We start from the raw sequence: 262,619 nt of genomic DNA on the forward strand, positions 1-262,619 counted from the left end.
TCCTCTCAGCCTTTGATGTCAACCTTTACCACAAATGCCATGCTTCTACAGCCCTCTTTTGACATGATGCCTAGGCAACCAGCTCATACTCCTTAGTGGTCCAGATTTGGAATACAATCTCCTGTTGCTGATCCCTACTGTGTAGCACAGGACTTACTCCATGGAAAGTTAAATTTCTTCCCAACAAGATACGTTTTCAGGGAGAAGGCTTATTTTAATATTCTGTGCCAGAAATATGTGCCAGTAAAAGCATGCAGACAGTTTTAGTGACATATATTTATAAACCTGAACTCATACAAAAATAAAGCTGGCATTATACATGAATTTCAACGTGCAGATCTAAATATAAAATTCATTCCTGTTGATCTCAGCGTGTTCAGGATTGCAGTCTCAGTTCCCAATCTGAAAGCTACAAACAAGTACACTCCATTACTATGTTCATCCATCAGTTTTATAACCTTGTGATGCTTGAAGCGGCTGCTTCTACTACTTTCACAATGCTACAAGTTTCCCCACTTCTGTGTTTCCCACAATTTTGGTGCAAACATTTTAATTTTAGCATCTACATGATCCCTGAAATGCAAAGGGCATTCAAAAAGCTTTTGGAGAAATGGCAGTCTAGGGATTCCCCCCCCCCCCCCCGCTTTCTTTTAGAAATGTTGATCAGTAGCATTAATAATAGGTTTTGCACTCCATAATGAGTGATACAAAGTTCCAGGGATAGTTGCCTCATGCTTCAGAGGACAGCAGAAGGCTCCTCCTGCCTTTATCTCCAAGGCGACTGTTGGGCGGGATTTGGGCTCAGAGGCAGCACCCCCTTTGGCTTGCTGTCTCTGAGCTCAATTCTTCCCCCACTCTCTGCCTCAGAGGAGAAGGAAAGGCTGAGCTTCCTTTCATTCCAAAGCCACTGTTGTGGGAAGGGCATTTGGTAACCAAGACAGCACACCAGAGGGCATGCAGTCTCTGAGCCTAAGCTTGTTCTCCCTGCCACAGTTGCTTTGGAGGAGAAGAGAAGGCTCAGCTCCCCCCCCCCCCTTTGACCCCAAAGTAATCATTGGGAGAGCTTTGGCTTAGAGACTGCTCTGTCCTTCCCACCCCCACCAGTTCCTTTGGAGGGAAAGGGAGGGCCCAGCCACCTTTTGTTCCCAAGGTAACAGTTGTGTGGAGGGATCTGCACCTTCCTGCATGGGAAGGAAACAAGTCACCCTCTGGCTCTGCTTGGAGTCAGAAGAAGTCCTCTTCTGCTGAAAACATTCATTGGGGCTTACAGCTATTTCCATGGGACTTACTTTGTATTAAGTGCCCATAGGATTGCACCTTTAAGCAAGTCACTGGTCTATCAACTATTCTGTCAACCTTCCATCTGCAACAGGGGGATTATAATACTATTTATTTATTTTGAATATTTCTATACTTCCCATCATATGCATCTCTGGGCGATTTACTTAATACTACCTTGCTTTAAATTTACAAAGATACTGTCTATAACCTGTTTTGAACAGTTGTAGCTGTCATGACCCAAGCCCTAAGATTCCTCTGACGAGGGAATGGGATAGACAATTCTAGGGATAATTCCAGTGGGGAAGCTCCATACTGGCGGACCCTCCCCACGGCATCAGACCCAGTCCCCCATCACCACAGCTGAAGCATACACTCCTGCCCTCATCCTCAAATTTGGAGGAACCACTGGAGGACCAGCTCATTAGTGTGGAGGTCCCCTCCTCTGACACTATTGCACAGGCTCGGACTGGCGCACAGGGCATATTCCTGGTGCACCCCACCTGTGGGGTGCCCCTGTGCCCTGCTGCACTCAGCAGCAGTGAATACTCCCACCCTTGGGTACCCTTAAGTACCCATTCTGCTGAAAACCCGGCACCCTCCCCACATACATTCCAGTGCCCTCTCAGTGTCCCCAGTCCAGCCCTGCTATTACAGCCAGCTTCTGCAGAACTGGGTGCTGACCCTTTAAAACCAACAGATCCTGCAGGCGGGATAGTGGAGAGCCAAGGCCAGGAAGCAGTAGCACTGCCTACTTAAGGCTTCATTCAGCTGCAGACCCCTGATGAAACAACAGCTGTGTTCTTACAATCAAGAAAGTTAGTCTGAGGCATGGCCAGCTAAGATTCAGAGCCGTGCATGCTCCCGAAAACCATGTGTGTGGCGGCAGCATTTTGGTTAGAGGAACGGGAAATGATTGTGTGTGAAGGGGAATTGAATTTGGGCGCTGCATCGAGCCACCAGAAATCATATTTTAAGGTTCCCACGTTTGGCTCAGTACGACGCCCAGCTATAAGAATATAAGAACAGCTCTGCTGGATCAGGCCTAAGGCCTATCTAGTCCAGAAACCTGTTTTCTACAGTGGCCCACCAGGTAATGATTCCCTCCCTTGCAATTCTGGGTCCCCCCCCCCCCGCACAGGATTTCCACCACCACAAGCGCAGTTTTTGGGATCTCACAGAGTTCTGAATCCTAGGTGGGCACTCCTCAGACTAACTTTCTTGATCATAAGAACACGGCCAACATCTATTGTAGTTATGGTAGGTGTCTCACTCCAAGGGGGAAGAGGTGTGTTCCTGGTCCTTTTTGACTCCAAAATCCTGGGGTGAGAACAGCCAAGATCAGCCTCAGAGAAATCCGGTGGAGGAGGTTACTTCACCTTAGCCCTCCTCTGGGCTTGCTATATCCAGTCAATTCCCTCTCCGGGGGAATTCCAGATCCCACACTCAAGAACAGGTCTCATCATCAGTTGCATTAGCTTTAAATGCCCTAGTACAGAGCTGACAGGGCTTATAGTCTACTCCAAGCCCCACCCCCTCCTTGGTCTCACTTCCTGCTTCTTGCCTCTCCCAACATGGCAGCTCCACTGGGGCTGTTCCCTGCAGCTCTCCCTGCCTCTCCTGCTCAATCCAATGGCACCCAACAGGCCTGGAACTAAGGATGTGCACAAATGGTCTTCGGCACCGGCGGGGGTAGTACTTTAAGGGCGGGGGAGGGTCTACTCACACACCCCCACAGCATTTCCCCCGCCAACGCTGTGTAAACTTTAAGCCCGTCGGGGCGACAGCGTTCCTCCCTGCCGGCCCGTTTCCCCCATCGGCTGGAAGTTGTGAGGGCGCGAATGCGCGTGCACCCCGCCGTGCCGAAACGCCGAATACTACCCCAGCGCCGAAACGTTTCGGAGGCCTTTACAATGGCCTCCGAAATGTTTCGGGCACATGCCTACCTGGAACCATCTCACCCCCACTCCCTTCAGGGGAAGACAGAAGCCCCAAAGGAGAGTCCCTGAGTGCCCTGCTGGACTCCACGGGGCTATGTAGGCAACCAGGGGCAGAAGGAGACCAGTGGCAGCCCAGGTTCAGCCTGCAATCATGGCCCCCTAGCCCCACCCCCTGTGTCAGACATAAGCACCTGACATCAGACACAGGATGCGTAGTTAAGCCACACCCCCTGCGTCTCAGACGCAGGGGGATGTAGCTTAGCTCACAAACAGCCGCGTGGCCCCATTTGCCAGCAAAATAATGCCCCTGTGTCTGACGTCAGATGCAGGGGCATGGCTGGCGCACGAACCCGTTCACCCATGCAGGCAACCAGGTAATGCAGCTTTCCAACAGAAGGTGACCTGCAAACAGCCTTGTAGTACACTGTCTTGGCCTTAGAAGCATTCCAGAGATTTGATCTCCTGCTTGCTTCCTTACCTGGCTGGAACACATACCTCCTTTATGAGACTTTGATCCTGTGATGTGGCAGACTCTGGCCTGGAACAGGATAGTAATGTGCTATTTAAATACTGGCTGACATCCTGCCTAAGCATACACCTGCGCACTGTGAAGAAGCACCCCCTTGCAGAGAGCTTTCTAAGTTCCTCAGCAAGGGCAGGGGACTGATTCTTGCAGAAATATATGCAAGGAAATGTCTTGCGCCATCAGAAACTATGTCCCTGAAGGCTGTGTAGCCCTCAGGGACATGTTTGGGTGGTGCAGGGCACTTCTGGGGGAAGGAGAGATCAATGAAAATGCCCCCCCACACACACACACTTGCGTGATAAGCACTGCAGAGCTCAGGAAGCACTCCACAACAGGGATGCTTCTTCCAGGCACATGCTTAGTCAAAATGTTAGCCAGTAAGTATTATGTGCATTGCACTGCTTCTAAATTAACAAAGTTATTTACACAGATTGGGCTGGTTCTCACTGTCATAAATGAAGTGGATAAGTTTCTAGCAGAGATTCTGAAGCCACCTGTGTTCCCAAAAAGGGATTGTGTGGGTGGGAAAAATGTCGGGCGAAGGATCAGGTAGTGATTGTGTGCAAGAAACAATCCCAGGTGGTCAGCATGGACAATGGACCTCCCCCACTCTAGATCAAATCTATGATTACTGCTGTTGGATGCCCATGCCAACTGCCTGGGATGGCTTCTTACACACAATCACTTTTTGGTCCTCCACATGACATTTTTCCCACCTACACAATGCACTGCATTACAACTCTTAGCAGTGTGGATCACTCAGCTTGTTCATCGATGAAGAACACAGCTAGCTGCGAGAATTAATGTGAATTGCAGGACATTTAGAGGAGAGCTGGTCTTGTGGTAGCAAGCATGACTTGTCCCCTTAGCTAAGTAGGGTCTGCCCTCATTACATGTGAACAGGAGACTTGATGTGTGAGCACTGCTAAGGTATGGAATGTCGGATGGTGGATGTAAGGGGATGGAGCCACTCTGGGAAGAGCATCTAGGTTCCAAGTCCCCTTCCTGGCATCTCCAAGACAGGCCTGAGAGAGATTCCTGCCTGCAACCTTGGAGAAGCCACTGCCAGTCTGTGAATACTGAGCTAGATGGACCTATGGTCTGACTCAGTATATGGCAGCTTCCTATGTTCCATTTTCGGGAGTGCACACAGCTCCAGAATCTCAGCTGGAAGCTCCTCTACCTTACTTCTGACTGTGAGAACCAGTCCCTTATCTCAATAATCTTCACAGCAACAGTATAAGCTGGGCGTATGCTGCATGACCTTCAGAGGCTCTCTGCCAGCAGGGGAAAGGTAGCATTCTAGTAGTGATATAAAATGCTGTTGTCCTGGAAGTGATGTGAGTGATATGTAGGGCTTAGGTGTCCATACAGGCCCAGCCTCTGCAGACATGGAGGAATGCAGAACAAAGGATAATGGATGAAGAACAATATAGCAAATAAATACATTAAAAGGGTGTGGTTGTCAGTTGTGTGTGCTGCAATCTAAAACCAGGTTGTTAAAATATATATTTACATTTTCAGTCATAACTGCATTTCGTCATGCCTATCACTCATTTCCATCTTAGAGGAAAGCATCAAGGATCTTCAGAAACATCACAGATGCCCAAAGGCTAATATTCCTGGAGGGTCACTTCTTTTATTTGTGCCCTACCTTAGTAGATAAACAGGCGCCAGCTGATACTGAGGCATCAGGCTATAGAATCAAATGTTTCAACCAATTAGAATGCAGGATTTCCTAAAGCTAAAGCTATTATGCAACCAGGATTATCTAATGTCTTGTTAACAAGCTCAAGCCACTCTAATCCTATTCTTGCCCTGCAGGCCAGTTTCCCAACCTCTTGAAAAACTGAGGAGCTAAATATATATTTGTGCTGTGCATATAAAGAGCTCTTCTGCCTCACAGTTCACTGAATGAACTAGGAAGGATAGCTCCCCAATGCAGGCGAGATAGGGGAGGGGATACCTTTTATTTGACCAGAGAGTGCCTGTATTTGAGTGTCACAAAGCTCCTCAAACCTCAATAGTTCAAAAGAGTTCTGTGTAGCTCAAAAGCTTGCCATTTTCACCCAACAATACTACTACTATGAGTGTGTATGTGTGTGTGTCTTGAGTTGCCAGGTCCAGATGGTGAAAAAAGTTGATATCCATCACGAAAAAGTAGAAATAGAGAATGCTTTTTACCAAAACAGTATCCAAAAGTATCAATTTTGCATACAATTTGCGTATGTTTATTGGTATTATATTTCGATAAAAACTGGATAATTTGAACAAAGATTCAACTCACCACTGTGAAGTTGATGACCAGGTGAGCTGTATGTCTGCTCTGTCTATTGTCTAGGTGGTAAGTTCTCAAGGCCCCTGCTTCTTAACCATAAACTCATCTCCTAGTTTGGCTTAACACACACACACACACACACACACACACACACACACACACACACACACACGGAGTTCTCTGTCTTCCTCCCCAAGGGGTCACCCAGCCTGCTCCCCACAAACATGCCAGCATCTTCACCTCTTGGCTCAAGGCAGGGCAGCCAGCTACCGAGCCAACCTCTTTGCATGCTGGCACAGTGGCAGTGAGTGCTGCACAGCAGAGTTGCCAGAACCTAAGGGGTATACTCGTGGGTCAAATGGGCCGTAAGCCAGAATTTGGCTTTTTTAAAGCTAAATCTGGCCACCTAGCTGCACAGTCTCCCACTTCCTGCTCTGTGACTGCAAACATTTCTGTACTGCTTTTCAACAGAAGGTTTCACAGGGGTTTTCAAAGAAGGATAAATCATCAGGTGCTCCCCTGTCCCCAAAGGGCTCACAATCCAAAAAGTAACACAAGGAAGCATCAGAATCAGCCATGGAAGCTAGGGCTGTGCTGAAACACAATTAGGCAGCGAATCGCGGCACAATCCGCTTAAAACTGAGAGCTTTCCTGGCCACTTTAACATGGAGGTCAGGAGAGCAGGTCCATTGCTGCTGCTCCTCTCCTCACCCCATTTCCATACTGGTTCCAGTGGCACTCTCCCCCAGTGTGCTAGCGCCACCAGCGAACATGGATAACTTGGGGGGAGAGCCACCAGTACAGGAATGGCAGTGAGTGGAGGAGGAGCAGGGATGGACCCGCTCTCCTCTGTGTGAAAGACGCTGGGAAAGCCCTCAGTTTTAAAGGGATTGTGCTGCAATTCAGCTTCCGATTCAGGTTTCAAGCACATCCCTAATGGAAGGGGTGCTTCAGGGTTGGATAGGGCCAGTTGTTCTCCCTGTGCTAAATATAAGAGATTCGTCACTTTAAAAGGAGCAGGGGTAGCTGCTAATTGAGTAAAGTTTGCTAATGGCTCACTTCTCACCACCGCCACTACTGCATGAAGGAAGCAAGCTGCACCTGCCAGGCCCACTTATCCATGCGCTGGCATCATGTGGCTCTGCAACTGGCCACTGAAGCAGGACCTCCCCGCTGGTTTCTCCGTTGGATGGATGGTCAGTAGGAAGGGGGATGGGACACAGGAAGAGAAACTGCTCATGAGAGCAAAGTGTTCTCAGTGAATAAAAACATTCCACCTGCCCCCAGAACTTTGGACACAACAAATGCAAGAGAAAATGGTCTGGTCCCCGAAATAGTCTCTTTTCCTCCTCATGCAAAAAAGGAAAAAATATATAAAAGTCATTTAGTCCCCAAAATATTCATATGTCTCTAGTTGGGCAATGGCAACCCTAGGCTGTGTGCATCTACTACCAACCATCCTATTTCCAGGAACCCCTTTCCACATTGATACCAAGGAATCCTTGCACACTAACCACAAAAGCCCTGACTGTTGCTGATTGTCCTAGGGCAGAGGTCCCCAACCTGGGCCTACAAGCAACATGCGGCCCCCGAGCTCTTTCTGTGCGGCCCTCCAACCCGCTTGTTTGCTGCTATCACACTCAAGGTATTTTCCCTCAGACCCACGCTGTTCTTCCTGCTTCAAGAGGCACCATCTACTACTGTTCTACTACTGTCCCTTTCTTGCAAAAAACACCATAGCAACATTGTTTCTTCTGGTCTCCATGGTTCCTTCTTTCAGCCCCCCTTTGGTCTAATCCTCCATACTAGCATTTTGGCCATTCTCAGGTACCCGTACCACTCAGCTTTTTCACCCCCCTCTCCATGCATTACCATGTTGAAGGCTATATATGTATGTAAGGAAGATAAAGCAGCTGTGTGAATGGGTACAGGAGATGCCTGGCCTGCTTTTGCAAAAAAAGGCGGGAAAAGGACAGTAAAAGGGCTGGTATTTTTGCCAAAAAAGGATACAAAGTGTTTTGCATACTGAACATTTCTAGAGGCTCCATCCATCAAGGCTCCTCCAAGTAGGCATGAGCCCGAAACGTTTCGGAGGCCATTGTAAAGGCTTCCGAAAAGTTTCGACTCCGGGGGCCATTTCAGTATTTTGGTGCCGGCGGGGGTGGTTCTTTAAGGGCGTGGGAGGGTGCACTCACCCCTCCCGCCGCATTTCCCCCACCAGCGCTCCATTAATTTCAATCCCCCCAGGGTGGCAGCGTTCCTCCCTGCCACCCCCGTTGCTGTCATCAGCCGGAAGTACCGATCGCGCGTGCACGCACTCATGTGATGAGCACACGTGCGATCGGTACTTCCGGCCGATGACGGCAACGGGGTGGCAGGGAGGAACGCTGCCACCCTGGGGGGATTGAAATTAATGGAGCGCTGGTGGGGGAAATGCGGCGGGAGGGGTGAGTGCACCCTCCCCCGCCCTTAAAGAACCACCCCTGTTGGTGCCGAAGTTCTTTCGGGTACATCCCTACCTCCAAATGGCTTCCAAGGTTACTAGTGAGGTGGCTGCTGTAGGCAAAAGCATCCTTCCTTGCTCAACAAGAGCTGGTTGCTCTGACTTCTTGCTTTGCTTGCTTCCTGCTCTTCTACCCGACCCACTCCAGCTAGGAGTCTTCTCATGCATCTGTGATTGCAGGAGCTGGTGAGTGGCCCCTTGGGGTGAGAGGGAAGGAGTGCTCTCTTAGCAGCGAAGCTGATGGGATTCCCCTCCCCACATCTTCCTCCAGCCAAGTCCCCACCCCACCCCAACCGGCTGCCATTTTGCTTCTCATGATTGTGACTTGGCTGGCAGGCAGTGATGTGTATGTGCACCCTGCATATAATCTGAAGCCGGATTCATGGCATATCCTCTGCTCCAGGTGGAAGGCTGCCCTTTCATTCGCTCTTTCTCTCTACCTGCCCTTTTTTGGAGTGCCTCCAGATTGCAAGTCTGCCATATGGTAGGTCAGATTCATCATCCATTTTTAAAAAAAAAAAAAAATCTTCCTAGCCTGTGCATATGGCCCCATACTCCTGAGAACTGTATTGGATAGGGAGGCAAGGGTCTCTTCTCTTCTTTGCCATGGTCGAAATGAAAATCCCCAGCTAATAGCAGCTAGAGTGGGGTGTGTATGTGATGGGAAAGGGCAGAGTTAAGCCCCTAAAACTATACTCATGTTTTTATTTATTCAAGGATAATATTGAAACTCTGCAACTGCTGCTCTGCTAAAAATTCTGTAAGATGTCCGCAAAAGAAAGTGCTGTTTCAAAGAAACAAAAAATTGCAGATGGGCACCGTGTCTTTGATGACAAATGGACTACTGAGTACTTCTTTGTTTTAAACAAGGATAAAGCAGTTTGCCTGATATGTCTTGAAACTGTCTCAGTATTAAAGGAGTACAATCTTAAAAGGCACTTTGAATCCTGTCACAAGAGCTACTCAATATATCAAGGAGAGGTGCGAATGAACAAGGTAAAGTCTCTTTAAAAATCAATGTTTTTGCAGCAAAATAGTTTTAGACAGCATGTTGAGGAGAACCTGTCTACTGTGAGGGCCAGCTATCGTGTTGCTAAATGTATTGCTGAGAGTGGTAGACCATTCACTGATGGTGAATTTGTTAAAAAGTGCACGGTTAAAATAATGGCAGAAATGTGCCCTGATAAAGTATCTTGTGTTAGTTATGTCAGTTTATCTGCATCTACAATCACCAGGTATGTTGAAGAACTAGAAGAGCTGCATATGTCACTGATTGTCAAGGCAGAAAGTTTTGATTTGTTTCCCCTTTGGCTTTAGATGAGAGCAATGACTTTATAGACACTGCTCAACTCCTAATATTTATCAGGGGGATGTGCACTGCAGAGTTTGAAAGGCACTACAACTGCAGAAAACATATTCTTGAAGGTGTGTAAATCAGTAAAAAATCTTGGTCTGAGTTGGGATAAATTGAAAAGCATCACAACTGATGGTGCAAGAAATATGGTGGGAAGTAAAACTGGTGTATTTGCAAGAATCAATGAAGATATGTTGAAATTAAATGATACACTTCCCATGCAATTTCACTGCATCATCTATCAGCAAGCCTTGTGTAGTAAGATTCTTCAGTGGCAAAGTGTGATGTGTGTTGTTGTATCCAGCATTAATTACATCAGGCATCATGGCCTTACTCATCGTTAGTTTCAAAGTTTTCTCTCAGAGATAGCTGCAGAATATGGAGATCTATTGTACCATGCAGAAGTCAGGTGGCTTAGCAGAGGAAAAGTCCTCAAACGTTTTTTCAGTCTTCTTCATGAAGTTGACGTCTTTCTCAAGGAGAAAGGAAAAGATCAAGAAGTACTTTCTGATCCTGGATGGATTTTTCATTTGGCTTTCTTAACTGATATCACAGAACATCTGAACACATTGAATCTAAGGGTGCAGGGAAGAGGAAAGCTTGTGTATGACGTGTATTCTGAATTGAAAGCTTTTGAAGCAAAACTAAACATTTTTGTGAAGAAAGTTAGTGAAGGTAACTTTTCAAATCTCATGCTACAATGGACTAAAATTTGAGAAGGACGGGAATTTACAATTCAGTGTTGAAAAACACATCAAAGCACTGAACCTATTGCAGGTGGAATTCCAGAACAGATTCACTGATTGCCATAAGCATGGGAAGGAAATAAGAATGTTTCAGAATCCATTTGAAGTCACACCAGAAGATGCAAGTAACTTTTTTCAGATGGAACTAACTGATTTTCAAGCCAGTGATCATCTCAGAGACATTTACAAAGAAAATAGTCTGTTAGATTTCTATTCTATCTAGTCTACCTGATATATTCATCAGCCTAAAGAAATTTGCTGCAGGCATGTTCACAGTCTTTGGCACAACATACATCTGTGAACAAACTTTTTCCAAGATAAAAATTGTGAAATCCAAGTGTAGGCCAAGACTTACAGATGAACATTTACATGACATTTTAAGATTGTCTGTCACAAACCTTGACTTGGACATGAATGCCTTGGCTAACAGAAAACAGCCACATAAATCACACTGACTAGGTAAGCATGTGTAGCTAGATAAAAGGATTCCACAGTAAAATATTGTTCCAAAATGGATTACGTTCAAGTTAACATTTCTTCATTGACCTCTGAATGTTTACTTTCGATCTAGGTAGATTAATAATTTTGTTACATTTTGATTTAAGCTGTGGCATTGGGTCTTTAATCTTTAGGCATTGGGTACTCTAATGTGGCCCCCATGTGCCAGAAGGTTGGGGACCCCTGTCCTAGGGAATGTCTTAGAGCAGCTGTCAATGAACTTAGGACAGTGGTCAGACTTGTTGCTGGGCCTTACCATCTTCTTGTATAAACCTAGAGTATGTCTCACTTAGAACACGCCCACCATTCACCTGCAGCTGTGCATTATGGTGGAGAACAAGTTGTCTTTTAAGGGAAGCTGTTCTACCACTATATATCTTAGTCTTGAGGATCCCTTGATAAGCTAATGAAGAACCCTAGGGTATGATGTATTGCTTTCAGGTGCCCAAAATAAACTAAGCCATTTCTAACTGTTTGGTTTCTTAAATTTAGATATTGCATTGTGATTATATGATCCTGGCTTCGATTCACCTGTGAAGGTTCCTGGTACTTTCTGAGACTTGAACTATTAACAATCAAGTCAGTTTGTAGTGAACTCCTCGGGGAGAATTCAGGCTGCCCTAGTAAATTTGTCACTAGAGAAGTTAGTTCTACTTGGACTGCTTTAACTCTTGGAAAATGCCTTCCAGACTTTGGGGATGTACCAGCATATTCATGCTGCCTTTAATCGTGTCATCTTCCTAAACCACAGCTCAGGTGATAAATGGAAGCTGCAATTACCTTTCTCACAGGAGTATGGGTTGCTGTCAGCAAATGCTGAATTGTCATAACACTTGATAAGTTGAAGCATAAGTCCCTTCATATATTCTCCCCCTCAGGTTCTAGTATTAAATCAATTGGGACACAGTCCAGCTAATGTTAAGTATTTTGAATTTCCATCACATTCAGCAAGAGAGTGAGTTAAAGGTTCGCCTAACTCTGTCCCATTGATATACGTGGGATTTAAAAGTGCCTAACTTTGCCTGAATGGCATCATAAATAAATAACATTCACAAATAGGAAAGCCTAGGGTTTTCTAAGGATTCATTCATTCATAAATTCACTCACTCACTCATTCATTCATGTATGCCCTGCCTCTTCTAAATTAGTTTGAGCTGGTATTTCAAAAATAAATATTAAAAACACAAACAATAAATAAAATTATTTAAGCTAAACAAAGACATCATTAAAACAGTCCAAGATGTTAAAATATCAGATTAAAATGATTTGATCTTATATTGGCAGTATTAAAATACAAATATTGATTAAAATGCCTGGGTAAAAAGCAAGGTTTTCATGTGGTACCAGAAAGAGAAGACAGCACTGTGGGTGCCAAGCAAGTTAGGTCAGGAGGAACATCTCATAACTGAAGTGTCATCACAGACGGTGTTTTATAATTAGTGTGCTGCTTCAGAGCAAACCTGTTCCCCAGTCACCAACCACCTGACTTCATTAGAGGAGGAAACCCCAAGGGTCTCAGTTGGTGATCATAACCATCACACGTGTGGAGAAACCTAGGCTTCCATTCTAGAAAATAGCTCATTTCTAGGAAATCATTCAGATTAAAAATGGATGTTGTAGAATCCAAGAGAAAGAGTTGTGTATGCAAGGACAAGGCAGTGGAATTGAATCAGGAATACTAACAGTTTAATGAAATAGATATTATGTACAGAGAGGCAAGTACAGCCTGCCTTTGGCGCTTTTGCTGCTGGCTGTTGGTTAGCCTCGCCTCTATTGCAGGACTGGAATAAAAGTAACTCAAAAGCTGGCCTGGATCAAGGAATGGATTAACCCAAACTACCACAGATGTTTCCACTATTATGCAGTTTGTACCATGTTAAACAGCCACCTAATGGCACACTGGGGAAATGCTTGACTAACAAGCAGAAGGTTGCCAGTTCAAATCCCTGCTGGTATGTTCCCAGACTATGGGAAAGACCTCTATCGGGCAGCAGCGATATAGGAAGATTCTGAAAGGCATCATCTCATACTATGCAGGAGGAGGCAATGGTAAACCCCTCCTGTATTCTACCAAAGAAAACCGGGCTCTGTGGGTACCAGGAATCGAAATCGACTTGATGGCACACTTTACCTTTAGCATGTTAAACATATTCACAAAATGCAAACAAGACACAAGTGAGCAGGGCCAAAGGGCATTCTTCACTAGGGATGTGCACGAACCTGTTCGGAGGTCCTTTTAAAGGCCTCCGAACAGGTTCGAACACTGGCCGGATCGAAGGGTCGATGGCGGGGTGTGTGTCTGCCTTTAAGGGCAGGGGAGGATGCACTGCCACATTTACCCTGCTGGTGCTCAATTTCCTAAAAGTCCATCAGGGTGGCAGCATACCTCCCTGCCACCCCATTGCCCCCTTTACCGGATGTAACCGGAAGTACTCGACACGCCTGCGCATGTCGGGCATGGGTACACGTTGCTCACATCACACACGTCGTGCACACGTTGCGCACACGCATCTGATGTGTATGCACACGAGCGTGATGTGCGTGTGTTGAGTGCAACGTGCACATGCGCCCGACATGCACAGGCATGTCGAGTACTTCCAGTCACATCCGGTAAAGGTGGCAATGGGGTGGCAGGGAGGTACGCTGCTGCCCAGTAGACTTTTAGGAAATCGAGAGCTGGCAGGGGCAACGCGGCTGGTGGAGGGAAGTGCATCCTCCCCCACCCTTAAAGTGATCCCCTCCAGCTGGCTCAGTGCACATCCCTGTTCTTCACATCACTTGTGAACAATGCTCAATGATCAAAGCCCTGATCAGTCCTCCAAAGTTGTCACTTCCTGGAGAAATGACAGGCTCTCAGTCTTCATCCCAAACCTGAGCCAGGGCCTGGTGGTAGACTCTGGGACTATTCTCACAATCCTGTTCTGGGTAGGAGGAGCAGCAAGGCTGGGTACAGGAACCCTGCACACTCCCCACTGGCGATCACGAGAATTCTACAATCAAGGTAGGAGGAGGGGGAAATGCTCACCCGTGAGCTGGGTACGTAGATGGGTGGGTACAAGTTCTCATCTCATTGCTGCCTTTGAACCCAGCTCGCAGACCATCATTTCTCCCTCCTCCTCCCTGGATTGTAGAATTCTCACTATCACCAATCAGGAGCACACAGAGCTCACGTACCCAGCTTTACCACTTCTACCTCCCAAGAAAGAAACTTGAGAACCAGCCCTTCCATCTCCAAGAGGAAACAACAATTGATATACGCATATGCTTAGATAAGCAATGGCATATACACTTCCCTTTTGAAATATCCACTAATACTCACAGTGAACTATTCCACAGAATGCAAGGGTTTTCAGCCGGGTTACCTGAAGCCCTGGGTGTACTTTGATGCCTCATATAGAATAAACAGAACCCATCCAGCTGCCTGTATGTACACTGTATGTACACTGCTACACTGTGGGCTCCCTCTCCAGGAGGGAAGGGGGAGGAGTGTCAGGCAGAATCCCTTCCTCCTCCTCCTCCTCCTCCTCTCCATGTAATCAGCTGGCAAGCTGCTCAGGCTTAGCCCACACCCCTTTCTGCCTGACTGACAGAGCTGGCAGCAACAGAATGGTGACTGATGATCAGCATCGCCCTTGCTGCCAAGACTGACAATGAGACTGAGGGAGGGATGGTCTTGGGCTGAGTCAGCCAGTCATGTGGAGAGGGAGAGGAATAGGTGGGGTCAGGTCAAGGATATGCTGTAAAGCCCTGGCTCTGAGGCTCCAAAGCAGGGCTGCTCAACTTCAGCCCTCCTGCAGATGTTGGCCTACAGCTCCCATAATCCCTGGCTGTTGGCCACTGTGGCTGGGGATTATGGGAGTTGTAGTCCCCAAACAGTTGGGGGGCCTAAGTTGAGCAAGCCTGCTCCAGAGAACGGGAGGAGAAAGGAAGGCACAGTGTGTAGTTAGGATGTGGGGCGGTGTTTTGTGTGTGTTGCCTGATTCCAGGGCATATTCACTTAGCTTGTTTGTTATTTCCCACCAGCTTTGGCAAGATCTATCTCAGAGTGTGTGTGTGTGTGTATGTGTGGTGGGGGAGGCAATTCTTGCCTGCTTCTATGGGGTACCTGAGCTGAAGTTTTGAGGTAGAAGGGGCACACTTTTAAACACCTGACACAATCCATTTAGCCTGCTACAATATGTGCATCACAGTGCTTTACAGAACTGGAGTCTTGCTTCCTACTACCCACTCAACTGAAGAGGTACTATAAGTTCTCTGCAAGTCATGAAGGAAACCAGAGGGAGAGAAGCACTCCCCTTGTTTCCACCTTGGAGTAACAGCAGACTCACCACAGCCCACAGGTGACTGGAAACCTATCTCCTCTAACCCCACTTGGGCTTGAGTGCCCTTTTTCCTCCATCACACAGTCATCTTCCGAGTTCAGATTGGTTGACAAAGTTAAGTCAACCAATAAAATATAAAATCATTGTTAACCATTGTAAAATATAACAATAATAACACACACATGGATCAGGGGTGTAGTGGAGGGGGGACGCGCAGGGATGGAGGTGCACTAGTACTTCTGGGCTTCTTTGGCTATTGGGGTGGGCATGGCCATGGGGGCTGTCATGGAGAGTGCCTGCATTTCTGAATTTGCAGCTATATCACTGCACAAGGTATATTTATTATAAACTTGGTGTTAATGTTTTAGAAGCATATTGCAGTCACAAGCGTATACAGTAACATCCTTTCTGGTCTCTGCAATAGATGTCCAGCAGAGGGTGCTGTGAGATTATGGCTATAATCTTGGTTGATGATGACTGGCCCTTTATCAAGGCATTACAGGAAACTCTGTAGAACTACAACAGTGTGTCTTGCAAATCTGGCCATCAGGTTTCAAGTTCTCAGCTGCCTGCCAACTGAAGCAAATTTGGGGAAGCGAAATAGCATTAGGACCATAGTTTTCTCTGACATCAATCCCAATGGTCTGTTGTCTGCTCCGTTACCACTCATTGTTTGCTTTATCCAATTTTCACCAGTATGAGCTAGGATGCTCCATCCTGTTTACAAAACCTAGAAACTGTTCTTATGCACAGCCTAACTCAGACTAGGGAAACCCTGCCTGGGTTAGGCTACGTGAGAACTGCCGGGATCGGGCCCGATCTTGGCAGGGCAGTGCCACCTAGCCCGGTTTTTTAGCCCAGCCATTAGCCGAGGTTTAGGGAGCGAGTGCTGCTTCCAGCCGGGCTGCACACAGAGATGGGTGCCTAGAGCTCCCTGTCTCCTGGGGGAATCCCCCAATGCACTGCATTTGCTGTGCGGTTAGCCTTGCCATGTCCCCCGGAATTTAGAGTAGCCCCCGGATTTTGGCTTCTCCACCCAGCTGCTAAATCCCACCTGGATTTACATGCATTTCAAATGCACTGCCCAGATTGCCTGGATTTTACCCTGGACCCGATCACATGGGAGGGCAGAGGAGGAGTGGAATGTATACAGATCTATCAAATAAATAAATAAACAAAATGCAAATTAGGTGCTGCATAATTTGCACGGTATGCAAATTAGGCCACCCGGCTTTGGGAAGCTTGAATATGGCAACCCTTTGTGTGGTGCACTGTGGGATTCCTGGAGGCCAGGATGTGTCGTCCTGGCCTCTGGAGCTCTGGGTTGCAGCACGCAGTGTCTATCGAATGGCAGCACAGTCCATGCTCTCTGAAATAACCAGCACTTGTTGCGGGGGTGGGGGGAGGTGAGTACAACCAGCCTTTCTCCCCTCCCGCCCACCTGCCGCCTTGCCCACCCAGTCGTATGAATGAACTCTCAGACTTCTCAGCTCAACACAACCCCTGTTCTGCCTTGCCAGGTCTGTATTTGTTAGTAGAACACATGCCTTAATGAGGAAGGGTGTACTTCTCCCAGGGTATACCTCTATTACACTTAAAATGCAGTATTTGGGCTTGTTCAGATGAGTTTCCATAGGCCTGCAAAATTAACAGCAAGAGACGTCATAGCTGGGTGTCCATCCCTAGCAGTTCTTGCTCCACCTGATCCCATTTCTGTCTGCTCTGCAGCAGGGCAGAGCACTGGGGGACATTGTGGGTCAAAGTCTCTCCCACCAAAATTTAATGTATGTAAATGTTGTGGTTGAGTGTTACTGGCTTAGTGCACAACATTTGCCACATTCCTCACCCCCAATTCTGCCAAGTTTCCTGTGGAACTTGGAATGCAAGAAACCATGTTTGCATGTGGTTTTCGATGTGTCTTTGTTCTCTTAACAAACTACTTCCTGAAAATTCTGCTTAATAAATCACCTCTGGAAATAATCCCTTTTCTCTTTCAAATGCTCTGAAATGACTTGGCTGCAATCCTATGCCCACTTTCCTGGAAACCTAGTTCATACTTAATGGGGCTTGTTTCTGAGTGTGTGTGTAGATAGATAGATGCTCTTGTGCTCTTTCTATTACAGGGGAAGGGTGGCAGTGATATAGTGCAAATGGAGCTTTAAGAAAATAGCACCATAGGGGAACAGAGGATTAGAAAGTGGTGGGTCTCTTAGTAGTTGAGGCTAAGTAGGAAGGTATGGAGGCTGCTGCTGCTGCACTCAGTGGTCCTCATCTCTTTCCACAATGCTTTGGATATTGCTAAACCACTAAAATGCTAACACAGGGTAGTTTATTGCCAGAATGGAATGAATGTAGCATGCATGGTAGACCACTGTGAAGCTATTATACCATTGGAATTTCATGTAGACGCACACTTTAAATTTTTGAAGCTTGGCTTTCGCCATTTAAATCCTCATGCAATAGTAGCAAGATGTGGGAACAATTAAACAGTAGGCTTGTTTATACAGTCCTTTGAATCTCAGTGGGCTACCAACATTCAAGTGATTGTGTGAACCTATGCTAAGATGGTTTATGGCTGAGATTCGCACCTTAGAATGGATTCACATAGTCCCACTAATGTTGGATACCCACATTAGACCTAGATTAAAACAATTGTGTGAACAGGCCTAGTTGCTAATGCCTCATTGATGTAATTTAGGGTTCTCCTGATTGCAACACTGGATCAAAATAATCAACATTCATTTGAAGAGGGAGGAGGGAGATTGAGAGAGGCTGAGATGGAGAATGGTGAGAAGGCTCATTCCCCTAAAGGCTAAGTAAAAGTACAATTGTGAACAAAAGTTATTTAAAAAAATAAAAAAGGGTGGGGGGATATTGTAATATAAATCAACTGGCCTAAGTTAAAAAGCAGAAGCACTGTGGAAGAAGATAACTAGAAGAAAGGTATGCTCAGGTGTGGAAGTGGAGGTCTATGCAGGGGTGTACCCTTGGGAACCTTACCAGTGTAGGTCCCATACATCACCACCTACACCAGTAAGTACTTGTGTAGATGTTGTGTTATGGTCCATCTACACATTTTCATCCTCCTGCAAGTGCTTTCCCTTCCATGATCAAGTTAGAACCAAAATAGTAATGAAAAGGCTGGCAGGCAGTTTGTACAAGGAAGTTAAAGGGTATACAAAACTTCATCTGGACCACCGGCAAAATTGTTCACAAGCGTCAGCAGTCATGTTGCTATCAACCACCATCTGGCAAGACCTCTAATTCAACGGTCATTCCTTCTCTGCAGGAGACCCTGGGGACTGTCATTCTGTGAAAAAGAATTCTCAGCACTCACCAAACTACCTGTACAATTCACTGAATCATTTGAGGGGAACCATACAGTTACAGTGGTATAAAATCAATATAGATTTGTAATGTAGATATGCTTAAGGAGGCCTATTTATTATGAGAGACCAAATCTTTATTGGTGTGGAAAAGAATTATCAGTAAGATAATACTTGCTATGTTAGTTGAATTTATTTTTCTTGCCAGGACGTGTAACAGAGAAATCATGGGATGCTGCAATGAAGCACAAAGCATACCAAGAATGAGGTGAGCAGGAAACAGAACGGAGGACAAATTCGCTGCATTTATTTTATTTTATTTATCATATTGTTATACCACATGATATGTACTTCTCTAGGTGGTGTACATATTTGTGGGTGTGGGGGCTGATCTCTGCTACACCCTGCAGGGGGCAAGCTATGACTTCAATACAACATCTCAGGGCAGCAATAGCCTTGGCGGTATTGATTCAGGTATTCAGAGACCAGGCAGTCTTCTGTTAAGCCAACAGACCTCGCCAAGGACAACAAGAGGGGCCAGGTCATGTCCCCACAGAGCTATTGCAAGGAGAATGATGAATTCTCTCCTGATTTTGGATTAGGCCAGTCAGTGAGCAGTATCTTATCTACTCAGAATGCTCCCAACTCCCATAGGTCCCAGATTGTCTGGCACAGGGATCAGGTCAGGCAAACTTGGACAACAGTCAATGGGGAACAAATATTGACAGTTATCATCAACTGCTTCTAAAACAGGAGGGTCTGGGTTAATGACTCTCAATACAGTGTAACAAAATTGTGGAGGCAGCAGGGTGGCATAGTTTTGCTACTGAATCCAAGCCCAATACACTAGCCTCTGCACCACTATGGATCTTTGCCTACTCAAAAAACAACCACCACCTTGTACCATAATTAACTTTTTTGTTTCTAAGGTGCCACAGCACAAGTATCCAGCCTGTGTTCTACTCAGGTTTGGGAGCTGTGTGCGCTCCCAATTTTCGGTTGTGTGGAAGGCAAGGCAGGAGGAAAACCTGGGGAGTGTTTTCTCCTACCTTGCTTCCATACAATCACTTCTTCCCAGGTTTTCCTCCTACCTTGCTTCTGTTCAACTGAAAATTGGGAGCACACATAGCTCCAAAACCTGGGTGGAACACAGTTTTGATTGTGTGAATGGCCTCTGTGTTTTTTGGCTTTAATCAAAATCTAAGAGAACAAAGGAGGATGGTAGTGGGCTGTAGTTTAGTTTGGATAGGACAGTGCACAATATTGAAAAAAAAAGTCACAATGAGGCTATTCTCGTGACTGCAGGAAAGCGGGCTAAGGGAGACCATCCCACTTTCCTGCGGTCGTGGGAACTGCCAGGAGCCGCACGGCTCCTGGCGGTTAGCCCACTTAAGCCCCCCCAAACAAGGTTAGTGGAGCGAGCACTCCGCTAGCCCCATTTTACTGACCGTGTGCCATCATGTCACAGCTCCGCACCGCGTTGACACATGAGTAGACCCCTGACTGGGAGGCTACAAGCAGCCTCCCGACCTCAGGGTCTCCCCAGAATGCCCTGCACACTCATGTGGGGCATCTTGGGACTTCCGGGGGCCAGGCAGCCCCTGACCCCCACCATCCCTACTGGTTCCGTGATGGATCAGCCGCCCAGGGACAGCTCCCTGATCTCCCTGCAGAGCCCGATAAGGCTCTCCACACTGCTCGTGTGGAGAATCTCAATGTTTTCCATATGGCACTGAGGCTGGTTTTTACATTTTCTGCATTTGTATTCTGAATTTCATTCCTGTTTTGGTCAGAACATACATGCCATTTTAAAACTGATCAAGCCCTTTCTCAAGGGAAGACTGTGAAAGCTCGCCTTCCCCACAGATGATCTCTGAGCACTGTCTGGGTGTGTGGCTCATGTGCCCAGAGACTCTCTGCCGCTGCCCCAGGCAGCACAGAGGTGTGGGGGCTGGGACTCATCGTCCCAGCCACCAGAAATCCCACAATCCTCCACGCAAGCGCGCAGTGCATTGTGGGCATCTCTGCAGCGATGGGTCGATGCCCATCAGTGAGCTGAAAGCAGCCATTCCTGACCCATGGACATGTACATGGGGTAAAGGGGGCGCTTGCTCCCTTAACCTTGTTTAAGGACCCGGCTTCTTAGCTGGGTTTGCCACCGAGGTGCTGCAGGGAGCCGGTCAGTTCCTGCCAGTTCCCACAGGCAGTCAAGCCCAGGCTTAGCTGCTCATGAGAACAGCCTCATTATTTTTAGTTTCTGTATCACAATAATAACACTCATATGTGAGAACCAATAGGCTTGACTGTTTAAATAAATGTTTATAAATTGGCTATAAGCCAAGAAGTAAGAATCTCCAGGTAAGTACATTTTTAAAAATTTTGTATTTGCATCCATTTCATTAGCCAACATATACAAAGCTGGCCGGGAAAGGAGACAGCTAGAAGAGGACTGGGGCGGCAGTGGGGGCTCCTGTCTCCATCTTTGGAGAGATGCGGGGGGCGGAGTTGGTGTGCAGCTGTGGGTGGGGTAGAGATTAGGGCTGTGGGAGGGGGACGAAATTGCTCTAATCCACTAGGCTGAGGCGGCAGGTAAGAAAGCTGCAGGCTTGTGCTGCGGTTGGGTGGAGATTGGGACTGTTGCTGGTGGCAGGGGGAGAGAAGAAATTGCTGCCCAGCATGCTCTGCACAGAAGGGGACAGTGAGCAGAAAGTGGGCCCATGTTTAAATAGTGCTGCACCTCCCCCCAGTCACACCTCCCCCCCCTTCCAACTGTCTGGCTGCCCTCCTGGTTGGAGCCCCCTCCCCGCATCAGCGCTGCCACCAGCCGCCTCCGCCTCCTGTTGCCTGGCTCCCAAGCCCGGCCGCTGTCCTTCCATTGGGCGGAGGATAAGCCTGGGAACCAGGCAAGTGGCCAAAGAAGGTGGTTGGCACTGGCGGCGGCAGCAGCATAAGGTGGCCAAAAGGGGGAGACCTGGTCAGGGAGAGTGGGGAGCTCAGCAGCTCCTCCCGGATGCGTGGCTCCTGGACACAGGGTGTGGCAGGTTCTTTGAACCCGCCTGCCTTATTGTAGCTCTGCCCCCTGCCTGCACACCATGAGAAAGCAGGTGGTGGTTTGCCACACACCACTTCAGGTGCTGAGAGTAGGCTTGGGCCAGGACTGATTTTATACCTCTATATAACTGTCAAGACCTCCGTTAAAGGATCTTGGGAGCTGGAATTTGGTGAGCTTCTGGGAGTTCTTTGTTCGAGATTCCCGTACACTCTCACAGAACTGTAAGTCCTAGGATTTCCTGGCAAACCAGTGTAAATCTAGAGGGGGCTGGAGCTGTGTAGCTCAGTGGGAGAGCATGTGCTTTGCCTGCAGAAGGTCCAGCCCTTGACAGCATCTCCAGGACAGGTAGGGCTTGGAAAGACTCCTGCCTCAAACGTTGGAGAGCAGTTATGTAGTTTGCAAATTCAGAAGTGCAGGCACCCTCCATGACAGCCCCCATGGCATGCCCACTCCAATAGCCAGAGAAACTGAGAAGTACCAGCACTCCATCCCTGGGCAAGATGGACGGTGGTCTGACATAGCTTCCTATGTCTCTATGTCGATCTGTGGTGCATATTTGCCCCCAGATCACAGCTCCTCCAGCTCTCTATCTCCCACAGCTCTGCTTTTCTTGTCTCAGCATGTGGCGGAAAGAGGGTTAGGGCTCACTATAAGTATGGATCATCGAGCTCACATGCATAGCACTGCAGTTTGGCCATATATGTAATATGGTAGCCTACCTAGAGCTGTGGGGATATGGCGAGCTGTGAAGCTGCTCACCAGAGCAACCACCCTTGCTCAGCAGCATTCCATGTTCCATAGATCATAGAAACGCAATGAAAACGATGGGTGAAGTGGACTCCATTTGGGTTTCTCTGCCCTGGGCACTTGGGAACAATTAGGCTGATGACAGGCCAAGGACAGGCAGGTTTTACAAGGCAGGCTTGGTTGTATTGATTGATTGATTGATTGATTGATTGATTGATTGATTAAGTGCCATCAAGTTGGTGTTGACTCTTAGCGACCACCTAGATAGATTCTCTCCAGGATGATGTGTCTTCAACTTGGCCTTTAAGGTCTCTTAAGCAGTGAATGCAGTGGTGCATTCACTGCTGTCGTAATTGAGTCCATCTACCTTGCTGCTGGTGGTCCTCTTCTCTTTCCTTCAACTTTTCTCATCATTAATGACTTCTCTGGGTTTTTGCATAATATGTCTGAAGTATGATAGTTTGAGCCTGGTCATTTGTGCCTCGAGTGAAAATTATGGATTGATTTGTTCTATGATCCATTTGTTGGTTTTCCTGGCTGTCCATGATATCCTCAAAAGTCTTTTCCAGCACCAAAGTTCAGTCAATGCTGGTGTAGAATTCTGGCACTTTAAAGCTTGCTGCTCAGCGTGTTGCTAACCAGCTATTTTACAACTTAATTTGTAAGGGCTCATTGCCTCATTTGCACTTGTGGCTTATCCCTGCAGATCTGCCACTCAGTCTTAGCTGGAGTGTGAACAGAGCTGCGCTTGGGGCCATTGACACTTATGCCACTTGTACCCAAGATCGCAGCCTTTCTCTTTGGATTAATTAACCTGATATAACTTGGCATCCATTATGTTTGCATGCATTTATCTGCTGCGCTAGGTAGACAGCTTGTCTTAAATGCCATTTTGGGGCCATTCAATGTTTTTTATTATCATTTATCATTGTATCATTTCTGTCCCTCTTCCAAGAATCATAAAGTGGTATGCATGGCCTTTATCTTATATTAATACCTTTACAGTAAGCCTATCAGGTAAATTAGGTTGCCACTGAGGAATACTGACTGGTGCATTCTTGTTGTATGTGGGTGTGTGAGCACTAAAAGCTGACCCAGGACTGTGTCTGGCCAAAATCAGAATTAAGCAAATACATGCCCATCAGTTTAAGGGTTCTTAGGCATGCTTAACGCCAAGTTGGACTGCAGTAGTCTGTGGGAAGCATGTTAGCCCAGCTAGAGTGGCCTTGCATATTGGACCCAAGTGTAATGTGGTTTGAGTCTTTATAAAAACAAAAAAATTGACACTCTCTGTAGTTGCTCTGAATAAGAGATTGCTCTCTGCAAAATAATACTGCTTTGCATTTATCTAGTGCTTTGGAGTAGTCAAAGCATTTCATATGTACTGAGCATGAGCCAGACATATTAGTCATGGCTAAGCACCACTGAAATAAATTAGATGAGTTAGTCATAACTGCTTTAAATCCCATCAGCTTCAATGGGACTTAGTCATGAGTGACTAACTTAGTTTGGATACTGCCTGGTATCTTTTAATCTTTATAATAACCCTGTGAAGTGGATCAGTATTGTCTTCCTATTGTGAGAGTGAGGCTTGCTATCTAGTGGGTTCATGACAAGGCAAGATGCAAACCAGGAACTTCTTGATTTCTAGCTCAAGTTCTCAGTCATTATGCGACCTCCTCTCCTACATAACCTCTTTGACCTGTTGGTGGTACCTAGAAACTAGTTCTGGGAGAGTTAGCAATCTCTAACAGATCTTTCAGTGTTGCTACAAACTACAGCTTCCATCATATAAGAACTGCCTTGCTGGACGAGACCAATTATTCCAATATTTTTTCTCCAACAGTGTCTGCCTGGAACATCTCACATGCAGGGCAGGATGCAATAACCATGTTTGGGTTTGAGGCCCCAGGATTCAGCTATCATAGAAGAGGTGCTGGCCGACTAATGAAGTGCTGGTGCAATGGGAGAAGTGCCAGTGCTTCTGAAGAGTTCAACTAATTCAGCTCCTTCTCCAGGAAGTGCACTGTGCAACTTAAAAAATGTCCTTGAGGGCTATGTGGCCTTCAGGGACATATTTTCAGGTGACGCAGAGGGGGAGATTGTTGGAATCTCCACACACAGAAGTTTGGAACTCTTCAGCAGCACAGTGCTGCACTAGTGCTTCTCCCATTGCACCAGTGTTTCATGAGTCAGGATGCCAATCACTGCCACCAGGAATGGAGACCCTATTTGGTTTGTTATGGCTGACATCCATTGGCATTGAGGCTATTCTCACGACCACAGGAAAGAGGGCTAAGGGAGCCCAGCCCACTTTCCTGCGGTTAGCTCACTTATGTCCCCCGCTGTTCTACTGATCGTGTGCCGCCTGGCCTGTGCCGGCACGGGGGTCTCCCCAGAATGCTCCATGCACTTGTGCGGGGCATCCTGGGACTTTCGGGGGCCAGGCGGACCCCGATCCCTGCCACCCCTACCAGCTCCGTGATGGAGCTGGTAGTCATGTGGGCAACCGATCTGGTCGCCTAAGCCTGCTCTCCCCACAGAGCCTGGTAACTGACCTCATTAACTGACCTCGATGATTGTATCTTTATTATTCTTTAAACCATTTAAGTTAGCAGTCATCACTATATGTTGTGTAGAAGCAGCTGAGATGGTTCTGAAAATTGGCTGACATTTGTAGCATGGACTGAATTAGAAAAACAAGTAAAGAAAACATCCTGCTTTCCAGCTGGGCTGAAAATTTCAGCATTGGTCAGTTTTTGAGAAAACCCTTCTGAACACAACATCTCAATTTTCCTCCCTGCTTCAGTTTGATGGCAATAATTGCCATTTCTAGCTAAATGCTATTTATTTCATGCCTACTTGCAATGCAGTGATTGGTTAATCAGGCAATTTAGTTAGAATCTCTGTAATTCTCCTAGGTTTTTATCATCACCAGACACTGCGATTACCAGACCAAGGAACTAATGAGAGATTAAGCTGTGCAATTTTGAAAACGCAACAATGCCTCTGCCTTGTCAGATTTGCCCTGAGGCTGCTGCTTCCTGGCAACATTCAGCAGGTTGCACTGGGCCTTCAATAATTAACTCTTTCTATAATTCTTCCATCATAACTCTTCCATCATTAACTCTCACCTAGAAAGAAGCAAAATCTCTGTTTTATACAGGCTATTTTAGTATTTTTTATTACTAATAGGCTCTATAGCAGTTTCAGGAAACCGCATTGCAATTTTCATTTGATCTAATAATAAAGCCACTCACCGCTCTTCCACGGTGCGGCTCGCTTGTCCCAGCCCCCTCTGCAAGGAGCACGTGGGGCTGGGAGCTGATGGTGATTGGTCACGACCACTTCCGTGGGCGGGGCCGGATGTCCCGAGGCCGTTGGCGCGCTTGCGCCAGCTCAGTCCTCCTCTCGCAGGCAGAGGGGAAGGATGTGCCATGCTCGAGCTCCAGCCAGGCTGCGCAGGCGCGTAACAATGATAGGGCAAGGGGAGACAGTTGTCTGGGGGCCCCACTGCCTGGAGGGGCACCCCAGAGGCACCTCATGTGACTCCCCATTGCCCCCTGCCCAGCCCCATAGCCTCTCAGCCACTTGCCCTCTTCGCCGTCTCTCCTGCTTGTTCTGCTGGCCCGCAATCGAAGCAGCAGGCAAGCTGCAAAGAGCTCCTTTTCTCCCGCCTCTCAGCTGATCGGCGGGTGGGCGGGGCTTCCACGGAGGCCTCCGTGTAGGCCGCAGTGAAGCCTGAACTCGAGTAGGGCCCAAGCAAGCCAGGAAGGAGGAGGCAGCCAGTGTGTTCTCTGCAGCAGAAGACCCCTTGCTGCCCTGCTTAACCCAGACCAGCATTTGCCAGGTAGAGTGTGAACTCCTTTTTGTGGTTACCTTTCCCGCCCCGCCCCCCCCATATATAGGGATCTGCTTGCCATAGGGCTTGGATATGCGGGGGGGGGGGGAGGGACTGAGAAGTCTCTGAATATTTATTTTGAAACAGCTTGGAAAATTTGCTGACTTTAAAAAAACTATCTAAAAAGTCCTATAAGTGGCTTGTTTCATGGCAGAAAATTGCAAAAACTTCTGGAACAGTATTTTATTAATTTCATTCATTCATTCATTCATTTATAAATGCACTTCTGTTCAAGTTGTTTTGCAACCCAGAAGGTCTGAGTGAGAACTGTGAAGCATGTGTGGTGCTTTTATTTTATTTTTCTTGTGTGTGAACTGCTCCCCAATAACTTGCAGGGACTTCAGGGTAAATCTGGCCAACATGTGAATGCAGCACCTCCATTCCAGAGGAGATGTGTCTTAAAGGGCTTTAAAAGCCTCCTGTGAAAAACCTCCTGCAATCAAACTTGACTGAATTTGTTCAGAATTCTGAGAAAACAAACAGAGGTTCACCCTGCATGGTTGAAAGTCTCCTTTGCTAATCTGCAGCGAGGGGCCCATTTTAATAATTCATCTTTCTAGTGTGTTCTAGGCATTAAAAGTAATACAAATGTATAGTACTCAATGTATATCACTATATATTGTGATATGTGTGTGTGTATTCAGTGAAATGTATTTGCAGGCAGCATACTTATTTTGGAATATCAGACTTGGGGGCCTGGGGTGTGCAGAGGCCCTGGACTTTGGGGGGGGGGCCATTTTAAAATCTTGTCTCTGGGCCCACTCCAACCTTGCTACGCCCCTGAGGCTGCGAGCACGTGGCCTGGCCTTAGGGAGCAAGCCGGCGAAGGATGCAAGAGCGGAGAGTCAGGCAAGAGGCTCGCCCGCTTGTCGCTAGCCCGGCGGCCATTGTCCGGGGCCTCTTCAGGCCTTCCCTACCCCAGCCTGGGGGCTGTGGCCTTAAGCCCTCCTTCCCCCTGGGCAGTGGGCAGTGGGGGAGTGCGGGTGGGCGCACACTGCGGCCTGAGCGGCGCAACCCAGGTGGCTCCCGCGCGGCCTGGCTTGCGTCTCCGGGGCCCTGCCAGCTCAGAGTCTGGGCGTTGACGCCCGCCCTTCTGGGGTGCCTTACCCCTGCCTGGGGAGCTTCAGCTTCAGCCCCCCCACATAGGCGGCAGGGCCTAGCGGAGAGTCGGGCCTTCGGCACCCGCCCACTTGATGGCCACTTCTGCCTCAGCCCGCCACAGCAACAGCATTTGTCATGGGCAGCGGAGACTCTTCAGAGGACAGCAAGAGCTGCAGGCTGGGCCCTACCCGGCCCAGGTTTGGGGGACGTGGCACGGGTGGTTGGTGGCAGGCCGGGATAAGGTCTGGGAGGACAGGTTGGGGGACTTAGGCCCTAGCATAAGACACCACTTAGCAGGGGTGGTCCACAGGGGGAGGGACCCTCCAACTTGCGGGTTCATACCCCATCCCCACCCCCATAGCGCTTGGGCACGTGCTGACCCCTTATTTGCACTCGGGCCTCAGTTTAACCTCTTTCCGGCAGCGTCCCGCTAGGGAGCACTCACATCATGGCCCCCAAGAAGGCACCGTCGGGGAAGGGAAAAAGGCCCGCCACGGCGTCCAAGGTACGCCCAGCCCAACAGAGGATGAGCGCGATATGGAATTGAGCGGCATTAGGGCCCTCATCACATGGCTGGAGACTATTGCTGGGGGTCGGGAGGCATTGCAGGGTGATGGAGGGGGCCCATCGGGGGCAGCAACTCCCAGGGAAGGGGAAACCCCTACCCCTGCGAACCCGCATAGGATGACTAGGGCTGCGAAGCGGACTAAACTGATGCAAGGTTTCACTGACCGTCTAGCAGCGCTCGAAGCAGTCACGGCATCCATTCCCGCCACAAGCGGCACCAGGGATGTGGAGGGACTCAGCGGAGACAGTGGGACAGCGTCAGGATCTACATCAGGAGCCGCCTCCGAGGACCAGGCCGGACAAGGTGGTGAGTATCCACAAGGGGTCTGGCCTTGGGGTTTGCCATGGAACCCTCCTGGCAGCCCCTTCGGGTGGTTCCCAGGCCCGATGAATTGGGCTTCCTCACACGCAACATGCAATCAGGTCTGGCAAGTGGGGGCAGGTCAGTCAGGGGCTCGAGCCACCCGGGGCAACCAGCCAGCAATGGCAGCGGCCTGGACGGTAGTCCGGTCCCCCTGGGCGACCACCTGCTGCCGTGTGTAAAGGAACACGTCTGGAAGGGGGAATATATAGATGTCTTCCAGCTGCTGTTCAAGGAGCCTGAGCCGGTTGGGAAGGATGGGGAGCAAGAGAGGGAGAAGGAAAGGACCAAGAGGAAACCCATAGAGCGTAATTGGAACAACTGGGTGTCTGGGTTCACCATATACATGGGGGTGGTCACAGAGAGGTACCCAGAAAAGGCCCTGCCCTCATTAAGTACTTTGATACCATTCATAGGGCGTTCATGGATTTTGCAGGCAACTCCTGGGAGGCCTATGACCAAGCGTTTAGGGAGTGCGCATCCAACTACCCAGGGATCTCGTGGGAAAAGCAACATTCTGAGCTGTGGCTTAGAATCATGACCCCTTCCAGGCCCCTTACTGGGGAACGCGCCGAAAGCGGCCACCTAATTTCCAAGACTCGGCGGCGTCAGCGGCTTCCTCCGCTGGCGCCCAGGGAGTTCAAAGTCCCCTGGTGTGCTGGGAATACAACAGGAGTGGGAAATGCACGCGGTCCCCCTGCAAATTTAGGCATGACTGTGGCTTTTGTGGGGGCAGGCACCCCGGCCATAGCTGCCCTCGCACAAAGGGCTTCAGAGGGGGTGGCGGGGGCCACTGGGCTAGCGGGGGCAAAGGCCCCTCAATGGCCCAGGGGGGTGGCTCTGGAAAGGGGCCCCACTTCAATTAAGAACTCGGTGCTGCAGGGGCTACTGCGCGACTACCCAGATAGGGAGCGCGCGCGGTACTTGGAAGCTGGATTCTCGGAAGGTTATAGGATTCCGTGCCAGCTCCCACGCAAATTTAGTTTGGCCAACAAGCTAAGATCGGTAAATGGGATGGAGCAGCTAGTGTTCAGGAAGATTAACAAGGAGGTGGCTTTAGGCCGGGTTTTAGGCCCATTTGACGAGCCCCTCCTTCAAACTCTGAGAATATCCCCTTTAGGCGTAGTGCCTAAGAAAGCTCCCAGCGAGTATAGGCTGATTCACCACCTGTCCTACCCCAAGGGCTGCTTGGTCAATGACGGCATACTGGCCGAGCTGTGCTCGGTCCGCTATACTTCATTTGATGAAGCAACAGCAATGGTCCAAGCCTGCGGGCCTGGGGCATTGCTAGCCAAGTGTGACATCGAATCGGCCTTCCGGCTACTACTGGTCCATCCCGACAACTTTGATCTGTTGGGGTTCACCTTCGGGGGGAAGTATTACATTGACAGGGCACTCCCCATGGGCTGCTCGGTGTTGTGCATGGCCTTTGAGGCCTTCAGCACGATGCTGGATTGGGCGCTGCACCGGAGGGCGCAGCTTAACTCCTCAGCTCATTACCTTGACAATTATCTTTTCGGAGGCCGGGCAGGCTCAGATCAATGCTCCACGCTATTGGGCACGTCCGTTGCTCTGTGCCAGAAGCTTGGGGTACCCCTGGCCAAGGACAAGACGGAGGGGCCGGCCACCAGGATTACGTTTCTGGGCATAGAATTGGACACTCAGGGGCAGCTGTCACGGCTACCCTTCGATAAGCTGGAGGCTCTTAAGGCTCTCTTGAGGGCCTGCTCGCAGGTCAAAAAGATTACACTGCGCCAGCTGCAATCGCTGATTGGGCATCTTAATTTTGCCTGCTGGGTGGTGGCTCCCAGCCGCCCATTCTTGCAGCATCTCTGTGATGCTGCGGCGGGCTGCAGGCTGCCGCACTTCCGAATTAGGGTGACCGCGGCCATGAAGGAGGACATGAGGCTATGGTTGGGCTTCCTGGACTCCTTCAATGGGGTTTCCTTCTGGTGGGTGCCACAACTCCTGGAGGTGGACTTTCAAGTGCAGTCCGACGCAGCCGGTGGCCTCGGCTTCGGACTATACCTAAGGGGCAGGTGGTGCGCTGAGTGTTGGCCAGGTGGCTGGGCCAACCGGGGAATCACAAGAGACCTCACCTTCCTTGAGCTATTCCCCATAGTGGTTGCCGTTCACATCTGGGCTGACCAGTTTCGCAACTCAGTCGTGCGCTTCTGGTGCGACAATATGGCAATGGTGCCGGTCTTCAACCGACAAACCTCCAAGTCCCCGAGGGTCAAGAGGTTAGTCCGGGCTTTGGTGCAGTTGTGCCTGCAGAATAACATACTGTTCACAGCGCAGCACGTGCCGGGAGCACAGAACGATATCGCAGATGCTCTGTCTCGTTTTCAGATGCAGTGCTTTTGGCAGCTGGCTCCCGACGCTTTCCCAAGGCCCGAGAAGATGCCTGTCGGGTTATGGAGCCTTGGAGTGTAGAGGCACTCAGGGCAATCAAGGCCTCAATAGCACCTAGGACACGGGTAGCTTATGGCAGGAGGGTTGAAGCCTTCCAACACTTCAGATCGCAGGCAGGGATCGGTCAGGCCTGGCCGGCCCCACCCGCGCACCTGATGTGGTACTTGGTACACTTCTGTGCAGGCGGGCTTGCAGTGAGCACCATGGCCGGGCACTTGGCAGCGCTGGCCTTCTATGTGAAGGCCAGGGGTCTGCCTGACCACTCGGGCAATTTCAGAGTCTGGTACATGCTGGAGGGCTAGGCCAGGGAGTCACCAGCCCAGCCAGTTCAACGCCAGCCCATTACACCAGACGCGTTGCAGCGTGCCGTGCAGGGCCTGGGGGAAGTGTGCTCATCCCCCCACGAGGTGATGTTGTTCCGGGCCGCGTCGCTGGTGGCCTTCTATGGGGCCTTCAGGGTCGGGGAGCTGTTCCCCAGGGGGGCCCGAGACGCAGCAGGAAGGGTCGTGCAGAAGCGCGACCTAGCTGTGGACTTGGCCTCAGTGACGCTGAGGCTGCGCTTCTCTAAGACTGACCAGCAGGGCAGGGGGCATCTGGTTACACTGCACAAGGTAGATGATCCCCACATGTGCCCAGTGCGGGCCCTGATGGCCTACATGGCAGCCAGAGGCGAGGCGGAGGGGTGCCTATTTGTGCATGCTAATGGCTGCCATTTGTCCCAGTACCAATTTTGGTCAGTTATGAGGAGAGCCTTTAATGTGGCTGGGGTTTCCACACGACACCTGTCAGCGCACTCCTTCAGAATAGGGGCGGGGCTATTCGGGCGCCGCAATCCAGAGCTTGGGCTGTTGGCGGTCTGTGGTTTACCGCAGATATGTGCGCTGAGAGCAACGAAGCTCTCCCAACCCCCCCCCGCCCCTTCCGCACAAGCTCCCCCCACCCCAATGGCCTCCTATCTCACGTGTGTTCTCTCTCCTGCACAGGGGTGAAGCCTCCGGTGAAGCAGGCCAAGGTCCTTGTCCTGGGCCACTCCTTTATTTTCTGGGCCCTCAAGTGGGCGCAAGGCACGGAGCCGGGAACACAACTGGGCCTGGGGCTTTGGGCCACCACCAAGTGGCTCGGGTGGAGGGGAATGCGAAGAGCATAGCTGCTGCCGATGCTGCGGGAGTACCTGGAGGAGAATCCGGCGCCAGATATCCTGCTCTTGCATTTCGGGGGGAATGACCTGACTACCAGTCAGGTATTTCACTTGCACAGCAGATCGAGCAGGATCTCGGCATGGTGCTGTCATGGTGCTCCGGGGTGGTCATTCTTTGGTCCGACATCACTCAGCGCAGGGTCTGGCGGGGGGCACTCAAACAGAACAAGGTGGACAGGGCTAGACGGGGGGTTAACACAGCTATTGCACTCTTCCTGGCCTCCAATGGAGGCGGGTGCGTCCTGCATGACGACATTGTGTTCTCACACCCCGGGCTCTGTCGAGGCGATGGGGTCCACCTGTCAGCCACGGGCATGCGGTTTTTAATAGACGATTTGAGGCTGGGATTGGTGGTAGTGATACTGGGTCTGTGGGGTGCGGGGCGTTAAGCAAGGCTAACACCCGCTATGGCAGGTACAGTGCGGTGGGAAAATGCTAATTAGAATGGGTGTGGCACCTTAGGTAAAGTAAATCTAGGAGGGCGAGCCGATCCCTTGAGGCTTGACAGATCAGGGATGTGGCTTGGCCCATGCCTCGCTACAGGCAGCATCCTCCCCATACGGCTGTGCAGTGTCGGTGGGATGTCGTGCTGTTAGTTAAATGCCTGACCTTAGGTTGGCGAAGAAGGGCACCTCCGCTACTGGTGGAGGACTTGCCTGGAGCCAAGGTGCTATCGCCACGGTCGTTTAGGCAGTGGCGGCCACAGTGTGGCCGGCCCGCTAGGCACCACACTGCATGGGGGGCTAGCCAATCCCAGCCGATACAGTTGTAACCAAAACCTCAACAAACATTTGACCATTCCACCATAGCAATGTCTCCACGTCTCCTTGGGGTCTGGGGACAATAAGCTTCAGTAGTTGCATCACATCAGGTAGAGATCCCCCACATCAATACTAAATATAATAGTAGTAGTAGTAGGCTAGGTTAAGAGGTTATGACTTGGCTAAAGTAATCAAGCCAATAGACAGCTTTTCTATTAATCACTGTCAATAGACAGACAGTGTTGTGACAGCTTTTGACATGCAGAAATGCACCTAGGTAGTTTTGGAGCCTGGACCTAAAGGCCCCCCACCCCTCCTGCCGCCACCACCGCAAGATAAGCATCATACCCCTACAGACACCATTTCACATGCAGTACACACCACAATATGCTCAAGGAAAGGAATATGCTCAATCCACTGACCTGCAACAACCACATTTTGCATTGACAATCCTGCCAATCCCGGCCATGCACAGTGGGAGGGAGATTGGGTGGGCCCTTGTTGGCTGCAGCACGTAGACGCTGCCCTTACCACAGTCAAGCTGGGCTGCCCAGCGTGGTGCGGCCATCACACCACCCAGGACAGACTAAAGAGGATTTGGGGGTGGAGGTCCTGGACTTCCATCCGTAAGTCCAGGGGGAAGAGCGCCTCTGACAACATGTGATTCCTGGGCATAGCAAAGAGTTGGCCTTATACCCACACTCACCCAGCTGGAAATACTGTAGTGCGCCCCCATGTTAATGTGTCGTCAGGGCATATGTGCAGGTACAAGAACAAATTATGTGACACACATTGCTTTTAGAGGGGTTGCCTCTGACTACCTTTGTCAAAATATTTGGATTGATTGTAGGCAAATAGGCATGCCTGTCTCCAAATCTGGGTTTGGCATTGTGGCATTGCTTCTTAAAAATAATCACACCGTGTTGAATAATTTCTTACAAGGTTGCCTGAACCATCAGGAGGCAACATCCCAGTTGGTCTAAGCCAGGGGTTCCCTACCTTGGGTACCCAGATGTTGTTGGACTACAACTCCCATCACTCCCAGCTACAATGGCCAAAGAAAGTTGTAGCTGGGGATGGTGGGAGCTGTAGTCCAACATCTGGGCACCCAAGATTGGGAATCCCTGGCCTAAATTCTGTGGCTTAAATGTAACTTTCCAATCGATATATGAACATTTGAAGCTCTGCAATTCTCCTTGTACTGAGTCAGCCCATTGATAAGCTGAACCAGTATCAGTCGACTCTGACCGGCAGCCCAGTCTCAAGCAGAAACCTTGCCTGTCAACTGCTGCCGGATCCGTTTTCGTGGGAGATGTCAGGGACTGAACCTGAGACCTTCTGCATCCAATACTCATACTAGTCTCTGCCATGGAGCTGGGGCCCTCTGGAAAGGCTCAGGCCCTGGCTGTCCTACTGCAAGAGGGCTAAAAGCGGCCAGCCTACTCCAGTAACATCTGCGGCAGCCAGAATGTTGGTTTGCTGGTTTGTCCCTATGGTTGGACTGGCCCTGAAGCCGTGCTGTAAAAATAGAAATCATTCCAGCCTGAAATATAATTGAAACAGAAGACGAGGCGGCATGAGCATTCTTTAAGAGAGTGTAGCTATGATTCTTGCTGCAGATCTAACCTTTTTCTTTCCATCTGTGCAGTCTAGCATGGCAAATATCCATTTGCCCATTTATTTTTCTCCGGGGCTGCCTTGAGAATGCATACAGTTTCTTTGAGAGTAAAGAATTTAAGGGCAGTTCTTTTTGGACTGGGTATAAAAGTAACATTGGGCTGGTTCGGACAGTACTCTGAACTGGCCCCTTAAACGTGTGGTGGAGGCTTAGCACGGGCAGCTGCCCAGTCAGAGTGACATCCTTGCAGCTCCTCATTGCCTGTAAGCTAAAAGGAAAGGATAGGAAAGGAATCCAAATCTAATTACTGAATGCTGCTGGCAGGAGAGAAGAAAACCAGAAGTACAAAAGAGATTTTAGTGATGATCCTCCACAGGGGGCAAGACCAGGTGTGTAGAATGGGGAGCATGCCCTTTGCATGGGCATGACTGGGATGACACGATGAGTCATGCCTTCAGAGTGTATGGGCCAAATAGGCAGGATTTTAAGGGTTCTTGGGCAAGCTACCATCAGTGGTCCTCCTTAGCCCAGATGAAACAGGGAGTGCAAATTGATTCTGACTCTGACCTTCCTGGATGCTATACGGAAAGTGAGGGTGGTTGTGTGGGTGAAGTAGTGGGCCTTTTTTGCCAGACTTCCCCTCCCTCAGTAAATGCCCAGTTGCCAATGCTTGGAGCCTGCTGTGCAAATCAGCTCCCTTATCCCTAGTCATGAAAGCCTCTGGTTTCCCTGTCAGCCAGCAAGAAAACCAGGGGCACAAGCAACTGTTTACATGTCAACACAATTTAAGAGCCACATTCCCACAGTTCTCAAGCCAGCAGGCAGTGCCCTCCAAAACATTGCCTTTGTAATTAATGGCACCTGATAGGCCATTCTGTTTCCAGGAAGCTGTAATGACAGAGCTAAGTGGTTTCAGCTTGACAAACGGTGAATGAAAAACTTTCAGACCTAATAGAAGTCTCCTCAGGGCACCATTGTACAAATGAGAAAGTGTTGAGGCTGAAACAAAAATAAATGGCACTGCTTGAGCTGTGAAGACCTGACAGGAGCCAAATGTGGAGGAAGAGTCTTCCACCTAGCATCTGACGGAGCGGGTTCTAGCCGATGAAAGCGAGTGCCACAATTACTCTGTTTGTCTTGGTGCCACAGAACTCGGCCATTTTTGCTACTTAGCATGGTATTCCCAAACTGTTGCAGTCTGCATTTGCATTTCCCACTTCTATAGCATAAATGTATATTGTTCATTGGCAGAAGCATTTATAAAAAGCCATATCCTGAGTTCTGTCACATTCTAGTAGGCCCAAGAAAGGATCTCCAACTGGACGTGTCAAGATGAAGGATGGGGTGATACAGATAGGTGTCATTATTCCTAATGGCTGCCATTAAGTTCTGTTGGAGGCAGGGGGAAAAGCTGCTCCTCAAAAACTCTGTCATTGTGGTAAGATGCTATGTCCACCCGAGTGATGGCCTCAACTATTTCTTTCTCAGGGGAGAGGAGGAAACAGAACAGAAAATGGTTATGGCCTACATGATGAGGAAAATTACTAAAAGTAGTTCCATTGAAATGAACAAATTAGGCACTGCCCACGTGTCCTTTTAATTTCAATGGGGCTACTTGTAGCAATTTTCCTCATGTCAGCCTTTATTTTTAATTCAAGCCGATTTTGAAATTTTCTCCATGTTCTCAAAGGAATATAATTAAATCATGGTAGCTGGAGCAGCTCATCTGTAAAATTACTAAAAATAATACCTTTACCAAAAACACTAGCCACCTAATGGTGCAGTGGGGAAAGTAACCTGCCTAGAGAGCAGGAGGCTGTTGGTTCGAATCCCCACTGGTGTGTTTCCCAGAATGGGGAACTCCTATATCAGGCAGCAGTGAAATAGGAGGGTGCTGAAAGGCATCATCTCATACTGCACAGGAGAAGGCAATGGTAAACCCCTCATGTATTCTACCAAGAAAACCACATGGCTCTTGGGTCGCCAGGAGTCGACACCGACTCCACAGCACAACCTTTCCTTTCCTTCCAAAAACATTGGATGGTCCAGCCACGCCTGAGAGAAGCTTCATCCTGAGATGCACTGTGTACCTGCATTGGGATGTGCCAATAGGTAGGCCCCACATCATATCCCCACCACACCTGCCATGATGGAAATTTGGCCAGGTTGCTTGAAAAACGGCTCATTTCCAGCTTCTGTCCTCTATTAACGACAACTGCAAGAGACATTCTTAGCATTGCTTATGAAAATACCTTCTGTTGTACGTGTCCCGCCCCCCCGCCCCCGCTGCCCCCAGAAGGGTAATTGCATCATACTCTAGAATGCTCTCTGCTTCAACATCACCTTAAAGATGACACTTGACAGTTGAAATGAACTCATTTAGGAGTACTTTGTTCCACAGCATGCAGCCCCCTCTGGATGCGGTAGCTTTGGTTGCTTGACTGGTTGATGAAAACTCTCCATAATTCAGTGGATTTTCACAATGGTCTGGACCACAGGCAACTCTCCCAGATAAATTAAACCCACTTAATGAAAAGAAAAGAAAAACAACAATGTTGTTTAAGTGGCTTGCAGTAAACAAAGGGGCAGGAAGCAGCTCCACTCCACTTGCTTAGGTTAATTAGACAATTGGGGAGTCTCAAAAGAAGCAAAAACAATGGAAGAGATGATAGAGATACCCTGCAAAGCAGACTGCACTATGACTTGTGTGTTTAAATCTAGCATTGCTAATTATTTGGCATCTTGCCTGTCTCAAAGGGTCCTTGGGAGGGGAGGCCAGCTTCCAAATGTTAAAAAGGAAGGCACAATATTAAGGTAAGCTGGATCACTGAATTGACTTGAAACAGATGAAAAAACTTGCTAGTTCAAAAGCTCTTACTCCCAAAGCAGGATGCATGTCATAGACTCCCAGATCCATTCTAGACAAGCAGCTCAGCATGTGGTTAAGCTGTCCGTGGCCTGTAACCACTTCAGATGAGTGACTGGATGACTGAATTATCCTCCATCCCCATTTTTAAAACCCCCAAGCCAGAGCCTAGCAAAGCAGATATCAGAGAGAAGGGCTCAAGCCTAGTCTTTTACAAGTACCTGCTGTGGCTTTCCTGGAGGGTTTCCACACAAGGCTGTTACCGTGAACCTCCTTTGGAAGAGAGTGTGTGCATTCACACACAGGCCAGACTTACCCTGAAGTCCATTCAAGACTGTTGGAAGCATCCCTCGTACAAATTGGGCTTTATATTCTGAATTCTAGCTTATCCCAATGTATTTCTGGGTTTTAAAAATCCTGGTTTTAAGTGAGTATTTCTTAAAACACTGCAACAAATGCCCAGGAGCTTTCCATCACATAGTTTCCAGCAATCGGGGCAGGAGCATAAGGAGGCTGGTGACGGCCTGCGTGCAGCTGCCGCCACGACCCCCTGGCCTCGTCCCCCGTGTCTGACGTCAGATGCAGGGGCCTGGCTAACCATGCTCCAGCATCTGATGTCAGATGTGGGGGACATGGTCTCCCTCCCAAATGGGGCTGCACTGCCCTGTTTGAGAGATTGGCCCACTCTGCGTTGGGCAGTGTGGGCCGGAGCGACTCTCCCTGCCTTCTCCCTGCAGCGCAGGCCAATTTCAGCTCCAAACAGGGCTGCTTGGCCCCGTTTGGGACTGAAGTAACACTCCCATGTCTGACGTCAGACGCCGGGTGTGTGTGTGTCTGGGGCTGTGCTTGCGGCCCCTGATTGATGGCGGCCCAGGTTCTTTGAACCCATTCACCCAATGGTGGCTCTGCCCGTCTTGGGGTAAATGTTGAGTGAAGTCACTTTGAATTACACTCATGGCATGAGGGAAGCAGCCCCTCCCCTCTGCTCTCGGGTTTCCTTTTGGTGCAAGTTCACATTGCATGCCTCCATGTTTTCCTTCTAGTCAACAGAGAGAGACAGAGAGTGTGTTTGCGAGCTCCATGGGGAGAAACACAATATTGCCTTCAAAACTTTGTATCCTAGACTGGGAGCATTTGTATACACTAACAGATTTCTTCCTTTCCCCCCCAACACATGCATGTTGTCCTTTACATCAGTTATCTCTCTTTTAACCAGAGAAAACCTGAAGCAAGCAGACTAATATTGTTCAAAAAAGTTACCTTGAGCAAACACAGAGGTTTTGTAACTAGAACTTTCGAAGAGTTTGCTTCCTGAAAACTGGTTTTTTCACTCTTCACATCTAGGCAAGACAGTTCTATTTGCATTCCTAAAGAGTGCTTTCTTCTTATCATGTTAATGATTATGTAAAGACTCTAGTCAGTGCCTCTCCCCAGCATTTGCTGTGGTGTTTTAAGAAAAACCTGCTTAAAACCAGGATTTAAAAAACTTGGAAATACATCGGGATAAGCTAGAATTTGAAATCCAGCTGGTGTGTAAACACACACACTCTCTTCTGAAGGAGATTCACAGTAACAGTCCTGTGTGGAAACCCTCAGGGAGAGGCACCGACTAGAGTCTTCACATATTTTATTTATTTATTTATTACATTTATATCCTGCTCTTCCTCCAAGCTCAGAGGAGTACATGGTTATTTATATCCTCACAACAACCCTGTGAGGTAGGTTAGGCTGAGAGATACATGACTGGCCCAGAATCACCCCTTGAGTTTCATGGTTGAATAGGGATTTGAACTCAAGTCTTCCTGGTCCTAGTCCAACACTCTAACCACTACGCTATGCTGGCTCTCATAATTATTAACATGACAAGAGGAAAGCACTCTTTAGGAATGCAAATAGAACTGCCTTGCCTAGATGTGAAGAGTGGAAAAACCAGTTTTCAGGAAGCAAACTCTTTGAAAACTAGTTACAAAACATGTATGCTCAACGTGACTTTTTTGAATAATATTAGTCTGCTTGCTTCAGGTTTTCACAGGTTTAAAAAGAGGTTTTACCAACAAACTGATGTAAAGTACAGCAGATGTGTTGGTGGGGGGGGGAGGAAGAAATCTGTTAGTGTATACAAATGCTCTGAGTCTAGGACACAAGGTTTTGAAGGCAACATTGTGTTCCTCCCCATGGAGCTCCCACACCCTCTCTCTCCATTGATTAGAGGAAAACACGGAGGCATGCAATGTGAACCTGCACCAAAAGGAAACCCAAGAGCAGAGGGGAGGGGCTGCTTCCCTCATACCACGAGTGTAATTCGAAGTGGCTTTTCTCAACCTTTACCCTGAGAGGTAGAAGCTATGTGTGGGAAAGCTTTCAGGCAAGTTTTCAAATGCCCTACCTAAAATGATAATGTAACTGGAACCAAGGATTGGTTTCTCAGGGCACTGTTCTGGAACTTCTGTAAATGTTGGAGAGCCTTTTCCTCAGCACTGAACAATCTCAACTAGCAGTTAGTCACTAGGCTCCCAAGTTTAAAAAAAATAATGTGATTTTTAATGAGGGGCTTAACCCATAGCCGCTCTCAGTTAAGCACTGGTGGAAGGAGCTTGGGAGGAGAGCAAGATCAGAACACACCTGTGACTATTTTGGAAAGGAGAGAGCTCCCAAATGGTTTATGGCAGGACACTGAAGAAAAGCAACCTTAGGAACATAGGAAGTTGCCATATACTGAGTCAGGCCATTGGTCCATCTACCACAGTATTGTCTACCCAGACTGGCAGTGGCTTCTTCAAGGTTGCAGGCAGGAATCTCTCTCAGCCCTCTCTTGGAGGAGCCAGGGAGGGAACCTGGAACCTTCTGCTCTTCCCAGAGCAGCTCCATCCCCTAAGAGGAATATCTTGCAGTGCAACCTTCTTCTACTTCTTCACACACTGCACAAAGAAAGGGAGCAACAATACTTGTGTAAGAATCACTGGGGTTGCAAGCTTCCTTTGCCTTCAAACCGTAGATTAATCTTCTAAACGTAGGGCATCCATTTAGTTTTTGAAGTTATTTTTATAATGGAACTGCTGTGGGCCAGGGTGCCCTCCAAGTAATCTAGCACTGTGATCTGTGATGCTTCAGGGAGGGACTGGCATTTTCTAGAACAGTTTCCCCCAACCATTTTTGTACCAAAGCACACTACTATTATTATTATTTTTAATTTTTTAAAAAAAGTATCAGGGCACACTGGCCCCCAACAAAGACACACCAGCTGCCATGAGAAAAATGACTCAAAGGCATTGTCTAACTTGTCTTTTTAATTTCAATAAGACTACTTTGAGTAATGTTCCTCATGTCCACCACCCTATTTCCCCCCAGTGGTAAACTACCACTTAATTTCTTATTTAATTATTTTTATAATTTAATTTATATTTTAAAATGGCACCATTTCTGGAATAGCCTCCTCAATGAGGCTTGCCTGCCTGACACCATTAGTTTACATAGGAACATAGGAAGCTGCCTTATACCAAGTCAGACCATTGGTCTATCTAGCTCAGTGTTGTCCACACACTGGCAGCAGCTTCTCCAAGGCTGCAGGCAGGAATCTCTCTCAGCCCACTCTGGAGGTGCCAGAGAAGGAACCTGGAACTTTCTACATGCAGGCATGCAGATGCTCTTCCCAGAGAGCCCCTCCGCTAAAGGGAATATATGTCACAGTGCTCACACATGTAGTCTCCCATTAAAAAGCAAACCAGAGGAGACCCTGCTTAGCAAAGGGGGCAATTCATGCTTGCTATCACAAGTATGAATTGTTCTTTTGGATGCCAGCTGTATACTCAGCCTTTAAAAAAAAATTTTTTTAATTTTTAAACGTTCCTAAAATACAAGCTTTGTATTGTATCTTTTATTTTGTATTGTGATGTTTGTTGTGTTTTATGTATTTTTATTGGATTTTTTGCTAACATTGTGTTGTTAGCTGCCCAGAGAACAATTTGTTATGAGTCAGCTAACCAATAAAGTGTATTTATTATTATTATTATTATTAGTAGTAGTAGTAGTAGTAGTAGTAGTACCTGGCTATGGCTTATGAATGGCAAAAGAAACAGAGGGTTTAATATTGGCTGCACAAGAAGAGGCACTAAGAACAAATGCAATGAGCAAAAGTAGAAAAATCAACAACAAATAGCAAGAAGCAGATGAAAACAGTGGACCACCTAATCACCGGTTGTAAAAAGATTGCACAGACTGACTACAAACAAAGGCATGACAAGGTAGCAGCCATGATACCCTGGAACATCTGCAAAAAATACAAGCTACCTGTAGCCAAAAATTGGTGGGACCACAAAATTGAAAAAGTTGTAGAAAATGAAGATGTAAAAATATTATGGGACTTTCAACTACAGACAGACAAACATCTGCCACACAATACACCAGATATAACTGTAGTCGAGAAGAAAGAAAAACAAGTCAAAATAATCAACATATACCAGGTGACAGTGGAATAGAAGAAAAAGAAAAAGAAAAAATAACAAAATACAAAGATCTACAAATTGAAATTGAAAGGCTGTGGCAGAAGACCAAAATAATCCCAATAGTAATTGGCGCCCTAGATGCAATTCCAAAACATTTTGAAGAACACCTCAACACCATAGGGGCCACAGAACTCACCATCAGCCAACTACAAAAAACAATTTTACTGGGAATAGCCTACATTTTGCGGCAATACCTATAACTATATGGATAACAAAATTCTGGCATCCCAGGTCCTTGGGAAGGACTCGATGTCTGGATAAAACAAACCAGTCAATAACACCTGTCGGACTGTGCAAACAAGAAATAACAACAACAACTTATTTATGGGTGAGGGAAAGAACAGGGGATTGGTTATGGAGTAAGCCGGCTCTAAAAAGGGGAGTTAAAAACCCCTCCTTTGGAGCTAGCGCACTATCTTATGCCAAGGGAGGAACATGTCCTTTCCCAGTGCATAAGGGCACGAGCCAGTGCGGCATGCTGGCCAATATCCTGTGGCACACTAATGTGCTGTGGTACACCAGTTGAGAAACACTGTTCTAGAAGACCAGTGCTGTTGAAATTACCATGCTTTTCTTGATCTAAGACACTAATGTTTATTTGGCCATGTATTTTGACCAGCTAGATGCCAACGCTACATCCAGCAAGGTGCCTGAGAGGTTGCCAGGGCTCTAGAAACAAATGAGGCCGTTCCTAGTACTGTGGTGGTGTAGTTTGCAATGACCAGAGCATCTGCATGTGGATGAAAGCTTGAGTATGGTCTGAGCACACTGAAATTCCCACAAGATTTCACTTCCAAGACCACAGCTGCCTAAAGGAAGTAATAGCCATTAAACAATTTAAACACCATGTTAAGAAACCAAATTTATTTGTAAAACAGGACCTGTATATAAAAATGCTGCACAATCAAGTTATACAAAAATACAAAATTTTTGTTTCTGATTACAATTCTAGTTGCAAGTCCAAACCGAAAAGCATCTCTCTTCCCAGGGCTTCCAGCAAGCAGGGGACGCAAGCTCATGGGACCTGGCAAAGCAAGAGTTTTGATGATGTCAAAGGTGAGCCAAATCCAAGCCTCCCATCTCGAGTGATGACTTTGGGAACTGAGGTTAGCTGCAGTTTCCTTGAAGCCAGCACCTAAGTGACTTGCCATTTCCCTTGCTTTGGAATCCAGTTTCTATCGTTTTCAACTGGCTGAGCCCAGTTGCTGTCAGACTCCAGCATCTTAAGCAAACTGTGTCTGAAGTCCAGTGCCATGGCAGAGCCACTGCCCTTCCTTCCTCCCCCAAATTAAGGCTCCTCTTAACTCTCCTCCTAAATATCCTTACAGTAATATGTATTATATACATTAAAAAGAGACTTGAAGCAGTGCTCTAGTTTAAGCCTAGACTAATGCTTTGTTCCTGCTAACAAACATGCTTTCAGACTTGGATTCATGTGAACGGACCAAATGATATTTTCATGGCATTATTTGTGTTGGTAAAGCTGAGCAGGTTGGGTTAAAATGTTAGCGGGAACAGAGGCTAATCTAGTTTGCTAGTCTTAAAATGTACTTCCATGGTCCGGTGCTTGATAAAGGATTCTTCTTTTCTGACTTGTCCTGAATTTTATTGCAAGTAGTCTGAAAACATTAAGATGTCAAATGATTTATAAAAATGAAACTGAAGCGTTTAGTTACACAGCAAAGACCACTGATTAATTACAGAATGCTATGTTTCCTTCAGCAGCAATTTTAAAGACTGGATTCTTTGAAAGGAAGCACGGAATCAAAACAGCCATTTATAAAAACACTGGTGACCATTAACTCTACTGGGTGTCTCTACACTCGTTTCTGTAACCACTTAGCTAAGCTTATCTAGAACAGTAGCTCTCTTTTTCAAAAAGATTATCTTAAGGAGTGATCCAACTGTTGAGGCATTACTTACTTTTCTCTCGTTCTCTCTCTGTCTCTTTCTTTCTTTCTCTCGCCACATTTGCATTTAGTGCAATAAAGTTTAAAAATTCTGCTCTGAAATATTTAACTTTACATTAACAAAAATATTTCTTTTAAAAAAATTGTAACAAAAAGGAATACATCGCATAAACAGATAATGAAATTATTCTCTGCAATTACACTGTAAGCATTTACCATTACAATAAGCCAAACAATGGAACATTAGCATTCATTATGTAATAAGTTTCAGGAATGAAGAAAGGAATTTAACACACAAAATATTGACACCTTGTTACTGGATAAATGAAAGTGACTACCAGTGATGTCGTTCTTCAAGAGGCCTCTGAGCATTAGCATTTATTGGGACCGAGTCTGTCAAACTTTAGAATCTTCTGGAAAGCAATGTTTATCAATCAGGCTTCTGCCATACTTCTAGTCTACACAGAAGAGGTGGTAAAACTGTTTCCTCAGCTGTACTACTTTAGATGGCAGCTGAGGATTTTGCAGGTTCAATGCTTCTCCATATAAAATGTATATGTATATGTATATTTCTGTTTTTGGAGGACTGTTCAAACATGCAATCCCAAACATGGAACCAATGGCATGGTCCAAGAGCAGTCTTACTATCTTATCTGCTGTTTATCAAAAACTCCTGGCATCCTCCTCCCCATCTCTCAGAACTTTTAGGAACTCTCTAAAGACACATTTATTCACCTAAACTTTTTAACTAGACGTGTGGTTTTAAATTGTTTTAAAGTTTTAATTTGTTCTATGCTGCTGTAAACCGCCCAGAAATCGAAGTTTGGGCAGTGTACAAATATAATAAATAAAACAAACAAATAAAAATTCCTTCCCAGCTTTAAGCAACACTAAGACATACAAACACTATGACATAGCGCAGAAAGACTGAATACATGAAAATTTACTCTCAAAGCACCTCAATTTCCTAGAGCTTGACATAGGACAGGATTGATATTTTTAATTAGTTAGAGGCAACAGACTAAGCTTTTCAAAGGAAATCATGGTATAAATATACCACAGTATGGAAGTGAAAAGCTACAGAGAAAAGAAGTTCCATCTTACTCTACTGTGTGGAATAAACATGATTCCAGAAGCTCAAAAGAAGGTCATCCCATGTGGCATGAATGTCTCTACTCAAAGATGCCTTTCAGAATTAATCCTCCCATGTCAAGGGAATGAAGATGTCTGTTACAGAGAGATGGTTTAGCTGCCGTCTCTTTTGAGACCTTTAGTATCTCTACATATTTTGCCAGTAGGAAGCAGAGATGACTAAAAAGAACTAAGAGAAATTTCCACGTGTTCACACTAACCTAACAAGCGAATGAGACGTGATGCCAAGAAACCCATGTGTTAGGATGAGGGCCATGTCAGAGTGGAGGGATGAGAGAGAGTTAAAGTACAGCATGGGTGGGTAGCAGGCGATGCCAAATCCTTCCCCACACTCTATGTTTTTCTTCCTTTTTCTCCAGGAAGGATTTTGATACGGGGTGGGTCAGAGAGTAGGGTAATCCTCTCATCTTCTAGCTTCATTCTAGAGCTGTGGTGGAAGGTAGGAAGGGACACAGAGATTGCTTTCTGGAAGCTTCTGAAGTATTCATGTGGCTCTCAATACCATGAGCATGAATGCCCATATGCTGCTCGAAGGACTACTTTAGATACTAAGGCAATGACATTTCAAAAAGATGACATTTCAAAAAAGATGTCCACTTGCTCTTTCCCACTGCATTCCATATTACCAAACATATAAATGAAAACATGGTCAAAGAATGGTTCCAACAGGAAAGAAAAACACAAATGACTTACAGTACTTAATTTTGTTTTGTATAGTTGTACAGTTTCTCTCTTTACTTCCAGCATCTCTCCATGTCATCATGGATGAATAATGGTGGAGTATATCTAAGGCTGAGCTTTAGAAGCCTGTTATTCAACTGCTTATTTAAAAGAATTTGCGTAGTTCAAAGGAACAACAGTGTGCAAAGGACAATATTGAACCCAAGGGAGAAAAAAAATAAGGGAACACAGGACAAAAGTTGCATATAACACTCATCTTCTCTCATATGCCTATTGTTTGTCCTTTACAATTTCAGGGGCTCTCTCAATATCTAAATACCTGAGGAGTTGGTTAGGGTTTTTAATGTTTTCAGTATAAATTGTCTAATGCGTCAATGCTGGGGGGACTGGATGCTGAGCTTACTGCATCTCATTGCAAAGCATCCCACTGCAGAGAACAAGCAAAGTCCAACATGATTAATGTATTGTTCATTCCAGTACTTAAAAAAAAAAAATCTATCAAGGATTTTCCCCATCAGAACAATTGTCATCTATTGAGTTTTAAAGAGTTATGCTAATCAAAAAAATTAACTGTAAGGGGAAATTATTTGACCCACTTGTTATTTCAAAACTTTAGACTTGCATGATACTTTTTAAAAATATTATGGAATCCTCCTCCAAATTACAAGTTGTCTCAGTTAAATTACAATCGTAACATTGCCACGAACCACAATGATTAGATTTTAAAATGGAACAATGATAAAAGTTGCTTGTAAAAGCCACCCGTATGAAAAGAGTACATGTTTCACAAAAATAATCATTAAAAAAGTATTAAATCCCTGTTCCTTTTCTCTGATTTTGGCTGCTTTTTAAATAATATATATATATAGATATATATATAGAGATAGATAGATAAGATAGATATTGTTTTGGAATGTCAATGGTTTCCATAATGGCTGACTAGCTTCAAGATGAACTTGCTCCAGAGGCCTAGAAAATAAAGTCATAAGTAAAGTTAGAAAAAGGTCAAATACTTCCTAATGTTTATAGACTGAAGAGACTCAATGTGAACTGCACAATAAAGAATGTGAAAAATCTCTTTTCAAAAGCTTAGGGGGAAAAACACTTTTTAGAAATTAAATAGTACACACGTGTTTCTATAGCTCCATTCAGTCATCCTTCCAACCCTCCACTGTACCCACTTAGAGTAGGCAAAGTGAGTCAAAAGTCCTGCCCCTGGCACACCTCCAGCATGTCAGTCATTCTGCTGCTGGCTCTCTTCGTACTTAGCGTGTTTGGCTGAAGAGGTGAATGCTTTAAGTGAACACTAGTGTTTCCATGATCAGCAGGCTGGGGCACTCCAAATCATGATCAGTAGACTGGGACTTCTGAACCCACATTGCATGCTGCAAAGATGTACAGCGAGGGTTTGGAAAAATGACTGAACAGGGCTTGTGTCAAAGCCATATCAAAAGTCAGGATCCAAAGAGGTAGTTTTGAGCAAACTCAGTGGGCTTTTTGACTTGTTCCCTTTCGAATGGGAGACTCCTCGGCCATATTAAACTGCTTTGGAGTCTCCTCTTAGTTTCATAAGTCGTTTGCCACATGGCATAGAGGGAAGCTGCAGTTCAAGAAAAACAAATTTGAAGTCCACCTGCTGGCCACAAGGAACTCATAGCACAATTATTTGGATCCTGGCTATTATATTAAAGTTTCCAAAACTTAATTTTAATAAATAGTGGTAGACACAAACATGCATATGTGCGCACACGCACACACATCCTGCGCTTTCATACTAAATAGCAAGTTACAAACTTTCTGGCTCAGTTCAGATGGAATGACAGACCATGGAATGTGGTTACGAGAATGAGCAGTGGTGAACCTTAGGCTTGTATTCTCCCTCCTCCCTTGATGCTCAAGAGAGAGAGATAGATTAGAAGCTTCTATTTCTAGGTTTGCAGAAAACTGTAGTTTGCTCTTTCACCCAAATGTGATAAACTATGGTATGCCCTCAAACCAGCTTCAAAACATGCATTATCACTGTCATAATAACCAACAACGGTTTGCTGCTAAGTCTGAACTGAGCCCACGATGTTAGGTTCTACAAAGGGTTTTCAACAACAACATATGCAATTGTTTCATACTGAGTCAGAACATTGGTCCATCCAGCTAAGTATTTTCTTCATTGACTGGCAGTGCTCTTTCTTTCCCAGCCTCACCTGAAGATGGCAGAGATTGGACTAGGGGCCTTCTGCATCCAAAGCAAGTGTTCTACCACTGAGCTATCACAAATTCTCCAGTGAGTTGAATAGGTTGAGCACCTTGGTGTTTGGTAAAAATACTGAATCAGTTTCTTTCATATCTGCCTTCATAAAACATTTGGACCAGGTTTCTCTTCTTGAATGCTAGACCTGGAGGAGCCACTTAATTTTTCAAAAGAAATGGGCACTCTTGAAAGCTTTGGGCTATAATTTGGGTAGCTAGAAGCCCTGTACAGGCACTATAAAAACTGGGGATGGTGCTTTCTCATTCAGTGTCCCTGTGAATGCATTTGGGCACCCCAGCATTCCACATGATAGGGGGGATCTCTCCGAAGAGTACAGCATTTGTCTCTGCAGACAACACTGCCATCATGTAGAGTGTGTGTGGCAGGGTGTGTGTGTGTGTGTGTGTGTGTCTGTGATGTTTCCACTGTATAGGGATGTGCAAACTAGTCTGACATCAAATGGGAACTGGGCCGGTTTGGATATTCAACCTTGAACCCAACCAGACCCTGTTTGGTCCAAGGTCGAACCAAACCTCTCAGGCCAGTTGTGGCCCGGTTCAAGGGTGGCGGGGGGGGGCATTAAAATAGTGTAAAATAAGGAATTGCCGCCGCTGGTAGCTGTGGCGGCTGCAGTCATGCGAATGGCCCATGAGCATGTGTGGTGGGCCAAAAAAAATGGCCGCTGTGCACATCCAGAGGGCCAAAATGGCCCCGAAACACTGCAGACAAATACAGTGTCCCCAGTTTATATAACAACTGAACAGGATACGAGACCCGCATTTATCAAGTGATAAGTTCATCTATTTCACATTTGGATTCTGCTCTTCCTTCAGAGAGCTCAGGGAATATTACATTTTATCCTCCTCATCACATCAAAAGACATATCAGGCCATGTGTGTGAGAGTGACCCCCACAATCAAATATGAAGCTTCATAACTGGATGGGGATTTAAACTGGGGTGTTCTTGGTTCATCCAAACGCTTGTCTACTATACCACACTTGCAAAAAGTATGCAAACGTATGGGAAGCTAGACATCTATAACAGCCGGGCAGATAATACAAAGAAACATTTAAGCATTTAACAAGCACACCATTGCAAGCCATCATGTGGTATTTGGTGGCATGAGTTCACTCCTTGTTTATTGCATTGTGTATTTATAGAGGTGCCTGAACGTTTTAGTTAGCATCCAAGTCAGATTAACGACCAAGGTACCTTGGCATGTGAGGTCAACGACAGATAAACTACATAATTCTGAAAACTGTAAAACCACAATTGTCCAGTTGCCTATTTGGAGCAGAGATAGCGAAAGAAACTCCAGGTTTTCAACAGTTATTGGGTAGATTCTGATTTATATGGAGAATCTACCACAATGTGATCCGCCCCCCACCTCGCTGTTAATGAATATACCATGACTGTTAAATGAATATACCAACAGAGAAAACACATACATTTGTTACCAACCCAGTTCATAGTAAGGTTTACATGATATCTACTGGGAAGTTTTCATTTTAATTCATTATTCTTTTTTTAACCATTTGCTAGAAAACTAAATCAGCCCTAGCTTAAAGTATCTATATTTTCTTCTAATATCTTTTGTCTTAAAAACTGTTTCATTACATGAAAAACCTTCATTACATGAAGACTGCAGTTATTTTCAATTTCAAAATGCAATTAACACGTCTACCAAGAAGATTCCTAGGTCCCTGAATAAACATGAAACACTTGGTGCAAGTGCCCAGTTTAATCTGGCCCATATGATATGCAAGGCAATGCATATGCAATTGATATGATATGCAAGGCAATGCATATGCAATTGATATGATATGCAAGGCCATATGATATGCAAGGCAATGCATATGCAATCTGGCCCATATGATATGCAAGGCAATGCTGGCATTCCCGATTGACTGGCGCTGCTGCACATGTGGAAGCCAGCCCCAGCAGTGTTACACAAGAGCACAATCACACAACTACTTAAAACAGCGCACCTACACTTGTGCAGAGGAATGCACATTGTTTCCAGTACAAGTGAAGGCATGCGATTTTAAGCAGCCGCGCAACTGTGCTCTTGCACAACATCGCTGGGGATGGCTTCTGCATGTGCAGCAGCACCAACCAACTAGGAATTCTGTTCTCAGTTCTTGAGGGGAAATTATGAAGCTGATGCCACTAAAGTTTGTGAGCTACTCATGTGTATGGGTTACTTATACCAGGTCAATTTATAGGACTGCAAAAAATTGGCCCCAATTTAGCATGTGAACCAATCATATGCTGACTACAGGCAAACAGGGGAGTCAGAGCCCATTCTCACAATCAGGAAAAAGAAGATAGGAGGCAGTATAGCCAGGGATTAATGTTTGTGTGAACCTACGGGAGACCCTCTAACCCAGCTCGCTGAAACCTGGATAATCCACATCCTCTACCCTATTCTTAAATCAGGTAGGATAAAAGTGAGTGCTCCTATCACGTTTTGGTTGTATAGGCGGATTTGCTTTTGGTAGGAGGTCTCAGGAAGCAGCAGCCATGTTTATAATAGAGCACTGTGGCTACAGTGGCTGGCATTGTGAACATGCCACTCTGCAAAGCAGATCTTTGATCTTTTATTTGCAATGCCTTTAGTAGGGCTGGTCCTGCCTCCTGCCCCTTTGCAGCCAGTCAGGAGTCAGCTGATGATGTAATGAGGGTTCCTGGTGTTCTGGTAGCACAACGCATGCTGGGATAGCCATTTTGCTCCCCGAAGGACCCAGCTCCTTATTTCAAAAAATGGAGACCACAGCTGTCGTGCTCATCTGGGTGTTGGGGTTGCAGACCCAAATGGAGGTTCTGATCATCTGTGGTAGGAGGTCTTTACTTGCCCCCAAACCACCCCTATATGATCATATGAACAGCCACCCAGTCTGCATGCAAGTTGTTTCAATATCACAACGAAATAGTATCTCCCGTTCTTATTATGGTCCCATGCCTGCTCCCCACCCCCGCCACCAGAATCAGATTTATTGCATGTTACACATTAAAGTAAAAGAAGGAGGTGTCTGAGTGAGGGAATCCCAATTACACATTTGTCCACTAGACACAATGTTAAGCACAGAAGGATCAGTCACAAAATGGGGGGTGGGAGTAGGGGACAGGGGGATACAAGCAGAATTGGGAGAATGTTACTTTAGCAGGTTGAAAGGAATAACTGTATCCACTTCCTTGGAGACAGGGTGGGATGTGGGAAGCTTGAGAACTACCAGTGAAATGTCAAAATCGGGCTGAAGCCAGCTAAGCTTATATGGCTGGAAGTAAACAGGGAAGTGGCATAGATATAGCTAGAACCACTCTAAACTCCCCAACTAATAACCAGTTTCAGCAGAGCAGGTGGAAGTTACTAATGTGTTGACAACACAAGCAGGGGTGTAACTATAATAGGGCAAGGGGAGACAGTTGTCTGGGGGCCCCCTGCCTTGGGGGGGGCCCAGAGGCAAGTCACATGACTGACTCCCCCAGCTGCACACCCGCCCAGGCTTCCTTCAGTTGTATTCATCCTCCGAAACTGATGTGAGTGTTAAGACCTGGAGCTACCAAAACAGCATGTCTCTGGTACCATTAAATGACTTGCATCGTCCACAGTTTACAAAACCTTTAAAAAATAATTTAAGATGTTGTATTGTGGCACATAGTGTGTGTGTGTGTGTGTGTGTGTGTGTGTGTGTGTATTTATTTATTTATATTTACTTCAGTGAGGGGGGCCCATTTTAAAATCTTGTCTCTGGGCCCACTCCAACCTTGCTACACCCCTGAACACAAGTTATTAATGTGTTACTAATGTGAGGCAGGACCCGCCTCCTGCCCCTTTGCAGCCAGTCAGGGGACAGCTGATGATGTAATGAGGGTTCTTGGTCTCCTGGTAGCACAATGCATGCTGGGACAGCTCTTTTGCTCCCTGAACGACCCAGCTCCTGATTTCAGAACATGGAAACCACAACTGCCACGCTCATCTGAGTGTTGGGCTTGCAGACCCAAATGGAGGTTCTGATCATCTGTGATCATCTGATCATCAAGTGTAAATATTTACACTTGTAAATATTTACACTTGTCATCTTTGGGGTCAGAGGTCAAATGACATATGCTGTGCCTTTAAAAAATCTATTAACTTAGTGAAGGCCTATATTTTCCAAGAAAAGTACTGTTTTTTCCTGTCTGTACATAGTCCCTAGGACACTATGAGTACAGTACTAGTAACAATGCTACTGGGTAAATTCAGTTGCTCCCTGAGGTTACAACACAGCAGAAGAATGAAGATACAGTTCCTTTCAGCTTACTTTTATGGGAGATGGTCTCAGCTGTGACAAAAACTCTGCCATCCAGGTGATAGGCAAGCTCACAAACAGAAAAAGCAGAACATCCTGAGTGACACAAATGACAAAGACTTCTCCTGAAGAAGCACAGTCAGTGAAAATAGAAAGGGACAGGAAGTACAAGTGAAACTCTTGGAAGAGAGAAGTCACCTCTTCTCTTGAACCTACCATTGGTTTGAGCTCCCTGCCTTCAGCTCCTCCTCCCCTGCCAGCTTCTTTCATTGCTTTCCTGCTGTTCTCCACAAATTCCTGAAAGACAGATGGGAAAAGATCCTCCATCATGGCTCTGCACCACAGACAACCTTGACTCTACATTACAGAACACTAGTGTAGAGTAAGGGCTAAAAGCCCAAGCTATGAATCTGGAAAGAATCTGACTTGAATTTTGCCTCTGCTGCAAACTCAACACACAGGTGGTTTTAAGGAAGACTCAGGCTTCCGTCTGAAAAACAAGCATAATTCTACTGACCTTTACCTTGCAGAGTTGCTGGGAGAATTAGCCCACTAACACCAACCATGATTTGGTGCTATATGTCCTATACAAGTCCTATCCGTCCACCACTCCCCTTCCATGTTCCACTTCAATGTTATTTTTTGGTAAACTGTGATTTGGGCTTGCCCTGCAAACCGGATTTGTAAACTAGGATCAAACCACAATTTACAAGCTTGGCTTGTAAAATAAGCTGGTCAGGTTGCAATAGCAAACGACGGTTTGTCACAAACTAGGAAGTAACTAATTAAGTGAAACATGTAATGGGACTGAGGGTGGAAAAAGGAAGCATATGAGCAGAGGGTTTGTCCCTGTAGTGCCAAACCATGGTTTGGTGTTACAAATGAATTAATCCAATGCAAATAGCACTGAAAGAAAAGTCTTTATTCTATGACTACTACTATTACAAGTCTCCTTGTACTGAGGTGATCACCAATTGTATTGTGAGGAACTAGTGCTTTTGTGTGAGTAAGCATCTTCTCAGGTTTCCCCACTGTGAAGACATCACACTCTGATCAAATCCTAAAGCATATTAGCAGAAAGTGTGTATATAAGCTAGTGGTGTTTGAACTGTGATCCAAGGATTAGCAATTGTCCCAAGGGCAGTGATAGGTACTCTCCAAAATCCCAATGAAAATGGAAGAGGATACTTAAAAGGTAAAGAGAGGAACATAGGAAGCTGCCAGACCATTAGTCCATCTAGCTCATTGGTCTGTACCATTGGTCCATCTAGCTCAATACTGTCTAATGGACTGGCAGCAGCTCTCTATCGTTTCAGGCTGGGACCTTCTTCATGCAAGCAGATGCTCTACCACTGAGCTACTGCCCCGTTCCTTAAGGGGACAGCGCTCACATGTAGTCTAATCACCCGTCTAAATGCAAACTAGGGCTTAGCAAAGAGGACAATCCATGCTTGCGACCTCAAGACCAGTTCTCCCTCTTGGCAATCAAGAGGTAAAATGCATCTACTATATATGATTGAGTTTCTATACTACATGCTGGAGACTGTTTCCGCTTCTCAGTTTGCATTTTAAATTTTAAATATGAAAAGTGGCCTGCTTCTTCTGTAGCGCAAACAGCTGCAATGGAAATTTCCAAGACACCCGGGCTGAGCACACTGATTCTTCCCCACGTGCTTAGTGGATTGCAACCACAGAAGACAAAAGTATTAATCTGGAAGCTTTCCCACATGCTGACTGTGAGCCAAGTACACACGGCGACCCACACAAACCCAAACCAAGGATATCGGAAGAGTGGCTTCTAACATAACCAAATTTAAAAATCATTCCTCTAAGCCTTTTACATGTCATGATCGCCAGATTCAAAGAGATTGCATCAGTACAGGAAACTAAGAAGAACTCACCATGAGAACCTTATCCATGTAGAACTCCTTCCCAGGGCTGCCATCATTATATTTTGTGTCAATGGCAAAACATAAAAAAAGGACGTCTACTACCATTTCATAGATGGACAGGAAGCAGTGAGCAACCAGGAATGCAAACAGGCAAACAATGATGAGCGGCACCACCCACACTGTGTAGTCCCGTTGGTAGTTGAGAAGCATGATCCCTGCCAAGCCTGTGCTGCACACTATTAGGACCTAGAAAGCAGGGGGAAGAAATGCAGCAGTGATTCCATTGACTAGAAACAACATCATCATCATGAGCTGCAAAATGTTGCCAGGTCTTGATATCCATCTTCAATCTACTTAAAAGGTAGTAGTAATCTTTATTACAGTCACAGACCAGAAAAACCACAATATTTAAAAAGTATTGATTCAGAAATGGATACTTTCAAACCCAGTGGATTTATTCACTACTTCGTGCCTACAGGTGCAGATTTGGATCAGGAATGGGCTACACATGTCATCACACTAAGACTGCAAAGGATTCTGTCCCTAGCCAACCGCAGCACAGCATCCCTCCAGTGGTTGTTGCTGGTGTCTACCTTACATTCCTTTTCAGACAATGGGCCCATTTGGAACAGGGGATCATCTTTTAATTTAATTTAATTTTAATTTACCTACTTACCTGACTTCCTATCTAAATTGCTTTGAGAAAATTTGTTGAGAAGTAATATGAGCCAGCGTGGTATAGTGGTTAGAGTGCTGGACTAGGACTGGGGAGACCCGAGTTCAAATCCCCATTCAGCCATGAGACTTGCTGGGTGACTCTGGGCCAGTCACTTCTCTCTCAGCCTAACCTACTTCACAGGGTTGTTGTGAGGAGAAACTCAAGTATGTAGTACACCACTCTGGGCTCCTTGGAGGAAGAGCGGGATATAAATGTAAAATAATAATAATAATAATAATAATAATAATAATAATAATAAGAAGAAGAAGAAGAAGAAGAAGAATTAGTAGCAGCCTCTGCCTAACCCTGTACAGATGTTGAGGTCGTTCTCATGACTGCACTGCGGAGGGCAGGCGAAGAGGCAGGCTCCTGCCCGCCTCCCCGCTCATGATCTCCCTGCCCTTCTAAGCTCTCTTTGCTTGCCCGATACAAGAGCAGCACCACAGAGCGCAGCAGAGACGGGAGCTGGAGGAGGAAGTCCTCCGGCATTCCACAATGCATCGCATCAGGAGTGCGGTGAATTGAATCGGGGGATTTTCCCGCTGCCGGTCGCTCTTGCCACTTTGTGAACACTAGGGATGAAGGAGGCCAGAGCGTTCACATGATGGGGAGTGGGGTTGAAAGGCACACTTGTGCCTTTCTACCCCACTATTAGCCTGGGTTTAAAAAAAAAAAAAGAGCTACCCTGTTGCAAAGCACCAGGATTGGAACCGATCCCAGCGCTTCTCACAACTGGCTATATCCAGGCAGGACTGCCCAGGTAATCCAGGTAGGGGTGTCCTACCCGGGTATAGCCAGTAGGGATGTGCACGAACCTGTTTGGAGGCCCTTTTACAGGCCTATGAACCGGTTCAAGAACTGGGCAGTTCAAAGTTCAAAGGTGGGGGGTGGTGTGGTTGCACTTTAAGGGTGGGGGAGGGTGCACTTACCCCTCCCTCTACTTTCCCCCTGCTGGTGCCCGGTATTTCTCAAGTCCTATGGGGCAGCAGCTTACTTCCCTGCCGCCCTGTTCATTCTTCAGCCAGAAGTGGTTGGAAGTAGCTGGTGCGCATGTGCCCAGTGGGCACAAGCGCACACATGTCATGAGCGCACACACACGCCAGCTACTTCCAGCCAAAGAGTGAACGGGGAGGCAGGGAAGTATGCTGCCAACACAAAGGACTTGAGAAATACCGGGCGACAGCAGGAGGAAAGTGGAGAGAGGGGTAAGTGCATCCTCCCCCGCCCTAAAGTGCGACCCCCCCCGCTGCCATCGAGCCACCCGGTGTGGTTCTGTGCACATCCCTAATAGCCAGTTGTGAGAATGGCCTTGTTATCTTTTTGCATGGTAATAAAAAGGCTAAATACACCTACTATAATATTATTTTGTAGGCCTTCCCCTATTTTCACACATTACACAGAAACATGTGTAATGGGTTTGCAACTACATGTGCAACAGCTAATCCCAGGTCCAAGTGTACATGCACACAACCATTCACATTCACACTTTTAGGTGTAAACCTTGACGTAACTTGATGCAAATCGAGACATCTGTATTGCCTGGGAAAAATCCATGGTGAGACACCTCTGCCTTCCCCAACACTCAGCGGGTGGGGTAAAGGGATTATTAGCACTTCAGGTGGAGGATGAAATTGCCACTCAGGAAGGACAAGAAACCAGGGTTTAAGTTCTAGAGAACAGATTGAGGATGGATATCAATAAATTCTTCCTGTTGGGCAATACAATAAAGGACTTCAGGACTCCATTTCCTGCAGGTTTTGAAGATCATGAACCTCAGTCAAGGTGTAACTTCAACCTGCAAAATCTTTCTGTGACAAGGGCTTGGATCAGATGAATGCATAGCAGCTCTGATTCCAACAAGAGAACAGACAACTCCTGTCTTACAAGTGCAAACAGCAACCAATCTGTCAGCTAACATCTTTTAGAAGTTTAATTGTGTCAGCCTCTCTATAGGGAAGACAGAAAAGCTTCCAAATAAAAAGTAGCAGGTTTCAAACTTTAAGGCCTTTGAGCAAAAAAAGCAGTGCTCCAGAAGAGAGATGGTCAATTCTGTATTTTCAGGGGCCACTCAAAGAAACATTAGACTGGGACTATCTAACCCGGGCGCAGATGGTCAGGCTCTATGATAATGTTGGCATCACCTATCAAATTGGCAATACTGGCTTCACAGGCATTTGGATGGCATTAAAATCAACTGCAAGGGCACTGAAGGGATACTACAAAATCCTTTCTAGAGGCAATTTGGTAGGGGTGTGCAATTCGGGTTTTCGGTGATTCGGTTCGGGACCCGAACCGAATCACCCCCGTTCTGTTCTGTGCCCGAATATGGGCTACCTGAATCACCCCTGATTTGGTTCGGATTTGAATTAAATCCGAATCCGAATCGATTCGGGTTAAAAAATGGGTCCCAGGGGCAAAATAGTGGGGTGGGGTGGTACTGCCCAATGGGTGGAGGCTACCACCCAAAATTCAGGGGGATTGGTCAAAGGGCTGATTTTTTGTGAATTTTTGAAGTTTTAGTGTCTTAGGGGCAGATGGGGGCATAACGTGGGATCTGGGTCAAAAGAGTGGGGTTGGGTCGTAGTGCCTAATGGGTGGAGGCTACCACCCCAATTGCAGAGGGATTGGGCAAAGGGCTGATTTTTGGTGAATTTCTGAAGTTTACGCGTCTTCAAGGTTTCCCCCCATGAAGGGTGTATTGCTTCATGTCGGGGGGGAAAGGGGTGTCCTAGTGCCGGGTGGGGTTGGTGGTAGTGCCGGGTAGGGGCAAGGAAGCTACCTGAATTTTTTCAAAGGATTTGGGCAGAGGGCTGATTTTTGGCGAATTGTTGAAGTTCACGCGTCTTTAAGCTTTTTCCTCATAAGTTATAATGGAGCTTTCAGCAGCCCCATAAGTGCACTTGGGGGGTGCTGGGGTGGCCCAGAGAGAGTGGTGGTGTAGTGCACATAGGGTGCCAACCACCCCCATGGGTTTCTAACCCATGGCGTACAGGGTTCTGTTGTTTCAGAGGTTTTCTGAGTGTGGATTCTATGATAGCAAATTAGAGTGGATTCATGGTGTCTCATTGAAAATCTCATTTGCTCATGGTGTCTCATTGAAAATCTCATTTGTTAGAAACCCATGGGGGTGGTTGGCACCCTATGTGCACTACACCACTACTCGCTCTGGGCCACCCCAGCACCCCCTAAGTGCACTTATGGGGCTGATGAAAGCTCCATTATAACTTATTATGAGGAAAAACCTTAAAGACGCGAAAACTTCAACAATTAACCAAAAACCAGCCCTCTGCCCAAATCCTTTGAAAAAATTCAGGTAGCTTCCTTGCCCCAACCCGGCACTACCACCAACCCCACCCCACTCTAGGATACCACTTTCCCCCCGACGTGAAGCGATACACCCTTCACGGAGAAAACCTTAAAGACACGTAAACTTCAGAAATTCAAAAATCAGCCCTCTGCCCAATCACTCTGTGATTGGGGTGGTAGCCTCCACCCATTAGGCACTACCACCCCACCCCACTATTTTGCCCCTGGCACCCGAAATTCGAGCAGACGTCACATCCAACCTTTTTGCATTGAAGTCAATGGGATGCAAAAAGGCGGGAAATTCAAATAGACATCATAGCTCAAAACGGAGGGGGGAAAAGAAGGCAAAAAAATGGAGGTCCAAATCACCCGAATTTTCGGGCCCGAAATTCGGGTGATTCGGCTCGTGCCCGAAATTTCTCGGATCTTTTCGTGGGTGAATCGGTTTGGCCCCGAATCACCTGAAATTCGCTGTTTCAGGCACAGATCGTTCTGTGCCCGAAATGTTTTGCACATCCCTACAATTTGGTCCTTTGCCTTTCTAGAATGGGCATGAGATACTGGCATATAACGTTTATCTGAAATCCACACAGAGACTCATGACCTCTTGTCTATGTAAGTGGAACGTGTAAGCAATTTTAAAAATGTAACTACACCTTGATTAAAATCAAGCATCACTCTCAGGTAGCCAAAACTGGCCCTTGGGTTGCCAGGTGGCCAATCCTACACTAAAGAACAGTAGCAGAGGAAAAAGATATCAGGGCAATTTGAGCTTTTTTTTGTGGGGGGGGGGGCACACACACAAATACTGCCAGATAACTACTGTGTTGTTCTCTAAATCATCTTCAGAAGATACTACAGTCAGACAGCTTTCTTCAACCTCTTCTCCTGCTTGTAAAAGGAAAGTTAATTTGATTCTGTCATCTCCTTTTGCACAGTTTCTAGCTATCCTTGGTATGTGTTTCAGAAAAGTAATTCAAGCTATTTCAACATTTATTTCAGATATATTTCTCCAAGAAATATACAGTAGTTTCATGAAAAATGGATTTTGAATGCATTTTCAGGTGTGAATCCTGGTTGCGGTGGTGGTTGTTGTTTAAATTAACGATACAAGTGAAAATAGATCTCTGCATCCTACTGCAATCTGTATAGTTCTTAAATTGAAAAACGAGGCTGGATTTGTAGAGGCAACAGTGTTTAATTGATGTTACAAGAGAGTTTTCTACAGTGCTAGTTTCAGCATTTCTTATCATTGTGTTATTTTCTGTCATCTGAAAAACATGTTTTCCCCCCTCTCAAGGGAGACCTTCATGGTACATGTCAAATCCATTCCAAGCAAACCTCACTCTGCACTCCGATCCCCCTAAGGCCATTATATCTAATTATTCGCTCACTCCTACTGCGACTTATTGATTTGTTTATTTGTGGGATTACAAAGTCTCCACTTGGAAGTTCAGCTGGCTGCAGTGTGAATTAATGCACAAGGAGCAGAAGGCAAGGAATTCGTAACTAGGGCCCCAGTACCATGAGGGGCTTTAGGCATATTTATAGTCGTCAAAGACTGATGTGGTAGAGCATTTTACTTAAAGGGAATGAGTGTCAAAATAGTGGGGGGAAGCATGTTTTGTCCACTGGTTATGCCTTGTAGAGACAGCTAAGATCAAAACTAAACTACCTGGGATTCTGGAAACAGAGGATGTGTTGGTGTCAAGAAATGGGGTCAAATTCATGCCATTTCAAATCCCTTATGGCTTTTTCATTTCTCGACAAGGACAACTCCTACATTCTTACTACTTTCTCATTCTGAATGTCTGGTTTGGTGGTTTGTTTATTTATAAGGCAAACATTTTATATTTGAAAAAGGATACAAGGGTAGGGAGGGGGTTGGTGTTTCTTATTTTTAAAAACGTGTACATTCTTTCAGTAAGAAAACATAATTTTTTCCTGAATGTACACATATGCCTAAAAGGAATCCACCAGCCCCCTTGTATCCCCCTTTTTATATAAAACGTTCACCTTATAAACCAACCATCAAACCAAATATGATACTAAATCATGTCAAGCATTTCCCCACTACACCACTTAAAGTGGTATCCTCCCCATAACTAGCAGCACTAAAATAAATTATGCAATCTAGTTAACCCCGATCCAATCCCAAAACAATTCTGCAAAAGAGGAGAAGCTACATATTTTTATGCAATTTATACAGTTCATCTAATTCAACTTTTCTCGGTACAGAGTTAGAATTCTGTGCATAAGCAATGCAAATGTTTTTAAGCACAGAGTACACATTGGCCTGAGTACAAGCCAAGCAAGAAGAAAGAGAATTTAAGGAAAGCACCCAAAGATTGTGGCTCAGACCTACCTTTCCTAGAAATAGCATGAAGTCTCCCACCGTGTTTATGGCAGCCACTCGCAAAGCATTCTCCACTAATATCACAAAGGCATCCTTTGCTGAGGTGCAGAAGTTGGTGCTGTTGATAGCTGTGGCTGTATATGCATTCTGGGCAAAGAAAAACACAATTTCATTGATCAGATTCTCATCCACCAGAAATCTCCAGCCCCGTACCGATCTAAGAGCTTTCCAGATATTTGTCAGAACTAACATATCCCTCCATTTTGTCACTATAACAAAAAGCCAGTGCAGCCTTTTGCAAGTTTGATAAAACAGACCAAAAAGATATTCTAGCTAAACAATATTAGACCAAAAAGATATTCTAGCAGACAGAACACAACAGGACGTAATGCACCAAGTTCTCCAAGAATAACTGTCCTCATGTACACCCGTTTCTTTTTCATATTTCTCTACTGGCCCTCTAACAATGGAAATGACACTGTCTGCTCAAATTCTCTTTTAATGTTGTGTTTGGCAACATTTCACTCCTGATGCAGAATACAGTCTACAGAGAAGTGTCTGCAGCCTTTGGGAAAGTATGCATTAAAAAATCAAGACATATAATCTGCTTTCTTTATTTCTTAAATTACAGATAGTCTTGTTCTTAACTGTTGCTACAGGGTAATCAGCATGCTTTTTAAAAGATTGGGCTTAACAAGAAAATTGGGTTCTGTTAGAGAGAGTGCCCCTCCCCTCAGACACTGTTGATCAACAATCCATGTTTTTCACCTGCATCTCTTAGCTATGGGATTTAGAAAAGGACAGAAAACTCTCCCTCATCAGCTGTATGCAGAGGGACACAGGAAGTCCTTGCAGCAGAACTTGTGACCCACCAAGCCAAATGCAGTCCAACAGCCATGTAGTACAGCTACCAGGGGTTCAATAAACTGCTTGCTTTTGCTGCCTCACTGTGCAAAACATAAGAGTTAGTTAAGCACCTGGCAGGCCACAATGCAGGGGTTGGCGACCTTTCAGACATTGTGTGTCAAGTCTTCAGTACCACTCAATGCAAGGCTGGTATCCCTGCCTTGATGGCAGCACACCGTGCATCAGTAAGCCTGTGATGCTGCCCCACCCCATGTCATCACTGGCCACACTCCCAGCCACTGGACTCACCACTGGGTTGGCTTGCGAAATAGATACAAGTCAGCCTACAGCACTTCACACAGGAACGGCACACAGGACTTCACACAGAACCCCTGCTAACTTGGCAAAGAGGCACCTTTTAATGTGGTGATTCTCTTTATTTAGCAGGGGAAGAGTAACAGGCCCTATCCACCCCCAGCACAGTACCTCCAGTTACTGTTGCTGGTGTCTATCTTATGTTTCTTTTTAGATTGTGAGCCCTTTGGGGACAGGGAGCCATCTTATTTAATTATATTTCTCTGTGTAAACTGCCATGAGCCAGTTTTGGAAGGGCGGTATAGAAATCGAATGAATGAATGAATGAATGAATGGATCTTATCTATCGGCAAAGTGGGCACCACTCACCTTAAATTTCTTAGTCAGCCAATTTGTCTCTGCCTCCATTTTGTATGCCTACTGCCTCCCTCTGTTGTTCCCTGCTGCTCTTGCCTGCAGCTGCCTTAAGAGTTGTGAGGTGGGCAACGGTAGCACCAACCTCAAAGAACAAATGAAAAGCCCCAGATCTTGTAAAATATTAATATTAATAAGGCAAGAGCCAATAAGCATGCTCACTATTGTTTTGCAAAGTGGGTGGTTCTAGGACCACCCTATAAACCAACCAGAGAGGAATGAGGCTGATTGACTCCTCAGGCAGCCAATCAGAGTTCACAGAGGGTGGGGATGTTTTTTCCTTTTAACTATTCAGAATAATCCAATCACCATTTTGGTTAGAGAGCAGGTAGCCAGGCTGGCTGTTGGTATGTCTTGTCTTTTGCTGGCTTCTTTGTTTGAAGGGGAGGAATACAACCTCTGCTTTCTCTCCCTTGCTCTCTGATCTGATCTGTGTGCAAAGCATTATGGCCCATTCCCAAAATGACATGCCATAAAATATTCAAAGTAACAGTAAACTGGACTAATTAGGTTAGAAACTGGCACCAGAAGCCAGAAAGTTCTTTTAGGGCATATGCATGGATTTCTGAGTGCAAACTGCTTTTCAAATAATCGCAGAAGTGACTTTCCATGCGAGTGTGGTGTAGAGAAGGAATGGATTCTGTTGGAAGTAAAATAATTTTAAAAATCCATTTGAATGCAGGAGTTAACCAGGTTTTTCTCTGGATTAAAGCCAGTATCTGTAACTTTAATATGTCCACTGGAGGTTATGGTTGGCAACCTGAGGGGAAATATTTCAACCTCTAGTTTAAATCTGATTGCAAGAGCAGTTGAAATTAAATTTACTAGACTTTGAAAAAGAAGCCCAAAGCTTACAGAAAATCTTACCTGATTTAAGTAAGTCAGGCACTTTTCTAGACACCAAAGGCAGCAAATGCAGGCTTTCAGAATACATCGAGCACAGGCATTTTCCTGAAATGAAGAGGGTGATCAAAAAAAGGGGGAAACTCAAGAGTCAAAAGAAACAGAGTACTAGAGCATGCAATGCTTTTTAAATTGCAAAGTATTTCAAAGGCAACCGTTGTTATATACTTATGCTTCCTTCTACCAAGAATTCAAAACTCATATTTAATGTGATGTTTCCTGCAGCTAGATGGCTTCGTAAGACCAAGTTGCATATGCAAATCAGCTGCTTTATCTCTCCATGCAATCCCTCCTGTGTACAGACTACTGCAAACCTCAGTGTGAACTAGGCTGTCTCTGGACTGGAGACAGCTAGCAGCAATGGTTGTGGTGATGGCAGAAGTTACTGCTGTGATTGCAGAAACTAGCTGACTGCTAGTTCACATTGAGGTGTCTTCACTCCATCCCATATATCAATATAATTGTGCAATGAAAAATGGGGCTACTGCTCATGGCTGGACCAGCCCTTATATCACACTGGACTAGGTCTTTGGGCCGGCTTGCCCAGTAACCAAATTCTGGTAGTGGCCAAGCATCCTGCCCATTCAGTTTTCTGAATTCAGTTGTTGGGATATAGTCTGTATTTGAGAATAACTGTAGCCAAACTACAGTTTGGCTACTATAGGCAGGCTGTATCCCTTTATCTATAGCTCTAAAATACTGCAATATAGGTTAGAATTTCAAGACTCCAGTTCTTTTTTAAAAATGATCAGTCACTTCAAGTTTGAACCTCACTGAGATAATGTTTTCAATAAGATCTTGAGGTACTTTGGCTGAGTTGGGAATACAATGGGCGTAGCCATGACAACAATAACTCTTTTCAAAACAGGTTGAGCTGTACACAGGAGTCTGAGAAGATAGCACAGAGTTCCTAACAACAATTGGACAATTAAATCCTAGTAAGAGTGAGTAGGACTTGAAAGACTATGCAGTTAAAGAAAAGTTATTCCTTCCTTATCCATCTGCTCCATTATTAACTCATGATTTTCTGTCTTTCCCCCACATTGCTCCAAATAATGGTGTGTGCCACTTTTGCTTGAGAAGGCTTATTTTGCTCACAAAGGAGAAAAGCCAATTTTTCTTTCCCCCCTACTGCCTCAGCATTCAGGACACAGTTTCAGAATCTAATTTGTTGTTTAAATTTTTCATCTTTCATTTTCACTGAACACCTTCTCTTATATAGGAAAGAGTTTCCCCTTACTTTTCCTTTGACTTGGGTATGAATATACATCAGTATCATCCGTGGAATCTTCACTAAGGTAATAATGAAAGACCCTTTAGCCACAGTTCCTAGGTGGTAACAGATCAGGCGATTAACGGATGCCAGAATAGGTGTAAATGGCAGATTCCGTTTTTCTCTGTGGAGAAAAAATTTAAACATGCCAACAGTGATAACAAGTAGCATCACATCAAAACAGGCAGCAGTGGCCATCTGAAATTGTGAAGAAGCAGACTCTGTGGGCCTACCAGTTCTGCATCCATCCTTCCCTTTCAGTGGTAGCTCAGTAGCAAGTCTCAGAGAAAAGCCACCCAAAACAGAGAGAATATAGGCATTCATGACTTAGGAGGCAAAATCCCCATCTCTAGCTATTTTTAAAAAACATTTCAAAACCCTTCTTTTTACCCAAACCTTCTCAGGTTTTTAATTTACAAATATTGTTAATTTGATGGTTTTTAAATTATTGTATTGTTTTAACTTTTATGTGTTTTAATTGTTGTTAGCCACCCGGAGACATAAGTTTGGGTGGGGTATAAATTAAACAAACACACACACACACACACACACACACACACATATAAATAAACTAACTAACTAAATAAAATGACCTAGCAATGTGACTTGTCTATCACAGCATTAACTGCTCTCATGCATTTCATTGCTCAGTTTGAGTCTTTATATAGTACATCATGGTAACCCCCTGCTGGCTTTGCAATTGCTCCAAAGCCCTGCTTCATTAGCAGAAAAAGATTTTCATTTCACACAGAATTAATCCAATCTTTTGGATGTGTCTTGACAGACAAAACCAAGGCACCAATTCAAACCCTGTGTAAAAGTTTCAAAAAACCCAAATTAACCTGTCGATTAAAATTTGAAACTGAATGGATCCCAAACACATCTGCATCGAGCTCTTAAATACAGTAGCATTGAAAAGACAGTGGCTTACGTCCTGAAAATGAAAAGCATGCGCACTGAAGGACTGCAGGGGCGTGACTGGGGCCCAAGCGCCACTTGCCCAGCTCTTGAACAAGCATGCAAAACGTCCTTGCTCTGCACATGCTCTTGAAGAGAGGAAACATGTCGCTGACCCTAGTGAAGGTTGTTAAGGAAGCTTCAGCTTACTATATTAGTATTATATGGATGTATAAAACTATAATAAACCTGCATTATAGTTTTATTTCCAGGGCAAAATGGGTCTGAGGAATATATTTCTGACTTGGGCCGTCTGCTCTGAAAACATCAGGAAATCAGGTTAAGCATATTACAGGGCTAAACATGTTTACAGTTTAGACTAAAAATAAACTTCTCAATTTCAACTCACGCCACAACTATGTGGGTAAGAAATTGGTCACCATAGCTTTCACTGGTACATAAAGCCTGTCATGTGGTCCTTATCCCCTTCTCTTGTTTCTTGCTCATTCTCCTTTCAAAAAAGGTTGAATTTTATTTTGTGTCATTAAGCCAACCTTCTGGTTAAGCCTCCAAAATGTTCATGACAGAAAATAGCATAGAAATCCTTGGAGAAGCCGCTGCCAGTCTGTGTAGACAATACTGAGCTAGATAGACCAATGGTCTGATTCAGCATATGGCAGCTTCCTATGTTCCTAAACAAAATTATTTACAAAACAGCCTTGTGAACAAATATTTACTGCAAGAAAGGGAAGTACAGGGAAGTTGACAGAAACCAAAACATGCCAGTGTAGTTCTAGGAATCCCAGTTACTTCAGGAGCTTGGGATATTAACATAGTAAAGAGAGTAAAAATCCCTCATTTCAGTAAGTGTTCAGAAAGATAGATACATTACTGATATATATAATATATTAAGATATATTACTGCTATTACTATGAACATTTATATACGGCTCTTCAACCAAAGTTCTCAAAGTGGTTTATATAGAAAAAATAAATAATATATAAATAAGATGGTCCCCTGTCCCCAAAGGGCTCACAATCTAAAAAGAAATATAAGGTAGATAACAGCAACAGAGGGATGCTGTAAGGTCAGTTATTCTACCCCTGGCTAAATATATAAGAATCACCGCTTTAAAAAGTGTCTTTCTGCTCATTTAGCAGAGGTATTAGTCTCCTATGGGGGGCAGGGGAAGGCGGGGGGGGGGGAAGAGAGAGGTTGTGCACAAGACTTCATGGGGGAGGGCGGGGGAGGACGCAGGCTCCTCCCCGCCTTTCCACACAGCATTGCCCTTTCCTTACAGCTCTGCCATTCCCCATGGCAAGTGGCAGAGCTGAGAGCTGGAGGAGGAAGTCCTCCAGTGTCCCACAATGCACCCCCCACGAGCATTTATATCCAGGGACCCAAAAGGGGTCCCTGAGCACTTCTATACTGAGGCAAGGGACAATGGACAAAATTTTAAAAATGATACAGATCTGACAAAATTCAGAGACCAGTAGAAGGAACATTTCCCTCTCCTAGAACACTTTGTGCTGAACTAAGAATTGCTGATGTAAATTATCTTCACACGTACTTCAAACATTTAACACATCAGTGTTACATAGAACAGTCATCTACAGTACTTCTCCTCTTCCATATTCACAGGTCTGGATCCACCTGTTTAGTCACTATAGGAAATGATTGTTCACATCTTACTTTTAATACGAATTAATATGCATAGCCTTGAAGAGTGCTATTTCTGCTGTTGCAGATACTCATTGTCTTATCTCCTACTCTCCAGAGTTCTAGAAACATGGCTTCTGACCATACCTTTAGCAGTCCATAGCCCTTTTACCCCATTTTTCTCTTCTCTTTTTCTAGCCATGTGTGTTTGAGTGCATGTGTCTAGTTCACATTAGCTTATGCCGAAATTAATTTCTTTAATTATTATTTATTTATATTTATTATTTATTCCAAAGATGGCTCAGGGCAGTTTACACAGAGAAATAACGAACAAATAAGATGGGAACCCTGTCCTCAAAGGGCTCACAATCTAAAATAAGATAGATACCAGCCACAGTCACTGGAGGTGGGTGGGGGTGGATAGTGCCAGTTACTCTCCCCCTGCTAAATAAAGAGAACCACATTAAAAGGTGCCTCTTTGCCAAGTTAGCAGGGGTTTAAGATGCCACAAGACTCTGTTGTCTGTATGGTTTACTTCATTAGTTTTTGTGTAGCTGTAGTATTTTAAATATAACATAGTATAATTTTAAAAAGAAAATCAATGCACAACAAGTGGCTGGTGTGCAGTCAATAAGGCAAAACAGCCTCACCAGATAGATCAGGTCCAATACGGATCAAGATGCTCTTTAAATTGGAATGGTGTCTTATATGAACAAAGAAGTGGATTGCAGCAAGTGCATGTAGCGCAGCACAGCTCAAAACCAGTCAGAGCACATTAGCGGTGGTTCTGCCATTCAGTTTCACCTTCTCATCTCATTAAACCATCTACCCATGCCCAATTACTTTTGAGATTCTAGCAAGCTAGCTTCTTGCGATTAAACTCCCTGAAAATCTCTCACCTTGTAAAATAATATGTTACAACAGCTCCTGCTACAGTCATCTGCTGACAGGCAAGGATAAATTCACTGATCCAAACTAGTCCCACAAGGTGATACCACCACATGTACCTCAGTGGGCCTGCCACTCGGAACTCTACAAAGCCTTGTTCATTTTTGACAGGGCTACCTAGATGCACAAACAAGAGGAAGAAAAGAAGACATTTAGAAATATTTATTCTGCAAGGATACAGCATTCATAACATTGGCATAAGACTAGGACCAGGGAGACCTGAGTTCAAATCCCCATTCAGCCATGAAACTCATTGGGTGACTCTGGACCAGTCATATATCTCTCAGCCTAACCTATCTCACAGGGTTGTTGTGAGGGTAACTATAACCATGTTCACCGTTCTGGGCTCCCTAGAGGAAGAGCGGGATATAAATGTAATAAATAAATAAATAAATAGCCTATTATGTTTACAATTAAAGCAACTTCTCACTGTGAGGTAATTGGGTTTGCTGCAGGTACACGTATGCTTTCCACAAACACTGACTCACATGATGTGCCAGACAATGTCAGTGTTATTGATTGACTGGCGCTGCTGTGCACATGGAACACAGCCCTGCCAGAGTTGCGCAAGAGTGCACGTGCGCAACTATTTAAAACAATGCATCTGCATTTGCATGGTAGAACGTACACTGTTTCCAATATAAGTACTGCTACACAAGTATGGGCATGCTGTTTTAATGAGCTAACTAACTGTGCTCTTGTGCAACACAGGCAGGGATGACTTTCACATGTGCAGCAGCACCAGCCGACTGGGAAGGTCAGTGACGCCTTGTGCATCACGCGGGCCACTGTTTAAAAGATAGGTGCATGGCCTCAAACATCCAGGTACCACAACTCAGTCAGTACATACAACAAAATTTGCTTTTATTAATACATTGAGACCAAACACAACAAAACAAACAAACTAATTCAATCGTTTCCTTTATTTAAAAAGATATTTTAAAGTACACTCTCAGCTAAATTTCATTTAATTCAAACAGATGATAGCGCACCAAAACATTTCTTACATTACAAACCAATGAACGAAAGAAAGGAATTGTAAAAACGACACAGGACGTACCTGTTGTACCTAGGAAGAGCAAGACCATGATCCAATATACCCAGAAGAGTATGAGGGCAAAGAAAGTCCAAAATGGCTGGAAGATGAGCAGTGGCAGGTGAATGAAGACCTTGCCAGCCACGTGGAACAAGGCAATGGTGAGAGCTACTCGTTTGCGCATAACTAACATTATCAACAGTAAAATAACCTGTGGAGAAGGAGATACATTATATTTTAGGTTAAATTAATCTACTGGGCAGGGTCTAACACAGATTAAACATAAGAAATTTTTTTGCCTCCAAGTCACAATTTCAAATTTAACTTTTATATATCATGTAGTGGTTTTAGAGTTCTGTAAAAAGATGTATGAAGCTGTTCCTGATTCCTATGGCCACCGATTAACAACTGCAACTGAGTTAACAGAGAGCTGCAGCCAATCCAGGCTCTAGGAACATAGGAAGCAGTCTTACATCGAGTCAGACCATTGATCTAGCTAGCTCTGTATGGACTACTGGCAGTGGGTCTCCAAGGTTTCAGGCAGGAGTCTTTCCCAGCCCTACCTGGAGATGCTGCCAGGGATTTAATCAGGGACCATCTATCTGCATGTAAAGCAAATGCTCTACCACTGACTATATCTTTGTGATATGTTTGTCTCATTCACACATTACATCTTTAAGTGAAAACTCTCTTAAAGGAAAAACTTAAGAAAAAACACAATCTTGCAAACACTTCAAGAACATAAAGAGCCGGGTCTCACGATCGGTGAGACCCGGTTTGGGAAGCACAGTGGGGCGAGCGGGCGGCTAAGCCCACTCTCCCCGCAGACAATCCAGGTGGGAGCCCTGGGTGGCTGGATTGGCCACCCACACGATTGCTGACTCCATGACGGAGCCGGCAGGGGCTGGGGAACTCGGGGGCCTTGCAGCCCCCGGAAACTCCTGTATGCCCTGCGCGAGCACGCATGACATACTGGGGAGACCCCCGGAGCTGGGAGGTGGCTTTTTGCCTCCCCTCCAGGGGTCTACTCATGAGTAACTGCGGCGCAGAGCCGCACTGTGGCTACTCACGATCTTCAAAAACAGGTTTGCAGAGCGCTCGTTCTGCAAACCTGGTTTTAGAGCAGGGGGAATTAGGTGGGTTACCCGTCTAGGAACCACCGGGCTCACAGCCAAGCCCAGTGGTTAACACAATGGGGTGAAATCTATTTACACGATTTTGCCCCATCACGTGAATAGCCTCAAAGTATGAACCAGCCATCAACCTGATCAGAATATTAGCCAAAACCTTGCTTTACCTCACAGTCCACAACCTAAGTAGCATATATGAAACTGAACAGGTGGGTTTGGAGGGAAATATTTCTAAAATCGAGGCCAATGAACTTGTCAGTTAATATTCTTAACAAGCTAAAACATGTGATAAGCAGCATTGCTATTCTGCAGGGTGGTTGTGACAGGGTTGCCCTAAGGGAAGTTGTTACCTCCATAATTATTTTTTAAAAGCTCTTCATGTTGATGCAATGATACAAGGAACTCTCTATCAGGAACTACCTAACAATTTCCATGACAGGATAGTTTAATAATGCCAGGAAGAATTGCACTGGAAAGAGACAGAACATTTGGGAATCAGCTAGGAGGAGGAGTACCTTTCCAGTACCAAGTTAAAAATTGTAAAAACTGAATAACTAGTTAAAACAAAACATGGAAACACAAGCAACACAAAAGGTAAACTATCAGCCCAAAAATATCTATATACAAGTGAATGTAGAACTGAGGATTCAATCCTGATTTGGACAACAAGAGAGGGTTTTAACATTAAGAAGCAAAAATATTTATAGTATCCCACAAGATACATAAGAAGATTCTTCTGTGCATCAGAATCAGAGCAAGTGGGAGATAATAGATTAGGATCAGAAAGCCCTGCTCAGCTGTGAAGTTCACTGGTAGACTCTGAGCCAATCACTCTTCCTCAGCTTGGGGTTCAGTTCACAGGGTTGTTGTAAGGCTAAAGAATGAGAGCACCATGTACACTGTTCTGAACTCTTTGGTGGAAATGCAGTGTCAAGTGTCATAATAAATAAAAAAGCCAGACAGCTGCTGGAGTGTTCTGCCTTTTCCCACCACCAAGGCTACAGTAAACAAGTAATGAGAAAGCCGTAACAATGCCATGTGCACTGGGGAGCTGACTATCTGTAATATTTACCCAAAGGATAAGACATTCTTGTTATGCTCCTCCTTGCCAAAATTCCAACTGGCTTCAGAGCAAATGATAAAACTGACCTGAGCGTGTTGTTGGGTATTGCAGACCAATCAGTTCACCCCTCAAAACCCACCCTCCCATGTCTGGCTACACAAAGCAAAGCTCCAGTATCCTTAACATGGCCAGTGAGTCAATCTGCCTGCTTCTCTCACTTACACACACACACACACACACACACACACACACACACACACCCCAAGTGAAATAATAATTAAGTAGCTGTACATCCACTACTGTAAGTTTCCACTTGGTAAACGGTGTTCTGTGGGCTGGTTCACGCAAGGCCCCAGTGCTTAGCTTCAGATATGGGGGCACACATGAGCAAGCCTTGGGCTCATGTACCTCCCCTCTCCTGTACACTGAACTTGTAGTGTGAACTGGGAGAAAGGAATGGATGGTTGGCTCACATGAGAGGGGCATGTACGCATTCTCCTGATTCATCCTACTGCAGTTAGGAATTGTAGGAGATGGCCTGCAGATGTATATCTTTGCACAGCAGAATACATATAGCTCCCACATGCCTGTGCACTAGAAGCTGTGATTTTCAGCAGCTTCCTAATGCATGCACATGCAGTAAAAATGGCCATCCCCTCGACCCCCGCCACCAAATCTACATGAGTATGTTTCGTGTGTAAAGGAGCTCTAATACAAAAGCCATCAAATACTCACTGTGAAGACTGTAGCTGCAATGGCATAGATCAGGAGGGCCTGACAATTGTCTTTGGCTATTTGAAGCTGGTCAACAGTAAGCGTGTCACTGGGAGACTTCCGCTGTTTAGCATACAGCCACCACAATACTCCTGTGCCACCTGTGTTGCCACCAAAAAAAGACATACTGTATTTCTAGTTTCACAGCTGATGCAGAGCCATGTTTCAGGAAAATGATTAGTTGGCCCAATTCTATTCTTTACCAGGCTAGATTCAGAAGTAGCTATCGGCACCAACATAAAATGAGAGGTAAGAATGGTACACTGGCTTCCCAAAAGACAACTGATCAAAGAGGGCTCTCTTTTTCTTTTTCATGGCATCTTAAAGGAGATGTATCTTTCTTTTCTATAATCAGAAAGGGATGAAGAAGGGCAGGAGAAGAATACCTTCAGACCAAGGCCTTTGTAAGAACGAGACTTCACTAAGCTTGCTACCTATAATGTATACATGCAATTAGGACAAAGTCAATCAATATCACATTTGCAATTGCACAACTTTTATATTGTATCATCTATTTTTGTACTCTAGTTTTCCATGAAGGGTTATTCCTTGAATTCGTCATTGTGAAGTCACTGTGCTACATAAATGCTGCCACTGCTTTGAACTTTATCTTATTTTGCTTCCAATAAATTGGTTGTATCTCTATCCAGTCTAATAAATCTTTAAACCTTGATAATGACCAAACTGGCATTATTCCCAATACAAATACGACAGCAAACACGATGACTATTTCTATACCACTTTTCAACAAAAGTTAGGAACATAGGAAGCTGCCATATACTGAGTCAGACCATTGGTCTATCTAGCTCAGCATTGTCTTCTCAGACTGGCAGCAGCTTCTCCAAGGTTGCAGGCAGGAATCTCTCTCAGCCCTATCTTGGAAAAGCCAGGGAGGGAACTTGAAACCTTCTGCTCTTCTCAGTGTGGCTCCATCTCCTGAGGGGAATATCTTACAGTGTTCACACATCAAGTCTCCCATTCATATGCAACCAGGGTGGACCCTGCTTAGCTAAGGAGACAAGTCATGCCTGCTACCACAAGAACAGCTCTCCTCTTTTTTGAGGGGAATACACACACACACACACACACACACACACACACACACACACACACACAATCTCCCATTCAAATGCAACCAGGGTGGACTCTGCTTATCTTAGCAAAGAGGACAAGTCATGCTCACTACCACAAGACCAGCTCTCCTAGAAGCATTAATTACAGATACTAACAATAATCAATAAAGCACCTTTGTAAAATTCCTTTATCAGAACCATCACAGCTAATGGGTGTGGGTGTGTGGGTGTCAGCCTCTCTGTCTCCTCGCCCCTTCCCGCCATGGGCCCTGGGAAGGAGGGCTTGTTACCAAGAGCAGCTCCAGAGGGGGGGAGGCCAAGGAGGCAGGGGCAAGCACCCCCAGAGAAGTAACTTGCTCCCCCATTCTGTTTCAGAAATCTAAGACGGTGGACACAGCTCCCCCTCCCCATAAATACACTTTGCCCTTTCTGTGCCCCCTTCCATTTTTTCTGGTGCTGCCACTGTTTGTTGCCCCCTTCTTTCCAGCACCCCTTTCTTCCCAAAGCATCACTTAATAGTTCTCAGTATAACAATGGTTGCAAAGCAACTGTTCCCGAAGCAGAAGGTAAATGCTAAAGTGAAGGCAAGGATGGCCAAGGAAGGCACCACTTCTCCACTCATCTGTCCACTGACAGAAAACATCACTTCAGCCTATCTACTCCTAATTAATGTAACCCAAGAAGACATATGTGCCCTGTCCCCTCCCCCGCTGTGATCACAAGGGGGAATTTACAATTTCCGCAATTATTTCTTTGCATGCTTTTCATTTTGTTCCTTTAAATTAAGCTATGGGCCTACTAACTCCTGTTCATTCTTTTTTCCTTTGATCTGTTAAACCTCTGGGTTCAGGCCAACAGTCTTCCTCAGTTACACATATCAGAACAATCTGGACTGGTGCTGTCCCAACATAGGGCAACTACACTGCAGAATCACAATAAAGCAATCCGGAGTAGGCTACATGATCACACTCTCTCTCTTCCCCTTCCGGATCACGAAAACCATCCCCACTTTAACAGAACAGAGCACTACATTCATTGGCACCAACAAGAACCATGAATAAGGCTAACCAGGATTCTCACTTAACCAGGACTTGAAACCAGATTCAGACCCTTCCCCCCCCAAATCCTGGTTAAGCAAGAACTCCGGTTGCTCTGAAGGTTGGTAAGAAGTATGGGAGAAGGAAGTGGGGGTGTCCACAGCATGCATGGTCCTGTGTAGCACGTCCTCTGAAGCTGCTGACATGCCTGGTTACAGACCTACAGCCAATATTCTACCAACTTTGTCCTACACCCAAGATTCTACCAACTGCAGACCCTGATGACAGAGGTTGGTAGAGTCTCAGTAGAAGCAGGGTGGGAACCAGACTTGGGAGGCTTCAGATGACACACTGCACAGGACTGTGTGCTGAGTGTGCTGTGGACACTAGGGATGTGCATGAATCTGTTCGGAGGCCCTTTTAAGGGCCTCCAAACCGGTTCAAACAACTGGCTGTTCAGCCAGTTCAAAGGTGGGGGGTGCATGCCCACGAATGCAATGTGCACACATGCGCACCAGGTACTTCTGGACAAAGAGGGGATGGGGTGGCAGGGAGATATGCTGTCACCCCAAAGGAGCCTTGAATAACGGAGCGCCGGCGGGGGGGAAAGCAGAGGGAGGGATAAGTGCACCCTCCCCTGCCCTTAAAGTGCGACCCCCCCCACCTCTGAACCACACCCACCCAGTTCCGTGCACATCCCTAGTGGACACTGCCTGTTCCCTCTACTGAACTTCTTGCCAACTTTCAGTTGATTGTGTGAAGCTGTCCAATGGTGCCAATGTAATGCTTAAATGTGGTTAAAGAGGTGGAAGCTGGGAGAAGGAATCCAGTGTTCTATTCCTCAGTTGCTTATGCATAGCAAGGAGATCTGAAGTATTACATGTGCACCCCTTCTAAAAAGGAAAGGAGAAAAAACAAATCTTCTGTTATCTGACCTCCTGATGTGTACATTTTATAGCTTCATCCATGACCACAAATAGTCAATGAATTTGGCTCTTCCTCTGGACATTTGTTCTCTCTCTTCTGTGCAGCAATATTTCTTACTGGTTTCATTCATCATGAAAAATTACACAGTCCAATCACTGTTTCTCAGCCTAATGTAGCTCACAGGGTTGTTGTGAGGATAAAGAATGTGGAAGCCATGTACACTGATCTGAACTCTTTGGAGGTTTATATAATGTTTTGATTTGATATTTACAACTGACCAAACGGCACAGAGTCTCTGAGAGCACTACGGCAAATGTCTTGTATTATTCACGAAGCCATGTTACATTTGCACACTCTCTGGCATTCCCCTGGCCATGTTAGCACGTAGAGCAGAGGAAGTTTGTTCAACAGTTACTCAGATTCTCAAATGCCTAGAAGACAGGGACGTAACTATAATAGGGCAAGGGGAGACAGTTGTCTGGGGGCCCACTGCCTTGCCCCCCCCCCCGAGGCAAGTCACATGACTGACTCCCACAGCCGTGCACCCGCCCTAGCTTCCTTCAGTTGTATTCATCCTCCAAAACTGATGTGAGTGTTAAGACCTGGAGCTACCAGAACAGCATGTCTTTCTCTAGTACCATTAAATGACTTGCATCGTCCAAAGCTTCAGTGAGGGGGGGCATTTTAAAATCTTGTCTCTGGGCCCACTCCAACCTTGCTACGCCCCTGCTAGAAGGAAAACATTCTGTGCAAAAATAGCAAGTGATACAGGATAAAAAGCTGTACAGTTACAAAAGTGATATTAATTGACTTTGTCCTAATTACATAGATGTGATCAATAAAGAGAATAATCCAAAGCTCCTTGGACAGAAGGCGAAGAAAGGAAGATGCTGGGAGCACATTTTGTTTGTTTGTTAAGGTGTGTCTGAAAGGCTTTTAGTGTCAATACTGGGAGGAACCCTGACCCAGAACCAGAGTAAATATCTTGTACGCATAAATGGATGGGGGAGGAGCAGCCGTGCTGTGTGTAGATTAAAAACAACTAGCAAGAAGGTTAATTTAAACACAGAAAAAGGCACTCTGGCACTGGAGAGGGGAAGCATACAGTTTACAAATAAATAATAAAACTTGTTGACCCCGCACAGAGCATCTGTGCAGTTGTGCACTGAGCCTGTGGCATCCTCCCGTAGCACGCTCGCTCACTTTCCCCCCCCCCCCGCAACCTGCTCACTCGCTCTCCCCCCTGCAGCCAGCCCGCTCGCTCCCCCCGCAGCTCGCTAGCTCGCTCTCCCCCCGCAGCTGCTCCCCCGCAGCTCGCTCTCCTCCCGCAGCTCGCTCGCTCTCCCCCGCGCAGCTTGCTCGCTCGCTCTCCCCTCCACAGCTTGCTCGCTCGCTCTCCCCTCCACAGCTTGCTCGCTCGCTCTCCCCTCCACAGCTTGCTCGCTCGCTCTCCCCTCCACAGCTTGCTCGCTCGCTCTTCCCTCAGCAGGTTGCTTGCTCTCTCCCCCCCATAGCTCTCCCCCCGTAGCTCTCCCCATTGGGCGGGCCAGGGCCAGGCCATCCTGCTGCCGCCTCCCACCTCCTCTTTCTGGCTGGTAGGGCTTTGCCTGCCATCTGTCCACCTCCTTGCCGCTGCCATTATTTCGCCCCGCCACTGCCTCCTCTTCCTGGCCTGCGGGGCTTTGCCCGCCGTCCACCCACCTCTTCTGGCCAGAGGGGCTTCGCCTGCCGGCCCTCCACCTCTGCATCCTGACCACCGCCATCATTTCTCTCCGCTTCAATGATGGAACTCTTGCACGTTCTAGAGCAGGCATCCCCAAACTGCGGCCCTCCAGATGTTGCTGAACTACAACTTCCAGCATACCCAGCCACAAATAATTGTTTCTAGGGATGCTGGGAGTTGTAGTTCAGCAACATCTGGAGGGCCACAGTTTGGGGATGCCTGTTCTAGAGCATCTGCGCATTAGAACTTGATTGCTCCCCTCACCTCAGAGATCTCCCCACCCTCACCTGAGCTGCACTCCTGCTCTGCCTCCATCCCGTTGCTTCCATCCCCCTCGCACTTCTTGGTCATGGCTGCAGCACTGCTGCTACCTATTGGCCAAGCTACAGCCCCCATCCCCAGAGACTTCCCCACCCTCACCTGAACCCCGCTCCTCCCTCCAGGAGCAGCAGCAGTGGTTGACCGGGCCGTTCCTCTCTGCTGCCACCACCATGGCCGCTTGTTCCCCTCAGGCCGCTGACAGGCCCGGGCCCATCCCTTGCCTGCCTGCCTCTGACAATGGCCTCAGTAGCCCCCAACAGCAGCAGTGGTTGACTGGGCCCTTCCTTGCTGCTAGTGCTGCCATGGCCGCTCATTCCCCTCAGGCTACTGACAGGCTCGGGCCCGTCCCTTGCCCTTCCTTCTGTCTCTCTTTCCCCTCCCTTCTCTTTCTCTTTCTCTCTCCTCCACTCGCTCTTCCCCACTCTTTCTTCTCTCTCCCTCCCTCCCTAAAAGATTTTGTTCATCTTGTTTCCTCATTTAATTCACACGACGGCATCCTCCTTCTCCTGAAGGGGCTCCTTCCTCCCTCATGACCCGTCTTTTTGCAGATCCCTGCCTACCTTCCTTTTATAGAGAGAGATTCCTCTCCTCTATAATCAAGAACATCTTCTGACCAGTAACAGTTGCATTCCAACTGACCTTAACCATCATAAGCTTCTCCTCTTTATCTGCACTGCCCAATCACTACAGTGCCACAGGCTCCTCCTCCCTATCTACATATGGAATCCCCACTGCCCAATCAAGTGCTTCTGCTTGCAAACTCTGTCAGCCAATCGCCTCCTTTCTACCAGGTCCCCACACACGGTCCGTCTTGAGAATTAATAAAATAGATAGATGGGGAGTAGTGATGTGCTCCCCCCGCCCTTAAAGGGACCCCCACCCCAATGCCAGACCGCAGCTCCGCGGTTCCGTTCGCATCCCTAATGGGGAGGGGGGGGAAGTGTAAGGAATTGCTGAGTAATTGCTCCAAAGAGTAAGAGATTGCTGTGTGAAGGGACTATTCGCCGAATACTCCTTCCACTTCTAAAAAATGGTATACCTGGCACCCAGGTTATGGAACCCCATATACTCCTCACTGCTCGTTTTTCAGATCTGGTAAAGGCGTTTTTGTTTCACCAGGCATTTAATTTAGAGTGTAGTGGTTAGAGTGCTGGACTAGGACCAGGGAGACCCAAGTTCAAATTCCCATTCAGCCATGAGACTTGCTGGGTGACTCTGGGCCAGTCACTTCTCTCTCAGCCTAACCTACTTCACAGGGTTGTTGTGAAAGAGAAACTCAAGTATGTAGTACACCGCTCTGGGCTCCTTGGAGGAAGAGCGGGATATAAATGTAAATAATAAATAATAAAATAATAATATAACCCTATGCTGGGTTTTGGTCTATTAATTATTATTAGTATTGATGCTTTATATAATGTTTTAATGTGTTTGCTTTGTTATTTGGGGGCACTAAAGAGGGCCCTAATGAGGCCACAGGCAGGGGGTAAGTTTGTGCATGGATATGCATGGATAAAGGAATAACTGGATGCATTCTTGTTCACAGAAGAGAGGACTAGCTGCGAAGATGAAAAAACAATAACTACTTTTTAAAGTTTGTAAAATGGCATCATACCAAAGGTGGAAGCTGTCACTTATACAACACATAACGCATAGAATTCACTGACATGAAATAAATCAATGGCCATTTACTTTGACAGTATTAAAAGAGTTCTGATACAAATTCATGGAGGATAGCTCTATCATTGGCTATTAGCCATGATATTTAATTTGAACTTCTATGGTTTGTATCTTAAGGATTCTAAAGACAGTAACATCCGGGCTCTCAGCTGAATGCTGTAGCTCAGGGTTTCTTAACCTTGGGACCCTAGATGTTGTTGGACTACAACTCCCAGAATCCCCAAACATGGCCTTTGTGGCTGGGGATTCTGGGAGTTGTAATCCAACAACATCTGGGGGGCAAGGTTAAGAAACCCAGCTCTAGCTTAACAGGCATTTCTCCCCCATCTACCCCACTCTAAACAATGGTCATATGGGCCAGTGTGAACCAGGATTAGATGAAGCATCTCCACTTCACAAAAGCTTCTCTAGCGGTTACATTTGCTATGAAGATAAGCTGCCATTGTGAGCTTTTTGACCCACTGGCTCTATCCTTTAAAACAATTCCCTATGCAATCTGAGCAAGATGCTCACTAGAAACTTCAATGGCTTGGAAAAACATGAAGGGTTTCCAGGGTGCCAATGTAACTTGGGAGGCTACTGCTCTCAGAGTGAACTTGGCTAATCATTCACATTAGACAGAAACAAGTATGGGCACACAGCAAAATGTTGCAGATAATCCTTGGTGTGCAAATGTTAAATGCTGAGCATGGTAACAAAACAAAAATTAGCATAAACACAGGAGTGCTTGCTCTAACTTGGGACTTCCTTCATATGCAACTTTTCTTCTCGGGGTGTGTGTGTGTGTGTGTTCGTAGCTATAATTGAACAAAAGGGTTCAAAGAACACGGGCCCCCAGCTCCTGAGGGCCCTCCAGCTCCACCCCTCCCTATTTTCTTCATTATCTCCCTCACTCTGGGGGGCCACCAGAGAGAGGGATGAACACAGGCCCCCTCTTTGCTAGCTATGCCCCTGCTTCTGCTTCTTCTGGGGTGTGTGTGTGTGTGTGTGTGTGTGTGTGTGTGTAAAATGCTCAGAAGCGGCTCCTTTTCAAAGTCCTTCCCCCTTAGAAACACAAAGTCGTGAAACAGTGCATGAGAAAACAAAAGAGTTTTACACATCTTTCCTCCTCAGAAGCAGAAGGTCTTGTGACTGTCTTGAGGGAGTGTTCTTCAAGCTGATAAATTTTCCACTCTTTTTGTTCAAGTCCTGCTTCCCCCCTCTCAACAGGAAGGTGGTGGTAATGGACTGAATTCATGAACAGTCCCAAATTTCAGCACTTTCAGAAATACTGTATTTACCATAAGTTTTGGACGGTATACAAAAATGTCAAATAAATAAATTAATGAATAAACTTGAATCCAAGACTAGTTTCCCCCCTAAGTTCTTTGGTATTAGAAATTGAGGTGGGGTTGTCATCTTAAATTCAGAGCCCTGTTCTTTTGGTGTACATACAGGTATCACCTGTATTGAACCTCTATTTTTAAGGGGGTCGTCTTACATTCAGAGTCACCTTCTATTCAGGTAAATACAGCAGTATATAGATATCCACTCAATGTTCATTGTTTAACAATAGTGTGCATGTCTATATTCATACGTATTTTACAGTAAATGACCTAAATCACCAACCAGGTCGTTTTAGCTGATCTGCTTCATAAACTAGAGAAAAAGGTAACTACCCTGGTAAGATATTGAGAAGATAGAACAGCAACAAAAAACACTCCTGCTGGAAAATGGTGGGTGATTTTTAAGGTGTGGAGGAAATCAGGAAGAGAGTTTTATACACACATTTGCTAAAATTATAGACCAATAGCTTACCAAGTGATCCCAGCACAACAAGAATTGTTAAGATCCAAACAAGTACTCTTGAAATGTATCTGATTATCACCATCATAATCATGGAAAGCACTGCAGATAAACAAGAGAGAATAAGCAGAACAATTACTTAAAGGTGAAACAGAATAGCTGATAGATATGTATGTTGGGAGATAACTGACATAACTGCACTAATATAACTGCACATTAGTGATAGTGAATGTAACACTATGAACTCTCTACAAATATATACAGGATAGGTAATCTATTCCATTTAATTTTTTATTTTCCAGTTAAACAAAAATACCCTATATGGACATATATAGAATGTGATAAATATATTTAACATTCAGATGTAGACAAGTACAATGAGAGAACAAATGTGATATGATAAAACTGTGATTTTATTATCATGAGTTGCAAGAACACCGCACAACTCATGATGAGCACAACCCAAGAAGTTGCATGCAGACACGCATACTGAACAAGCACAATTATCATGACAAGTATGAATTAAGATGTTAAGATTGTGATAAGAAAAGTAAAGCACGTTACTTTGTGCTTTAGCTGCCTTATTCAGGAGAGGTCATTTCATAAGATCTTTTTAGTTTTGATCGTCTGTCTCTCTAGCTCTTTAGAGCTTGAATAATCTCATTTCTTTGGTATCATAATGACTTGAAAGGCAAGATGTTCGCTACAAACTTCACTGGCTTTGAAAAAACATGAAGGGCTTCCATTGCAACCACAGTGCCAGTGTAACTTGGAAGGCTACTGCTCTCAGGGTGAGTTTCGCTGGTCATTCATATTAGACAGACATGTTCACTGATGCTCATTGTTCGAAGCTAGCATGTGTGTCCATATATATAAGTTACAGCAAATGTCCAAGACTGGGCAGGTATTTGAAAATGGGGATACTGTATACACCAATCAACTTGACAGTCACCTAAATGCAAACCAAGTGGGGAAAGAGTGTTTTCAGGCACTCGCTTAATTAATCTGGGATTGTCAACATTCACATGAATGCCAATGTTCACCAACATTTTGGATATTAACTGTAACATATATGTGTTGGGAAAACTGGGAGGGGAAAGCTTTTAGATAAAAACAACAACGGTGTCTATCATGGTGACCAAGCAACTAACTCCTGTTTTTATGTGTCTTAAAATGATCAAAAGGATCCAAAAGACCTGACAGTATCAATGACCAAGCTGATTTTGTTCAAAGTTCTGCTTCTCATCTGCTAATCTAGTAACGATGCTTCTAAAATCTTTACCTTCTCCATCAATTTAATTGTCTATTAATCTTATTGCAAGTGTGTCAATAAACACATTTTCTATGGGTATATGTGTTTGGATAGCTTGGTTTACACTGTTTTCCCTCAATGGAGCCTCCATTGTCACTTGAAATAAAATCCTTTATTAGAGTCAAGGCCCTAGAAAAACAGAGCATATAAAATTTGTCTCTTCCTCCCCTCCCCCTCCCCCATCTACAGCTGAGGGATTGGTGTGTGTGTGTGTGTGAATGAAATCTTTTAGGTAGTAAAATAATTAAATTCACCCAAGTTTGATTTAATACAAATTAACTTTAAAATTATAAAATGCATTTGAAACAGTCAGCTTGCCCTGGCTTTCCAACAATGAGATATGGCAGCATAATGTTATTAGAGAGAGCTGGATCTTTTTCAGGATCTTCTGCTATGATATTATTTGCATTAATGATAAACTCTCCTCACAAAAATAAGAGAAGCTTTCAGCTAAGACTGCAACCTTTAATTTGCTTAATTGATATATCAATTATCAGCTCATTAGTGGATCAATTAGCAAAGGTCAATTTTAAATTCGAGCCTCACACGGAATTTTCACCCTTAAACATTTGTGGAGAGAACTGAGCTTTAGAGGGATGCAAAACACACCCTAAAAACTCCTACCTTCCACTATTTTTCACACCTTTTCTCCACAGTAATTGTTTCTCCATCTGCTACTGCTTTGGCACATTTTTTAAAAAACTTGAAACAGGGTTTCTTCTTTCACCTTCACTATGCAATCTCAGCCAGCCAAAGATTATGTGGCATGATAATGTCAGGGAGCCAATCAAATCTGGCTTTGTGGTGACAACAGTGAGAGCAAGCAAAACCACCGTTGCTCTTGCTCCAAAGCCCTGCTCCCGTTTCATCTGTGTCAGAATGCACATCAGAATTCAATTAGGCATCCCAGCAAGAGCAATATAGTGTAGACAGACCACATCCACTATTGGATGCATATGCTGCTGCCCATTCCCATTTTACTGCTCTGCAGCAGTTTCATTGCAGGAGTGTAGCAAGACCAGGCAGTTAGCTTGATTAAAGCAATGGGAAAGATTACCTCTCCCCATTCCCACCGCACCCCGTGATCAAGTGTGCACTGTTTCAAACATCCCTTGGAAAAACTACAAAAGGAAGGGTGCTTTTTGAGGAGAACAACAACATTCATCAAATATGGCCCATTTGTTCAGGTCAGCTGTAATTTCAATTCTAAAACCTGCTAAATGGGTAAAGAGGCTGTCCTGGCACCCACAGAGCCCTGTGGTTTTCTTTGGTAGAATACAGGAGGGGCTTACCATTGCCTCCTTTCAGCATCTTCCTATATCGCTGCTGCCTGATATAGTACCAGCGGGGATTAGAACTGGCAACCTTCTGCTTGTTAGTCAAGAATTTCCCCACTGGGCCACTTAAGGTAGCCCTCTTATATTCAGCAGAGGGGGAGCTAACTGGACTGTGGTATGTTTCTCTAAAATATTAAAGATGAGAATTTCCCATCTAATAATTAATGATAAAGTTTTTTTTAAATTAAATGTTATGTTTTCCTATATTTTGTTCAATAATGATTAAAGGTCACCTATATTAAAAGTCATGATAATGTGCAAATTTGTTTATATGTGACTGATTAACCCATTTTATTGATTTATGAGATTTATATTTTGCTCTTCCTCTGAGGAGCCCTTATATGTAGTTCTCCTATCCTGGCATTCTATAGGGCTGAAATCCTACTTTTAGCCCCAAATCTCTGAAAATATTAAAGTTTAAACACCTATATTCATGTAGCAGTCTGAACCCTAATTAATTGAGAGAGCATGCTCAAAAGCCTAAATACAAGATCCCTAAAACATCTTATAAAACCTTTTTTTTTTAAAGAAGTTTGTTTTAAAGGGAGGCAGAGGATTCAGCAGCAGTGACACTGAACAGAGTCAAATCTACACACTAGTTAAGCATAAGGAGAATCAATGTGTATACATGGTTTTTGTTTTTTTAAAAACAACATTTAATTTGGCTGTTGGGTAGGAAATATCAAATTTGTAATAGCTTCCTGACATACTTAAAATTGAACATGCTTCATTTTCATACTGTGGGGACAGAAGATGTTCACATTCTCCTGTTGCAGTACTACAGAAATAACTAAGAACGAGAAAAACAATTACCTAGTGATAACAAGCAAAGTCCCAATATAATCTCTCTGCAGGTCATTACTCCACTAATCAGCCTGTGCAAGACACTACTGTCACTGACAAAGGTGATCAGGGCCTCTGCAAACTTGGCATAGCAGGAAATGTTCACAGGAGCACAGCGATGGAAGAATGGAATAGGTGCACTGGTGATACAAGAAAAAAAATCAGAAAAAAAATTACTCCTATGTAATATAAATGCCACATCAACACACAAATGGAAGGTGAATTGATGTAGTACCCTCCACCCTCATACACATTCTAACCAGGAGCTGCAAGAGTAACATAAAGGTGCTGTTATAAATGAGGATGACTGTAATGAATCGCGATGCAAGTCCTAGAAACTGAGTACCCCAAGAGGAGGGTAGAGTGCACATTGTTTCCCATCCCATCATCTCAAAACCCACCACCCCCAAAAACAAAACTGAAAAAATATTCCACTAGTTCAATGTCAAAAGTCAGATATATTCACGTATAACAGAGAGGTCCTATGCAGTGTACCCTCTAATAGAAAATCCCAGCAGTTGTGGACTACAACTCCCAGCATCCTCAGCCAAAGCCCACTGCAGCTAGGGATTCTGGGAGCTGTAGACAACAACGTCTGGGATTCCCTCTTACAGGGAACCCTGGTCCTATAGCATTCTGGACGTTATTCAGGCTTGTACTGTGGGGAGCCTCTGGAAGACAGACTTCTGTAACTCCCAGATGTTACTGTCAAGAAGAGGGTGCTGCTCAGCTCCTCACAGAGATGCAGTTAGTGGTGTTTGGCATATATACACCAGGACCCAAAGATCACCTTGCAGTACAAAGGAGTTTATCAATGCCCCTTCCAGCTTCAGCCTCTTGCACCAAACTCTGAATGCTATTCTGGAATCTCCCAAACTTTTATGAACAGCTGCAGGGTGTTTGAGTGACATGAAGTAGGCCCTGAAAAGTCTTGATGTATGTGTAAAACATGTGCACAGCTCTTTAGAACCTGGCCGTAGAGCCTAAGCTACTTGCAGAAATATTCTCCTTGAATTTAGAAAAGATGAGTGGCCAACTTTTGCATTTAAAGTCTAATGTGGATACCAGAAGGACATCTCTCCAGCAATTATGACTAATGTTCTATTTTCAGAGTGGAATCCCTTATTTTATGGCTAGTTACAAAGGCTGATGCCAGTTTAAGTCATAATTTTACTTGTTCCACTGTCAAACAGTTGTAAACAGCACAGTGCTGAAGTTGCATCTCATTGCTTTCACAAGTATATAATCCCCTCTACCCCAAGGGATACCCCACACGACATCCAAGATACATTACATAGAGTTCAGGCCCATGGATTTAACTGCAACATCATGCCGTGTTAATTATTTTTTCCGCAGTTTTACTCAATAGGCAGCTGCATTGCTGCTGCCAAAATTTATACCAGACTGTCAAGCTTGTCTATTTTTAATTCTCTCTCGCACGCAAAGAATCTTTTGCATTTTTATTCGAGAGACACTCATCTTTCTAATTGGAGTCAATGAACAGAATTACTCTTTCATATTCAAATGGAGTTTTATTTAACCTCTAGGTTTCGCTTTCTCCAAATCAGTTCCTATTGTTTTACTTGCCAGGTTCAGCAAGGCTGTGGCAAGCAGGCTACGCAATGCCTTTGGGGTCCTCAATTTTTAGTAAGAGATATGAAGTCTTCACTCCTTCTAATTGGAAGTCTTTCAAAAACAAAACCATCATTTCTAGCTAGCAAAGCAGAATATAGTGCTTTCAGCTTCCCTTTCCCATTTATTATTTGTCACTTGCAAAGAAACTAACATGCTAAAGACAGTCACTAATAATTAGACCCCACTTGGGGGGGAAATCATCAGCTGCTATATCCAGGAATTTTTATAGTCTACACAATTGAGTAGCTGTCTTCAATGAAAATTTTAAACTTTCTAAACTTTAATAGTTTGATGGTTTTTAATAGTTTTAACATTGTTTTACATTTCAAATTGTTGTAATGTTTGAACCTTTTTACTTCTTGTTTTTGTTGTTTGTTGTAAACCACCCAGAGACTTGCATTTTGGGCGATATACAAATATGTTAATAAATAAATAAATAAATAAATAAACAAACAAATAAATAATGAACGAGGCAGTCGCAAATGACCTGTGCTTATCAAGACACAGTTCACACGAACCGCAGACAAAGTGGTAATTTGCCCCCTGGATTCTGTGACTTCAAATGGGAGAATCACATGATTGAATGCTGCTTGACATACTGAAACAAGACTCTGTGCGGAGAAAGCTAGATGTCCAATGAAACATTCTAGTTTGGCCTTCTTCCTGACGCGCTAGTTTTGTATGAATCATTCAACCATGTGCTCCCCCTTACTTCCATCTGAAGTGGTGAAGTTGCTGAAATTCATAATTTGGAATACTGGTTTGGGATACACATTTCTCCAGCTCGTACTGCTCAGCTGCATTATAAATCAAGCACAAATTGCCAGATAAGTTATCTGGCTGAGAATGTTAACTCAGATGTTGATGCAGTTTCCCAGGATGCCCCAATACTCAGTAATGATGTCAGCTGTCTTGATAACATGGTCTCCTTAGATCTCATAAACATGCTCAATAGTGTCACATGTGCAAGAAGACCTGGGATGTCGTTTCCAGGGCACTTGTCAGCCATGCTACATTTCCCAAGGTCTATGAGATACTGCCATTTCAGTATTTCAGTCATAAGAGATAAAAAGAGGCTTTGCAGAAAGGTAAGTCTGAGGAGAAGGAAAGGAGCTGGTGGAGCAAAGCTCAGGGGCTTGTGTATGTGTGGGGGCGGGGTTCGGAGATTTACAGGGCGTTTGTGGGGCAGCCTTTGGGCTCTACTGCATTCCCAATGATGTCATCAGGAGCACAACAGAGTTTCAAAGTTTCACAGCAGGTTCAGAAAAAAATAAGCTATTTTCCAAATTGCTTGTATAGGCAAGCCCATCCCAAATTAAGCAGAGAAGAGTTTTCCCATCACTAGTCAGACATAGTAGAGTCCAGGAGCAGTTTTATCACCTTGTCTGCTATTTGTGTGAACCATGAGAACATAAGAACAGCCCTCCTGGATCAGGCCCATCTAGTCCAGCATCCTGTTTCACACAGTGGCCCACCAGTTGCCTCTGAGAGGTCCACAGGCAAGAGGTGAAGGCAGGCCCTCTCTCCTGCTGTTGCTCACCAGCAACTGGTATTGAGAGGCATCTTGCCTCTGGAGGTGGTCTTTAGCCCTCAGACTAGAAGCCATTGATAGCCGTGACCTCCATGAATTTATCTAAGACTTTCTTAAAGCCATCCAGGCAGGTGGCTGTCACCACATTTTGTGGCAGATAATTCCGTAGGTTAATCACAAGTTGTGTGAAAAAAAACTTTTTTTGTCAATCCTAAATCATGCATCATTGCATTTGCAAATGCTCTCAAGAGAAATGAAAAAGTAGAGGAAAATATACTTAATTTAAAAAACTTTTAAAATGTGTTTTTATTTATTATGATTTTTATCTTTTTATGAATTTTAAATGTTTTATATTTTATATTATGTTTTAATTCTGTACACTGCCTAGAGATTTCTATATTAGGCAGTATAAACAAAAAATAATTTTAGAATACAGAATGTGCAAAAGAGAAAAAAAATTTTTTAAAGAAATGAAGCTATTTCTAATGTAAAGAGTAATTTAACAATAAGCATTGACATACTCTGATATTCTTTCACATATTCTGAATTCAACCAGTAGTAATTTCTACCAAAGTCCAAGAGACCTTGTAGCTTTTATAAATATAAATATATTTACTTTTATAATGTATATTATCTGTTTCCATTATCATGTTGAACAAAGATGGGCAGCTTACAGAAGAAAACTTATCTAGTTCTCAAATAATATTGGAGGGAAATACTCCAAAATGTGATGGTCTTAGACTACAGAGGCTTGGGGACCTAAAATGAAAAATGAATAAATAAAGGGTAGTTTATGAATTAAAGGCTGGACTGTGAAGATGGCAAATGATTTTAAACATCAGACACTACACCTTCAGACTCTTCTCTAGCCCAGTAAAATGGAACTCATTGTCAAGAGGAAAGCAGTTATGTTTTCTTCACCTACAAGGTATAGGAAGAAATAAAGTACTACCCAAGGCAAAACTTATGGTATGATACATCACTCACATGGAAACCAACTAATTAAGCATATTAACCAAGTCTTAAATTTATTATTTGTTTTGTTGTGTTAACCAAGACTGTTGAACAACAGGTACAGATGGAACCAACTGTCTATCTTGCCAAAAAGTATTAACATAATCTTTGTTGCTAGAATCTTTGTTCCTATCTTTGGGGAGAGATTTGCATCCCAAGCCTAAACAGATTGTTGTATATGAATGTAGAATCCCCACTGAAACTGGAGGGACTTGCTTACACAAAACATGCTCTGGATTAAGATGTAAAATGTGAAAAACCGATGCTATTTTCCCTTGTTTTCAAACCCCCACGCTACTCCCAACTAGCTTATCATAATGTCTAACTCATTCTAGGATTTGCATCTTCTGCTCTTAAGAGAATTACACAAATGTGAGTAATCCCCTATTAGCCTGTTTTGTAAACTGTTTTAATTGTTATGCAAGTTCACTTTCTATGTGAAAATGAAAATTTTCAAAGCTGCATACATGTATTGATAAGACATATAAACCAGGACCCAAAGAGCTTCAAGGGGATTGTTTTGTGCCAGTGGAATTCTGGATGTGTTTTCTTTGAACAGCTGACCTTCACTCTGTGTCATATCACAACCTCCTTTGAAACTTCCCTGAGTTTTAAAAGCAGTTTACTATGCAGCATTAGCTGGCTTGTCTGCTATTTAAGGAAAAACAAATCCGCAGCCTCCTTAGGCTCACTGAAATAGTTTTATTGTTCTTTAGTTACTTGCTAGCCAAACTCCCCCGTTCCAAAGAGGCAAAAAGCATAACCTGGAAAGAGAGTTCATTTTGTTCTTTGCACTCCCCCCAATTTCAATTCAGTTAATTTATTATTGGACTGAACTCCCTTTTGCTGAAGAGAGTGATTATCTAGCACATCTGAAATTACCTCATTTTATGTGTAGGAGACAAAATCTAACTTCTGCTATGATGAATAAAAAATGAGGTCAGTGGTTACTACATGATGTCTTGGAACAAATGGGACTCTTGAGAATCCAGCACATGAGACCAATTTCTATTTCAGTAGTTCTGATTTAGGAAGGTGTGAGATGCACTGCCCTTTCTTGAAGTAGCAGCAGGATAATACATTTATTCACCGTGACCTTCTGTTCTTTTATTAATGACTCTTGATTATATCGAGTGATGTTACATGTCTTAATGGAATTGCAACTTCTCTCAGATATAATCTCTTAATTTAATAATTATCACAACTCAGTATGAGAATGGGTGATTCTACATAAAATAGTAAGACTAAGTTGTTGTTTTTTAAATTGCATATAGGATCAAGCCTTTACTTTTTGTATGGTATACAAGATTTTTTTTTTTTTTAAAGCACCAACAGTAGAGGCTCTATATAATATTGGCATCAAAATGGAAACATTTTTAAAAATCATTTCTGGGTCTGCAAAATATAGAGAAGTCCGAGGAACAGAGGATATTTTCCCTCCATGATCATCTCTCCTTCTTGAAGCGACCTTCTACTGAGCAGGGCCATTCCATGAAGGAATCATGTAGCTGGCTGGGCCATGCAGAGTCCCTAGCCATGTTTCCTTGCAAAAAATACTGGGACAATAGGTAAATTTCATAGATGTGTGAGATTAACAGAGCTGCTAAGAAGCCTCACCATGTGTGTTTCTCCTACCCTAAACAGAAGTTGTATTATTTCCTGAATAATTTTGAACTGACAAAATAAAGGGAAATCCCAGGAGAGCCGGTATTGTGGTAGTAAGCATGAATTGTCCCCTTTGCTAAATAGGACCTGCCCTGTTTGCATTTGTATGGGAGACTACATGTGAGCACTGTAAGATATTCCCCTTAGGGGATGGGGCCGCTCTGGGAAGAGCATCTGCATCCTTGCATGTTCTCACCCTGGCACCTCCAAGATAGGGCTGAGAGAGACTCCTGCCTGCAACCTTGGAGAAGCCGTTGCCAGTTTGAGCAGACAACCTGATCGAAATGGACAAATGGTCTGACTCGGTATAAGGCAGCTTCCAAAGTTCGTATGACGGAGAACAGCAGTTCTTTCTTGTAGAAATTTTTATGACAAGATCAACTTCTGTCATTCCCCATCAAAGGCCATTTACAGATCTCATTTGCAGATTTTGGGATTCTAGTGTATGGTATTATCACAGTCATATTGCAAACTGCAAACCTCAACTTCCAATATTGTATCCACTACTTCTTTTTCTTCCTACATCAAAATCCCAAATTTCAGAATATAGTTTCTATCCCTCCATTCTCCTGAGGTGAAGAAGTTAGACTTCTAATCATAGAGCATTTAGCAGAAACTAAGTTCTACTTGAGAAGGCAAGAGCCTCTCTTCAAGCTCTTTCGTCAATATTCCAGAAATCCCATGTCCACAGTTTTGCCATTAGTACAGAAAATCTAATACATCCGAGCTGGCATCAACTCAAGGGAACCACTACTACTTTTAGTAACACAACATTTTAAATCAAAACTGATTTGCTCAAATCAATATTAGCATGAACTGTGCAATCTGCACAACTTTCTGTTCATAGTATAACATTATGTATGCCAAAATCCTTGTACAAACTTGACCAGTTGGATAACACCTCAAAGGATAGAATGAGGCACTAGTCACTTCTCTTCCACTGATGTAAGGACAGGATGCCAGGCTTGATCATTGGGGGCAAATAATGTAAAGTATTTAATAAATGCTACTAACATTGGCAAGTATTGACCAAATAATACCTCTTCATTTCTAAGCCCAATTTCAGAGTTATGCACAGGAAGGCAAAACAAAATTACAATTTTGCAAATTAGAACTAACAAATATTGAGTTTGGTACATTTTGTGGTGTGAAAAAGTTCTGTTTCCTTGATCTGTAGCAGGTTTCTGTACTGATACAGGACAGAGCCTTGAATGCAAGGGAAGTGGTGAAAATTTAAGCAGTCCAATGCTTTTGCTGCTTTTTGGACGAGAAACACAAGATATAGTAAAAAATAAATTGGATACATGGACTGAATAACCCATTAATTTTTTATTGAGTGACACTTCAGCTACGAGGCTAATCACTGATCACCGCTGCTTAGCAAAGCCAATGCATCATTTTATGTGCTTTGGAGAAAATTTAACAGCCAAGCAGTTAAATGTCAAAGGTTAAAGTGCTAAGCAATAGAAATGAATTGCAAATAAAATAGAGTATAAAGGTCAATATAGATGTGTGTGTTAGATTCTAGTTTTTTTGTATTGTTGACTGGAAAAATTGGGAATAAGATGTACAGACAAAACTAACCAATCAGTCAAGCGTAACTGAGTGAAATGCAAAAAGACATGACAACTTTAAAAATAAAAATAAAATAAAATTTAAAAACCTCATGCACATGCACCAAAAACAACCCCAAGTTACTTCATAGCTACAGTGCCAAATGGCACCAAACTCCTTTGAGCTTTAGACTAAATTGTTGGGATGGAGTCAACACAACATTTTCAGATGTATTTTTAAATGCCATTTTTACTAGTGGAGGTTGTTAAATATGGAATAGAAGTTTTTAAGAAAGTGTGTCAGTTAGCGGGGACTCCTATAAAAATGTCCTGTGTTGTCGTACTAAACTGTAAACATGGTCACTGAATGATTTTACCCATACTAGCAAAGAATTAACTCTGACACAAGACATAAGATCTAAAGCAGTAATTTCTTTACCTCTCTGGAACTGGGAGCTTGGGGCAAAGCTTAGCAGCCCTTGAATCAGTAGTGTATTCTGATGGCTTTAGTTCATAGCTACATAAAGTAGAACCTGTTTAAAGAACAAAAAACAAAATAAAGAATATTACTTCAGAGGAAAATTATCCAGTATATCCACTGGTACTAGATGCTCAAATATTGGTCATAACACTCCACTTAGAGACACCAGGTGCAAGTAGAGCACCGTTCCATTGAATCCAATATTAGGCTTCAGCAAAAGGAAATATTTCATTTCCATCTAAACCATGATTTGGGGCAAGTAGATATATTCTGACACCAACTGGAGGGTAGAACAGCCCCTCCATGGATTTTTTGGCCATGCAGCAGCCATAATGTATAAGGTGCTTCGTTGCATGCAGTGATCTTATCGCATGAAGTACTTCCAGACCACTTGGTGGCATGGAGGCTTTTCAAACAATGGGGACAATTCATCACACACATTATGGCCACTGCACTGCAGCCACCACAGAGAAGTTGTTACAAGTAGTCTCTACATGGAGGCTGTAGTGTGTATATGCAGGCCTTATGCAGGCTACTCAGTAGGATGGAAGGGAACCATTTGAGTTTCATATGATTAATGTGGACAGTGCGCGCCAGAAATTGTGAAATTGCAGTCACAAGTTCAAAGGTTGACACACTTTTTGACAGGATGGCTACAGCTGTGAAATACTAAGTATACTTGTTAAAACTGTTTTTCAGTGAAGAAAAGAACCCAGGTCTAACATAGCAGATTAGACAGATTATGGAACTTTTAATTCTGCTAGCTGTTGCTAACTAGCTGTTGTCTACTAACTTGTGAATATAAGTCAGAATTGTTGTTCTAAATAATACCACCTGATGTGGACCAAAGGAAACCATCTGATTTCATCATTTTAAAATTGCATCAGTAGGTCACAAGTTAGAAGCAATGGTGCTAGATGTTAATTTAACATTCATGCCACAGGGCTCACATCACCAGAGACATTCCACTAGCAGGTCTTTTATTGGCACTACACATCTTAACTGTGTTCCCTTTTGTCACCTTTATTATGTATCAAAGCAACTGAGCTTTGGATTCCCAAGGCCTAATCTATTTATAACGTTGTAGGTTGTAAGGAAAACACAGAAAAGGCTCTCCTGAACTCAGAGACCTCCTTGGAAAATAAACTGGGATAGTACACATCTATTTGGATATTTAGGGCCTACAGTCCTTCAGTATCTCCAAAACCCTTGTCTGAATAGCTCCCCTCACCGCTACAAAAACTGTGTCCAACCACTTACGGCAGGGTAAGGGTTTCAAACTTCCTACTCTTGGGAGACTCTTTCTTCATCTATTTGTCCCCATAAGAACCACTGCATGCTTGATACAGAAATCCTACGTGCCACAAGTGATCCTGGGGCACATCCTAGGGTGTGTTCTTGGTCTGTAATCCCCAATTGTTGCAGGATTACAATTTATATCATCCCTGGCCACAATGGCCTTCAGATGACACGAGAAGCTTCCCAAATAGCAGCTCCTCCTCTTCATTCTTTTGTGGTGAAGCTTTGTTGTGAATGAACCCTGTAGTCAAATTTATATTAAAGTATGGTTTGAAAATATTTAAATTCTTCTTCAGCCAGTGTTTAAATATATGTCCAACAAAGCTTCACCATGGAAGAATAATAGGAAATTTGTCGCCACATGAAGATATTTTCGCTTTATACATAATCATATAAACTCATTCTTTTGACTTTGATGAAAGAAAACATTGTCACAGTTGTCAGCTTAAACAGTTAGCTGACTCTTGACTCAAAATCTCGTTTCACAATTCAGATCTTTTATGCAGAGCAGCAGGAGAAAATTTAACAGCAGCCAAAAGCCAGACCCAAAATACTGCAAAGAATCCTTTTTGATTAGCCAAAGTATCTAAATCCTAGTTACTGAGAAAGAAAGAAAGGAAGAAAGAAACAACAACCAGGTGAAGATCAAAACTGACTGGAAGATGGTGGGCATATCTTTGCAAAGCTTATGGTCATTTAAGCTATCAAGCAGGATTTCTACAAAACTTCTCCGTATAAAACAGTCTCATTACTTCCACCCCTCCATACATTTCTAATGAACCTAAAAAGTGCTGGAAAGCATTTTTTGTTCACTTTGTGATAATAGTCACTGATGCAAACACAATCCATGAAGAAAGGTACTCCCACTCTCAGCAGCCAAGCACAAAACACATTGTTTCAAATTTCATCCCCGCCCCCCCCGCCAAGTCTTTTTATATTGTCTATATAAATGTACATGACAACAGTGACAGATACAGACCGTTCTAGGCTATTTCGAAGGATGCAGCCAAGGACCCCCACACAATACTACTGAACCGTGAAATATCAAGCCAAAACATCTTATGTATCCATTACAGCTTCTCAGAATTGCAGTTCTGTTGAAACAATGGCTTTAAGCTATACGCCATCTGGCAAAAATCCAAGGGTTACAGGAATCCAGTTTTCTACAGCATCTTTGACTACTAGTCTTAGGCTGCAATCCCATTCACAGTGACTTGGAAGTGAGTACCACTGAAATCGGTGAGTCAGTGTTCCCTCTAAGGCGTGCACATTTTTAAATGTCCGCTCAGTTAATTTTAGATCCCACTCAGGTTGAATCATGTAGCTCCCACTCTGAATGTATGTGCGCACACAATGTCTTCATACTGCCGTCCAGAACAAAACTCATTCCACACATTCCGAGCCAATTTTACAGCTCCCTGCTACTCTCTGACTCTAAGTCTGCCATCACATATAGCGTCGCCAGGTACTGTGTGGCTGCCATCAGCATTCATCGACGGATGACAGGCAGTGAGCGCTACCAGCCTTCAATCTGACTTCCGGTGACTCTGGGCAGGCCCTGCAATTGCTCACGCACCTCCCTTTTTACTGCCCCTTACAAGCTCCAGACAGTCTTGGAGGAAACTGATTATCTTGACTCATTTCAAACTGGCTTTCGGGCTGGCTATGGGGTGGAGATTGCCTTGATAAGCCTGATGGATGGTCTCCAATTGGGAATGGATAGAGGAAGTGTGACTCTGTTGGTCCTTTTGGACCTCTCGGTGGCTTTCGATACTATCCTTCATAGTATCCTTCTGGAGCGTCAGAGAGTTGGGAGTTGGAGGCACTGCTTTGCGATGGTTCCGTTCCTACCTCTCGGGCAGGTTCCAGATGGTGTCCCTTGGAGACTGCTGTTCTTCAAAATTTGAACTTTTTAATGGTGTGCCTCAGGGCTCCATATTGTCTCTGATGTTGTTTAACATCTACATGAAACCACTGGGAGAGAGCATCAGGAGATTTGGTGCAGGGTGTTATCAGTATGCTGATGATACCCAAATCTATTTCTCCATGTTAGCATCATCAGGAGAGGGCATAACCTCCCTAAATGCCTGCCTGGAGTCAGTGATGGGCTGGATGAGGGATAACAAACTGAGACTGAATCCAGATAAGATGGAGGTAATCATTGTGCGGGGTCGGAACTCGAGAGACTATTTTGATCTGCCTGTTCTGGAAGGGGTCACACTTCCCAAGAAGGAACAATTATGCAGTCTAGTGGTGCTTCTGGATCCAAGCCTCTCCCTGGTCTCCCAGGTTGAGGCGGTGGCCAGAAGTGCCTTCTATCAGCTTCGGCTGACATGCCAGCTGCGTCCGTTTCTTGAGATGAATGACCTCAAAACAGTGGTACATCTGCTGGTATCCTCCAGACTAGATTACTGCAATGCGCTCTATGTGGGGCTGCCCTTGTATGTAGTCCGGAAACTACAGTTGGTCCAGAATGCGGCAGCCAGGTTGGTCTCTGGGTCATCTCAGAGAGACCATATAACTTCTGTATTGAAGGAGCTACACTGGCTGCCAATATGTTTCTGGGCAAAATACAACGTGTATATTATTATTATTATTATTATTATTATTATTATTATTATTATTATTATTAAAACTTTTATACCGCCCTTCCAAAAGGCTCAGGGCGGTTTACATTAAAACACCTTAAAATCAGTTAATAATAAAAATAAAAATTATAAAACATAACAATGATTAACAATTAAAAACATCATAAAACTACAATTAAACAATCAAACAATTTAAAAACAAATTTTTAAAAAGCTGAGAAAGCCTGGCTGAGGAGATGTGTTTTCAGGTGTTTTCTGAAAATTGCAAGAGATGGGGAGGATCGTATCTCAGCAGGGAGTGCATTCCACAATCTCGGGGCAGCAGCCGAAAAGGCCCGTCTCTGTGTAGCCACCAAACGAGTTGGTGGCAACTGGAGACGGACCTCCTCAAGTGACCTCAGCAGCCGGTGGGGCTCATAGCGAAGAAGACGCTCTCTTAGATACCCGGGGCCTAAGCCGTTTAGGGCTTTATAAGTAATAACTAGCACTTTGTATTTTGCCCGGAAACCTACTGGCAGCCAGTGTAACTCCATCAACAAAGGAGTAATGTGGTCTCTTCGAGATGACCCAGAGACCAACCTGGCTGCCGCATTCTGGACCAACTGAAGTTTCCGGACTACGTACAAAGGAAGCCCCACGTAGAGCGCATTACAGAAGTCCAGTCTGGAGGTTACCAACAAATGTACCACTGTTTTGAGGTCACTGATCTCGAGAAACGGGCGCAGCTGGCGTATCAGCCGAAGCTGATAGAAGGCACTCCTGGCCACCGCCTCAGCCTGAGAAACCAAGGAGAGACGTTGATCCAGAAGTACTCCCAGACTGCGAACCAGTTCCTTTTGGGGAAGTGTGACCCCGTCTAGAACAGGCAGATCAAAATCGTCTCTAGAGTTCTGACCCCGCACAATAAGTACCTCCGTCTTATCTGGATTCAGCTTCAGTTTATTCTCCCTCATCCAGCCCATTACTGCTTCCAGGCAGGCATTTAGGGAGGATATGCCAACTCCTGAAGAAGTTGACATGGAGAAGTAGATCTGGGTGTCATCAGCATACTGGTAACACCCAGCTCCAAATCCCCTGATGATCTCTCCCAGCGTTTCATGTAGATGTTAAAAAGCATTGGAGAGAGTATGGAGCCTTGAGGAACACCATACCTAAGCTCAGATTTTGAAGAGCAACAATCTCCAATCAACACCATCTGGAATCTGTCCGAGAGGTAGGAGCGGAACCACTGAAAAACAATGCCTCCCACCCCCAACCCCCTCAGACGTTCCAGAAGGATACTATGGTCGATAGTATCGAAAGCTGCCGAGAGATCCAAGAGGACCAACAGAGTCACACTTCCTCTGTCCATTGCCAATTGGAGATCATCCATCAGGCCGACCAAGGCAGTCTCCACCCCATAGCCCGCCCGAAAACCAGTTTGATATGGGTCTAGATAATCAGTTTCCTCCAAGACCGCCTGGAGCTGAGAGGCCACCACCCTCTCAATTACCTTGCCCAGCCATGGGAGATTGGAAACTGGCCTATAATTGCTCAACTCTGAGGGATCTAACGCAGGCTTCTTTAGAAGAGGTCTAATAATTGCCTCCTTAAGACAAGGAGGCATCCTGCCCTCCCTCAGAGAAGCATTTATGATTTCTACCAGGCCACCTACAACAGCCTCCCTGCTAGATAGAACAAGCCATGTTGGACAAGGGTCAAGAGGACAAGTGGTAGGCCTCACCACTCCAAGCAGCTTGTCCACATCCTCAGGAGTCACAAATTGAAATTGATCCAGCCGAATCGTATAAGAGGGGTTGTCGGACACCTCCAGTTCAGACATCAGATTAATTGTGGAGTCTCCATCTAGGTCGGCCCGAATCCGAGAGATTTTGTTTGCGAAAAATTCATTAAACACACCACAGCGGGTAACTGATGCTTCCAAATTCTGGTTCAAGGGAGAGGGAGCAGATACTAGCCCCCTGACAACCCTGAACAACTCCGCTGGACGTGAACTCGCAGAGGCAATACGGGCAGAAAAGAACCGCTTCTTTGCCGCACGTATCGCCTGAGCATAGATCTTTAAATGTGCTCTATGTCGTAATCTGTCGGATTCGAGTCGAATTTTTCTCCACTTGCGCTCCAGTCGCCTACCTTGCCGCTTCAGCCCCCGTAGGTCTTCTGTATACCAAGGGGCCAATTTTGAAGCAGGTCAGAGGGGACGCTTAGGAGCAATCGTGTCTACTGCCCTGGTAAGCAAGTTGTTCCAGTTTTCAACCAGGGCATCAACAGGATCACCTGCAGAGCCAACATTAAATCCCTCCAAGGATCCTTGGAATCCTACCGGATCCAGTAACCTCTTCGGGCGGACCATTCTAATAGGCCCCTCGCCTATAACCTATAAAGCCCTAAACCTATAAAGCCCTAAACAGCTTGGGCCCTGGGTATTTAAGAGAACGTCTTCTTCGTCATGAACCCCACCGCCCACTGAGATAATCAGGAGAGGTCCTTCTGCATATGCCACCGGCTCATCTGGTGGCCACTCAGGGACGGGCCTTCTCCGTTGCTGTCTCGAGGCTTTGGAATGCACTCCCTAGTGAAATAAGAGCCTCCCCATCTCTGACAGCTTTCAAAAAGTAATTGTTGTAATGTTTTAAACTTTTTGTTTTTGTTTTAACTAATGTTTTACTTTCTGTAAACTAAACTAAACAAAATCCTATTTTCCAATGGCAATGGCCTTGGCTTTGATATTCAAAATTGGTACTGATGAACATGGAATGTTTGTTCCCCTTTGGATACTCTGTCTACACGAACCCATACTGAATCTAACACACAACTTAAATCTTTCCCTCCTTCAACCAAAAGTGATTACAGTAATTTTCTCTGCATACTTTTTCTTTTCATAAAAGAGAAGCACAACACGCTATTTTAGGCAGTAGTGACACTAGAACAGCTATAAATCATATTTTACATATTTAACAGATTAAACCAGAGGTAATGGATGTGCAAGCATCTCACTAGAGGTAGTCACAACTTCCATTGTCTTCTCAAAATTTCAGACTTTCATCATTCGTAAGAAAATCTTAAAGGCATCTCTGTAGCCAAACCCAGAAAATAAAGATTCAGCATTATTAACTGGAAAATCTCAACTGCTGGATAGAACTGCTGAAGCCATGAAATTTCAAATGGAATAGTTATCTGGAAATGCAACCTCAGAGTGTCAGGCCATAGCTCAATTTAACATGGTAATCATTTTAATCAGGGCAAGAAAAGTGCTTCTTACAATTACTAAGAACCACTGGTATCTTTTTTAGGTGTCAGGGTAACCAGGAATTTTTTTGTATTACATTACCTTAGGATGGAGAGAAACATCCCTCCCATTGTTAGTAAGGTCAGAAATCATGCCTTAAATGATTGACCGTATTTACAGGCTATGGAAGTTGAAGCTACCTGTTGCCTTGGTCAGATCAGTCAATTAAAAAACTGTCAATAAAAACAACTCCAGGTTTTTAGCTATAATAAAATTCATCAGTCATAAAGTGAGAAAGGGTGCAGATAAAGTCGAAAAGAGATTGAATTCTCTCCAACTGCTGAAAGCTAGATAAAGGCCCTAGCTGCGCACCGTATGTAAGCTGAGCTAGAGATTTGGCAAAAGAAAAGTTTAATGGCAGAAGGAATAAAACGCACCTCCTTACTCCAGAAGAACCTGAGAATAGCAGACGCACTCTTCTGAGCATTCTGAGACACATAGGCAGCATGCAGGTTCCTAGAGCCCAAGGCATGGAAAAGGACCCCCAAATAGTTAAAGGTAGAAACTTGCTGAATAGGGTGGTCATCAGTTTTCCAATTATATCATTTAGGTTTTTTTACCAAGGGCCATAATCTTAGTTTTAGCACAATTAATTTCAAGATGATTTTCTTTACAATAGGAGGCCAATACCCCCAATTCAATCTAAATTCCTTAGAGCTGTACTTTCGATCCCCTGTTGTGTCTCTATTACCAGATTGAGACTGGAGACAGGTCTAGTCAAGGTGGAGGCTAGATATTGGATACTTACGATTTTTTATTGGATTAAGATCCATAATTCTCATGGTAGTCTGGTATCTCTTATATTACAAGATTCATTTCATGCTTCTTGGGAACGTAAAACTCCTACTAAATTGGCAACATTGGGGTTGTTTCAGCTTACTTTGCTTAAAATGGAAGTATAACAAGCCCATGCCTTGATGAAACAGAAAATATTAGACATGGAGCAGCAGGAAGATTTATCTAAGTCCCCAGGTTTTTATTGTAATGATACTACAAGGTATTTTGTTGCTCCTTTAATGTACTTGCAATAATTAGACAGCCCCAAATATAGGTTGGCTTTCACACAGGCTAGATGTAGATGCCTTCCCTCTGCTGTTCTGGAAGGTCGCTACAGTGGGACTCCTTATGCGGAGCCTCTATGCCCCTGTGGTGATGGGGAAGTTGAATCAATCAAACATATTCTGCTTTATTGCTCCTTTTATAGGGACTTACGTTTAGAATTAAAGTTTCCATTGCTGGCTCGTTCTCCAGGAAATTCGCCTAGCCAACAAGTGGCCTTACTGCTTGAGGATAGTATTCCTGCCATTACTTGCAAAGTGGCAGGTTTCTGTGAGGCAGCTCAAAGATTGCGTCGGTTTCTAATTAATAAATTCAGTGCTGCCGTATAGTTTTCTAGTTCTAGTATAGTTGGTGGGTTTTGAGACTGTTGACCTGTTATCCTTTTTAATTATTATTTATATCTTTTATTTAATTGTATATTCATTTGTCTATTTTATAAATTTTTGAGTTTTAGTAACTAACTACCTCCTTAAGTTTGGGAGGTTTTTGGTGGTTTCAGTATTATACCCTAGGGTATTGTGATATAAGTGGTATTATGTTTTTATTTTATTTTAAACTGTGTTATATGTTCTATTCTATTCCTTTGTTGTGCTGGTCATAGACTGTAATAAACTTTGAAAGTCAAAAAGGGTGCAGCCGAGCCCTATGGCAGTAATGTGCAGTTGAAAAAGCCATTGCCTTGAAAATAGTTAATGGATATGACCTCTTGTAAAATAAACTAAGCCAAGCCTCCACTATCATTCACTTCTTAAAAACAAAAACATAAGTAGAGTCGGACAGACTTGGACCACCTAGTCCTCCAGTATCATGGAGGGCAGAAGACATCATGAGGGCATGAAAGGGATTATTAAGGAGGATAAGGAGATTGCAGAGAAGCTGAGTAAGTTCTTTGCAGCTGTCTTCACAGCAGAGAATTCTGACCATATACCCACTCCAGAACTGAGCTTCTCAGGCTTAGAGGCGGAATAATTGGGCCAATTTGAGGTGATGAGACAGGATATTCTAAACTGTATTGAAAAACTAAAAATTAACAAATCACGAGGGCCAAATGTAATCCACCCAGAGTTCTGAGGGAGGAACTCAAATGTGAAATTGCAGATCTCCTAGCAAAAATATGTAACTTGTCCCTACAGTCAAGCTTTATACCAGAGGACTGGAAAATAGCTAATGTAACTCCCATTTTCAAAAAGGGATCTAGGGGGAATCCAGGAAACTACAGGCTGATTAGCTTAACTTCTGTGCCTGGTAAATTGATGGAAAGCATACTTAAGGACAAAATTGTTAAACACAGAGAACAGGCCTTGCTGAAGGCAAACCGGCATGGCTTCTGCAAGGGCAAGTCTTGCCTCAATAACCTTTTGGAGTTCTTTGAGAGTGTCAACAGGCATGTAGATAAAGGTGATCCTGTTGACATAGTATACCTGGACTTCCAAAAAGCTTTTGACAAAGTTCCTCACAAAAGGCTCCTGAGTAAACTTAGCAGACATGGGATAAGGGGACAGGTTTGTTTGTGGATTGGTAACTGGGTGAAGCACAGGAAACAGAGGGTAGGAATAAATGAACAGTTTCCATAGTGGAGGAAAGTAAAAAGTGGGGTCCCCCAGGGATCTGTATTTGGGCCAGTGCTCTTTAACTTATTCATAAATGATCTAGAAGTTGCGGTAAGCAGTGAAGTGGCCAAATTTGCAGGTGACACTAAACTATTTAAGGTAGTGAAATCCAAAACGGATTGTAAGGATTGTGAGATCCAAAACAGATAGTGAGATCCAAAAGGATCTCTCCAAACTGGGTGAGTGGGTGACAAAATAGCAAATGTGGTTCAAGGTAAGCAAATGTAAAGTGATGCATATTGGGTCAAAAAAACCCACGTCACATATACATGGATGGGGTCTGAGCTGTCAGTGACTGATAAGGAGAGAGATTTGGGGGTCATGGTGGGCAGCTTGTTGAAAGTGTCAACTCAGTGCATGGCAGCTTTGAAAAAGGCCAATTCTATGCTAGGGATCATTAGGAAAGGGGTTGAAAATATAAATGCTAATATTATAATGCCCTTATACAAATCTGTTGTTTGGCCACATTTAGAGTAATGTGTACAGTTCTGGTCACCTTCCTTCCTTCCTTATGTATGTGTGTATGTATGTATGTATGTATGTATGTATGTATGTATGTATGTATGTATTTGAATCTCCTTTCATAAGACATCCCAAGGCAGTTTACAAAAGTTAAAATACAATAAAACTCCATTAAAATCACATTTAAAACCCTAAAATCAGTAAAAACCACAAATCACCAAAACCAAAAACAAAACACCACCATAAAAAAGACAAACAGAAGCAGGAAAGCTGAGCCCTGGCAGCCCCTAAGGGGTAAAAGCCTGAACAAATAAAATGGTGTTTAGTATCTTAAGGAGGACTCTGTAGAATTGTAGAAGATACAGCAGAGGGCAGCCAAGATGATCAGAGAACTGGAGCACCTTCCTTATGAGACAAGGCTACAGCATCTGGGGCTTTTTAGTCTGGAAAAGAGGCAACTGTGGGGAGACATGATAGAGGTGCATAAAATTTTGCATTGAGTAGAGAGATCAGATAGAGAAAATATTCTTCCTCTCTCAGAACACTAGAACCAGGGGTCATCCCATGAAACTGCAGGCCAGGAAATTTAGGATCAATAAAAGGAAGTACTTTTTTACACCGTGCAGAATTAATCTATGGAATTATTTGCCATGGAATGTGGTGATCGCTTTAGATGGCTTTAAAAGGGGCTTGGAGAAATTCATGGAAGACAATCAATGGCTACTAGTTTGGTGGCTATAGGCCACCTCCAGCCTCAGAGGCAAGATGCTTCTGAATATCAGTTGCAGGGAAACAACGGCAGGAGAGAGGGTGTGCCCTCAGGTCTTGCTTGTGGGCTTCTCAGAGGCATCTGGTGAGCCACTGTGGGAAACAGGATGCTGGACTAGATTGGTCTTGGGCCTGAGCCAGCAGGGCTGCTCTTATGACAGGCAGATGTTTCTGGGAAGCCACAAGCAAGGAATGAAAGGAAGAGTCTTTCCCTATTGCCTGCCGCTCAGTACTTCTCTTTAGAGACATACTGCCTCTGAACAGAACAATTTCATTTAGTTCTTGTGGCCAGATGCCAAGGATAGGCTATTGCCAATCAATTTCATTGGGTGACTGAACATATCTGTTCTTTCCAAACCACTAGCTTCTCCACGCCATTCTTCATTACAGAAACTGTCGTCGCGCTCTCTTTACTAAAGAGGCTCATATTTATTATATGTTTTTACTTGATAGAAAATACACAAAGCAGTGTACAATTATATAAATAAGAAATAATAATTTAAAACGCAACAGAAACATTCCTTTAAAAATACTGTGACAAGATGGGGGTTACTCTATGCTTTGCTGGGATCGACCCTCAGTAGAGAGATTGCTCTGATCCCAAATGTAGGAGCACACCGCTCCTGCTTCGAGGTAGGCTGCCACCAGTTGAAGACTGATCTAAAGCCACTGACCAGGCTCAGACACAGCTTCCGCAACCATAGAACGGTCTGCCTTGTGACTTACAGGCACTGTACAGCCAAAGCCCACACAACGTAGCTCTAGACAAACAATATATTAATCTTAAAACAACTCATCAGTAGCACATGACTTTACGAGGCACAATGGGAAGGGTTTTGCACATAACCCTTCAGAACTTTTTAAACCAGACTGAAGCCACTTCCAGGTAAATGCAATTTATTAAGGGTTGCACATAGAATAAGAAATCGGGGGAAACAGGGGCAATTAGGAATAAAGAAAGGCACACAGGAATTCAAAAGAAAATAAAAAGCACATTAACTAACTAGCACTGAGTTTTCCCTTAAGCTAACAGTAGGCAGGTCCTTGACCGAGAGAGAATAAATCTCTACAGCTTCTCCCTCTTTGGACACTAGCAGCAATTGGTGACATGGTGCCTGGTTACTGCTAACTCATGACTGTTCAGACCTCTTAAAGAGGAGGGCCCTCTAGTTTGGTGGGAAAACCTCAGCCATGGATTGGGGTAAAATCAGCATTACATCAGATATGTGCTGACTCTTTTCACTGGATCCCAGAGCTGTCTATATCTGGAAGAGTGGGCCAAGAACCCCACCATTTTGTCACCAGTACAGTCATGAGTTGCCAGATGACATAGATGGGTGCTGAATGACTCAGTCCATCTAGGGCTTGCTTACTCATCTGACTGCACAGTAAGAAGGCAAAGAAAAACACAAGATCTCGCCAAGCTGAGTTCCTTTTCCAGAAATGAAGAACACTCTTAGTTTCTTAGAAACCAACTCTTGCCCCTTTTCCCTTCCTCTTATTGTGGAGAGAAAGTAATATGTGAAGTGGTTGTACTGCACTGATTTGGATGTGGGATTTTGCAGGATTTTGGATGTGGGGTTTTCCTGGATTGAAATATAAAGGTCAGACTGTCTGTGGAATTCCATGACCATGTTCAAGTAAACATGACACAGACCAGCGTACTCATTACTTTCTCCACATGATAAAGGGGTGGGGAAGTGAATGTATCTGCTTGACTCTAACCAAGTTGAGATTTCTGCCCAGAACACAATGCATGGGCAGAGTCGCAGTTGTCAGTTCCACATACATCAATGGAGCTTATTTCTAATTAAATGCCCCTGGAATGAGGGCATTAATTCTCTTTCTAGAGTAATCTGGATTGTTTTTACAATGTGCTTTTAAAAATTAAATCAAAGATATTGAGAACTTGCTGCAGTTAGTTTTGTTTTTCTAAAAATTTTCTTTAGTTACTGATGAACATTCTGGTGAACTACCCCATTTTAAAAGCTATGTATGTACAGTGCAAGTCACCTAATTGCACAGTAGGGAAGCAATCTGCCTAGAGAGCAGGAGGTTGTTGGTTCAAATCTCTGCTGGTGTGTTTCCCAGAATATGGGAAACTCTCATATCGAGCAGCAGTGATAGAAGGTGCTGAAATGCATCATCTCATACTGTGCGGGAGAAGGCAATGGTAAACCACTCCTGTATTCTATCAAGAAAACCACATAGCTCTGTGGTCGCCAGGAGTCGACACCGACTCGACGGCACAGCCTTTCCTTTCTTATGCACAGCGCGGTCCCTGCCGCAGCTACAAGACACTGTTTAAAATGTTTCCATTTAATTACATTTCTGTTTCATTCTGTGCCAAGTCCAGTGCAAAAAAAGCATTAAGGTGCTTTAAATGAAGAAAAAATGTAAAATTAAGAATCCCATATAAAAAGTGAAAAACTGGTGAAGAACTTAAAAAAACAACAACACCAATTACAACCAAAACAATTATCTGAAACAATAATCTGATGTCCTAACAGAAGCACAAAACAATTACATTCAAGTAGTTTTCAGTTCTAGTTTTGGAATTGTGTCTCAGCCAGAGACACAAGGTCGGGTCAAGCCATGTTTTGGTGTAGCATGGATAAGACTTGTGCCATGCACGCCTTCCTTCCCTCCCTACTCATGCACAGATTGCTCTCTTCATGACTGGTTTAGCAACAAGCCGGTTTGCCATTATAGGAAGTCCCCAACTCACAAACAGGTTGTGTTCCATGAGAAATTACTATGTGTGGATGATTGTTTGTAAGTTGGGGACTTCCTTAGTGTAATATGTTCTGGAGCTCTGTTTGTATGCACAGATGTTTTTAAGTCATATGCTTGTAACTTGGGAAGTGCCTGCACAACCAGCTGCAAACTGTTTGGACCAGGTGACAGCCACATCTGGGACTGCCAGGAGGTATACTTCCAGGAAGGAAGTGAGGCTCCTTCCACAGGGCTTACCACAGGAATACCAGATAACAGGAGAGCAGCTTTAACATCACACACCCCTAGAATCTCTCTTGGCTGCTTCACTATTTTAGCATTGTATTGTGCTGTATAATCTATTGTGTTCTGCCTGGGGATCTTTTAGATCAAAAATCGAGGCATAACTCTGCAAAAATAAGTAATAATTGGATGCAAAGGAGGAAATCAGCATGCAAGAAGGGAGGAGAGGGAGTGCACAAGTACTGCTTGTTTGCATAGTACCACACCATGGTTCTGCTACAAATCAACCATCTCACTATTTGTAGATATAGTTGAAAGCCTACAAAGCACCATTCAATTACATAGCACAAACTAGCACTTTCCTATTAGCTAAAAGGCAAGCAAAATGTTTCCAGTTAACTGAATAAGTCTCACCACACTTTAATTATGAAGACTGTATTAAGAAGTCTCCCCCTCACAATAATGCACATCAGCAGTCTTTCAGCAAAATAAATGTTGCTTATTTGATCCAGTCACCCATTTGTCCTGATGGCCAGAATTTGCATCTATTTCCTAATATACTTACTTCAAGCACAAAGCAGCTGCCCTCCAAGGTCATACAAAGTGAAGAGAGATTAGAGCCTCTTTTCTGATAAAATCCAGTGCCTTGGTTTAGGATTAACATGCTAATGCTAATTTAAAAACCTAAGAAGGTTGGTGCAGTAAGTAGAGTAAAACTTCAGAGAGAGAAAATTAGCTTTTAAAATAAAGACTGCTAAACACTATCAACTTTATATCAGAGCAAGACATTTTGAGTATATATGTTTGTCTTTCTCATCATCAGTATTCGAAAGGTTTCAGAACATAGCATCCTAAATTATAAAAATTCCAGTACATATAATCCTCTGTAGGTCTGTATCAGAATGGGTCAGCCTGCCTTCATTTCTAAGACGCAAGGTTGCATATAGTTATCATTTGCTGATCTTTTTTTCATCTCAGACTCTGAATTTGTTTGGGACAGGACAAGACCAGATTTGCTCTGCTATATGTTCTATATTGTGAGGTCGTTTCAGGTGGGCCTTCTCAGAGTTCCAGGCCCAGGGGAGGTACGTGGGGCCCGGGCTCGTGGGAGGGACTTCTCTGTGGCAGCCCCCTCCTTATGGAAGACCCTGCCTCCCGAGATTCATAATGCCCCCTCCCTTCTGTCCTTTAAGAAGCTTCTGAAAACTTATCTATTTTGCCAGGCATTGTGTTTTGTGTGTGTGTGTGTGTGTGTGTGTTTTGTTCTTGTTGTCTTTGCTGTTGTTGTTTTAATTTATGTAAACCGCCTCGAGGCTAAGCAAGTCAGGCGGTCAATAAATTTGCTAAATAAATAAAAATAAATATATTTTGTGGAACCATTCCTAAATTAGGTTCTTGGGGCTCTGAGCTGCCATCATCCGGTGGCATAACTGGGGGAAATCTTAGGTGTGGACAGTCACTGGTGACAGGCAGATTCATGGGGAATGAGCAACAGCAGCAGGAATAAGCTGGAGAATGGGGCAAGCAAGTTAGCATATTGGACCTTTAAGTTAGTATATAAAGACCTATTCAGTCCAGACAGTGCCAGGGTCCAAGGCACCAGAGCAAACAGAGTAAGAAGGTGTAGGGCCCTCCAACTGACAAATGACCTTGCAAGGTCAGCGGATGCTCTTCTCGTGAGACTATAGGGGGTTTTTTAGGCCAGAAGCAAGGGGTGCCAAAGAAGAGAAAGAGGCAATTACTGCCCGGGCTCCTGGGACAGAATAGGACAGGAGAAGAGGCCCCCAAACAGGAGGACTAATCTCCTCTTTATCCTGAGGTGCATAAGGAGGGGGAGAAAGTGCTAGAATGCCTGGGATAGATTGGCCAAGGCACTCAGGTTTCCACACAGGTTTGATGTGACATCAAAAAAGATGGAGCTTCTGGGAACAACGAGCACAATCAAGAGATTAACATGGTATAGCACTTGCTAGCTGCACCAGTTCATCCTCCAAACTTGAAGGTCCCCTTCCCCATATTAAAGTGGGGAAGCTCCCTAAAAGCAGAAAACTAGCACATCGGTGTGGAATCCAGGCTAGAATCTTTCTCCCCAATATTCTAACTTTCTATATGCTGAGGGGGTTTACAAAAAAAATTGGGGAAACATTCAAACACATGATTCCCCTACCTGAATTCTAAAGTGGCAGAGCCTAGTAAGAATAACATCACTTGATTCTCATGATTGTATGTTTCAGATGTGAAGGAGCTATAAGCTGCACATAGCTGTGTGTAACAGCTTCTGTTATGGGCACACATCAGTCAACATTGTTAGAGTGATGGATTTTCTTGCAAACGCCGTAAAACCAAGTATATGTAAACTACAGAAAAAGGAACAATTCCCGTCCTAAATTTCACAAAGTGAACACAAAATAATGAAAGCAGAATTTAAAAACAAACACACACCAATTGTGAATATGAGGCTGAAGTTATTATTAGCTTGCACTTTACCAAGCTTCTCTCAAGAATTCCAGTTTAGCAATAATTTATGTATTTTAATTATTTTTATTAATTATTATTGTTATTGTTATTGTTATTACTTCGATTTCTATACCGCCCTTCCAAAAATGACTCCGCAGTTTACACAGAGAAATAATAAATAAATAAGATGGATCCCTGTCCCCAAAGGGCTCACAGTTTAAAAAGAAACATAAGATAGACACCAGCAACAGTCACTGGAGGTACTGTGCTGGGGGTGGATAGGGCCAGTTACTCTCCCCCTGCTAAATAAAGAGAATCACCACATTCAAAGGTGTCTCTTTGCCAGGTTAGCAGGGGTTTATTATTTATTAACCATTATAAATAATGGTTAATAAATAATACTATTTATTTCACCATTATTTAAAAAAACACATGCACAATGGATACTTTTTGTACATTATGAAACCAATCAGTTTAATTGCTCCTTTTATAAAGTAAAATAAAGAGGAAGATGTAAAGAGCTAAAGTAGAGATGTACCCAAAATGGTTTGGCACCTCCTTAGGGAAGAAGCGAACCAGCTCGGATGACTGCATCCGAACCGGTTTGGCATGGCGAGGTTTGGTTTCTTTTAAAACTAGGTAAGCAGGTCATTACCTGTTCCTCTGCCATCCCACTGCTTTACTGGGCGCGGCGCTCGCTTTCGAAAAGGCTGCGTGTGGCTGCGGCACTGCTCCCAGGAGCCTGTACATAGTATTGGCATACTCATGGCTGCCACGCATGTGTGGTGGCCATTTGCATGGCCAGCAACACCATGCTGATCACACACATGGCCGTCATGCATGCGTAGTGGACATGTGTGTGCCCATGCTACGTGCAGGCTGCTGGGAGAAGTGCTGCAGCTGCACGTAGCCCTTTGGAAAGCGAGAGCCTTGGAAAGCGAGCTCCTGGAAAAGTGGTGGGAGAGTGGAGGAGCAGGTAAAGACCTGCTTACCGGGTTTTTAAAGGAGCCGTTCCCCGCCCCTCTCGCAGCTGCCTGAGCCACTTCAGGCACATCCCTACTCTAAAGCAGAATTGCTTGCAGTTTTCCAAATTCTTCTGTAACTGCCTTCTCATTAGCATAATGTTTTATTTAAACGGTTCTGGGACTTCCCTGCTCCAGTAATCTATCAGGCCTTTAAGGTTGGCAAAAGCCAAACACCACGAACAGTCCAGAGCAGCTGAGGGGGAGGGGATCCAACTATGCATCTTTCTTCTTTTTGATCCTTTTAAAAATAAAGTAAAAAATATGGCTGGCAATTGTACTGCAGCAATGAAACACTCTGAAGTGGGACAGAAACCTCCAGCTCCACATTCCACAAGCAAATCTTCACACTAGAATCTAGCAGGGTAGTGTGAGGTTATCTCAGCAAACCTGCCCCGATCAGAGGTAATGCAAATGTAGGAATGACTTGCAGGGGAGACCTGGCAAATCAGAGGGAGGAATGCTTAACTGCTCCTCTACTGCCAGTCCTCCCCTACAAATGACACATTGAGGCCATTTTTCTCCCAGCCAGGCTTATGAACATAGGAAGCTGCTTACTGAGTCAAAACCATTGGTCCCTCTAGCTCTGTATTGACTACACCAACTGGCAGAGGCTCTCACAGATTTTAGGCAGGAGTGTCTCCCAGCCTTACCTGAAGATGCCAAAGCAGATACTCTTCTGCTGAGCTATGGCCCCATCCCCTAATATCATAAAGCTCTCACATGTAGTCATGCATCCAAATCCAAACCAAGGCAGACCTTGCTTAGCAAAGGGACAATTCATGCTTGCTACCAGCTCTCCTCACCCTGTTCTTCCAGACAGCCGTCTTTCCCAGCCCCACCTAGAGATGGTCAGGAGGGACCCTGAGATCTTCTGAATGCAAAGCAAGTGTTCTGCCACTGAGTTATGGCTCTTCTCCAGAACATTTAGTTTTTGAATTCATGTCAGGGGCAGAGCCACCATTGGACAAATGAGTTCAAAGCACCAATAAGGGGCTGCAAGTGTGGTCCCAGACACCTCCCCCTGCATCTGACGTCAGACATGGGGGCATTATTTTGGTCCCAATTGGGGCCGTGCAGAGCCAAAATCGGCCCGCGCTGAGTAGGCAGTGTGGCTGGTGTGACTCTGCTCCTGGTCTCGCTTCCAACACAGTGGGGCCAATTGATCTCCCTCCCAAACGGGGCCGTGTGGCCCCGTTTGGGAGAAAGATCAGCCCGCGCTACATTGGCAGCGCGGTCAGAACGGCTCTCCATGCCCCCGTGTCTGACGTCAGATACGGGGGCGTGGAAGGGAGATCATGCCCCCGTGTCTGACGTCAGATACGGGGGCGTGGCTAGCTGGGCCCTGTGTCTGACATCAGATGCGGGGGGCAGGGCCAGGGGGCCGCCCATGCACATGGGCCACCGCCAGCCTAGCTCCACTCCTGATTCATGTACAGAAAGATTAAAAAATATCCTGAGAGGGCATTTGCAGGATAGAATCAGCAGGAAGCATTAAGCCTCACTTCCATCAGCTATCTCCTGTAAATGCGCTTCCTGGACATGCATGATCATTACAACCCAGATTATCAATACTATTTGCCTTATAACATGCAGTTTTGCCTACAGTAGAATAACACAGAGGAAAATCAAGGAACAGTATGAATTTCAAAGTGTTTCTATAGGAAACAGGCATGTGATAAAATGAGGCATTTCCTTGTGTGTGAGAAAGAATAGTAACACCTCTTCTGAGGCAACTGGTGTTAAAAAATAGTCCATGCTTTAAAATCTGATGTCTGATTAATCAACTAAACACTGAAGTCCTATATAACATTGGGTAGAAATGGAATCAGCATTGTGTTTTTCCTTACCGTTAGTATCTGCAAATTTCTCAACATCTGCCAGAGTTTTCAACTCTTTACGTGGGCATGCTGATACACAGAGAGCAATGGACTTGATCTTCCGTTGTACCAAGTCTACGTTGCATGGCTCCAAAAAGAACACATACCTTTAAGAAAAGAACACCCCACACACAAATTAGATTTTTAAAAGGCTGAAGTGGAGTTTCAGTGAAGAAATATTTGACCAGTAATAAAATTCCTATTTTTTAAATACAAATCAATAAGATGAAGTTCTTTTGAACTGATAGACAGATACCTGGCTACCGTATCAGTCCTAAAATAGCGTCCTATGTACACTTTTAGGCAGTCACCAGGAGGGCAAGGTGGAGAGATATGAAGACAAAAAACCAAACAAAAACCCAAACCTGCCTGCAAAGGTTTTGTGGTCAGAAGGCAAGGAAAAGTCAGCAACTTGCATCACATTATCTGCCCAGTAAAGATCCAAGTACACCATTGCCTTTCATTTCCCACTGGTCCCTTTCTTCCTAACTCTTATCTTTTTCTGATTACATACAATGTAAAACTATCAACATGTGCTCAACAGCATTCACAATTGTACATTAGCTGATTAGGCTTTTCCAGACCATTTTACTGTTGGTGTTCTATACAGGTCAGAATGCACTTATACACTCTTTTTGAAACTAGGCTTTTTGCACAATGAACGCAAACTTTCATTATCCAAGTGGAACACTAATTTAATGCCAAATATAATCCCTTGAAACAACATTTTCTTCAGCAAAAATAGGTAAATCTAGTTTTGATTTTCCCAATTTGTATCAGCTTTAATGTGCAATCAGCTTGGTTCTCTCAATGCCGATAAGCTTGTGTAGACAAAAGCCTAATGCTGCACTCTTAAGTAAGCATATCTGAAAACATTTCATTGAAATAAACAGCTTCTAGGTGAAGAGTCTAAATTACTTCCTCCCCCACTCCCCAAGCTTAACTTTCTTAATGAAATCTTATGTGATACTCAGGAGAACAAAAGAGAGAAAGTGTTTTCCTGATGCAGTCAGTGCTTTATGTTTACTTGAATGGAATATGGGTCCAGAGAAATTATCACTGTTCCCCACATTACACATAAATATAGAGATTAGCATGCAACATATGCAATGTGGCCATTCACACGACCTACCAGGTGGGTAGGTGGGGGGAAGGCTTCCCAAGCCTTGCCTTCCCCCCAGATGTTCATTGTTTTCCTGGTAGGAGTGTGTGCCATGCTGCCACACAATCAGCCTTGCTCCATGCAGCGTGGAGCAGAGCGGATCACTCTGAGACTGGGACCTGTCCCGGACCACGAAAATCCCACAATGCCCTGTGTGAGTACATGGTGGGGATCCCCCCAGCGATGCGGGGAAACCAGGCTACAGGAGCCCAGCCCAGTTTTCCCCCATCGTGCAGCGAGCCCGGTGCTTCTCTGGCAGCTAGCCCGCGAAAGCAGCCCTCCCCTTAAACGATGTTAGTGGAGGGAGCAGACCGCTTACCCCATTTCAGCAATCGTTGAGTCGCCACGGCATGGCTCCATGCTGCAGCGACCCATGAAGCGACCCCCGTTGGGAGGCTAAAACGAGCCTCCTGGTCTCGGGGGTCTCTCCAGAGTTCCAGGGCATCCTGGGAGTTCTGGGGGCTGGGCGGCCCCTGATCCCCACAGCCCCTACTGACAGAGCTGGTAGTTGACATAGCCGGTAGTTGTATGACTTGATTCAGCCACCCAGGCTCCGTGGGTGATTGTCTGCTTAGCCTGCTGTCCCCACGGAAACCCGTCTTGCGCTTCACAAGGATTGTGTGAAGCGCCTCACAGTCTGGTAAATGGGGTTAAGGGAGCACTCGTTCCCTTAATCTTGTTTAAGAGGTAAGCCCCCGAGGTAGGTTTGCTGTCAAGGTGCCGCCGGGAGCCACGTGCCTGCCATCGGTTCTCACAAGCGGTTGTTACATTTGCATGTTAGAAGTTATTAGTGCCCTAAATTATCATCCAAAGCAACTGTTTACAACGGAAAGAGAGGAGAGCTGGTCTTGTGGTAGCAAGCATGACTTGTCCCCTTAGATAAGCAGGGTCTGCCGTGGTTGCATATGAATGGGAGACTTGATGTGTGAGCACTGCAAGATATTCCAATGGGGGATGGAGCTGCTCTGGGAAGAGCAGAAGGTTCCAAGTTCCTTTCCTGGCACCTCCAAGATAGGGCTGAGAGAGATTCCTGCCTGCAACCTTGGAGAAGCCACTGCCAGTCTGTGTAGACCAAACCGGGCTAGATGGACCAATGGTCTGACTCAGTATATGACAGCTTCCTATGTTCCTATGAAGTGAAGACTTTACAACTTTTAACTTTAGTGACATAAATGCTTCAGAGTTTTACCTTTCCTTTTCTACTTCCTCTAAGGGCCTAACTAGATGCTAGTCATGTGATTAGTACTGGCCTGTTTGCTTTTTCTTACGAAGCATAACAAATGTGGGGCCCTCCGACTGGGACCACAGTGGGGAAGGTGGCATGAGAGATTTAAGCCTCCCCGCCACCCCACTGCTTGCTATTTGCTTGGGGGGGGGGGAGTTTCCATCAATACCATGGATGCAATGGTAAAATTAATTAGTATTCACAATTTAGTTCCTCCTAGCAATAGATGTGTGAAATGCTACTGGTTTTCTCAACCTCTGTATTAAAGACTCAGCTGTTTTACATCAGTAGCAAAAAAAATTCCTGCCCATCCTCTATGTTCTACAGATATGTTTATTGTGTTGCAATTTATGTGTGGAGGAGATTGTTTGCAGCAGGAATTTATTATGAAGTATTCCTGTTCAATGCAGAAATCTGAGGAAGCTTCAGGTCCCCTGACTAACCCACCAGGTTACTGAGAAAGCCCTACCTTCTGCACATACAAGCCATGAATCAAAAACCTCTCCACATTCAAGAACCAACCAGTTTCAGCTTGTATTCTGCCACAGTAACAAAATCAGCCTTGAATCAGAGTTTTATGCACGTTAGCTAGGTTTTCCAATTTTACTGATTTTCTGTCATTCCTTAAGACATCTCTATATACCACCAAATAAGCATGGTACCAAAGTAGCAAGCAGAATGCTCAATCTGATCATTCAAAAGCAAGTGAGATCAGTGCCCTATACATACCAATTGCCTTCTGGGCTTACCATGTTAGCTCATATATCCTCCTTATGCATATTTTTTGCTCATACATTCATAATGCATTAAATGCTCCTGTTGAGAAAACTGCTTTCTTCTGCAGCACAAAAGCACCAGGGGGAAAGGGAAATAGTGGCTGAATCTTGGGATCATCTGCTATTTGCTCATGTCTCCAACCCCCATTATTGTGCCTGATGGCTCTGCGCTTTCAGTATCAGTGACCTTACCCCACTCTTCAATTGTTACTCCTTAATTTATTTATTTATTTAGATTTATATGTTGCCCTACTCCCATAGGACTAGGGGCGGCTTACTAGCAATAACATATACAGCAACACAATTCCATAAAAATATATCTTACATAGTCTCATAAACCACAACCCCATACAATACTCATTCCACATGACATAATAACCATGGATTACAGGATCACTCTATGACCAGCTATCTCAGCGACCAAACACCCGGCGGAACATTTCAGTCTTACTTGCCTTACGAAAGTCCAACAGTTCATGGAGAGCTCTGATATTATCAGCCAAACTTCTTGCTTCACTTTGTTCTGTCAGCCTTAGGGCCAAACTACATATTTGGCAGCAGGTCTGTGTTTCAGAAATGGGAGTGGCCGGTTGTAAAGTGGTAGGAAGCATTTTAAGCAGAGAGCCAAGGGACAGGAAGTGGGCAGTGTTGCCTCTAAGGCATGCACATGTGTGCGCACTCACTTTTTTTTAAATGTCCGCTCAGTTAATTTTAGATTCCTCTCAGGTTGAATCAAGAAGGCCCCACTCTGAACGCACATGTGCACACACACTGCCTTGATCCTGCCGCCCAGAACAAAATTCATTCTGCACACAGATGAAAAAAATGAGAGAGAACACTGGAAGTGGGCTGCTGAATCCTTCCCTCACCTGCCCCTTTGCAACTCTATCCTTCAGCTATTTTTCTCCAAGTCAGACTTAGAAACAGGACATGTGTCTGGCTAGGTGGTGATGAGGAGAAACAAACTGCCAGGCCGAAGGAGTCAACAGAGAAAAGTGTTCAGACACCCTCTTCTGCCTAAGGCTTCCCCACTTGATCAGCACACCACCAGCCTGCTGCCACTTTACAGCTATTTGGCAAGCAAACTGTGTTCTAAAACTGTAACGTCTTCTTCAGCCCTCACTTAGACTATAAATTCGCTTGGCAGGGATCATACCACACATCCATCTTCTGCACAGCATGTAACACGCACACTGATGGCACCCTGATCTTAAATAGCAATGCCTCCACCAGACTACCAAATGAAAAACAAGGCAGTCCAGCCTTCTTGAATACAAACTTCAGTTGTGCTCTTAATTCCTGTAAAATCTCAGAGATCTTTCATTTCTCCATCTTTGCCAGGATTTTAGGGTTTATAAAAAGCCTATCTAGAACAACCAATTCAAAGTGCTGGCTTTGGCCTTAAAGGCCTAAATGGCAACCACCCACCTAAGGCCTACTTTCTCCATATGTATCCGCAGGAGCTTTCTGATCAGTTTTGGAGGCTCTATTCTTGATGCCACCTCTAACAGATAATAGTCTGACAGCCATGAGAACCAGAAGGCCTTTTTGGAGTGGTATCAAAGTTTGAGATTGCTTCCCCGCACCTCCTATATTCAACAGATCTCTTCCAACCTGCCTTTAGATGGGCAATCAAGATATTCTTTCCTGCAAAGTTTTGAGTCGTTTCCTTTAACCAGCTGGGGGATGGTTGGGTTGCTTAATGTTTTAGTGCTGCTTACTGTAGATATTGCTATTGTATTGCTTTAAATTGTTCTTTGGTCTTGTTGTTTGAAATGGATTCTTAGCCACCTTGGACTTTCGGAGAGAGATAGAAATCCAGGAAATAAATAACAAATAATGAATAAATGGGGAAAACAAAAACTACTGGTGTCTGCAACGTTCAACTCCTACAATATTATTTCACAGAAGCTTAGAAGGGAATCTCAGTGAAAGATTTGTTGGAGCTAGGACCCTGGCAGCATCAGCTTTCAGCTGCAATGTCTCATAGTGACCACTGGGGTTTTTTAGGGTCATGGATAAAAGTGTTGGACTCCTCCCCTTTTTGTTCTTCCAGTGTTAGTCAGTATTTTGTCTCTCCAGAGATGGCTCTTTATTTTGGTCTCTCTCTTCAGCCATGAGCTACAGCTGAAATTAAGTTGCAGTCTTTTTCACATTCGTTTGTAACCTTTTCTGGTTTTTATATGTTTTAACTGTTATGTTCTTGGTTTGTTTTATGCTGTAAACTGCCTAGAGACTTCGGTAGTGGGTGGTATACAAATTCATTCATTAAACAAACAAACAAACAACTCCCATAGAATCAGATCATAGGTCAGTTCACATCTCATTGACACAGGCCCAGCAAAGGTATCTGAAAGGATGGAAAAAGCAATAGAAAACAGGGACTGGGCAAGGGGCTGCAGGGGTAGAAGAAACTACTATACTTAAATTTACAAATGCAGACAAAAGGCTTCTCAGACAGAATCCTTTTAATTTTATTTATCTTCAAAAATGGAAATATGATTGCTACGTTCCAAATTATATTTTCAACATGCAAAATGTATAAAATGCAAAAATTCTACTCATCCATATGTCTTATATTTAAAGGCAAGCAGAAAGAAAAACTTTCAAGAAAGCTGTGGTGTATCCCTGCCTGTCTTTAGCGTCAAATTATGTTTCGATTGCTTAAAAAAAATTCTAAGCATTTCACATTTTGCCTAATATGGTTGGAAAAGTTGATATTTTAAAAAAGTTTTTAAATAAACATTTGGAAAAAAATGATATGAAATAGTTCTGTGTACAATGTACAATTCTGCCCTAAAACCATCTGCTAGATCAGCTGCTAAGCAGATGGAGAACCTTTTGCAGTCATCTGAAGAAAATGGGGGAGAAAAGAGTAAAATATATTAATTGAAAGTACTATGTTAGAGCACCATTATTCTTGTACCAAGCTAGAGGTTTACCTGAACCACAGCTCAAAATGTGACAGATGAATGGTAGGGTACTGGAAGACAATCTGAAACAAGCAGTTACTTGTTGCTTAATCATTGGTCATAGGGAAGAGTCTCTCTCAAATAAAAAGGTACACACTGCAAACACACACAAACTAGCTCAAATTATGAAGGGTGTTTAATCTACTTAATAGAAGCCCAAACGGCAGAGATCAACTCTTACGTTTTCCTATCTTCGACACTGCTAAAAATCCAGAGATTCTGAATAATAATGAATGAAATGATTAATAAATTAGTGGTGGCATATTCTCCATATATATCTGCTTTTAAGGAATATTTTATGACTTTGCTTTTAAGTTTATTACTTGCCCTGAGCCCTTAAGATGGACTGGTGTGTGTGTGTGTAATTCTCTAAGGCATACCCGTGGCTCATCCCGTGTGTGGAGCTCTCACGGGAGTTTGTGAGCAGAAGCACCTGATTAGGCAGTGGGGATTCTATATGCAGATAGGGAGGAGGAGCCTATAAGAGTAGAAGCACCATGGTGATTGGGCAGTGGGGATTCCATATGCAGATAGGGATATGTGATGAGGAGCCTGTGATGGTTAAGGTCAGCTGGAATGCAACTGTAACTGGTTGGAAGTTGTTCTTGACTGTAGAGAAGAAGCATCTCTCTCTCTCTCTCTCTATATATATATAGATATACACACACACACACACACACACACACACACACACACACACACACTAGTGACTGTTAAGCCCGTTACATTAACGGGCGCTAGAAGAGTTGTGAACGGGGAGCCGGCTGCATGCCTGAGCCGGCTCAGTCCTCTCTCTGACTCGCTGGAGAGAGGACATCCGTAGCAGCTCCTAGGCCGGTCAGGAGCACATGGCCAGGCCTAATAGGAGCGGCTGCACTGGGGGCTGTAGCGGTGGCGGAGGGCTCTTAAGCCCCCCCGCTGAGAATCAAGGGCGGCCCCCTGCTTAGAGGCCGTGGGTGCAGCCTCCCTCAGCAGCGCCGCAGACGCGGCATAATCAAGCGGCCGCTCCCGGGGGCTGTAGTGGCGGTGGAGGGCTCTTAAGCCCTGCTGCCGGGGATCCAGGGTGGCGAGTGGCCTCCCCACCACCGGAGTGGCTGCTCCGGGCGGCACTACAGACGCGGCCCAATCCGAGCGGCTGCTCTTGGGGGCTGTAGCGGCGGCGGAGGGCTCTTAAGCTCTGCTGCCGGGGATCCGAGCGGCCTCCTCACCAGCGGAGCGGCGCGTGCGCCACACATGCGCAGAACACCTGCAAGAGACACGGACGCAGGTACCTTAGGGTTTTATTATATAGGATATATATGGATAGTGGACAGGGGTCTGTGAAGAGAGGGGTTGTGAGAGAGGAAAGAACCCCTTCAGGAAAAGGAGGCTGCCGTTGTGTGGATTAGATGAGGAAACAAGGTGAACAAGATCTGTTAACTCAGTAAGGGGGAGGGGGAGAGAGAGAGAGAGAAGGGAGGGGAAGAGTGGAAGGGCGAGGGACGGGCCCGAACCTGTCAGCGGCCTGAGGGGAATAAGGGGCCATGGCGGCAGCAGCAAGGAAGAGCTTGGTCAACCACTGCAGCTGTTTGGGCCTTCCGAGACCATTGGCAGAGGGAGGCAGGCAGGCAAGAGATGGGCCCAGGCCTGTCAGCGGCCTGAGAACAAGTGGTCATGGCGGTGGTGGCAGCAAGGAAGGGCCTGGTTAACCACCACTGCTGCTATTCCTATGGGGAAGTGCAGGAGCAGGGCTCGGGTGAGGGTGGGGAGGTCCTTAGGGACAGCGGGCTACAGCTTGGCCAGGAGGTGCCAGCAACACTGCAGCCACAACCAAGAGGGGTGAGGGGGATGGAGGAGTGACCAAGAGGGGTGAGGGAGGTGGAAGCAACGGGATGGAGGAGGAGGAGCAGGAGTGCGGCTCAGGTGAGGGTGGAGAGATCTCTGAGGTGAGGGGGGCAATCAAGTACTAGCATGCAGATGTTCTGCACAGGATAAGCTAGTATACTATTAATACCAAAGTAGCAGCTAGGAAATTGGGTTTAGACATAGGAAACCCAGAACCCAGTTAGCAATTAATCTCAGTGGATGGACTGGGGACACTTTCAGTCTAATCGACAACATATGGCTGTAAGGCTAAAATGCCATTCCAAATTTCTTGGAGAATAGTCAGCATAAAAATGCACCATATATAAAAGATAGCACACAAGGAATAGTCCTTTTAATACTCACAACCACCCTATTAAGTAGACTAGGCTGAAAGAGAGACTCAGTGAGCTTCGCAACAGAACATGGATTCGAACTCAAGTCTCACCAGAATAAGTTCAATATTCTAGACAATAAACCACATTGGCTAAGGTACTCTTTATACTAATATTATTCCACTAGACTTCTATGTATTCCCCTTAAAATTCCAAATTTTAAGATGAGCAAAATGCACTTTGGGTTTCAGGACAATATCTATGACTTACTATTCAATTATTACATCAAGAAGTACAAACACAATCCATACACACTCACAGTTGGCCTCACAGAACTCCCAAATTGTCCTTTGACCTCCTTTGAGCTGAAAAATCAATTTGAGAATTTGGCACAAGGGCTTTTTCAAAAAGGAAATGCCATAGTGTGCACCTGTACACTAAGCAAACTGTAATTTAAAGTCATAAGACTATAAAAGAGCAATCTAAGAGCTCTGTACAACATCTGAAACAAACAGAGGAAAATTCAGGCACAGGCTATTAAGTTTATATGGATTGTGTGCACATATACCAGCATCTTGGGCAGTGTAATCTAAATATGCACGGCAACAATATTCGTAGTTGTAGTTGTAAACAGTCAGACACCCTTATTCTATTGACTGTTTTTTAATTTACTGCATATGAAGGTCTTCACGCTCAAAACAATGCTCCGGCTCTTAACATATGTCATCAATAAACCCCACCCCCTGCCTCTGTGGCCCTGCCCCTGGGCCAGAGCAAATTACTTATTCTGTCCTTCTTCCCCTCTGCCAGATTCACCTTCCCAAAAGCGCTCCACCCTCCAGCCTGCCACTGTTTCCTGTTGCAGGCAGTGGGCGTTCAGCTTCGTTTGTCCATCTGTCTGTCCCTCCTTGTCACCATGTGCTGCTGCTCTGGCATCAGCTCAGTTGCGCTCTCCCAAACACCAAGCTTGTCTGCTTTGTCTCTTTCCAAAATGGAGGAGGCAAAAGCAGACAAACGTCCTGCTGGAGAGTCAGCCAGAATAAGCAAACTTGTGCTGGAGCATGGCAACAAAGAGAACAGCAAGCAGCAGCGTGGGCCAGACGGCAGAGCATGTTCCCGAAGGTGAGGCCAGTGAGAGAGAAAAGGGTCCCTGTCCTCAATGGGCTCCAGCCCAGGGGACGGGGCCAGGGAGGAGGGCAGGATGACACGCATTCCCCTCAAGCAGCAAAAGGAACCAAGCCAGGCATATTTTACAGGTTACAATAATAGTTGGCTTGCTCCTTACATAACCTATGGTTAACTTCAAGCCAGTGAAAACCAGCGCAATAGGAATCGAAGAATTTGGAGTCACTGGGTCTTCTGAAATTGTTGCCACTTTGCCTAAAATGCACAGAAGTTACACTGTTGTTACCCATTGATCAAAAATGTGTAACTTGGAAAGATGATTTGTGATTTTCTGAGAATGTAGAGTAAATAAGTCAAGAAATTGCTAGTATTCATTCTTCAAGATGGGTTATCTGTACAGAAATGAAACACTTTTCTCTCTTTACCACCTGAATGCTTTGTCTGTATGCTTATTTGTGTGTGTACCCTTTCACTGGGGAGAAACCTTGAGAGCGGAAGTCTAATGATTATAAGAACATGTCATTATCTCACAAAATGTCCCTTTCAAACTAAGCAACCTATTTTGTTAGCCCAAAGGCAGGCTGAGTAGCCTCACTAGCAGTTATAGATTTTATGCCTTCTCTGCATTGTTGGCTTACTGTGTCTCACTGTCAACAGCTGAACTGCACACTGGGGAAAAGTCAGTGTAGCTCGACTGCTAATGCACTAAATCTTGACTCGGATCACAAAAGGGTTTAATTCTATCACTACAACCTATACTGCAACAAAACGTAGCACAAGCACAAATTCCACTAACTCAGATCCAACAGTTTCTTTCAAACTCCCGCAGCTTCCTTCATCAAGTTCCTCAAGGTACAAAAAGTGATACTCTTATCAAGATACATTTATTTTCTTGTTTGAAAAGCAAAATATAAATTCAGCAAACTTGTGTGACATTCAGTGAATTTTGGAGGGCAAAGGCAAAGCCAGAAGGTACAAATCCAACAGATAAGGGCAACTGGTAAAAACTAAACTATACTCTTTCAACCATTTAACGTTACCTGTTTTTACCCATTTATCAGATTTGCACCTTGCCTTCCTTCTTCATTGTTTTGGTGCTGCCTTCTTTCCATTATGGTGAATTTTGAATCTGCTGACAAACTGCATCTGCAGTGCTATGTGACTGAAGGGAAGCATGGTTCCCCTTTGACTTTCAATCAACACTGTATCCACAAGGCCAACAATATTTCTCACTATTCTTTTATAGCACCTCAAGGGTCTGAGTTTCAATCAGCCATCTTTCATATTTGTAAAGAGTTTCAATCATATTTAAATATTGCTCCCCGGGGTTCCGCTTAGACATCAGACACACTTTACTATTCCCAAGATGTATAAACTCTGGCCTTGTATCACATGTGCTTGGAACATAATTCCAAAGAGTCTGTAATGCCAAAGTACCTACAGATATCTCTACACCACAAACTCAAGTTAATTTAATGCTATGCGACGTTAAGGGGACTGTGGTAGTGTGAGGAACAGAGAACTTTCAGCACCTTCACAAAAACAGTGGCCAAGAATCTTTGGGAAACCATGACAGTTAAACTTGTATAAACATGAATACAAGCATACAACTTAGCTGTACCCCCAAAAGGCATTCCTTTAAACAGGAATCATTTTGCTAGTATAAGCAACCCTAGAAAGGTACCAAGCTCTGAAGATTTTTCTAAAACAAAACCTCCTAGCCAATTACAGAAAGGAAATGAAGGGATTCTAATTTTAAACTTCAGAGTACATGGTTCACAGGAATGCAGTTTGGCCATACATTCTGTTCTCGGAAGTAGCCCGACACAAGAATCATTCAGGAGAGAATGATCACCTGACAAAAAACCAGTGTCTGAACTTACAGTACGAAACTCATTATTCTTCTCCATAATCAAGAAAGTATAATACAAAGCCAAATGAAAGCAGACTACATTTTCTCAGCTAGTGAAACATCAACAGTATTTGAATCATGTACTCACTTCTTTTCTGTGAGGTCTAAACCACTGTGGTCTATTCCCTCTACTTTTACATTCTTCTGTCCACAGATATTTCCGTAACTGTCATATCCTGAAACCAATCTTGCAGCTGCTCCAGTAGCTATTGAGAAGCCACAAATAAGACCCTGGAAGAAAGAAGATGAGAATGAAAGCATTCAATGGCAAACAGTATTAAAAATCCAGCTCTTTTTAACATTGTTCTCCTGATAGGTCTCTGTCAGAGATGTATAAAATAATAATGACTCTGCTCCAATTTTATCCTCCTTTCTCTGAAATGAATTCAGCTTTTAAAAAGAAGAAATGCCAATCTACCCACATCTTATAGCACCTTGTAGGATGTGCATATATACCAGTTACATACAAGCTGTGCAGTTAAAATTCTGATTACTCCGCATGAACAAAAAGACACACAAACACACACAGGGCTGTCCTTAGATAGCCCTGGTGGGGTGCAGGGGTGCAGGGCCTGAGGCAAATAAGCTAGTGTGGGACCCCCTTCCAATTAATTCTAATGGGGGATAAAAAATGGGGCCTGGGGTGGTTGCCATGCTTGCCATGACCTAAGGACAGCCCCGTGCGTGCGCGCACACACACACACACACACACACATATGATGCGCAAGAAACCCGGATACAAGAAACAGCTTTTGGTCTAAGCTGCCACAAACTTGTGGCACCACAATAATTATTTTCCCAGGCTCTTCACATTCAAACGTTACAAAGGTCAGGAGAGATGGCAAGTGGTAGCTGTTGTACTGGTTTACATTGCGGTGTTTTTTTTAAATTTTGTATTTTAATGTGTTTACTGCCTTGAGGGCTTTAGGAAGGTCAGTTCAGAAAATCTGGAAATAAGCTGCTGCAGTTAAAGAAAGGATTGAGAGGAAAGAAAAGGAACAGTGCAAACAAGTTGCTTACAAATGATACTTATATAAGTGGGTCACCATTCTGCATTAGGGAATGCGTTGGTGGAAGGAGAACCTCATAGCAGTACCTGACACCCACATGATTCATTAAGGCTCTCCACACGACCAGTGTGGAGAGCCTTAGAAGAATCTGCGGGGAGAGTGGGCTTGGCCCACTCTCCCTGCAGACAAGCAGAGAGCCCACCCTGGGCAGCCAGATCAGCTGCCCACACAATTACTGGCTCCACCACAAAGCCAGTTGGGGTGGCGGGGATCAGGGGCCGCTTGGCCCCCCGGAAGTCCCAGAATGCCCCATGAGAGTGCGCGGGGCATCCTGGGGAGACCCCCGAGGCCGGGAGGCTTGTAGTAGAGTTGTGTCATTGTTACTTACCATTCCAATGCAGAAGAGGATGAACAGTAGCAGCCATGGGATATCTGTGCAGCTGCGATCCTCCAGAGGCTTCCACTCTCGCTTGGAGCTCTAGTATTTTGGGATGGGGGCGGGGGAGCAAGAGAAGGATGGGAAAAAGATAAATCATTATGCAAGACCAGTCACAATACATCTATTCTGTACATGACAAAAATCCCCAAAGCTTTAGTAACACCCTAGGGCCCTGGGAATACCACTTATTACCCCACTGCACTATAGGGATAACTGTACTGATGATGCTACAGTTCAGCATTGGAAACACCGGAAAAAGGAATTCTATCCTTTTTATTATTATGAGAAGCATCAGTAAACTACCAGCACAAATGGTTCAACAACCAGAAGCTGATTCACACATGCATGTGTATCACTTGATGTGAACAAAAAACAAGCCACACAGCTATGCTGGATATCTTTTTCAGCTGGTTTTGATCCCCTGTTGTGTATCACTTGATCACTCAACAGGATTAATAACTTCAATCCACAGAGAATGTAGACATTTGTGATCAAGAAGCAGTGCAGGAGTAGAGAAACCAAAATAATTACAAAAAACTCTAATGTAATTCGGAGCATATGAAGTTGCCTTATACCACATTAAACCAATGGTTCATCTAGCCCAGGCCTGCTCAACTTTGCCCCCTCCCCAGCTGTTTTTGGACTACAACTCCCATAAACCCCAGCCACAGTAGCCAATAGCCAGGGATTACAGGAGCTGTAGGCCAACATCTGCAGGAGGGCCAAAGTTGAGCAGCCCTGATCTAGCCCAATACTGCCTACTCTGGCTGACAGAGATCTTGTGATCTTTTCAGGAAAACAAACCTGGACACAACAGAGATTGTACCTGGGACCTCCTACATGTAAAGCTTGCGTTCTACTACTGAGGCACACACCCATGACATGTTGCATAAATGTTTAAGCACATGTATTCTTTGGCATCACACACTTATCTGAAGATGCATTAAAACTAAATGCCGTAATTATACCACCACTTTCACTTATGACTCCAAGGCATATGACCTTGGTAACCCCTGCTGTCCTTGCCCATATAAAGGATTTGTATGAGATAATCTCACACTTGGATGGAATTTCCAGTACTGTAACAGTATGCTTTTCAAAATAATAGATTAGTAGGGAGTTATTCATTTGGTGAAGTCATAGTAACAAAAACATACAAAAAAGAGCAAAGGATAAGGGATGAAGTATATAATGTGTTGTGTTCCTGACCGGAGCAGACCATAGGAAAGCAGTCTGTCCAATTAAGACATTAGTATTTCAGAGTCCTTTCATAGCTTCTGTAGAGATAGTAATCATCTTTAAAGTAAAATTGTCCTGTCAAGTTGGTGTCGACTCCTGGCGACCACAGAGCCATATGGTTTTCTTTGGTGGAATACAGGAGGGGTTTACCATTGCCATCTCCCACGCAGTATGAGATGATGCCTTTTAGCATCTTCCTATATCGTGCTGTTCGATATAGGTGTTTCACCAGTGAGGAATCAAACCAGCAACCTCTTGCTCCCTAGGCAAGTTACTTCCCCACTGTGCCATTTGGTGGCTTTATCATCTTTACAAGAAGAATGAATGAGTATGCTTTCACAAACTCTTTAATTTAAATAGTATAGGCAGGATTAATACAGGAAGAGAGTTATAATATATAGCCAATAAAGGGAATAATTATTTAGCCTTGGAGATGATGGCAAGGTGGTTATACCATTTAGACAAGTAGTAATAAAGGGGGCCAAAATGTCAAGGACTAAGATTCAAGAGAAAACCATTTTCATTACCATTGTAGATGAGAAATACCTCCATTATCAATTCAGCACTATTGAGGATCAGGCGTATGCTAAGTTATCTTTCTTCAATAAGACAAAATTAGGAAAAGATTAAAGATATTAAATCCAAATTTTATTGGTTTGTGGACAAAAGACAAAGTTTGAGAAACACCTTATGGGAGCAGGTGTGGGGGACCATCCATCCCCAGCCACCCTTGGGGTGTGGGGATGGAAAGAGTGGGATAGAATCCTTGGCAGGTGCTCACCAAATGAACTGCCAGAGCACATTCAAGTCATCTGAACACCTGCCTCTGTTTTCTGGGGGGAAAACTTAGAGGAAGCAGTGAGTTCCCAGAGCCACATACCAAAGTTTCCAGCATAGATAAAAACAGTTTTCTTTGCAGAAAAGAACGATGTGACGTTCCCACTTTTAAATCTTAGAAGTGCAATCTCCAAAAAAAAAGTTCACTGTTTCACTGTAGGGTTTTGGTACACCACAATTTTAAGTTCTCACCACTTCTGTTAGTTAGAATTTCACCATTACAGCTTATGAAGTTTTATAGCCTGCCATATTAATAAGACTTTGGACAGATAATTGTGGCCGATAGCAACCAGAGGCCAGGCATGCACCAACTGAACTGAATTTTAAATTCTTCCAAAACTGCCTTTGATCTAGGAGACTTCTCCACCACCTTTCAAATGAAATTCCCCAAGGCCGTTCAAAAATAAAACAATACTAATCAATCACTTTGAATTGTGCTTGGAAAGGGAGCTAGTGACATTCTTTGACAATGGGCAAAATATGCTCCCAGTGCCTAGTTCCAGTTAATACCCTAGCAACTGTATGTTGGACTAACTGCAGTTTCTGAACAGTCTTAAAAAGGCAGCCATGCCATGTACAACACATTACAAAAGTCAGCTGACATGCTTGGCTGTTGTAGCAGGGCTTCCTATTGAAGGCTGTTCAGAAACTACAGAACATAAATAATTGTGGCTGGGCTATCTTTAACTTTGTCTAAGAAAGCAGGGGCTGGTGTGCCAACCACCATGTAGTGAGAGCCAGTAGTGACAAGGCTGAATCCAGGAGTGGCCCCAAAGTGCAAACTTGCTCCTTTAGAGGAAGTGCAACTCCATCCACAACAGGCTGGACGCCATCATCCTGAGCATGTAAACCACCACATTCCCAAATGACCACTCCCAGTGGTTTCGTGGAGATGTTTAAAAGCATGGAGGGCAAGATGGTTCCCGAAGGATCCCATCGCATAAGTGCCATGGAAGGGGTCAGTACCAGTCCCACCTTCTGGAATCAACCTTCCAAACAGGAGCAGAACCACTAAACAACTGTGTTTCCCCATCTCTCTCCTGGCAAAGGTGACCAACTTGCAGCATTGTTATTTCATATCCTTTCAAGCAATGTTTGCACAAAATCGCCAAACTGCTTATTAAAATGTGTAGGGCATGGAAATGGGGGGACTCACTTCAAGAGGGCACCAAATGGCGAGCCTGCTTGCTCAACATCTACCCCATTCCCATTGCACAGCTAAAAATCACCCAGCAAGCTGACAGCTAAGAAGAGACTGGAACTCAAGCTCTTCTCAACCAAGGCTAACACCACTTTATCCTCCTGACCAGAGCCTCAACATACCTGCAGAACTTCTAGCTACAAGCTCCTTAAAGAGTCTTTTTTCCACAAGCATCTTCCTCTCTCTCTCTCAGCACATATACATAAATCCTTTACTACATGCTAGATACAAGCTAAATGGAAAATTATGCATGTACACTGCAGTCAAAAGATGTCAAGAAGTTTTATTAGTAGCTGACATTTCTTATCCAATATATTTTCTCAAGCTTTTCTGTATCAGCAAAGCTGGCTTATACAAGACCCCCCCAATCAGCAGGTACTGACAGAATGGGGGCGAGGGAGAAAACAAGTTCCTTCTCCAATCATGCAGATGGCTGACAATGCAAGTTGATGTAGGAGGATTAATTTCTCTTTTAAAGGGAATATGTTACCACTCCAGCTCCAACAAGTCTGCAAGACCCACAAGACATGCAAATCCTACTCCAATCAGAACCAGGCATATCATTTCACCGCCCTGAGAAAACTGGCCTCCATGTGAACCCTAGTGACGGCCTATTACATAAACTGCTCATAAAGAAACTAGATCTATGGTGAATGAACTCTAGCTTGCTCTACTTTGCTGACTGCACTCCTGGCAATAACACAGGCTTTTTCAAGGAATCTTCAGTCTTCCAAAAGCATGACTTGAAAAAAGAAAATTCCGTTTTACATATTAGCTGTTTCACTTGTTTATGTGCATAACTGTTTATTTTGCATGACATTATCTCACTCTCACTACTTAAACTACTGGTTCTGCCATTTCAATCCACAAGGCAGCTTTTAGATCACATATTTGTGACTTGTTTGTGGGCCGTGTTCCCTCTAAGGCATGTGGAGTTTTTTGACGTCCACTCAGTTAATTTTAGATCCCACCCAGGTCCCACCCAGGAAGGCCCCACTTTGAATTCATGTGCACGCACAATGTCTTGATACTGCTGCCCAGAATTAAACTCATTTCACACACAAATGGGGAAAAAAATTAGAAGGAACACTGGTTGGGGGAGGCTAGTGGTCCAGTCTAGTCTCAGGTTCTACCTGCAGGATACTCCTGTGGTGGAGCAGGTGAGAGGATGTGGGCGGGGAGGTGGTTTTGCTTGCGGTCTATAAGGATACTGTCTCTCCATCAGTATCTATGTCAGGGAATTGACTCCTATTGAGTGTTTGTACCTAAGCCTAGGGACCAAGGATAGATTGGGACTATTGTTGGTGTACATCCCTGTTGTTCAACTGAGTCCCTAACTGAGCTGACGGACCTGGTTGCAGGGCTGGCATTAGAGTCGTCCAGACTGCTGGTAGTGGTGGGGTAATTCAATGTTCACGATGGGACTGGGTTGTCAGGAGTGGCTCAGGAGTTCATGGTGAACATGACAGCTATGGGCCTGTCCCAGGTGGTCTCTGGACCGACACATGTTGCTGGTCACACACTTGATTTGGTCTTATATTCTAATCAGGGTGGTGTTCCGTGGATGGGGATTCCTGTTATTTCCACATTGTCATGGATGGACAACCATCGGGTTAAGGTAGGACTTGCAACTACAACTCACCTCTGTAGGGATGAAGGACCCATTACCTTGGTCCGCCCGAGATGTTTTGTATCACAAGCAAAACAGCACATATAGACAGGTAAGAATTGCTCCTGGTTATCTATGCCTTTCTCCTTCCCCTGCCTCTCCCCTTCCTGTGTCCCTATTCCAACATCTTCCAAACACCAGCTATTGGAGCCTTCACTCCATTCTTCACTCTTGCAGATTCGGGTTTGAGCTTGTCTGGTGGGGCCCCCTGCTGGCCTTACTGGTTCCGACATTCCCTCAGCAGCCAAGGCCAGAGACGCACCAGGCGGGGCAGGGGCCAGGCAGAGCGGCCAGCCAAGATGCTACAAGACCAAGGAGCCGGGCTAGAGGGGCCATGGGAAGGGCAGGGGCAAGTGAGGGAGGAGGCAGCAGCAGACAGAGACACAGCTGAGGGGGATAAGGCTGAGAGCAGCCTGATATGGCAGGGTACAAGTCCAGTTAGCGTGGGTAGGGAATGCATCAGTTGTCAGGAGGGATTTAAGGCAGGCTTGGCCAGTGATGAGGGGCAGTTGGAGGGTGAGTGGTGGAGGCCTCCGGAGAGAGACTGCCACAGTGACCCCAAGGAGCCTGGAGGAGGAGGCTGAACCAAACCCCCTCCCCTCAAAAACTCTGAGGCCCTGCCTGTGGGAGGTGAGAGGGAGAAGTAAAACACGAGAACGGCCATGGAGAGACTAGGATCGTGACAGAACTAAATTCCCCCAAGTCAATTCAAAGGCATAGTTACACATGTGTGTAGTGTACATAGGTGTACACTATGTGGTACCAGAGAAGACTCAAAGTCTTCTGTGATAACAGAAAGACTTAAAGTCATGATCACAGGGCTTATGACTGAGGACAAGGCAGGATACATACCTTGTACATACGACCGAGGACAAGGCTAGGATAGATAGAGCAGAGAGCAGACTATGAGGCAAAAAGCAGGCAGAGGACCAGTCTGGTGGTGCAGAGGGCAGCCTAGTGGCGTCTCTCAATAAAATGAACCTATATAGCAAAAGTGTGACTGGGCTAGAGTTGCCAGGCCCCCCGAAATTCCAAGTTTCACCCAGATTTTAAGCATCTCACCCAAATTCACCCAGATTTCAGCTTTCTTTTTTTTAAAAAAAAGCTAAGCCTTGGAGAAGCAGAGTTATGGAGCAAAACATGCAGTCACAATTCTGCTCAAAAATTATTTTCAAGCCAGCTTACATAATATGCAAATTAGGCACCCAGATTTGGAAAGCCAGAATATGGGAACCCTAGACCGGGCTGACTCTCCTTGATCACCTGACCAGACTCCAAACACTCAGGAGGATTCTGGCCAGCAACGTCAGCCTAGCTTAATGTTTTGCCGTTCCCTTCTCCTACCTATGAGGTGACCTAGTGGAAAAGGCACTGTTACGTTGGGAACATAAAGCAAGGGCTCTGCAGGCCAGATGCAAACCCCACTGCAGCCGACACTGAGAAATTGCCTTATCTCACATCTTCACTGAGACTCTTGCTTTCACAACTCAGGTACTGTATAAACTTAATAGAGGCATTAAGGTTTTGACACTTCCTAAGCTGTCTGCTATCTTCTGCACTATTTCCTGCGTTGGCTGTGTATTATTGTACACTCAATATTCTTTCAAAGTCTGAGGCCACTTAGTTTTGCCAAGTCTCACAACATGCCTACTGAAGGAAGCTGCAACAAGGGGTGGGGGGGAATAGTAGAGTCACAATGTAACACCTCCACAGAGGAAAGGGATAGCAATAATTTTAAAAAGTATATAGTCTTTTCATCCTCCTGTGCATTGCACCTGCAAATGCAATCATGTAATCGGATTTGTAAAAGCCAATGGAAAAGCTGAAAGGGGATTTGGGAGTCTATACGATCACTCACAGTTACTATAAGTAATCTGCTCCATTTTACATGGCCACAGACAACTCTCAAATGGGGGGGGAGGCGTGGTGTTAACAGGTGGCAAAAAGGTCACATGGATAACTTAAATCCATACCCACAATCTTTACATAGATGTCCAGCACTGTATCACATTAAGCTTTATTGTTCCATTAAAAAGGCATCTGTACGATTAAAGCTGTAGATAACGCTGCTAATCCAGGCTATTTAACTAACTCTTCCCCTTGCTCCCAAGACATCAAGAGGCTAAAATGAAATCATGTATGTAATAAACATGCAAATACATCCCAGCTTAAAATTATGCTCACCCGAGCAACTTTAATATTTCATTTATGAGCCACACATAGTTGTAATCCAAGCGTTATTATTACTTGCTTGGCAGACTGGCAGTAGCTCATTCTGCCCCATCGTTACTGAAGCACCATAAAAGCTGCAGCTGACAAATCTGGCCTGCAGCCCAAAGTGATTTCAGCCTTTCCTCTCAGAATAAAGGCAGGAATAAGCAGTTTGCCTTGCCACTTGCAACAGTGTAACTCTTGCCCATTAAAAGTATAGGTATTGTATAGTTACACAGGCAAAACAGTCAGCCCTCATAACAATTCTGGGGTGTGGTTAGTATTAATCCTATTTTTTTTTAAAAAAAAATCTTTATAAAAAGCTCAGCTAGAATTACATCCAGTAACTAATGCAAATGCAGTGTATATAATCCCAGCTTCTTCAGTACACTGTTTACACTTGATTTTAGCTGATATGTTAAAGGTTAGAATTTATTAATTGCAACAGTTTGTGCAAAGAAAGCTCTTGCTTCTATTATACAAATGGACAAAACTCCCAGATTCGGATTTCTTCTTCTATTACTACTACTACTACGGATATTTATTTATATACTGCTCCTCAACCAAAGTTCTCCAAGCAGTTTATATAGAAAAATAAACAATAAATAAATTCTCCCCCACCCCCATTTTAATATCAGAAATGTAACTGTAAATCAATTCAGCTGTTTACATGCAGGGATCTGTGGCTAGGGGCCAAACATCATTTTACAGCCTTCCATGTGGCAGATTAGGCCGCTGCGTGCGGGCAAGGGAGAGAGACACAACTGCCCATTTGACACACTGAAAGAGACTTTCTTTGTGGCAACAACAGAGCCTCAAGCAAACACAGCAGTCTGGATGAGGAAGCCTTGTCCTAGTACCTTCCAGCTACTTTGGCAGCCATTTCAGGGGTGGAAGATTTCCCCTGAGGTGCTCTGGCCCAGAGATTCGGAAGCAGAGCAGCAGTCGTAGTGTCAGAGGCCTGTGAAGGAGATTCGTAACCCCTTTTGACCCCTCACCTATTGCTATTGTGTCTGCCACCAGGGGACATATCACTGGCAGACCAGATGAGGAAGCTCTGCCCTGTGAGGGACAAGCATCATGATTGTCCATTCCATTGCATTTTAAAATATACTAGCTGGGCCGGGCACAGAGCATCTGTGCCTCTAGTTCTCCCCCCTCCCTCTCGGTTTCCCCTCTGTTCTCAGCCTGCTGCCGCCGCCACCGTGTTCCTTCCCCCCCACCTGCCACTGTTTTCTTTCCCCACATGCCCGCTGCTCTTTTCTTTCTGCCCGCCCACTTCTTGCATGCCCCCCCGCCAGCCAATCCACCCTCCTCCTGCCACTGTTTTCTTTCTCCCCTCGCCCACAAGCCTGTCCACCAGTGCTGCCACTTTCCTCTCCTCCTGCTGGCAGCTCATTCATGAACTCTTGCGAGAGCTGCCACACATAGGATAGCGAAGGGTATGCCAGAGAGAGAGAGAGAGAGTGAGATTGTCACCTTGATAACTTTAATTAGCAGGCAAGGTATGATTATTCTAAATATAATAAAACAAGTATGGAGCTGTAATTGTGTGCCTACCGGCCTTTATCTTTTTTAATATCTCCAGGCAGTTCACTTTCCCCCTGCTATATGAGTGCTGAGATCATATTCAGCTGTATATGCAGCAAAGACCATCCCTGACACTATCCATGCCTTTTCAACATTTCCCTTTATTTTTTTTATTTGTTATCCTGTCCCAAGCCAAGCCAGGTTTTCCACTGAGTCTGATCCCAGATCTCAGCTCAAGACACCTGTAGAGTTTGCAAGTTTCACAGATCTTCACATATACAGATGTTTCTTTTTCTGGGCAGATTCCTATGAGCAATGTGCTCCATGTTCTCCAGTGTTTTAAGAGGAGTCTAGTGTGAACTGCTGGCAGTTTTAGCCACTGAGTTTACAATGTGATCACTGTTTTTGTTGTTGTTCTCAGCAAATGAAGAACAAGTGGGAGGGATTTTTATCGACAAAAATAAATATCAGCAAAGTTCTCAGCACAGATGCTTGCTCCCTCCGTTATTTTGCAGACTGAAATACATAGTATGAAGAACATCAACTAAGATATTTTTAGTTTTCCTGTTAATTATTTTCCTCTGAAAAAGACCTGGGGCTTAAGTTTGCAAGGGGAAATCCAGGGATCCAAGATCTTAAACCACTCTTTTTAAGTTGCCAATCCTCAGTCAAAGGCTGTGATGAGTGACTTAACATGATGGAAGTAAAGTGCTTATTGGACTAAAAATGCAGATGTGGACAGATAAATAAAGCAGATAGATTTCTGAAACTGCATAGTAGGGAGAGTAAACAGCACTTTGGATACCCATAGTTGTAATCTTTAAGATAAACTGGGAAGATACTGCTACTGACTGCGCACGAAGAAACAGAAACTGCCTCCCAAAGATGTATGAAGAATTTAACAAAAACAGGCACGAAAACAGGGAGAGCTGGGAAGAAGCAAAGGTCATCGTCAAGAAGGGAATAGAAAATGAACAAGCTTAAACATTAAAGTTAGTCATCTGGTGCACCACCCAAGTGTTAAATAAGGAGGGATGCTAAGGTATGTGACATATTGAATGTCAGTGAGAGTAGCTTCTGGAAAAATCATTTTTAAAAATAATTAACTCTGAATTTTTCTAACAGTGCACTTATCCGAGAAAGAAGATAATAACATATGAGTATTAAGTCCCTTCTCCATTAGGAACGTTGTAGACTGGCTTGCCACTACCCTCTGCAAGAAAGAGCTGGACAGGACTGATTATTTCCATTAGAATACCACTTAGGTGCTTAGGAGTCCACCACATACTATAAAGGCAATTGCAGCCATCTGTCCAAGAATCAGGTTTTGGTTTTTTTAAAGGGCAGGTTGGTATGAAATAAAATGCACTAGGACAGACAAAATTCACTAAGACACACCAGGATTTTTATATCAGTGGCTCCCATGGGCAATATTATTGGAAGAGATAGATTCGACAGACAGCCAACATAAGTTTCCATTCCCAGGCACTTTGAAAAGACATGGTTCTATAGAAGATAAGACCTATGCTTCAGCATGGAAAATATAAATGTACAGAAGCGGTGTTCCATGTAATTTTTTCCCCATCTGTGTGCAGAACGAGTTTTGTTCTGGGTGGCAGTATCAAGACAGTGTGTGTACATATGAATTCAGAGTGGTACTTTCTTGATTCAACCTGAGCAGGATCTAAAATTAACTGAGCAGATATCCAAAAACCTGTGAGCGCACACACATGTGCGTGCCTTGGAGGGAACACTGTACGGAAGTGTTCGCAACAGCAGACTGGTGAGCTGGACTCACACCATCTTCTAGCAGTTCAAAAATACAAGATAATACACAAAGATGCAAACATCTCAGCTAGGTAGACTAGAGTTGATATTTATAGCACCTTGGCAGCAAGGCTGTACTATGTCAAACATCAGTATACATATGGACAAAATGACGGAATCATAGAGATAAGTAATCAAATACAGTAGTATTTGAGGAGAGAGAAAAACTTACCTAAGAAAGTAGAACACACCTAACTTCTTTAGGAAACAAAGTTTCATATTTGCAAACTCACACACACACGGACAGAGAGACAGAACAAACCCTGCCTGCACAAAGTCATAAGCACTTCCATCCCACCCCTATCCCCCAACACGTAAATGATCCACATCAAATTTTAGATTATGGACAAATGGTCTGGATTTTATTAGTATTTAGGATGTTTGAGGCTAAGTTTAGGAAAACACTGAAGCAGAGGCTGAAAGGGTAATCAGCAAAGGGCTAGTTTATTTTAGTGGAGATGTCCAATTATTATTATTTTTTTCTGGATGAAAGAGTTATATTTGTAATATCTATGATGACCCAACAGACTATTCCTTTTGAGCCACTGATAAGCACTGTTGGGTATGATGATTAATATGTCGATTCTGATAAAAGAGAAACAGTATGAAATCTTCTAATAGCTGCAGAGATCTTGGAAGCTAAAAGATGATGAGAGGTTTCTACTCAATTATTTAAAATATTAATTAACCAACATTTGGAAAGCTGAATAAATGTCAAAACAAACAGAATCCATGTGACTAGGAAAAGGTAGATAAAGTAGGGTTTTCTTTTTTAAAAATCAGCTTCCATTTGCTAAAGTTATGTAAGAGAGAGAATCAGATATCACTAAACATAATAATGTTGCCCTACATATTTAATACCATTTCCAGCAGGGAAATGCTTGACTAACAAGCAGAAGGTTGCCGGTTCGAATCCCCACTGGTACTATACCAGGCAGCAGCGATATAGGAAGATGCTGAAAGGCATCATCTCATACTGCGCAGAAGGAGGCAATGGTAAACCCCTCCTGTATTCTACCGAAGAAAACCACAGAGCTCTGTGGGCACCAGGAGTCAACACCAACTTGACGGCACACTTTACCTTTGCTTTACATATTTAATAATAGCCACCTAATGTCACAGCAGGAGAATGACTTGACTAGCAAGCCAGAGGTTGCCAGTTCAAACCCCCACAGATATGTTTAGTGATATAGGCAGGTGCTGAAAGGCATCATCTCATACTGCACGGGAGATGGCAATGGTAAACCCCTCCTGTATTCTACCAGAGAAAACCACAGGGCTCTGTGGTCACCAGGAGTCGACACCGACTCAACGGCACACTTTACCTTTACATATTTAATGGCTTTTCAACCTTTGCATGTCATGCATGGGCTTTTAAATATTACTAGATGGGCCGAGCGCAGAACATCTGCGCTTCCAGCCAGCCCACCTACCACTGCTGCCTCCTACCACATGCCCAGCTTTCTGGCCAACCGGCTGCTTCTCCCCCGCTCACTTCCCCCCCCCCCGTGCTTTCTGGGTTGTGGGCCAGCCAGAAAGCCAGCCCACCTCCTGCGCCAGGCAGGCCTGCCACCACCGCCTCCTGTTCCCAGTGGCTGGCCCAGCCCACCGCCACCACCTGCTGTTTACAGTGGCCAGGCCAGCCTGCCATCTCCTATTCCCGTTGGCCGGCCCGGCCTGCCTCCTCCTCCATCATCTCCCGTCCCTGGTGGCTGGCCCAGCCCACCACTGCCACCATTGTCTCCCCGTCCCTGTCGCTATCTCCCAGGCAGCTGCTCTTACGAGAGCTGCCACACATTAGATTAGTGACGGGTACACTTATAAGAAATAAATATATAGATCAGTGATTCTCAAACTTGGGTCCTCAGGTGTTATTGGACTTCAACTCCCATAATCCCCAACCAAAGGCCACTGAGGCTGGGGATTATGGGAGTTGAAGTCCAATAACTCCTGAGGACCCAAGTTTGAGAATCCCTGATATAGATTGTTATATCTAAAGATTTGTATGACTTGCATTAGGTTACTGTTTTAGGTATATTTCTGCACATCTCTGCTTTATATTATTTTCTTTTCTACTTTTTGTATCTTCTTAAGATAAAAACAAAGATTGTTCAGGGCTTATAATGGTGGACTGCTATTTGACCTATCTTAACCCCAAAGACATTCTTGTGCCTATAAAAGGTCTTCTTAAGAAAAACTTCAAATACAACTTTTCAGCAGTTTAAATCATTCCATGGTTGATCAAAGAAGATTCATTCTTTACAAGTTTTTGCTAAAGTTAACCAGACAAGTACTGCCCCAAGGCAGTATTTCAGAAGAACAAGGAAATCCGTAAGGTATGCTGCTTTTTATTCTTATGTAATTCTTATTAAGGAAAATTACAAAGCAAACACCAGTATTTTAAGTTGCTCTGGAGGATACATTAAAAGGACAGAAGTTAACAAGCCACTGTTGTTTTTCCTCAAGCACACGTCTTGAGAGCATCATCATTACCACAGCAGCACTGCACCCATTAGTTTGAGTGTTCCCCCTCCTCACTATATTGCCTTTGGAAATGCCTGGCATCATTTAAATGGAATGCTGAGAGTATGACCTTGCATTTAAAGAATTTATTATTAATGATGGTAATGAGACTGGGGGAGCCTGTTTACAATCTGGGCTTTTTTATGAATCTGTCATTGTCATGATCACCGTGTGCTTGCATATCCCACCTGCATGTCAGCCTCTCGGTTGAGTCAATCACATTGTTGTGTTCGCACCAGGTTACAGCACTCAATGGCAGAAATGACAAATTATGACTGTCTCTATCAATTTGTAAGAAAACAGCACTTAAGCCATCTTCTAAGCACTGAACAAACAGTTCAGGTAACCTTATCGTGATGAAACAACAATGCCTTGTGACTTTGAGGAATTGGAGGAGGTGTGGGTGGATGAAAGAAAGAACGGACAGTCCTGATGGTAGTGCAGGGGAAAGGGGGAGAATGATTCCAAAGAATTCAAAAACCAGCTTAAATAATTCTATATAAAATTCAGGCACAGGTGGAGTTCCTTTTGTATACTTCCACTAAAAATATCATCTTTTCCATCAGCTCTGAATGCAGTAGGCACACCAGTCTACACAAGGTGATCCTATGTGCCCAGTCTTTCCTATACACTCCAATAAAGGGGGCAAGTCTGTGTATGCAGAGTGCACATAGAAATGTGTTCTTTAAGTCAATCATTGGTTTTCAGTCATCTCAGCAAACTCCTTCACAACCATTCATCTGCTGATTCAATTCATGAGCGCTGCAGAGAATACTGGGGTACATTCTAGGCTGAATTTGCAGCTGACCGACGGGGGCGGGGATACCCATCAGGTTACTATGGCCTTGCCTTTGCCCCCTGCAAATTCGAAGTGTCCCCTAGAGCAGGGATCCTCAACGTTGGGCCTCTAGACGTTAGTGGACTTCAACTCTCATAATCCCAAACCCCAGTGGCCTTTGGTTGGGGATTATGGGAGTTGAAGTCCAATAACATCTGGGGGCCCAACGTTGAGGATCCCTGCCCTAGAGGATACCCACCACTAGTCTGCACCTGCAGGGGAAAATCATCAATGTGGACAAGTGGTCTTCTGAAGACCTGTCTAACATTGCACATTTCCTTATTAAGCTTCTAAAGAAACCAAGTATTTCTTGGCTGAAAACTAGTTTTTTTAAGTAAATGGGGATACACTGTAACATCATCAATGCTTTTGGGCACCATATTAACAGCAACATTCAGGAGTTGATACAGTTTTAGAACTATAGTAATGTGGGGGCAAAGCCCACACAAAACTACACAATCCCCCACCCCGGATAGGGCCTGTAGGAAAATTTGTGATTAAAGATGGCTCTCCTCCTAACCACTTTCTGAAGCTTAAGGGTTCACTTGCTCAATCTGGAGGTTTTCTTGTCATTTTAAACTTTTTACAGCTAAAATTTAAGGACACAAATCATCATAGTTCTTGTAAGACCTCCTGACCTGTTCTATACAGTGAAAGAAATAACTATCTTGCCATCAAATGCAGGTTATTTTCAAGGTAATCTTTTAGCCAAGCCCTCAAACTGATTTTTCAATGTGAGAGAATACTGAATAAAACCTGGCAATTTAAGAAGCAGACTGTGAACTTTTAATTCAAGGGACATTTTGTTATTCTTGCTACCCAAGACTGTAGTGCAAGAGTGCCATGGTGACAGCGCTAAGAAGTTATAAGGAATCTTGATTGTAAAATAAGATCTGTAGCTTTTGCACTTTCTGTTTTCAGATGATTGTGGTCTTTTGGTGATGTAACAGGATCATAATAGGTTATGATAGCTCAGAGTAATATCTGCTGTACAATAAAGCAATGATTCATGTTCTGAGGAAACAACTACCATAATGCAGTTGAAAGTGCCTGATGATATTCACAGAAGTTCCTATCACAGTAATTCTTTCCTGGATTAATTATTCCGGAATAGCCAGGCCATAAAGTTTAAAATATCTTTTGGCCCTTGGAAGTTAACCTCAGGATGAACTTGCCCGGATGCTCTTCCCACAACCTTCCTTTCAAATCTTTGGGAGGGCTTGAGCTCTTCCAGACTTTAAGAAAGTCCTGAGAACAGTTATCTGAGTAGTTGCAGAGTTCTGAGTTTCAGCCCAAGTAATGGTCCCTCTCCCATTGTATTAAGAGCATCTGATCTCATGATCTTAGTACTATCCCAAGTAAGTAAGTGGTATTCTTTAATACAGAGTTTGACAAACCCTAGGCCCCAGGATGCCATGGTGCCTAGAGAAAGACAGCTCAATGATTGCTTCGTAGCAATTCCGCCCCCCTGGGCCAGAGTCAGTTGTCACCCCCCTTCTCTCCACTGTTGTCCTGCCTCCTCTTTTCCCTCAGAGTCAATCTGGGCCCACTTCCCTCCTCCTTCAGCTTCACCATGTAGGCAAACTAGCTCCCTTCACTATTTTCCAATGCACACTAGTGTGTGTGTGTGTGTGTGCGTGTGCGTGTGCGTGTGAGAGAGAGAGAGAGAGAAAGAGAAAGAGAGAGAGAGATGCTGCTTGTTGTAGGCAAGGAGGGCTCTGTTCTGGAGGGAGCAGCAGGAGGCAGTATGGATTGCCACTGCTTTGGAGCAGAAAAACATACTCTTGCTAACCAAGAAGAAGCAAGGAGGTTAGCTTTGTGAACATGCAGGCTTGCTGCCGCTGCTGCCGCTACTATATGGCAAAGAGGAAGTTCAGGGCTAGGCACTCCTTCCCCATAAGGAAACAGCTGCTGTCCCTTTCCCTTCTCACTTCTCCCTCCAGAGGCATACTCTGAGATCTGTTGCTGCTGCTGCCAGCTTCATTAATAAATAATAATAATAATAATAATAATAATAATAATAATAATAATAATATATTTTTAAAATAACCTCTTCTAGTTGGACTAGACTTGTAATAGCAGATCATTATTTCCTTGTTGGCATTTTTCGTATATTTTTTTCGGTTAAGCGACGTTTCTTCCAGTAACCTTGCAGTCTCCAGCCCTGGTTGCTCAACTGAAGATCCTGAGTCCTATAGCCCACTTGCCACCAGATGTCCAGGGACTCCGGCACCTGGTGCAGTTCTTGTTGACCCGGGCGACGACCAATCCGGTATAGATTTATTAAAGTTACATTTCACCAGGGTGGATTTGATTTAAATCAAACTGATTTAAATCACGATTTAAATCACGATTTAAATCACTAGCAGGGTGGATAAAAATCAATGATTTTTTTAAAAAAATCAAAAAAATCTGATTTAAATAAAAAAAATCCGATTTAAATTTAAAAAGTCCGATTTAAATTTAAAAAATCTGATTTTTTTGATTTTTTTTAAAAAAATCATTGATTTTTATCCACCCTGCTAGTGATTTAAATCGTGATTTAAATCGTGATTTAAATCAGTTTGATTTAAATCAAATCCACCCTGCATCTCACCATATTGTTGATGGGAGAGGCACTCTTTGTCTGGCTCCTCTGGTGAGACCTGTCCAGTATGGTTGGACCTCTGGCATAGCTCTCACCTTCCTCAGAGCACACAAGCCCCACAACCACGCCAAGGTACTGCCTCACTGGGGGTGGGTTCAACTTCCAGCTCTAAAAACAGTTGCCAAAAAACAACTTGCTCAGACATTAAAAGATGTCAATGCTGCACTTCCAGAAATAACAACCAATAATTTGCAAGAAACAAACCAACTAATGTACAGTGCAGCAACAATAACAACACAAGAGCTCGGATATAAGATCAGTGGACCTGTCAAAAAAGAAAGCAGTACATCACCTAAATGGAAGATTCGATTAGAAAATAAAATCGCCAGGCTTAGATCAGATGCTAGTAAATTGAAAGATATGAAAGACAAGAAGCTGAAGAATGAAAACACCAAACAGTATCTGATCCAAAAATACCACCTAGATTCAAGGAAAATTAGAGAAGTCCTGGAAATAACAAAGCAGCAAATAACAGCAGTGTCAAAGAAGATTAGCAGGTACGAAGCCAGAATTACACAACACAGGCAGAATCTCCAATTCCAGTCGAATCAGAGACGTTTCTACCAAAGCATAGAAGGAGGAACTGCAAGAAACGTAGAAACACCAAATAAAGAAGAAACAGTGCAATTCTGGGGGAAATTATGGGACAATCCAATAGATTATAATAAAAAAGCAGGCTGGGTGAAAGAGGTCAAAAAATGGAACCAACAAATGCAAGATCTAATAATAACAAGAGAATTAATAAGTGAAAGAGCAAAGAAAATTAAAAATTGGACTGCGCCAGGCGACGATGAACTGCATGGCTTTTGGCTTAAACACCTAACAAGCCTTCATAAAAAACTATCAAAACAGTTCAATCACATTTTGCAAGGAAGTGATATTGAACAATGGCTAACTGGGAAAACTATCTCATAATGAAAGACCCAGCAAAAGGTGCAGTTCCAAGTAATTATAGACCGATAACCTGCCTGCCAACCATGTTCAAATTATTAACTGGAATAATAGCAGATGAAGTGATGCAACACTTATTAACTAACAAACAGCTTCCAGTTGAACAGAAAGGAAATTGCCTGAACACCAGAGGCAGAAAAGACCAGCTGCTGATTGACAAAATGATTTTAGAAAACTGCAAGAGAAGAAAAACAAATCTAAGTGTTGCATGGATTGACTACAAGAAAGCCTTCGATTCATTGCCTCACACATGGATACTAAAATGTTTAGAAACAACTGGTATCAGCAAAAACATTCAGATATTTATTTAAAAAGCAACGAGCATGTGGAGTACACAGTTAACAATCAATGGCGAGACACTTGAACAGGTTAGCATTAGAAGAGGCATTTTCCAAGGGGACTCACTATCCCCTCTGTTGTTTGTAATCGCCATGATCCCACTTTCACAAATACTAAACAAAATAGGCCTCGGATACCAAACATCTAAAACATCAAGTCAAATCAACCATCTGCTGTACATGGACGATCTGAAGTTGTATGGAAAGTCCCAGTCAGAAATTGAATCACTGCTAAACACTGTCCGTATATTCAGTAGCGATATAGTAATTGAGTTTGGACTAGACAAGTGTACTGCATTAATAATGAAAAGAGGAAAAATAAGAAAAACGGAAGGAATAGAACTGCCCAATGGAAGCAAAATCAAGAACCTGGAAGAGAAAGAACATTACAAATACTTGGGCATTCTACAGGCTGATAACATCGCACACACTGAAGTTAAAAGAAAAAATGGAAGTGAATACATCAGGAGAGTTAGAAAAATCCTCAAGTCCAAACTCGATGGCGGGAACACCATACAAGCCATAAACACCTGCGCTATACCTATTATCAGATACACTGCAGGAATAATAGACTGGACCCAGGCAGAGCTAGAGACGCTAGATAATAAGACCAGGAAAATCATGACCATCAATCATGCTCTGCACCCCCACACTGATGTAGATAGGCTATACCTCCCTCGCAGCTCAGGTAGAAGAGGAATGCTGCAAGTGCATCCAACAGTCGAGGAGGCCTTGAAGAATATATAAAGGCCAGTGAAGAAGATGCACTTCAAATGGTCAATAACGAGAAACTATTAAACACCAATGAAAGAAAGCAGGCCTACAAGAAAGAACAAGTCAAGAACCGAGCAGAAAAATGGAAAAATAAGCCCCTGCATGGTCAATATTTGCACAATATAAGTGGAAAATCAGGTATCACCAAGACCAGGCAATGGCTTAAGAATGGTTACTTGAAGAAAGAAACAGAGGGTTTAATACTGGCTGTGCAAGAACAGGCACTAAGAACAAATGCAATAAGAGCAAAAGTCGAAAAATCCACAACAAACAGCAAGTGCCGCCTTTGTAAAGAAGCAGATGAAACCGTGGACCACCTAATCAGCTGTTGTAAAAAGATCGCACAGACTGACTACAAACAAAGGCATGACAAGGTAGCAGGGATGATACACTGGAACATCTGCAAAAAATACAAGCTACCTGTAGCCAAAAATTGGTGGGACCATCAAATTGAAAAAGTTGAAGAAAATGAAGATGTAAAAATATTATGGGACTTCCGACTACAAACAGACAAACATCTGCCACACAATATACCAGATATAACTGTAGTTGAGAAGAAAGAAAAACAAGTGAAAATAATCGACATAGCAATACCAGGGGATAGCAGAATAGAAGAAAAAGAAATAGAAAAAAATCACAAAATACAAAGATCTACAAATTGAAACTGAAAGGCTGTGGCAGAAAAAGACCAAAATAATCCCAGTGGTAATTGGCGCCCTGGGTGCAGTTCCAAAAGACCTTGAAGAGCACCTCAACACCATAGGGGCCACAGAAATTACCATCAGCCAATTACAAAAAGCAGCTTTACTGGGAACAGCTTATATTCTGCGACGATATCTATAACAATTGACAATAAAATTCTGCCATCCCAGGTCCTTGGGAAGGACTCGATGTCTGGATAAAACAAACCAGTCAATAACACCTATCTGACTGTGTAAACAAGAAATAATAATAATAATAAAATAATAATAATAATAATAATAGCTTCACACTTTCCTGCCTTCCAGTGTCCATCAGTAAGTCTGGTAATTTTGTCAAGAGTCTACTGGCTGGCACCTAAATCCAAAGAAAAATGGTCAAGGCCTCTTTAATAGCCTTCAGTTCTTCCCTCAATCTCCACCTTAGTTAAACAGTAATATCCCTAATATAGGATACTAGTAAACCCGGCTTGCAGTTTGCCAGCATTCCTCCTGTGCCGCAAAATGACTATGCACGCTCCCTTCACTCCATGCTAGCTGATGAGCAGAAGAGCTGCTTTGTTTTGAGCATGCACTCGTGTTGCTGCCAAGAACCCCTCAAAAGACAGATTCTAGACGGCTAAATGAGATAGAAGAACGGGTCTATTTCTGAAGCAAGTTCTGTGGAAATCCAACATGGATAGAAACCCAGTGAACTGAAATAATACAGCTGGTTTGTTTCCATCATTCTGTGAAACTCTGGACTTCCTGTCCAGACTTTCCTGTCCAGTAAAAGTAGCTGGAAAAAATTGCCAGAAGGCATCATTTCCCATGCTTTTCCAATCGGAGAGTTCCCCCACATTTTCTAGAAAATGAATGAATTTGAGGGTTGTTGTTGTTTTAAAAAAAATTCTTGTAGTGTGGGTGAGGCCAAATGGCATATTTCTATCTTTTGTGGTTTCATCTGGGAGTTTCACATCAGTGAGTCAGGCCCAAGCAGCCTTATACTGTATATATAGATAGATACTTATTCAGGGTGGTACTAATGGTGCAGTGGGGAAATGGCTTGACTACCAAGCCAGAGGTTGCCGGTTCGAATCCCTGCTGGTATGTTCCCCAGACTATGGTAAACACCTGTATCGGGCAACAGCAATATAGGAAGATGCTGAAAGGCATCATCTCACACTGTGCGGGAGGAGGCAATGGTAAATCCCTCCTGTATTCTACCAAAGAGAACCATAGGGCTCTGTAGGCACCAGGAGTCGACACCGACTCAACGGCACACTTTACCTTTACTATATACTGTAACTAAAGTGCAGGTTGGAGGGTTGAACGTAATGATATTATACAACTGAATATTTATTTTGTGCTGACATCATTCTGTACACAACAGAGAAACAATTGGTCCCTGATTAGAGGGCTAACCATATCAGACAGGACAAATCTCCATTGAAGAGCAGCTCTTGCCATCATCACTGGAGAGGGTGAACAACATTCTTCTTCCTCTCCCGACTTCCTTTTCAATATTTGAAAACCAGAAAGCTATTATCTCTTCTACTCTCAGTTAAATATATCTCAAACTTCCAGTCTTCTCAAACGTCTTTTCTTCACTGTCATCATTCTACTTCTTGGCTGGAAGATGTGTCAAAATCTTTCTTGCATTTTGGCAACAAAATAAAAATTCTGTTACCTCCAATGAAGTGCTGGGGCCAATGCTGAATAAGCCAGACATCCTCTAGATCAGAGGTCCCCAACCAGGGTTCCTCCATACGTTGCTGAACTACAACTCCCATCATCCCCAGCTATAATTTATTGTGGCTGGGGATTCTGGGAGTTGTAGTTCAGCAACATATGGAGGAACCCTGGTCTTGAACCACAGCACTAGAAGCTTCTATCACTGGTCTTTTATGCCACATCACAGTAGCACACATACAATTAAAATTACAGCTTCTGAATCCTTCTTGCCAATCATATTGCTTCACCAGTTATTTCCCACCTTTGGGACACTCCATACATTACATGACAATAAACCGGAGCTGGCTACTGAGGAGGCCCTTCCACAAGGAAAGCTGGGCCATCAGGGTGAATGGAGATTCAGCAGATCCCAGCAGATCGCGGCTGCTCCCCGCCCCACCTGCCCAGTTCAAGGAGTGGGCAGGCTGGCAGTCTCCTTACTCATTCTGCCTAGTAAGCAAGTCCCTACAAAAAACTTAAGGCACACTTCTTTTTAAAAAAATGTTAAAGGTATGGGGAACGGTAAGGATTTTCATAGCAATCCTTGTCCATGAAGACTGGAGGAGGAGGAGCTTGGAGGAGAAGGAAAGGTCAACATATCTGGTTGATGATTTCATGGAATCCAGAAGGGCAAACAGGCTTTTGTCCAGGTCAATCTGCTAGGGTACTGGTACCCGACCTGGATACATGGGCATGATCCAGTCTAGGCTAACAGTGTGCAACCCATGCTGTTGTCATCACTATTATGATGTGTAAAATATAAAGGCATGTATACCTGCAGCAGCCAATAGAGTATAACAGCCCTTCTTTCAATTAGTTGTTGGGCCATGCTCAGTAAAGTAGCACTCCTGAAGAGAGCTGTTTGTCCATCGCTTGGTCTAGCATAAGGGGAAAAGGAGCTGCTCCAGAGGGCATTTATCTTTCTGTGCTTGTGGGAGGGGGATGTGGCATTCAGCTGCATGGTCTGGATACATGCCATTGGTGCCACTCGTATCCCTAACCTTGTTCTTTCTCACCCTGGAACAAGGACCTAAGTGGAGGGAAGGGTGGCTGGAAAGGGTGGAGTTCCCACCATTTACCCCAGTAAAGACTCAATTATGACAGCATGACTGAACCAAGGTAAGAAACAATTCTTAAGTTGTTACAGTAGATGTTAAGGAATTTCACTGTCGCTTTTAAGTGCTCTTAATGTCACTAGGTGGATGTGGACAAAGCCAGAATTAACTGGCTTTGCCTACTACTGACTCTATCATTGACTGCCCTGCCCTCTGCCCTGCCAGTCACCTCTGCCCTCCACCAAGATTGGTTGCAGGTTCTTGTCCTCGGTACAATGTTGTTTCCAAACACATTTTTCTCATTCACCCCAAGGTTTTTTGCTTCTTATCTAAGGTTTTATTTTTTAAGTATGCATGTAAAGATGTAACATGTGAATCAGCCCTTACTTTTGAACACTAAATTCCACATCTCTATGTGTTAAGAGTTTCCATTTGCCCTATTTGTTTGCTGTTTTATCCACTCATCAATCTTCTAATGATTCTGTATTTACAGTAACTCATCCTTAAAGGGTTTGCAGGCAAACAAAAAACTGAGTCAGGGTTGAGAAATATGCACTGTCCGCTCTTGTTTTAATTAGTGTTGTTCCTAACCACTTGCTTGGTCACCACTGGCAACCCAGAATTTAGGTCTAGGAGAAATGTAGAGCAACTCTCTCTCTTTCTCTTTTTCTCTTTCCTTGCTGCGATTCTGAGGGCAATGGCTGTTTCAACAACACTTGGGCACCAAAATGATCCTACAAGGGTCATTTCCTGGCACATTTCAAACACACACACACACACACACACGGTGACTGACACAAACTAGTTGGCTGGCATCCAGATGAATTCTATACTAATGCAACAAACATATATGCACACATACAAGAAGGTTGCCTAGCTGAGCAGATGCTCAAAGCCATGCCATCTCAATCCACTTGCACAACCAAGATAGCTTGGCATCATCTCCTGCAACAAATAATAACAACTTTATTTGTTAGCCGCCCCATAACAAATTGATTGATATAGGGACCAAGGAAGGGGTTTCACAGCAGAAGGCATGCCACAGGTTGATGAAGTGCACACTGGTGCAACACTAGTCTGGCATGCAAGCTCCCCAGTTGGTAGAACTAGCCAGCACATCCTTGCACTAGTGCAGTGCTGGTCTGGAGGTCAACCACTATCGACACTTCAAGCACTGCTCAAGCTGCTGTTTTCCAGAGAGATGCTGCAAAATGATTGTCACTAGAACTAGAAGTACACGCTGGAAGAAGAAGAATATAAACTAAAAATATTAATACTCCAGACTTTAAACAATCATGTGGAAAGTTGTGATCCACAGCAACCCATCTGAACGTTTATCTATCAGAGAAACCAGGGAAGTTGATTTGCAGAGGAACCATACTGTGGGCAAGAATAATGCCCCAAAGTCATTATGACTTGTTTACTGTCTGACAAAAACACTGTTTGGAGTAGTTTAAGCCATTAACATCTTCTTCAATTATCTTCTATTACCACAACTGTTTCATTACACAGAAGCAGACTCCGAAAATACACAGAAGACTCCGAATTTTAGAGCCAAGGTAGACATGATGGGCCAACCATGCACATGTCTTCCCCATTTATCTTTAAACTGGGGTTTCTAGCTGTCTAATCTTAAAATGAAAAGCAGTATGTGAGGGAGGGGGACTAAACTCACCCCTTTCTTTCACCTTACCTTGCTGTGCTCCAATATTTTAAGCACTTTACCAGAAGTGAGCCAGGCTGGGAGAAAAGTACTTAAAGTACATGTCCTGTTGTACTGTGATCACTATAGAGAAGTAAGATGTAAATTAATAACCCTGCTCTTGAATATTTTCCCTGGTCATCAAGATGAATTTTATTTAAATTACTTGCTTACCAACCTAAATTCTGATGTTGTATATACGGTGGCTAAATTTTGTTATATAATATGTCAAATGCAGACTCACGTGGTGTAATGAATTTTCTATTGTTGTTTTTCTATTTTTGTTTTTATCTGTTTTTATTTTATTGTATTGTATTTTACTGGTCTATGACTGAAATAAATAAATTACAATTACTTAAAGTAACGAAGCCCAGACAGATAAAATAGGGAAAGGAAGTGAGTTTGGCCCCATTCCCCCTGCACTCTAGACGTTTGTACAAATCATTTTTTTTGCTATTCAATCTCAAATCTAATTGCAAAAAATCAAATTCATTCATTGGACTGTCCAGTGGCCACTTGATGAACTGAACTGAAAATTCAGGGGGGGGGATCACCCCATTGTTCCCCATGGGTAGATCCTAGGGACACCAAAGTGGGTTGGGTATTAGGGCATGACACAACCTGTTTACTGCCCAATCAACCCCCAAAACAACCAGACAATCAGGCAATTTTTAATAATTTTGTAATTATCTGGGTCAGTAGGTCATCGGCCTACTAACCCGGATAATAACTTAAAAAATTATTTAAAATATCCTGATTGCCTGATTATTTTGAGGGCTGGGTTGTAGGTAGCACCCATTATGCTGCACTACAAATTGTTCCCTCTAAGGCATGTGCAAATGCATGTGCTCACACGTTTTTGATGTCCGCTCAGTTAATTTTAGATCCCATTCAGGTTGAATCAAGAAGGCCCCACTCTGAATGCATGTGTGCGCAGACTGCCTTGATACTGCCACCCAGAACAAAACTCATTCCGCACACAGTTGAACAAAATTAGAGAGAACACTGCACACAACCCTCTTTAGTGTCCCTAGGACCCATGGAGAAAAATGGGGTGATTTACATTCCCCATTGTTCCCACATTTTGGGAACATTGTGCACACATTTTGCAACCCTGCCTCGGGAGGAAAATACTGCAGAACAAAAGCTCATAGTCCCTCCCAAAACAGAACAGAACACCACATTTTGCCAAATGCAGTCTAAAGATGCCCCCCCACAAAAAAACCTGCCTGTGCTGCAGTAACATCACAAGTTGCTCTCTCACACACCTGATTCCTTACAACAGCTGCCACAGCAGCACCCTTAACAGCCAGCAAGCATAGACATAAGCACAACCGGAACATCCTCAGCCACATTTTGACTGAGTGGTACACCTTGCAATGCAGACTGCAGAGCAGACCAGAACAGTGACAGAACAGAACAATCAAGGCCAGTCATGGAGCTCATCTTTTACCATGAGAAGAAGTCTCCTTTCTTTTCCTCTCCAGCATGAGCATACATCCCTGCCTACCAGCCTGCCTGTGTCTGGATAACACACCATGGCCTTAGATTGGTGCTGGGCCCTGGCTGAGCCTGGGTCAGGGCCCCAGGCCATACACATCATCAGCCATGGCAGTGGCATGTGAGTGTCTGCATGTGTCAGCAGCACTAACGTGCAGACTGTAACATATCTGGGTTTGGAGCTGGCCAGGGTGGGGTGAGTAACCAGTGGTGTTGTAGTGGGTGGAGATGACCATGAGTCACTCACCCTCCATGGTCAGCTTGGGATAGCCAAGCAGGAGGAGGTTGACCTTCAGGAAGACTAGCCACTCCACCATCTCAGCATCCAAGCGTGAGCAATGGGGTGTCACTCCCCCACCCCCCGGCGATGGAGAACACCCTCTCGCTCTGGACACTGGTTGCCAGGCATGAGATGAACCATCCGGCAACCGTCTCTAAGTCTGGCCAGACTTGGCAACATGTTGCCCAAACTGGGTTGGCTTCATCTCCGGGCCAGCCACTGGCTGTTGCAGGTACTGCAGCACACACTGCTCAGCACTGCTGTAAGGCTTGGTGGGCTCCTCCCATACCCCTGGCAAAGCGCCAAGGAATCACTCCACAAACCACCGGGTAGAACACAGAGGCAGAACCACCAGCTCACTACCGTACCATGAACCGGCAGTGATAGTACTGCTGCTAGGGGTGGACTGTGCACTAGCAGTAGGCACTCCAGCACCCTCCGCCTAGTTGTGCCCCAGCCTCGCCTCTTCTCCTCTGCTTGTCTAACCTCTGCAACCAGGAGTCCCTCCACCTAGGCAGCTGGGACCACTTTGCCCTTCATCTTTGGGTCATATAGGCAGGACAAAACATGCCAATTTACCCAAGGGTGTCCTGAGCCGATCCACCACTCCAGTCCTTAGCCGACCTGCCAAGGTGATTCCTTCCTCAGTGGTCAGTGTGGTCTGGAGTTCACCCATCATCTTCTCAAGAAAAGCAGAGGCAAAGCCTGTGTTGCTGACTCTGTGTTGCTGACTCGGCACACAAGCTGTTTGTGGCAACAAAGAACAGCTTGAGTGCCAAGACAACCCTGGAAAGGAGTACTCAGTCCTGGTTGGCCAGGCCACACACTTCCAAGCCACGCCTCCTTGCCAGAGCATGGATGGATGACTCTTGCAGGTGCCAGAGCAAGAGACAGGTGGAGTTCCACCAGGTCGCAACATCCGGAGGGATCAGGAGTTCAGGTAGGCCCAACTCAAGCTGCCACTCCTTGAGCATAGGCTTATGTTTTCACTCCGGTGGAAGAAAGTTGCTACCTTGCGGCACTTCTTTGTAAAGTGGGCAGCATTGCTGGTGAACATAAAGCCACAGCGAAAGTTTGGCTACCCATTCCTCCACCTGGCAATCCACGGCCGACAGCTCATCTGCTGTGTGGTCAGTGTCCAGCATCTCCCACATGCAGCACAGCCCACCTGTGCTTCGCTGCATGTGATGGGCTGGCCATGCCACCACCAGCAGCTGTCTCCTCACTCTCCTGCTCCCACCAGTGCACCGTGAGGGACAGGAAAGCAATGTGCTTCCCACTGGGTTTGTCCCACAGATCCACAGTGAAGTACACGCTGGTGTCAGGTGCTGCTGCACACAGCAGACCCGACACGGCCTTCCTGCACACCCACTACAGGAAGGGCACCATCCTACTATGAATATTTATATACCACTGTTCAACGGAAGTTCCCAAAGCAGTTTACATAGAGAGATAAAAAACAGAGATGGATCCCTGGCCCCAAAGGGCTCACAATCTAAAAACTAAACATAAGCTAGACACCAACAACAGCCACTGGAGCGATGCTGTGCTGGAGTTGGTGGGGCCAGTATTCTCTCTAATTTTTTCAGCTATGTGCGGGATGGGTTTTGTTCTGGGCGGCAGTATCAAGGCAGTGTGCGCACACATGCATTCAGAATGGGGCCTTCCTGATTCAACCTGAGCAGGATCTAAAATTAATTGAGCGGACATCAAAAAACAAGTGAGCGCAAACACGTGCTCATGCCTTAAAGGGAACACTGGATGGTGCCAATTGCTTTCCCCCTGCTCAATAAAGAGAATCACCACTTTTTAAAAGTGCCTCTTTGCTCAGTTAGCGGGGGGTGGGAGGGGGCTGCTGGTGGTGCATGAGGGGATCTTGTGGTCAGGGACAAGCAGTCAGAGTACCTAGAATGGCTTGTTGTCCAAAGCGATCATCTCTCCAATGGCCTGCGTGGTGAGATGAAGCTCTGGGCGACCAGATTGCTTGCGTACTGACTACACCCACCACGCAGGCAACTTCCCCTGCTTGGGAGCGGGAGCAAGTGCCTTGCCACTACCCGAGGACACACCTGGCCTATGGCTGCCAGCAGGAGCAGGGACCCCCAGATGATGCTACTGCAGGTGCTGCAGCATCCCCATCCCAAGATGCACGGGGTCTTGACCCCTGCTGACCTGTGTCCTGCAGTGGATGCAGACAGCATGGTGTGGGTCAAAGTGGTCTCACACCATGTTGCTATCTCTCTGGGACTATTGGTGGTGGTGGTGGTGGTGGTGGTGGTACTGGGGCTGCTAGTGTGTTCTGGGGGCTGCCACCACCCTCCATCTGGGGTTGAGAAGGTCCAGGAACAACTGGAATGACTTCCTCCTGCTCCTCCTCAGTCTCAGACACGGAGGATGGGGTTCACACTGCCAATGGCGATTAGGGAGGATGGCGAGAGCGACCTGGCTGGGCTAGCAGCCACCACCTCCTCCATTGCCACGGGAAGAGCCTCTTCCCTGACAGGGGAGGAATTCCCCACTACTTCTACCTTAGCCACCACAGGCGGCTGTGCTGCGGGGCCAGGCTCCTTCAGATAGGAGAGCCCACACAACACATCAGCTATGGGGACAACACGGGGAGTAGGCCCATCTTGCTATCACCCACCATAACCAGCATCACCCCTCCCTCTGCCTGCCACTCTGCTCCTGGATCTGCTTCACATCCTCCCGAACAATCTTGGGGTTTTCTTTTTAATTTATGCCCTAACCCTGATTGTGTGGGGGTGGGGAGAAGAAAGACCTTTAAGGGTGTGTGGGTGCGGAGGTCTATTTGTGGTCTGTGTCCACACACAGCGCTGTCTATACTAGCACTGTGGTGTACACACAGAAGCTAGAAAAATTAAATCCACCCCCCCCCCCATAAAGAAGCTGGCTTTATTTAGGGAGGGGCTGTTTTTGGAGGAAACTGAGCAACAATGGGACAGGTTTAAGCAGAAAGAAGAGCAGGGGATTACTGTGGCCTCTCTCTAACCCAGCCCCTCCCGTCCTATTGTCCTGGCACCTCATGCCTCCCTTCCCCAAACTAGGCCCTATTTTAAAAAACTATTAAATTCTAATAACCTGACTGAGGTGGCTCTGTCTGTCTGTCTGTGTCTCTGTCTCTCTCTCTATCTCTCTCTGTGGTCTCACCTATATTCGGCTGGGGGCTTCCAGTGGCATCCTCAGCTGGAGTCTATCAGGTATCACTCTCGGAAGCACTCTTGGGTCAAGCAGACACTGGGACTCAACAACAGGGGGAGGGGATGTGGGCACCAGTCAAGCAACGACCCACACAACCAATCAAAACAAAAAAGAACCACCAAAAAGGGAGAACCTCCCTCACAAAAAAGGGAACAGGCTGAGCACCAGGCAGAGGTCACAATACACCAGCCTGCAAAAAATAAAATTACAACAATTTGGTCCAGCAGCAGCAGCAGCAACAAGGAAGAGGTGCAGCTTGGGGTCACAAGAGGGGGACGATGACACACCAGCTATTATTATAACCACCCTAGTTATTATAGACACTGGGGGCTAGCTACTATAAGCAATAAGCTTGTAGGGGGAATCCAAAAGCAATAAGCTTGTTTGGGGGAGGGGGGGACCACCGAAGGAAAAGAATTCCAAACAGCATCCTCCCGGGCAATCATGGAGTTGAGCCACTGAGGCTGCTGGCACTATTTTAAAATAATTAGGGTGGGGGATAGCACACACAGCACTCCAATTATTAAAGCCATTGAGGGGTGGCTGGCTACAAGAATAATTTAAAAAAAAACTAGCTGGGCCGGGCGCAGAGCATCTGCTCCTCTAGTTCACCACCGCTTTTTGCCTCCCCGCTCACCACCCACCAGACATCTTCTTTCCCTCGCCCGCCCACTAGCCATCGTCGTCTTCTCGCCCGCCCGCCCACCGCTGCCTTCTTTGGACGGCTGGTCACTGCCATTCACCATTTTATTTGCCTGCTGGCCAGCTGGCTACCACCTCCATTTTCTCCCCCATCTCTGTCGCTATCCGGGCAGCTGCTCGCGAACTCTTGCAAGAGCTACCACGCACAGGATTAGTGACAGGTATGCCTAAGAGAAATAGAGAGAGAGAGAAGATAGAAGATAGATATTCCAAGCAGTACCCAGTTAAGCCACTGTTGCTGCTGGTACCATCTTTTTTTTTAAAATAAAAGCAAATAAAAGCAAAGCAGTTGTTGCACTGCAATTAAAAGGTTAGAGAGAATGAACAAACAAACAGGCACTCTGTGTCTCTCTCCACTCACTGCTAGGCCAGGCAGGCAGGCCCAGAGCACAGTCTCTGCTCTCCTCTCAGTGATGCTATAGGCTCTCTCTGTCTCTGATCCTTCTCTCCTCTTCTGCCTCCAAACAGCAGAGAGCACATTTTGAAAACCCCTCCTTTGGCCTCCCCGCTCCCCCCCCATCCAATGGGGGCACAGTTGCCAATGCCAACACATAATTTGAAAGACAAGAAGACAACCCAAAAGCAAGAAGATCTTGCCAGAAGCCAATTCCAGAAAACCAATCAGCGACTGAAAAACACAGAGACAAAATGGTGTCCGTGATGTGAATTGCACGAATTAATTCACGACTATGGGGTGATTTAATTTGCGGTCAAATCAGCCCCTTCATTTAAGAGTTAATTCAATGTTGAACCCACAAATCACCCCATTTGTCATGAATCAATTTGCAGACAAATCAATTTGCACATCCCTACTGCACTCTCCTTTTCATGCAAGAAAGACCCCCCGCCCTTTATATATGAATGGGGTAGAGGCATGGATATATATACATGGCTGTCCCAATGTATTTTGTTTGTCCTTCAGTTTCATTCTTCAGTTGTGATCATCTCAGTCAGAAGATGCTTTTATGGCTGTCAAATAAAAAAGAAAATTATTCTACAATAATGGATAATTATTAAGACGGACCTTGTTTATTGCTGCCCTGAGACTCTGGAATGCCCTCCCTGCTGAAATAAGAGCCTCCCCATCTCTGACAACTTTTAAAAAGTCTTTAAAGACTCATATTTGTCATCCAAGCTTTTTAACTTAACTGTGGTTTAAATTGTTTTAAGGCTCTCATTTTTGTCTTAATTTGTTTTATGTTGTTGTAAACCACCCAGAGATGGAAGTTTGGGGCAGTCTACAAATTTGATAAATAAAATAACATAAAATAATGGGAGACCTGGAGAGATGGCATGAATGTCTCCCAGCTGTGTCCACCAGGTGTTCAAGTGCAGCAACAGCTTACGCTGGACGGATGGGAAGGTGGAGACACAATGATCTATCGTGGTTCCCTCCCGCATTGATGTACCTTTTCCAGCAATCACTTAATTCTGAATGGATGCAACTGACAACAGACCACCAAGACAGGACTGGGATTCTGCTGGTGGTACCATCCACCCCACTGCTTAACAGTCTTCCTTGCAGAGTTGACAGAAGTGGTGTTGGGCTCCTCCCGACTTCTGAGGGGACATCAATTTCCACACTAAGGCCCCTTCATCCATTACAGCTCAGGACTTAATGGCCACTAAGACAACTATAGGCCTGCCCCAATTAATATTTTATCCTGCTTATCAGGCTGGACACATTCAATTCAGTGTTTTACTGTGGTCAGGATGATGGTGATTTGCAAGTGGAGAGTTTGGGACATAGGCAGATTACCTCTCATGGTTTAGATTCACAGAGACTCCTAACTGCTACAGAGGTGGAGAACCAATTAGAATAGTGTGCACCTAGAGGCTTAAGAATTTAGATGAATTCCTCAGGACTCTAGGGGATTTTCCTGACATGGCTCTGGTTGACTTTTAGAATGAGGAAATGGCCCAAACAACTGACACATTTGCTTTTAAACCTCATCTTCTGCTACTTAGAGCCCAATTGGCTCCTTGCTTTTCCAGTGAGCTACAGCCAATGAAACAGCAGAGACAGCTAAAATTACAATGCAGGAAAACTTGCAATGAACCCAACAAGCACAAGTTAAAGCCCACTTTACAGTCTGCTCCATGGCAGCAATAATAGTGAAGAAAGATTGCTTCTCTGCATTCATTTATTGCTGATCAGTTTTCCATGTAGTAGGAGGCCCTCTTACATTGGCCTTCAGGAATTTGAATAATAAACTCTCTGCAGGCTATGTATGCATAGTTCTCAGCACTTTCTGGATAGAATTTCCTCACATTCACTCCAACTTACAATTCTCATTAAGAACAGGTACTGTGGGTATCCCCTTGGCAGCTGCTTGTCTAGTTACTAATAATTCTTTTCAGCTTGAAAAGGTGGACAATATCCTTGACACACACAATTAAAATGAAAAATCAAATCCTTGAAATATGAATATATTTATATCCTTGAAACTTGGCACCCAATTATGTGTTCTCTCAACCCACGCTCATCCCATCATAATTAAAGTGGCTGGGGAAACAAGTGGGGCAAGAAGACTGCAGATCAGGACTGCTCAACTGTGGCCCTCCTGCACATATTAGCCTACAACTCCCATAATCTCTGGCTATTGGCCACTGTGGCTGGGGATTATGGGAGCTGAAGTCCAAAAACAGCTGGGGGGGGCCCTAAGTTGAGCAGGCCTGCTATAGATACTTCCATGATAGAATGTGTGGTACCCACCCCTTTAAACAAGGCTGCAGTGAAACCACTATTAAAAGAAACTCTCAATGGACACAGCTACATTAGACAATCAGTTTGCCATTCCTGGGCATGCATCAATTTTTTTCCTGGGCACAAGCCAATTCCAGAGATTCTTGTCTGAAACAGTCTGAAACAAATTATTTGGATTATTCTCAGCCTGCCTTCGAACCTAGTTTGAGGACCACCCTGGCCAGGATGGGGAAGGGTGCAGTGTAGTGGTGGTTCCAGTCCTATACAGGTGGCAGCACTGAGGGAATACTACTTGACCTTTTGGGCTTTTAAATGAAAAATGCTACGGGGTTCTTCACATAATTTAACATACACATTGAACTGATAGAAGAGGTTGGCTAGAGTGTCCGCTGGAAGGTCTTTGGAGAATATATATGCTTCCTCTTTTCCTTTTGGTTCCAGAGAAGCAGTAGATATGCTGCATCGGTGTCTGAAGTCTGTGATGGATTGGACGTGAGCCAACAAACTGAATTTACATCCTGACAAGTATTTTCAGTCAGTAGAAAAGCTTATCTGGAAACTCAAAAGTGTTTTAGACATGGTTGCACTCCTCCTGAAGGCGCAGGTCTGCAGCCTGAGTGCGCTTCTGGATTCAACCTTGTTCCTGGATGGTCAGGTGACTGCTATGGCCAAAAGTATCTTTGCATACGTTGGGCTGGGGCATCCACTACACCCCTTTCTGGAAAAACAGATTTGGCTACTGTCATTCATGCTTTGTTCTCATCTAGGTTTGGCTGCTGTAATACACTGTACATAAGGCTGCCTTTGAACAGCACCTAGAGTCTGCCAGACTGCTGTTGATGGTTCAGGACAGAAGTCATATAGAGCCGCTTTAAAGCACCTTTAAACCCCTATAAGTTTTGGACCCAGTGTACCTAAAGGCTGTTCTTTTCCCATATGAATTGCCTGCATGTTCTCGCTGGTAGCACCTCACTTATATAAAGCTCCTTTCCCACACAGGTTTGTCTTGGCCCCACATTGTTTCACTAGGGTATAATACCCATTTGTGTTGCAGCAGACATCAGTGATGCTTTTCTACCTCTCAGATTGTGTTGTGCTTCAACGTTATTGATGTTACTTGATAGTTGATAGTTTGCTATGAGCTACGCCTGACATGGCATATGCTTACTATTAATATGCAAGTTAAATGTTTGTTTCTTTTTCTGTTCATAATAATTTTAATTGGAAATATAAATGTAATAATAGATTGAACAGTATGGATCCTCAGTTTAAATCTACACTGTGTAGGTAATAAATAGTACATGATCATAAAACCAAAATAGAGACTATAAAGCCTACAGAATATATAATCAATCCTGAACAAAACAAACAGTTGATGTATATTCTCCTGAGTAAAGTTAAAAATCACAAATATATATAAAATATATTTATTTATTTATAAAAGATGTTCTAGCAGGAGTGCTGGGCTCCACACAAATTAACATACATCTGTGTCGGATATGTACAATAATCTGCTCATCACGGAGCTTGTACTGCCATGGTGTGGTGCAAGGAGATTCTTGAAAGTCTCATATTATAAGCCAGACATGTTTCATCCAACACAAAGTCTTCAGCAGTGACCATTATAATGAATTAAATTCCCTCTATTCCCGTGTGGTTATTTAAAAACACAACATTAAGTGTTCAAGGTAGATTTGTGCCTGTGAACAGCCTAGCTCACATTGACTAGGGTATAACACCCATTTCTACTGCAGCAGGCACAGTCCCAGCGCTACTTTTCTACCTCTTCGATGCTGTTGTGCTTTAATGTTACTGATATTGCTTTGGTTGATGGTTTGTTATGAGCTACTTTGGCTGCTCCAGACATGGCATATAAATTCTATCAATATGCAACTTAAATGTGTGTTGCCTTTTCCATACAGAAGTTGAGAGTTGGAATATTTTGTATAATAATCAAATATGCTTGGCAGGCCTCCTCATTTGTCCAGTGAACACCCCCTCCCCCACAAGGGTTGCAAGGTATTCAGACACACAGTCTAAGGCACACTTTTTGTTTACTTGAGACTGCTCAGACTTTTGAAGTTTTGCCACAGCCCCACTGAAAGAACATCCTAAAATATACCCAACACCATTCTGTGGTTACGTATTACAGAACAAAATCTGTTGGTTTTTTTAAAAAAAGCAGCAGCAGCTGTCCTTCTGGGAAACTCATTGAAAAGTTGCAGAGTTTTTTTGGCAACACAGCTCAAAGCCTCTATATTCAGTCATATCAGCCACCACTACTATACAGCTCAATCCTCGAAACACCAAGGACTAAGAATTCAGTTGCAAACACCCTTACAGTGTTTTACAGATTATTACTTTTGATATTTAAGCAGTAAAACCAAGCTTTTTCAGTTTTGAGTGAATAGAGTATATCCAAAATGTCAACATGCGCACAGTCTTCTTTAGTACATTTTGCAGAGTGGTACCAGCCACCTCCATTCTTCTTGGTACAATGCTGAGAATGTAGATGTGTGCATGCAATACTGCAACAGCAGCCACTACTCCTTTGTAAGTTTAGGGCTAGCTAGCAGTTCTAGACTTGTGTGCGTTGCTTCATGCTTTTTCCTAATCCTTGCATACCTGTTCAGAGATAGCAGTAGTTAAACAAGTGGCCAGAAGAACAAAGGAAGCACTTTGGGAAAAGCTGTAAGGAGAGTTCAGTGGGAGAGCAAGCGATTTATATGCAGAAGGCACTAGGGATGTGCAGAACGTTCTGATCTTGTAATGTTCTATCTTGAAACGGGCCACTTCGAGTGTTCCGAGCACAGAACAACCCATTCCAACTCTCAATGCTCTGTTAGGAGCACCATTTTGGATTCCAGAATTGTGCACTTCTGTGCACGTGCAAACTATTTGCATGGTCAGCCATTTGCATGGCTGCTGTGCATGTGCAGAGGCCAAAAGTGCACCATTTTGGGATCCAAAATTATGCTTGCAACATCCTTATTCAGAATGGGGTTGTTCTGTCAGAACAACCGGCTGGACTGGCTGTTCTGAATGAATTATCCAGGGATTCTGTGTTCCGTTCCAAGCTCGGAACAGAACACAAAAACTGGTTCATGCACATCCCTAGAAGACACTATGGTCAGTCCCTACTATGACAGAAACAGATAATTTGCTTTACACAAGGAAAATGGTTTAGCCTTAGGGAATATCTTTGGGAAGGGCAGAAAGATAATTAAAAACTGGTCATGTTTTAGTTCCTTAGATCTAAGGGCCAGCCAAAAGTTTAGGAGTCAGACAATGGACATTTGGCAAAAGAATAATAGTACCAGTTACTGGACTTAGTGATGGACATTGTGGAGAGGAAGGGTAAATGGGCTTCTCTTTATGTTCAAAGCCTTTTGCTTGCAAAAGGGTTAAATAAAACCTTTGTCCCAGGCAGCCCTGTTCAATAATTCCTTCTAAATATACTAGTCTAAAGACCATGGTTAAGTGGTCGTCATCATCATTATTTTTATTATTATAAATTATTATTTACATTTTATATCCTGCTCTTCCTCCAAGGAGCCCAGAGCAGTGTACTACATAATTAAGTTTCTTCTCACAATAACCCTGTGAAGTAGGTCCAGCTGAGAGATATGTGACTGGCCCAGAGTCACCCAGCAAGTATTATGGCTAAATGGGGATTTGAACTCTGGTCTCCCCAGTCCTAGTCCAGCACTCTAACCACTATACCACGCTGGCTAGGTGCCACAGTTCCCTGGAGCCTGGGATTTCTCAAGCCCTGGCCTAGGTGAATCATCCTATGTTATTAAGCAAGACTACATAGAATCACTTAACAGTTAATGTGCAGCCTAGTCTGTGCTAAGAGATCCTAAGTATATACTCTGTGTAAATTTTGAACACATTATCAGATTATGACTGTTTTTAAAAAATCAACTAGACCATGACTGAAATAAGTCTATATCTTAAGCAAGTTTACCAGTGTCCAGTACTAGTCAGAATGTTTACTGATGCCTTGTTCCAAACATCTGTCAACCCTGGAATCAGTATTTATGGAAGGCAGGACAGATTTACACCCAAGCCTTAACCTGTTTGAGGACACGCTCTGAGTGCTTTTCTTTCATTAATGGAGGAAAGCTGTGGCTTCTGGGCGGTCTTGAGCCTCATCAGCTCATTTTAATAACTGAGCACTGTAAACAAGAGGTTAATTACAAAAATGAGTACATAAGGCAGGAAAGGGAACAAACCTACTAAGAGTAAAGATGGATAAAGTTCCCCACACGTTACTGGAGGTATGAATTCTACATTCAAGGAGAACATCAGTGGAGGGGTGATGTTATAAGATTGCTATGCAGGACCGGTGAGAAGTACAACCACCAAGGAAAACAATGTCAACTTCAGATAGGTTTATACGGCTGCTTAACAAAGCCAAAACGCTGCAGATTTTAACACTTTAGAAAAAACAGCAGGAAAAAACAGACAGCAAGACAGATCACTTGTTAAAAGCATTATGCAGATCAGGGCAGGTCAGTCAACTTTGTCCAACCCATCCTAATACTGCAATCTTATGCATACTCACTTTTAAGGGCCACTGTAGGGCTTACTTCTCAGTAAACATGCCTAGGATTGGGCAGAGTTGTAGCAGGCCTGGCAGCAGCCCAGCTGGCAGCTCCAAGCAAAGGAAAGAAAGAAAGCACTCCGTCAGCCAACGAAGCACAAGCTGGGAGCAAGTGAGGGGTCACATCATGTGTTCCCAGTGGGCGAGTGCTTCAGTCAGCACTGGGGGGGGGCAAGCGGGCACTGCAGCAGCACAGGGACATTTGTCCCCACCTTGTCCAAAGAGGAGTTCATACAAACTTTTCAATAAAAGAATGGAGGTGGACAAGATAGACCGAGTTACTGAGAACATAAGCATGCAGTTTACAATCTGAGATGGCCAGAAAAGCAGTTCCTCGCATGTGAGGAAATCATCCTTGGGCACATGCTATAACCATCTTGTGGAAGCTAAGCAGGTCTAAACCCGGTCTCAAGCTCCACCATGGAAGAAAGGCAGGACATAAACTTAGTAAGCAGTATGGAGGAAAAGGAATAAGAAAAAAGTTAGGAGAATTTATGGTGTGCAAGAAGTTGGTAAAGTGTGCTGTCAAGTCAATTTCGACTCCTGGCACCCAGAGGCCTGGTGATTTTATTTGGTAGAATACAGGAGGGGTTTACCATTGCTTCTTCCCGTGCAGTATGAGATGATGCCTTTCAACATCTTCCTATATCGCTGCTGCCTGATATAGCACCAGCGGGGATTCGAACCAGCACGCTTCTGCTGGTTAGTCAAGCATTTCCTGCTGCGCCACTCAAGGTGACGTGCAAGAATTACACAGATCCAATTGTGAAGTTTCCTACCTTCCTCCACTACTTAAGTTCACCCACAGATAATATTTTTAAAAACTCAGATGAACAAAATTCAATGAAGCCAAGGTAAGAAGAAGCAAGAAGGCACTTGGGGAAGAAAGCAGAACATTTGCAAGCAAGCGTAATGGGAAATACTATTTTCCAAAACAGTTGAGCTGGGCTGAATGCAATACTTAGGGTTCAGTTCCTCCAGGAACTCTCTCATGGTCCAGTTCCCCATTACACAAGGCAGGACGATCTGCAGACCAGCTACCCCATCACTGATTAACCTACAGAATCCAAATCACGAAGCACATGTCTCATGATAGTTTGAGCACACTAACAGGTGCAGATCAATTAGCTCCAGAAAGCTCAAACAAGTCAAGCCACAGGGGAAGGCCAAAAAAATGATATGCTAACTGAAGTTATGAGAAGGTGAAGATCAAGAGAAAGATTGGGAAATTTGTGCAAAAAAACATGTGCCGGACAGACAGACTAGGTCTGCTTTTATAATGCATCATTTATTCAGCAATGAGACGTGGGAGGCTTTAAAGCAGCAAACTGGAGTAGTGGATGAAGTTTAACATGGTCTAAAGTAAAGGTAAAGTTGTGCTGCCGAGTTAATGACGACTCCTGGTGACCACAGAGCCATGTTTTCTTTGGTAGAATACAGGAGGGGTTTACCATTGCCATCTCCCATGCAGTATGAGATGATCTTTCAACATCTTCTTATATCGCTGCTGCCTGATATAGGTGTTTCCCATAGACTGGGAAACATACCAATGGGGATTTGAACCAGCAGCCTCTTGCTCCCTAGGCAATTACTTCCATGCTGCACCATTAGGTGGCTTTAATGTGGTCTGAATATGGCAAAATGCAATGCAACTCTGACAAAGATTGGCTGAAGTCAGAAAAAGAAAGCAAGATGAGAGCATGGGCAGCAACTGGAGTCCATCTCTGCATCTTGTTTGAACCCAAAGGAAGTACCCACAGCAAGGGGTTCAGAATAAGCCAAGCATCAGGATCAGATTCTCAGACCAAGTGACAATTTGCATTTTCAAACAGGAAACTGATTGGCTTGATTCAGCAGAAAATGATGAAATAGTCACTGTACCGCTTCATCACAGGCCCAACCCCCCCCCCCAAATTTTGGCAGTTTTGCAGTAATACAATACATACAGGTAGGATACCGAGGTTACAGTAACATATTCCCAATATATGCCAACAGCAGTCTTCAATTAACACAAAAATGAAAATGCTGTCACTGTACACAACTCCATATCAGTCCCATCTTTGGCTACTGAAGCCTCTCTAGGACTCAGAGAAAGAGGCTATTCTACAGAAGTCGACAAGTATAAATCATGAGACACAAAATACAATACACTGACAAATTACCTCTTACCTCACATAGACACAAGACACAGAAAGTAATCTGAATACAATATTAACAAATTAGCAATGCCTATCATTAGACAATGAAAACTTAACATCTGTCCTCAACTATGTTATATGTGACAGAAGACAGTCCCTCAAGAGTCCAACAGAAATAGCTAGAAGACTCAGAACATACCCCTAAATCCAACTTTTACTCAGGATCACTCTATGTGAAAGAGTTCCTACAACCTCTAGCAGTTTGCCCTCACAATTACTAATGCAGAAAAGGACTGTCACTCCACAGTTGGCAGTCCTGCTCAATTTAGCCCCCCTCCAGCTGTTTTTGGACTACAACTCCCACAATCCCCAGTCACTGTGGCCAATAGCTAGGGATTATGGGAGTTGTAGGCCAACATCTACAGGAGGGTCGAAGTTGAGCAACCCTGATTCAGTGGAACAAATCCACCCTTTCACCATCACCATGTCCCTGGGACTGTATATCAAATGGTTATTAAAATGTCTTGAGAGATAATTGTGCCTTCACAGATAACAGATAAAGATAGATAATATTCTAAATCCTGAAAAAGTGGCTAAAGAGGCATACTTTTAGATGGGAGAAAATCTTGACCGGCCCCAGGCAAGTCACTCTATAAATTCAGCCAACTTGAGAGGGCTGCTGAGAGGAAAAAATAGGATAACATCACTTAGGCAGCCCTGAGCTTCTTGAAAGAATGGTAGACTGCAAATTAGATACATAGGTGGATACAGGCATAGTGTAAGGAGTCATGGGATACAATTTGTGAAAAGGCATGAATCCATGATGTGAAGACTGACTGAGATGGGGAAAAGGGACTGTGATTAAGAGTGGTGCACAGAGACTGATGAGGAATGGGGAATGCACTAGATACCAGGAACAAAGTTATGGGGCACTTTAATGTGGCTCATACTTCAAAGTAACATGAAGTGGCAAAAAAAGAAAGCACACACGTAGTATCAATACATGAATACTGCAGAGACTTGCTAATAAAGCTTACATAGGACCAGAAGCCATAGAAAAGTTGGAGAGAGAGAAGACAAAAAAGATAGGACTTTGGAGACAGGGAAGAGACCGATGTGAGATGGTTTTGATGCTTTGTTAATTTTGTGTCACTTTGGTTTTTTGTAAACTGCCCAGAGCTCTTCAGTGTGGAAGTATAATATATACATAAGCAGCCCTACCAGGCAATGTAAATGAGCCATTTCAGTGGCAGGGTCCCTCCATAGGGCAAATAGCGGGGGGGGGGGGCATAATACCATAAGTAAGATCCGAAGGAAATGTGTGCACGTGCAAGCTGCTAGAAAAGAGGCAAGGTAGGCAAGCACGTAATGGGGGTAGAAAAAATGTCAGACAGACTCGGGAAGGGGCAGGGAAAGCCTGGAGAAGCAGATACCAGTTTAGCGGGAAGAAGAGGAGAGCACAGGAAGAAGCTGCCTTCCTCTTCCTCCTACCAGATGGTGGATACAGCTGCAAGAGGGACGTGCGTTTAGTTCTACGTTCATTCCCATAAGCTTCTACCCGTTTCACCCCTTGCTTAGAGCACTTTTAACCCGACGATATAACTGATACATATAGAAAATAAACGCAGGGGCTGGGATGCTCGTGATTGGAGGATGGTGGTGGCGATAGTGGCGGTAATCTGACGACTACATTATGTTCTCGGTTGCAACCAGGGAGCCAGTTCTCAACCAGAGCCTAGTAGGAGCCGGCGTGAGCAGGAGTTGATCGGGAAAGGCGGGGGGCTTCAGGACACTTTCTCCAATATTATTTCATGTTGGTTGCATAAGTTCGTTGTAACCCGCTCCAGAACCTCCAGGATGGAGAGCTGGGCTTGTGTGAGCTGGTTTAAAATCCAAATACATACAAACATGCCAAGGTGTAGATGGGAATTTGGGAGCGGGGGGGGGGAGAAAGAAGGGGATCCAATTGACGCAAAGTGGAGACGGGGAAGAGACTCAGAACCCGAGAAAAGAAATTCACGATTACGAGCTGGGGGGGGGGGAGAGGAGGGGGGACACACAAACCAACCAGGATAGGTTTTCAGTGAGGATGGCATGGGACCGTCCCGCTCTCGCCTCCCTCCCTCTCCCCTCACCTGCGAGGCGGCGCTCCCGCAGCAGCCCATGGCGGGCTCGGGGCTGGGTCTCTGCCGCGGGCTCCAGGCATCCAAGCGCCGCGATTTCCCGGTCGCCCGCCCGGCCCCAGGGCGACGGCGGCGGCGGTAGCGGCAGCAAGGCGGCGGGGGGAGAAGGAAAGAGAAGGGAGAAGGAGGAGGAACGAGAGGGGGCTCCTTGCACCGCCGCCGCCGGTGCCGCCCGCTCAGTCCGCGCCCGGGTGTCCGCAGCGGCGCCGCGGCTGCTCCTTCGGCTGAGGCGGCGGCTCCAGGTGGCTCATCCCTCCTCCCGCATCCCAGCGGCAGCAGCGGCGACTCTGAGGGCGGGGCCGGCGCGAGCGAGCGGAGGAGACGCGGGGAGGAGCAGCAGAGCCCACCCCCGAGCGGGCGGCCCCGTCTGGGCTGGGCCCGCCTCGACCAACCAGGCTGCCGGGCGACCTGGAAACAGCTTCGGAATTCTCCCCGCCGAGGACGCGACGCAGAGCCGAGCCGAATTGCGAAGCGCACAGGCAGCCAGCCGAGCTCACTGCGGGCAAGGAGGAGAGAGGCTCGCTTGCACCGCCGCAGTGGCACGGCGTGGGCGATGCGCGGCGGCGGCGGCGGCAACGCCGTGGCTGTTCCTCGCGCATAAAAATCCCGGCTCGCTTCCGGTCGGTCTGCTTTTGTTTTGACGCACCTGGTCTTTTTGTGCTTCGCCGCGATCACCTCCTTGCAGGAGTGGGTGGGTGGAGCGAGAGATGCTTAGCGCGCTAATTTAGCAGCACGCCACACTTCTCCTTTTCGGTCTTCAGTTCACATGACTCTCTGTGACCTTGGGCAAGTCCCGTGCACGCTTTCCTGTTCCTCCTGCCTTTATTCCCGGAGATAGACTTTCCCCTCACCTTCTGTTTCTATTAGGAGCTTTATATTGCTCTCCTTGTTTAATACATGGTGGTTGGAAAGACTGGTCATGTTGGGGAAACTAGTGAGCACGCACACACAAACACAGATCATCTGACTTGTTATTAGTCGAATATTTCTATACCGCTTTTCAAGCCAAAAAAAGAGTTCTTAATGCGATTCACACAAAAGGGGCTCACATTTTTATTTTTATTTTTAAAAACCCACATAATAAAATATCAGCAACAGTCTCCAGGGGGGACATTATGCTGGGCTGGATGGGGACAGACGCTGCCTGCCTGCTGAAGAGAAGGGAACCACTTGGCAGGGCCTATCCCCCAATCTTAAGGCATTTTTCTTAAGGTTCTGTTGGTTAATACCATTGTGGTTTATTGTGAACTGCCTTGAGTACTTCCTATTAAGATAAAAGGCCAGATAAAAGTACTTTTAATAAAGGAATATTAATAATAATTTAAAAGATTATTATTAAAAGGCATAAACAATATGCTTTCGTTTTTAAAAAAATTTAGTGGGGGAAGGTTACTGTCAAAACGGGAATAATTCGCGGTTATTTTACTTAAACATGCCATGCATGTTTATTCAGAACTCCTACTGTGTTTCATAGGGCTTATTCTCAAGACAGTGTGCATAAGATTTCAGGTTTAAATTTAGTTACAGTTGGTAAGGGGATTAAGGGGTTTGTATGGAAGCAGTCAAGAAATACGCCGCAGACTAGCACTTGGTATAGTTGCAATGAAGGCCTTGGAAAGGATATTTAGATGCCGTGACGTGTCTATACCTACAAAGATTAGAATTGTTTTCCCTGTGACACTCTATGAATGCGAAAGCTGCTGGACTTTGAAGAAGCAAGATAGAAAAAGTATTGACGTTTTTGAACTCTGGTGCTGGAGAAGACTTTTGAGGATACCATGGACAGCCAGGAAAACAAACAAATGGATCATAGAACAAATCATCCAGAATTTTCACTCGAGGCACAAATGACCAGGCTCAAACTATCATACTTTGGACACATTATGCGACGATCCAGCAGCCCTGAGAAGTCCATAATGCTGGGGAAAGTTGAAGGAAAGAGAAGAGGATGACCAGCAGCAAGGTGGATGGAGTCGATTATGACAGCAATGAATGCACCACTGAGATAACTTAAAGGCCAATTTGAAGACAGATCATCCTGGATGGAATCTATTTATTTATGTGTTCGCTAGGAGTCAACACCGACTTGACGGCACTTAATCAATCAATGGGGATTAAGGAAGTAAGACAGATGGCTTCACACAGATGTTCTGAAAGGCATAAGGGGCAGCAAGGGAGAAAGGGTTGAGTTGGTTGAACGACCGGGACTCCTTCAGACTACTGAAGATGCTACCTTTTGCATTTTTTGCCCTTTGGATACATTTTGTAAACTTCTCTCTGCCTGTGTGTGCACGTGCTCACATGTGCACGCACATACATAAACACGAGTACAGAGACAGAACATTTACAGCACACTATATTTCTTATCCCCCACCCCAAGTCCTGCTGTGCTGTCTCATCATGGCAACAGGGGTATTTCTGGGAGTAATGAATTAAGTACGCTGGGAGTTATACTCCCAGTAGGGTCACCCAAGGCGTGAAGGTCATCCCAGCTGCCCAGCTAAGGCAAGCAGGCACCTATATTGGGCAGCAGCAATATAGGAAGGTGCTGGAGGTGGATGGTCTCTTTAGTGACAACAAGCATCATTTCATACTGCGCAGGAGAAGGCAATGGTAAACCACTCCTGTATTTTACCAGGAAAACCACATGGATAGACAAGATAGAAAGATTGTCGATGTAGTGCCAGATGATGGGCCCCCTCAGGTCGGATGGTACTCAACATGCTACTGAGGAAGAGCTGAGGATCTTTCAGAGTACCGAGGGTGTTTATGATACCGTTAGTCTAAAGCCTTTTGGATGTCTAGCAGCTGACTTATTTAAAATATTTATACCCCGCCCCACCAATATACTACTGCTCAGGACGGCTCACAACAATGAAATAGATACAATGTAAAATAAAAGTAAAGATGTGTTTTTAGGGGTTTTTTTAAACCACTGAGGAAGAGAGCATGGCAAAACTCTTCAGGGAGGGTGTTCCAAAGCTGAGGGGGCACAACTGAAAAGGCCCTGTCTCTATTCCCCACCAACTGGATCTCTGTTAGTGTTGGGGCTATGACCAGGCCTGAGACAATGAGCGAAGGGCCCTGGCAGGTTCATATGGGCGAATGTGGTCCGACAGGTACCCTGGCCCCAAGCCGTGTAGAGCTTTAAAGGTCAAGACCAGCACTTTGAATCTAGCCCAGAAGTGTACCGGTAACCAATGAAGCTGCCGCAGGATGGGTGTGATACTCATGAAGCAACTTTCACTCATTAGCATCCTTGCAGTAGCATTCTGGACCAGCTGAAGGTTCCGAACAATCTTCAAGGGTAGCCCCACATAGAGCGCATTGCAGTAGCCTAATCTGGATGTCACCAATGCTTGAGTGACTGAGGTCAGGTCTGTCTTCTCCAAGTAGGGTGGCAGCTGGCGTACCAGCCATAGTTGGTAAAAGGCACTTTTGCACATTGCCACCACCTGCACCTCCAAGGACAACATCGGGTCCAGAAGGACCCCCAAGCTGCGGACTTTGTCTTTCAGAGGGAATGTGACCCCGCCCAAGACCAAATTCACCTCATTACTCAGATGATCAGTTCTATCAACCCAGAGCACTTCTGTATTATCTGGATCAAGTTTCAGCTTGTTTGCCCCCATCCAATACAGAACAGCCTCCAAACCCCAGTTCGGAGCATCTACTGCCTCCCTGGTATCTTCTGACTTAAAAGATAGGTAGAGCTGGGTATCATCAGCATATTGATGGCACCACAGCCCACATCCATGGATGATCTCTCCCAGAGGTTTCATGTCAATATTAAACAGCATAGGGGACAGAATACATCCCTATGGCACCCCATAGGCCAAAGGCCAAGCATCCCCCAGGACCACCTTCTGAGTACAACTCTCCAGGTAGGAGTGGAGCCTCTGTATAACCGTGCCCCCAAGTCACAACCTAGAGAGGTGTACCAGAAGGATACCATGGTTGATGGTATCAAAAGCTGCTCAGAGTTATAAGAGGATCAACCGAGTCACATTCCCTCTGTCTATCTCCCGGCATATGTTATCCACTAGAGCAATCAAGGCAGTTTCTGTCCTATATCCAGGTCGGAAGCCAGACTGGAAAGAATCTAAGTAATCAGATTCATCCAGGGCTGCCTGGAGCTGAGATGCCACAATGCTCTCCAACAACTTGCCCAAGAAGGAGAGGGTTGAAACTGGTCAAAAGTTATTTAAGTCATCTGGGTCCAATGAGGGCTTTTTTAGTAGGGGCCTAATGGCTGCCTCCTTCAAGTGAGGGGGGACCACTCCCTGCTCTAGAGAGGCATTTACCACCCCCGCCACCCATGGACCTAGTCCCTCCCTAGAAGCCTTCACCAACCATGTAGGGCGAGGGTCGAGGATGTTATAGGCCTCAGCCTTCCAAGCAGCCTGTCCACCTCATCAGGCAATACAGTCTGAAAACCATCCAATATAACAAGACCAGACAATGCATTGGCAACATCCAGTTCTAGTGCCGCAAAAATCTTAGCATCCAAGTCAGAATGTATACGAGCAATTTTATCTGCAAAATGTAACACAAATTGGCCACAGGAGGCTGCCAAGGGTTCTGTATGATTGTCTTTGGGGTCCTCAACTAGGAGGCCCCTAACCTAGGAGGCCCACTCGAAAAAGCTCCTCTGGATTACATTGAGCTGATGTGATGGTGGTGGAAAAGTAGGATTTCTTCACTGCCATGGAGTAGGCCCTAATATGGGCTCTAGCCTGTGTTCGGTAACATTCATTCTGAATTTTCTGCCAACAACGCTCAAGCCCTCTACCAGCCTACTTCATTGTCCACAACTCACCTGTATACCAGGGAGTTGCTTGGGCTTGGCAGGTTGAGAGAGGATGCCTAGGCATGACCGTGTCAGTCGCCCAACCCATCTCCTCATACCAAATGGAGATCAAGGCATCAACAAGATCATCCACTCTCTCAGCAGGAAACTCCCCCAGAGCCGTCAGGAATCCATTAGGATCCATAAGCCTCTGAGGGCAGACCATCCTAACTGTTCCCCCACCCCTGCAGAAGTGTATTGGGTCCACCCTCAGTTCAATCTTCAGCAGATAGTGATCCTTCTATGATATGTATGTTAAGGGATGCCAAAGGACATATAGTAACTGATTCAGAGAAGATCAAACAGAGATGGAAGGTGTATGCTGAAAATCTGTACAGCAAGGACATCAACATCCAAGACACTCTAGAACAGGGGTTCTCAACATTTGGTCCCCAGGTGTTATTGGACTTCAATTCCCATAATCCCCAGCCCCAGTGGCCTTTGGTTGGGGATTATGGGAGTTGAAGTCCAATAACATCTGGGGACCCAACGTTGCGAATCCCTGCTCTAGAAGATATTCCCTATACTTGCAAGAACCTCTAGCACAGGAAGATTAAATTAGATCAGCACTCTGGTCATTACCAAGTTGGAAGGCTACAGGAATTAATGGAATAGCTACAGAAGTATGGCAGGCAACAGAAGAAGAATCGGTCAAGGCTCCAACCAAACTATGCCAGCAAATCTGGAGAATGACACAGTGGCCAACAGATTGGAAGAGGTCAGTCTCCATACCCATATCAAAGAAAGGAGACTTAACGGATTGCATAGACCATCACACAATATCCTTAATTTCAAATGATAGCAAAATAATACTCCAGATCATCCAGCGCAGATTAGAGCCCTACGTGGAAAGGGAAATGCTGGGTGTTCAAGCTGGTTTCAGAAAAGGCCAAGGAACAAGAGACATTATTGCTGATGCACGCTGCATAAACGAGAAAGCCAAAGAACACCAAAAAAGTCAACATGTGCTTTGTTTACAGAAAAGCCTTCAATTACATCAACCAAAAATTAATAAATAAAAAGTCAGCCATTATATAAAAATTAATAATAATAATAATAATAATAATAATAATAATAATAATAATAATAATGGTGTTCATATTCATTCCTATTTCTGTAAGACATCCAAGACTAAAATAACTCAACAAACAAATGTCCCCTTAAATTACACCCATATTAAAGATCTGGTGTTATGCAGTTATATTCCTAATTAAAAGATCTAATAACTGTTTTGTAACTAATTAATCAATTAAAAACATTATTTAACTGGCTGACATCTATAATAAATGGCACTGCTGTGCTTCAGATATTTCAGAGAGTGAGACACAGGATGCCTATACAGATGTTGGATCACTAGGAATCTTCCTCAGGAACCCCACATTCCCTAAGCTTGGCTCTAGGGAGAGCAGTATCACTGGGTGGTGTCCAGGAGTACCTCCCAACCTCTCAGCTGGGAGCTTAGGACATTGGCATAAGGAACTTTGAGTGGCTGGTGAGGTGGTGGAATTGCAGAGCCTAGTCCATCATTTCAGGATGCCCCTCCACCCAGCCTGAGAGACAAAATAGGCATCAAGTCACCTTTCTCAGTGAGGCCTGTAGGTACTCCTGGACACCACCCAGTGATACTGGTCTCTCTAGAGCCAGGCTTAAGGAATGTGGGATTCTTGAGGAAGATTCCTAGTGATCCAATGTCTGTAAAGACATCCTGTGTCTGTAGGCCCCACTGATGCCTTATTTTGTCTCTCAGGCTGGGCGGAGGGGCATCCTGAAATGGTGGACTAGGATCTGCCGTTCCACCACCTCATCAGCCACCCAAAGTTCCTTATGCCAATGTCCTAAGCTCCCAGCTGAGAAGTTGGGAGGTACTCCTGGACACCACCCAGTCATACTGGAGCACTTGGATGGCTCAGGTGAAAACACAGCTCCTTTCAGTTCCAGCTAGCTCTCAGCTGAAGCTTGGGGCTTGCACACAAATCAGCCCAGCAGCACTACACATGAACTCAGCAGGGCTCTGGCCATTGTTGAAGCAACATTTTTCTTTTCCGGGAAGTCCTCCAAGTACTGCAGAGCCGGATTCTACCCCTTAGGGCCAAACTACATGTGATATTAAACCCGTCATTAACAAGATTGGCATAATGTGGAAGTGGACTCAAAGTGATCCTTTTATCTCAAAATGAGCTGCGTGGGGCCCTGATCTGGCCGGGAAATGTATGTGGCAAAGAGGGGGTTAACACTTTTCTGCTGTGACATCCTCCCCGCTTCCTCCCCAAATATTGGTTCCAGGCACAAAATACTGCTTGTGGGGTGGAGGAGATTTTTTTTTTTTGGAGTGAAAATGGTACAGGGAGGAACTGTTACTGCCCCCACCTCTGAACACTACATTCCTGGGCTGTTTAGCTAATTTTTAAATAGAAAAGGGTTACATTTGATCCACTTCCACTATTGGCCCATCTTTGATGGGTTTAGCATTGCATGTAGTTTGGCCATCAAGACTGAACAGGTTCTCACTACCGAATAGCTCAGGCTGTGCTCAATGCCCTATGATTTCACAGCCTGGCTAGAACAAAGAACAAGGGTTGTTGTCGTTTCAAATATATTAACAATATTTCAAAATTACAAAAGGCAAACAAAGAAAGGTCCATATATGGCTAGGACCAGGGAGACTCAGATTCAAATCTCCATTTACAGTAGCCATGAAGTTCACTGGGAGACCTTGAGCCATTCACCACCTCTTTGCTTGACTTACCTCACAAAGTTGTTGTGAGAATAACATCATTGGAGAGGATCATGTACACTGCCCTGAGCTCTTGGAGGAAGGGTGGGATAAAAATACACATATAAAATAAAATGTAAGAGTCTACAATAAGCTAATTATCATATGTGCATTAACAAATATAAAAAACTTTGTATGTCCACCATTCACCAAAACATATTTAACAATGAAAACATCAAAAATTCAACCTTCTATTTGTTCTCCTCTGATTGTATCTCCTCTTCAGGGAAAGGCTAACAGGAGATAAAAAGCTTAAAAGTTTAGAAAAAAGGCAACTAAGGGGGGACATGAGAGAAGCTCCTAAGATGATTCATGGTGTGGAGAAAGTAGATAGAGAGAAGTATTTCTCCCTCTTCTATAACACTAGATTTCAGGATCAACCATTGAAACTAATCAGCAAGACAGACAAAACAAAAAACTCCACACAGCACGTAATTAATTTATGGAATTTTCTGCCACAAGATGTGGTGATGGCCACTTCTCTGGCTCTCTGATTAGACAAATTCATGGGGCTGGTCTGTCAAAGGCTAGAAGTCATGATGGCTATATGCTACCTCTAGATGCAGAAGCAGTATGCTGAGAAAGAAGAGCAGGAGAGGGCTATTTGCCTACATGCTTCCCAGAAGCATCTGGTTGGTCAATATGGAAACAGGTTGCAGGATGGAATAGATGGACCTTTGGTTTAATCCAGCAGGGCCCTTCTTATATATTCTAGCATTGGAAAGCCATATCAATTAAATTAATCCTTTCCACATATTTCCTTCTACTCTCTCTAATACAAAACAAGTGAGCTTCATGCATTTCAGTAGAAAGTCCAGCACTTCACTTCTCAATGTGCTATTTTAGATGGGACATCTGCTTTTATCCAGTTCTGGACAACTAAGATCCTGGTAGCCATTAGAAGATGGAAACTCAGGAGAAGCATTAAATCTGGCTCTGTAGCACCATAACAGTCCAATTTATCAGGAATACACTTAATCAAAACAAGAAGACAGACTGGTATTATTATAGCCATTCTATAAATACAGGCCAATTGGAAGTATAGAGCAGCCAAATGACAAGATGATAGAAACATTTTACATCATCCTAAATAGAACAGATTTGCATGTGATGGATGAATCATGAAGAAGGAGCCATAGGTGCTAATAGCAAGTGGCTTCACCTCTCCGGAATTAGCCCTAACACCTTCTCACAAAATGGAGTGTTTCTTATGGCCCTTTTAACAAGTACATGCTTATATTGCATTTAACGCTGGAAACATCAGCTGTGCAACTGAAGTGTGTTGCAACAAGAGGCAGATGGTTAGATGGCTCCCATTATCAGTTTATTCACTCAGATAGCGATAACTTTGCCATCACTGCATTCATGGATACGAAAATGAGGCTCTCTCACACCCAAGGACTTTTGTGTGCCTTAATCTCATCGCCCTAATAGACTAGTTTGGTCAGTTTCCATTTCTTCTTCCCTAGTCACAAAATGACAGGTTAGATTTTACTGACGCGCTGTCTGGTACAGAGATGATGTGCCAGCAACCCAGAGAGACTGAACCTGGAATGATGATAAAGTGCCTTTCATGTTCCAGATTTGATCAGCGTTGTGTGTGTGGGCAAGAAGACTGATTTCACCCTCCTCCTGTGCCCTCAACTACTTCCCTGCTATTTTTATTCCAGAAAAGAGAAGAAGGCAAACATGTCATGGGGTGAGGGGTGGGGGGTTAGAGACAAAAAATAACAAAAAGCAGTATCACGTATTGTGCTGTATCCTGTACAAGGAGCCTAACAAATGACCTGATTTTAAAGAGGTGACCCACCTATAGCTCTCATCTAAAAGGAGAAGCACTTTGAAAAGAATAGCAGCTAGTTCTGTATTTAAATACAGGTTTTTAAGCTGAGACCTGATCTGTCTCTGTCATTTCTGATGGTATAAAACACTGTTGCATTTTTTAAAATTTGAGAATAATGGGATGTGCTTTAACTCTGCAGCACTATTGATTACTTCATGAGATAATGTATGCATATTCCAATGAATTATTTCTCTCTTTATATAAACCTTACCTTTCTTCCTGAAAACAAGCATTCAGAGTGGTTGACAATAAGACACAATGCACAATAAACAATGCTGTTTGTTTTTTTAAGCAATGAGAACATAAAAGGCTCGAGGAGGAGGAGGAGGAGGAGGAGGGAGGAGAGGAGGAGAAGGATGGGAAATGTCCACTTTGCAGGCCTCTGCTACTACTGTGGCTGGTCAACTAAGAATTTGAAGACGCTTCATGGTAGCCCTAGCAACCAGGGTGAGGTAGAACCAGATTATTTTTGTCCGGGGTGGCGGACGAAGCATCTTCTCATCTGGGGAGTCTGACTTTTCTTGGTGGCAGGTGTGGCTTACTAAATATCTGGGAGCGTGATAATGGAAAATTATCCCCAAATCTCAGATATTCCTTTTCCTTAGATGCACCCACTCCTCACTCAAATCCTGTAACCTGAGAACCGGTGGAATCTGCCCACCATAATCCCAGATGGAATCTTTGGCTATCAATCCTGCATTTTGTTAGCACAAACAACCCAGCCCAGAATAAATATCAACATGTAGGAGCTTAAACCACCATTGTATGATATGACTTTGATGATGGAGTTCAGTAAAACTCAACCATTTCAGTAAAAATCAACCATTAAAACTACTGTTTGATCCTACACATGTTATCAGCTCACTGATCCCCTGTCTCTTCATTTTGTGGAATCACCGGGGCACTATGGTTTGATCTGAAAGGTTTTTTTAAAATATATTTTTTTATGTTGTAATTTTTATTTTATTGTAGGTTTTTCTTGTTTTCAGCATGGTTTTAATTGTAAGTTGTATTCTTTTTGTTTTATTTACTTTGTCAGCCACCCAGAGAATAACAGTTATGGGGTGGTCAATAACTAAAGTAGTTATTATCTGAAAAGTATGCAATGGGGAAATGACTTGACTAGCAAGCCAGAGGTTGCCGGTTCAAATCTCCACTGGTATGTTTCCCAGACTATGGGAAACACCTATATTGGGCAGCAGCGATATAGGAAGATGCTGAAAGGCATCATCTCATACTGTGTGGGAGGAGGCAATGGTAAACCCCTCCTGTATTCTACCAAAGAAAACCACAGGGCTCTGTATTCTACCAAAGAAAACACAGGCTAGAGCCCATATCGATGGCACACTTTACCTTACCTTAAATAGTAGTGTCATCACACATTTGGCCACCTTGCTGCTTTCCCCAACTACTAGATCATTTATGAGTAAATTAAAAAGCACTGGTCCCAGTACAGATCCCTGGGGGACCCCACTTCCCTCTCCTAAATTTGCTCAAGAGCCTTTGATGAGGAGGTCACTCATTCTTAGTGGTCACTCCAAATTAGGGCTCCGCCCCTCAATAATGTAATCCTAACTACACTTATTTATTTATTTATTTATTTAGCACATTTTTATACCGCCCTAACCCAAGGTCTCAGGGCGGTTCAAAGCAAACTTACCTGAGAGTAAATTACTTACTTGAGAGTAAATCCTATTGAACAGTGGCAATATTTTATTTGATAAAAATTGTAGTCAACAAGTACTACCAGTGGCTGATATCCAGACTAAGTAACTCAGTACTTCTGTTCAGAAGTTATTCTAAAGGACTACTTAAGTTCATAGGACTGACAACAGGACAGAGTAATTTAGTCAAAGTATCTGCCACTTTTTGTTACTGTGTTTACAGAGTAAACATATAGATGATTGATCTGCAAGGTCCTCTCCAGGTTGCATATAAGAGAAGGCACCTGGGCAGTCAGCAGACTTATTAGAACAACATCTTTGCCCTGGGGAACTCTCCTAAGTCCTGATAACTTGCTTCTTACTTCCTGGTACCTGCCTTCTGCTATTTGACTATTTCAACACTGTTTCTCTTTCATCACTCCAGGATTTCACCTAGCTCTTCCATGGGCCTCAGCTGGACTAGAGGAGCACCCTCTTTTATGTGGTTCATCTGGCACAGGCTACCAGGCATCTGTCAGATATCTCAGTACCTGTCATTCTGAGACAAGCTGAAACCAAGGTTCCAAGAACTAAAAACGCCCCCTCAAAACCTACTATTTGCAGCTGCTTGAAAAATCCAATCTCTGGCAAATACAGCCCTGTCAGTGACAGCATAGTTGTATTACTTTAATTTATATGTTGTTGTTTAATTTACTTGGTCTCACATTCACAACTAGGAAAATGCCATTTGTTTCAGCTTTGCAAGAAAAGTTTCATGTAACCCAAATGAGGTGCCGAAAACCGAGTGCAATCTTTCTTGCCGAGACAGTATCATCATAATACATTATTAGCCATTGTGGTCTTCTATCATTCCACTCTGGGAGAATTATGGCCGTGGCACCAAGGATGTAAGACTACTGGCTGAGCACTACTTGCTACAAATCTCTTGCAAAGCTCTTGCAATAAATCTTCAAGAGAAAAGTCATTTAAAAAAAACCAACCAGATGACACTAAAGGGAGCTGTCATTTGTTTTCTTAGGGAAGAGGGGACAAGCAGCTGTGAAGGGACATAGTGTACCACTTCATGCTCTTAACATCACAGAAGGTGGCATTCATCACAGCAAACTCAACATTCTCAGTGGAGGGCAAGTGTGGTGGTAAAGCAATATCTAGCCCCCTTGTCCACAGCCCTCTGAAATAAATGGATTTTCTTGATGGAGTAATTCCTTTTCCTTTTATTAGCTTCACTGGAGACCACAAGTGATCTGGATATTTCCAATGCTAAGAAGAGCCCTGCTGGATTAGACCAAACATCCATATGACCTAGCATCCTACTTCCTTACAGTGGCCAACTAGAGGCCCCAGGGAAGCCCAGAGGCAGGACATGTAGGTGAACAGCCATTTTTAATGCAACTGGTATGCAAAGGCATATTGCCTCTAAACCCGGAGGTGCCATATGGCTGTCTTGACCACTAGCCATTGTTGGACTTATCCTCCATGAATTTGTCAAACCCCTTTTTAAAGCCATTGAGACAAAAGGGCCATCATCACATCTGGTCACAGTGAATTCCATAAATTAATCATGTGCCATGGGAAGAAGGACTTCCTTTGTCTCTCCTGCCAAATAGTTTCATTGGATGCCTCTAGGTTTTGGTGTAACAGGAGAGGGAGCTAAACCAAGCCAACACCTGCACAGAATTCACACCACAGATGCCTTCAGCCTCCATTTACTGCATGTCTGCTTACCAAATGGCAGCAATGGCTTTTGTCTGTTGAATTAAATCAGTGGTTTTCAAACCGTACTCTTAGGAAGTTCATCAGGGTTCTTCAAGGAGAAGCTTAGTAATGGTATTCAAGCTGCCATATACCGAGTCCAACCATTGGTTCATCTCGCCCAATACTGCTTGCTTTCATTGGTAGCAGCTCTTCAGTGTTACAAGAAGAGAGTTTTTCCCCCTAGTCCTGCTACCTGATATTCTTTTAACTGCAGATATCAGGGATTGAAGCTGCATGTGCTCTACCATTGAGTCATGACTCCCTTTGTACGAAGGACCGTTTTGTCACCATTACCAACCTTTTCCTGAGGTGTGCAGCTGCAGGGGAATGTTGGGCATGTTCTAGTTTGTGCTCTCAGCTCATGCAGGCCCAACAAACCTGACCAGTGACGCACATGATCTGAGGATGCACCATGGAGCACTGCCCAGAATTCTTTGCAGCAAGCAAAATTGCCCTATCAGCCTGCAGGAGTTCTTTGGCCGAAAGGCAGATGTGAAAAGGGTTCCGCAAGAGCAGGATGTCAGAAACTGACAGAATGAAAGGATTCCTTCCTGTTGGGTTCCACCCTCTTCAGGCACATTCCTCTGCAGTTTGTGGCTGCAGCAGAGGAGTGTAATAGCCTAAAGTTGCAGGGAAAGATCTCTGGTTTCTGTTGCCTAGAAAGGAAGAAGCTGCTATGTTGAAATGTTCAGCTTAGTGGGCCTGACTGCACAAACCACTTAAGGAACAATAATTGTCTGTTTTTCCATTTGTCACATGCAGTGTTTACAGCTTTCTCCCTAAACATTTCACGACTATTGCCTGTAACATATTTTTCAAGCACTCGAAGGACAATATTTAAGTATCTAGGAAAAGGCCTTCCAACTTCTGCCTTCAGTTATATCCCAGGCAAGTGGGTGTGGCACATTCCAGGACTTTATCAGCACTATTGAATAAGGCCCTACAGTATTTACTATCAGTGTCAGGCAATGGGGTGGGGGGAAATCCGTGGTTCCTATGAAGCTTGCATCAATGCCCTTCAACATGCTGAAATCAACATATCGGATAAGCTGCTCTTCTATACATCAGCAGCAATGCCCAATCCTTAAGCCAATAATTCCCAAACTATGTGCTGGGGCATACTAGTGTGCCATAAGAGAACTGTTGCATGTGTCTCAGTAAATAAGTCAGAACGCTAATTAAAAGTCCTGTGCACCCAGGGACCTATGCACAGACAATGCTTGGGTTTTAAAAACGTCTATCTCTAACCCTTCAAGCCCTGGGCAACATTCACACACATACACACACACACACACACCATTTGTTCCTCATAACCACTTGTGGCTGGGTGTGGTTTGGATAACTTCATGGAGGAGAGGTCTATCATCGGCTACTAGTTGGAGGGCTAAAGGCCACCTCCAGCCCCAAAGGCAGGATGCCTCTGAGTACCAGTTGCAAGGGAGTAACAGCAGGAGAGAGGGCATGCCCTCAACTCCTGCCTGTGGCTTCCAGCAGCATCTGGTGGGCTACTGTGCGAAACAGGATGCTGGGCTAGATGGGCCTGGTCCAGCAGGGCTGTTCTTATGTGTGTCTGTGTGTATCTGGACACACGACTTCCCAGTCATGGTTGAACCACTATACCACACTGGCTCTTGCTAAATTCTGGTGTGCTTTACTCTGTATGGCACTGGAAGCCCCCAGGTTGGGAGAAACACTTTCTGGGAGAGGGTAGTGCAAACCAGGGAAGAAGGGTTCAACAGCACCCCCTCCTGCTCCTGCCCACCCACAGTGCCCTTTTGCATTGGCCCTCCATCCCTCCTGTTTGCAGTGACCCCATTTTGACACACGGGTCTGTCATCTTCAGATTGGGTTTGCCCTTTACAAGCACAAGTCAAGAGATGTTCTCACGGATGGCCCAGAGCCCTCCCCACTCCTCCGCCTCCTCCAAGGAGAACAAGTCCTGATAATTCTGTGAACATTTTTTTTTGTCAGCTCTATCAGTTGCTGTGTATCTGGAGGCTGCACTAAATATGAAAGAAAGGAATGGGAGTAAGTGCAGCTGCCTGCTTGATGCCCACATGGTGTACTCAGCCTCAGTTGTTTTGTGAGTGCACAATCCGTCAAAATTTCTCTTCCAGCTCTCTCGCTAGCATTTGACAAAGTACCCCACTAAGCACAGGGATAATATCTTCCAGATAAATTGTTTTATAACAGGCAAGCCATCAGAAAAGCACACTGCTGAGCCCATAAGGACATTGCTTTGTCATAGGACTGCACTTCAGATTCCCAGTATACTCGTACTGCGTGCTATGTCAGCTGCACCAGGAGGTGTCCCAGAACAGCCCAGCAGAGCCAATCAATCTGAACCTCTCTCTTATGGAATAAAGATGGATGCCCTTCCACAAAGTACCCTGTAAGAAGGTGTCATTTCCAGATCCCAATGCTGTATATGAATAATTATTAAACATATGGAGAGGAGAGCTGGTCTTGTGGTAGCAAGCATGACTTGTCCCCTTAGCTCAGCAGGATGCAAATGAATGGCAGACTTGATGTCCGAGCACAGAAAGATATTCCCCTTAAGGGATGGAGCCACTCTGGGAAGAGCAGCTAGGTTCCAGGTTCCCTCCTGGCATTTCCAAGATAGAGTTGAGAGAGACTCCTGCCTGCAATCTTGGAGAAGCCACTGCCAGCCTAGGTAAACAATACTGAGCTAGATGGACCAATGGTGTGATTCAGTAGAAGGCAGCTTCCTATGTTCCTATATTATGGGGTTCTAAGATCCATGTGGAATAGATCCAAGCCCATGAAAGTGCTTTCCTCGGCAGAAGTTCCCAGCTCATGTAAAGTCTGTGTATCTGTGTTCAAAAGCTGTCCGTTCATTTCTTTGCACATGCAAACTATCTCGAAGCCACTGCCAAGGAAGGCTGTGGGAAAGGGTCACATGCCTAGGTGGGCACCTTGCAGAGATGGACCTGGGAGTCTTGATCATTGCCATGATTTTTGCATTAGTGCAGATCTTCCAAAATTGGGGGTACCTGATCCTATCAAAGAGCAATGGAAAATGCTGAGAGAGAGTACGAAAGGTGAGGAGTGACCCAGAAAAATAGCAGCTGCCTGGATTTGCTGCAGCATCACAAACGTATCTGAACGTATATGGATTAGGAGCAGGTGATGACAGAACAAATGGGACAGCCAAGAAAATCTTGAGTCTGTGTGCAGAAATATCCAACTTCAAGCCAGTTGGATCTCCTTTTTTGATATGTGTCTCTTGTCTTGATATTTCCCATATAAAGCGCTAATAGTAGACACACACACACAACATGTTTTTCTACTATTTGTAGAATCCAGAGGAAAAGGGTTGTGGTATACAAGGACAAGACAGTGAAGATGAATCAGGAATATTAACAGTTATTTTTATTTGTTTGTTTGTTTGTTTAGTTAACATATTTTCATACCACCCAAAACATACATCTCTGGGTGGTTTACAGAAAAAGTAAAACATTCATTAAAACAAAAAACAAAAAGTTTACAACATTACAACAATTTAATTTTAATATATATATATATATTTCAAAACAGCATTAAAACCATCAAAACAATATTAATTAAAAGCCTGGGTGAACAGATGCATCTTTAAAGACTTTTTAAAAGCTGTCAGAGGTGGGGAGGCTCTTATTTCACTAGGGAGTGCATTCCAAAGCCTCAGAGCAGCAGTGGAGAAGGCCCGTCCCTGAGTAGCCACCAGACAAGCCGGTGGCAACTGCAGACGGACCTCTCCTGATGATCTCAATTGGTGGTGGGGTTCATGACGAAGAAGACGTTCTCTTAAATACCCAGGGCCCAAGCTGTTTAGGGCTTGCATGATGGTAAAATGGGTATGACAAGCATCCTACCCAGCTTTGGGAGCTGTGTCAGCACTCCCGATTTTTGGTTGTCTGTCAGCAAAAACCTAGATAGGAAGGGGAAGTGATTGTGTGGGAAGTGAGTGTGACGCAGGCGAAGGCTCCAACTGTATTTCCTCCATTTATAATATGCTGTGTAAAAGTGTTGGGTAGGACGGTGCCATTGAAGTCTGTACCTGTCTCCCACATGATCACTCCCCCCCCACCTACCTTGGTTTTTACTGACTGATGACAAAAACAGTGTACAGCTCTCAAAGCAGGACTGGATGCTTGTCCTACCCAGTTCATGGTTGTGAGAACTGCCTTAATATTTGTGAACTCCTGAGTGCTACAAAGGGACATATCTCCTCTTGCAGATCTAACCCAATAAATACACCACACCTCTTCAAGGTCCCTCTTCAGTACTGAGTAGGCTTCATAAATTGTACAATGTCGAACAGGTAAATTACTAGTGGCACTAAGCTAACCACACAAGCTGCACAGGACAATACATTTTCCATATAACACATACAGAGATGCATAACTGGACTAGTGCATTGCACTGTCTTCCAGTCCATTTCTGGGCCCAATTCATAGTGCTGGTTTTAACCTTTAAAGTCCTAAATGGCTTGGGACTGGGTTACCTGAGACAGCACCTTTCCCCATATGTCCCAACCTGGACCTTAAGTTCTTCTTAGGAGGCCCTGCTTCAAGTGCCCCTGCCAAACAAGATGAAGTGGGTGGCTACGAGGAGAGAGGGCCTTTTCGGTGGTTGCATCTGATTTATGGAATAGCCTTCCCAGTGAGGTTCGCCTGGCTTCATCACTTTATTTTAGATGCCAGGTAAAGACCTTTTTGTTCCCTCAGGCCTTTAAAATTTTGATTTGCAAATTTGATTTTTAAACTGATTTTAAAAGAGTTTTAAAATTGCTTTGCATTGTATTTTGTATTTTCTTTTACCCCCTTTTTGGTCTGTTATGATTTAATGTATTATGTGTTTTTATTTCATCTTTTAATGTTATGTTGTGAGCCGCCCAGAGAACAATTTGTTATGGGGCGGCTAACAAATAAAGTTTAAAATAATAATAATAATAATAATAATAATAATAATAATAATAATAATAATAATACCTCGAAGAGCACCTCAACACCATAGGGGCCACAGAAATCACCATCAGCCAATTACAAAAAGCAGCTTTACTGGGAACAGCCTATATTCTGTGATGAAATCTATAACAACAGCAACAACATTGACAATAAAATTCTGGCATCCCAGGTCCTTGGGAAGGGCTTGATGTCTGGATAAAACAAACCAATCAATAACACCTATATGACTGTGTAAAATAACAACAACAAGAACCGTGCCAGGTGCTGGAGTCCCTGGACATCTGGTGGCAAGTGGGCAACAGGACTCAGGATCTTCAGTTGAGCAACCAGGGCTGGAGACTGCAAGGTTACTGGAAGAAACGTCGCTTAACCGGAAAAAATATACGAAAAATGCCAACAAGGAAATAATGATCTGCTATTACAAGTCTAGTCCAACTAGAAGAGGTTATTTAAAAAGAATGTACCAAATTTGGAAAGAGAAGCATCCAGATACAGAAATAACAGAACAAAGGCTAGCAGACCAGAGAAAATTCATAATAAGAAATAAAGTATTCACAGGAGTTGAGCTGGAAGAACTGCAAAGAGCAACACAGGCTCAAGATAGGGAAGAAGAATTACCACCAACTGAAGAAGTTACTCAGGCGCAGGTGGAAGAGATGTTGGAAATCGAGGATGCCACTGTTGCTGAAATGTTTCAAAATCAAAACCAGGCAACCTCCCCTTTGCCTTCACCTCAAAAACCCAAATGTCATTTAACAGAAAAGCAACAAGAACTAAAGCAAAAAATAACTGAGCACATGAACCAAACAACCACCAGGGTTCGACTTCCAGCTCTAAAAACAGTTGCCAAAAAACAACTTGCTCAGGCATTAAAAGATGTCAATGCTGCACTTGCAGAAATAACAACCAATAATTTGCAAGAAACAAACCAACTAATGTACAGTGCAGCAACAATAACAACACAAGAGCTCGGATATAAGATCAGTGGACCTGTAAAAAAAGAAAGCAGTACATCACCTAAATGGAAGATTAGATTAGAAAATAAAATATCCAGGCTCAGATCAGATGCTAGTAAATTGAAAGATATGAAAGACAAGAAGCTGAAGAATGAAAACACCAAACAGTATCTGATCCAAAAATACCACCTAGATTCAAGGAAAATTAGAGAAGTCCTGGAAATAATAAAGCAGCAAATAACAGAAGTGTCAAAGAAGATTAGCAGATACGAAGCCAGAATTACACAACACAGGCAGAATCTCCAATTCCAGTCAAATCAGAGACGTTTCTACCAAAGCATAGAAGGAGAAACTGCGAGAAACGCAGAAACACCAAATAAAGAAGAAACAGTGCAATTCTGGGGGAAATTATGGGACAATCCAAAAGATTATAATAAAAAAGCAGGCTGGGTGAAAGAGGTAAAAAACTGTAACCAACAAATGCAAGATCTAATCATAACACTGTCACGCCCTCGATCTCCGACAGCGAGGAGGAAGGGGAAGCTGTCAACTTTCCAGGCGATGCAGGAGTGTCTGAGGGGCAGAGCCCGGCTGTCAGTGTTCATGAAACAGCTGTGGTTAATGATTCAGAGCAGGCACAACAACCTGAGGCAGCAGAAATCGTGAAAGACCAATCAGAAGAAGAGATATGCAACCAACCCCCGCTGACTCCCCAACAGCGGCGTGTCACGAGACGCAGGGATCAATTGGAGACTTTTAAGAAAAGCAAACACCTATTGCAGAGGGCTGATAAGCCTTAAATCCCTGCCAGCTGGGATCTCTCGTGGCTTGCACTATAAATCACATCGTCAGTCGGCTACTCCCTACTGAAAAATAACATTCGTCACTATATGTCGACAGTGTGCAGCCAAGTCCGGTCAAGACCCTGACAAACACCAGAATTGATAAGTGAAAGAGCAAAGAATAATAAAAATTGGACTGTGCCAGGCGACGATGAACTGCATGGCTTTTGTTTTAAACACCTGACAAGCCTTCATAAACAACTATCAAAACAGTTCAATCACATTTTGCAAGGAGGTGATATTGAACAATGGCTAACAACTGGGAAAACTCATTTCCTAATGAAAGACCCAGCAAAAGGTGCAGTTCCAAGTAATTATAGACCGATAACCTGCCTGCCAAACATGTTCAAATTATTAACTGGAATAATAGCAGATGAAGTGATGCAACACTTATTAACTAACAAACAGCTTCCAGTTGAACAGAAAGGAAATTGACCGAACACCAGAGGCACAAAATGCCAGCTGCTGATTGACAAAATGATTTTAGAAAATTGCAAGAGAAGAAAAACAAATTAAGTGTTGCATGGATTGACTGCAAGAAAGCCTTCGATTCATTGCCTCACACATGGATACTAAAATGTTTAGAAACAACTGGCGTCAGCAAAAACATTCAGATATTTATAAAAAAAGCAATGAACATGTGGAGTACACAGTTAACAATCAATGGCGAGACACTTGGACAGGTTAGCATTAGAAGAGACATTTTCCAAGGGGACTCACTATCCCCTCTGTAGTTTGTAATCGCCATGACTCCACTTTCACAAATACTAAACAAAACAGGCCTCGGATACCAAACATCTAAAACATCCAGTAAAATCAACCATCTGCTGTACATGGACGATCTGAAGTTGTATGGAAAGTCCCAGTCAGAAATCAAATCACTGCTAAACACTGTCCATATATTCAGTAGCGATATAGCAATGGAGTTTGGACTAGACAAGTGTGCTGCATTAATAATGAAAAGAGGAAAAATAACAAAAACAGGAGGAATAGAACTACCCAATGGAAGCAACATCAAGAACCTGGAAGAGAAAGAACCTTACAAATACTTGGGCATTCTCCAGGCTGATAACATCGCACACACTGAAGTTAAAAGAAAAATTGGAAGTGAATACCTCAGGAGAGTTAGAAAAATCCTTAAGTCCAAACTCAATGGCGAGAACACCATACAAGCCATAAACACCTGGGCTATACCTGTTATGTCCATCAAACAGTCAAGGAGGAGAAAAAAGGCCTTGAAGAATATATAAGGGACAATGAAGAAGATGCACTTCAAATGGTCAATAACGCGAAACTATTCAACACCAATGAAAGAAAGCAGGCCTACAAGAAAGAACAAGTCAAGAACCGAGCAGAAAAATAGAGAAATAAGCCCCTGCATCATCAATATTTGCACAATATAAGTGGAAAATTAGATATCACCAAGACCTGGCAATGGCTTAAGAATGGCAACTTGAAGAAAGAAACAGAGGGTTTATTACTGGCTGCACAAGAACAGGCACTAAGAACAAATGCAATAAGAGCAAAAGTCGAAAAATCCACAACAAACAGCAAGTGCCGCCTTTGTAAAGAAGCAGATGAAACTGTGGACCACCTAATCAGCTGTTGTAAAAAGATCGCACAGACTGCCTACAAACAAAGGCATGACAAGGTAGCAGGGATGATACACTGGAACATCTGCAAAAAATACAAGCTACCTGTAGCCAAAAATTGGTGGGACCATAAAATTGAAAAAGTGGTAGAAAATGAAGATATAAAAATATTATGGGACTTCCGACTACAAACAGACAAACATCTGCCACACAATACACCAGATATAACTGTAGTAGAGAAGAAAGAAAAACAAGTCAAAATAATCGACATAGCAATACCAGGGGATAGCAGAATAGAAGAAAAAGAAATAGAAAAAAATCACCAAATACAAAGATCTACAAATTGAAATTGAAAGGCTGTGGCAGAAAAAGGCCAAAATAATCCCAGTGGCAATTGGCGCCCTGGGTGCAGTTCCAAAAGACCTTGAAGAGCACCTCAACACCATAGGGCCACAGAAATCACCATCAGCCAATTACAAAAAGCAGCTTTACTGGGAACAGCCTATATTCTGTGATGATATCTATAACAACAGCAACAACATTGACAATAAAATTCTGGCATCCCAGGTCCTTGGGAAGGACTCGATGTCTGGATAAAACAAACCAGTCAATAACACCTGTCTGTCTGTGTAAATAACAAATAATAATAATAATTTGTCAGTGTACATTTGTTTGATGGCTCTCAGCTGAAAATGTGAACAGTCTCCACTGAAAATAAAAATGTTGATGTTTCGCTGTCTTATTATGGATTTTAAATAATTTACTGATAGTATTGTCTTCTTGTTTTAGATTGACACATATTGACCCCAAAGGATGGGGAAAGGGATGCAGATGTAAAATGAGTTATTATCAGGTGATGTGGAAGTTCCACCTGTGGTGATGAACCTGTGATATCTCATTCACACATCACTGGATACTGCAGTCACCTGATACCCCAAGTAACAAATGTACCTGTGTAAATCTGCTCATTCTGTGATTAACTTCTCTAGTGTAGTCCTGCTGCTCTTGTACAACTCCTCTTCAGTTCCACTGGGGATACTGCAAAACGGTTCTCAGAAGATTGTGCTCAGGATCCCCAAGACAATTCCTTGAAAATACAGAGATGAGACAAGGGAACTGGAGTGCCACCTACAGATTCCTGAGCAGTGCTATAGAGGTGGTATTATCACGGGTACTAGTAAATGAGAGAAGGTTTGAATTCTTCCTGACTCCATCTGTTCCTTGGTCCGTTCTTGGCATTTTATGTGCATTGGGGCAATGGATCTTCAGTGGGCTTCCTTAACTGCCACTGACATGCCCTCCTGGCTATATAGAAAAGTACATTTTGGAAAGTGTAGAAAGTCATGCAGTGCACCAATTGAAATTCCCTCTTCTAACCAATACAAGGGTGTATCTGGCCACCCTTCTCTGAACTTCTATCCTGACCAACATATCAAAGGAAGATGAAACTTTCAATCTGGCTCATAACCGAACCAGTGAAAACCATCCTTGGACATTTTGTTTTAATTAGGGAAAGCACTGTCCTTTAATAACTGTCCTTTTCACAGTATGGACCTCCAGGCCACATATAGCTCTTTCAGAGTTTGGCTGTAACTGGCACATAAACATATTTGGCACAATCTAGCCAAAGCTAAGCATTTTTAAATGCAATTGTTTTCAGTGGGAGAAATGTCAGCATTCGCTTAACCCAAACTTTAACCCAAACTGAACTTTGTTGGGACCCAATATTGACTTTCTTATATTTGTGCATTGGGTAATATGATAGAGGCATGACTACTGTTGCACACACAACCATTCTTATTTATGCTGAAATGGTCTTGTACACCCAAGCTGCACTGCAGACCATCAATCCAAGCTCTCAGCAGAATGAAAGGAATGGTTTCATGCTCCTAGCCATTCTCGGCTTGGAATTCTGCCAAAGGACTGATTGCAGAAACAAATCATTTTAACCTAGGCATTTTGGTTTCTCGAAAAATCTCCAAATGCCACCATATTCTCCATTCCCCTGTAACAGCAGGCACAGCTGTGCCCTCTCCACCTTACTGTTTGTTCTCCCCATGGGATTCTTTGTAACTAGCATCAGACAATACAAATACATTCACAGCACGGGCGTGAGAGCCAAAAGGGAGCCAGGCATAAATTTCCATGGGCTGCAGATGATGTCCTTTTCATCTAGCGCTCAGCTTGGATGACTTCACTGGCACTTTAATAAATTGTACTGAGTCAGACCAGGGGGCTAGTGAGGGAGCGAGATAAACTGCCAGGAATCAAAGGCTCCTGTCTGGGTAATGCTTCTTCATTCCCCACCACCACTCCCCCGCTTTATCTGGAAATCACAGACGCACAACCTCTCCTTCTTCTGACAATTTATCTGTATAGAGTTGTCCATTATTGACCAAGAGGGGTTCTGACTGCAGGGTCAGTTGCTGTGATAAAAGTGCCCTTGTGGCACATGGTCAGTGTAGGCAAATGTTTCTCTGAGTGACCTCACTGGAGTTGGTGGTACCTTAACCACAGCCTGTTTTCTTTCACAGGTAGGTAGCAGTGGTTGCTACTTTCCAAAGATGGAATGTCTGAAAGATATGATGTTTGATGGGAAAAGGCTCCTAACACAGGAAAAAAATGTGCATTACAGATATTCCTGCATAACAGTTTGCCCAAATCCAGCTAGGTGCATGCCAGTTCACATACCCTCCAACATATCGCAGCTGCAAATAGAGACATGCCTGTATATGTGTAGGAGGTGCAGTCAAGCAACTTGGGAAGAGTGGCATGCAATTCTGACTACAGGCATGCCACATTAGAAAGCAGGTGATAAAGTGCATGCAAAGCACATTATTCTAGAATTCCAAAGCAGTTGAGACAAGCCCATAGGCACCAGCACTTTGCAGGTGAACTTAGGGAGAACAGATCTGCATTTTAGAGACTCTGGGGAGGAAGCTGAAATTCCTGAAGAATGACAACTCTATCAACTTGCATTTTTAAAAAAATAATTGCGCAAAGCATCCTCAAGGCCAAAATAAGAACAAAATAGGAACAGTGGTTTGTCAAGGACAGATTCCAGAAATGAGGGACTGTCTCTGGTAAATAGGGACTATTGGGACTTATGAGATTGTTCCATAAAGAGGCCTGCTATTGCTGAAGGAATGATAGGCAAGCGCCTCTTCCCCAAACACTTCTTTGCCTTCCTGTAGTGGATTACAAGCCTTTGTCTCAGAGCAAGCCCACGGGAGGGTAAGAAAAATGCTGAATCATCCCCTCTATGCTTTCCGAGCAAAGGCTTCTCCCAAAACCTTCCTGTAATATTGGTAGTTCTAAAGCTGCCACCACCACCCACTTATCAACAGAGCTTAAATCCCACCCACCTCCCACAGGCTTGGGTGGAAATCCCAGGGAAACTCTCCTGCTTTTGCTACTGGAAAAGTATACAAAAGTATACAAAAACTTTCCACATGCAAGCTTATACGTGGTGAGAAAACTGGTAGTTGCTGAACATATGAGGCATGTTGCACCAGAGAGAAAGCCCCCGTTTCCTTAGTTAAAAATCCACTCAGAGAAGCTTGTAAAATGTAAAGAACAAAAGGGAGGAGGAAAGCTTTATTCAAATGCTACAGACTGCTTCAGCCTGAGGCTCCCTCAGCTTTTAGTTACAAGTAAAAATACTCAGTAGTTGCAAGAATACTTCAAAAAGCACCCCAAATGATATTGGGGTGGCACACTTTAAAAATCGTGGTTGCAAAGAATATGGATGTAAGAAAATACAAAAACACCTTTAAAAGTTTATGAGTCTTTTGCAATGCCCTAGCTGGATGGGCGCAGGCTTAGCATAGTTACATTACAGGTAAACAACAATAGAATGGTTTCAGGTATATGCAAAACACACACACACACACAAATATAAGTTTCTAATGCAAATCTGACTAACAAACTGTTCCTATGCTGAATCCCTTTTTCCTTGAAAACTCAGCCAACTCCTGATGAGAATCAAGTTTCCTGCAATCCTGTCTCTCAAGGATCTGCAGTTCTTTTCGCAGCCATACTCCATGGCCACACATCCTGTTCTCACGCCCAGCCTGGTCCCTTTTAACAAAGGAAACTTCTCTTCCTCCTCATGGCTCTCTGGGTCCCACCCACCTGGTGTGCTGATTGGCTGAGCTCTGGAGTGCACCAGCCTGTCAATCAGGACAGGGTTTACTTCTGGTTTACTCTTTAGGGGAGAGGAGGGGCTCGTCAGTGACTGATCACTACATTTTCCTACATTTTCCTACATTTCCCATGAGCATGATAAAATCCCAGAGGTCAAACCCAAATTCTCCTGCATCCTATTCATATTGGGGAAAAGTGTGACCTTCTTTCCAGCCAAATATTGCTGGAGGCTATGCCCCAAGCATTCCTGGGGGATTTCTTCATCTGCACCATTAAGCCAATATCAACAATGACCAGACTTTACAAAAGTTGTGGGAGAAGTTAGTTTCTTCATTTTGCCCAGAACAACAGCATGGCTGTAAGGGACTAGTATGTCGTAGCAACCAAGTAAGAATGAAAACATGGAGTATTGTGAATTCTGACTAATAAACAATATTTGCAAATCATCATTTCAGATTCACTGGCCCAGAGCTAGTGAAACCATATTGTTTAGGGCTTTTTCACACATTACACCGCGATAAACCAGGCTTTGCCACTGAGCGTACACTCAACAGAGCCACAACCAATCCAGCTCTGTGTGATATACACATTTAAAAACATATGTTGCTGCGTTCTCACATTGCATTTTCAGGTGCACATTTAAAACCTTTTTATTGCACATCTGAAAAAATGTAATATGTACTGCAGCCCTTAAATTGAAGCGTGTTTTCTGTGGCTTGTAAAACAAAACAAAAACTGGAAATTCTTAGTTCTTCAGTGAACTTTCTCAATACTTCATGAAACTTTCCCCTTCTTCATTTACAATATATTAAAAGTGTGCCAGCTTTTGGCTCCAGGCACTTTTGTCACATGTAAAGAAGAACGTAGTCACATAGGAAAATGAACACAGCAGCTGTTCCTCTTCCAAAAACAGAGGATAATTAGCCACAGCTCAGATCAAAATGCAACCAATATGCCATCAGCTATAACTATTCTGCAACTCTAGACTCCAGAGCTTTGGTAACTCTGTCTCCATCCAAACATTTCCCTCAAGGTGCTACAGTTAGCAGTGGAGAAAGCTAGGGAGGAGAAGCAAAGCAGAAATGGAAGAACACAAGAGTCAACAGCAGACATATAACACTACCCCATCTGTAGAGTAGTAGAAAAGAATTTTCTGTATCTTTTGCCATTTTGTGAACTGCACAATTCAATTAAATCAGGGACAGTATGAACCAAGGAAATGAGCCAGACTTTGTGTTGCCTTCCGGCTTGGGCTGAAATATTCATGGCACAAACCGATATGGTCTCATCGTAACTTTATTATTGAAAAGTAATGCGAGAATCAGGACTTGCTATAACTCAATTTCTAGATTATTGACAGAATGTATAAACCTGACTTTGCACGCAACCTTGGAAAAACTCAGGAGACTATTGCTGCTATCAATAATACAATTTTTTAAACAAGGTCTAGTGGCAAATTGGACAAATCTCTGGCAAATTATGATTGAGGTATCTTGATGGAAATAGGAGCAGGTGAAGACTGGTTGTGCTGAATGTTCACTTGCTGTGAGAATTTTCAGGGTAAAAGGTCCGATTTCAAAGAAACCAAAATATTCAGATACATACACACCCACCTTGGAAAACATTTGCATTGTTGATGTCTATTTCTAGCCTGTTTGTTCTCCTTCACTATGGGATCCCAGCCAGTCAGAGATCACATAGTGAATATTATGACACAATAGTGCCATATAGCCAATTAGATTTGGCTACATGGATATGTTGCTGAGGGCTAATGAAGCCAATTATTTGTTCCTACTCAAGAATGGGCATAGGGGGAGATGACACTCCCTGTCTTACTATTATTTACCCAAACAGAAGACTGAATTTAAGATGACCCTCCATGTTCTAACAGCAAATAACCTGGGGGGAAACCTAGTCTTGGATTCAGGTGAATATGGTATTTATTACATTTATACACTGCCTTTCTCCAATGTATTCAGTGATTCATAATTTAAAATAATAGTTTATAATTTAAAAGATACAATACAAAAGAGAAAAGGATGGAAAGAAGAAAATAAATGCAGGTACCATAGCAACTGCAAGAGAAAATTGCAAGAGAGAAGAAGCCAAATGGCAGTGGGTCCTTGCCAGACTAACAGAGGGGGCCTTGGTGTCTCGCTGTACTCTGATGCAGCCTGGTCAGTGATGGAAGCAATCCTGGGAGAAGAAACAAAATGTCCATTGCAATGGCACATTCAGTATAAATGGAAGGCGAACTTGTATACTGCAATGGTGGTGGTAGGCGGCGGGGAGCGGAGGTGTTCACTGCATCTCTGGAAACAGCACACATTACACCCAACTCTGTAATTTCTGTCAGCAAGGACTAGGCTAGCCAATGTCAGAGGTGGAGGGGAGCTTTTCCTGTGCCACCCACAGTGGTGTCCCCCAATTGAGCGCTCCACTTGTTTCCCGTAGGAATGAATGGCAAGCATTCACTTCTTTACAAATTTAGAGGCCGCCTTTCAGCATTGTCCTCAAGGCAGCGTGCAACACAAAATATATAGGAGCAATAAAGCAAAACAATATGGAATAAAAAGAACCATTCCATGAGCATCATCTAAATGTGAAAGAGAAAGTCTCCAGTTACAACCCGGTCATTGAAGACCCTGTTTTCCAAAGGCCTGAGTGAAAAGCACTGTCAGCACACAGAGCAGGGTTCATCCCTTGGAAGGCCTAAGAAGGGAGCAGACAGTCCTTTGGATCTGTAGGGCCCAGGCCTTTGGGGTCTTTAAAAGCATTAACCAACACCTTGAATTGGGATGGGAAGAGGTAAAGAGAAAGTAAAAGTGGCCACTTAACTTTTCCCTGGTGGCCCATCTGCCACTAAAAATTGGGTTCTGTTTTTTGATCATGCTGGAAGGTTAATTCTTTTGTTCAAATGGCTATTTAGAGGATGAGCGCATCCCTTACCAAATACAGAGGCACTCTTATCCCTGGACTTTGGGCAGTAGTCCAGGGCCTTCACTCTCCTGGGGTCTCCCAAATCCTCTTTAGTCTGTCCTGGGTGGTGTGGTCACCACACTATGCCACACCAGCCCGTGCTGAGCCAGGTGGCCAAGTGCAATTGTGACCTGCAATGGGTGCTTTAGAGACAGAGAGGGGAGTGGGTGGGGAAAGAAATATGTGGGATGGGAATATGTTAAGTTGCATGTTGAAATGTTTCTGCTAATGCAGATTTGCATAAATATACCTGTGTTATATTTTTACATTCTTGTGAGTTCAGTTGCTCTTTGTGCCCTCAAAACCCTACATGTTAAAAATTCTGTGTGAGTGAGTCATGTTGCGTGTGTGTCTCCAGGGGGATGATGCTTAACTTGTAGCAGGGGGAGGGGGCTCTAAAGGCCTTTAGGTCCAGGCTACAAAATTACCTAGGTGCACCTCTGAGGGAAGCTCCCATTCTTACTGTTTTAACTCATACCAGCCAACTCCGCACAGAGCATCTGTGCAGCGCTTTGGGGCCAGCTGTTTCCCCCTCCCTCTTCCTCCTACCCTGGTCTCTCCTCTCTTCCCCTTCCCTCCGGCCCCGAGCTCTCCAGCCCTCCTCCCAGGGTGGATTTGATTTAAATCAAACTGATTTAAATCACGATTTAAATCACTAGCAGGGTGGATAAAAATCAAAAAAATCCGATTTAATTTTTTTAAAAATGATTTTTGATTTAAATCAGATTTTTTAAATTTTTATCCACCCTGCTAGTGATTTAAATCATGATTTAAATCGTGATTTAAATCAGTTTGATTTAAATCAAATCCACCCTGCCTCCTCCCCTCCCATTCCTCCACTCACACAGAACCGCGGCAGGCGGCCAAGAAGGGCCCCACCGCCGCCATTTTTTTCTCCCTCCCGTCCGCCTGCCGCCACTGTGGCTTTTCTCTCCCCCCCCATCCTCCCGCCACCGCTGCCTTTCTCTCCTCCCGCCTGCTGCCACCTTTCTCTCCCCCCGCCCGCTGCCTGCCGCCACCTTTCTCTCCCCCCGCTCGTTGCCCTTCGCTGCTTTTCTCTTCCCCCTAATCCACCGGCCGGCCAGCCACCGCTGGCACTTTCTTCCCCTTCTTCTTCTCAGTCCTCACTTCGGAACTTTCGCAGTGTGTCATGAGAGTTCCGCTGCCAAATTCTGGGCATGCATGTCCCAAGAGAATTAAATATATAGATTCCTGCAGGACCAAATTGCTCAGCTATGTTGTGACATGCTAGCAGAACTTCACTGCTTCTGATGTGCTCCAGCTGGGGGCCCTCTTACTCTGTCCCAAGATGCTATATTTCAACAGAGCTTTGCTATATGAAGAACATGTTGGTGACTCAGTACTGCGCTCTCTTATGAGCTTAAGCAATCTTTGCGATGCCAATGGAACATAACAGGGGAAGGAACTAGGTTCCTGATAGTAGGATAGTGGTGCATCAGTGCTCTAATTAAAGAAGGAAATACTCCCTGGTCACCACCTTTAGCACAATTCCATTAATACCTATAACTGCTGCAGCATGAACACTGGCTTGTGCTGACACTGGTAGGGGTGTGCAAACAGTTTGAAACCAAACTGATTTGAAGTTGAACCGGTTTGGTTCGAAGGCTCGGGGTTGAGCCGAACCACTTCCGGTTTGGCTTGACTCCCAGACCGAACCTCCCAGCCTGTTCGTGGGGTTCGCAAATGATTTTTAAAAAATATTTTAAACTTATCCCCCCCCCCCGAGGGGGTTCTCCGAGGTGGGGTGTGTGTGTGTCCAAGGTGGTTTCCCCACCCCCCACCAGCCTTCCCACCTTCAAAAATGACCCCATTCAGCTGTTCTTCGGCCCATTCAGGCCTTTCTCCCTCCAGTGCAGCAGCCATTTTGGAGGCTGCCACGCCTGTGCAATGGGCCTCTGCATGGTTTGGGCATGACCCAGTGCGGCGCTCTATTCCAACTGCGCAGGTGCACTGGAGTGCCTCAGAGTTCTCAAGGGTCGCTGGGCCGGACAGTCAGGCCCAGCTGCCACTCCCATTCCTCTTGTTGTTGCTGCCGTGGGGGAAGGCTGGGGACGCCTGCCTAGCTCACCCCCCTGACAGCTAGAACCCCCAAGATCCAGGGGTAAGAGCACTTCTGTCCATAAGCGGCATGCAGTGTGTCATTTGCTGCTGACTGCCCTCCACTGCAGTGGTGTAGCTATAATTGAACAAGGTGGGACAAATGTTCCTGAGTCCCTGAGAGGGAGAGGCCCCTGCTGGCTGGGCAACCGCTTGCTCGTTACTTTCAAATGTGGGGAGTGCGTGATATTATTTGCATGGGAGCAAGAGAAAACCGCATGTGGAGAATGTTTTGATTTTAACCATGTCCTTACTGTTCTTCTACAGCAAAGACATGGGGAGAGGAGGAGAAGGCAGGGAGTTGTGGGGGCAAGGGCCCATCTTTACTTCTTGACACAGGGCTCGCTCCAGTCTCACTATGCCCCTGCTCCACTGCCTATCCTATTTTCCTGCCCTCCATCACCTTTCCCAGAGGAAGTTTCCCTTCACCTGCTGGGGAAGGGAAAGGAACTGGCAATAAGGTAGGGCACCGGCAGAGGTGGAGAGGCTAGGAAAAGGAGGAATGGGGCAACTGGTGAGTTCTTGTCGAACACGCTCTCACTGAGGTTTTCAAGTATTCAGCTTGGACATTTGAGCAGCATTAGTGATTTTTGGGCCAAGCAAGCAGAGGTTTGTTCATCTCCAATCCTGACCATATTTTTTCTGGAAAAAATAAGTTAAGGGAAAGTTTGTGCTGGTATAGATAAGTGCCTGCATCAGGTATACTGGGACAGTGCCCACTGCCCTGTAAAATTTATACTTCTCTCTCTCTTTCACTAGTTCAGCCAAATAGCATAACCTTTATTCTAGACTGTTTTTCCTTAATTTTGCAACCCAGCATGCCACAGACCATTTATGAATGAATATGTGGCAGAAAGCCACAAGCATAGGAGGCAGCAGGGACTACATCTAGGTAGATATGGAGTCAGCTGAACATTTATATCCATTACAATGGTCAAATTATTATTTTTTAAAGCTAGATTAGCAAATGTGAGATTCTTTTGAGTTAGTTCTGCATATTTTTGGTGGAGTAGATTAGATTAGATTAGATTAGATTAGATTAGATTAGATTAGATTAGAGCAATGCTGGCTACCTTCTGAGTTCCTGGGGACCACTCTGATAGAGATCTGCCAGCAGGGGCGTATCTATCATAGGGCAGGCAGGGCACGTGCCCCGGGAGCCACTTAAAGGGGGGCGCCATTTATTAAATTTTTAAATTTTTAAAAATGGCCATTGAAAACAAAATGGCCACCGCACATGCTCAAATGGTCGCTGTGAGGCCCTAGAGGCCAGCGGGGGGAGGGGAAACCTTTGCAGAGCCCCCCATGGCCTTTAGGAAGCCCCCTGAAGGGGATGGAGATATATATAGATATAGATATAGATATAGATATAGATATAGATATAGATATAGATATAGATATAGATATAGATATAGATAGAGATAGAGATAGATATAGATATAGATATAGATATAGATATAGATATAGATATAGATAGATAGATATAGATATAGATATAGATATAGATATATATGTCACTGTACACATATTCAGTTTGGCACTATGTACAGAGAATCAGGGCTTGTGAATACTGAGCTGAAGCTTATGAGCTAGGACTGTATTCATTTGCTCTTACTTTGCTTCTTGAGAAAAATGAGTTAAATGTGATGTCTTAATAATATGGCTATTAATGGTGAGTTTGTCTTTGAATCAGTGTGAAATCCTTTGTATTATGGCCCACTGGGAGTTTCTGGCTCTCTTTCTCTCATTTTAACTGTCTTTCTGAAAGACTAGAATACATTCCAAGCAGTGACACAGTGTACTCCGCATATCCTTTAATTATTTTCAGAGTATCTGGGAAAAGTAAAATTCTCCATTTATTTTTTAAACTTATGTAATAGTGATGCTACAATGCATAGTAGAGAATTAGACAGGCACTTCTGTTCAGTTTTCTAAGTACACCTCCACATAATATTTAGGTATTTCATGAGCCCCAGCATACTGAAATTTGTAGTTTTCCAGCATTTTTTGGTCTGGCTACGTCCACTGCTAAATAGTTTTTGAAATATTAAAAGATTAACAAGCTTGACTTGTGTTTTTCAGCTGATATTATGGTAAAGCTATCTGAAAGATGGGTGTCAGATGTTTGGACAGGGGGCGCAATTTCAGTGCTTGCCCTAGGCGCTATTTTCCCTAGATATGCCTCTGCCAGACAAATGTCTTTTCACTGTATCCTTCTAGTACTTTTCCAGTACAAATGGAGGACATGAGGGTGACTCTGATTCTTGAGGATACTTTGGCAAAGTTCTGAATCCTATGGAAATTTATTCTATTTGTTTTATGACCTGATGATTTGGATGCCCATTGTGTTCATGTTGATCAACCCTAACAAACAGGGCTGCCACTTTTTTTCTTTCTTTTTTTTTACTGGCCTTGGCTCTTGTGCTTTTAACAGCTAGCTAGAACACCACATTAGAAGATGAAGCTTTCCCTGCCATTTATGACAGAAAAAAATCACTTGCAGATCATGCACAGGAGCCCTGCCAGATGAAAAGCTGACTGCAATTGGAAGTGAAGACCTGATCAGAAACTGAAAGTAGCTGAACCAAAAACAATAGTGTTTTTCCTTTTTATTTCTATTTATTCTTTTATCATTCCTAAATGTCTAAACTTAACAAAGGCAGGATGCCTCTGAGTACCAGTTGCAGGGGAGTAACAGCAGGAGAGAGGGCATGCCCTCAACTCCTGCCCATAGGCTTCCAGTGGCATCTGGTGGGCTGCTGTGTGAGAGAGGATGCTGGACTAGGGGTGCCTATGAACAGGGGTGCCAAATAACCTGGGGGTGGGTGGGGATGGCCTCACCCATTTGTACTGTTTTAACAGCAGCTTGAGCTGTAGAAATCAGAAGGTGATACTTTTCACCACATAGATATAAACTTGAGAAGTATTACCTGCCAATGCCAAACTGCTGTTAACCACGCCTTCAGTGTCATGTTAAAATGCTGGCCATCTTAATGATGAGAACGCTAGAAGTGCTGAATTAGGAAGGGACTGAGCTGTTTTGGAGGCCCACTTTCAAAGAAAAGAGGGAACCTTACTAACAAAGGGCATGAAACCTCATCTTTCAAAGTCACAGTCAAGTGTATTTTCTGTCTTCGCCACATCTCCTGATACATCTTGTATGTATCAGAGCCAGCATTTCTGCCACCATTGCAGCACAAGCTATTGTTCTTTCTGGTACAAAACTTAGGAGATTTCAAAGGGCATCAAAGCCGCAAGCAGATCTGCTGCCAAGTATCACAATATTTATTTTCCCTGACTTGAATGAATTCATGAATCCATGCAAGCAAAAATAATGCGAGGCACGTCCAGCATTCTGCTTAAGATTCATGAGTCAGAGTTCTCTGTGAGGATTCAAAAGAGGAAAAATGGAGCAAATATCTAAATGTGACAACATCACAGCCCACGTTTGACTTTATTGTCGCTTTGGGTGCCTCAGCATATTATTTCTCCCAGCCCCCTTCAGCAGTGCATAGGCTGAGAGAGTCAACATTTGCTTTGCTGAAGCAGAAAACATCCCCCGCTGCGTGCAGAAAAGTCAAAGCCAATGAGACGAGGGCGTGCAAATGTTTTAAAGTGAGATCTAATATTTTGCAGTGAAGCGCCTGTATAATAGATGAAGAGGTGCAGTAAGCATCGAGCTATAAATCTGCAGGGCTTCCCACAACAACCTTATAAAAACTGATTGGGTAATAGCTTCAGCTTTTGACCGGTGATTCTGGAATTTGAGGATGTTGGATCTACTACACATGCCACAGAATGAAGCGGCAGAATCCTGAGGTGATATAAAATGAACTGTGCCACTTCAGACCACCAGTAAAGTAAAGGAAAAGTTGTGCCGTTGAGTCGTAGGAGATACCATATTAGAATTCTCCACTATGAAAAAATTAAAAACAAAACCTTAGTTAAAAAAAAAATAGCACAGCAGGGGAAGGGCTAGGCTACAGCCTCCTTCTTTGATGTGCTTAGCTTCTACTTGCAGCAAGGATTGCTTTTGGGGTTTTTTTTAATGGGGGAGCATTCAAACATAGTATCATCCAACTGCAGTCTGAAGTGGTACAATCCAATGTACCACCTCAGGACTATCATTGTCCAGACAGCCTGCTGCGTGTCTCTCTGGCCTCAGAGTTAAGGTTCACCATCTTTTATTCTGGCCCTGTTCTTGTGCTTTCCCCCGCATCCTTATACAAAGAAATGAAGCAGATGGAACTTCCCCAGAATGTAAACCTAGGCCAGGATGAGGCTCACCTTGTGCATCTGGAAGCTTTGAAAGGCTCAGAAGATCAGGGCACCTACCAAAATGTTGTCCTTAGCTCAAGTGATATAGCTCCAAGAACTTTGCACCTGGCCATCCTACCCCTAAGGGCTGAACCATCCCTGTTAAGAGTAAAGTGTGCTGTCCTCCAGTGGGTGTTGCCTCCTCCTAGCGACCATGTGGTTTTCTTTGGCAGAACACAGGAGGGGTTTACCATTGCCTCTCAGCATGTTAAGGCTGAGCTTAAAACAGAAAGTGGGCCAGAAACGTCCCCTTTTCATCAAAAAGCAGCCATGAGAGGAGGGGAGCTCAATTTTGAGCAAGTGGAGTGCAATGAGGGGTTGGTTTTTTATAATATTCTCCCCGTGACACTTTTGCACTCAAAATCCGACTGCTGGAAGCAGCTATTTCCTATTAAGCATGGGATGAACATTATATATCTTATTTGGCCATTTAAAAGGGTGTAACTAGATAAGAAGCAGAATCACACTGAGCCTACAGTCCAGTGCACATTCACCAGAGAGGAAGCCGCCCTGAACATACTATGTTGGACTTGCTTCTGCATATATATGCGTAGAGTTGGCATGTAAGACTGTAGTCCTACATGGAGACTTATTAGGGAGCATTGCTGGTTTCTGGTAAAGGGCATCTTTTGAAAGATCATGGGGGGAAGCATGTTGTGCAAATCTTTAAAATCTTAGAAACCAAATTATACCTGAAGGTTCAGTAATCTAGCACTGGGGTTTAGGTTTTCTTTTTTTCTTTTTGATAGAGCATCTGATCTGGAGTCATTTCGGGATAAAAACTATTTTAGGTATTCCCACAGGCATACCCTTGGCATTATTGAGAAGTAAAATAGGTATGTTTTCAAGATAAATGAGAACATATTTATACCTATTTAACTACTGCCTGAAATGAATGCACACACCTGAAGACAGGCTCCTGAGGACATGTCTACAAGAACAATTACAATCAAATTCCACCAGATTGTCCACTTGGTCTCAGAAAATAGCTCAACTGATCCAATTATATGGCTTTCCCACAAATGATTTTCCAGTCTAAAATGTCAGATGCGAAATTGCAATTTAAAAATAGGCTGAGGGATATTTTTTGTGCAGGATGATATATCTTCAGTGGCCAATATTAAATCAGAACCCTGGTAAATAAGGTATCATTGCAGCCTGGAAAACAGTTTAACTGATTTGTCCAGATTTGTGCTGAGAAAAGCTCTCATGTTGTTAAAACTCCAACAAATGCTTTCTGCTGTGCACTGCCATAACGTCCTTTTCAATTTAAAGCACTGTATTTGCAGGGAAGAAATAATGAAGATGTTCTGTTCTATTTATTTATTTTTTGTCCCATCTCTGAAAATGTATAGAATAGGTTTCTTCTTCTCCCCTTCTTATTAAAGGAACATGACCAATTGTTGCTTGCTACCCATGACAAATTGGTTGCTCAAGCAGTGGCAACATTTGCTTGCAAACTGTTGACAAAAATATCTTGACACCCATGTTATTAACTGTAAACTAGACAGCAATGTAATGTGATGCTTTTAAGCCTCTATTTTGTGGATAACATAGGTCTTAAATACTCATCGGTTGTTTGTGACTGCTGCAATTGTGCTTTGTAATTATTTTCTGTCTTACCTTTCCATTATAGCTTAGGGTCAAAACAAATAAACCTGAACTGAAAATGGAAAGGACTAGGGAATAAGTCCCACTGAACTTGGTATGAAACTTCTAGGTTGAAAGTGCATAAGATCAAGTTGCAGATATAGCAAAAATGTTAACCTGAAAATTAGCTTTTGACTTTTTAAGGTCTTGAATAATTAGGATTCCTTTCCTTGGATTTTTTAGTAAAGAAGTCAAACCAAATAATGGTGAATGTTTCATACATATTTCTTTCCACTGGTCCTGTTCTTGTACCATTAAGAACAGCCTGACGTACTTCTATCACTTATTTCTGTGTCAAGAAAAGTTTAATTTCTGATCGTCAGGGTGCCATTAAAAACATAATAAAATCCTAAATACATTGATTGCCAAGTTCTAAAAAAGTATAATTATCTTAATAACAACTAAGAACTAATTTGAATTAAAGTTCTCAAACTAAGTAAATTTGAATAATTGTCTATCTATTCAACTCTTAGTTGGGTACTTGAAAATACTATTTTCACCATTCAATGACTGACTAGCATCATCACCCCCCTTTTGGCAGACTTCCTGCACCTTTAACAACAGTGGTACAACAGGCAGAAATTCAACATCTTCAGTGTAGAGAAGCAGTGTAGCTGTTACCTGTTACATTTCTGCCTGTCACCAAGTTGTAGAGTTCCGTCAGAATAAGTACCAATCCTTTCTGTGGTAGGCCACCAACTAGGAAGATTACCAGTTTTTTTTTACTGGCTTCTGATCCCATGCTTTAATAGAAGATTCATCTAAAGGTGTTACCAGGTGATCATGCTTACCACCATGTACAAAGTTTCACCTGCTTTTACATGCATATCAAGGAGCTGCATATCAAGTCTCCAGAGCAGGCGGAGAACAGTCAGCTAGCAACCCTATTATTTGAAGTCATATAGTGTAACTCTGATTGCTTCTGTCCTGATGTAATAGAGATTTTTTGTGTTATTAACATTTTATTGTTAAAAATTATTGTAATACATTTAATAAACAAGCAATGCATGTATTATTCTTGGTTTCACTTATGGTATTCCCTGCTTTATGTACTTGACACTTTGTGACAATCTGATTCTCAGATATTGGGCGGGGGAGGGGGGAAGGAGAACTGTATCAGATGGCAGAGTGGTTGGACTAGGACTGGGAAGACCCAGGTTCAAATCCCCATTCAGCCATTCTGGGCCAGTCATGTGTCTATGAGCCTATCCTACCTCACAGGGTTGTTGTGAGGACAGACATAACCATGTACAATATACCACTATAGGCTCCTTGGAGGAAGAGCAGGACATACAGGTGAAACTCGGAAAATTAGAATATCATGCAAAAGTCCATTAATTTCAGTAATGCAAATTAAAAGGTGAAACTGATATATGAGACAGACGCATTACATGCAAAGCGAGATAAGTCAAGCCTTAATTTGTTATAATTGTGATGATCATGGCGTACAGCTCATGAAAACCCCAAATCCACAATCCCAGGAAATTAGAATATTACATGGAACCAAGAAGACAAGGATTGAAGAATAGAACAATATCGGACCTCTGAAAAGTATACAGTGTACTGTGCTTGATTGGCCAGCAAACTCGCCTGACCTGACCCCATAGAGAATCTATGGGGCATTGCCAAGAGAAGGATGAGAGACATGAGACCAAACAATGCAGAAGAGCTGAAGGCCGCTAATGAAGCATCCTGGTCTTCCATAATACCTCATCAGTGCCACAGGCTGATAGCATCCATGCCACGCCGCATTGAGGCAGTAATTGCTGCAAAAGGGGCCCAAACCAAGTACTGAATACATATGCATGCTTATACTTTTCAGAGGTCCGATATTGTTCTATTCTACAATCCTTCTCTTCTTGGTTCCATGTAATATTCTAATTTTCTGGGATTGTGGATTTGGGGTTCTCATGAGCTGTACGCCATGATCATCACAATTATAACAAATTAAGGCTTGACTTATCTCGCTTTGCATGTAATGTGTCTGTCTCATATATCAGTTTCACCTTTTAATTTGCATTACTGAAATTAATGGACTTTTGCACGATATTCTAATTTTCCGAGTTTCACCTGTAAATGTAAAAATAAATAAATAAAATAAAAAGGAAGCACATTAAGGGCCAAATTACAAGCTAAACCAAATGTGCTACTGACACAGAAAACAGCAGCTCCATCTCAGCAGAACTTGCCCTTCTTTTCCATAACATGTCCTGATGTCTCTGCGTTCATTCTTCTGCCATTGGAAGCCAAAGGTGTGGATAGTGGAAGGAGAAACTCAGAATATTGTGACATGGCTGACCTCTGAGAGACATCACAGAGAGGGAAGGTGGATAGGTGGCTGCGTTTTCCCGTGTCAGACATGCATTCCTCATGAGAGTCACAAAGACATGTTGGCAGACATGTTTTAGGGACATGTTAGCAGGTATGAACGTATGTGCCCATCCTCGCCCCACTCCCAAGATTGAGAGGTCTGGTCAGAATATTGTCTGAACTAGCTCATAGTTTAAGGGCCAAACTATGTTTAAACTATGGGCCAGTTTGGCCCCTAAACTATGAGCCAGTTCAGACAATATTCTGATCAGACCTCTCAATCATGTGAGGGAGAGTTGACCACACAGGCCCACACTTGCCAACATGTCCCTATTTTCCTATTCAGGTGAATGGGAAAATAGGGAAATGTTGAAAGGTATGCATGTCTTGCACCATCCTATCCTTGCCCAATTGCTGGTGGCGGTGGTGGTGGGGGATCCAGACCGACTCTCAAAGTACAAGTTAAATGCTACTTAGTGCTGAGAGTCAGTTTGGATGAACCGCCCCTTCACACAACCAGGCAGTGGTGGGATAGCACACTCAATTGGAGGAAATGTGTGTACCTATTCTCCTCCCCATACTTATTCCTCATTAGGATGGACCAGTGGATGTACAGTCCAAACTGGCACTTGGTAGAATATCTACACTGTCTTTCTCAAAAGGGCATATTCTACTTGTGTCTTTGTGAATCTCATGTTCAAATGACATGTGATGGCAGTAGATCTGTGTCTTTAACCCTCTGTCTGCCTCTATCTCATACAAAGCATGTACTGTATGTGTGGGTGAATGTTAAGCCCTCACCTTCCTTTGATCCCCCTGCCCCCCTGGTGCTATTCAACTCAGTTGAGCCAAGGTGAGTCCAGCTAGAAGAAAAGGCTTTGGGTCTGGAGCACTAGCTGTATGGAGTAAGTTGTGTGTTTGGAAGGAACATAGGAAGCTGCCCTATACTGGGTTATACCATTAATCCGTCTAGCTCCAGATTGTCTACACTGACTGGCAACAGCTCTTCAAGGTTTCAGGCAGGAGTCTTTCCCAGTACTCCTTAGAGATGCCAGGGACTGAACATGAGCCCTTTGTTCGAAACACTGGATCTCCCAGTGTTTATTGGGGCAGTCATGAGTTTAAACAAATGGGCCCACTGCTGACAGCGACTCACACTACCTTGAAATATCACCAGTGAAAACAGGGACATGGCTTTGAATGTGTGTGTGTGGGGGGGGGGGGGTGTTGTCCAAGTAACCTGGGAGGCAGGCGAGCCATACGTTTGTAAAAACCAATTCTCATACCAAGGATGACTGCCCAAGCTTCCTACCCACTACTACACACTGCTGAAGACTAGATCCCACCTTGTGTAGCCTGTGCCCTGCATAATGCCTTAGTATTATGCACCCATTGACATTGAGGTACACTAAGAACATAATGCATCCACCCACCCAGTTGGAAATTTAACTTCTATACACCCTCAGGAGGGAGCTGAATCCTGAAGTACGACAACTGTAGCAACTTACATGAAAAACACTGTTCAAGGCAGCTTCAAGAGGCAAAAATGGAGGCAAAATTTATTTATTTAACATATTTTTATACTGCCCAAAACACAAGTTCTCTGGGCGGTTTACAAAACAATAAAAACAACCAATAAAAAGATTGACACATTTCAACAATTAAAATTTAAAAAGTTAAAACAATTAAAACACAATTAAAACAATATCTAATTAAAAGCCTGGGTGAACAAATGCTTCTTGACTGCCTTTTTAAAAGCTGTAAGAGATGGGGAGGCTCTTATTTCAGCAGGAAGTATGTTCGAAAGCCTCAGGGCAGCAATGGAGAAGGCCCGTCCCTGAGTAGTCACTAGATGAGCCGGTGGCAACTGCAGACGGACCTCTCCAGATTATCTCAATGGGCAATGTGGTTTATAGCAAAGAAGACATTCTCTTAAATACCCAGGGCCCAAGCTGTTTAGGCCTTTATAAGTTATAACCAAAACCTTGTACTTTGCCCGGAACTTATTGGCAGCAAAATAAGGACAGTGATTGACCAGGGACTGATTCCAGAAAACAGGGACATCTCTGATAAACAGGATAGTTGAAGCTAGGGATGTGCAAAAAATTTCGGGCACAGAACGATCTGTGCCCGAAATGAACAATTTCGGGTGATTCAGGGCCGAACCGAATCACCCCCGATGTCCCCCGATATTTTTCAGGCACGAGCCGAATCACCCGAATTTCGGACCCGAAAAATTCGGGTGATTCTGTTCATGGTTGATTTTTGGCGATTTTTTTAAGTTTTAGTGACTTTGGGGCAGTCCGGGGGCATAGCATGGGATCTGGGCAAAAGTAGTGGGGTGGGGTGGTAGTGCCTAATGGGTGCAGGCTACCACCCCAATTTCAGGGGGATTGGGCAAAGGGCTGATATTTTGAGAATTTTTGTAGTAACTTTGGGGCAGTTTGGGGGCAGAAAGTGGATCTGCCCCAAAAGAGTGGGGTGGGGTGATAGTGCCTAATGGGTGGAGGCTACCACCCCAATTTCAGGGGGATTGGGCAGAGGGCTGATTTTTTGGGAATATTTGAAGTTTGGGTGTCTTTGGGGCAGATTGGGGGCAGTAAGTGGATCTGCCCCAAAGGAGTGGGGTGGGCTGGTAGATAGTGCCTAATGGGTGGAGGCTACCACCCGTCCCCAATTTCAGAGTGATTGGGCAGAGGGGTGAATTTTGGTGAATTTATGAGGTTTGTCTTCATAAGGTGAAGTGTGCTAAATTGATTACTTCCTCATATTCATAGTAAGTGTGAAAAAGTGAAAGTGGGGTCATGAGAGTTGTTTAATTGAAAAAATCTCATTTGCTATGATAGAATGAGAATTCACACCTCAGAAGTTTTTTGGGGCAGATCCAGTTACTGCCCCCAATCTGCCCCAAAGACACCCGAACTTCAAATATTCCCAAAAAATCAGCCCTCTGCCCAATCCCCCTGAAATTGGGGTGGTAGCCTCCACCCATTAGGCCCTACCACCCCACCCCACTCTTTTGGGGCAGTTCCACTTTCTGCCCCCAAACTGCCCCAAAGTTACTACAAAAATTCTCAAAAAATCAGCCCTTTGTCCAATCCCCCTGAAATTGGGGTGGTAGCCTCCACCCATTAGGCACTACCACCCCACCCCACTATTCTGCCCCAGGCCCCACTTTCTGCCCCAATCTGCCCCAAAGACATGAAAATTTCAGAAATTTCCCAAAAATGAGCCCTTTGCCCAATCCCCCTGAAATTGGGGCGGTAGCCTGCACCCATTAGGCACTACCACCCCACCCCACTCCTTTTGCCCAGATCCCATGCTATGTCCCCGAACTGCCCCAAAGCACTAAAACTTAAAAAATTCGCCAAAAATCAGCCCTTTGCCCAATCCCCCTGAAATTGGGGTGGTATACTCCACCCATTGGGCACTACCACCCCACCCCAAAATTTTGCCCCTGGGCCCCTTTTTACCCACCCGAATCGATTTGGATTCGGATTAAATCCGAATCCGAACCAAATCAAGGGTGATTCGGGTGACCCAGATTCGGGCACAAAACAGAACAGGGGTGATTCGGTTCGGGTCCGAGCCGAATCACCCGAAAACCCGAATTGCACACCCCTAGTTGAAGCCTATGTATCCATCCAGTGCAAATACTGTAAGAGGTTCATCCACATACACTACCCTCTGCTAACTGGGCAAAGCTGCATCTTTTAAATGAATTGGAAAGGTTGTGCCATCGAGTCGGTGTCCACTCCTGGTGACCACAGAGCCACGTGGTTTTCTTGGTAGAATACAGGAGGGGTTTACCATTGCCTTCCTCCCACGCAGTATGAGATGATGCCTTTCAAAGTGGTAGCTGCTTTCTTATATTTAGCAGGGAGAGAGCATCTGTCCTTGTTCAGCCCAATGCAGCATTCCTCCCAGTGGCTGTTGCTGGTGTGCCCCTTGTGTTTCTTTTTAGATTGTGGACTTCTTTGAGACAGGGAACCATCTCTGCATTCCTTCCACTACGTAAACTGCTTTGAGAACTTGTTCAAAAGTCGAATATAGGTATTGTTATTAATAGTTATTATTATTATTATATGCAGACTGAATACACCTCACTGAGAAAAAAGCTAGGTATTTTAGGCAGAAGGTCACTTTACGTGGATATGTACATAACAAAACTGTAACAACCATTTTCTTGCAGGGCAAGGGAAAACAGCTAACTCTCAAACTGCAAACCTTCCCTGATCCTCTTCCAACACTGAAAAATTATAGAAATAAGAAAGAAAGAAAGAAAGAAAGAAAGAAAGAAAGAAAGAAAGAAAGAAAGAAAGATGCAGGCAGCAGGAAGGTGACAGGAATAGATGACTCCATTTTTGAGGTAAAAATACTCCTTTGACTAATTGAGCTCTTTCTCCTTCCCGGAGACCAGGAAAATTTGAGCCAGATCCTCAAGCCAAACAACTCTTCCAGTCTCTTGGGACAGTTGTGGGAAGAAGTCCGTCAAGATTCAAAGCATTTAGGGCTGGCTGTGTCCCATGTGAGCACCCTTAATTGGGGCCTGATCTGCATGCAATGAAATGAAATAAGAGATCTGAAGTGGATTGTACCACTTCAGACTGCAGGTGGTAGGTCACATTTTTGAATGTTTTTCCATGTAAACTACCTGCAAGGAAAACACTTAGCACCTCAGGAGAAAGAGGTGCCTACCTCACCAAGCTCCCAGTTCTAGTTTTTTTTTAACTTGTTGGATCTGTTTCCTGTAGGGAAGCACTCAAAAATAATATCCTCTACCTGCATTCTAAAGTAGTACAACATGCAGTCTACCTCATTCTGTTGCATATGCAAACTAGGCTTTGTAGGCACTCAGGCAGGCCCTGAAGACAGAAAACTGTGGGACTTATTGACTGTGTGTATCAGTCTTCTCTTTCCACATTGCTGTCAAGTAATTGAATGTGCATGTTTGAGGCCATTTGCAAAAACTGAAGTGCAGCTTCAGTTTTCATTTAACTGCTTGCCTGCCAGAGTTTTATCAGCCCCTAGCACCTGAATAAAGTCACTGATACCACTGGGGCTGACTCCATTTCCCCCCCTTTCAGATCTCTTGTACCACACAGAATTGAGGTAGGTGAACATTTTGAAGAACTAGAGATACAGTGATGGGGAAAGGTCCACTCCCACCCCCTTTTTTGTCTGGCTTGGTTTCTTTGCATTAAAACATCTGCATAAATGACAGAAATCACCAGGTGTAATTTCCCCCCATCACTGTATCTCCAGTGCTGGGGAAAGTTTCTCTGGTTTCATTTCTGTGTGACAAACTGCTGCTAAAGGCATAGGAGTCCTGCCACAAAAGATATTGCCAGCCTTAGATACTATGGCTGTATAGATAGCCAGGGTATTAAAATGCTGTCATCACTCTTCCTAGCTCTGATTGTGTGCCTTTAGTTTGTGCACACAGGGGCGCAGTCAAAGGGTAAACTCAAGGAGCAACTCTTCACATAATTCTTTTTTTGGGAGGTAGAGGAAATACATTTTTGGGAGGGAGGTTATTAGGTTTGGTGGTGGGGTTCAGTTACATAGGGGGGACAACCCTTCAAATGCTTAGGATGGGATCTGCGCACCTGCTGACACAAAAATGTATCAGGTGAAGTTTTTTCCACTATTTATCTCTATCCTGAGAAATATTTCACTTGTATGTGTGGTGGTGGGGCGGAGAGGGTGGCTGGCATTTAAAGGCACATGAACAGGGCAGACTAAAAAAGAAGAAGATGGCAACTCCAATAAGACAAAGAGGCTAGTACAGGGTTTCTTAAACTTGGGCCCCCAGATGATGTCGGACTACAACTCCCATCATCCCCAGACATGGCCTTTGTGGCTGAGGATGATGAGAGTTGTAGTACTACAACATCTGGGAGCCCAAGGTTAAGAAACCATGGGCTAGGAGATGTGGGGGCCTGGTCCTTAACTATGTTGCCTTCCCTATAGTCCAGCCTTTCTCTCCACAAAGCATGTCTCATGTTGATTTCTGCTGTCTTTAGGTCTGCTACATTTTAAAGCATTGACACTGAGCAGGTGTGACTACACCAATAAAGCCCTGTACCTTCCAGCTCAGGAGGAATGACCTGTTATGTTTAACCACAGACTAGCAATGCAAACTCCTGGGAATTGAGCTGTCGAGAATTTGAGCCATCCAGACAAAGATCAATGACAAACGGAAGCTACCAAGACAACATCTATCATGTTAACATATTGATGCAGAATTGGAGGAAATCGAGACCTTGGTCTGAATTCCACACTGCTCTTCTTGTGTTGCATTGCTGACATCAGAAGCTACCCTTTATTACCTGTTTGCTTGCTAGCTATACAGATATGCAGCCGCTGAAGCATTTTACTTCACATCAGGGGTGTAGCAATGTTGGATTGGGCCCAGAGACGAGATTTTAAAATGCCCCCGCCCCAAGTCCAGGGCCTCCGCACACTCCAGGCCCCCAAGGATTTAAGTCTGATATTTCAAAATAAGTATGCTGCCTGGAAATACATTTCACTGAACACACACACGCACACTTCACAGTATATAGTGATATACACTGAATACTATATATTTGTGCTACTTTTAATATCTAGAACACACTAGAAACACTAATTATTAAAACTGGCCCCTCGCTGCACATTAGCAAAGGAGACTGTCAACCATGCAGTGTGAGCCTATGAATGTTTTCTCAGAATTCTGAACAAATTCAGTAAAGTTTGATTCCAGGAGGTTTTTCACACAGGGCTTTTAAAACTCTTTAACACACATCTCCTCTGGAATGGAGGTGCTGCATTCACATGTTGGCCAGATTTACCCTCAAGTCCCTGCGAGTTATTGGGGAGCAGTTCACTTCACACGCAATTCAGGTTTTTCACGGCTCGTTAGAGTGTAGCCTGATTTATATCCGGCGTTTTTAAAAAAAAACCCACTATTATGTGCTCGTTCTTTGGGACAACTTTAATTTCGCAGTAAAGCCTCCCAGTAAACTTGCAGTAAAGCCTGCTGTGTGTAAAAGTCCCAGGTAAGTGTGTGGAGAATTGCAGCCTCAGGTAGCAAATCTAACCACATTTAGCTGGAAGTACATTTCATTGAAACCTAAGGGACTTACTGGCAAGAAAAGCATGTCTACTTAAAAATAAACTCCATTGCCTTCAACTGTCTGAGATCCTTCCCTGGTAAGTGCATATAGGATTGCACATGCTCCGGGATGTAAACCACACCAAACTAATTTGTGCTCCCAGCATATTTTGCTCCCTGTAGGAGACCAGTAAGTCCCACTGAAGCAAGTAAGATAGGTGGGGAGAAATAGAGAAAAGAGCAAGAATTAGCACCATTCCTTAGGAAGCTGGGGGGAGAATGAGGAATCTGCCTCTTCTTGGTAAAGTTTTAAGATAGTTGAGACATGCCGGGCCTCAAGGAGCTCCTGAAGCTACACCCTCTGTCCTAAAAGTAATTCTCCCTGCTCCCCAGTGTGGAAGTAGGGCTGGTTGTGGTCTCTCACTCTACTGAGATAAAAACCACTCTGCAGGTGCTCAGAAGCAGGGTCATCCCTAGTGGGGTGCGGGGATGGGAAAAAATCAGCATGTGCAGGGCCTCCTTAACATTTCATAGCATTACAGAATCATACTGACTGATGACATACAGTGTAAATAGTGTGAGTGAGGTTTTGGGGCATGCACAGCTTGACATTTCTGAAGAAAAATAAAATAAAAGCACAACACATGCTCCACAGTTCTCATTCAGACCTTCTGGGTTGCAAAACAACTTGAACATAAATGCATTTATAAATGAATGAATAAATAAAATATAATATTGTTTGTTCCAGAAGTTTTTGTAGTTTTCTGCCATGAAACAAACATCATACCTCCATTACTAAGCAGGCAAAGGCTGGTCTGTGCTGGGCAGAGAGTCTGCAGAGAACTGTGATGGGTAAAGGGCAGTCAGCAATGGCCACTCTGCCTGCCTGCCTTCCTTGCTGCCTGCCTGCCAGGGCACTCGAGTTCAGGCTTTAGGGAGGCCTGCACCTAGGCCTCTCTGGATGGAAGCCCTGCCCACACACTGATCAGCTGGGAGGTGGGGAGAGAAGGAGCTCTCTAGCAGCTGCAGGCTGGCTGCTTAGATTGCCGGCTATTAGGACGGGCTGAGGGGCCTTGGGGCTGGGTGGGTGAGCAATGGGGAGTCATGTGACATGTCTCTGGGGGGTCCTTCAAGGCAGTGGGGCCCCAGATGTTTCCCCTTGTCTAATCATAGTTACGCCCATGCTTCACATGAGTGAAAGCTCCACCAGCTACATGTTTGCATTTCAGGAGCAGGACCTGTCAGGGATGCAATGAGGAGCAAATGCTCCTCAAGCATTTGAGAAGTCCCCCCTTTTACTGAACCCCCTCCCAAACCTAACACAACCCACATCTTCTCCCCCAGGAGACCCTTTCCTTTCCCTTCCACCCCAAATTTGAGCAAGCAATTGTTCCTCAAGCTTCCCCTCAGTGTGCACCCCCCCGGGGGCAATGCATGCAGAAGATCCCAGGTTCAATCCCTAGTATCTCTAGTTTAAAAGAAGCAGCAGGGCTGTAAAAGACTTCTACCCGCCATTCCCATTCCCAAAGCAGCGCTCAGAGTTGACGGTCCTGAGCTAGGTGGACCAACAATCTCTTGCTCAATATAAGGCAACTTCATGTTTTAGTGCCGAAGGCAGAAAACCTAGGTGACATTCTCTGTGGTGGTCAGAATATAATTAACAATTTGCTACTCTTTCATGGTGCTTCAAGGTCTCCCACCTGAGGCAATTCACCTCACATTGTTGAATGGTAAGGCCTGACTATTCCCACCGCAGTAATGGTGCAATCAGCCAGCCATCTTCCTCTTTTCTGCTCATTTGCGTAGGAGTCTGTTGGCTCTAAGAGGTTGGTATATTGATGCTAACTCCATTCTAGAATTCTTCTGCACTAGGGTGTGCTACACGCCTTGGTTCTTAGGCTGTAGCGGCTGATAGAAACCCTGCTTTGTGAGGTCTCTGCTAACATCAAATTTTTCCAGAAAATGTAGCACTGCTCTGCTTTAAATCAGTAGCCGGCTGCAGCTGCAATATATATAACCCTCTTTTGCTTTCAAAACACTTATTGAAGGACTCTTATTTAAAGCCGTCATAAATTTTAACGGATGCGCTGAAAATTGCATTAGGCAAGCTCTCCTTGTTCATCTCACGTGACAACACCTGTATTTGTGTCAAAAATTATGTTTGGTACTTAAACTATTACAGTATAATTTTATTTTTGATATAGGCCTGATGTCAATATTTGATTTGAACAACTAAAAACACAGGAAACATTGCAATGATCTGCACATGGACTGCATGCTAATTAGTTTCCTACTAATTTTTCCTGGTCATTTGGCAAACCACGGGAAAAGCTTCTTTTGGAAGCCTGTTCAGGAACACTATCATTTTTTATTATTAAAACCCCTTTGAGGTTAGGCCATGGCTGCTCAACCGGCGATAATGCAAATGTTGGCCTACAATTCCCATAATCCCTGGCTATTGGCCACTGTGGCTAGGGATTATGGGAGTTGTAGCCCAAAAACAGCTGCGGCGGGTCTAAATTGAGTGGGCCTGGGTTAGACCCAGTGACTGACATTCTGACTAACAAAGCACTGGTGCAACAGGAGAAGGACTGGTGCTTCTGAAGCGTTCCAGAGACTAATGCAACACCAGTGCTGGTGTGTGTGTGTGTGTGTGTGTGTGTGAAATTTCACCAACCACCCTTCCCCTAGAAACCCTCTGCATCACCCAAAAATGTGTCCCTGGGGACTGTGCGGCCCTCAAGGACATATATTCAGGTGGCACAGAGTGCTTCCTGGGGAAGATGAGGTTGTCAAAAAATTTCCCCCAGCATTGAGCCAGCAGTAGAGCTGAATTAGTTCGACTTTTCAGAAGCACCAGTGCTTCTCCCATTGCACTGGTGCTTAGTTAGTCAGCATGACAGCCAGTAGTTCTCGCAGTTGACATTGTATTAGTTCATGTTATTTCTTTACAGGAGATTATTCAGATGCAGATTACTATATTATCAATTAAATAATTTCAGTAATTTAATGAGTGTAAACAATTGGTATTTAAAATTCATGCCGGCCAGTTGTAGGTTATTCACCTGCAGCACTGCCCTAAGCAAGTTTATGAGAAGGAAGATCTCAAATATTTCAATGGAACACTAAGAAAGACGTTCAGTTGAACTGAGTGGGACTTTGACCTTCCTTCCTGTGTCACTTTTGTTGAAAAGCTGTATATAAATATTTGTCCTATAGATCATATTTATATTCTTGAGTCATAGTGGATCTGGGGGGGGGGGAACTAATATATTACTAAGAAGGAAGTGTGTATAGCACTGCAATCATACCCATCCCCACCTCCACCCCACAAGGATCCATTGTGTCTCAGGGAAGTTGCAACATTCATATTTCTACTGGAGATCAGTATATTATTATTATTTCTTGTTTACACAGTCAGACAGGTGTTACTGAGTGGTTTGTTTTATCCAGACATTGAGTCCTTCCCAAGGACCTGGGATGGCCGAATTTTATTATCAGTGTTGTTGCTGTTATTATTATAGATATTGTCACAGAATATAGGCTGTTGCCAGTAATGTTGCTTTTTGTAATTGGCTAATGGTGATTTCTGTGGCCCCTATGGCGTTGAGGTGCTCTTCAAGCACATTATTATTATTATTTCTTGTTTACACAGTCAGACAGGTGTTATTGACTGGTTTGTTTTATCCAGACATCAAGTCCTTCCCAAGGACCTGGGATGCCAGAATTTTATTGTCAATGGTTATAGATATCATTGCAGAATATAGGCTGTTCCCAGTAAAGCTGCTTTTTGTAATTGGCTGATGGTGATTTATGTGGCCCCTATGGTGTTGAGGTACTCTTCAAGGTCTTTTGGAACTGCACCCAGGGCGCCAATTACCACTGGGATTATTTTGGTCTTTTTCTGCCACAGCCTTTCCATTTCAATTTGTAGATCTTTGTATTTGGTTATTTTTTCTATTTCTTTTTCTTCTATTCTGCTATCCCCTGGTATTGCTTTGTCGATTATTTTGACTTGTTTTTCTTTCTTCTCTACTACAGTTATATCTGGTGTATTGTGTGGCAGATGTTTGTCTGTTTGTAGTCGGAAGTCCCATAATATTTTTACATCTTCATTTTCTTCAACTTTTTCAATTTTATGGTCCCACCAATATTTGTCTACAGGTCGCTTGTATTTTTTGCAGATGTTCCAGTGTATCTTCCCTGCTACCTTGTCATGCCTTTGTTTGTAGTCAGTCTGTGCGATCTTTTTACAACAGCTGATTAGGTGGGCCACTGTTTCATCTGCTTCTTTACAAAGGCGGCATTGCTATTTGTTGTTGACTTTTTGACTTTTGCTCTTATAGCATTTGTTCTTAGTGCCTGTTCTTGTGTAGCCAGTATTAAACCCTCAGTTTCTTTCTTCAAGTTGCCATTCTTAAGCCATTGCCAGGTCTTGGTGATGTCTGATTTTCCACTTATATTGTGCAAATATTGACGATGCAGGGGCTTATTTTTCCATTTTTCTGCTCGGTTCTTGACTTGTTCTTTCTTGTAGGCCTGCTTTCTTTCATTGGTGTTGAATAGTTTCGTGTTATTGACCATTTGAAGTGCATCTTCTTCACTGTCCCTTATATATTCTTCAAGGCCTCTTTTCTCCTCCTTGACTGTTTGATGGACTTGCAGCATTTCTCTTCCACCTGAGCTGAGAGGGAGGTATAGCCTATCGACATCACTGCGGGGGTGCAGAGCATGATTGATGGTCATGATTTTCCTGGTCTTACGATCCAGCGTCTCTAGCTCTGCCTGGGTCCAGTCTATTATTCCTGCAGTGTATCTGATAACAGGTATAGCCCAGGTGTTTATGGCTTGTATGGTGTTGCCGCCATTGAGTTTGGACTTAAGGATTTTTCTAACTCTCCTGAGGTATTCACTTCCAATTTTTCTTTTAACTTCAGTGTGTGCGATGTTATCAGCCTGGAGAATGCCCAAGTATTTGTAAGGTTCTTTCTCTTCCAGGTTCTTGATCTTGTTTCCATAGGGCAGTTCTATTCCTTGTTTTTCTTATTTTCCCTCTGTTCGTTATTAATGCAGCACACTTGTCTAGTCCAAACTCCATTGCTATATCGCTACTGAATATACAGACAGTGTTTAGCAGTGATTCGATTTCTGACTGGGACTTTCCATACAACTTCAGATCGTCCATGTACAGCAGATAGTTGATTTTACTGGATGTTTTAGATGTTTGGTATCCGAGGCCTGTTTTGTTGAGTATTTGTGAAAGTGGGGTCGTGGCGATTACAAACAACAGAGGGGATAGTGAGTCCCCTTGGAAAATGCCTCTTCTGATGCTAACCTGTCCAAGTGTCTCGCCATTGATTGTTAACTGTGTACTCCACATGCTCATTGCTTTTTAAATAAATATCTGAATGTTTTTGCTGACACCAGTTGTTTCTAAACATTTTAGTATCCATGTGTGAGGCAATGAATCGAAGGCTTTCTTGTAGTCAATCCACGCAACACTTAGATTGGTTTTTCTTCTCTTGAAGTTTTCTAAAATCATTTTGTCAACCAGCAGCTGGTCTTTTCTGCCTCTGGTGTTCGGGCCATTTCCTTTCTGTTCAACTGGAAGCTGTTTGTTACTTAATAAGTGTTGCATCACTTCATCTGCTATTATTCCAGTTAATAATTTGAACATGTTTGGCAGGCAGGTTATAGGTCTATCATTACTTGGAACTGCACCTTTTGCTGGGTCTTTCATGATGAGATGAGTTTTCCCAGTTGTTAGCCATTGTTCAATATCACCTCCTTGCAAAATGTGATTGAACTGTTTTGATAGTTGTTTATGAGGGCTTGTTAGGTGTTTAAGCCAAAAGCCATGCAGTTCATCGTTGCCTGGCACAGTCCAATTTTTATTTTTATTTGCTCTTTCACTTATTAATTCTGGTGTTATGATTAGATCTTGCATTTGTTGGTTACATTTTTTGAGCTCTTTCATCCAGCCTGCTTTTTAATTATAATCTTTTGGATTGTCCCATAATTTCCCCCAGAATTGCACTGTTTCTTCATTTGGTGTTTCTATGTTTCTTGTAGTTTCTCCTTCTATGCTTTGGTAGAAACGTCTCTGATTCGACTGGAATTGGAGATTCTGCCTGTGTTGTGTAATTCTGGCTTCGTACCTGCTAATCTTCTTTGACACTGCTGTTATTTGCTGCTTTATTATTTCCAGGACTTCTCGAATTTTCCTGGAATCTAGGTGGTATTTTTGGATCAGATACTGTTTGGTGTTTTTATTCTTCAGCTTCTTGTCTTTCATATCTTTCAATTTACGAGCATCTGATCTAAGCCTGTAGATTTTATTTTCTAATCTAATCTTCTATTTAGGTGATGTACTGCTTTCTTTTTTTACAGGTCCACTGATCTTATATCCAAGCTCTTGTGTTGTTATTGTTGCTGCACTGTACATTAGTTGGTTTGTTTCTTGCAAATTATTGGTTGTTATTTCTGCAAGTGCAGCATTGACATCTTTTAATGCCTGAGCAAGTTGTTTTTTGGCAACTGTTTTTAGAGCTGGAAGTCGAACCCTGGTGGTTGTTTGGTTCATGTGCTCAGTTATTTTTTGCTTTAGTTCTTGTTGCTTTTCTGTTAAACGGCATTCGGATTTTTGAGGTGAAGGCAAAGGGGCAGTTGCCTTATATAGATTACCTATTATTATTATTATTACATTTATATCCCACTCTTCCTCCAAGAAGCCCAGAGCGGTGTACTACATACTTAAGTTTCTCTTTCACAACAACCCTGTGAAGTAGGTTAAGCTGAGAGAGAAGTTACTGGCTCAGAGTCACCCAGCTAGTCTCATGGCTGAATGGGGATTTGAACTAGGGTCTCCCCGGTCCTAGTCCAGCACTCTAACAACTACGCTGGAATATTGATATATTCCTTGGGATTAAAGGGTCATATGCACCAGTTTCCATCTTCCATCACAAAGTTAGCAAGAAGATGTATAGAATATTTCAACCATTAAGGTTATTGCATATAGATACCCAGCATTGACTGTGAATTGCAGATTTGTTTTCATATTTTTAGCTGAATACTTTTAACTGTCATTTTTATTATATATTTTTTAAACTTTTGTAAACCACCTTGGGATTGTTTTTAATGAAAGGCGGTATATATATTTAAGAATAAATAAAATAAAAATAAACCTAATATGGAAACAAAAGAAGTTCACCTCTTCACCTACAATTCAGATAAAATGCTGGATATCTGTATGCACACTTATTTAACTGATGACAGGTGGCCAACTTTGGCATTCTTGGGGCCATTCTATTCTCTGATCAGTGGTCTGGGGACCAGAAGTGTATTTTGCCACACTAACTTTGCCCTTTGCCCTAACTTTGCCCTCAGGCTCCATAATAAAGGTTTTGCCATCCAGAAGCAAGGTGTTCATAGTTTAGGCATATGTTACATATACAAGAATTTATATATAACTTAAGTTTGCATACATAATTTAAAAAATAGAGTGGAATATTCATGTATGGAATATTTAATCGCTTGGATGGCTTTAAGTGGGACTCAGACAAATTCACAGAGGACAGTCAGTTATATCAATGGCTGCTAGTCTTGATGGCTATAAGCTCAGAGGCAGGAGGCCTCTGCATACCAGTTGCAGGGGAGCAAAAGTACGAAAGGGATATGCCTTCATCTCCTGCCTCTGAGCTTCCTAGAGGACTCTGGTGGGTCACTGTGTGAAACAGTGTGCTGGACTAGACAGGCCTTGGTCCTGATCCAGCAGGGATGTTCTTATGTTCTATTCCTTCTGATTTGAAATTTTCTTTTCTTTCCCATGCAAGTGATATCAAGGCCGAACCTTCTAGCATACCTCTATTAGGTCAAATAGTTAGCCCTGGGGCTCCCAGCTGGCCATCTCTGAATGTTCAGAATACTGAAATAATTTGGGTGATAATTATATGGATATACACAGATGTTGTTCTCATGTTTTTTCCTCTAGCTATTGACAATATCTGGCAAAATCTTGTGGTCTCAGAAATGTTTTGGATTCTCAAAACAGATCTGAAAAAAGTTGGAAGTTGTTGGACTCTGATTTTTCATTGTTAAAAAGAAGAACTGGATCAAGCAGGCATATGTAGGTCAGCCAAAAATGTGTTTGGTCCTGATAGAGACAACTTCTCCTCCCTGCCTCACTCCTCTCTTTCCCCCCTGCTGTTAAAGAGATAGAGACTGACATTAAGACAGACCAGAAGAGACAGGTAGAGAAAAGTGAAGCAAATGAACGTGACTCTAACAAAGCCTTTGAATTAATAGCAGTTGAGAAGTAAATGGAATTAATTCCAATTTCCAGGCATCCAGGAAATGTTTATTGGCATAAAGAAACAGATGCCATAGGAGGCAATTGCGCTGAACAATGATCCAGAAAAGTGGCCCAGAGATACATTTTTGGAAAACAACATTGGGAGAAAAAGACTTGGACAAAGAATGAGAGAACAATAGTCTAGGGATGCCAGCTTCTCTGATGCACTAAGCCAGGCCTGCTCAACTTTGGCCCTCCTGCAGATGTTGGCCTACAACTCCCACAATCCCTAGCTATTGGCCACTATGGCTGCGGATTATGGGAATTGTAGGCAAAAAACAGCTGGGAGGGGAGTTGCATCTGACATCAGATTCAGGGGTGTGGCAGGGCGCTGGCAGCAGGCTGAACCGGCCCACTGCCATAGGCCTCTCTATACCAGTGCCAGACACCAACATCTGTGATACTGCTGGACAAAATGGCTGCTTGACGGTGAAATGCAGATTTTGCAACACATTGCTAGGAATACTTTGTACAACAGTTAGAAAACGTGAGCATATCCTCCAGGTGGATGAAGTATTTGCATACATGCCTATGTAAACCCATTCTTCATGTTGCCCTCCAGGTACAGTGACATGACCTTGCTGCAATAGGATCTTGCCAGCTGCCTGCATTGCCTCTCCAAGCAGAACGTCTCCGAGAACTCCCTTTGGGGAATTTCCTTACAAAGCAGTCTTGTGTTGCTGCCTGCCTCAAAGATAATTAGGAACATAGGAATCATAGGAAACTGCCAGATACTGAGTCAGACCATTGGTCTATCTAGCTCAGTATTGTCTTCCCAGACTGGCAGCGGCTTCTCCAAGGTTGCAGGCAGGAATCTCTTCCATTTATGGGAAACAAGGTGGCGCTTATACCATCAAGTACTACCACTTAATGTGGCTAAGTCATGGCTCCCAGAGGACCAGCAACAGTGCCCTAAAATCACCTGCAAACAGAAAGCTAGTGAGCTAGGCAAAACATTCAGGGAAACCCACTCACATTTCTTAAAAGAGTGTGGCAGGGAGTAAGCAAGTTGTTAGAGTGGCCTGATTTGGAAAAAGAGACTTGGGAAGAACTAACCTCGGGTTTGAGCGATAGAACCTCCTTTCGAGGTCCCAGAAAGAAACCTTGAAGGAAACGGGACGGAACGGGTGCCCCCATACTAGGGAATTGGAACGTTCCCCTTCTCGTAATCAGGTTAGTAAACTTGTATGTCATTTATGCAATGCTCGTGCATAGGAATAGGGAGGGAAGACGTGACCAAGAGGTTCACGCAGATGAGACAGTAAATCTCTTCTGGAAAAGTTTGTATGGTTATGTGCAAAAAGACAAGAGTATCTCTTCTAAACAGCAATGGGACAAATTGTGGAAATGGACGTCGGACGTAAACCCCCCCCCCGATTACCTGATGTGCCTTGAAATCCCCCACCCCCGAGTTACAGTACTACCTGCATATCCTATACCATAAAATGGTTAGGTGTGCGGCCGTGCTGCCTGTGTCTTTTTGGGCCGTTCTGGGCATGCGCAGAGCACATACCCAGATCGGCCCAAAAAGACACGGCCGCCCAGAGACGGGCGGCCATGTTGGAACAGGGGAAGCGGCGGCCTAGGAGAAGTGGCCACCGCCAACGGGAAAAGAGTGCTGGCGCGGCGGCAGCGGCGGGGCGACTGGCCCCAATGGCGGCCGCCGCCGCCACGGCGAGAGAGCCGGGAGGAGGAGGAGCGGCAGGCCAAGGAGAAGCGGCTGCCGCCAACGCCAAAGGAGAGTGCAGGCCGAGGTGGCGGTGGCCGCGGCGGGGCAACTGGCCCCAATGGTGGGCCGTGGCCGCGGCGACAGTGCGGTACATGGTGAGCTGCGGCAGCCTCCCCTTCTCCACTCTCCCCATCGGGTCTTGGCCTCCAAGAGCAGCACCCCCCCCACTAGAGCCCGTTATAACAGGCTTACACATACTAGTACTTCATAACTTGTGTGTTTCCAAATCCTTGTGTGTAAATCTTTGTAGATATATCATGTACAAATAACCACTTTGTATATAATTGTGCTTTGGCAACGTACTGTATGCTTTGGTAGTTTGTTGGTTCAATAAAAAAATCTTGTCCTATTAAAAAAAAAAAAAATCTTGTCCTATCTTGGAGAAGCCAGGGAGGGAACTTGAAACCTTCTCCTCTTCCCAGAGCGGCTCCATCCCCTGAGGGGAATATCTTACAGTGCTCACACATCAAGTCTCTGAGGGGAATATCTTACAGTGCTCACACATCAAGTCTCCCATTCAGATGCAACCAGGGCAGACCCTGCTTTGCTATGGGGACAAGTCATGCTTTCTACCACAAGACCAGCTCTCCTCTCCAATTTGTCACATTTCGATTGCTTTACAGGTTTGCCGGCTTTTGAACATGTTCTTTTGGTGGTAACCATAATGTGTAAATGAACACCACTCTGGTCTGATTCACCAACAGACTTGCCACACAGCCATGTTGCTTCTAGCACCCCTGCAGATATAGGAACTCCTCTGTAAAAAGTCGGGAAGCAAAAGGAATAGTGCAGAGGAGGGAAAGGAGAGGAGAGTCATAAGCAAGGCCAATAGAAGATCTGTGGTGACTGGGAAAAGCCAGTGCAAAGGACCCCCTATGAATGGCTGCTGGAAAGTGGCAACTGTCAATAGGGTCTTCCTCATATACCTGCTGATCAACACAGATTTGAGAGAATACTAATTAGCCCTGTGGCTCAACTGCAGTGAACCCAAGTGCCCCCTAGGTTAGGAGGCATTTGGGCTCACCTATCCCAGACTATGGGAAACACCTATACTGGGCAGCAGCGATATAGGAAGATGCTGAAAGGCATCATCTCACACTACACAGGAGGAGGCAATGGTAAACCCCTCCTCTATTCTACCAAAAGACAACCACAGGGCTCTGTGGTCGCCAGGAGTCAACACCAACTCAACGTCACACTTTACATCCAAGCAAAATGCTTCAGTCATTAGATTTCACTGGCCTAGTATAGTATAGAAATTCACTTCTGAATCATTTGAAATAAATATGTATGTGAAGGAAAATGATAAATCAATTGTGGGGTGGAGGAGAGAATTTCTCCTTTGTCTTCATCTATATTCAGCTATGAATCAAACACTTTTCCTCAGCATTCACGCTGATTGTATGTTGTACGACCTCTAGTGGCATTAGAGGCAAATTACTCATCATTTTATTACAGTAATTTCCAAACTTTTGACATAGTGGAGGGCCAAAGTACATGCTATGTTGAATGTGTAGGTTGGCCCTATGTGGCTTTTTAAAGAAATAAAATTGCAGCTGGGGGAGGGGGTTAATCAGAATGGAGACTGTAGGGAGGGGGCATTAACCCTTTCCCACCATGGTCCCAACAAAAACCACATCCCTGGACCTGCTTTCAGCCCTAGAAAAGAAGCTTCCCTTCTGGAGTTAACTATGGCTTCAGGGGTATAGTTTTATTGGGATTACAGCACAGCGAGAAAAGGCTAAAAACCCTCTTCTCACACGCAGTGGTCCCAATCCCAAGGCATGTTTTGATAACACAATACAAGACCACGAAGCACGTGTTTAAGGTAACATGCAGCTTAATTCTTGGGCACACCTGTTCCCCCAACTTATTTATTTTAAATATTTATATCCCGCTTCTCCAGGAAGTGCACTTCACTTTTACACCTTAAAAGGTTAGTTTTAGAGTGTGTGAGAATCAAGACTGTTCCGCTTCAAAAAAGCCTCTTCTCCGTTTCTGCATGTTACAGTTCTGAGAATATCTCCTGACCAGATGGAGACAAGCCCAGATCATGGATTCCTGTGGTAATACCGTGGTCAGTTGAATTGTCCAATAGTCAGACAGGCAATTCGACTGCAGCTCATCCTCAGGACCAACTGGATGATTCAACTGCACCTAATGCAGAGAATTACACTCCCTCCCCCCCCCCCCAAAAAAACCCCACCCACCGACCCCCCAAAACACACACACACACACACACATTAGGCTGATTGGAGGTCAGAGCAGTGACATCATCCAGGGATGCAGAATGCACCTCTTCTATGAATACTTACTTTGAACTGTCAAGAGCTCTTGCGTAATACAATTAATTTGTTTCTTGTGACACACTAGTGTGCCGCAGCATAGTTTGGGAATTACTGTATCAGTCGCTATGGCCTGTTACTATGGCTGGAACTGCAAAACAATCACAGGCCGAGGACTACTGCTGAAAATGGCAGCCCTGTTTCATGTAGTTATTAAGAAATCTATATACTTCCTTGGAACTGAGAAGTTCACATAGTGGTTTCCACAGAAGCTCCATGTCCTCTTCCTGTCCATAAAGAAATGAATGACAGAAGGAAGCATGCAATGTATTGTATGTTCTTTTAGAACTACACATTTTGAAGAAAGAAAGGGGAACATGATGTTTTCAGTGACAAGCCCAAGGTCAGGGGCATAGGTACATTTGAACAAGAGAGGGACAAGTGTCCCTAGACCCCGGGGGGGGGAGTGAGTGGGTCACAGCCAGAGGTTCACCTAAGTAATTTTGGAGCTTGGACCTAAAGGCCTGTAGTGTCACTGAGGAAGATATAGCGAGGAGGTTTAGTGGTGTGGTTCACTTGTTCCCTCTGCACATATCAGATTTTGTACACTTCTTATATTAATCATATAGAATTTCATTTTGAACTTTTGTAACCTTTACTTAACCCAGATATCTCACTTTTCACTGAAAACCTTGTAATCACCTTCATGCCTGTCTTCATCCCCCCCGTCCATTCTTGTATGTATATTTTGACATCTTATATACTTTTTGTACCAATTAGTAAGGTTTACTTAAAACATCCTTCTAACCACCTGAAAAAGGGAGGAAAGATAAGATTTGCTCCAAGAACAGTATTTTAATTAGGATGTCCTTAGCACTTGGTCAAGTGTTTGGGTCTCACCCAAACTACTGATAAGATGAACCCACCAGACCATCTTCAGGTGGTGTTAATGAGTTCTGTAAAAGTATAAAAAAAGCAGCAGGACACCCCAGTAATTTGAACCTCAGTGTAGATCTGGATTCTCTTTAGGTATTATTTATCTCTACCTAATAAAACTCTTTGGCATTTACACTGGTCTGAGCTTATTGTCTTCGATACCCTGAACCTATTGAACACTGGCTGGCCATCAGTGCCAATACATTTGACATCATGGACAGGATTTGGAGACAATGCCATTCTAGTGGAAAAGAGTCATTGAGGAGAGGTTTCAGACTGCCAGCCTGAGCTGCATCCCTGGTTGATCCAAAACAAGTGCCTGGGAGCCAGTGGCTCAAATATTGAACCAGATTGAACCACCACCACCCTGGTTGCATGGGAGTCTGAGCTGGTTGAGCATGGTGGCCCTATGGCCAACATAGTATTAAAATGCTTGCAGATTTTAGGAGTAGGGGGAAAGGGGAGCAGAAAGCTGTGATGAGAGTAGGATGGATCCTTCTCACTGTGTTCCGTGATATGTGGGAAACTTTAGAGATCACTCCGAAGTAGGTACAGCAATAGGCAGATGATATTCTTGCCTCTAAAGAACAGCAGGCTCTTTTAAGAGAGGCACTGGAAAGTGCTCGGGGGAAACTGGGAGGCAGCTGAAGAACATGCTGCTACTACAGCTGTTTGGTTTGCCAACCGTGAGCAGGCTAAATGCAAATGTGTGCCTAATCCTTGAAAGATCAGGGCACTTGTTGCGTCCTGTGACTGGGATCCAGAAACGTGGGATGGAAATGCATGGGAATCTAGTTCCAATGAAGAATGGACAGAGGGGGAGAAAGAAGGCAATAAGGAAACTTGGGTAGCAGAAGCTTGAACCCTTGTCACCAACAAGTCTAAGGGAGCACCGGGTGCCATGCCTCAGGCTACCCAGATGGTGAGGGATTACCCAGCAAGAGAGGGCTGATCTTGCTAAGAATCACAAACAATGACCAAACGAGAGACTGTCAATGGATATTGTGTGTATGGGATCCAGGGTGTTGGGAAATCAATCCCAAGAAAAATCAAGGTCCTACTCAACAGGTGCAGTTCCTATGGTTGGTATGGGCATGGCCAGTCTGGCACATACCAGAAAAAGAGTTAAATGTGATTTTGGCCCTCCAGCTTCCCACATCCAAAAAGGAAGCCCAGCACATAGTGGGACTTATGGGCTTCTGGAGGCAGCATATTCCACATCTTGCTCAGATATTGCGCCCAATTTATCAAGTTATGCTCGAGAAAGCTCAGTTTGCTTGAGAGGAGTGCTGTCAAAAAACCTTGGTGGATGCCAAGGCAGTAGTGCCAGCAGCAATACCTTTGGGTCCTTTTGTCAAGGGTCTTCCCTTTGAACTACAAGCCTCTGCCAATGAGGAAGTAGCCGTGTGAAGCCTATGGCAGAAAGGGCCTGATGGGAAGAAACCACCCCTTGGGTTCTGGTCATGGAAGTTGCCTACCACAACTTATTCTCCCTTTGAACGTCAACTGCTGGCATGCTATTGGGCTTTACTGGAAACCGAACGGGTGACTGGCCAAGAAATAGTTATTTTGAGACCAGCTTTGCCTATCATGAACTGGGTGAAGGATGAGTCAGCCAGTTCCCGTATTGGTAGAGCCCAGGAATCATCTGTTGTAAAGTGGAAATGGTACATCTCTGAATGGGCTCATCCCAGACCACAAGGAGTAAGCTCTCTGCATGAACAGGTGTTAGCCCTCACACCCACAGGGGAGAAAGTAAATGAAGAGGCAGACATAGAACCGTTGGGAGAATCTCCTAGTAAAGAGGCTCCTCCTTATGATCAGGTTACTCGCACTGCCACTCAGAGGCGTATCTAGGGAAAATAGCGCCTAGGGCAAGCACTGAAATTGTGCCTCCTGTCCAAACATCTGACACCCATCTTTCAGATAACCTGACCATAATATCAGCTGAAAAATACAAGTCAAGCTCATTAATCTTTTAATATTTCAAAAACTATTTAGCAGTGGACAAAAAATGCTGGAAAACTACAAATTTCAGGATGCTGGGACTCATGAAATACCCAAATACTATGTGGAGGTATACTTGGAAAACTAAACAGAAGTGCCTGTCTGTATTGTAGCATTGTAGCATCACTATTAGATAAGTTGTAAAAATAAATGGAGAATTTGACTTTTCCCATATACTCTGAAAATAATTAAAGGATATGCAGAGTAAACTGTGTCACTGCTTGGAATATATTCTAGTATTTCAGAAAGACAGTTAAAATGAGAGAAAGAAAGCAAGAAACTCCCAGTGGGCCTTAATAGTAAGGATTTCACACTGATTCAAAGACAAACTCACCATTAATAGCCATATTATTAAGACATCACATTTAACTCACTTATCACAAGAAGCAAAGTAAAAGCAAATGAATACAATCCTCACTCATAAGCTTAAGCTCAGTATTCACAAGCCCTGATTCTTTGTACATAGTGCCAGGAGCGAAACTATAATAGGGCAAGGGGAGACAGTTGTCTGGGAGCCCACTGCCTTGGGGGCCCCGCAGAGGCAAGTCACATGACTGACTCCCCCAGCCGCACACCCGCCCGGGCTTCCTTCAGTTGTATCCACCCTCTGAAACTGATGTGAGTGTTAAGACCTGGAGCTACCAGAACAGCATGTCTTTCTCTAGTACCATTAAATGACTTCCATTGTCCACAATTTACAAAACCTTTTAAAAAATAGTTTAGGATGATATTCTCTTGTGGCACATAGTAGAGATATATAAAATTTTACTATGCTTTTTGTTACCACTATTCAGTCTCATTTAAGATTTCTTTACTTCATGAGCTGAGCTTCAGGGCGGGGGGCATTTTCAGATCTTGTCTCTGAGCCCACTCCAACCTTGCTACACCACTGCATAGTACCAATCTGAAAATGTGTACAGTGACTAAAGGCCATGGGGGGTCTGCAAAGGTTCCCCCTCCCCCCGCTGGCCTCTAGGGCCTCACAGGGACCATTTGAGCATGTGTGGTGGCCATTTTAAAAAATACTTTTTTAAAAAAAGGCCACTGAAAACAAAATGGCCACCACGCATGCTCAAATGCCCTCTGCAAGGCCTGGCATGGCCTAGGGCCTCACAGAGGCCATTTGAGCATGTGCAGTGGCCATTTTGTTTTTGGTGGCAATTTTTTTTAATTCTTTAATTTTAGAAAATGGCGCCCCTCTTCAAGTGGCCCCCGGGGCACGTGCCCTACCTGCCCTACCCTAGATACGCCCCTGCTGCCACTTGGTTCCCTGATGGCTCTGCCAAATACAAAGGTGGTGAAAGAGTTTGGTGTGCTGCAGCTATCAGCCCTAAACAGCTTACCACATTAACCTGAGCAGGGAAGGGGAAATCAAATCAGTATGCTGAATGTATGGCAATCTTAATGGTGTTAGAACATGCTAGACAGCAAAAGGAGCAAACAGTGTGCATCTACACTGACTCATGGCCAGTCTTTAAGGGGTTTACAGCATGGTTTCCCAAATGGAAAAGGAATGGATTTACCATACACAATCACCCTTTATGGAGTCAGGAAATATGGCAACATATTGATGAATTATTGCCCTGTCTTACAGTGCACATTGGGCATGTTAGGTTGGCATTCTTCAGGTACTGCTGAAGCTTTATACCAGCTTTATGACCAATTGGCCTGCGTACAGGCTACATCAGCAGACTCAGACCAGGAAGAAGAACTATTGATCTTAGCCAGGTGGGCTCCTATCACATTCCCCATCATCCTTGAGCAGAAGGTGTAATTGAGAGGATGAATGGCTTGCTTATACAGAGATTAAGAGAACTCACTCCGGACCATATTTTGCGAAAGTGGGGCACTGTCTTAGAACAAGCTGAATTTGAACTAAATAGCCAGCCATTGGCTGTGGGTCAGACCCCTCTACAGAGAATGGTGGGTCTCGTAGCCTCTATGCCAGTAGAGCATTTAAAGATCTGGAAGGTCCTGAACTGTGGTCCCAATTTTCTATCCTGGATTCACAGTATATATCAACAACAGTCAGCAAAAATAATAGTAAATGGGTTATTATCCCAAAAGTGTTATATTAACAAAGGAACCAGACAAGGATGCCAGCTCTCTCCACTTTTGTTTGTACTTGCACTTGAACCCCTGGCAGTTAAAATCCAACAGGAGCAACAGATCCGGGGAGTTAATATTGGTGACCTAGAACATAAAATAAAATTGTATGCAGATGATGTACTCCTTACTGTAGAACAGATAGAAGATTCTCTTGACACACTTTTGACACAGATACATCAATACAGTCTGGTCTCCGGTTACAAGATTAACAGGGGAAAAACACAGATTCTGACTTGGAAACTTACCGAAGAGGAAATGGAATTTTTTTCCAAGGTTTTAGGAGTACAAACAAAGAAGAAGCCAATAAAATACCTGGGAATAAATCTCACTAAGAATAATAAAGACCTGTTTAAAAATAACTATATGCAAATTTGGAAATCTATTGTGGCTGATCTGGACAGATGGAAAAAGCTGCCCCTTTCTTGGCTCGGGCGGATTTTGGCGACAAAAATGAATGTACTGCCCAGGATGAATTTTCTTTTTCAAATGATCCCTATAAAGATAGAAGATAGGATTCTGAATAAATGGCAGAGTCAGCTTAATTCATTTATCCGGAACTATAAAAAACCCAGAATACGATTTAAGGTTATGCAAGATGTAAAGGAAAGAGGTGGACTAGGTGTTCCTAATTTGAAACTCTACTATCATGCCAGTTGTTTGACTTGGATTTCAGAATGGATTATATTCCCCTACGGTTATCTTACTGGAATGGAAAGCTCTGGTCTTTCTAGAGGACTGCATAACTATTTGTGGATTACAAGCTCGAGAAAAGATTCAGAGATACAATATCATGCCATTAGGCAAAGTCTTTTATACATCTGGGATAAATATCAAAAAATAATAAGTCCAAGGCTATCACCTTTGACTTCAATCTTGAATGTGTATTTCTAGGAAGAGGAATCTTCGTAAAAGTATAAATTTTGGAGAGAGAACTCATATACTCTGCATAGTTTAATCCAACGCCTTACCCAAAGTAAATCTTCTGAACAACCACCGCTTTCGTCATCTTGGTTTCAACATGCCCAGATCAGTTCGATAGTACGGAAGGAGTTGTAGATACAGGGTGGTAAGCTCAGATAATTAACTGACTATGAGGATCTCATTACTCGAAATAATGATCATCTGTTAGGCAGAATATACAAATTGTTGTTGAGATACGACACAGAGATTGAGCAGATTAAAGAATGCATGAGAAAATGGATGCAGAGTTTTAACAGGTCGATTGATATGTCTGACTGGGAATATCAGTGGAAGAAGAACATTAAATTTACCCTGAGTAACAATTTAAGAGAAAATTGGTATAAGATGTTTTTTAGATGGTACATAACTCCTTTGACAATTAACAAAATAGATGCCTCTTTCTCGAAGAATTGCTGGAAATGTAACCAGCATCCTGGTTCATTTTATCATACGTGGTGGAGCTGTGACAAAGCTCAACTGTTCTGGAAGCAAATTCATAAGAAAATCAAACAAATTTTAGAGGTTAAACTCCCTTTTCTTTCAGAAAAACTTCTTCTCAGTATGACTAAACCTTACATTTCTTCTAAACTTAATGAGTTATTCCTATATAAGATTACCACAGCAAGGATTATATTCGCCACAAACTGGCAGGTACCTGTGATTCCCTCCTTAAACGACTGGTTTTTGAAGCTATGGGATTATGCATCAATTTTGAAAGTCTCACCTTACAAGAAGGGTCTCTCTTCTGAGTCACTTATGTCTGTTTGGGAGCATTTTATAAATTACAACATTCAACAAGGTCTCCATTTGTTCCCAGTGTCGGGATTTGATTTATGATCTTCTGTGTACACAAGGTAAACACGGCATAAAATATTGCAGAAAGGGGTGTTTTGCTGTTTGTTAACTCGGCTTTTTTATAGAAATGACTCTCTTTTACTCAATAGAATTGGTTTTTTAAAAAAATCATTTTTAGCTGTAATTATGGAATGTTAGGTTGCTTTTTTATTCAGTTTTATGTTCTTTTATGTACACAAGGTAAAAATGGCATAAAACATTGCAGAAAAGGGTGTGATTCTGTTAGTTAACTTGGCACTTTTAAAGAAATGATTTATTCTATAAAAATGACTAAATGGTTTTTATAGAAATGATTCTTTTTTACTCAATAGAATTGGCTTTTTATCATTCTTATCTGTAATCATGAAATATTAGGTTGTTTCTTTATTTAGCTGTCAAACTATGGGTGGCGAAAAGTGTGGAAAGAGGTTGTTGTTTCTTTTCCTTTTTCATAATTTGTATTGCTTGATATTTTCGAACACTTTTGTTGTATTTCTCCTTTATCTACTTTTTATTTTGAAAATTAAAATTCTATTTAAAAAAAAAGAAGAAGAATGTGGGCAGAGTAAAGAAACCTCCACAGGTTAGCCAGCTTGAGATTGGATTGAATTCCATCTTTCCAAATATGAAGGTTGGTCAGACTATGGGCCAACCACAGATGGCTGTGGGTGACATTTGGGCTAGTGTGGAGTTGTTTTTGTTGTTGTTCTCATCATGTGTTCCATGTGCCTGTGATTCCAGGGAGATGACATGTTAACTGCCCCTAAGTATGTGAAGTGACCTCTATGAGTGTGAGTAAATCCTTCCACTGATTGTTGCAAAGGAAGATTTTATGGTGGGTGGGCGGAGACTGGTGCAGCCGCACACCACTGAGAGCTCTGTTTCTAGTTGTCTGGGACAATCTGATGCTCCAAAAGAGAGAGATGAGACCCACAACTGGATGGGAAGATAAATCTCCCTGATAACAATAGGCAACCAGAATAAACATCACCATTTATCATCAAGCTCCCTCCGTCCTGAGGCCCAGCAGGCCCCTACTCTGGGTTCTTTGAGCAGGTAGCTAGATGCTAATTGAAACAAGGACATATTTCTCCAATTAGATATGCTGCTGTTTCTCTCTTTGACATGTTGTGCTAATGCTGGATTGTATTGTATTTGTATTATGTTGTTTTACTGCATCTTAAATGCTTATTTTCACACACCACCTTGAGTACTAGTTACCCATACATAGCAGTTTAAAAACTGAATAAATAATAATAATAATGTGATCTCAGAAGAAAATAAATAAATAAATAAAGATCTGGAAGGTCCAGTCTTACAGCATGTTACCACTTAGAGCTACCCACAACAGTGCAGGACCCGATGTGAGTACACCAAAGGCAATAACAGAGCCAGCAAGAAAACAGATAAGAATCCCATTAGGCATTGGGATAGAAATCCCTGTGGGAACCTATGGGCGAATTGCTCCAAGGTCAGGTTTAGCTATTAAAGGCCTGTAGGTCCTAGGCGGGGTGGTGGATGCTGATTACCAAGGTGAAGTTCAAGTCTGTTTGCACAGCACAAGCCAAAATGATGTACAACTTCAACTTAGCCAGCAATTGCACAGCTGATTTGTGAAAAACTCAGCATGCCCCTTATCCAAGAAGTGTCAGGACCAGGACACCCTACTGTCCAGGGAGACAGAGGGCTAGGGTCTATGGATACAGGACTGAGTGCAGGACAAGATATGGGTGCATTTACCCTCACCAACCTGACTAGGCTGGGGAAATCCTCAGCAAAGGGCAGGCCTGGAGCTACTTATTGGGTTCTCCTAGCCGATGCCACCTCCCATATATGCTTGGATGCTGATAAACTTGATAAACATACACGCCGGAAATGATAAATTTCTATGTTCCCATAGGTGGCATCAGTAATTTTATTTATTTATTTATTTATTGTTAAGTGTGTATACCACCTTTTATTAAAACAATCCCAAGGCAATTTACACAAAAATTAAAACAAGACTATCAGTATGGCAGATTCACGCTAATATCCCTGTTGGATACATTTTCTGGAAGCAAGTACTGATATGCTGCAATGAGTGTAATTACAAGCAATAATACAGATAATGATATTCTTTGTTCAGTAGCAGGATGTCTCGGTTATGGTTCCTGTTCCTCTCATGGGCTCCTTCTTGTATGTTGACCACACCCTTGTCACCACTCAGCAATGTCTCCCTCCTTCGGGAAACCACACCAGAGTGTTACCTGGCCCCAGCAAAGAATTACACTACTACTCTGCTGCTGTGCCAACAACACGTGTTATTGCAGATGCAATTTTATTTATTTATTTATTAGAAACATTTGATATACCGCCCACTCCGAAGACTCTGGGTGGTGTACAAAAACACGCAAAATAAGACAGCATTAAAATTACATTCTAAATAAAACTAAAGTAACTAACAAAAAAGAAAAAGGGGAGGGGGAAGCAAATAGGTAAACTACAGGGTAAATGCCTGGCGAAAAAGAAAAGTCTTCAATAGAGATTTAAAAATCGACAAGGAAGGAGCTAAATGAATCTGCAGGGGTAGAGAATTCCAGAGAAGTGGGGCAGCTGGGCAAAGGCACTTCTGGCTGAAACCTCCACCTGCTGTTCAAGCAGGAGGTGTGAGTCCAAAAGAACCCCCAAATCACGTACAAGCTTGTTTGGGGGCAGCGCCACCCCATCTAAAACAAGGTTCACATCCAGCTGTTGGCCAGTACGAGGGCTGAGTAAAAGTAGTTCAGTCTTGGTGGGATTCAGTCTGAGCTTATTTTGATTCATCCAGACCTTAACAGCTTCCAGGCATCAAGTAAGCACAGAAACAGCATCTCCAGAATGGTCTGGGATGGCAATATACAGCTAAGTATCATCAGCATTTTGATGAAATCTCACCCCAAACTGGGAAATGACCTGACCCAGCAGCTCCATATAGATGTTAAAGAGGACAGGGCCAAGAACTGAACACTGGGGAACTCCATAAAAGAGTGGCCATGGGTCAGAGCATCTGTCCTCAATGCATACCGACTGGACACGCCCGCTAAGGTAAGAACGGAACCACTGTAAGACAGTGCCCCTAATACCCAACCCATGCAGGCGGTCAAGGAAGATAGCATGATTGATAGTGTCAAAAGCCGCTGAGAGATGTAAAAGGACCAAGAGAGGGACACTACCCTCATCAAGGTCCCGAAGAAGGTCATCTACCAGAGCGAGCAATGCTGTCTCTGTGCTATGCCGAGGCCTGAAACCTGACTTATAAGAATTAAGATAACCAGTTTCCTCCAAGACCCTCTCAAGCTGGGTACATACAGCCCTCTCTAACACCTTCACTACAAAAGGGAGGTTGGAGATCGGCCTATAGTTGTCAACGACCTCAGGGTCCAGGGAGAGTTTCTTCAAGTGAGAGCGAACTATCACCTCTTTAAGGGCTGCTGGTATGAAACCCTCACATAGCAAAGAGTTAACCAACTCCTGTAGCCAAGAATTAACATTCCCACCAGCTGTTCTAACCAGCCAGGAGGGACAAGGGTCCAAGCAACATGTTGCCACACCCATACCCGAGAGAATCGTGTCCATATCCTCGACCAACTCAAAGGTGTCCCATATAACATCACAAGGCAGAATCTCCTCTATCTGATCAGATCCTACAGAAGTAGAGTCCCACTCTAGCCGAAGGTGGGTGACTTTACCAGCAAAGAATTGAACAAATTGATCACAGCAGCCAGATTGAACATCTACCAGCTCCTCTCTCCTAAGAAGGGAGAGGGTAATCCAAAATAAGGCCACTGGACGAGAGTCAGCTGATGTGATAAGAGCGGAGAAATAGTGAGATTTCACCACTCTTATCGTCCTAGAGTATTCCTGAATATGGGCAAGTAGTCGCATTTGGTCATCTTCAGCACCAGTTTTCCTCCAATGACGTTCCAAGCATCTTTTGGTCTGTTTCATCTCCCTAAGCTCCTCAGAGAACCAAGGGAGCCGGGATCCACAAACCATAAGAGGACGCTTGGGAGCAATTTCATCTAACGCCCTCGTGGCCTCGATGTTCCAAGATTCCACGAGCTGCGATGGAGAAATGCCTACCAGACTGCAAAAGCCTCCTGGAATCCAACAGGATCCATGAGGTGCCTGGGGCGGACCATCCGTGTTGTAGTGCTGTCCCAGTAGAGACAGGGGCCGCTGCAATCTGCATATTAATCAGAAAATGATCGGACCATGGCAGTGGAGAGATGACAATATTTTCCATTACCAGATCTGCCTGCCATTGCCCTGAAAGATAAAGCAAGTCCTAGGTATGTCCACCCACATGAGTTGGGCCTGAAATGATCTGAGACAAACCCATGGTAGCCTTAGAGCTCATGAACTCCCAAGCCATCGAACCCCCATCAGTAGCTGGAAGATTGAAATCCCCCAGAACCATAAGTCTAGGGGTCGTAATCACCAGGCCTGACACCAAATCAAGGAGCTTGGAAAGGGCAGCAAATGGACAATGAAGAGGTCGATAAACCAGGAGCAGCCCAAGTTTGTCACGTGGACCCAGACTTGCAGAAAGACATTCATACCCCGACACCTGTGGGATAGGGCCCCTGATCAACATAAGATCTTCTTTAAAAATCACCGCTACACCACCCCCCTAACCGTGACCTCGGGTATTATGAAACACAGAGAAGCCAGGTGGATACATCTCAGTGAGGGGAACACCCCCATCTGGATCTAACCAGGTCTCAGTGATGCAAGCCAAATCTGCCTGTTCATCTAAAAGGAGATCAAAGGTGGAAGAAGATTTATTACAGACAGATCTGGCATTAAACAACAGCATCCTGAGACCATGGGTGGCTACAATCTGATCACTAAGACCGGAAGGAGAGGAGGAGGGGACAAAGGAGAGAGCCCAGCTCAAGTGGCAGGACTTTCCCCACTTAGAAGAACAGACCCTCCTCCCCCCACTATAATTCCCAAAGCCAGTCACTGTTGAAATAATCTGTCCATTTCTCCCATCAGTAAAAAAGGCATCACCAAAAATAGCCAATTGCCAGGGGGCCCGGGAGTACAGAAGAGAAATTTAAAAAATGAAGAGAACAATGAAATATGAAGAGAAAAATGGCTTCCTGGCACCAATGGAACTTGTATGACTGTCATAGTGTTGGGGGATTGGGTTATATCTAGTCAGAGAGTATATCTGTCTATTCCTTGGTATCAGCCAAACTTTGTTGTAACATGGTCCATGAAGTTAAACATCACTTTTCAAAATTTACAAGGGAAACAATGGAGGACTAATGATGCCAAGCGAGAGACAGATATTTGGAGTGGTCCTGATGGAGGGCAGTTGAGAGGGGAGTGTATAATAAATGCTATGTTCTTTTACATATATTTAACTAGAGCACATATGTTAGCAGATTCTCCTCCATCTACTATTATTCTGTTAAGACATAGGCCTCACCAGGTGATGGAATCATCACAGAGGCGTATTTATCATGTCACCATAAACACATCAGCATTGAACATCACACAATTTGAACCCCACGGTGCTCAATGAGCAATGCCAATGTACAAGTCATGGCAAAGAACTCAAAGTATCTGATCCCTTACAGAAGCTATCTTAGGATGGGTAGAGACAGTAGCTGGAGTACTAAATGCCAAAGATGTGGAAGCTATGGATAATAAAATTGCCTCCTTAGGACAGACAGCATATAGGGACCATGACTCGCATAACAGAAAAAGAGATCTTCCAAGAAGCTGCTGTGCTTCAGCAAGATGTGCAGGTGGTGGTAGAATACTTCAATTTGATCACATTACCTAGTTAAATTCTGTACTGTACTGCAACTAGGGAATATATTGAAGTACAGCAAGACCTACAGGACTGGCAAAAAGGTGAAATTAGCCTATGGAAGCATATCTCGAAAGACCCGAATATTAATAGGAAATGGCTAAAAGTTACTAGGTTTATCAGAATTTATCCCTTGATAATGATTTCTGTTACAGTGGTTATAAAGGGACAGAAGCAAACTGCTTACTGATATCTCCGGCTTCCTCACATAGTTAACAAGCACTTGTGGATACCCCACTTTAATTCCCCACTGGCCACTCAACAGTCATTCATTATGACTACACAATGTGAACAATGGAGTTTTTACAAATGGTTATGACCCATGCATACTAATCCTTTTGAACCTTGTGCTTACAATTTCAGTAGTGCTACATGTAGTGCTACACAATTTCAGTAGTGCTACAATTGTAAGTAGTGCTTCTGAAGTAGCACTTCAGTAGTATTACTGAATTGTACATTCAGTAGTATAATTTCAGTAGTACTACAGTAAGAACATAAGAACAGCCCTGCTGGATCAGGCCCAAGGCCCATCTAGTCCAGCATCCTATTTCACACAGTGGCCCACTAGATGCCGCTGGAAGCCTACAGGCAGGAGTTGAGGGCATGATCTCCCTCCTGCTGTTACTCCCCTGCAACTGGTACTCGGAGGCATCCTGCCTTTGAGCCTGGAGGTGGCCTATAGACCTCTGATTAGTAGCCATTGATAGACCTCTCCTCCATGAAGTTATCCAAACCCCTCTTAAAGCCATGCAGGTTGGTGGCTGTCACCACATCTTGTGGGAGAGAATTCCACAAGCTGATTATGCGTTGTGTGAAAAAGTACCTCCATTTGCTGGTCCTAAATTTCCTGGCAATCAATTTCATGGGATGACCCCTGGTTCTAGTGTTATGGGAGAGGGAGAAGAATTTGTCTCTATCCACTTTCTCCACACCATGCATGATTTTATAAACCTTTATCATGTCTCCCCGCAGTCATCTTTTTTCTAAAATAAATAGTCCCAGGTGTTATAGCCTTGCCTCATAAGAAAGGTGCTCTAGGCCCTTGATCATCTTGGTTGCCCTCTTCTGCACTTTTCCCAGTTCTACAATGTCCTTTTTTAGATGTGGTGACCAGAATTGTACACAGTACTCCAAGTGTGGCCACACCATTTTGTATAAGGGCATTATAATATTAGAAGTTTTATTTTCAATTCCCTTCCTAATTATCCCTAGCATGGAATTGGCCCTTTTCACAGCTGCCACACATTGAGTCGACACTTTCAACGAGCTGTCCACCACGACCCCAAGATCTCTCTCCTAGTCAGTCACCGACAGCTCAGATCCCATTAGCGTATACTTGAAGTTGGGGTTTTTTGTCCCAATGTGCATCACTTTACACTTGCCAACTTTGAACCACATTTGCCATTTTGTCACCCACTCACCCAGTTTGGAGAGATCCTTTTGGAGCTCCTCACAATCCATTTTGGATATCACTACCCATAAGAGTTTGGTATCATCTGCAAATTTGCCCATCTGCTGCTTACCCCTACTTCTAGATCATTTATGAATAAATTAAAAAGCACTGTACAGATCCTTCCCTCCATTGTGAAAACTCTCCATTTATCCCTACCCTCTGTTTCCTGTCTTTCAACCAGTTAGCAATCCACACATGTACTTGTTCCTACTCCCCTTATCCCATGACTGCTAAGTTTTCTTAGGAGTCTGATGAGGAACTTTGTCCTCACAGTGGTGCAGTAGCCACCTAATGGCACAGCAGGGAAATGACTTTACTAGCAAGCCAGAGGTTGCTGGTTCGATCCCTGCTGGTATGGTTCCCAGACTATGGGAAACACCTATATTGGACACCTATATTCCCAGACTATGGGAAACACTTATATTGGTCAGCAGCAATATAGGAAGATGCTGGAAGGCATCATCTCATACTGCATGGCTGCTAAGAATCGACACCGACTCAACAGCACACTTTATTTTACAGTAGTGCAGTAGTACTCCATATAGTAGTGTATGGGCACAAGTAGTGAACAGTCACTGACCAGCCCCTTCTCTCCCCTAAAGAGTAAACCAGAAGTGAACTCTGTCTTGAATGACAGGCTGGTGAACTCCAGGGATCAGCCAATCAGCAGACCAGGTGGATGGGACCTAGAGAGCTATGAGAAGGAAACAGCTAGGTTGGAGGTGAGAGAGGCACGGGCGGAAGGCTTAGTGGGGAGCAATGGAGTTTGGCTTCCTCATGGTCAAAAGCTAGCCTGGAGATTTCTCTCAAGGAAGGACCTCTGCAGATCCTTGACAGACAGGATTGCAGGAAGCTTGATTCTCATCAGATGTTGGGTGAGTTTTCAACGAAAGGAAAAGGGGATTCAACATAGGGAACAGTTTGTTAGTCAGATTTTGCATTAGAAACTTATATTTATTTCATGTGGTTTGCATATCCCTGAACCTGTTCTATTGTTTACCTGTAACGTAACTAAGCTAAGAAAAACTGAGCCTGTGCCCATCCAGCCAGAGCATTGCAAAAGACTCTAAACTCCTCTGAGGGGCTCCTCTGAGGGGATTTTTAACTCAGAGAAAGGGGGCTTTTTCTCTGGTGCAAACCACTTCCTCAGACATTCAGCAACTCTACCAGTTTTCTCACCACGTGTAAGCTTGCGCATGGAAGGTTTTTGTACTTTTCCAGTAACAGAGGAAAGAGAGATTCCCTGGGATTCCACCCAAGCTGGTGGAGGTGGGGTTGGTGGTGTCAATCTCTTTTGATAATTGGGTGGTGGTGGCAGCCTTGAACTACCAGAAATAAAGGAAAGTTGTTTTGGGCGAGGACTTAGCCAGAAAGCTCAGAGGGGAGGATTCAGCAATTTTCTTCCCCTCACATGGGCTTGCTCTGAGATAAAGGCTGGTAATCTACTACAGCACAGCTAAACTCAGATGCCCCTAGAATAATTAATAATGGGCGAGGGTGCATATGTGTAGTCTCAGTAAATGAGGTACCTTGGGAAGAGGGCAATATTTCTCAGCCACCAGTGAGAGAATGTCATTATAATGTTCCCAAATTTACACCAGTACTGGATATTATATGGCAATCTCCTATGAAACCAGAACTCTAGCCTGAGAAGCAGAGGAATGGAATTTCTCACTTCCTCTAGGCTTTAATTTTTAATTTATTCTTTCAATTTTTACACCTCCCTTCCAGAAAGGCTGAGGCTTAATGTCACTCCAGTTGCCCAGACCTTATGGGAAATTGATGCAGTACAAGCCAAATTAAGAAAATTAGCTATCAATGAAAAGGGCACAATATTAAAAATCCAACATGAAGGAACAGAGTTAGTCAGAGTAATGCATGATATAGAAGATCTCACTACCCATCACTGGTGGGATATCTTTTCAGGCTGGAGTCCAGCAATGAGAAAGATGTTGAATCTGGCACTGCATCCTGCGATTGTCTTTCTTGCAATTGTTATACTATTGGTTTGTATCCTATATATTTGTGTTAAATGGTTATATGTCAAAGCGTATGCCCTGCATTCTATAAATGTGTGTGAGGGGAAAGTGCACACCCCAAGCGGTGGAGTGGAGTGTCACTGCAGAAGATATGCCAAGGAAGTTTAGTGGTGTGGTTCAGAAGTAAAGCTGACTGGGCTTCACTCCAGCACACAGGTAGCAATCAAGCTAATGCTTGCAACATACAACACCAAGGTTGGCTTGGAAAGGGGCACCTCCTGCACTTGCTTCTGAGCACATATACTTCTTCCCTCTGCACACATCAGATTTTGTACACTTATTATATTCATACATATAGAGAGTTTCATTTTGAACTTTTGTAACCTTAAACTTTAAACTGAACCCAGAGATCTCGCTTTTCACTGAAAACCTTGTAATTACCTTCATGCCTGTCTTCATTCCACTCCATTCTTGTATTTATATTTTGACTTCATATACCCTTTTTGTACCAATTAGTAAGGTTTACTTAAAACATCCTTCTAACCACCTGAAAAAGGGAGGAGAGATAAGATTTGCTCCAAGAACAGTATTTTAATTAGGATGTCCTTGGCAGTTGGTCAAGTGTTTGGGTCTCACCCAAACTACTAATAAGGTGAACCCACCAGACCATCTTCAGGTGGTGTTAATGAGTTCTGTAAAAGTATGAAAAGGCAGCAGGACACCCCAGCAATTTGAACCTCAGTGTAGAATCTGGAGCCCTAGGAAGATGCTACGCACCAGCCAGCTTTAAGTGGGTCCATCCGCCATCATCCAGGGTTCCTGGCAGCTGAAGAGATGTTTGGTATATCCTTTTGTTCTGCAGTTCTCTTTAGGTATTATTTATCTCTACCTAATAAAACTCTTGGGCATTTACACTGGTCTGAGCTTTTTGTCTTTGAAACCCTGAACTATTGGACACTGGCTGGCCACCAGTACCAATACAGGGCCTTTGGAGGGACCCCCCTTGCGGGAGGTCTCCTCTGCACCTGCTGCAAGCATCATCCCCACCACACACACACCGTGACACATGCAGTATTTTTAGCATATACATTCTTGAGGACACAAACAGCAACTGAACTCACAAAAATGTAAGAATATATAACAGGTATATTTATGCAAATATGCATTAGTAGAAACATTTCAACATGCAACTTATCATATTCCCATCCCATAAGAACAGCCCTGCTGGATCAGGCCCAGGGCCCATCTAGTCCAGCATCCTGTTTCACACAGTAGCCCACCAGATGCTGCTGGAAGCCACAGGCAGGAGTTGAGGGCATGCCCTCCCTCCTGCTGTTACTCCACGGCAACTGGTACTCAGAGGCATCCTGCCTTTGAGGCTGGAGGTGGCCCACAGCCCTCCAACTACCGGTAGTAGCCGTTGATAGACCTCTCCTCCATGAAGTTATCCAAACCTTTCTTAAAGCCATCCAGGTTGTTGGCTGTCACCACACCTTGTGGCAGAAAATTCCACAAGTGGATTATGTGTTATTTCTTTTCCCACTCTGCCTCTAAAGCACCCAGCACAGGTCATAATCACACTCAGCCACCTGGAGCAGTGCAGGCTAGCAGTGACCACACCATCCAGGACAGTCTAAAGAGGATTGGGGGGGGCAGGTGGTATGGAGGCCCTAAACTTCAGCCCTGAAGTCCATGGGTAAGAGCACCACTGGCCGCAGCTTGTCCTCTGCTCTCCCACTGGCAATTATTTGAAGAAGGCAGCGGTTTATCTGCACTTTTCATCCCAGGGCCCACTCCAACCTCGTTACCCCCGGCCCAAGATCCCTGTCACATTTGGTATCAGCCTGCGTTTAACCTAGAAATATATTTAGGTATATATCTAAACGTTGCATACCACCTTTCTACAAGCTGTAGCCAAGGCAGTGTACAACATAACAAGAATACGATATTCAGAAGAGGACAAAAAAAGAACAGTAGTTAATATAAGAGAACAAATACACCCAAGGCCACCCACTGTATAAGGTAGTTAACCCAAAGCAAAAATGGAAACAGATGGCATGCCAAGCCAGGCCTTTGAAGTAAAGCTGACTGGGCTTCACTCCAGCACACAGGTAGCAATCAAGCTAATGCTTGCAACATACAACCACCAAGGTTGGCTTGGAAAGGGGCACCTCCTGCCCTTGCTTCTGAGCACATAGACTCCCCATTAGCCACTGTGTTTCCTGGCGCAGCAACTGAGAGGAACATTATTAATCACAAGACATGTGTGATTGTTGATGCCGTCTGCCTTTTTGGATGCATATTTTGTGAATGCCGTCACCTTGTCTTTGTCCTCAAAGTTACTTAAATAAAATGTACAGCGCGACGAAGATCAACAGCTACTTGCGAGTGCTAGCAGGGAGGTGACTGGAGTTCACTGCAGAGAGGCCCCCATTAGTCACCCCTTGTATACTCTCCACAGCCGGAGGAGGAGAGGAGAACACATTTAAGAACAAATAGCCATCAACTGCATGTATTAAAAACATCCCTAACAGAGATTTACTTTGCCAGCTTAAGTCACTTGAATAGTTTGGTTTAAAATCTCTAGCTCCTTATGCTACTTCACACTGTGGCTTTCCCCCCCCTAAACACTCTAAGACTTAAATCAGTGACTTAGGATGCACTGTCAAACTGCCCAGAGATGAAAGTTTGGGCCGTATATAAATGTGATGAATGGATAAATAAATAAACAAACAAACAAACAAACAGCAATAATGTACTCCAGTGGTAGCTTCCGCAGTAAAGTACTGCTAGTAGATACAGATGCATTGAAGTGAAATGGAGAGGTTTACTTCCAGATCCTTAGACAGTACAGAGGGGAAGTAATTTACCACTGAGTTTACAGTGTCGGAGCAAACCATTTCTGTTTCAGAGGATAGATGTTAACAGAAGCTGTAGGCCACTTTCGCATGCAACACGGAACCGCAGGTCCAATGGATCCATGGTTCTGTGCCCCCCTCCCCCACTCTCTCATCTTAATTTGAAAGCAATCTCTCTGCAGTCTTGCTGACTGCAGAGAGGCGGGGGAGCTGGCTGTGTGGGCTTCCTTCTTTACTGAAGGACAGCCTGCACAGCCAATCACAGCCAGTCCTCCCTCAATTCCGATTCCAGGGGAAGCAGCTTGCAGTTTTGGACAAATTTGGACATACCGCAGGCTGCCTGGACCCTCAGGCTACAGCGACGAAACTCACTACAACCAGAGGGTTCAGACTGGAGTTCCAATTCTGAACGCTCAGTTTTGTTGCTGCACCAGACTCCAGTTCCCTACATTCAGACATTCAACTGCAGTTCCACATTATATGTGAATGTGGCCATTTTCTAATTTACATGTGTGTGTGGGCAGGCCACCAGATTTTATTATCTTGCAGCAGACTTGCAAATATCCACTTGCCTGCTTTCCTGCAGCAAGTGTGACTTGCCTTGACTAAGACAAGGAAGCTTTATTAAAATTGTTCCTTTTTCTTTTATGCTACAAAAAACAAGTATCGGCCACCTCTGACTAGCCAGCTCTTGGCCCAAAAGACAGCTTACATCCAACAAAATACAGTAACGATTAAAATACGATAATGGGTTTGAGGTTATGATGTAAAATGCTAGCTCTCCATCACTTTTGTTAGGCAGATTACTGGCCAGGAGGCCCAAAGATGTTAGTAGATGTGGCAATAATGGCCCTGAAGTAGAAGCCATCAAGAATCTTGTAGGTGCTATGTAGATTAGCCAATACTATCTTATGGGTGGGGCTGACATGAAAGCATAAGGTAATTCATCTTCCTTTGGGTCCCCCCAGCCAGGGGTGTCCGAGTGGTCAGTCTAATGAAACAGTTTCGGGCCAAGAGGCAGACAGAATTTTGGAGAGGCTGGAATTAAGAACTCAGGCTGAAAGCTGAAGCATCCTAGGGGGGCAGGGTTTTACTCTATGGCAACTTGATGTAACCTATTGATGATTCGTATGCCACTTAATACCACAGCCGAGAAATGACTTGCCTAGTGAGCAAGAGGCTGCTGGCTCGAATCCCCTCTGGTATGTTTCCTGTATCGGGCTGCAGCGATATAGGAAGGTGCTGAACAGCATCATCTCACACTATGTGGGAGACGGCAATAGTAAACCCCTCCTACCAAAGAAAACCTCATGGTTTTGTGGTCGCCAGGAGTTCACACCAACTCGAGGACACAGCTTTACCTTCATTGCCGATTCATAGGAGTGCTCTGTTATTTCAACTCTGTTTAATGTTTAACTTGTGTTTTTGTTAATCCAATATTGCCAAGAAGACACAATAAGCCTCCAGTGTTCTCTCCGCCAAGGGAAGCCAGAAGAACCCAAGGCGTGCTGCGCTCCTGGGACTTCTCCCTGTATGGGCAAATAGGGAGCATGCTGTACAATACAATAACATCAAGGTCTAACAATAAAACCTCAAGAAAAAGGAAAAGACAAAAAACTGCCATAATGGGAATAAAGTGTCCAATAAGAAAGCCTCATCTAAGTCTAAGCAGGGCAGTTTTTACTACCTTTCTATCAGTTAGCAGGGAAGGGACCAGGCAGACCTGGCTGCTTGTTCCAGAGAGATCCAGACCCAGAGTTTGACCAAAGAGGGAGAAACCCGAGACCAACAAAGCTTACTGGGCCTTGTGATTGACTGTTCATTTGTTTTAACCTTTTCTCCCCCATCTTCCAACCAATCTTCCAGTGAAGCTCAAACAAGAATAATTTTACCATGCAGTGTAGAGACAACTAAAAGAAAGGGTTTTTTTAAAGCCACCTTTTAGAAAAGTCCTATGAAATAAACACAGCTTGCCTTTAAACGTTAAAAGAGAAGAGGCCTGGTAGACTTCACCAAAGAAATAATGCCAAAGTGAGAAAAGCATCAACACCTGAGAAAGCCTAGCTGGTTGCAGTCCCCAGCCTGGCCTCCAGATGGCAGTGGTATTTGAAGCAAGGCTTCATTAGTGGCCATAGCCCAGATAGGAACAAGGAGAAGAGACAGAGTTGCCAGCTTTTGCTTAACTGAGCCTTATCTGATCTGTAGCAATTAGCAGGTGATAACATTTATTACTGTGAAAAGAGAGCTTGATTTCTCTTAACATGTTTCAAGGAATGTTAAAACACACAAGAGCAGATCAATTGCCAATTTTCAATTGACTGCTTAAGGGAGCCTCACCTGCCAATTGATCTGTGCCAATTAGCAGGTCATCGTGTTTCTCTGTGAAAATCATCCCTTTTTGATTTCTGTTATCAGATATCAAGGGCTGTTAAAATAAAAACACAAGAGCAGGTCAGTCAGGCCAGTTTCTTGGACAATTAGCAAGCTTGTGTGTTTAATTCCTGGGACTTGGCAGGAATGAAAACTTCCCTCCTAAGCCAAATGGCAGCTGTGTCAGTTGACTGCAGGGCCGCCGTCAGGACAGAAGTAAAGACCAAAGGGCTCCTCTCCTGCTACTGCACTGGGGCAGCCCCAGTGCAGCACAGGAGCCCAGGCAGCTGTTATTTATATAGCCTTTAACCTCACAAACACACAAGGCCCCATCACACAATCTGTATATTATGCCAGTAAAAGTGTTGGACTAGGACCAGGGAGACCCGAGTTCAAATCCCAATTCAGCCATGAAACTCACTGGGTGACTCTGGGCCAGTCATGTATCTCTCAGCCTAGCCTACCTCACAGGGTTGTTGTGAGGATAAACATAACGATGCACACTGCTCTGGGCTCCTTGGAGGAAGAGCGGGATATAAATGTAATTTTTTAAAAAAAAATATTTTGGCTCTGTTAAAGCCACCAGAGCAGGGGCGTAGCAAGGCTGGAGTGGGCCCAGAGACAAGATTTTAAAATGCGACCCCCCTCACAGAGGCTCCGCTCATGAAGTAAAGAAATCTTAAATGAGGCTGAATAGTGGTAACAAAAAGCATAGTAAAATTTATCTATCTAACCTATGTTCCACAACAGAACATCATCCTACATTATTTTTTAAAAGGTTTTGTAAATTGTAGATGATGCAAGTCATTTAATGGTACTAGAGAAAGACATGCTGTTCTGGTAGCTCCAGGTCTTAACACTCACATCAGTTTCGGAGGATGAAAACAACTGAAGGAAGCCCGGGCAGGTGCACAGCTGGGGGAGTCAGTCATGTGACTTCCCTCTGAGCCCCCCCCCGGCAGTGGCCCCCCAGACAACTGTCTCCCCTTGCCCTATGATAGTTAAGTCCCTGAGCCAGAGCAAGGCTAGTTTGTTCTTTTTTAAGGTGACACCCTAAGTAGGGAAATGTTTAAAAAACACTCATCTAAAGTGAGACCAGGCTGAAAGGTCCCTATTGGTAGGAAAGGCACAGAAGGGAGGGCAGTCCATGGTTTTCAGTCTCTAAAAATCACATTGCATCAAATCCTGCAGCTTCTTGTAATGTGTAAATAACTCTCATGTGCTTGTAAAAGCAGGAGGAGTCCTTGTTCAGGAAAGCTGTCACATGTGCTTGTAAAAGCAGGAGGAGTCCTTGTTCAGGAAAGCTGTCACACTGCTGTTTATTTGCTTTCTTTTCATGGGGCCAGTATTTATGAAGAAGAACAATCCAAATCTCAACAACAAAAGAAAGCCAGACAGAGTGGGTCATTTTTTATTTGCATCATTTGGTTTGCCAGCATACCTGGTACCTGAAAATACTGTCACTCTGATCAGAACAAATTACCTGAAGTATTTATGGTTGGCGGCAAGTTCTTATCAGTTGTCATGCATGAAAGGCAACCAGTATGGTATTGACAGAACATAAAGCCAAATTTACCCTGAGAAATCTTCAGGACAGGAAACAGGCTGCTGGGGTTATTTCCCCTTTTGTATCCTATCTTCTGTCATTTTCATTCAGCACTCTGGATGAAGGTGTGCAGTGAACATTCCTTTTCCACGAGTTTCAACAAATTTAACTCAAACAGCAGATATATGTCCTTAAGGCCTGTAAATAACTTAGTCTGTATGGTGTGTGTAAATGTCTGCTGGATAACTGAGCTTTCCTATCTGCACATATTCAGAGAAGACTTTGCTTACTATGGCCTGAGGATTTTCCCTGGGTGCACATAGGAACATAGGAAGCTGCCATATACTGAGTCAGACCATTGGTCTATCTAGCTCAGTATTGTCTTCACAGACTGGCAGCGGCTTATCCAAGGCTGCAGGCAGGAATCTCTCTCAACCCTATCTTGGAGAAGCCAGGGAGGATTCTCCACTATTTATCACCTCAGGCACTATTTATCACCTACCAGAAATTGGTGGGATCCAGATCCAGTCTAGAAATCAACCAGGCCTAAATGGAACCCAAGGATTTGCTAGGGCAGAATTCAATGCCCTCTCCATCTTCTATACCGTACCTGAGAAGAGGCTCTGAAAACAGGTCCCACTGAACCACTTAGCATCTTGAAAATTTGGTGCTAGCCAGAAGTGTTGATGTATTTAAAAAACATTTTAAAAACAACGCGTCGCAGGGGAAATGCGGCGGGAGGGGTGAGTACACCCTCCCCCGCCCTTAAAGCGCTACCCCCGCCAGCGCCGAAGATTTCCATGCACATCCCTACCTGATTACGATTACCATATGGGCAGGTCTCCTTTACCTTTAAGAGATGCACAGAAGAGGGAATTTCAGCAGGTACAGCTTGTCATGCAAGGGAAAGACAAGCTGCCCCTGCTGAAATCCCCTCTTCCACACATCTCTTAAAGGTAAAGGAGACCTGTCCTCTTTTCCATATGGTAACCCTAAACCTGGTTTTAGTGGTTTCAGACAATCAGAAGCCTTATGAGAGCTACTTAAAAGCTTATGGCCCTTGGTACTGGTTGTAACACTATAGGAAGATGGTTGTCTGCAGCCTCTAGGGCCAAACTTCATGTTATGTTAAATGTGTAGTTTGATACTTGCATGCTTGTGCGATCGGCTGTTGTTAAAAATCAGCCACAAGAGGATCCAAATTAGGGTAGGTTGTGGGAATGAGGGAGGATGTATTCTTTTCCCTCTGTCAGTCTTGATCTTAAAGCCTCCCTCCACCAGCTGATATTTGACACACTTATTATTATGAATATTTATAACCACTTTTCAAAGGAAAAAGTTCTCAAAGCAGTTTACACAGAAAAATAAATAAGATGGTTCCCTGTCTCCAACGGGCTGCCAGTCCAAAGAGAAAAATAAGTGAGACACCAGAAACAGCCATGGGAGGGATGCTGTGCTGGGTGTTACGAGAACAGCCTGTTCAGGGGTTACAAGCAGCACCCCTCTATATGATTTGGAACTGCAGGCTTGCAGTCTCCATCTTGGCTACCTGGACTTGCGGGATCGTAAGCACTCCACAAACCCATATTTGGCAAATTCTCAGTTAGTCTCTGAGTACAAGCTGCATGGGGCAACCAACTTTACCTCAGGTCAAGTATGACATGAGGCTGAAAGGTACCCCCATGCCGCTCTCTATTTTGCAATACAGAGAAGGTTGCTGGCTGAGTCAGGCAGGAATTAAGGAGAAGGACTATATCTCAAAAGAGTAGTCAAATAGTGGTTGGTACAAAGGATTAGTCTAACTAATCACCTCAAAAGGAGCTCAGATAAAGCTGTATCACCCCCACCTCACTACTGGAATGTTAATGGTCTGACTGCGGACCAGGGAAGAGGCTTGTTTGTGTGAAAAGCATTCCAGTTTCTAAACCTAGAAGGCCTTTCTAACCCATGAGATAAGCGTTGAGCTTGCCCATTTACTCCATCCCATACAGGTTTTTTAAACCATTTCACTCTAATGTTCTTCAACATTGCACACACCTGTGATTGAATCATACAGCATGTATTCTTTTGTTAACCATGGATATCATCCCCTGCAACCAGGAGGTGTGACCTGAAGGCATGTTTGTGCCTATTTCAACCCCAAGCCCCACTCAATGGTGTGCTCCTTCTTTGGACCCACCATCTGCGTGTGCTTGGCACGGCCATTGCTCCAGCTTTGCTTCCAGCTCCGGGTTTGGACCTCTCTCCTGATCCAAACCATGCACCATGTTTGACTGCCTTAGAGAACTTACCTCCCTGGATTTTTCCTGACACCAGCTGCTTTCCTGGATCCCTGGTTGCGAGTAGCACGCTTGCCTTCCCTCTATCCCATTCTCCTGCTTGGCTCCTGGGAAGGAGAATCCCAGCATTCCCTATCCTGCAAGGGTGACAGACAACCCAACGGAATTGGGAGAAGGAATACTAATAATCTCTCCCTCTCTCTTCCCTCCTTCCTGAATCTGAACTTTACACTCCAAGTCCTCGCTCTCTGGCAAGCCTTAAGCTGATCTAATTGCAATTTGGACCTTTAAGATAAAACGTTTCTTTGTTAGTCTGTGATTTATAGTGCTAGTTAGGTTTTATTTCCTTCTATCAATTGCCTAACTATTTTTCATTTCCTGTACCCCAATAACCCTTAAATAAATCTGATTGTACCACATTCCTATCTCAAGCTTTTATTTCCAGACCAAAGCTTTGCACAAATTGACACTGTAAGGGACTGTTCACTCCAGTTGCGCAAATTCCCCACACAAGCCCAAAGTTAGTCTCAGGATGTTCCGCCAGCATTCCAGAATAGTTCCATTAACATGGGGTTGGATAGGGACAGTTACTCTCCCCCTGCTAAACATAAGAGAATCACCACTTTGAAAGGTTCCTCTTTGCTTCATTAGCATACACATGTGTGCATACACAAAATCCAAATGTGCAAGGGTCAAGCTATTTGTTAAATGCAGCACATAGCTTGGCCTGGGGCATGGTAAATACAGACAAACACTTACCAAGCAATAGACTACCACAGTGCTGGCTCCTGCATGTAACCACTTGGCAAAGTAGTTATCTGTAACCTCCTCCCAAGTGATAAAAAACATTCTATCAGACTTCTACATGTTATCATAAATCTAGTGAAAGAGGGAAAGGGTGAAATCCTCCCTCACTGCTTGGTAAAATGTTACTGTTAAAGACTCTGGGGCTTAATATTGGGCATGAAGATTGGAGCCTAACTGTGTGTGAAGCAGGGGTGTAACTATAATTGAGCAGATAAGTTCCAAGAAACCAGGCCTCCTGGCTCCACTCTTTTCTTCATTATATTCCTCACTCCAAGGGGCCACCAGAGAGAGGAGCAAGCATAGGCCCCTTCTCCCCTAGCTATGCCCCAGCTGTGAAGGCTTCAGTGTCTTCTTCATCACAAAAGAAAACACAAGTGTGAAACATTGAGCCCTGCAATTGGCTGGCAGCATGAAGCCTCTGGATTGGCCAGGCCTGGTATAAATACTAGGCAGTTGACTTTATGTCAACACAGAGTAGTGTGTTTTGTATCTGGTGCTTTCAGTGTTAGCAGCAGCTGATCTCAAGGGCCCTGGGCTGCAAGCTCTAGAACTGAGTAAGATTGTCTATGGCTGTGGAATTTACAGTTTGACTCCCATTAAGCTGATGTCTGCAGTTGCCCTGGGTTGTTAGGTCCTGCAGAGATACTGGTTCTCCACAGCTGCTTAGGAATCTGGGGGAGGGCAGCTGTATCAATGCATGGTTTACATAGTTGGAAAATGAAGATATCCCCCTTCGCATGCAGTGTATGATATGCCACAGTTTTAAAATGGTGGTCTGAAGGCAGTTTCTAATCCATCTCTGGATAAACAGCTCCATTATTTCTGGCAATCAAATGGATTCTGTTCTTTTTAAAGGTTTGTCCTGAGAGGGTTCTTGGGTTGCCACCTGGGGAATATGCATTTATCCGTAAATTCAGCAATGCAGTGGCTTCTCCCACTGAACTGCTCCCTCACCTGTGGTGATAACCAGGCCTCCAGGTATGCCACAGAGCAGGCAGAGGAGTGGGGGCAGATGATAGGAATGGGGAAAGAATAGGTGGGAGAAGCTGCGGTTGTCTTGGCTCTTATAGCCTCAGGACGTGAAAAGGTATCTGCATGTTCCGTGGTTGTGTGACCTGGTCACCCTAGGTCCAGATATCCTTGATGCAATGACATTATGTTATAAAACAGCCCTTTTGCCCGCATATGATATGATATGACTTCTGCTGCTGAAATTAAGCCTAGTTGGTGTAACAGCATTTGCTGACACTGGCTGATATACAGAGCAAAGATGCACTGGTGCAATGAGAAAGCAGCGTAACAGAACTGCCCAACTAGGAGCAGTGGGGAAGCCGCAATTTTTGATATCCTCCCCTTCCCCAAGAAGCTCTCTGTGCCACCCGAAATCATGTCCCTGAGGGCTTTGCAGTACAATCCTTAGGGACATACGTTCAAGTGGCACAGAGGGCCTCTCTGCTGTACTGGTGCAGTTGGTTGAGAGGCTACTCTCCAGAGGGACAGCTGCATCTTTGCTCTGTATGTGTCACTCAACCCGTTATTGCTGCCTTGCTCACTCATCTCCCTGCAGTTGAGTGACCCTTGCCTTGACTCTCCCTTACTCCCCTGCTGTGGTGGTTTTATTAATCCTTGATCCAGGCCAGCTTTTGAATGGTGCTTTAATTACTTTTATTCCAGTCCTGGAGTAGAGGCGGGGCTAATAAACAGCCAGCGGCAAGAGCACTGAAGGCAGACTACACTTGCCTCTCTGGAAAGATCATCTATTTCATTAAACCATTAATATTCCTCATTTTACTCCACTGCCTTGTCCTTGGATACCACACCTCTTTCCTCTAGATTCTACACCTACTACTACTACTGTCTCCCCTCTCCCTACATACAGAATGTCTACATTTATATTGTATAACTTGGTGCTAATGTTCCCTCTAACAGGGATCCCCAGATGTAGTTGATTACAACTCCCATAATCCCCAAGCAAAAGCCATTGCAGCTGGGGATTCTGGGAGTTGTAGTCAAGAAAATCTGGGGATCCCTGTTAGAAGGAACACTGCTTGCTGCAGTGACCTACCTTTCTTTTTGCCACTTGGCAAAGTTGCTTATATGTTGATTGTATCGATAAAGACATATTTTAAAAACCCAGTGAGTCATTTCTAGAAATAGATCTGCCTAGAGTCAAGCATACCAGGAAATTGTTTCCTTTGCCTGGGATATAGTATGTATTTGTTCATCTGTGTGTCTGTGTCTGGCCTGCTGTGGTTATTTATCAGTTCATCCTCTGTTCTAGCTGCATGCTTAGTTCAGAAAGGAAAAAATTGTTCTGGTTTCTGACTGAGTCACTCTGTTTAGAACAAAGTAAATTGACACGCAAAAGAGGATGCCTTGCTTGCTTCTTTGGTTGCAGCTCCACCTATTCTGGCTCTCAGTCCTCCCATTATGTCAGATAACTCCTGGATCTGCCACGGGTAATTAGATGGCTGCTAGAAAAATGGCATGATCTATTATTCTCTTTGGATCATGAAGATATATTTAACCATACAACAGAATTGCTCGTAGACTCCTTTTCAATTAGGGGAGTTTGCAAAATTGGCCCACAGAGAAGCAAATGAGAATTTTCAAGTGAATGATAAGAACCACAATGGTGTCTCAAGCTGGCAAATCGAAGCACTCTCGGAGGATCTGGGCCAATGTGTTTGCAGCGTGGTTTCATCATTTGTGCATTCCACCATTTCCAATTTGTACAGGTCTTGTAATACAATTCTTATCTTGTTCACCTTCACAACAGTTCTATGAAGCAAGTTTTCAAACTCTCCATTTTACAGATGGGTCACTGAGGCAGAAAATAGGTGATTCACACATGTATCAATATCCCTGGTTAAAAGAACTGCACTGACTATCATTTGGTTTCCAGGTCCAATTCAACGTGCTGCTGGTCACTACCTTTAAAGTCCTGAACTCTTGGGACACACAGATACCTTAAGGAATGCCTGCTCCCAAATAATTCTTCCTGACGAACAAGATTTGCTGGAGAGCTCTATTCTCCAAGTGCCAATATTTTTGGAGCTTTAATTGGATGCTCGTTTGTCATGCACACAGCAGGATAGGACCTTTTGAGGTTTCCCACAGACTATGGAATTCACTCCCCGGAGAGATCTCATAGGAACATAGGAAGCTGCCATATACTGAGTCAGCCCATAGGTCCATCTAGCTTAGTATTGTCTACACAGACTGGCAGCGACTTCTCCAAGATTGCAGGCAGGGATCTCTCTCAGCCCTATCTTGGAGATGCCAGGAGGGAACTTGGAACCTTCTGCTCTTCCCAGAGCAGCTTCATCCCTTAAGGGGAATATCTTACAGTGCTCACACATCAGGTCTCCCATTCATATGCAACCAGGGCAGACACTGCTTAGCTAAGGGGACAAGTCATGCTTGCTACCACAAGACCAGCTCTCCTCACTCATATTTCCTCCCTCATCTCCTTTCTAGCCTTACAGAGGCAACTAAAGACTGTTTAATTCAGGTATGTCTTTTAAAAATAGATCATCTGTGTTTTTATAGAATTTTAAGCAGCATTTTTATTATGCCTTTGCATTTTAAATCAGTTTTACATAGGCTTGTCTTATTGTGTTAGTCTTTTAATATGTTGTACAATAATTTGCCTTGAGGCTATATTTAAAACAAGGCGGTATAAGTACAAATGAAGTTTGTATTGGCTTGTTTGTTGTGTTAGTGTTTTAAAATGTTATACTTCACCTTGAGGCTACTTTTAACAAAAGCTGGTATAAATATAAAAATAACCAACTTTAGACTGCATAAGTCTTCCTGCATTCCACTCTTGGATTTTGCAAGACTGCAGACTTTTGGGTTTTGCCACCATGTTCACCTTCCTCTCTGCTCCTTCCACATATACTGTTTTGCATTACCATCCAGCCTGATGAAGAATTATGGAGAGTTCACAATATTATCGTATTTTGGCTAGTGAAGCTATTGCCTAGGGTTACCAATTTGCCAAAAATGACCTATTTACCTAGCTTCACCACCCCACTAGGCGAACAACAAAAGTTAATCTGATGCGATTTGAGGGTTGCTGTTATATTCCACCCCTTTACTGATGAACTATGCCCCAATACCAGATGATTTCCCATTTCTTCAGTATTGGTTAAACTTTTCAAGCCCACTCAGAACCTAGGTAGGTAGGTAGGTAGGTAGGTAGGTAGGTAGGTAGGTAGGTAGGTAGATAAACTTTATTACAGTCTTTGACCAGTACAGAAACATGAACACAGAGTCATACCCATGCAACAATATAGCAACAACATAGTTTTACCAATATGCAGTGACATAGTAAATTATTCCGCTACATTAGTCATGAGGTGTTGCCAGACACCACTGGGCGACCGGGTTCAAAGAACCTGGGCTGCTCCCCCTCAGGGACCATGCCTCGCAGCCCCGACACGCCCCCAGTGTCCAACATCAGATGCTGGGGGGTGGGGGCTGCTTTAACTCCTGAGTGGGGCCGTGCGGCCCTGTTCAAGAGTTAGATGGCCAGCGCTGCTTTCGCAGCACGGCCAGGAAAGGTTCTCCCTGCCTTTAAGGGGCCACGCAGCCCCGTCCAGGAGCCAGACCACGCCCCCTCATGTCTGGTGTCAGATGAAGGGGCGTGGCTAACCCCAGATGTAGGGGTTGGGGTGAGCGGGGCCGCTGCAGCTGGACATGGGCCGCCACTGGTCTGGTTCCACTACTGGGTGTTGCCGTATATTCATTGCTGTTAACCAGAACTTAGCCACCTTAGAAGTAAGAGAAATGAGATATATACTTCATCTGCTCTGTTCATCTCTTGTAGATACCAGTACATTGACTTACAGGCAAACCTCGTTATCCACAGTTTCAGTACTCGTGGTTGGGCAATAGGCACCCAACCTTGGCATATGAGAAAGAAGAATGACTTGCGTATCCGCGGGTGAGGGGGGTCAGCCACAGCCATACTTATAAAGGAAGATCTGGCAAGGATTCTGGCACAGAATCCGGCAAGGATTCCCCTTTACAGGTAAAGGGCATGGGTTGGAGGGGGAGGAGAGGAGAGGAGGTGGCATTTTAACTTCTAAAATTCTTGCAGATGGCAGCAACCGTGGAGATTGCAGAGGAGGTGGCAGTGCATTTTCCTTTTTAAATCACCACAGAGGCAGGCGCAACAGCAAGGATTGTGGCAGGAGCAGCAATGGGAACTCCTTCCTCCAAGCCTGTCTTCCAACTGACTGTGTGAGTGGGAGGCCGAAATGGGCTCCAGACTGGACCATGCGGTCAGTTGGAAGAGAAGCTTGGAGGGAGAAGGATTGTTCCCGCCGCAATCCCCACTGTGGCAGCTGTCTTTTCCCCTCCCTCGCTCCCTCCCTCTCCCCCTCCCTCTCCCTTCCTGAGTTAACAGATCTTATTCATCTTGTTTCCTCACCTAATTCACACAACAGCACCCTCCTTCTCCTGAAGGGTCTCTTTCCTCCCTCACGACCCCTCTCTTTGCAGACCCCTGCCCACTATCCTTTTATATATAGAGAGAGAGATTCCTCTTCTCTACAATCAAGAACAAGTTCCAACCAGTTACAGTTGCATTCCAACTGACTATAACCAGCACAGGGTCCTCCCCGCTATCTGCATATGGAATCCCCACTGCCCAATCACCATGGTGCTTCTGCTCTCACAGGCTCCTCCTCCCTATCTGCATATGGAATCCCCACTGCCCAATCAGGTGCGTCTGCTTGCGAACTCTCGCGAGAGCTGCCACACACAGGATTAGCCACGGGAATGCCTTAGAGAGAGGGGGGGAGAGAGAGAGAGAGAGTGTGTGTGTGTGTGTGTATAATATAAAACATTTAAAATTCATAAAAGATTTTAAAAAATAGATACAAACATATTAAAATTTAAAAATAGCTTGCCAAAAATCCATAAACCTGGTTTTCCTCCTCTGTCTAGGGGCTAATAGTATCGGGCGCTGGATCAATTCTGGAGCTACTGGCCCAGTTTTTTTGGATTTATTTTTACAACCTATGGTATCATAATGTTCATATTATATTAAAGATAGAAAGCATTTCATTAATATTATGGAATACTTGCCTATTCAAACATCATTCTCATTTGTTACTTTGGATGTTCAGTCTTTATATACATCAATTCCACATGAAGGTGCCAAAATGGATATAAGCTCGTATCTTAATTCTAGACCTCAGGTTGTTCCCCCTACACATTTTTTAAATTGAATTTGTTAGATATTGTTTTAGGAAAAATATTTTTGCTTTGAAGATAAATATTGTTTACAAATTCAGGGAGTTTCCATGGGCAGCCCAGTTGCTCCCATTATTGCAAATTTATATATGACTCAATTAGAAACCAATATCATTTTGAATGATGATAACAATCCTTACAAGAAGTCTTTTTTATATTATGGCAGATTTATTGATGACATTTTCATCATTGTTCAATCTGATTGTCTCAGACTCTTATTTTTTAATTGGATTGATTTTGTTGACCCACATATATGGTTTACTGGACATCTCAGAATGAAACAGAATGATTGTTTACATGTCCAGTAAACCATATAGAAATTCCACAAATGGTAATATTTTTAACTAACAAAGGGAGGCATATTTCCAGGAGTAAAGGAATAGGGATCCCCCACCCCTGACATATAATAGACCTTGCTGCAAGACTGACAGAAGGAATTGTTAGACATAGGTTGTTTGAAAATAAATCACCTATGACTTGGTGTAAATTGTTTAGGTCCATGGATTTTAGCCCCTTAGCCAGTTCAATTAAATAGATTATAAAGAGATATTTGGCATATTGTACAAGATCTTCTGGATTATGACATACCACCAGGTAAGGGCTATTGAAAAACATCTAATTTAAAGGATTATTTAGTTCATTCCGATGTTAATCCTACTATGATGCATCCAAATACCACTAGGTCTTATAGGACATTTTAGGTGTGGCCATTGCTCTTGCTGTTTTCAATCTTTGCAGATTAAGCAATTTGTCAGTCCTAATAATGGTTATTTGTTTACATTAAGATCCTTCATGAATTGCCTTTCATCTCATGTAGTATACATTATTATTTGCCTGTTCACTTATTTATGTGGGTCAAACCAGCAGATCATTAAAAACTTTCATAATCGAGCATAAAAGCAAAATTAGGGCTGGTAATTTTGAGGCCCCATTGACATTTTTTTTAGTGTAATCACAGTGTGGATGATCTGAAGTTCCTTGCCAATCAAAAGCTTTTTGTATCAAGTAAGAAAGGAATAGATCCAGCAATTAGGTTACATCAACATGAAGATTTTTTTGTTTTCTGTTTAAATACTTTAGTTCAACATGGACTAATGAAAAATTTGGTTTTTCATCTTTTTCTTTTTTCTTTTGGTGCCATATGTTTTCAATCATCTCTCTCTCTCTCTCTTTCTCTCTCTCTCTCTCTCTCTCTCTCTCTCAGGGATCCCTGTCACTAATCCCATGCGTGGCAGCTCTCTTGAGAGTTCGAGCAGCTGCCGGATAGCGACAGGGACAGGTGGGAGGGAAGAAAATGGTGGCGGTAGCCTGCCAGGAAACAAAAGGGCAGCGAGCGGAGGCAGGTGGGCAAAGAGGGAGGGAGGGAGGCTGGCTAGGGCTGTCAAGAAAACAGTGGCGGCGGTGGCTGGGGGCAGGCTGGCGGGGGAGGTGGAAGAAGATGGTGGCGGGGGGCGGGGGGCAGTGGCGAACTAGAGGCGCAGATGCTCTGCGCCTGGTTCAGCTAGTTATAAATATTGCTATAAGTGTCTTTGGGTACAACACTTATTATTGGTTAGTATACTCTAAAGTTTTTTAGATACATAAATGTCAGTGTCTTCCAGCTGGTGTATAGGTTGGCATATAGTTTTGCATTTTTAACTTGCACACTTTAGTCCTGTATGGACTTAATGAAAAATTTATTGCTTCTGTGAAAATTATCCAGGTTTCTGGCATATATCCACCATTATAAATATTGTTGTAAGTACTTTTGGGAACAGCACCTATTATTGGCAGCACACTTTTAATTCTTTAATTGCTACTGATTTTCAACTCGAAGCTGTGCTTCAAGAAGTTGGTGTTTGAGTAGTTTTGTACCTTATTTGAATGTAACAAGAAGTTGGTTTTCTTAGTGAATTTTCTAGAAATAACAGAGGTGATTGTACATATTGTATCATAGTAATAGAGGTGATTACATATTGTATCATACAAGCTTTTTGCTTGACTTTTTATAATATGTTCATTTGAGATAAGGTGATTTTCTATCAGTTTTTTTAGTTATTTACATTAAGTGTTTATTGAGTGTCAGTGGGGGGTGAAGTTTAGGTATTTCATTGCCTGGCTGGAATGCTATAGTGGGCTGGTTGTTTTTACTATGTCCTTTTGTAGCTGAGATAGTTTTACATATTGTGAGCTTTGTACAAGCTTTTTGCCTGACATTTTATAATTATTTATTCTAAGGTGCCCTTTGGGATTTGGGGGGAGATATTCTCATTTGAAACATGATTACAATCTAAATGAGTCTTATATTTCTTAGAAGACTGGATTTTGGAGCATTTGGACCAGTGTTGTCACTTTTCAAAGATTGTCCTCCACATAAAGCCTAACATCGAAACGAAAGTCACAGTTGTGGATGTGTGGACTTGTCTGTAATGGACTATATTGTACTCCACAAAACTGACTTCACCGTTCCTTTAATGCAACATATTTTGTTTCATTTATGTGATTTCCGGTTGTGTTTTGTCTTACCTTAGATTGAGTATCTTTTGATTAAAAAATTATCCTGGATCAAGTTGTTGCATGCTCTTTATTACATGGTTAGTGGTGGGGATCTTATTGATTGCTGTTTGCTTGATTTAATAGTTCCCAGTATGTATTATCTTTTTACAAGTTAAATTCAACATTGTTTAAAAACACTATAATGTGCTATCTGTCATATTAAAAAATATATACCCTACAGCATCCAGCCAGTGTGCTGTTATACTCCAAACACTGATTCATGCACACTTCACAGAACTGCAAAGCAATCCAAAAATTCTTGGGGAAAAAGCACTAGAAATAACTCAGGCAATCACAGGGGGTAATATTTCTAAAATTCTGACATTAAATATCCTTGGAAAGCTAATGATGAGAAGATTTCAGTGAACAAATTATTTGCAAATGCACAGGTACTAACTGCTAAATATTAGCAAAAAATAATTCTTTCTAACAGACTCATAATGATTATACTCAGCTATTTAAAAAGTGCAAGCAGGTGAGATGATGCAATGGATCTGTTTAGGGCCCAGTGGGAGAAATCTGTTGTGTTAAGTAATCACAAGTGCATCAGTGAACATGCTGTTTCAGAAATTCTATCATTACTATCAGTGGTGCTAGTATTAATAGATCATTACGTGATTTATATTGGTCTCTGCTTACCAGTCAGTCAATTCTTATTTTTTTAATTTTTTACTGCTTTTGTACAGTTGGCTTTTCATATTTAATATGCATAATATAGTTCTAATTTTGCTTAGTATTGCTGTATGTCACCATGGGCATTCTATAGAAAGGCAACTAAAGTTAAAGTATGCCGTTGAGTCAGTGTTGACTCCTGGCACCCACAGAGCCCTGTGGTTGTCTTTGGTAGAATACAGGAGGGATTGACCATTGCCGCCTCCTGCGCAGTATGAGATAATGCCTTTCAGCATCTTCCTGTGTCGCTGCTGCCCGATATAGGTATTTCCCATAGTCTGGGAAACATACCAGTGGGGATTTGAACCTGCAACCTCTGGCTTGCTAGTCAAGTCATTTCCCCACTGCATCATTAAGTGGCTAGGAAACTGAAAACTGATATTCCTAGATTTCAGGAATATGCCAAAATCATTTATTGCAAGGTTGGAGAGAAGCCTAGGAAGACATAGCATTGTATCACATGTAAATATAATAAGCTGGGCCAGGTGCAGAGCATCTGCGCCTCTAGTTTGCCACAGCCATTTTCTCTCTCCCCTGTCCACTGCCAGCACTTATTTTCCCTGCTGGCTGTTCAGCCAGCCACCCAGCCTCCTGCCCTCCTGCTGGCCATCTCAGCCCACTACCTCCTCCTGCCCGCCAGCCGGCACCTCCTGCCACCTGGCCCACCAGCTACTCCCACCGGCCACCATTGCTGTTTTTTCCCCCATCGCTATCCGGGCAGCTGTTCACAAACTCTTGTGAGAGCTGCCATGTATGGGATTAGCCACAGGTATGTCTTCTTCTTTTTTTTTACATTTTATTTTAAAGAACGAACATTACAGTCCAAGACACTCCCAAGAATGAAACACTTTCATATAAAGTTTAAAATAAAAAGAGAGAAGAAGAAGGAAAGAAAAAGAAAAAAGAAAAAAAGAGAAATGTAAAGAAAGGAAAAGAAAGGGAAAAAACACACCCAACAATGCATATATATGTAATCACCTTCTAAAGCACATACAATTCATTAAATTTTGACCATATAGCATGAAACTCTTCTTCTTTGTCAAAACGGCGGTGGGGGGGGGACCAATTCAAATGCGGATAATGAACACATTTCAGTAGTCCAAAGCTGAAGTTCTGGAGTAAATTTGCTTTTCCAATGTTGAATTATAATCTTTTTGGCCACTCCCCGAGCGTGAAGAATCCATAATTGTTGATAAAGTGTTAAGTTCCATATCCTGGGACTATATCCCAGGAGAACATAGCTATCTTTAAAACATAATGATAATTGCAGTGTCTTATTTACAATTTTATGGACTTCATCCCAAAAAGATGCTATAATTGGGCATGACCAAACCATATGTGACAATGTCCCCTCATAAATATTACATCTCCAGCATACTGCGTTGTGAACTTAGCCCTTTCTGAGCCACGGGTATGTCTTAGCGAATTATATATAAAGAAGAAGATAATACTGAAGCCCATTGATCGATTAAGCTGGAATGATTGTAATTCCATATGTGCTTCATACCCCCACCCAGTTTCTGTGTTTCTGTTCTAGATGTGATTCATCTTGATATTCCTTAATAACAGCCATGAAACTGCTGTTTGTGAAAACTATCATTAGTACATTAGCATATAACAACACACCTCTGAGTTGCTTAGAAGTATTTAAACATTCTTGAGTGATTCATGTTCTAATGAGGTTTCTGCTCTCCTGAAAAAAGAAATGCACAATGGATAATATATGCCTTTTTATCAGTACAAATTCCATTACTGAGAAAAAGTATGATGGGAAAAAATTGATTTTCAGGGACCAACAAGTCAACCACAATCAAAATGAAAGGGAACAGAACAATCTTAAGTTGTCTTGATGCAGCTGTTATCAAGTGTCAACCACTCCCAAGTGCCAGTTTGCACATGTGAATAATTCTGTCACACATCCACAGAATCTCTTATTCCATGATTACGACTTAAACCTGATGCTTTACAATGGAGTTGGTTCATACATTCAGCTGTGAGTGATAAGTGTCAAGCATTCAGCTGATGAGAGTCGAGTGATCAAGCATGTGGAAATCGTCCCACACTTGTAAATTTGGGTTGCTCCCTGGAAACAATTGAAAAACTACTCTTTCATGTACCACAAGAAGAAGTACAGAATCAAGCTGGCAGAAGGAAGTGCTGTAGATTTGAGAGCAGTACTGGAAAGGCCTCCAGTGTAGTTGAGATGGGAAGGCCACGGAAATGCCGGTAGGGTTTGGTGGAGTGAGTTGGGTGGCATGCCTATCACCCTGAAGCCTTCACATAGCCTCATAATGGCTCTGTGTGACATGAAGAATGTCGGCAACCATAAGTACTGCTACCCCTTTCTCCTTTATCTCTGGAAACATGAAGGAAAAATTATATACTTCCACCAAAGTCTGAAGTAGGGTTTCCTGGTGGGCAATCCAACATACCTGGCAGAACCCTGCAAGTGAACTGGTTCCAAGTGTCAACTCTGGATGGCCCTTTCTCTGTGAGAGCTCAGGTGGTGGGCAAATATGAGTCTCCCTAGCACTGCCCAGGCTTTTGCAGCAGACCAAAGAATGAACAACTGATCATTGCTTTCACCCAGAGGAACTCTGCCCACTGATTGTCTTACAATGCTGGACATTTGCCAAAACTGTATTCTTATAATTTTAATCTTTTCCCAACCTATACAAGTAGTATTGATGCTATGACAGAAACACTGACTGGCATTATTTATATGCCCGCACAAAGTTAAAGAGAAGCCCTAATTTTCTTGCTACCATCGTAAGCATGTTTTTCAGATGGGGCAAGGCATTTTGCTGTCCGAGGAAGAAAACTACATGGCAGCATCTTTATGCTAATTAATGAAGGGCAAACCCACCAGCAAGTTATCCCGTGAAAATCTTTGTTTTAGGGCCTCTTCAGGAGAGCTTCTAGTAGACTGTGTGACCCTTGGGTCTCCTGCTCCGCTAACTTTAGTGGTGACCAAAATCCACCATCTGAGGCGATTTCCTTACTGTGCCACATAGTTATGTTTTTCTGCTTTCAGTGTTACTAGGAAATGGCTTTGTCTGGTTGGCAGCTTGGGTGAAAAACAGACATGTACTCTTCCTTCCCTCTTACTGAACGAAAATGCTAAGGATTCCCACTCCTATGCAGCCATTTGTGCTTTTTTAATTTCAGAAACTGAAGGCAGCAGTTTGTGTCTGAGTTCAAACAAATGCAATTCAATTGCTTGTGCAATCAGGCATGCAGCTGCCTCGCCCTTATGTTCTTGCAAATACTACTTTTTTTTTAAATAAGCTAAGTGTATTTCTATTAGCCCAGGAAGAGCTATAATTACTTCTCTTATGTGTACACCAAGAATCATGGTCTGCTGTCTGCTAAGCCAGCATGCAAGTTGTGTCATTTAAAAAAATAAATCTGATTTCTTAAAATGTTCTATACAACATATATATATATTTGGTTTCTATACCACCCTTCCAAAAATGGCTCAGGGTGGTTTATATTAAAATAAAAACAATGGGCAGTTTATATTAAAATAAAAACAATACAAAACCAATTAACAATTACAACATTTAAAACAGTTTAAAACCCTGGAAAACCAGGCCAAACATTTACAGTTTATAAGCAGTTTAAAAACCCTGGAAGGCCAGCCAAACAGAGAGGTCTTAAGGGCTCTCCTGAAGGCCAGTAAGGAACTCAGATGACGGATTTCTGCATTGAGTGCATTCCACAGCCCAGGAGCAGCTACAGAAAAGGCCCACCTTCTCTGTAGAACTATATTAGTCACTCACTTTACCCATTACTGAAATCCAGTATTTGCAGTATCAGATAAGATGGACACTTAAGCTTAGTTAACACAGAAAACAAATGTTCTTCCTTTAAAAAAAAAAAAAAAGCCCTTCACTTAGGAGAACGGAATTCAGAGTAGGAGAAAGATTCTGGCCCCACCTAATATGCTGATTGTGCATGGAATAAGATCCTTCTTCAAGGGGGAAGGGCTGGCATAAGGAATGAATATGGAGAAGAGCCATTTCAGGTAATCTTAACTCAAGAGAAGTCTCTCCCTAATGTCTGATGGGCACA

General features: G+C 44.0%; 1 protein-coding gene and 1 long non-coding RNA gene across 6 annotated transcripts; one reads left to right on the top strand and one right to left on the bottom strand.

Annotated features, from left to right (window-relative positions):
• The first annotated feature begins 26,101 nt into the window (after positions 1-26,101).
• Positions 26,102-28,438, top strand: LOC128346878 (uncharacterized). Its single transcript, XR_008317259.1, has 3 exons — positions 26,102-26,420; positions 27,618-28,077; positions 28,315-28,438. It is a non-coding gene; the product is annotated as an uncharacterized LOC128346878 (long non-coding RNA).
• A 14,264-nt stretch (positions 28,439-42,702) lies between these two features.
• On the bottom strand, positions 42,703-165,473 carry SLC44A1 (solute carrier family 44 member 1). 5 transcript variants are annotated; one of them, XR_008316316.1, is made up of 17 exons: positions 164,820-165,465; positions 123,726-123,815; positions 122,416-122,558; positions 110,949-111,085; positions 91,545-91,638; positions 83,678-83,847; positions 80,228-80,317; positions 71,634-71,773; positions 68,730-68,916; positions 67,621-67,786; positions 64,132-64,288; positions 62,856-62,939; positions 60,423-60,560; positions 54,043-54,279; positions 52,358-52,438; positions 43,784-46,572; positions 42,703-42,884 (listed from the first exon to the last, which is right to left on the bottom strand). XR_008316316.1 is itself a non-coding variant. In XM_053296829.1 (16 exons), the coding sequence occupies exons 1-16, from the start codon at positions 164,847-164,849 to the stop codon at positions 42,876-42,878; spliced, it is 1,953 nt and encodes a 650-aa protein (XP_053152804.1). In that variant the 5' UTR covers positions 164,850-165,467; the 3' UTR covers positions 42,703-42,875. The 5 variants fall into 5 exon arrangements, 4 of the variants coding, with proteins under 4 accessions (XP_053152804.1, XP_053152803.1, XP_053152801.1 ...); XM_053296829.1 differs by lacking the exon at positions 43,784-46,572 and having other exon boundaries at positions 164,820-165,467; XM_053296828.1 differs by having other exon boundaries at positions 42,703-46,572.
• Positions 165,474-262,619: the final 97,146 nt, after the last annotated feature.

This window comes from Hemicordylus capensis, chromosome 2, assembly GCF_027244095.1.
Source record: "Hemicordylus capensis ecotype Gifberg chromosome 2, rHemCap1.1.pri, whole genome shotgun sequence".
Classification (NCBI taxonomy): Eukaryota; Metazoa; Chordata; class Lepidosauria; order Squamata; family Cordylidae; genus Hemicordylus; species Hemicordylus capensis.

Coding starts and splice junctions, on each gene's coding strand:
- SLC44A1 (XM_053296826.1), bottom strand. CDS start 164,849: ATGGGCTGCTGCGGGAGCGCCGCCTCGCAG. Junction 71,774..80,227: donor TGTTGTGCTGGGATCACTTG/GTAAGCTATTGG, acceptor GTGGCAACACAG/GTGGCACAGGAGTATTGTGG. Junction 54,280..60,422: donor TCATGCTATTTCTAGGAAAG/GTAGGTCTGAGC, acceptor CCTGCTTTCTAG/GTCCTAATAGTGTGCAGCAC.